The 237,203-nt window shown below is 50.0% G+C and overlaps 4 protein-coding genes across 10 annotated transcripts; all 4 read left to right on the forward strand.

Annotated features, from left to right (window-relative positions):
* The first annotated feature begins 25,580 nt into the window (after positions 1-25,580).
* Positions 25,581-89,316, forward strand: PIK3R5 (phosphoinositide-3-kinase regulatory subunit 5). 4 transcript variants are annotated; one of them, XM_047708036.1, is made up of 20 exons: positions 25,583-25,733; positions 64,245-64,470; positions 66,397-66,512; positions 68,369-68,469; positions 70,992-71,060; positions 71,777-71,915; positions 79,125-79,194; positions 81,245-81,419; positions 81,863-82,016; positions 82,253-82,336; positions 82,638-83,361; positions 83,487-83,643; positions 83,996-84,103; positions 84,546-84,674; positions 84,805-84,898; positions 85,008-85,084; positions 85,702-85,795; positions 85,882-85,964; positions 86,271-86,383; positions 86,485-89,316. In XM_047708036.1, the coding sequence occupies exons 3-20, from the start codon at positions 66,410-66,412 to the stop codon at positions 86,630-86,632; spliced, it is 2,622 nt and encodes an 873-aa protein (XP_047563992.1). In that variant the 5' UTR covers positions 25,583-25,733; positions 64,245-64,470; positions 66,397-66,409; the 3' UTR covers positions 86,633-89,316. The 4 variants fall into 4 exon arrangements, with proteins under 4 accessions (XP_047563994.1, XP_047563992.1, XP_047563991.1 ...); XM_047708035.1 differs by lacking the exon at positions 64,245-64,470; XM_047708037.1 differs by lacking the exons at positions 25,583-25,733; positions 64,245-64,470 and adding an exon at positions 65,905-66,012.
* A 9,424-nt stretch (positions 89,317-98,740) lies between these two features.
* PIK3R6 (phosphoinositide-3-kinase regulatory subunit 6) lies at positions 98,741-149,351 on the forward strand. 4 transcript variants are annotated; one of them, XM_047707767.1, is made up of 21 exons: positions 98,842-98,904; positions 99,044-99,181; positions 114,076-114,177; positions 122,644-122,727; positions 123,156-123,247; positions 124,160-124,228; positions 125,057-125,189; positions 125,565-125,634; positions 126,646-126,829; positions 129,984-130,149; positions 130,824-130,910; positions 131,942-132,365; positions 132,715-132,793; positions 133,561-133,683; positions 136,331-136,441; positions 140,023-140,110; positions 140,380-140,450; positions 140,958-141,048; positions 141,864-141,979; positions 148,035-148,147; positions 148,662-149,351. In XM_047707767.1, the coding sequence occupies exons 3-21, from the start codon at positions 114,165-114,167 to the stop codon at positions 148,891-148,893; spliced, it is 2,346 nt and encodes a 781-aa protein (XP_047563723.1). In that variant the 5' UTR covers positions 98,842-98,904; positions 99,044-99,181; positions 114,076-114,164; the 3' UTR covers positions 148,894-149,351. The 4 variants fall into 4 exon arrangements, with proteins under 4 accessions (XP_047563726.1, XP_047563727.1, XP_047563723.1 ...); XM_047707769.1 differs by having other exon boundaries at positions 148,711-149,351; XM_047707770.1 differs by lacking the exon at positions 99,044-99,181 and having other exon boundaries at positions 98,741-98,904; positions 130,770-130,910.
* Positions 149,352-149,522: 171 nt separating this feature from the next.
* MFSD6L (major facilitator superfamily domain containing 6 like) lies at positions 149,523-153,264 on the forward strand. The gene has a single exon (XM_047707772.1). It carries the CDS (start codon positions 150,617-150,619, stop codon positions 152,360-152,362), a length of 1,746 nt encoding a protein of 581 aa, XP_047563728.1. The 5' UTR covers positions 149,523-150,616; the 3' UTR covers positions 152,363-153,264.
* A 16,151-nt stretch (positions 153,265-169,415) lies between these two features.
* Positions 169,416-182,218, forward strand: CCDC42 (coiled-coil domain containing 42). Its single transcript, XM_047707804.1, has 8 exons — positions 169,416-169,675; positions 170,783-170,917; positions 171,240-171,345; positions 171,654-171,758; positions 172,822-173,019; positions 177,750-177,971; positions 178,102-178,260; positions 181,962-182,218. Exons 2-8 carry the CDS (start codon positions 170,835-170,837, stop codon positions 182,037-182,039), a joined length of 951 nt encoding a protein of 316 aa, XP_047563760.1. The 5' UTR covers positions 169,416-169,675; positions 170,783-170,834; the 3' UTR covers positions 182,040-182,218.
* Positions 182,219-237,203: the final 54,985 nt, after the last annotated feature.

Genomic DNA, 237,203 nt, shown 5'->3' on the forward strand with positions numbered 1-237,203 from the left:
GGTTCCTCCGGCGAGAAGCAGGAGGCGGCCTGGTAAGAGCCTAGAGCAAGCCTGTCTCCCGAGTGGCTGCTCCAAGTTCAAGGGAGCGAGTGCGTTCACGCGCCGGCCGCACCTGGGAACGTGGCGCAGGGCTCCCCGCTGCCGCCCGGCCGCAGGCTGGCAGGCGCGAGCCACCGTTCTAGCCCCAGGCCATTATTTAAAATTGCAAATCATGGGTCTTCCCTTTCAGGAATTATTTTTTGACATTTATATCGAGATTGCTGGCTGCATTAATAACTAACTCAGGTTTTCTGCCTCCGTTGTTTACCTTCCTCAATCCTGAGTTTCTCAGTGTAGTTTCTGACACAACTGAACTGCTGCTTTGAGTAACCCTGGGGGAAGGACAGGTGGGTGTGGGAACTTTCTGAGTCCTTGCGCGTCCAGGAAAGTCTCTGCTAACTTCCAAACAGGAACGGGTTGGATATAGGGTCCTGTAGGATCTAGCACCCATAACCCTTTAGGAACCCTGCAACTTTGCAAGATAGGGGTGCCGTTAGCACTAAGCAGGGAAGCCAGTGGAAAGTGCTTTGCTTTGTGCCTGATATGCCTAGAGGACCCCTTACTAGTTACTGATTGTCTTCTGCTTTTTATAGTGTCAAGAACTTCTCTTAGAAAAACTTTAGAGAATAACACCATTCAGACCTTTCTTCCTTTCCCTTTTTTTTTTTTTTTTTTTTTTTTGCCATTGGCTTTGGTTTTCTTTACTTTCTTAAAAGAGAAAAAAAAAACCTATAGGTTCTGTTACTATCTCCCTTAGTAATGACTGTTACTAACCTCGGGTTAGTCCTTTCTTCCCCCGTCATTTGCGTTGCTTCTTCTGTAAAAGGAACAAATTGTGCTACGTGACTATGGTGGTCCCACCCAGCATAAGCAGGTTGGGAGCCTATTAGCGGATGATTAAAAAGCAACCATCCCACCACAATAGGGTAGCACTGTGCAGGAGTAGGCCAGCTGTAATTAAAATAAAAAGATAATAAGTGTTGGCGAGGATGTAATGCAAGTGGAACTCTCATGCATTCCTGGTGGGGATGGGGAAAATGGTGCAGCCTTTGGAAAACAGTCCGGCAATCCATCAAAAGGTTAAACAGACCATTGGCCTATGACCCAGCAGTTCCACTCTTAGGGATATACTCAAGAGAAATGAAAACATAACTCTATGCAAAAACTCATACAGGAATGTTTATAGTAGCTGGTATTTAGAAGAACCCCAAAGGGGTCAACAGCTCAAATGTCCATTAGGTGATGAAGAGATCCGTAAAAAGTGGTGTGTTCCTAGAATGCAGTATTATTCAGCTGTAAAAGGAAGGAAATACTAATGTTTGCTACAGAGTAGAAGAACCTTGCAAACGGTATGCTGAGTTAAAGAAACCAGTTACCAAAGGCCACATTTACATGCTTCTGTTAATTCTGAAATGTCCAGAATAGACAGATCTATACAGGCAGGAAGTGGACTGGTGGTTGTTTAGGGCCAGGGATAGCGTTTGGGGGCTATGGGGAGTGCAGGTAAGGGGAATGGGCTTTCTTTGGGGGCTGAGAAACACTGTGATGACGGTGGCACCCACACCCGTGACTGCACTAAAAATCACTTCACACTTTAAACACAAGAGTTGTATGGTATGCAGAATTATATCTTGATACAGATATTACAGCCAAAGTCGGTCCCGAGCACGCGGTGGACGTCAGGTGCTCGGCTGAGTACTGGGATACAGAAGTGAATGAGATGTGAGCCCTGACCTTGTGACGCTTCTGGCATAATTGGGAGGTTAGCTATTTCAGGATCTGCCAAAAGAACAAAACAGCCTCCTCCTCACACTATGCCCAAAGACTTCCACAGCCCATACAAAGACAAGACAAAGGCAACACTCCGGTATTACTTCTTTCCTGTTCGCTTTTCCTCCTTTTCTCCAGCCTTGAAAGGAAAGGCTGCAGAAGCCATGAAGACTCAGTGGGCTTGGACTCTCAGAATAACGTCTCCCCAGAGGGCAGCCGCCTGCAAAGCCACAGCACAAAGATTAAGAACCCAGCTGTGGATGGAGCCAAGACCTCCAGGGTTCAAATCCCAGACCCTGCCTCTGGCCAGCTCCTTGCACATGGTCAAGTCACTTACCTTTTCTGTGCCGGCTTCTCTATGGGCAAAATGGGTAGAACAGCGCCTATATCACGAGGAGAGAATGAGTTAATATCTATAAAATGGTAGCGGGCTGTGGACGTTGGGTACTAGCTGATAATATCACTCAATCCTTGTTACCCATCTGCCAATCAAGGCGCTTGACCTGGCTCACAGACCTGCTATTTTTCCAGGCCCCACTAGGTGGCGCGAACATACCACTTCGGGCGCCGGGGGGAAAGGCCCCTGGGTCCCTGGTTTGGTTAACTCTGGGCTTTGCTAAACCACCCCAAGAGTTTGCTTCTGCTGTGGTTGCCCGTCCCATCTGTGAGCTATATCTAGCAGCAGCATCTATAAGTCGGTAAATCTCTCTAGTCAGTGCCACTCACTGGGAAAGATGTCCAATCTAGAGAAACCAGGGCATGGGTACAAATGGAGTGCGCGGGGTCCGGGGCTCAATGTTCGTTGTGCACCTGCTCACAGCCCGCGGTGGAAGGGAGGCAGGGATGCCCCCTCCCACCGCCCCCTCCTCCTTAGTTTTTTTTTTTTAAGATTTTATTTTTTTTTTATTTGGCAGAGAAAGAGAGATCACAAGTAGGCAGAGAGGCAGGCAGAGAGGGGGAAACAGGCTCCCTGCTGAGCAGAGAGCCCAATGAGGGGCTTGATCCCAGGACCCTGAGATCATGACCTGAGCCAAAGGCAGAGGCTTAACCCACTGAGCCACTCAGGCGCCCCCCCCTCCTTTGTATTGCAAATATTCTGTAACACCCTCCCTTATCATCCTGAAATGAGATTTACAAAGATGCCACTTCCCGGCTGCCTGACCCCTGCCCCCGCACGCATAACTTCCTCCCCCAACAGAAGCCCCCAAGAGTGACACAAGCAAGAAATAAAGATAAAGTCACGTATAGTGAAATAACATGAATTTTCGTATGCCAGCGCCTTGGCACAGCTACATTAAATGTAGTGAAATAGTTTGCAAGTTTCCATTTCGGCATAGAATTGACCAGGAAGACCTCAGTAACAAATGATACTGGACTGAGGCTTGTGGCTCTGGTGATTCCAACACCCTGAGTGGCTGATGCCCCGGGCAACGGGACTTTCCAAAGTGGGTCAACACGTTTCGGTCAGGTTGCCATCCCGGGAAGTTCATGTATGGTAAGATTAAGATTCATGCCAAAACAAGTCCTTTGTGTTTGTTAACAAAATAAAGTGGGGTTCTGGGCACAGATTTTTTTCATCTTGGTGAATGTTCACGGGGATGCTTCAGAGGTGTGTGTGACGGTCCCCTGTGTGCACTGCAGGTGTCTGGACCCTGAGGTCCCTGAGGACTAACTTGTAGTCGTGTGCCCCTGTCACTGTGATGACTAAAGCTGCTCTACCACAAATGTTCAGTTGCACAATAACATCTCCGCTGAGAACCACCGGTCCAGGGTCAAATTGCTTTGGGCATGTCTGGCAAAGCCAGCTCTCAGTCTGCCTCCGGCTCAACTTGTAAAAGGCACTTACTTTTCTAGTCCACGCAAATACACATGTCTGGGACAAGAGCTGGGACTTGGGGGCGGGAAGGGGCTGCAGAGAGAGGGAGGCTATGGGATGGGGTCTTTCCCTCTGAGGACCTTACTTCATGTAGCTCTCTGTCTCCCGAGGGAGGCTGGCCCCATCTGCCAATCTCGGGCACAACGCAGTGGCCTTTTTGAGGCTTTTGCTAAAACCCAGCTGGGAAGTAAATCAGCACAGACAGAATCCTGATTTTAGCCACAGGGGCCGGGGCCTCTGGCTCATGAGAATTTCCTGCTGTACATTTGCTTGGCAGGTCAGTCTTAAACTATTCGAGTTCTGCTTTCTCCGGGATGGGGCTAGAGAGACCGGGGCTCTGTGGAACAAGGTTTGATATGTTGGCATGTCCAGGCTTGTCCCTGGGCTCCATTAATTACGTCCACCTCCACCTGCTATGGGGCTTTTTCCGGTCCGTGCATCTGGCCTCTCCTTTCTCCCAGCAGCTAGGGCACCTCTCCTCCCACCCCACTTCCCACCCCCCAGCTTTCAGCTTGTTTGTCCTGAGAAGCAGGTATGACATGAGACAATCTCCCTGCTGGTATTTCTGGAATTCAGCTAGTTTAGCAAACCGAGACTGAGACCAGATCCCTCCCGAGCGAGGCAGCCGCTTCTCTCTCAGTAGACATTCCACCGTGTCTCCCAATTGAGGGCTTATGGCCAGCTGGTCACCTACAACAGAGGTTTTGACACCTCAAGAATTTCTTTCCAGACTCTCTGGCCTAAAAAGGACAGCTGATGGGCCCGGAATATGTTCTGCCATCAAACAAAAGGGTCAGAAGCCTCTTGCTGTGTATTTCTGCTCTTCAGGCGACTGTCTGAATGCCTTCTCACTCAGATGTCCATGCACCTGCAGCTGTAAACCTAGGTGGCTTATCTAGTGCACAGACATTTATGGACTACCTCCTGTATGCATGCACCGTGGTACAGCGGAAACTGGACAGGTATGGTCTCTGTTCCCCTAGGACTTACGGGCTGGGGGAATAGGCAGATGTTCAGTACACAGTAACACAAACAGCTACGCAATTGCAGCGACAGTGAACATTACAAGGAATGTAGAGGCCAGAGGAGGGAACATCACCAAAGCTGGAGGGGGTGGGGGACCTGGGACTCCCGAGTCACCAATGAAGTCACATCTGTTGAGACCTGAGAGATGAAGTGTGGTCAAGAAATTATAATAGGGGGCGCCTGGGTGGCTCAGTGGGTTAAGCCTCTGCCTTCAGTTCAGGTCAGGATCTCAGGGTCCTGGGATCGAGCCTCGCATCGGGCTCTCTGCTCAGCAGGGAGCCTGCTTTCTCCTCTCTGCCTGCCTCTCTGCCTGCTTGTGATCTCTCTCTCTCTCTCTGTCAAATAAATAAATAAAACCTTAAAAAAAAAAAGAAATTATCCCTCACTGGGCATCCTGCCTATCCTAAGAGCTTTATGGGTGTCCATTCCAATGTTCATGATGGTATGAAATAAGGGATTGTAAACCCTGTTTTACAGATAAGGAAACTGAGGCATGGGGCAGCTAAGTAAATGGCTCAAAGCCCCAGCTACAAAGTGACAGCGCAAGCATCTGGACCCAAGTCCTCTTACTTGTCTAGAGACTGTATCTTTCCTTTTTTTAAAAAAAAATTTTTCCCCTAGCGTTACCAAGATATGATTGACATACAAAATGATGTGAGTTTAAAGTGGACCATGCCTCGGTTTGATACATACATACTGCAAAAAAAAAAAAAAATGACTACAAAAAAGTTAATTATCACCACTTTGACCTCACATAGTTACCATTTCATGGTGGTTGTGATTACCTCCAGGACAGTAAACCTCCACTCTCCTGGCAGCTCCTAGGCATATGATACAATGTTGTCAACTAGAGTCACCGGGCTGGACCTGTTCATCCTGTCAATGATGCCTTGTGCCCTTTGACACCCCCTACCTGGTCCCAGCCACCACTCTACTCTCTGTATCCGCAGGCTTGAAGTTTTTAGGTTCCTTCAGCTCAGGTTGTGATCCCAGGGTCCTGGGATGGAGCCCCACATCGGGCTCTCTGCTCAGCAGGGAGCCTGCTTCTCCCTCTGCGTGCTGCTCCCCCTGCTTGTGCTCGCTGTCTCTCTGACAAATAAATAAGTAAATAAATAATCTTTAAAAACAAAAGGAGATTTAAAAAAAGGATTTTTTTTTTTTCGGTACAGGGTAGATGGGCTGTATTTTCTTATTTTTTGATGCTCTGGCATCGGGGGTCTTGCGGATCAGGGAGGGCCTGCCTGTCCCAGGGTTAGCTAAGTCTAGAGATAGCGAAGCCCCTCCCCATTTCCCCCTCTCCCCACCCGGCGAGGGTGTTTTGGAGACGCACAGGCCGCAGGCCAGCAGATCCCGGGACCACACCTGTCCTCTCACCAGCCCGCCAGCTTCTCCTCGCCCATCCGGGGTCCTAACCACCCGGGACACCAGAGCCTTCTGGAATGATTAGAACAAGCCAGTCCTGAGCCTGCCTTACCACCCGCAGAAACCACAACAAAGCCTCTTGCCACGTTTCCCACCACTTCTTCTGACTCCAGAGGCCGCTGGGGCTTCCCAGGGGACCCCGCAGGTCGTGGGAAGTGTGAGTCACTTCCTGAGAAGCAGGTACCTTCTCCTAGGGCGGTCATCTGGAGCTCCGCCGGGGCTTCTGCTGCACGTGAATAATGTCAGATCCTACATTTTAAGACAAAGGGACCCTGGACGTTGAGCTAAGGCTCAGGGAGGAGAAGAAGAGAAGCAGGACCGGACCCAGGTCTCTGGGCTGCGTCCCCGATGCTGGTTCCACTGGTCTCCCCGGGAAAGGTCGTGGGGGGCAGGGAAGGGCCAGTCAGGGGGTCGGAGGCGGGGGGTGGGGGGGAGGAAAAAGAGCTTCAGAAAGAGAAGAAAGATTTATTTCTCAGATAAATACAGAGTCGTGAAGGGAGGGCGGCCCTGGAGCGGGCATCTGGGTAAGTGGAGGCAAGGAAGGAACGGCGGGTGTATTTTATTAAATTCATGCCCATGATCAATAATGGCAAAGTCTCATGTGACACTTTCTGTGAGCGGGGCACTCTTTTAAGTGCCCTCTGTGTCACGTGGTGTGGACCCCACATACCAACCTGGTCCTGTCAGTAGTAGTCTTCTCTCATCTTGGAAAAGAGGGAATGGACGCGCCCAGGTTAAGTCACCTGCTCAAAGCCACCTCCTAACTCAGAGGGGAGGGCTCGGGTTTCTAACCCCAGGTGGTCTGGAGTCTGCTTCCCAACAACTCGGTCACTCCGCCTTTCAGATGACTTCGAGGTGGGCTTACCTATCCATGGGAGCCGGTGGTGGGGACAGCTGACCCCATTCTCCACTCTGCACACACAGCAACATTATCTCTACTCTCATTCTGAGAGGAATTACGCTGCTCTATCTCAGCATCACCACTCAAGTGGCAGACCGCCATTCTCCCACGAGGAGCCCCCACATATGGAGGAGAGAACTTTCCAGAGGGCTAGTAGCCCTCCTCTGATTTCCTCCAAAGCCGCCCCTAGGAACCCCGGGTGCCCCTCCCGGTCACAGAAGAAAGGAGGACCAGGTCCCAAGCAGTTGGCCTGAAACTAACACCTGTGATATTTCTCTGGGTTCTCGCTGGCCCAGCTGGCCTGGAGTCAGGACTGTCCTCACAGCCAAGGACGTGGGCAGCCATGTTGGCGAAACCCTCTCAGGGCTGGTTGGTGGGGGATTCAAACCACCCCTCCCCACCCCATCCCCAGCAGGAAGGCTCTACTCTCATCTGAGTTTCAGATGGTCACACCAAGAGTTGTACCTACACTGTCAAGGTGGTGTGTGTGTGTGTGTGTGTGTGTGTGTGTGTGTGTGTAGGAAGACAAGGAGGAGACAGTCTGGGGTGACACCTGAGCCCCATCAGAGGCGGCATGGGCACCTGATGCTCTCTTAGCAGGAGGAGCAAACTCCTCTTTCTTAAATACCAGCACCCCCTAGTGGGAATAAGCCTCCACTCGTCCTCCAGGGGTCTTCCCACGGAGTGTCTGAATCGGGGGACCAGAATACACATCTTAGTTTTCGCTCACCTCCAACCGATATCTGACATTTCCTTGAATAATGAGAATTTGCCACAAATCATGGTAGTGGCAGAAAACAGTACCTGCAACTCAGTCCCCAGCAAACTAACAGGTATTTTGTATTTTGCATCATAGTAGGGTTTTTACAGATAACTTGAAATACCATTTATGTTTATCACGACATTGAAATGATGTCTTAGTTTGCCCCTGGTTCATGGTATGTTTCCTGCTGACAAAGAAGCCACTGTTACCAGATTTCCGATTTGTTTTTATTTATGTTAAAAATATAATACAGTATCATTGTTTTCCTTTGCGGGCTTATGTGTTCTATCTTCTGCATATAACACATTATTCTAAAACACGACCCACCCGCTTCATCGGGCTGCCAAAGGGGTCCATGATGTAAAAATGGTTAAGGACCCCTGCTTTGGAGAGAGCAGGGTTAGTCCAGTCCTCTTCTCCCCTGGGGGTAGAGGCTGCTGGCTACGGTGCAGTTATGGGCTTCAGGATAGCCAGGATCGAGGCGAGTGGAAAGAGTGACCACTATGCTGTCTGCCTTCGGCTGATGCCCAGCTGACACAGGGTTTGAGTTGAAACATCAAAATTTGAAATGTCCAAATCCTACTCATATTTGTGCACAAGGGGACAACGGGGCTTCTCCCAGATGCCAGCAAACGCTGACCATGAGATTGCATTTTAAGACAAACATGATAATACAATGAGATAGAATTGGATTGAACAGAATGAGGCAAAATTACCTTAAGGAGGGAGATTGGCTACCAGGTCCCAGAAGCATTTAACATGGCTACAAATGTTGATCTAAAGAGGGGGGAAAAGATGTCTACCTTTAAAGAACGTTTAAAGCTTTTTAAAATCGTGAAATGCCACATGCATTCAGGCAAGGGCACACACAACCTACATGCACAGCTTAATAAATAACTACAAAATGGTAACTACCACCAAGAAATAAAATAATAGTCTCTCCCCTAACTAGCTTGCCATGGGCTTCTCTCTGATCATAACTGGCTTTCCCAGAGGTAACCACTGTCTTCACTTTTGTGGTTTTAATTTGCTGATTACTAATGAATTTATGTTTATATGTTTATTAGTTATGCCTTATTTTTTCTCCTGAGAAGTGCAAGTTCATGTCTTTTGCCCATTTTCTAATCTGATGCATTCTTTAACTTACTGATTTATAAAAGCATCTTATATATTCTGGTGGTTAAATATCAGTTATACATGTTGGAGATACATTCTCCAAGTCTCAAGTTTGTCTTTTTCACTTTCCTCATGTTATCTGTTAATTAACAGAGGTTATTTTTAAAGCGGTTTAAAGATTTTAATCTTATTTTATGGTGATGGCTTTGGTATCATGTTTAAAAAATCCTTTCTTAACCTATGGTCATAAAGATATTCTCCTATTTTCCTTTTAAAGTTTTGTTTTTCACATTTAAGTGTTGAATCCATATGGGAGATTTTCACTTCCAAGTATGTAATAAGTAGTGTGTAATAAGAATGTAATAAGTCGTGTGAGATTTTGTTGCAACATCTAGAAACAACTGGATAAGTTATAAAAGTCATTGTTGTAAACACATCCATTGCTGTGGAAGCAAACAGAATTAGATTAACTAAAATTTCAGAAAAGGGGGCGCCTGAGTGGCTCAGTTGATCAGCGTCTGCCTTTGGCTCCAGTCATGATCCCAGGTTCCCAGGATCGAGTCCCGCAGCTTGCTTCTCCCTCTCCCACTCCCTCTGCTTGTGTTCCCTCTCTCACTGTGTCTGTCAAATAAATAAAAATAAAATCTTTAAAATTTCAGAAAAGGAAGGATTCTCATTAGATGAGCCACAATTTTCTTCCAAAGGAAGTTTGTTGAATCTGAGCAAAGGCTGAGGGTCAGGCCTGCCATAAGGGAGGCTGCTAATAGGGGAAAGCGACATCAGCTGCACGTTTAATGGCTTCATGTACCGACATGATGGACCAGAATCTAGGAGGTTCTCAGACTGAAGGCTGATTTCTAGGAGGTCCTCAGACGGAAGGCTGATTTTCCTCAGACCAAAGGGTTAGGGTGCCATGGGGGCTGGGGAGCTGGCTTTAAAGGTAACATGAGGGTGCCTGGGTGGCTCAGTGGGTTAGGCCACTGCCTTCGGCTCAGGTCGTGATCTCAGGGTCCTGGGATCGAGTCCCGCATCAGGCTCTCTGCTCAGCAGGGAGCCTGCTTCCCTTCCCCTCTCTCTGCCTGCCTCTCTGCCTACTTGTGATCTCTCTCTGTCAAATAAATAAATAAAATCTTTTAAAAAAAAAAGGTAACATGAAATCTCCTGCAGTCTTGTAGTGCTTAGAGAGAGTGTGCCATATAACAAACACGCAACAGGTCTCACTGTGGACACATCTGAAAGCAGCAGTGGGCTAAGTGGAGCTGGAACTATGATCTATTCTTGAAATGGCTCATTTCTGATTGGGCTGGGATGGTTAACCCCTCACTCTTTGTGCCTAACGTGGGAGAGGACAAACTCTCGCTGGGAGGAAATAGCATTGACTTCAGTCTCCATGGTTCTTGTATAAACACTGTACAACATACAATAGAAATTAACATGACAAGTATGGAGACCTGAAAACATGACCTATCATCAAGAGGGACACACAAACAATGGTAGTGGACTTGCAGGTGGTCTGGGTCTTGGAGTAGGCGAACAGGGACTTAAAAATATCTATGGGAAGTATGTTAAAGAAAACAGAGGAAGAGGCAGACAAAATGGATGAGAAGATGGAGAACTGGATCTAAATAAGAATCCAGTGGACATCCAACAACTAAGAAACTGGTACCTGAAATTAAGAACTCATGGGTGTGTGTGTGTGTGTTTTTAAAGATTTTATTTATTTAGTTGAGAGAGAGAGAGCAAGAGAGGGAGTGCACACAGAAGGAGAGGGAGAAACAGACTCCCCACTGAGTGGAGAGCCTGATGCGGGGATTGATCCCAGGACCCTGAGATCATGACCTGAGCTGAAGGCAGATGCCCAACCAACTGAACCACCCAGATGCCCTAAGAACTCCTGGGTTTAACAGCAGGAGACAGGATTGGTAAACTCAAACACAGTGTAACAGAAAATATACAACTGTTGCACAGAGAAAAAGGGAAAGAAGTAAAATAGTCTTTATTCACAGACAACATGATTGTCTATGTAGACATCTCAATCTTACAAAAAGCTACTGGCACTAATAAGCAAGTTTAGCAATGTTTCAGGTTCTAAGATCAACACACAAAAAGTCAATTATATCTCTATAAACTAGCAACCAATCATTGGATATTGAAATTAAAAATAATATGTTTTACAATAGTGTCAAAAGGATGAAATACCTAGTAAAAGATCTGATAACAATATTAAAGTCCTGTACACAGAAAACTACAAAACACTGCTGAGAAAAAGTAAAGAAGACATAAGTAAGTGGAGGGATATACCATGTTCATGGATTAAAAGACCTAATACTTTTAAGATATCAGTTCTGCCCAAATTGATGTGTAGATTCAAAGAAATCTCAATAGGCATCTTTTTGGTATAAATTAACAAAATGATTCTAAAATTTTTCTGAAAATGCAAAGGACATAGGATAGCAAAACTAGTTTAAAGTTGGAGGTTCTATACTACCTGATTTCAAGACATTATAAAACTACTGTAATCAAGACAAAGTGCTTTTGGCATAGAAATATATAAATTTATCAATGAAAGAGAATACAGTTGAGAAAATGGACCCACGCATAAATGGCCAATTGATTTTCAACAGAGGCAATTGTGCTAAACAATTGGATATCCATATGTAAAAGCAAATAAAAGAAAATTAAAAACAGAACTTTGGATCCACACCTCTTAAAATTGAACAAAAATGGATTACAGACATACATTTTAAAACACCAAACTTTAAATCTTCTGGAAGAAAAGAAAGGATAAAAATCTTTGTGGTCTCAGGTTAAGTGCAGGTTTCTCAGATGTGACACCAAACTCACAATCCTATAAAATAAAAAATTAATAAACTGGGCTTCTTCAAAAGTAGCAATTTCCACTAATAAGAAATGAAAAACTAAAGACTGGGAGAAAATATTTGCAAGTCATATATCTGGTAAAGAACTTGTATCTAGAATACATAAAGAACTCTCAAAACTCGATAATAAGACAACAAGCTCATACTTCCAAGTTGGAAAGATATTTTAACAGACTTTTCATCAAAAAAGATATACAGATGGCAAATAAGCGCATGAACAGATGTCCAGTACTATTGGTCACTGGGGAAATACAAAGTGAATCCACAATTAGATACCACTACTGCCACATTAGAATGGATTAAAAAATTTTTTAAAGATAAGGCTAATTGTTACCAAAGATGTAAGACAATTGGAATTCATACCTATTGGAAGGAATGTAGAACAATACGACCAGTTTGAAAATAGGCAGTTTCTTAAAATGTTAACATTTTACCTTATGATACATTCACTCACTTGCCCAAAAGAAGTGGGAGCATATACCTGTGCCAAGACTTGTACATCAATGTTCGCAGCAGATTTATAGCAGCCCAAAAAACTGGAAAACCCCCAAATGTCCATTATAGGTAAATGGAAAAATTATGGTAAATCCTTACAATGGAATATCATTTAGCAACAAAAATGAATGAACTTTTGATACATGTAGCAGCATCAGCGAACCTCAAAATAAGTCTACTGAGAAAATCCAAACTGTGGCTAAAAAAGAAATAATTTAGTCTCTGTCCCTGGTTCCTGGCACAGAAACTCCTAAAACCTGAGTGAGTAGGATTGTCTTTTGCTTTTCATCATGAGCCCTTTTTGATCACACCAGAGTTTATGCTAATGAGATGGGCGTGGTTACCAGAAAGACTACTTGATTAAAGAGTCGAAACTTTCAGACCCACCTACCAGCCTCTAGGAAGGGGCGTCTCAGAAATAAAGCTCCATAAAAACTCTTGAATGATGGGATTGGAGGAGATTTCTGGTTGGTGAACAGGTGGAGGTGCTGGGAGGGTGGCACACTTGAAGAGAGCATGCAAGCTTGTGGACCCCTCCCCCACACACTGTCCTACGCATCTCTTCCATTTGGCTGTTCCTGAGTTGTATGCTTTATAATTAACTGGTAAACATCCATAAAATGCCGTTCTGAGTTCTGTGAGCCTTTCTAGCAAATTATCAAAGCTTAGGAAGGTCTTATGGGAATTAATTCCCATAAGACCTTCCTAAGCTTTGATTTTTTATATATATATATATATATATATATATATATATATATATATGTATATAGTTGGTCAGTACTGGAACCTTGGGATTTGTGACTGCCATCTAAAGTGGGGGCCAATCTTGTGGGGCCAAGCCCTACAACTGTGGTGTCTGTGCTAATGTCAGATAGTTGATGTCAGAATTGAATTGACTTACTGAACACCCACTTGGTGTCCCGAGAATTGGATCCTTGATTACTGGTTTTGGAAAACACCCCAGAAGGAAGAAAATTAAAGAGGACATACTGTATGATTCCATTTATTCAAAATTCTAGAAAATGAAAACTAATGCGTAGTGACAGAAAGTAAATCAGTGGTTGCCTGAAGGCAGGAGATGGGTGGGAGGAAGGGACTAAGAAGGGGCACAGGAAATTTGGGAAAATGATAGATATGTTCATTACCACGATTGTGATAATGTATTTTCATATGTATACATGTATGGCGAAACTTCACAAATTATACTCTTCACATATGTATACTTACGGTGTACTATCTCAAATATACCTCAATGAAGCTGTAAAAAACTTTTTAACTTACTGAACTGTAGACCTGTTTCCCCTGACCTATATATCTATACCTGTACCAATACCATGTAACCATAGCTTTATAATACATTTTTATCTCGTGTAAGGAAGTAACCCAGCACCACCTCTGCCCACCCACTTCTTCTTTTTTAAAAATTTTTTTCCACTTTTTTTTCCCCATTTATTCTTCTTAAAGAGTGTCCCAGATGGTCCCTTGATCTTTTCCATACCATTTAGAACACCTTAGCAAGCTCCATTTATATCTGTTGGGATTTTTCTTGGAATTGCATTGAATCTTCATCAAATTCAGTGAGGTTTCATCTCATACTTTTATCTAGTTCTTCAGGCATGGTTTTCTTTAGTTGTTGTTGTTTTTAGTATATTTATAATGGTTGACTTAAAGTCTTTGTCTAGTAAGTGCAGCACCCGGGCTTCCTAAGGGGCAGCCAATATTGGCTGTTTTATTTCCCATGTATGGGCCATTCTCCACTGTTCCTTTGAGGGTCATCATTTCTCATTGAAAACAGGACATTTTAAATCTGGAAATCAAATTCTTACCTCCATCCCAGAGTTTGTTGTTGGTTCTCTTTGTTGTTGTTGGTCCTGCTCTTTGTTCAGTGAGTTTCCTGGACAAACCTTGTGACAAACCTGGGCTATTTGTAGTGCATGGTAAGGAAGTCTGTTCGGTTAGCTTGGTGGTCAGCTAAGGATTCGATAGAGCTTTCCTTACATGCCTAAAAACACTAAGTATCCCACCCTTAGCCAGTGGGCTATGTGTATGTGTTCGGTGACATCCTCGGTGCTCTGACAGTTTACAACACTACCTTATCCACTTCCTGCTCGAGCAGATCCTCAAGTCAGTCAGAGGTGAAAGATGAGGGCCCTATGGGGTCTTCATTGGGTGTTCACACAGCCCTGCACATGTGCACAGCCTTCTAGTTTGCCAGGTATGTGTCTGAACTTTTCAAAATCCCTTATAGATACTTCATTCCCCAGATTTTTTTCTTTTACCTGTTTTGGCCAGCCTTTTGTCTGCCCACACTGGGACAGATGCCCCAGGCATCTGCTGTTAAGTAATCCCTCCTGATGCTTCCAACAAGGGACCTGGGAATAGGGCAATCTGCAAGCCAGGTGAGTGGGGCTTTTCTAGGGAGTCACCTGATGAATTAAATAGTGACAGTTCTCCAGGTGGGGCACTTTGGGGTTCCCCAAACCCATTCTGCCTCCCTTAGTGTCTGTAAGGTTGCTGGTTTTCAAGTCTACCTCAGAGCTGGGGACAGGGCGGTAGGAACAGGGCAAGCTAAAGGTGACAGAAAGCCTGCTGTTGTCACTGACATTTGGATCCTTTTCTTGAATAAATGCTCACTAGGTTGTCACCATCCGAGGATTAACCTTTGGTTAATTTCCAGAGTTCTGAAAAAAAGTTGATTTGGATGGTCTGTGGGTTTTGTTGTTGGTGGTGGGGTTTTTTGGCCACTGTTCTCATTGGGTTAATGGGACACATTTTAGGAGGTCTTTACTCTGATTTTGGAAGTGTTTCTCCATGATTCCATTAGAAATGAGTTTGGAGAGAACCTATACCATTATGATACTTTTTCATCCATGAAAATGGGATACTTTGCTGAATATTTAGATCTGCATAAGTGTCTTCGGTGACATTTTACAATATTTTGCATATTGTCTTGCATATGTTTTATATTAATTCTTATGTTTATGCTGGTGTTGTAAATTTTTTCCTAAGATATGCCTTTTGTTTCTTGCTGGGATACGGCAACAGAGTCCATTTTTTTGTGCAGCGATCCTGCACCCAGACACTTATTCTTGTTTGGATTAATTTCTTTGTGTCTTCCTTTTAGTTTTGTATGTCAATAATGTTATAATCTGTGAATTTTTTCTTCCTTGGCCGTGACTTTACATTGTGCCGTTGTTGTTATCCCAATGTTCTGGTGACGACCTCTAATACAATGGTGAATAGGAGTGGTAATGTTGCACGTCCTTGTCTTGTACTGGATTCTTTTTCCCAATCCAGATGTTTTTTATTCCAAATTGATTGCTCTTGGCAACATCCCTCAGCTCAGTTACTGTTCTTTCAAAAACAGCTTTATTGAGATAAAACGCACATACCAGACAACTCACCCATTTAAAATATGCAATCAAATGGTTTTTTGCATATTCAGCATGGGGCAACGATCGCTACAATCATCATTTTCATCTCCCCAGAAAGAAACACCATACACTTCAGCAGTCACCGCCCCCCTACCCGCCGCGTCTCCCCAACTACCCCCAACTCAAGCAACTACTAATTTACTTTCTTTCTCTACGGATTTGCCCATTCTGGATATTTCATAATAAATGAAACCACTATGTGGTTCTTTGGGACTGGCTTCTTTCACTGAGTAGTTCTCCAAGATATCAACATAGGTTGGTCCTGACTTCACGCCAACATCAAGAACAGCCAACATCTATTTAAGAACAAGACATCACTGAGAGCATCCTAGAACGTGGGGATGAGGTTGAGGCACCCCCTGCACCTCAGAGACAAAGACACACTTAGAATGAAGTCTTTAGGGTTCATCTACATTGTAACTAGTGCCTGATTTTAAAGAGGATACTTTCAGTATTTCCTCACTGAAACTTTCTATTCTAGGTATTTGATAGACGCCTTATTTCATGTTAAGGAATTTCTGTTCCTAGTTTTCTGAAGGTTTTTCTTTTTTTTCCTTTTCCCATAAACTGAGGACTTTACTAAATGCCTTCTCAGCATCCAACCAGGTAATTACATGATGTTTCTCCTTTTTCACTGTTACCATGAAGAATGACAGCATAGAATTTTCTAACATCCCATTACCCTTACGTTCCTGGGATAAACCCAAGTGGCCATATTAATGTATAAACTTTTTGATCTCTGAATATCTCTACATCTAGATTCACAAATAAATTGGCCTATAATCTTTCTCTTCTTCTCCTATCTTGCTCGAATTTGAATATCTAGCTTATGGTGTTCTCATGGAGTGAGCTGTGGACCTTTCCTTCTTCAGTTGTCTGGAGGAGTTCACCGTTTGGAATGATCGGTTCCTTGGAAGTTAGCTGGGTTTGTCTTTGAGAAAAGATTTTAAATTGTCACTTCAGTGGTTTCCTAACAATTTTTTAAAGGTTTTCTTTATTTAATTATTTTAGAAAGAGAAAGCTCAAGTGGGGGGAGGGGCAGAGAGAGAATCTTAAGGACACTCCATGCCCAGTGCGCTCAGTGAAGAGCCGGGTTCGGGGGCTCCATCTCAGGACCCTGAGATCACGACCTGAGCCAAAAGCAAGAGTCGGTGCCCAACTGACTGAGCCAGCCAGGCACCCCAGTTTCTTCAACATTTTATCGTTGTGGGATTGTAAGCATTCCATTTCTTCTTGAGTTGGCTTTATTAAGATATTTTTTCCTGGGGGGGGGAAGATCCCCTTTCATCTTAAGTTTTAAAATGCATCATCATAAAGTTGTTCATTGTATTATTTTACTTTCATAATCTTCTCTGTATCTCATCTCCTTCTTCATTCCTTCTTCATTCCTTAAGTTATTGACTTGTATTTTCTATTTCTCTTCTGCCTTGCCAGATATGTGTTTTTCTTTCTAAAGGAACATCTTGGCTTTATTTGGTTCCCTCTGTTGAATATTTGCTTTCTAGTTCATTGATTTGGGCTCTTATTTTCTTATCTCTTTCTTTTGGAGGGTGGAGTGGAGTCTTCTTTTTTTAATTTCTAAAATTAGGCACTTAACTAAATTTTCAGGCTTTGTTCTTTTCTCAGATTTGCATTTAGGGAGCTATACATTTCCTTCTAGCCTCTACTTTCCTTGAACCCTGCAACTTTTGATATGTACTATTTTCATTACTGTTCAGCCCTAAATATATATATTTTTTAATTTCCCATTGTGATTTTTTTATTTGAGCCAGGGGCTATCCAGGAGTGTCAAGTTTCTTGGTAATTTTAAAGGTTTTTTTGACATTTAATGTAATAACACTGTGGTCAGGAATCTAGTCTGTATGACATCAGCTCTTTGAAATTTGTTAAGACTTACTTTATGATGTCAGACATGATTAATTTCTGTTGTCGCATGTGTGCTCGCGATGAGCATGGTGTTTTCCAGTTACAGGGTGTAGGGTTCTATGTTCATCAAGTTCAGTTTAATTGGTTTTGTTCAAATTTTCTATGGGTTTACTACATTCTGTATTTTGAAGTATTAACCCTTCAGAGAGGATTGTTGGAAGCTATCACGATGAAATAGATTTCTCAACTTCTTCATGTAGCTCTATTAATCATTGCTTTATATATTATTTAGATTCTTTTTTTTTCCCCAAAGATTTTATTTATTTATTTGACAGGGAGAGAGAGATCACAAGTAGGCAGAGAGGCAGGCAGAGAGAGAGGGGGAAGCAGGCTTCCCACCGAGCAGAGAGCCCGATGCGGGGCTTGATCCCAGGACCCTGAGATCACTACCTGAGCCAAAGACAGAGCCACCCAGGCGCCCCTATATTATTTAGATTCTTTTTTTTTAAAGATTTTATTTATTTATTTGAGAGAGAGACAGCGAGAGAGAGCATGAGCGAGGAGAAGGTCAGAGGGAGAAGCAGACTCCCCATGGAGCTGGGAGCCTGATGCAGGACTCGATCCTGAAACTCCGGGATCATGACCTGAGCCGAAGGCAGTCGTCCAACCAACTGAGCCACCCAGGCGTTCCTATTATTTAGATTCTTAAAAATTGGTTTTAAGTTTAGATTTTTTTCTGTCTGCTGGTGAATTAAACGTTTATCACTCTACAATGACTATATCTCTAATAACACTTTTGTCTATTTTAATGTGAAATTAACACAACCAACTGCCTTTATTTCAGTTAGTATTTGCCGTGTGTTTCCAGTTTCAGCCTTTTACTTTTCAACCCTTTTGGGCCTTCATACCTCAGACTTACCTCTCATAAACCACAACTATTTGGATTTCGTTTTATGCAGTCCAACAATCTCTGTTAATGGGTCACTTTGTTTCACTGACATTCACTATGATGATTGATACATTTTGGCTTGTTTCTACCGTTTTAGCTTGGTTTCTATCTTTCTCGCCTTTTCTATGTCTCTTTTCCCCTCCTCTCTTGCTGTTTTGGGGTGTATGTGACTAGAAGCCTACACTCATACACATGAAATTTTGTATGACTGATTCCAAAAGGGGCACCTGGGTGCCTCCATTGGTTAAGCATCTGCCTTGGGCTCAGGTCCTGATCCCAGAGTTCTGGGATTGAGTCCCATGTCAGGTTCCCTGCTCAGCCGGGAGTCTGGTTCTCCCTCTCACTCTCCCTCTGCCCTCCCTCCTGCTCATGCTTTCTCTCTCTCTCTCTTTCTCAAAGAAATAAAACCTTAAAAAAAAAGACTGATTCCCAGAAATGGAATTTCTAGGTCAAAAAGTTGTATACTGTTCTGAAACTGCATTTTAAACCTCATATTTCATGGACACTTTTCCATGTCACTAAATATTCTTCCATAATATTATTAATTAATTGTTCAAATTTTACTATCACATAGATTAAGCATATTTAAAAACTAATTCTCTGTGTTTACATATTCATGTTCCTTATAAATTTTTCACTGCTTTAAATTATAAGCAAACTCATGATGAGTACTCTTGCCTACAATCTTGCATACAAGACTGATTTATTTTTCCTTCAAATAAATTCCTGGAAGTACCATTATTGGATTAAAGAGTACATGCACTTTAATGTTTCCATACACAACACCAAATTTATACTTACTGTAGAGTTTATGAGAAGTGGGTCTCCAAATGTTTGAAAACTGTGGGTAATATAAATTCTTCTATCTTTTCCTAGCTGCCAGATGGGAGTTTATATCTCTTCTTTTTAATTTACATTTCACTTAGAGTTGAACACTTTTCATATAGTTATGGCTACTTGTATATATTTGGTGAATTGTCGACTTACCTGTTCAGATCACTCCTTTTGGGAATCTAATTTTTTTAATGTAAAAAATACGTCTTCTATCAAAGGTGGAGTCCTTTGTTACTGCAAATGTTTTGCCCTAGTGTGCCATTTGCCTTTTAATTCAGTGTTTATGGTCGTTTTTCACGTAGAGAAGTTATTTGACTTAAAAATATCCAACTCCATCTTTTCCTTCATAACTCCTGATTTTGGTGTCAGGCTTTATAAGGTCAATTACAACTCCAACAGTATATACACACTTCCTTTTTGCCTTCTGACTACCCTTGTTTTATTTTAATTTTTGCACGTGGATCTTTCCTTAGTCTGTTTTTTTGTGGTATAGGATTGGAGGTAGAAAGCCACACTTGCTTTTCTCCCCCCTCTGTGGTTAGTTAGTTGTTCTGATTCATTTATTGGGTAATGGATCCAGTGGATCCTATCTTCTTAAGCACGTATTAAATTCATTCAGACACTTGTGTTTGTTTCTGATAGATCAGTTTGGCCCCATTGATGTTACAGCTTACACATATAGTGCCATTGTGATTTTATGGAACTCTGTGATTTCAGAAAACTTTCCTATCTCAGATGGCAACTTCTCTCATTATGAAACCTTTGGAAAAGTTTCTTGGCTATTCTCACACAGCATTTTTTTTTTAATCAAATAAAGTAAAATCATTTTGTCAATCTCCTTCCCTCTCCCCAAAGCCTTATGTGTCTTTTATTCAAAACTGTATTACATTCATATACTCAACTGGGAAGAATGGATGTCTTTGATAATATCATTTTCCCATTTAAGAACATAAGGTGTTTTTCCATTTATGAAAGGCTTTTTTAAAAATCACATAATAAAGTTCATAGGTTCTTTTTTTTAATATGTTATTTATTTATTTGAGACAGAGAGAGAGAGAGAAAGAGAGCATGAGCAGGAGGGAGGGGCAGAGGGAGAGGGAGAAGCAGACTTCCTGCTGGGCAGGGAGCCTGATGCAGGGGTCGATCCCAAGACCTTGAAATCATGATCTGAACTGAAGACAGACGTTTAACCGACTAAGCCAACCAGGCACCCCCGAATTTATTTATCTTATTCATTTTTTGACTCTTACTGATTTCCCTTGACTTTCAGAATATTATTGATACCACCCATGGAGTGACATCCTTGTTTCTCTTGTTTTCACAGGAATGTCTTTGCTTTTAAGGACGGTCTTTGCTCTCCATTCCATTCACTAGATATCATACTGTTTGTTGGACTGATATCGACACATTTGTCATCTTGACAAAGTCTTTCTCTCCCCAGTCACTCTGCATTTTCATCAGGGTGCCTCTTATTAGGGTCGTTATATGGCTTTTCTCCTGTGTCCCATTCGTATGATGAACAACATTCATAAACTTTTAACGTTGGCCCTCCTTCCATAAACGAAGTGTCTCCAGAGCCAGTGGGAACAAATTAGCTCACATTAACAGAAATAACTCAGGTCTCACTGGTGCGGCTCCCACCTGCGTAATATAAAACAGATGTCACAGACTGGAACTCAGTAGGGTCATGTCTGGTTTGGCCTGCCAGGGGTTTTCAAAGATCGAATTAGCAGCCAGCATTTAAAAATCAAGAGATATCAGATTAATAATTCCAACTTCTGATCTCTCTTTAAAAATTATAAAATCTTGACCACACCAGTCCTGCATCCCACATGCCCACAGCGGGCTGTAGCTGCCCCCTTTGGTGTGTGTGTGTTGTGTGGGGGCAGGAGACAGGCTCCTTCAGCTTATTTGCATGCTTTCCACACCTTGTTTTCTCCATATTCCATTGTTTCCTAGGCATCAAGGTCAAGGTTCCATTGCCGGATTTGCATTCATGCAGTTGTTTTTCTGATAATGGGATTAGGCGAAGGTGAAATATTTCTTGTGATTCTGTCTCTAGCAAATGTGGAAAAAAGACAGGAAGCCAAGAGGGTTATGGGCTTGAAGAGGAATGGGAGCAAACATATATATATATATATATGGAAGTGAAGAATATTCCTATATGTTTAATATGCAAAATGTGTCTCTTGAAAAAACACAGTGTAAGATGCCACCAGAAAAGAAATCATAAGAACGCCAGGTATAGGGAAAGAAAATCTTACTGAACTGGGGAAAATAGAAGAGGGAAATTTCGGGGGTTTGTTTCAGGAGGCACAGAGTATAAACAACGCCGTCATGTGATGCCCTCATATGGGAAATGAACACCTTCTCGCCATAAGCTTGACCTCTTGGCTCTCAGAGACGCTCTAACTCGTGGCCCCTGTGCCAGTCTTCCAGGTTCTTTCAAAGCCTCCTTCACTGTGTGCTTCTCCCCAACCCTCTCCCCTGACTCTTCTCCTGCTGTGTCCAGGTTGGAAGACCCCAGTGGAAGCAGCTCCTTGTGAGGGAAGTTCTTTCCCCATCAGATCCAGATGCTAAGCTGTGAGACTGGCCAGGTATAGTGGTCACAGTTCCATTGGTTGCGACACCAAAGGACAGGCTTGGAAGGAGGGGGCGGTGAGGGTCGGCCCCATATCCACCAGCTGCTCCCCAAACATCCCATCTAAATTTTAAGATGGCAGTCGATCAGTCAGAGTGTCAACCTCTCCTATGTTGACCTTCTAGAACTTCCACTGGAGGCCACTCCTTCTGGTTCACCCACAAACCCCTCTACACAACACAGCCCGTGAATTTTGACAAGCGATGCTTTGGGCAAACCAGTCCGCCTGAGGCATTGAGTATGTCCAAACTCCTCTAGGCTCCCCCAGGATGTTGGCATCCCTTGAACAAAGCTTACGTTGTCGTGGTGTATTACTGTTTTCACTAAAGGCTGAATATGGTTTGTGCTTATTTTACTTCAGGTTTTTATATCTGCATCGTGGAGAAGAATGGTCTATAGTTTCCTTTTTAGGTTTTAATAACAGAAAATGAAAGGGGAAGTTTTTCAAATGTTTGTAAGATTTGGAACATTTGTTTTTTGCTCTTTAAAGCTTATACATGGATACAGTTTTCGAATTACCAAAAAAAGTTGCAAAGAGAGTTCAACCAGGTTCCCTAAATATTAGGATAGAACATAACATAGTATGATTATTGAAATCAGGAAACTAATATTGATACAGTGCTATTAATGAATCTATAGAATTTATTCAAATGTTGCCAGTGGTCCCACTAATGTCCTTTTTCTTGGTCCAGGATCCATTCCAGAATCTCTCATTGTATTTTACTGTTGTGTGACACTGTCCTTCGTCTTCTGCGTCCTGACCTTGGTGCCGTTGGAAGATTTTGAAGAATGTCCCTCAATTTGGTTTAGTCTGATGTTTTCTTATGGTTAGATTGAGGTAAGGCATTTTTTAAAAAAAGATTTACTTATTTAAGAGAGAGATAGAGCATGTGTGCACACTTGAGTGCAGGGAGGGGCAGAGGGAGAGGGACAAGCAGCGGGGAACTCAAAAATGCAGGGCTCAATCCCATGACCCTGAAATCATGACCTAGGAGATCATGACCTGAGCAGAAATCAAGAGTTGGACGCTTACCCAACTGAGTTACCCAGGTACCCCCAGGGGTAAGGCACTTTGACCAGAATGCTGTGGAAATCAAGCACATCCAATCAAGAGGTAAATGATATTGACGATGCTTTGCTATGATACCGTCAATATTTTCACTTGGTTAAGGTATATTTCTCCCTGGTCTCTACGTTATCAAGTTACCATTCTTCCATTTGTAGTGAACACGTGTCTCACGGGGAGCTACTTGAAGTCTAAGCAAATAACCCACTCATCATCACACCTTTGGCCACCACAAGGGGCATCTGCTGATGATTCGTGACTACAAAAATTTTTACTGTGCCATCTGCCAAATGGCGATTTTCTAATTCTACCACTCCTCCTCCATTTAGTCATCGAAATTCTACCACTAAGGAAATGTCTCTTCTCCATTTACTTATTGATTTATTCAGTTTTCGTGTTTCCTTGGTGATTATTTTCAGAGCCTTGAGGATACACGTTAGAAGAGGAAGCAGAGATGGGTTAGACCCCTCTGAAAACATAAGACAGTGAAAAGGAGAGATTACAGAGAGACATAAAGTTTTATTTAATTTTTTAAAGACTTTATTTATTTATTTGACTGAGAAAGAGCATGAACAGGGGGAGTGGGAGAGGGAGAAGCAGACTCCCCGTTGAGCCTGATGCAGAGATCTAGCCCAGGACCCTGGGATCATGACCTGAGCCAAAGGCAGATGCTTAACTGACTGAGAGACCCAGGCACCCCAGACATATATTTTTAAATGAAGCAACGACAGAGAGCTGTACGAAGTGTCACGTAATCAGTGGCCACACGAGTGACAAGGGCACCTTGAGTCTTACCAGTTGCCTGGGAGAGGTGGAGGAAAGAAGGTCCAAGATGTGTCTGAGTGGCTGTAGTTCCAAGTTCTGGCCAATAGGTGTCAGGTGGTGACCAGATCTCCAGGTCAGTGGCCTGCCCTCTGAGGACAGGGAGACACAGGGGGAGCTCGGTGAGGGGGTGGGATAGCATGCAAAGGCAGGGGATGCAGGATGGGACTAAGTGGGCTTTGTGGCATGCTCAGCTCCCCGGCAGTGAGCTCTAACAGGCAACTCTGCTTTCCTCCATCTTCAGTTTTAGGATACCAAGGACATAGAGGAAGTCAAGGATGCCATAGTTTCCCTAGTGTCTTCCTGAGCCTTGCAAGTGACCTCACCACCCAACACGTCAATCCGGGCTACACTGTGCCATCCTGGAGGCTCAGTTCCTGATTCCAGAGCAGTGCCACCCCAGCGTCTCACCCTGGCCACCTCTGGGCTGTCTCCCTCTTCCCCCTTCTCCTATTTTTGGGGTGGAAAAGAGTAGGGATTGGGGAGACTAGAGTCTGCGCCCACCCTTATCAAATCGTGTGACCTCAGCGTGCCCGCTCAGTCTTTTGTGGCTCAGGTTCCTTATTTGTGACATGGTGGCGTGTGTGTGTGTGGGGGGGGGGGGGGGTGGATGACGCATCTGAGCGCCCTTCCAGACCTAACTGCAGGCTGGAAACAGACCGTCGTGTTTGCCCAAGGGTACTTTCTGTTTCTGTGCCTTTGGGGAAGTTGCTTTTTCTTGGTATTTCGGGAGTCAGGAAGAGAAAAGTCACTGGTGTTCACATCTCTTCAAAGCCTCAGGTAGGGCTGTGGCTTCTGACCCACAGTAACGTCCGACCTTGTGGCCAGTTTCATGCGCCTTCAACAGTTGTTGTGACACAGGAGTCCCATTCAACAGTGGAAGTGGAAATTTCAGCCTGGCCCTGCGCAGATTCTGCAATCAAGGGTTATTCTTGCCTCGCCAGGGCTGCCGGCATAACACCCCCAGCCCCATTTTGGAAGGGTGGGAGCGAGGCACAGGGCACGATTCCGTGCGTTGTTCTTCCTAGCGGCGTCGTCTGTGGGGGAAAACCGAAGGGGCAAGAATGGGGTCTGGACTCTGGAGACGACCCCTCCCCCCGCTTCGGGGGCTGAGAAAGGGCCGAGTGACAGCCACCGGCGGGGAAGGGGGTGAGTCAGCCCGGAGGCTGGGGGTCCCGGCGCGCGTCTGCGCACCAGGGGTGCAGGCATTGTAAAGGTTAAGAGCGCCCAAAGAAAATAGAAGTAGGAGGAGGAAGTGGGGCGCTGGGTCGCCGCGAGAGAAGGAAGCAGCTCGACTGAGCTTCCCCTTTCTCCTGCTTCCCCGAAGCCCCCACCCCAATCCTCCTCCCCGCTCCGCCCACCCCTCCTGCGGGGCCGAGGCTGCGCTTCCGCTCCCCGGGACGCGACCGCACCTGACTCCCGGGGGGTCGGTGGCGCTCGGGGCCCCTCCGTCCGCGGCCGTCCACCCGCGGGGCCTGTCCCTTCCAGGACCGACGCGCTCCACCCTGGGGCCGCGGCTCCGGCGCTGTGCTGGGCCAGCGGGGCTCAGAGGATGCGTGGGCCAGCTGGCCCCCCCTCGCCCGCGCGCCCCTGCGGCCAGGTGGCGCTAGAGACCAGCTGGGCGCCCCGCCCCGCACCCAGCCCCACCCCGCATGGCCCCGCCCCACCCGCATGACCCCGCCCCCGGCCCGCCCCCTGGCCCGCCGTCCGAGTGCAAGCCGGGCGGGTGCTGGGACTGGCCGCGCGGCTCCTGCCCGGCGCGGTGGTCCGGACCGCACGCGAGCCGCGGGGAGTCGCCGCTGGAGAAGGGCTCGGCGCCCGGCGGGGACTGCAGGTGCGTGGCCGGGCGGGCGGTGAGGGCGCGCGGGGAGGTGCGGGGAGAGGAGCGTGGGCACCGTCGGGGAGCAGTGGGCTCTGAGAGCGGCGTCTGCCGCGGGCGGGCTGGGCAGTCCTGCTGTGTCCGGGCCCGAGGACACGCGGGGCCGCGACCGACCGTCCCGGTACTCCCGGAGACAGAAGGGGCGCCCCGGGGTGGGGGGCACTGTCGAACGCCGGGGCCGTGCGTGTGGCCACGTCCTCCCTCCTCCCCCGAAGACCGGCCCGAGTGGGGGTCAGGAGCCCGCGTCGCTCCTCCTGGGGACGGTCGCGATGAGCGTGGGCGTCGCCGCCAGGACCCGGGCGTCGCGGGGGTGCCCTGGCGCCGGCCGCTCTTCTGCAGCACCGCTCGTGGGCGCGGTGGCAGGAGCCGTGTTTACACCCGGGTGTCCCCGCGTGAGTCCTCGGGTGCGTGCGTGCAGGTGTGTGCGCGCGTGGCAGGTGTGCGCGCGCGTGTGCGGGTGTGCGTGCGCCCGCGCGCTGACCCAGCCCAGGCGCCGGGGGTAAATTAGCGAGAGGTGCAGGTCAGCAGGAGGAAGGCCGTGGTTGGATGGTTCGGAGGGAAAAGGAACGCGAGATGAAAGCGGCAGGATGTGGTATCGAGTGAGTTAAAAGCCTCAGAGCAGAGCGGAGGGGTGGGTTTGGGCGAAATGAGGGCTAAAAGTAGGCCAGGTCTGTCCGGAAGGCCCCTTTCTGGATCACGCCACCCTTCCTCCCTCCGGTGGTCGCCGCATCTTCTCATCTGCACTCTTCCTCCTGGCCTGGACCACCTGGTGAGGCGCTGGTTCCCAGAACTTGTCACAGCACACAGCCCCCAGGCCCCAGCCCCGTTCTTCGGGAGGGGCGGGGGGGGGGGCGAGGTCTGCAATCTGTAGTTTTCTAAAATTTGAATAAGCTCCTCAGGGAGGCGCTGGAGCCATTGCTGGGGAACCCTGTGCCATGTGGAAAGGGGACTTGAGCTGCGGCCCCTGGGGTCTTGCTGTGTGACCTTGAGCATCTTCTGCCCCTCTCCCGGGCAGCCCCGTTGCCCTCCCTGTAAAATGGGCTCTAATAGTGGCCTCCCCAGGGCTGTGGGGAGGTTCCATGAGAAAAGTGTGACGATTGGAGCTGCACATGGAGCTGCTTCCTGGGTGTTTGCAGAACACCGGTATGCAGATCAGGAGCTTCCCTGCTTCCTCAGCGTGCCCACCGCCCTGTGCGTCCAGGAAGACAAAGAAGGTTTCCAATGATCAAGCTCTCTTTTCCTGGATACCCTCTCTTTTCAGGAGACCCTTCCTTGCTTTTTGAAGCATAGGCACCCAGGACTGTAGGGACAGGCAGGCTTGGGGTCTTTGTATGCTGGGCCTCATTGGGATTTTAAGTCCCACCCCCAACATCTCCAGCTTAAGAAGGAGATGATTATCTTCTGTCCCCAAGTCCTTGCTGACTCTGCCTTCGTTCCAAGAGGCTCACCCAGTGGGCTCACCTGGCCAGCCCTGTGGGATTGCTGGGAGCCAGAGTCTTGCTTGGCTCAGCTGTGGGTGGGCTCAAGGTCTGGATCACAGCGTCTTAAGAGAGGAAACTTCTAGAGAGGCCAGAGAGTGATAAGCAGTCACTCCGGGGAGCGTCTGGTGTAGATGTGTATGAGAGGGAACACAGGAGGGGTTACATTGACTTGTCCCCAAGGGAAGATGAGACGTTCCTAGAGCAAACATGTATGATGTATTAGGGTAGTCTGTGGATTGAAGACATACATGTTTTCACATTTTAATGACTTGGAAATCAAAATGCATCTTACCATTGGTGGCATCTTACCATGATAATGGACAGCAATATTTCTTTCTTGGTGATGCACAGCATAGTGACTTTGGGGGCATGAGTGGTGGCCCACCACGGGTCTTTTCTGTTTGCTTCCAGGCTCATGGCCGGGTTCTGGATAACCGGGGGTTTCAGCGAGGTGCCTTCTGGATAAGGGTGATAGAGCTGTAGCATGGTGGGGGCTGAGTGTGAGGACACAGTGGGTGACTGGTGGCTTAGAGTGGGCACTGAGTCCTTCTTGGGTCTGGTGGGTTGGGGCAGTAGTTTCCAGCTTTACACCAGCTCCCTGCTCAGCCTTGCTCCTATGGCCATGATCACGTAAGGCAACAAATCAGAGCAGGAGTTTTGACTGTGAACCCTTCAGAACTGCCACCACATCCTGGAGAAGGCTCGTACCCCTTGTCATGGCTAGTCTTCCACCAGCCAGCTCGGGGCCACCCTGCTGCTGTCTCTCCAGAGGCTTGGGCAAACCCCAGTGCCTTTGCACCCACTCTTCCTTCTCCGTACATTGCTCTTCCCTTCCTCTGCCGCCCAGTGGACTGTGACTCCATCCCCCCATTCAAACTTCATCATCTTTGACGTCTTTTCTTCTACCCCCTCTCCACTCCCCAGCCCTGGCCACTCCCCCTGTCCTCACCACACCTTGTGTGTCCTCCTGCCGGACCACTGACCACTCTGGCCTACAGGGTCTGACCAGCAACGTGTTGGCTCGCTCACCTGAGCCACCTGACCCTCTGTGTGGCTGTTAAGCTGTCACCGTGAACCCCCTGCTCTGCTCCCCACGATGTCAGAGGCCCAAAGTCCATGCAGGCCAATAATGGGAGTTGCCCGCCTGCAGGAGGGTGGGGTCAGGAGGGAGGGGTGTTCTTTTCATTTTCGTGTCCTCTGGAGTCTTCTAGCTGCTGTTGGTGATCCAGGCAAATGAGGCTGTGTGGTTTCCTTGTTGGGGGCAGGGGCTGGGGTGTGAGGGCTGAAGGTGGAGTCTGGGCTTCTGCCTCCCGTACTTGGTTGGCCTTGTTCCTGTTACTCTCTTGCACCGCCAGGTACATGACTTTGGGTCCATCCGCGCACGTCCCTGGGGATGTCCGTTCTCATCTGTGTGGAGGCGTGTGACAGGTGTGTAACAGGTGCTCTCTGTAGTCCCTTCCTGAGCTCCTTCCTTCCCTTCCCCGGCTCAGCACACTTCTCCACGGAACACCTTCCGTGTGCCGGGCACGGGCTGAGCTCCCTCTGGGCGGCCCGAGCAACAGAGTGTTCCTGCCCTCGTGAGATTCGTCAGGCGGCTGGGACCTCAACCAGCTTCCCATCATCACAATGGTGAGAATTAGCAGGGCCTGTGATTTTACACAAAGGGAGCTCCCCTGTAGCTTGGGGGGTGAAGGAAAGGCTTTCCTAGTGAAGTTCTATTCACCGTGAGACCCAAGAGATCCAAGGCACAGGAATGCAGATCCCAGTAATCCCTGCCCTTAGGCAGGTAGCCGGGCCCAGGCGTAGCTGTGCAGTGTAGACCGGGCGCTCAGCCCTTGAGGCCATCAGTGCTATTACTGGTGCTTCCCTTTTCCTCCGCCTTGACCATTAGCAGGGAGCGTGTGTCACCGCTGCCTCTGTGCGCTTCCGGCAGGAGGCCTCCGCCTCTGTAACCCAGCAGCGACGGGAGCCCCTGTGCGCCACTGTCCGCTGGGCTTGCATTCTGTCCCTCTCCGGAGCGACTGCCCTTATAGGGTTAAGAAAGGCTGGTTTTCTGTCATCGGGTCACCCTCCTCCCCCATATTCTCCCGTCCACCCAGAATTCTCCTCCCAGAACCACAAAGTCCATGTGCGTCTGCGTACATACATGATTTCCCTCCCTCTCTCTTTCAAAGTTTTGCATAAATGGTCAGGCTCAGGGCGCCTGGGTGATTCAGTCGGTGATGCGTCTGCCTTCGGCTCAGGTCATGATCTCAGGGTCCTGGGATCGAGTCCCGCATCGGGCTCCCTGTTCAGTGGGAAGCCTGCTTCTCCCTCTGCCTGCCCCTCTCCCTGTTTGTGCTCTCTCTCTGACAAATAAATAAAATCTTAAAAAAAAAAACACAAATGTGTGTGGTGGGGGTGGGTGCAGGGGGTGAACTTCCTGACCTTTCATTGCACCCCTCCCCCACCCACCATGCTCATGCTTTCTGAATTTCTCATCAAGTCTTGAATTCAGGCCATTTTCAAGATGACAAAAGAGCATCACTTTTGCTAACGGCGTCCTTACAAGAAGCCCTCTGCTCCGTCCCGGCCAGCACCGCAGATGGTCCCGGCTCCCGGAGTGCCCAGGGACCGGCCCGAGCCCGGGGCTTTGTTTCTCTGATATGTGGGTCCGGTCAAGTGTCCCGTGTGAAGGAGGTTTCTTTCAGTTCCTCATGACTAAGGACTTTTGGAAGCCTGAATGGGAGGGAAGTCTGTAGAATACTTCCCTCCGCGTCTACCAGGACGCTCTTGTAGCCTTTTCCTTTGCTGGAGGTGTGTGTCAGACATGATGTCATTCGCTTCTTGGATTGAGCCCGTCCTGCATTTCTAGAACAAACTCTGTCCGTCAAGGCGTTTTATTCTTTCCAAGCATTGCCAGGTTTGACTTGCTCGGAACCTCTTTTGGACTTTTGCATCCTTACTCCTGAGTAAGGTCGGCCCGCCACATCCCTCCCTGTCCTGCTGCCGTCAGGTGTGGAGTGAAGGCTCTGCCAAGTGATTTTGGGATAGACTCATCTCTTGTACCCCCGGGGCTGGCAGCCGGAGCAAGGGAGTGCTCTGTGCCTGGACAGTCAGGATAAAGGCTCTGGTCTTTAGTCCCTCTGCTCTCACATCCTGGCCTCTGGGGGCCGTCATCCCCTCTTTGTCTCCCTTCCTGAGCCTTCCACGCACATACCTGTGCTCCCGGCTTTGATTCTTGGCCTCCAGCAGTCAGCCACGGATTCCGAGCCCTGGCTTCCCATGCCTTTCAGCAACGGGGTTGGCCCCGTTCCGCTCCAGGGGCCGTGTCTGCCGGGGACGCTGAGAAACCGTGTCCTACGCAGATGCAGGTAGCCGAGACGGTGATGACGTCATGCCAAAGAGGCCAAGAGGCTTTCCTCGAAGAAGAGGGCCACGGGGACAAGTCGTATCTATCTCCACATGTTCGGAGGGCAGCGTCCCGGGAAAAAGGCGAAGGCGGCCTGCTCCCTGAGGACCGGTCCCCAGGAAGCCAAAAACAGGACCTAAACAGGCCTCAAGTTGGGTGCAGGGAACATCGGGGACAAATTCAGAACAGATCAACAGCAGACCGGGTGGCCTTGCGGTAATGAGTTCCCCGTCAGGGGGAAGCATTCAGGGGAAACACATGTCCTGTGTAGATAGGACTGCCGTGAGAATGGAGGCCAAGGCTGCTCCGTTCCCAGGTCTCTAGTTCTCCAAATCCTAGCGGCTGTGTCTGACGGGTTGAATACAGATCAGTAGTTCTGAGAATGGAATTTGAATTTAAGGAGTTCGGTGGCCTTGACGAGACAAAAATCCCGAAGTTGCCCAGTTCCCCCACAAATCCCACAGCCTGTTCCTCCCAAGCAGGGGCGCTTTGGGGGTCAGAAAAGTGTAGCCATCCAGGGCAGGAGACCCTTGCCCACACCCTGTGCTGAAGCACGGGCTTTTGTGGGGGGGGGGGGTGTCTCTCTTGTTCTTAGCTCCTTCCAACAGCTGGTGAAGGACACCCATTAAGCCCTACGTGGAGGGTCACCTTCCTGGGCAGGTGCCACATTCAGACCCTGGCCGCGCCATGCCTCCCTCTACCCAGCCTTCTCTATAGGATGGCTCCCTCCAAGGTCACTGGCGGCTGCCTGATGGTGAATTCCAGTGGGCGCGTCCCAGCTGGTAGGGCTCCTGGGAGTTTCCGAGACCCCTGATGCCTACAGCTCCCCTGGAGCTTTCTCTCTTCCCGCCCGCGCCTCCTCTCCCAGCCACCCCCGGACAGGTCCATGTCCCTCTCCTGCAGGTGTATCTCCAAGCCCAGGCCTGCTGTTTGCACTATGTCAAGTTCACCCCCTGTCAGGAGCCCAGCTCCTCACCCACAAAGTGGGCTTCCTCTGCGGACTTCCCCATTCTTGTCTCTGCTGACAACAGCCTCCCAGACATGAAACCTTGGAGTCACCTCGGTCCTCCCTCCATCTTCCCGTTCTCCGCTCCCCAGCCCATGTCATGGCGCTGCCTGGGGTCCTGGCCTCTCTCACTTCCCCACTGCGCGCTCTGCCACACGCCATTCAGCTTTTGTCCCTACAATCCCACCCGTGGGCCTTCCTTGCTCTGGCAGCAGACTCTTACTACAAAAACCCCTTCGCCACCAGGCTCGGAAGCTTCTGGAAGCCTCTGGGGATGCCCTGCCTCACAGGGAAAGCTCAGAGTCCTTGGTGGATATTCAGATGTCAACCCCGAGTCCAGCTCTTGGAGTCTTTCGCCCTGAACGCGCACCCCCTCCTCTGGCCAGGCTGCCTGCCTCAGTTTCTCCAGTACCTAATGTGCATTCTTCTCCCCCATCTTTCCAATGAGGAGACCCCCTCCCCCCCGCAGCTATCGTGTTCAGCCCCTTCTCCCCAGTGCCCAGCGAGCCAGGATTTGGCATGCTCTGTCCGTGTTGGCCAGTTGAGCTGCTGCACAGAGGAAGCCTGGGGCCCCAGCCATGGGTGACAGGTGATGAACAACCCCATCTGAGATCTCATGGGGTTCAGTCCTCCCGCGACCCAGGGACTGCTCCCTCCGGGCACTGCACTGGATTCTGTAGTACATCCGAAGGAGCAAAAATCCTGTCTTTGCCTTCCTGGACAGGACAAGGCAGATGTCCCCCTCTGGGGGGGGGGGGGTTCCGTCCAGGCCCCAGGGGCCCCTGGCAAACCCCACATGCTGAGAGCCCTCTCTTTGGGAACCTGTGTCCGCCCTCCACGTGAGTCAGACTTAAGACAAGCCGTTCTGGAAGTCTGACGGTGGGGAAGCCCCGGGGAGCCAGCCCCACGCAAGTCACTCCCAGACCTGGGGCCACTTCTCTACAGGGACCTAGGGAAGTCAAGTGTCTGTTTGCAACACGATGTTTACAAGATAGAGGAGCTTCCTGTCCTGCCTGCTTGGCGGGCTGTGGGGCAATCAGGAGCCCCATTTTCAGGGGGGAGAAATGCTGGGAGGATTTCTGGCGATTCTGCAACCTTCCCCAGGGGGGCCCGGCTGTGCTAACCCTGGAGGAGGCTGAGGGAGGCATAGAACTCAAGTTTTTAAATTGGGAGAAAGTCAAGTATTACCAGTAACCGATGTTAGTTTGCATATCGCCCTTTATGGCTTATAAAGCATTGTTCTTGAACCTGGGTCTGCTAGTCGAGGAGGAACCCTTTAGAGACTCCCCTCGGTCACTCCCAAGCAGGGGGATGGGTTGGAGCAAGCAACGGACGACGAGGTTCGGGTTTTCTTCCCTTTCTTTTTTTTCTCTCCCCTTTGAAAGGGAGTAATGCTTTGGAGAGGAAAGACAGCTTTCTGGGGAGGAGAGAGCAGTGGGAAAGACTCCCCAGGAGAGAGAACCCACCTATCCCGATCCTTCCAACTTGGGCAGTGACACCATTCCCCCTGCCCCCTGAGAAGAGGGCCGAGGGGGCTGAGACTGGCCTTGCCTGCCTCCTCAAACTTTTATGCCATTGGCCCTGGGCACCCCCTCGCAGCCTGGGACCACCCACAGAAGAGCACAAGGGGCTTGCGTCCAGGATTCCCTACTGTGTCTGCGACCCTACAGCGGCATCTGGATGGGTCTGTTAAGGCGCCCTGGACTCTGGTGGCCCTGGGGATAGGAATATTCTGGCATTCCCTCTCTAGCGAGCAGGTGATCAGAGATGGGGCTCACCGTGGCCATCTGACTTCTTGTGTCCCGAAGATGTTTTCTGCAGTGACTTCTTCCTCCAAACTCATGAGCTGGCCAGCAGCTGGGCAGAAGTGCAGAGGACTCCCGTGACGTCATATCGGCCTGCAGGGCATGGCATGATGATATTGGTTTGGGGATAAGGTGCTCTAAGACACAAAGGAAGGACGAAAAGCAAGGGCATGACTTTGAAAGAAATTGGTCATAAAACCCCTACATTAGAGAGGCAGAAGTTGGCCGAGGGAGGTGATTTGAGGGCACGTGGCCTTGGGGGGGGGGTCCAGAAAACACATTTCTGAGCTAGTGATGCTAAGGAGCTCAGGCCTGTGCAGTGCCAGCTGTGTGGGGTTGGGAGAAGACTAGAAGGTTCTAGAAGGTTCCTGAGTCAGCTGGAAAAACAACTTGTGGGAGTTGACAGAAGCGGGCCCTCAAGACTGCATGGCCCTATGTTGGAGGCTGTGGATAAAGAAGGAGGTGCCACCCGCTCTCCATTCTCCTGTTCTCCCCCTGGCCCAAGGCAGTGTGCAGCATTGCCCCAAGGTGGGCGGAGAATGCCCCTTCTTGGCCCAAGGTTCCATCTGCCGGCTCCCCATCACGGCTCCCATATGGGCTCTGTTGAAGGGATTGGGTTGGGACAGTCCCACCTTGGGTCCACTGCTCAGCCTCTCAGGGGCCGATTTCCCCCCTGTCCTCCCCATTCAGTGGTTTCAAAGATCAGGGATTACTCATTGCCTGTTACTCCTACAACCTGCCCAGTGGATGGAGGTGGCAACAGGATTATCATTTTTTTAAAATAAAGACTTAATTCTTTTTTTTTTTAAAGATTTATTTATTTATTTGACAGAGATCACAAGTAGGCAGAGAGGCAGGCAGAGAGAGGAGGGGAAGCAGGCTCCCCACTGAGCAGAGAGCCCGACGTGGGGCTTGATCCCAGGATCCTGAGATCATGACCTGAGCCAAAGGCAGAGGCTTAACCCACTGAGCCACCCAGGCGCCCCTAAAGACTTAATTCTTGAGAGCAATTTCAGGTTTGCAACAAAATTGGGAAGAAGATGCAGAGATTTCCTGTATAATCCCTCCCCCCCACCCCCCAACACGTGCATAGTTTCCTTTGTTCTCAGCATCGTCCACTGGATAGTACCTTTTTAACCAAGGATGAACCTCTGTTGACACATCACAGTCACCCCCAAATGCCTCAGGGTTCACTCCTGGTGTTGGGCTTTCTTTGAGTTCTGGTAAATGTATAGTGACCCATAGCCATCACTGTAATCTTATACAGAGCATTTTGAATGTCCTAGAATTCCTCTGTGCCCTGCCTATTTATTTCTTCCTTTTCTGCCACCCCAGGCAATCACTGGTCTTTATTGTCTTCATAGGTATTCCTTAGGGACGTAATTGTTCACAAAACCATCTGATCTCGTTTCGGGAGGACAAGTTTTGTTAGTCCAGACTGTATTTGCATGGTCCTGTCTACCCAACAAGTTGGAGAGTCTCTTGAAACCATACCCTCTGAACTTGAATTGCTTCAGTACTAGCTGGCCAACCCAGTCTGTTTCAAAGAATGGCTGACCTTTACATAAGTCAGTCCCTGTGGAGGATACACAGAGATGGGCTCACCGTAGAAGAGATGCATGCTCTCATGTAACAGGCTGAGCATAAGTTATCCAGACTTTATGTGACAGGTTCGTATGTTGGGAACCTGTGCTCCTTCCATCTTGCCTGAACATGTGGCTTTCATCTCATGGTGCATAATGGCTGCCTAGCAATGGCCATCACATCTGCATTCCAGCTAGCAAGAGGAAGAAAGGGAAGGAAGGAGGCATGCCTCTTCCTTTCAAAGGCATGATATAGAAATTGCATTCTTCAATATATACCTGTATTGATGGTCAGAATATAGCCACATGGCCACACTTGACTACAAGAGAATCTGGGAAATGTAATCTAAAATATCCAAACATTATATTATTATAGAAGAAAGAAAAAAGGATGTAGGAGGACAATTAGGAGTCTCATCCGCATTTGGACCCCACTAGTTTGCGGTCTTTCTGAATCTTCTCTATCATATAAAGTTCCCTTATCCCTTCTGCTGTGTGGCAAGCATGCCTTCTGAGCTCTTTTGAAAACCTTTAAAAAATGGCACTCTATCAAAAGCTGGAATCTACCCAAATGTCCATCTACAGATGAAGGGTGGATACAATGTGGCATATACACGCGATGGGATATTACTCAGCCTCAAAAAGGAGTAAAATTCTGACGTGTTCCAGTATAGATGAGCCTTAAAGACTTTATATGATGTGAAATAAGCCAGTCACAAAAGAAGCAGTATGGTATGATTCCCCGTATATGAGGATCCCAGAGTCGTCAAACTCAGAGGGACAGAAAGACGACCAGTGGTTACTAGCAGCTGGGGAATAGGAAGAGGGGAATTGGGGAGTTAGCATTTCATGGGTGTGGAGTGTCTATTTGGGAAGATGAAGTTCTGGAGACAGATGGCGGTGGTGCCTATGTGACGATGTAAATGTCCTTATGCCATGAGCTGTGTGTTGAAAAATGGCATGCTTTCAAGGGCCAAAACAGAGTGCAGATGCAGATCCTCAACACCCATTTAGTTTGGTTAGTGAGCCAATGGGGAATCCCTCTGTGTCCTCCTTCAGCTCGTGCTTTCCCACATTCTCACAAGGCTCCTGCAGGACTCGCTCAAATCCAGAGATGATGCTTTCATGTATTTTCTTGTATTACTGTTGGTGAAGCCATTCCAGCCCTTGGGGATCCCTGGGTCCTCTCCTGGGTGTTCCCAAACTGCCTTTGATGGCATGCAGCGAGCTCTGTCAGGGGGCTGGCTGGCTCAGAGATTGTAGCTCCCAAGATCCTATGCTTTTGATATTCTCTGAAATTGGGACAGCCGTTTTTAGGGTCTGTCTCTGTCTTTGTCTGTCTCACTCTCTATTTTCTCTTGTACATCTTTCATTTTCTTCAGTTCTTTAAAGATTATTGATAGCAGTCCCCTTTCACAGACTCTGGTTTCCTTATGACTTGGAGATGTGTTTGTCCTCATCTGCGATTCTCAGCTCCTTTTTAAGCAGCAAACTCTCTATATGACTTCAGAGCCCTCTGTGGCAGGTGTCTCTCCCCTGGTCTCCCCCTCACCCCTTCGTTGGTGTGGTCATCTGAATCCCAAGGCTGATGTGTCACGTGCTGGTTGAAGATCAATGAAGACAATGGCCGCACAAGACCCTTGAATAAACCCTTAACACATAGCCTGCTATCCAAGGCCATTCCCATCTGCCACCCCAGCCCATGAGGCAAAATTTCCCAGTGTGCCCTGTGTCATACTTTATCCTCCAGTGGAGCTGGTCACCTGCCCTTCCCTAAAGGAATCATGCTTTCTCATGGCTTTTGCCTCTGTCCATCTTCCCACCACCATGCCTGAATCCTGCCTCCATCCATCTTCCCACCACTGTGCCTGAGTCCCACCTCTGTCTGTTTTCCCACAGCCATGCCTGAATCCCACCTCTATCCTCATCCCACTGCTGTGTCTGAATCCCACCTCTATCCTCTTCCTACCACTGAGCCTGAATCCCACCTCTGTCCGTCTTCCCACCACCAAGCCTGAATCCCACCCCTGTCCACCTACCCACCACCAAGCCCAAGTCCCATCTCTATCCTCTTCCCACGGCTATGCCTGAATCCCAGGGCAGCTGTTCCTTCCTGAAGAGTTATCTGGGAATTACCCTCTCCGAGAAGCATTCTCCCACCTCCAAGTTCCTATTGCACCTGTCTGGTGTTATCCTCCTCTGGATGTCTCACTCACTGGGTACAGTCCAGTAGGAATGGTGCTGCTCTGAACTTTGTGGTGTGTGTCCTTTGAGTAAAAGTCTGGGAGTGGAATTGCTGTGTCATGGGCCAGCACAGGTCACACTTGAGCGGGTACTGGTAACTGGCTTTCCATTTGATAAGCAGCTGTCCTGTTTTGCAACCCCTCCACCTGCAGCCGTGAGGGTTCAAGGTGCTTCACATCCTCACAAACAGGGTTTTCTGTGTTTTTCATTTGGGTCATTCTGGTGGGTATGTGGCGGTATTGCATCATGGTTTGAATTTGCATTTCCCTTGTGACTAATGAAATTGAGTACCTTTTCATGTTTATTGGCCATTTGGAGAGCCTCTTTCATAAGAGAGAGTCAGTCAAGTCTCATGCCTGTTTTTCTAGTGATTTCTGCCTGATTTGTGTTTGTCATTGTTGTCGGTAGTGGCCCTATTGCTGTGCAGGGTGACCTCTTAGGATCCCATCCTCCCATCTGACCACAAGCTCCTTGAGCTTTCTGGATCCCCAGTGCCTACTAAGACCCTCCCATAGCAGACCCTGAACACATGCTTGCTGTTGGTTAAGTAAGCCCTCTTTGATCCCTACTTTCCAATAGGATGACCGTTCTCTTTGAGAAAGTGATGGAGGAAGTAGGCAGGCGAGTGGTTCTCCTTTCTCTAGATCACCTGTAACTACTGCCCCACCAGCCCGGAGTGGCTAGCCTTATCCCCAGGCTGGGGTTATTCTGAAAATCACTCTACAGACCCTTTTTGGTGTCCTTGGTGCTTTTCACAAGCCTTCCTTTCCTGACATGCTCACTCCTGCTCTCCTGTGTTTATTCTCTCTTGGGGACCTCCCTTCTGTCTTTGACATATGTCCTAGGAATCATGCTTCCAAAACGTCAGATGATCAGAGGAATGACAATTTATTAGGTGGCTTGATTTTAACCTAAGGAAACATTCCAGCTGCTGTCCAGGAGAAGCACACCACCGTCCCAGGGCCCTGCTGCGGATCTCAGGTTGATGATTCACACGAGAAAAGCGGCATCCATGTCTCAGTCACGTGAGTTCTGCGTGATCCTCTGTCCATCTCTTCTTTTGTCATCCCTGAAATCCCTTTACCCTTCCCTCCTCCCATTTATCATGCATTCGTTCATCCAGCAAATATGTGCTAGGCACTCTTCTAGGCCCTTGTGGGGCTGGAGGAAAAGGACGGGCAGCAAGTATGATAAATAACAAGTAATATGTATGGTATGTCCGTTGGTGGTAAGAGGTGGGAAAAATAAAACAGGGTGTGCCAGGGGTGGGGTCTGCCCAAAGCTCTCCTTGAGAATATAACATAAAGACCGGACAGAGGGGAGGGAATGAGCCTGGCAGACATCTGGGAGAAGAGTACTCCAGGCAGAGGGAACAGCAAGTGCAAAGGTCCTGGGGCAGGAGCACACCAGGTGTGTTGGCTGTGGTCATTCGAGCCCCCGGGAGGTGGCACCTTCCAGGCTGGCATCAGCAGAGTTCAGTATCTGAAACAAAGGGCAACGTATTAGTCATGTTTATATCTACCACAGCATCGAGCAAAATATCTTGTGGTCTCAATTGCTTGATAAGGGAAGTTTTTCTTTGAGTAAATGAATTTAGGTCGGACACCCCCTAAGGGCTTCCTCCTGTCATGGCAACCTCCAGGGCCTGGTCAGGTCTCTTGCTCGACTGCTCCAATTGCCAAGCGCAAGGCTTCCAGCAAATGAGGCAGGAAGTCTCCGCTCTGTGACCCAGCTCAGGTAGCCACACGCTGTCGCGTCTGCTGTCATCAGTCAGTTGAAGCAGTCACACACCCGCTCAGGCTCCATGTCTTGATGGGCGAGGGACAAGCCTGCACCATGGAAGAGGCTATGGGATGGGAGATGGGGTGACCCCACCTTGGAAAAATGCAGCCTCGTCATGTCCCTTCCATTTCCCTGGGGAAGAATTCTCATTTTGTGTTGTCACGGGCTGTGGAGGAATTTCATGTATTTCCTGGCCAGCATAATCTCCCAGGCAAAGGTGGTTGCTGAGACCAGTGGCCCCCCTCCTCTCACAGCTGCCCACCCCCAGGCCCCAGGGATGAGGCCCTCCCCACCCCCAGGCATGGGGATGGTGGGGAGTCAGGCACAGATCTTGTGCTCTGCAAAGTATGTGTGCTTCCGGGGTGCAGCTGACGAACCTTGGGTCATTGTTATTTTTTGGCTCAGTGTAATAATGGTGTCTTTGGGTTGGAGAATACAGTTCAGTCTAACATTTAACAGTGACTTGTCATGGTATCTGCAACCAGCAGCTTACTTTCAAATGGTTCAGCAAAAGGTGTGTGTGTGTGTGTGTGTGTGTGTGTGTGTGTGTGTTGTCAAACTAAGGATTACTCTGCCTCCTGGCTTAGCAGCCAAAGAGGAGTAAGGTCAAAGGCAGATAGAGGTGGGGCACCCCTGCCTGCCCCCCACCACCATGACTCCCACGCACAGGCTGATTCTGACCCCACCGGGGCTGCTGGGGGCGCTCATCGGTCCGCAGGCTGGATCTGTGCGGGACTGTAGGACTTGCCTCCGGCCTGAATGGGTGACGCGAGGTTGCTCAGTGTCTCTGCGTGCAGACCCCCTCCTCTCGCTGCAAGGGCTGGCTGGGAAGGAGGCATCGATCCGCTCAGGGCCTGGGGCATCAGCTGTGGGTAAGCCACAGGAGTGGGCAGAGGTGACTGTGCTTAGGGATAAGGAGGGAAGAGGGCTGGGGCGAGGGAAGGGGTGCCGGAGAGGGGCTCTCCAGAGCAGCTGGGTTTTTGTGGAGCGGAGGGCAGGCAGTGGCAGGGTGTGCTTCCTGGGGAGGTGAGAAGAGGGCTGACCCTCAGCCCAGCTCTGGGGTCTGCACTTCCCTCTTGGGGGGCTTTCTAAAGAGCCCACGACCTTATGGGGGGATGGGGAAACTTGAGTCCTGGGGTGCTTCGCCCTCCTCTAGGGGAAACCTGGCCCCAGGGGGTCTCCCCCGAAGCCCCTGCACTACCAGCCTGGAAATCCTCAGAGAAATTGACAGGCCTGGGGAAGCCCACCCACGTGACCCCCCCCTCCACGTGACACCCCCCCCAAGGGTCTGCGAGGCCCTGGGGTCTTCCTGCAGAGAGGACGCCCCAGGGCTCCCGGCCCCTTGCCCCTGTGCACCGCGGAGCTGCAGCCTTCTCTGTCCGCCACATCCTGTGCCCCGGGGTGCACGGCGCTCTCGAAGCACAGGCCAGATGTGCAAATTCTGCGGCTGTGCCTGGGGCTGAGCGCAGCACGGCTTGCTTTTCTTGGAAATCATTGGTGATTTGTTAGAAAAACAGGAAACACTGGGGCTGCTGGTGTGCATTTTGACTTTTCTGTTTTTGTTTTCGAACTTCTTTCATCGGTCCCAGGCCTGGGAAGTTTTCAGGGTACTTGTGGTCAACCCTGACCTTCAAGCCCCCTCCTCACTCCTCCCCACCCTTCCTCCCCCTGCTGCCCATCCCCTCTCTCTCTGTCTCTGTCCCTCTTGCCTTGTGTCCCCTTCTCCCCCACCCCCAATCACTGCTGTGGGGAGCAGGCAGGTCTCCGGAACCATGGAAACAGGTGTTGTGTCTTGGTGATGCCGTCACTTGGTGATGCAGGGGCACGAGCTTTTGTGGAGTCGGGCTTCCCTGCACCTGTGTCCACCCCCCCCCCCCCGCCTGTGGTCCCCCAACCTTTATCACCGTGGTTAGACAGGAAACAAAGTGGTCTCTGTGCACTGGGACCACTGCAGCTGGTGCCATTTTCCCCTTGCTGGGGGACAGAGGGTGGTGGCATAGCTGGGAAGGGAAATGCTTCATCCCTCATGGGTCAGACTGGAGCTGAAGGGGTGCTCAGAAGACACTTTCTCTATGGAGACACTGAGGGCAAGACAGAGGGGGTTTTGCACAGCCCCGGATGGGGTGCCTTCACTGGAGAGGAAGGACGAGAAGGGCTGAAGAGGTCTGGGTCCAAACTCCAGCTCTGCCCTGAACCATCCCCTCCCTGGCTGTGTCTTGGAATAGCAGGAGGTGTACAGGGGGGTGGGGGAGCTGGGGTCACCAAAAGTGCTCACTACTTAGTGAGTTTGCCCTGGGTCTCATCCTGTTAGGGGTGAACTCTGAACATGCGTGATGGTTGGTTTGGGGCTGTATTCAAGCATATTTTTTGTTTTCCATTCCCCACCCCATAATGGGCCAATATGGAGAGGCCCGTCTCCCATTTTACAGATGAAGAAACTGAGGTCCCCAGAGGTTGCACAGCTTAGCTCACTGTTCTCTGTTACCCAAGCAGCACCCCCTCCAGGAGGCGGGAGGGCCAGTAGCTGTCTGCCCAGGGAACTGCTGTGCCCCTATCCCCCTGCAGCTGGTCTCTGCCCTAGGTTTTCATTCAGTTTCTCTGTACCACACATTTAGCTGGGGCCTCCCCCTCTCCTGGGGGGAACCGTGCTTAGGGGCTGCCCTTCTGAAGTCATATAAGAAGTCTGATATGAGAGATTAGAAACTCCCCAAACCTCTCCAGGGTGTTATTTTAAGAAGACATCAAACTGTCTTGAGAGATCTAGCATGGGTAAGACTAAGAAGAAGATGGGAACCAGCAGGAGGAATGGAAACACAATTTAGGGCCCTTCCCAGAAGAGAAGAGGGTTTGAGGAATTCCAGACTAGGGATGGAGAGTGAGCAAGAGGGTGACCCTTCCTCACAGGGGGACTCCTGAATAGGGTGATCTATATCAGGCCCTGCTCTCCCAGCCCACATGCCTGCGACTTCTGGGTCACACAGCTTCTGAGGAGCAGCGGCTCTCACCCAGGGGGTCCAAGAACTTGCATGGGAAACGGGTGCCATCTTTGTTGTCACCCACCTCTAACTGAAGCTCAGTGTTTCCTTCCATTATGAACGCAGACAACAAGCCACAGTCATATTAGTAGCACCTGTGACTTGGTCCCCAGTAGAAATCCAGATGTGGTCCTATCACTTTGTAGGTCATGTTGAGAGCACCTTAAATGTCACTTATGCTTTTGATGACTTTCAGGTGATAATAGTGCTTAGACCGGCTGCTGGATTTTGTTACTTAATGTGTTAACGAGAAGAACATACGTGACTATTTCATAAGGTTGATTATGACAAAAAAATCGGTAACTAGTTTCAGCGTAATTTGTTTCCTTGTCATCCCATGTATTTTGTTCTGTGCATTTGAAACATTATTCAGAAGAGGGGTCTGCAGACTTCAGATCTAAGGCACAAAAAGCTTAGGAATTCCTGCTGCCAGAGCAGCTTGGGAAAGAATCTAGGTGTTACCCGAGAACTGAGGAGGTCTTTGATGTTAGGCAGACCTGACTGGGATCCTTCCTGCAGACCCTGGGAAAGTGGCCTTATTTCTCAGAGCCATAGTCTTCTCATGTGTCAATGGAGGTAAAAGAAGGTCCACTTTTGTTCTGCATGCATGTGCCTGCCTGGTCTGGTGCCTGGCAGGCAGAGGGAACTCCATCATGGGAAGGAGTTGGTGGTAGTGTCAGTGGTTTATTTAAGCCCATGAGACTCAAGCAGGCTTCCCTTTTTTTATCACAGAGGAGATTCTAGGCTAGGTCCTTTTCTTACCCTCCTTCATGCGGAAGGGAAACTTGCATACCTGGATAATCTTGTCTTTTTCTTTTGCTCTGGGCTGGACCAGGTGGCCTTCAGGTATCCAGTGTGAATGTTGATCCATAAAGGGAAGTATTTAAGAACTGGCCATGATATGGCCACACAGTGGAATACTATGCAGTCACGAAAATGAATAAGTATGATTGCACACTGCAACATGGATGAATCTAGAAAACACACTAAGTTAAAAAAGCTAGATGCCGGGTGCCTGGGTGGCTCAGTGGGTTAAGCCGCTGCCTTCGGCTCAGGTCATGATCTCAGGGTCCTGGGATCGAGTCCCGCATCGGGCTCTCTGCTCAGCAGGAAGCCTGCTTCCCTCTCTCTCTCTGCCTGCCTCTCCATCTACTTGTGATCTCTCTCTGTCAAATAAATAAATAAAATCTTAAAAAAAAAAAAAAAAAAAAAAAAAAAAGCTAGATGCCAAAAATGGTATGTTGGGATCCCATGTGCATGAAATATCCAGAGTAAGGAAATTCATAGAAGCAGAGAGTAGATTAGCAGTTGCCAGATGGTAGGAGGAGGGAGAAGTCACTGCTGATAGGTATGGGGTTTCTTTCTGAAGTGATGGAAGTGTTCTGGATTTAGATTGTGGTGATGGATACAGAGATTGGTGAAGATGCTGAAAGCAGTGAAGTGTGAACCTTAAAATGGTAGATATTCTGTTATGTAAATTATATCTGAGTTTTATAAAGTCACTACCCACTGCATGGACATTGAAAAGATAATAAAGGAATATTATGAAAAACTCTATATCCACATGTTTGATAACTTAGGCAAAATGGACCAATTCCTGAAAGACATAATCAAAGCTCACACAAGGATGGATTATTGGAATAGATCTGTATATATTAAAGAAATTTAATCAGTAATTAATAACCTTACAAAATGGAAAGCACCAGGCCCAGATGGTTTCACTGGTGAATTTTACCAAACATTAAAACAACAAATGATATCAATTCTTTACAATATGTTCCAGATTATCTATGTAGAAAATCTTCAAGAATTGACCAAAAACAAACCAACCAACTTAGAATTAGTAGGTGATTATGGGGGCGCCTGGGTGGCTCAGTGGGTTAAAGCCTCTGCCTTCGGCTCAGGTCATGATCCCAGCATGCTGGGATCGAGCCCCACGTCAGGCTCTCTGCTCTGCGGGGAGCCTGCTTCCTCCTCTCTCTCTCTCTCTGCCTGCCTCTTTGCCTACTTGTGATCTCTGTCTGTCAAATAAATAAATAAAATCTTTAAAAAAAAAAAGTAGGTGATTATGGAAAGGTTACAAGATACAAGATTAATACAAAGAAATCTGTTGTTTCCCTGTATACCAACAATAAGCTATTGGAATTTGAAATAAATATAATACCATTGACATTCACACTAAAAAAATACTTAGGAATAAATCTAACAAAATATGTACAGAATCCATATTAGGAAGACTACAAAACCCTGGTGAAGGAAGTCAAAGAAGATCTAAATAAATGGGAAGATGTTCCATGTTCATGGATAGGCAGACTCAATATTGTTAATATGCCACTTCTTCCAAACTCAAGCTGCAAATTCCATGCCATTCCAATCAGAATCCCTGCAAATTACTTTGTCTGTGTCAACAGACTGATTCTAAAGTTCATATGGAAAGGCAATAGATGCAGAATAGCCAACACAATATTGAAGAAAAAGAAAAAAGTTGGAGAACTGACACTCTGACTTCAAGACTTACTATAAGGCTATAATAATCAAAACAATGTGATGTGGATGAAAGAATGGACAAATAGATGAATGGAATGGAATAGAGAGCCCAGAAATTGGTCAACACAAATATGATCAACTGATTTTTGTCAAAGAATGAAGGCAATTCAATGAAGAGAGGATAATCTTTCTAACAAATGGTGCCAGAACAATGGAGTATCCACAGCAAAAAGTGAATTTACATTAAGCTTAAACCTTTCACAAAATTAATTCAAAATAGACCATGCACCAAAAGGTAAAATATAAAACCAGAAAACTCCTAGAAGATAATAGGAGGAAATCTAGATGACCTTGGGTTTGGCAATGAGTTTTTGGGTACAATACCAAAAGTATGATCCATGAGAGAAAAATTTGATGAGTTAGGCCCTATTAACATGAAAACTTCTGCTCTGTTAAAGACACGGTAAAGAGAATGAAAAGACAAGCCATAGACTAGAAGAAAGTATTTGCAAAACACTTCTCTGAAAAGAACTTGTATCCAGAATATACAAAGAGTTCTTAAAACTCAACAATAAGAAAATAAACAACCCAATTTAAAAATAGGCAATAGTGTAGTGACCAGGAGAGGCAAGGGTGAGGGGTGGTGTTCAGAAGGATACCAATTATGTTCTGCTTCTTAATCCGGGGCGCTGGTTCTATGCGTGTGATCACTTTGTGAAAGTTCATCAGACTACTCTTATGATCTGTGTACATTTTGTATATAAATGTCATACTTGAATAAAAATTTCACTTTAAAAAATAAAAATGAACAAAAGATCTGAACTGCTCATCAGAGAAGATATACCGATGGCAAATAAGCATATAAAAAGATGCTCAACATTGTATGTCCCTAGGGAAATTGGAAGTTAAAATGAGATACTATTAAAATGGCTGAAATCCAAAACACTGACAACACCAAATGCTGGTAAGGATGTGGAGAGATGGGAACTCTGGTTCATTCCTGGTAGAGATGCAAAATGGTATAGCCACTTTGGAAGATAGTTGGGTGGTTTCTTAGAAAGTTAAGAAGTCTTGCCATATGATCTAGTAGTTGGGCTTCTACGTATTTACCAAAAGGAGTTGAAACTTGTTTCCACACAAAAACCTGCACCTATATTCATATTGCCAAAAATCGGAAGCCACCGAGATGTCCTTCAGTAGGTGAGTGGATAAACAAATTATGGTATATCCATTGAATGAAATGTTATTTAGTTATAGAAAGACATAAGCTATGAAGACACGCAAAGCTACGGAGGGACTTTAAATGCATATTACTAAGTGAAAGAGTCCCATCTGAAAAGTCTACATAATATATAACGCCAACTGCGTGACATTTTGGTAAAGGCAAAACTGTAGAGACAGTACAAAGTTCAGTGGTTGTCAAGGGTTGAAGAGAGGGGAAGGGATGAATAGATTACAGCATAGGGGATTTTTAGAGCGGGTAAAACGATTCTTTGTGACACTCTCATGGTAGATACATGACATTTCGTATTTGGTAACTGTATATAACACTGTATAACTGTAATATTCAGAAGGAACCCTAATGTAAACTGTGGACTTCGGTTAATATCATTGTATCAACATCAGCTCATCAATTGTAACAAATATACCACAGTCATGGAAGGTATTAACAAAAGGGGAAACTGTGGGCGGGAAGGAGTTGAGGGGTCAGAAGGAGTATGTGGGAACTCTGTACTTTCTGTTCGTTGTTTTCTGTGAACCTACAACTGCCCTACAAATTGCAGTTTATGAAAAGAAAAAAGAACCCCTTTTTTGACCCTTCTTACATCAATTGAAATCCAGCTCTGAGTTTCACCTATCCCACCAGGAGCTGTCCAGGAGCTCAGAGTTTTTCATTTTCCTGCCACCAGCCTTCCCGGAGGTGGTTGCCTTATTAGCACGGAGGCAGTGAGGGGAGGGAAAAGTGTACAGAAGGAAACACATTATTAGCACTATAAATCATTCTGTATCCTGTGGCATTAGGAACGGCTCCTGGAAAGCTTGCGTTCTGACCTGAATCTCTTCCTTCAGTCCCAGGAAGGGAAATGCAGGAGGAAGGAGGTGTCTGGGGGCCATCTTCCCACACCATGGGTAGCCAAAAATGACCAGTTTGACACCACCCAGGACTGACTCACTGGGAGGTTACAGTAGATGTGATTTCCCCCAAAGCCTGAGGAAGATCCCCTCTTGTTCGTATGGTCACATCATGGCCACATGTTTGAGTGGGGCTTTCGGTTTGCACAGCACATTGCCATGTTGCCCATGTCCAGGAAGAATCCACTGGGGCCTCGCTTGAGAGGCTGGAGTCGGAACCATTTGTAGGGTGGGTAGGCCACTGTTGCCAAGATGAGAGCCCAGTAGAGGAAGCAGTAACAAAATAGGCATTGGGGGAACAGGGGCGGGGGTGGGCACCCAGACCAGCGTGCGAGTCAGGAAGGCTTCCCTGAAGAAGGGAATTCATAAGTGAAGACAGAAGAATATATATTAGCCACAGCAGAAGCAGGGGAAGGTGGTGGAAATGTTTCTGGCAGAAGGAGTCCAGGCAGGGAGATGTTCATTATGCAGTGGGAAGGTGGGGTTAATGAGACTGGCCAGGGAGGAAGGGTCCAGACCTCTCAGGGTCTTATAATCCCGCATGGGGGTCAAAACTTGTCCTGAGGCACCAAAAAGACCATTAGCTTTAAGGAATGGGGAGGGAGTGATAATCAGATGTACATTTTCAGAGACAGCTCTGCATAGAATACCATGTCTATGCTGTGATTCCGTCTGTGTTCGAAGAAAATACATGTAAATGTGTAGGTATGTATGGGGGCATATTCATGCATTAGAAAGGACTAGAAGGATAACAAGGTCAGACAGGTGGCAAATGTCTGTGTGTTTGAAAAAGGAAAGTGGGTGCAGACTATAGGCTAAGAAAAACTTTAAAGATTTATTCTGTACCCAAAGGTATTGCACAAGTCTCTAAAGACATTTTTATATGGTTTATATGCAGGTTTATATGCAGCAAAGTACACACATTTTACTGTACAGTTTGGTGAGTTATGGAAAATATGTGTACCTGTTCAGCCTGTATTCTTAGCAAGGTCTAGAATATTTCTATCATCCCAGAAAGTGCCCTCATGCCCATTCTGGATCAGCTCTCCCTGTACCAGCTGGAGGCAACTGCCTTTTTTACTTATTTCATCATAGATTAGTTTTGCCTATTCTAGAACTTTTTGCAAACACAGCCAGGGAATGTCTGTCTTTTTGTGTCTGGCTCGTGCGCACACCATGCTTTTGGTTTTCATGCATACCATATTGGCGTTAGCACTTCGCTTTTCTTGTTTTATTTTGTTTCGTTTCTTGCATTGCTGAGTAAATGGGTAAACATATACCGAACACGTTTTCACCTTCTCTATTGATGGATTGGGCTGTTTCCAGGTTGCCGCTGTGCTACACAAAGCTGCTATGAACATTTTTTTGTACACATCTTTTTGCCACTATAGGTCCTCATTTATTTGGGATAAACAAGTAGAATTATTGGGTCAAAAAATGGTAGGTTATTTGTGAACTTGACAGAGCTGCCAAGCAGGTTTTCAAAGTGGCTGCACCATTTGTTGCTTTCGCCAACCACGTTCCGCTGTTCCATACCCTTGCTAATCTGGTATCACTAATCTTTTTAATTTTAGCTCTTCTAGCATAGTGTGATCACACTGTTGTTTCAAGTCTCCATTTCCCTGAGAACTAATGGTGGCGAGCATATTCTCACGTGTGTAGCGACCACTGGATATCTTTTGTGAAGTGTCCACTCCTATGTGTTCAATTCCAAGATGCAAGTCATTTGTCACATACACATATCGTGAATATTTTCTCACAGTCTGTAGCCATTCTATAATTTGGTCATTTCCAAAATGTTATATAAATTGAATCAGACCGTAGATAGTTTGGGGGGATTAGCTTTCAATTCAGCGTAATCCTCTGGAGATTCATGGTGTGTGGGGTATATATCGATAATTATTTCCTTTTTACTGCTGAGTAGTATTCCATGGTACAGCTGTACCATAGTTTGTTAAACTCTTCACCCACTCAAGGACATCTGGGTTGTTTTCAATTTGGGGCTATTATGAATAAAGCTGCTATAAACATTCATGTATAGGGTTTTTGGGTGAACTTAACCTTTCATTTCTCTGAGATAAATGCCCAGGGGTACAACTGCTGGCAATTCCAATGTATGTATTTCATGCTACAAATTTCCCTCTTAGACAGCTTTAGCTGTGTCCCATAACCTTTGATATGTTAGATATTCCTTTTCATTCTGTTTTCTGCATTTTGGGATTTCCCTTGAGGCTTTCTCTCTGAACCATGGATTTTCCAGATGTGTGTTTAGTTTCTAAGTGTTTGGGGATTGTCCTGTTATCTTATCTTTCTGTTTGCTTTCTGGTTTGATTCTGTTGTAGCCAGAGAACACACTCTGTATGATTTCAGTTCTCTTACATTTGTCGAGGTTGGTTTTATGGCCCAGGATATGGTCTGTCTCGGTATATGGCTCATGGGTACTTGAAAAAATGTGTGTTTTGCTGTCATTGGGTGGGGTGTTCTGTAAGTTTTGACTAGATCCTGTTGATTGATGGTGTGACTTAGTTCTTACATGTCCTTGCTGATTTTCTATATAGCTGCTCTCTTTGTTGTTGAGGGAAGGCAGTTGATGTCTCCAGCTATAATTATGAGTATGTTTAGTTCTCCTTACCGTTTTATCAATTTTTACTTCATGTAGTTTGCAATGTCATTGTTTAAGGAAACACATTTAGGATTGCTGTGTCTTTTCAGTGGCTTAACCTTTTTGTCATTCTATAATGTCACTGTCTGTCTCTGGTAATTTTCTTTGCTTTGAAGTGTACTTTTTCTGATATTAATATAACCATTCCTTTTTTTTTTTTTTTTTAGTAATGTTTACATGGTATGTTCTTGCCCACTTATGACTTTCAATCTGCCAATAACATTACATTTATGAGTTTATTACAGACAGCAAGCCATTGTGTCACATTTTGCAATCCACTACTGATCTCTGTCTTTTAATTGATATATTTAGCCCATTTAAATTTAATGTAATTATTGATATGTTAGAGCTTAATTCTGCTACTTAATTATTTGTTTTCTGGGTTCTTTTTTTTTTTTTTTTTTTTTTTTTTTTTTTGGTCTGTTTTTGTTGTTTTTCCTTGGTTTTTTCCCTCTGCCTTCTTCTGGATTACTTGAACAACATTTAGAATTCATTTTGACTTATCCATAATGTTTTTGTGTGTATCTCTTTGTATAGCTTTTTTAGTTTCTGCTCTACCTATTACATTTTATGCACATATAGTCACAGTTGAATGATGTCATCACTTTACCATTCTAATGGAGTGTAGAAGCTTTACTTCCCTTTAGGCCCCTTGACCTTTTCTCATTTATAATATAATAGTCTCAAGTATTTACTCTGCATATACTTATACCACATCAGATGGTGTTAACATTTTTGATTCAACCGTCAAATATAATTTAGAAAACAGGAGGAGAAGGAAAGCCTATTGTATATATCTGCCTATTTGCTTGCCATATTCTTTCTTCATTCCTGATGTTTCAAGACACTTTTTTTTTAAAATTAAATCATGCTCTTTCTGTTTAGAGAATTTCTGTCAGCCATTCTTTAGGGTAGCTATGCTGCTGACAAATTCCCTTAGTTTTCTTCATCTAAGATTGTCTTAATTTCTTTTTCATTCCTGAAAGGCATTTTTTCTGGATGTAGGATTCAGGGCTGGCTGCTTATTAAGCACTTGAAAAATGTTGTTCCATTCCTTTTGGCTTTCATGACTTCTGATGAGAAATCCACTGTCATTTGAATTGTTTTCCCTCTAAGAGAAGGTGATATTCCTCTCTTGCTGCTTTCAAGATTTTTTCCCCTTGTCCTGATTTTTCAGAAGTTTGACTCTGATATATCTTGGTGTGTATTTCTTGGCTTTATCCTGTCTAAGGTTCCCATAACTTCTTGAATCTGTAGTTTTATGTATTTTGCCAAATTTGCAAGTTTTCAGCCACTATTTCTTTGAGTACTTTTCCAGCTTTGCCCTCTGCCACTCGGACTGGGACGATACGCATGTTAGACCTTTTGTTAGAGCCCCACAGGTCCCCGAGGCTCTGTTCATTTTCCCTAGTTGGTTTTCTCCCTGTTCAGCTTGGGTAACTTTGTTTTTCTGGATTCAAGTTCACTGATTCTTTCCTCAGTCCCCACCACCTGCTGTGGAGCCCGTCCTCTGAGGATTTTATTTCAAGTTATTGTATGTTTTGGTTCTAGAATTTCCATAGCTTTGCATTCCTATCTTCTGTTTCTTTTCTGAATGTTCTTAGTTTTTCTTTGTTTATAATTGCCCATTGAATTTTTTATTGAAAAATTTTTTGAAAAAATTCAAAATTTTCAAATTTCAAAATTCAAAAAATTTTGAAAAAATTCCATTTTAATGAAGCTGCTTTAAAAGCTTTGCCAGATAATTTAACATTTGTGATTTGGCATGTACTGATTGTCTTTTTATTTTTTTGCTTAATTTATAATTAATTTTATTTAATTTAATTTTAATTTTAATTAATATATAATCATTATATATATCATAGTATATATAATAATTAATTATATTAATTATCATTATATAATTTATTATATAATATAATTATAATATATAATATATTATAATATAATTATTATATATTATATATTATATAATTATAATATTATATAATATAATTATATATTATATAATTATAATATTATATATTATATAATTATATATAATTATATTATATATATATTATATTATATATATTATAATTATATAATATATAATATATTATAATTATATTATAATATATTATATATTATAATTATATTATATATTATATAATATATATTAATTATATTATTATAATTAATATAATTTATTAATTTATAATTCCTTTCATTTCATTCCTTGTCCTTGGTGTGACAGGTTATTTTCCACTGAGACCTGGCATGTGGGGTATTATAAGAGTTAAGAGGCTCGGGTCTTATTTACACCCCTGTTTTAGCTGGCTTCCTCTAACACTAACACTTCCCTGAAGAGAGAGGATACTGCCTCATCACTACCAGGGGAGGGTAGAAGTCCAGCTCCCATTCTCAGCTTCTGTTGACAAGAAGGAGGCACTCCTGATTCCTGATGGGGAGGGGGGAGTGGGACCTGTGGCTTCCAACTAGGCTTCCACTGATGCTGATGCTGCCCTGCCTGGGAGGCAGAAGGGTGTCTCATTACTGCTCCATCAACACCATGGGGTAGAGGAAGTAACCTCATCATCACTGGGCAGCAGTGAAAGTCCTGGATCTCACTAGGCTTCTTCTGACATCGCCCTAGTCAGGGGTTGGGGGTGGGGGGACTCTCGACGGTCTGGTGGGGCTCAAAGTCCAGGATCCCTGGTGGTCCTCGCTGACACCATAGTGTGGTAAGGGGCTCGTTACTGGCGGGAAGGATGAAAGGCTTGGCTTTCTGAGACACCACTCATGGTTGGGGGAGGAGGGGTCAGACAGCTCATTAGAGCCCTGTCAGAGCAAAGTTCAGTACCCACTCCAGCCCCCCAGTTGGTCTTTGCTAGTAGAGATGGTGCCATAGTTCTTTCTGCAGTGTTTGGCTGGAGTAACGCAGTTATTATCTACAAGTTTTGTGTCTTGCTAGGCTGCCTCTTTGCTGAGCCTTCGGCTGGAAAGACCAGGCTTTTCTTGGGGCTTTTTCTGTCTGTACCCATTGGTGTCTCCAGGTTGTTGGCTCCTTGGGTCCAAGTCTAGGATATATGAGGTAAAAAAGAAATCCTTTTCCACCATGTTCGCCACTATGTCCCCTTTATGTTTTCTCTTTCCTTTGTATGTTAGTTTTGTATATAATGTCCAGGACTTATACTGTACTTTGCAGGAGGAATAGGGGCAAGTACGTCTTCTTCACTTTGCCAGACCATTGTCGACTTTTCACATACTTAACACCTGTTTTTTGTGTGATCAAAAAGTAATGTGTAAAGTATATGTTATTATAAAAATGTTTTTACAGGGCGCCTGGGTTGTTCAGTCAGTAGGGCATCTGCCTTCAGCTCGGGTCGTGATCCTGGGGTCCTGGGATCGAGCCCCACATCGAGCTTCCTGCTCAGCGGGGAGCCTGCTTCTCCCTTTCCCTCTGCCTGCTGCTCCCCCTGCTTGTGATCTCTGTCAAATGAATAAATAAAATATTTTAAAAAAATGTTTTTACATAAGGTAAAAATGGTATCTAATCTTGCCTCTCCGACTCAGATTAACACTTGGCAGTTAACCCTATATAATTTTTTAGATGTAAAGATTTTTTATGTTTAAGGCATCTCTATGCCCAGCATGGGGCTTGAACTCACAACTCTGAGATCTAGAGTCTCATGCTCTACTGACTGAGCCAGCCAGGTGCCCCTTTTTAGATGTAGATATAGGACTTTAAAAAGACATAATTGGAAGCATCTTGGATCGTTTTGGTCACACTTAGCAGAAATGAACTTGGGCTAGGTAAATTAAAAAAAAAAAAACTTAGCAGAAGGATATCTGAGTATCTTATAAAACCCACCCAAGCAAGCTTCTCGAGGGAGTTGACTCTCCCTCACCTTCTTTTCTCTCCTCAGCCTATTCTCTTGGGTCTTTGAACCCCCCTACATATTCGTTCCAGGTCGCCCAAACCTCCATCCAAGTCCAGTGGTCACTTCTCTGTCCTCATGTTTTGGATGTTACAGCAGTAGTCCATTCTCCCTCCTTGCATCATTCTTGTTTTGAGGGTCTATGACATCATTGTCCCCTCTTTCTGCACGAAGCTCACCTTCTCATCATCCTCCCACTCATTCTTCACATGCCACCTCTTAACATTGGTTGCTCAAAATGTGATATAATGTGGACACAGTAGGACTCTTGTTTTCTCCTTCCAAATTGTCCTCACCCCAAACTTCCCCATGTCATCCAGTGCAACCCACCAATCTTCATGAACAGAGGGGACAGAGGCAGCCAACCATCTGGAAAGGGGGCATATCCACTCGGGGGCCAAACTTTAAATTAGCCATGATGCCAGCCCCGCCCACCTCCCATAGAGATTGTGGCCAGAACTGAAACCTGGATTTCCCAGATCCATTTCCATCTGATTTAGACACAATGCCCAAACCATACCAAGTGTCGGTCTTCAATGTGGACTGTGAGTTTTTCTATGTCGTTGTGAGTGTATTTAGTGAGACTGGCGAAAGACTGCCTCAGCGTCCGCTGCCCGAACATCAGTGAATAGCCCCTCAGAGTCCCAGGGAGTTCTAGACTGGGCTCTCTGGGACTCTCGAAATCAGTGTCTGTTTTGTAAAAAGTTGTAAAAACCACACCTGGCCAAGTATCAGGACGAGTTTCTGATTTCAGTTCCGTCCACAAACCTTGACGATTTCTTTTCTTGCTGGAGGAGTTTCTCTTGCACCACTAAACCGTATTCATGAATGGGCTGGACAGGGGGGACGCGAGAGATTTTTTACTTAAATAATTGGCAAGAGTTTAAAGAGAGGGAGGAGAAGGAGGCTGACAGAGATGTGTGTGTCGGTGTCTGAGATCAGGCACCTGTTGTTGGAAGGATGGAGAGAAGACGGGGGTGCTAGTGGTTCTCACTCTGGGATGGAGGGAAAATGTGGTGGAGGGATGGGGCAGAATAATGGCTGAAACCAGTCTGAGCTGGATCTATTCTGATGGCAAAGCGTCTGGATGTCAGAAGGCTCCATACAATCTTCCTTGCCCCAAACTATGAAATAGTCATTCTGTCTTACAAACTGGCAACGAACCTGGCAAGCACGAGTAGCCTGTGATGAACGCAACTCATCCTGACAACCACCATCTTTGGCTGCTTCCAGAAAAATCAGAAAGCTGCCTGTATATGTGTAATTGGCCTTTCTCGAGCTTTTACATTTATTTATCGATCGCTTTGTTACCGTGCAAGCCTTTGCTGGCAAACAGGACAGGCTCTGTGTTTGAAAGGCAGTTGGATTAAAATAGCCTCCCATGCCAAGTACTCAGGGGTTAGCCTGGGAGTTTTTAACCTTGGCAAGTTCCTGTAATCCTTGTCTCATTCCCCATCTTGGCGGTAATTTCAGTCTGCTCGTCTTGTGTTCCCCTTTATTGCACAGGGACGCCAAGTTGCCAGGGCATGCCGAGAAAGGCCAGGCATCATTTGCCAGCTGAGAGAGCCCTCTATGCCTCACTCCTCTCATCTGTAAAATGGGGACAAGAAAGTGTGTACCTCCTATGAATTCAGTGAATTAATTCGTAGAAAGAACCTAGAACAGTGCCTGGCACATAGTAACCCCTCAGTTAGCATGAGCTGCTATTATTCTAAGTATAATAGCAAAGGCAGCATCTGGGGCGTCTGGGTTAAAGCCTCTGCCTTCGGCTCAGGTCATGATCTCAGGGTCCTGGGATCGAGCCCCACATCGGGCTCTCTTCTCAGCAGGGAGCCTGTTTCCCTCCCTCTCTCTCTCTCTCTCTGCCTACTTGTGATCTCTCTCTGTCAAATAAATAAATAAAATCTTTAAAAAAAAAAGAAGCTAAAGCATTTTTTAAACATTTTAAAAAAATAGCAAAGGCAGCATGGAGCATCCTGTTCTCTTCTCCTCTTCTTGGGAATCTTCCCGATGATTCCCTGGGTAGGAGGGAGTCAGACAGAACTGGGTTCACGTGGCTCAAATCTTCCTGCCCATGTCGCGTGCTAGTTGTGTGACCTGGGGAGAGTCACACAGCCACCAGGACGCTCCTGATCCTTGGATGTTCAGGGTTTTGCAAGGTTGCTCAGAAGGAACAAGGTCATGGGCTTCAAGCCCTAAGCGGTCTCTGGTATAGAGTCAGCTGAATGGACATGAGTGTCTTTCTCCTTCCCTTCCCTCCTCTTATTTCCTGTTGGTCTTAACCACAACACTGGTCTTCCCAAGCAGCCTGGCACCCTTCTCTCGGTAAAGAAGGGCATGAGCAAAGGTGAGAAGTAAGCGAAGGCTTATCTCTGTTTCCTTGGCGGCTCTCCCTTTGCGTGCCCGTCTGCTTCACCTTCCTGTTCCCCGCACCCCCTCCAACCATCACTGCTTCCCTTTTCCCATTTCCCTCCTTTCGTGGCCCTGCAGTCCTTCTGATGTCCACTGTCTACTTTCACTGCTGTCTGGGACGCATCTGTGAGCTAAAGATCCCTCCATATAGCTTGCGTTTTGAAGAGTCAGCGAGGCCAGAGGAAGTGAGCCATCCTAACCCAGTGGGGAATGAATCACTGGCCATGAGAATTGGGGCAATTTGTGTGCAGGATGTCTTTGCTGGAAGCCTCGAATTATAACACAGAGGCACAACCCCATACTCAGCCCTCTGAGTGTCTAGCAAACAGCAGGGATCATTTCCTATGAACACGGCCCAGGAAGGAACGTGGGCTTTGAGAGTCAGGCCAACTTTGGATGTGCTTCCAGCTCGGCTCATGGGAACGGGGACCCCAAGAACTTGGGCAAATATGTGGCTGACTTTCCCTGAGCTGCAGGAATTGTGGGCAACTCTCATTCTGTCGTGGGCTGATGACGGTCATTTAACTAGGCAAGCCAGTGAAAATGCCCCTCATGGTATCTGACACAGAACAGCCTCTTGGAATAGCCAGCCTGCCTGCCTGCCCACCCTTCCTTCCATCCTTCCTGTTCTCTAGACTGAAACTTACAGAGAATTGACATTCCTATGTAACATTGCAAAGGCGTCAATTAATTATTTGTTGTTTCCCCTTCTAAGTTGTGGTAGAACATGCATGACGTGAAATTTACCACCTCGGGACACCTGGGTGGTTCCATCCGTTGAGCGTCTGCCTTCGGCTCAGGTCATGATCCCAGGGTTCTGGGATTGAGCCCCACATGGGGGTCTCTGCTCAGCAGAGAGTCTGCGTCTCCCTCTCCCTCTGCTCCTCCCCTCTGCTCGAGCTCTCTCACTCTCCCTCTGTGTCAACTAAATAAATAAAAATCTTTTTAAAAAAAGATTTAAAAAAAGATTTTTATTTATTTAGTTGACACAGAGAGAAATCACAAGCAGTCAGAGAGGCAGGCAGAGAGAGAGGGAGAGGCAGACTCCCCGCTAAGCAGAGAGCCTGATTCGGGGCTTGATCCCAGGACCCTAAGATCATGACCTGAGCTGAAGGCAGTGGCTTAACCCACTATGCCTCTGAGGTGCCCCTAAATAAATAAAAATCTTTAAAAAATAAAATAAATAAAATAAAATTTACCATCTTCATGTTGGTAAGTGTATATAGATCAGTGGTGCGAAGCACATTCATTTCATTGTATAAAACTAAAACTCTGCGCCCGTGTCCCCTCCCCCAGCCCCTGACAACCACCATTCAGCTCCGTCTCTGTGAATCTCATTGCTCTGGGTGCCTCCTAGATGGGGAATTGTACAGTATTTTTCTCTTCGTGACTGACTTATTTTTCTCAGCACAGTGTCCTCAAGGTTCCTCCGTGTTGGAGCATGTGACAGGATTTCCTTCCTTTTTAAGGCTGCAGAATATCCCATTTCGGTATATGCCGTATTTTGCGTATCCATTCACCTGTGTTCGTGGACATGGGGTTTCTCCTGTTGTTTGGCTCTTGTGAATAATGATGCCATAACGCAGATTTACAGGGTCCATTCACGTCCCAGCAGTTGGCCCTTTTGGATATACTCCGTAGTGGAATTGCTGGATCATGTGATCATTCTATTTTTAATTTTGGGGGAAATCACCAGCACCATTCCATATTCGGCAGAGCACGAGGCTTCCCATTTCTCCTCACCCTCACTAACTCTTCTTTTTGTTCTGTTTTGTTTATGGTAGTCACCTGAATGGGCGCAAAGTGGTATCTCATTGTGGTTTTGGGTTCTTTTTTTTTTTTTTTTAAGATTTTTTTGTTAATTTGGGAGAGGGAGGGAGAGCACACATGAACAGCGGGGAGGGGCAGAGGGAGAGGGAGAAGCAGTCACCCCTCACACCCCACCCCTCCAGCCAAGCAGTGAGCCTGGGGTATGTGGGGCTTGATATCAGGACCTGAGCTGAAGGCAGACACTTAAACGCTTAACCGACTGAAACACCCAGGCGTCTCTCTCTCCTTGTGGTTTTGATTTGCATTTCCCTATCGGTGAGTGATGTTAGCATCTTCTCGTGTACCCTTCAGCCATCTGGATGTCTTCTTTAGAGCCCTGTTTAGTCAAGTCTCTTGTCCATTTTTTTAATGGTTGTTTGTTGTTGTTGCTGTTCTTGAGTTGTAGGAATTCTTTATATATTCTGGATATTGGCTCCTTGTCAGATAGATGATTTACAAATATTTTCTCCCATTCTGTAGGTTTACCTCTTCACTCTCTGACTGTGATGCGCAGTTTTCGATTTTGATGGAGATCCACTTTATCTGTCTTTATTTTGTTGCTTTTTGGTGTCATAGCCAAGAAATCACGGGCAAATCCAGGGTGAGGAAGCCTCTCTGTTATGTCTTCTGAGAGTTTTATCACTGACACTCTACATTGAGGCTCTGATCCATTTTGATTCAATTATTTGATACCGAGTGTTCCCAGCTCATAATAATGTATGTATTTCCATTTATTTGCCTTCTTTTGTGTCCCTCAAAAGCTTTATTTCATTAAAACTGTGCCTATCCTTTTTTTTTTTTAAGATTTTATTTATTTATTTGACAGACAGAGATCACAAGTAGGCAGAGAGGCAGGCAGAGAGGGGGAGGAGGAAGCAGGCTCCCTGCTGAGCAGAGAGTCCAGTGTGGGGGCTCAATCCCAGGACCCTGGGATCATGACCTGAGCTGAAGGCAGAGGCTTTAACCCACTGAGCCACCCAGGCACCCCAAAATCTTGCCTATTCTTAAAGTTTACTTTCTCTTCATATTTTTCTTGGTTTTTTTTTTCCTAATGCAATTTCTGGTTTTTATTCATATAATGAAGCAATAGTTGATTTCTGTCTTGTACCAAATTTCTGTATTTGTAGCAAACCACTTTACCTACCTCTCTTTGTGATAACCATGCCTTTGGTTGATTATTTTGGGTTCCTAGAAACATTCTGAAGGTGAAAAAATGATGAATTACACCAACGCTTTAATCGGCCAAGGTAGAATTCATTGTGAGCCTCAATGAATGAAATGGCTTGTGACATAGAAACACCCAGAAACTACCTCACCCACACACTCATCGCGAAGTTACTCAGAAGGCTCCAGCGGAGCAAGAAATGAATCAAAACAAGGAACTCATAATGAGGGGTGACATAGCATAAAAACAAACAAACAAAAATAAACAGCAAGAAATGAAATAAATCTGTATTAAAGCTGCTGCCTTCTCCCCAATGAAACACTGCCATTTTCCTAGTTACTACATCTATCGTGAATGTCAACAAGAATTATTTAAAGAATTGTGATGTAGTGTAAAAATATTTAATACAAATCCAATCCAGATCTGCATATTTTTAAATGTAATTTTACAACATTTAGAATAAGAGAGGGGCTAAAATTGCAGGTTCAGAAACAATTCCTTAAAAACCGTATAGAAATTCTAGACCCAGCTCTCGGCTAGTAAGATTTTAAATCTTGATTAAAATGATCTTGTCAGAAAACCTAAATTCACAAAGCTGACACATGAAGGAGTTGAATACTTATGCGATAATGTGAAAAGAAAATTTTTTAAGATTTTATTTATTTATTTGACAGACAGAGATCACAAGCAGGCAGAGAGGCAGGCAGGGAGAGAGGAGGAGGCAGGCTTCCTGCTGAGCAGAGAGCCTGACACAGGGCTCGATCCCAGGACCCTGAGATCATGACCTGAGCTGAAGGCAGAGGCTTAACAACTGAGCCACCCAGACACCCCATGAAAAGAAATTTTAAAAAGGATTCTAGAAATAACCTTGAGGAGAAGAGCCGAGGTCACACTGATGGATGGCAGAGGTTGACTCCCACCTAAGCAGGAGGGTGCCATGGCTCCCCTGGGTTCTAGGCTCAGATTCTAATGATAGATTTGCCACTTTGTAATCTGAGCAAGGCCCTTCTCTGCTTAGAACCTCCATTTTCCTCTCTGTAGAATGGGAGAAATGCACTAACTGGTCTCCGGGATGCCTTCCTACTCAAATAGTCTAGTACATGCGTGTCTTTGAAAAATAGAAGGCATCCCTTCTCAAGCCTGACTGCAGCGGAATCAACCAGAGAGTGTTTTATTTCCTGGGCCAGTCTCAAAGCTCTCTGGAATTGGGCCATAGAATTGTTTATGCCCAGAAAGCACGCTGATAGCTAATAGCATTTACTGAATGCTTGTAAAAAGCCAGGCACAAATTTTCCACTAATTTATATTCTGGTTTCTCCTCAGATGATGTAAGTGATTCTCCTTTTACTAAACACGTTCTATCAACTCATTGTGTTCAACCCGAACCCTAGTAGATCCCAAGAACACACCTTGGAACAGGCATGCCCTGTCCTTTTAGGCAATGGTCTCAAATGAAGACCGGTCTTTGACTTTTTATGGTAACATTTGGTCATAGGTGTCATGAACGTGCTCCAAAATATACTAACTACTGATTTCTAGATTGCCATCAAAATGGAAACAGTTTAAGTAGTCTCACAGGGAGCCCTCGGAGACCCTCCAAGAACCTGAGAGATTCTCTATCCCAGTCGAGGAACCCTGGGTTAGGGGGGAAGCCGCTAGCCCTGCGTTGGCCCACCCACCAGTAATTAGGAACTGTGACCACACATGAAGTGGGAACTTGAAACAGGGTAATGAAGGACAGCAAGGCACTGAATAACCAACTGGAGGTATGTTAGGAGGATATGTAAGCCTATGGAAAGGGTCTTAGAACTATGGAGCCCAACCAACCAGCTTCCCTGAATGCTAACAACTCACGTAACTTGGTATAGTCAGGAAATGATCGTTGGTACAACACTGCTCACTAGACTGTGGACGTTATTTGGATTTTAGCCATCTTCTCCCCACCCAATGTCTCCTTTTAGTTCTAGAGTCCCATCCAGGATCCCACATTGTGTCTCCTCAAGTTCTTCCAATCTATGGCAGTTTCTTGAAATTCCTTTACCTTTATGACCTTGACATTCTGGCGAGAACTGCTCAGTTATGTTATAGGATGTCTTCTCATGACTCCGTCGTGATTATGCATGTTTTTGGTAAGAATCCGGCAGAAGTGACATCATGTCCCTCTCAGTGCATCCTATCAGGGGAGATAGGATCTTGACATATCTTATTGTTGGTAATATTAACTTGGATCATGAGGTTAAGGTGGTGCTGGGTTTCTCCACTGTGAATTTATTATTTTTCCCTTGTAATCAATTAATTTCTTAGAGGAAATACTCTGAGACTATGCAGGTATGCTGTCCCCTCTGAGATTTTCATCCACGGATTCTAACAATCATATTGAGGACGGTTACTACTGTGGCATTTGCCTAATGGTGGTTTTGTATTTTTCTCCTTCTCGCCACATTTATTGATTGGTATTCTTTTGTAACAAAGATCTGTTCCTTCTCCTCCATTTATTCCTTTATTCAACTGTTTAGAACATTAGTGTATACTCATTTTGTAGAGTATTTATTTCATTCTACAAATTATAATCCAGCACTTTCATTATTTATTTTGTTGTTAAAATTGTCCTGGCTTTAGCCATTGGAAGCTCTTTCGAGCTGGCTCCCCTGTCCTCGGACACTCCCATCCCTTTTCAAGGAATGACTTATTTTCTGACACTGTAAGATGTTCCTGGTTCATCTTATATATTTCCTGCCCCAGTCCTGGACTCAGCCATTCCTCTAAGGAACCCTGGTTCCTGTGAGTGGAGAATGGTATTTAGAAACCAAGACCTGGGCACTAGGTGTGCTCATTGCTACTGGGATGTCATTTCCTGGCTCTTTCTGCACAGCCAGAAAATAGATGCATGCATTTTAACACAAGCATACACACATCCTTTTCACTTCTGTATGTATCTCTGTGTAAATACATTCAAAATCCATGAGTTCATGCTGATTTCCCCAAGCCCTGCCTAACCGGGTTGGTTCATTCTAGATTTCTTTTCCCTACTCTCCTACTCCTTATTTGTTACTTCTTTCTCCTACAGTGAGAAGCTGGCTCTCGTAATCTATGATACATTTACTTGTTTGCTTAGTCATAGCACACACATAAAGAGGTCTCCAGATTTTAAACACACATCCCTATGGCAAACAAGTTTAATAATTACAAAATGATGTTGGTGTGTAGTTCTTTTTGTCTTTAGTCTTATAGTAGCCAGTCGAAATGCTATTTTCCAAAGTTCCTCTGTTTAATTCTTTCTTCCCCCGTCCCTTTCAGTGTGGTTATGTTACTCATTTACAATGCATTTGGGTCCATTCGTTTTGTAGATTTTTGTCCCCCTGTCTGCTGCAATCCCAGTTGACCTGAGTTATTTTTTTTAATTTGGGGTATGTAAAACCTTGCTGTAGTTCTAAGAGTCAAAGGGATACATAGAAATTGCCCCAAAGAAGTGTTGCCCTTCCTCCTCCCCAGCTCATTCTCCTATCCTTCTCACTCCTTTCTTACCCCAGTATCTTTAGTTTCGAGTGTATCCTTCCTGCTTTGATGGTGAGAAATTTTAAAATTAGGTCACAGAAGAGATTCTGCCTTGAACAGTCATGGGGAGAAGAGTGGGGCCAGAGAAGGGAGGTCAAACCACAGGGGCAGAGGGAAGAGTGATGCGGGATGGATGTGGGGAGGGTCCGTGCAGGACCACATACCTTGGTGCCTTTCTTATTCCCACCTGTGGAACTAAGGCTTCAAAGCATGGGCCCTGGAATATTCCAGAACAGCAGGGGAACTGTGTGGGTGCCGGCCAGAGCCTGGAGGTACTTATTTCTCCTGCTATGAGATGTAGGCCCTGTGCCTCTGCCATTCCACAGTGTTTGAGAAATCCTCCAAGAAAAAAAGCCCCAGTGGGGGCTGCCCCAGGAGAGTCGGACCTAGGCAGACCTTCCACTAGTCCTGCACATTTGGGAAGATGACCCTGTCTTGCATCATGAGGTCAGGGGAACATGTGAAGAGGAGGTCTCCCTCTGTGCCCTCTGGGCTCACCCCTCCCCAACTCCAGGCTTCCCTGTTCTGCTCAGGGTCCCCACTAAGGACTCACCCTTACTGGCTTGGAAGAGGAACTTGGAGATGGGGGCAAGCCTGGCTGCCGACTGTTTCAACATGACCCCACCACGGGTGAGGGCCATTCCCATTCCTGGCAGCGGCTAGAATTTCACAATAGATGCTTCTCTTACCAAGGTGCCCAGGGAAGCCAGGCCTTGCCTGGAGATCTCTGAAAAAAGGCATCATCCTTGGGGAGGGAGGGAGTACCACCTTCTTTCCCCTTCCTCTCCACCCCAAAGCCAGTAGGGTTCTGCTGACAAGTCACAAGAAACGGCTGATGACTGACTCATCAAACGGAAATGAGGGTGCCAAAGGACCAGGTGGTGAGCCACGATGCTCTGGGTTAACCCTCAGGGCAGCTCAGCTGAGGGTCCCCCCACCTCGTCCCGGTCAGGCTCCCACCTGCCTGGGCTCCCAGGGCCGAGTGCCTTGGGCAAGTCTGCCTCTCAGAGCAGCTGAGGGAAAACTCTAGATGGTGTCAGGATGCCAGGGGGAGTTGGCATGCCGGGAGCTGTGCCCTGTGCCCTGGAGATCCCTGCCCCATCCCTGGAGAAGGCCTTGATCATCTTCAGTGAACCGCTGGGGACACTGAGGCCAGGAGATGGGAGTCTCGGGGGCCTGGTGAAGGGAAGGAGTGTGGGCCAGCAGGCGTTGGAGGAGTGCTGTGAAGGCTGCTCAGAGCAGCCCCAGGACACTGTGTCCTGACCCCCTCAGGACAGGGGTGCAGCAGAGGCAGTGTTGGCTGAAAACGTTGATTTGCATCTTATGTTCACAATGGGACGCAATAGGGCAGGATGACTAATGTCTGCCTCGTGACACCCGGGTGTCCCTTGCCGCAGGGACTGGGCGGAGGGGACTCTAAACCCAGTCAGTGTGGTTCAGCCCTAGGTCCAGACTAGAGATGGTCTGGTTCAGCGGGTACTGAGCTTCTGTCAGTCCTGATCCCCTTGCTGGAGGGTGGGCAGCTGGTGTAGACAGACATGGACATGGGGGGCTCAAGATTCCTTGTAGCTGGGGAGGTAGGTCTCTTAAAGCAAGACCATGTTACAGCTAATTGAGTCTTCGTTTTGGGGGGTGTGAACATGAGTTGATTTTCTTTTTCTTCTGGTAACTGGCATCTTGACTATGCTGAGAGCGCCCTGTAGCAGTCAGGACCAGGCCCCCTGTATTCATATCCCGGCTTTGCCACCTCTTTGCTGTGTGACCTTGGGCAAGTCGTGTAACTTCTCTGTGCCACAGATGACCCATCTCTCCATCCGCCTCCCCAGGGGTGATCCCCCCATCAGCCTCTTACTGCTAACTTTCCTTTCCGCTGCCTCCAGGGTCAACTACCAACAAAACAGCCCGGGTCCAGCTTTTGTGGCTAGACCCCACCCCTCACCCTCCCCACAAGGACCTCTCACATCTCCTTACCCGCCCTCCCTGCTTTCCCCCTCAGCCCTGCTGTGACTCACAGGGAGCCCGAAGCCAGTGTGCTTCCCAAGCAGTCATGGGACAACAAAATGGCAGCCCCCCCCTACCTGGCAGGTGTCTGGTCTGAAGAAGGGATTCTCTTAAAGACAAACCCCACCCCCACCCCCGCCCTTGGCTTTGGGAGAGAGAGGAGAGCCCTCTGGAATGCTTGACAGCATGTCTTCCCAGTCTTCTTGTATTTGTGGACGCGGGTAGGTGGCTGTGCCCCTTCTGGACGGACCCCTCCCATTGAGGTACCCTGGGGTGACTGCCCCCCTCCCCGCTGCTGGCTCACCGTGACTCTTTAGAACATGAGCAGGTGGGTCACTGAGCACGTTTTGTCCCCTGAGTTGGGTCTTGGCCACAGTCGGGGAGCATGGAAGGAGTCCTCGATACGGTTGTCTGCTTACACCCCAGCCGGCTCTCCCAGCCAGGCGCCCACCTGCGGGCTGCTCCGTCCCCTCCCTGGGGCTCGGCTTCCCCTTCTGCGAAATGAAGGACTTGAGGTAGGGGCGGGCGGTGGGGGGCAGCCTCTGAGCTCCCTCCAAGAACCCACCCTGGGGCTCTTGGGGAAAAACCAGCCTGGGGGGGCAGAGGGTCTTCTGATGCCATGTGAGCCATCCATGCCCCAGAGTCATCCTTCTCAAGGTGCCTGAGCTCCCAGCTCCTACAACGCATACCAGGAGCCCTGAGTCTGGGGAGGACTAAGCTGGAGAGGGTCCTGTCCTGGGGTTCCACTGTAGGCAGAAGGCTGTGGCCTCGTCACTAGGGTCCGTTCCCAGGACGCACGCCCATGCCAGGCGCGCCCGAGGCCCCAAAGCCTGCACCCTGCACCGTCTGGCTCAGTGGCAGCGGACTCATTGCCTGGGCTGCCCAGGGAGGAATCAGGGACATTGGAAGGGCCCAGGGACATCCTTGGGCTGCCGGTGCTGCTCATGGAAACAGCCAGCATGCACAGTCCTGAATCCCCTGTGAGAGGTTTTCTCGAGCTCAGTCTGCCACCTCAGCAGCCGGGAGGTGGGGGGCCTGGCCCTCTGTTCCGGGGTCTCAGTCCTTGGCAGGCTCGCCCCTGCACCCAGACTTTTGCACATGCTGCCTCTTTTTTCTGGAATGTTCTTCCTCTCGCTTCTCTCCTCGCTTCCTTGTCCAGCTTCGTGGCCTCTTCAGGGAGGCTTCCCCGATGACCTAGCACGGGCTCCCCATCTGGCCCGCCCCTGGCGCCATCTGTCTTCACGGCATCTACCTTCTGCAATGACCTCTTTCTTGGTCCATTAAGCGGTCCAGTGTCTGTGTCTGATGCCAAGGAGCATGGCCCAGTGGGGACCTTGCTGATGTGGGGAGATGCTGGACAGCTCACAGAGGGCCCATGTGTCCCCGGTCAGGTGTGCGGTTCCTCCTGGGCTGGGGAAGTGGGAGGATTTGCCTACGTGGGGCCCCCACGAGCCAAGGGTTCCAGTCACGCAGCTGGGTCCCCGTTTGGATTTCGCAGTTTTGCATGTCATTTGCATGGCCCAGCTCTGAGCTCAGTGCTTCTGCTTGTGGTTTCCTGGTCCGTCCCCAGTTCCACCGAGCTGGACCGTGGCCTCCTCGGCTCATCGCCAGGACCCGGCCTGAGGGGCCAGCAACAGGGTCCTCTCAGAAGGGGTGAATGCGCGAGAGTGGGAGGGCGCCAAAGCCTGTGGCGGGATGGCTTTCGTGGCCTGAGAGTGCACTGGGTTCATCCGCTGTGGCATTTTTGCCAACAGTCCTCTGGTGTCGGTGCCTTGTTAAGCCCATTTTACAGAAAAGGAAACTGAGGTTCGGCAGCCTTCCCCCTGCCCATCCCTGGGGCCTGGGGGGGTGGGGCACAGGAAAAGCCCCCTCCCTGCATGATTCTGATTTTTCTCCAGGAGTCCTCTTGCCCACTGGGGTGTGGCTCCTCCCGGGCACTCATGGGGACACTTGCCACTGCCAGGTGGGGCAGGAAGGCCCCCATCCACCTCGCAGCCTGCATCGCCGAGCCATTGAGCCACAGCGACTGTAACCCCCGCCACCCCAGGCTGTGCTCTCGGCGAGGCTGAGGGGGCTCCGCGCCGCTGGTCCACGTGCTTCTCCAGCCTGTGGCTCTCCTGGCTGACGGGTGTCTGTCCCCTGTGTAGGCGATGACTCAGGATGCAGCCAGGGGCCACGACGTGCACGGAGGACCGCATCCAGCATGCCCTGGACCGCTGCCTGCATGGGCTCAGCCTCAGCCGCTGCTCCACCTCCTGGTCAGGTAGGTCCGGTGGGGGGAAGCAGGGAGGGTAGAGGGGGCTGGTGGGGCCCAAGAAAGCCCCGGGGGGGGGGGCGGTGTGTGTGACAGTGTGCCCTGGAGTGCTTACAGAAGCTGGCGGGTTCTGGTTCTAGAGCCAGACCTCCTGTGAGCTGGTGCGTGGTACAGCACCTGATGGAGAGTAGCCCCTCAGAACGTGGCAGTCTGTCTGTCTTCCCCCGACGTCTTCCTCCTCCTCCTCCTCCTCCTCCTCAGGGCTATCTTGCTTTCTTCACATGCACCAGAAACACAGGTCCTGGAAGAAGCTATCCGTCCTGCTTAGAAGAACCACAGCTGCTGATTCCAAAAGAACCGCTCGGAATTCATAGATGACTCACCCCAGAATTCTGTTGCGTTGGTTTCTGGTTCCTTCCAGAGCCCCATCTCCTTTCTGCCCGCAGGACAAGGGGGAATCTCAGCCGAGCTTCAGCGAGCAGGAAGCTTCCACGTCACATGTTTCCCAGAACCCAGGAACGGGCTTATCTGCAGGCAGGGGTGATTGTATCTCTGAAGACTGGCGCCTACTTGTGATCATTTCTTGTGCTTCTAAGAGTGTTCATATCCCATACCCCACTTGCCTCTCTGACTACCCCATGAGATAGGTAGCCACTGCTCCTTGAACATACCCGGTTCCTTCCCTGGTTCCTTCCTACCTCAGGACCTTTGTACTTGCTGCCTGGAACTCTTCCCTCGGAACGGCACGTAGGTGGCTCCTTCTCATCCAGGCCTCAGACTAAGTGTCACCTCCTCTGAAAGGTTTTCCTTGGTCTTTGGAATTGCACAGATCTAGACTAAAGCTGTCTCTCACTGGCTGCTGTCACGCGAATGGGTTAACCATTCAGGACCCCACCTGCCTCGCCCATAATGGGAGAGTGGCGGCCACAGGAGCCTCTTCCTGAAGCGGGGAGGGGAGACTCAGGGGGACAGAGTCCATGTATGCAAGAGCCTAGCACCTTATCGGCACACAGTAGGGGTCAGTCAGTGGCCCTTTGCTGCCTACGGTCTGGATGGTACCTAAGTGTAGACAGTGAAGTTGGTGTGGGGGGGGCATCATTACGTAAAAGAAGACAAAAGTATCTGACTTTGGCCAATTTTACAAAACCCCGTGTCTGCATGAAAACGCTGTGAGGGTCTCCCCAAACTTGGAAGGAGCCCAAGCTCCTGAAGGTGCCCACAGCACAAGCTCCCTGCAGCTCACAGCTGGCTCCCCTCGCCTCCCCCCGCTGCACTGGCCTCCACCATGTGCACACGCACACATGCACACAGGCCTCCGTGTGCATCCCGCTAACTTCCAGGGGTTTACCCTTGCTGCCAGCGGAGAAACAGAGCCCAGCACAATAAGGAAGTCTGGGGAAGTTACACAAGGACAGAAGCGCCCACTCTGGCTTTCAAAAGCTACACGGATGTAGCATCCCCCTTCCTGGCCCCCCCGCCGGGCAGTCCCAGGGTGGGCTCTCTCTCTCGGAGACTTGGTCTTGCTTTGGGACGGAGCTTTCCATGACTCTTCTCCTCCTCTTTCCAGAACTTTCTGCCTCTGCCCTTCTTCCCTGGACCTTGCAGGTTCTGGCAGCCCCTGTAGGGGCCAGAGCCACAGAATCGTGGCCTCTCAAGGGGACCCCAGCCCGCCTCTGTGTCTCGTGAGCCCCGCTCTCTGCAAGACCGCAGGCGCTCATCTCAATGAGGCACGATGGTGTTGGCTATTGATCCATGGTCTTCTCAGACCGTCCCTTTATCCAGGAGGGCCCCCGTGCAGCCCCCCAGGGATTCCTGCTGCTCTCCGGACCTGACCCGAACTCCCACCTCTCTCTCTGCCTTTGCAGCTGGCCTGTGTCTCAACTGCTGGAGCCTGCAGGAGCTGGTCAGCAGGGACCCGGGTCACTTCCTCATCCTCCTGGAGCAGATCCTGCAGAAAACCCGAGAGGTAGGCGCCGGTCGGGGGTCAAAGACGCGAGGGAAAGGTCCCCACGGAGTGCCCGTTCTGGGGTGTGCTTGGCCCAGTGTGGGGGCTTGGCAAAGGGCACTGGGAACCCCTGACTTTTCCGTTCCAGCAGTGGTTGGGGATTGAACGTTTCTAGGAGGGGCTTGTGGTCCTTTCAGTAAGAGAATGAGGATTCCTAAAATTCAGGAGCCCGGATTCTGAGTTTAAGCTGCTTCTATTTTTTTTTTTTTTTTTTTTTTTTTAGGAAGAGAGAGCAAATACAAGCGGCTTAGGGGCAGAGGGAGAGGCAGAGAGGCAGAAAGAGAATCTTGGGCAGGCTCCTCGCCCAGCACAGAGCCGACTCAGGGCTCGATCTCACGCCCCTGAGATCACGACCTGAGCCCGGTTCAACAGTCAGATGCTCCACTGACTGAATCCCCAGGCGCCCCCCACTTTCAGCTGCTTCCTAAGACAGACATTTCTTGCAAGTTTGGGTATTGACTAGAGAGGAGGGAGGAAGTTCTCCCGAATTCCTTTCCTTGGAAAGAGCCAGGAAAGTAGACACAGAAGAGAAAACCTATTAAACAGTGAGAACATATGAAGAGGCTTTTCCGACTAAGAAGAAGGGCGTGTTTCAGGCTCAGCTGGGCTGGGCTTCCAGAACAGCTGGGGATCTGTAAAGAGGGTGCTAGCTCTTCTATAAAGAATTATCTCCTTAAGTGTTTTTTCTTTCTTTCTTTTTTTTTTTTTAAACATGTGACTTTTTCAGCTGTCCCTGGACTGTCTTGGTTTATCAAAATACCCAAGGCCCCAGTTCTGGTACCACCATTTACGAGGTGCTGTTAGACTCCAACCACAAGCAGGCCAACTCAGAAGAGATAAACTGCCTTTGGGGTGTTTCGTTTATAAACACAATTCTCTGCAGCCGTGTAGCAATAGGGGAGGGTTTGTAGGAGGGACCAAGGAGCGGGTGTATCAGGCACATGGTTCAGGGTAAAGAGAAGAATTCTCAGTTTGAGCCCACGGAGTGCAGCACAGAGGGTGGGCCTTTCTCTGCATCTCTGCTGCCCACGTGTTCCAGAAGGGGCCGACACCTTTAGCATGTTGACCGAAGGACTCTAAATCCCGTGCAAATGTATGGTGGCGAGTGGGTCAAAGAATGAGCTGAGGAGTACGTAAACCTTGGAAACAAACATGGAAAGAATGTTGCCTCAGTTACAATAAAATAAATGCAAATTAAAACCATAATGAGACAGTCTTTGCCTAGCAAATCAGCAAAAAAAAATTACAATGAGGAATGCACGGAAGGGTTAGAGTGAAACCCGTGCTTTCGTATGTACGGCATATTAAAATTGGCACAGTCCTTCTGGAGAGTAACTTGGCAGGGTGCTTTGAAGGTCAGAAATATGTTTATAGACTTTGATCCGTTGATCCCACTTCTTGAACTTGAACCTAGAGAAGTAATCCAAATTGTGGGAAAAAGTCATGTGCACAAAGTAACATGCATTGCAAAAGGATTTAAAACAGCAGGAAGATAATCTCAAAGGTCCAAAATGATGCTAATAAATGACAGAGATCTAGCAGAAGAAATACTACGCAGGTAATAAAAAGATGGGCATTATCCAAAGGTATAAACAAATTTTAATGTATAAAAAATGCATCAGTAAGATTTATTTAACGGCTTACTGAAAATTGACTAAAATTCAGAGTGCGTTTCCAAGTGCATACCACACAGCAGATGGGATTCTAAGTGCATTAAAGATTTACATTTAAGAAAACGAAGCTTCAGAGGAAAGAAGAAAAAGTGTATATGAATATTTACACGATGCTTGCATGCCAAAGCAAAAATCCATAAGGGAAGAAAAAACAAACACTTCTAACATTGGGACATCAGGGAAAAAAAATCTATAAATTTAAAGCTATGCAATAGGGGTTCCTGGGTGGCTCAGTGGGTTGAGCATCTGCCTTTGGCTCAGGTCATGATCCCAGGGTCTTGGGATCGAGTCCCGTGTCGGGCTCCATGCTCAGGGGAGAGCCTGCTTCTCCCTCTCCCCTCTGCTTGCACTCTCTCTCTTGCTATCTTTCTCTCTCTAGTAAATAAGTAAGATCTTAAAAAAAAAAAAGAACAAATTTGAAAAAATACAATAAATAAAACGGAAATGCATAACGAGGAGCAGGGCGGGTAAAGGTGGTCTTAGAGATGATGTAGCAAAACAAATTCATTTATAAATAATAATAGGTTAAAAATGAGTAAAAATATACACACACTGATTTACATGTCTGCAGAGGAAAATACAGAGAAAAAAATGGTGTTAGGAGAACTCATTGCGACATGAGTGGCGATTGCATTTGGAGGGGAGATATTGTGAGTGCTTTTTTTTTTAAACTTGTATTTCCCAAATTATTGCCTTGTGTTTACGTTACTTTTCCCGTAAGAAAGGAAGTAAGAAAGGACAGAACGAGAAAACACCGCTCTGTTCTGCACCTGTGATGAACCTCACGCTCTCCTCCTGTCCCATCCGCAGGTCCAAGAGAAGGGCACTTATGACCTTCTTGCGCCCTTGGCCCTTCTATTCTACTCCACTGTCCTCTGCGTAAGTTCCAGTGCGGCAGGCTGGGGGAGACGGGAGAGGCTGGGGAGGGATGGTCTCACTCCTCCAGAGATAAGCTGGGACCTTGAAACAGGTGTCAGCCGTCTGATGGCTTTCCGGGGGGGCCACCATGAGAGGCCTCAGGGCTCTGTGCGGATGCCGTGGTGCCTGGCACAGCCGGGCTCCCGTGGGGGCCTGTCATCCACGGCCCATTCACGAGCCATGACACGGATCCTGCTGAGAGGTTTCCGGTCCACCCCGTTCTGTACCCCCAGAGTTGGTTCCCCCGGGGTGAGGATCCCGTCTTCCCTAGACTGGTGGCATCGAACGACCACACACATGTGGGATCCCATCCACTTCCAAGCATAAACCTTTGCCTCAAGTGGGGATATGCAAATACAGGTGGTTCAGGCCCTGAAGACCATTCCCCAAATGACCAGGAGCAGTGGCAACATTAGGCTGACCCCCCAGGTGACAGCTTTACAGAGAGGCACTCTCACGTGTTGGGTCTTATGTGGGGTGAAAGCGTGGCCCCCGGGTGCCATCTGGCCCATGTGTAACTTCCTCCCTGCAGATAACTTCCGGTTCTTTCTGCCCCTGTCTCGGGACATACTGTTGCCGGGAACAGAGTGCCTTCTGTGGAACATTCCAGAAAGGAGCAGGGTCTGTTGTGGAGTATCAGGCAGCTCTCTCTCACCCAGACCTCTCTCTCCATCCAGACGCCACACTTCCCACCTGATTCAGATCTCCTTCTGAAAGCAGCCAGGACCTACCACCGCTTCCTGACCTGGCCTGTTCCCTACTGCAGCATCTCCCGGGAGCTGCTCACCTTCATCGATGCTGAGCTCAAGGCCCCGGGTGAGTGCTGGCGTGGCAGGCGTGGGGACTTCGAGGTGCACGCGGCACCCGGTGGCTGACAGCAGTGAGCACAGGCGGCAACGCAAGGGAGAATTCTTAGGGGACACTGGGTAGGGATTCAGGGCGAGGAGACCCCACTGCACGGTCTGTGCCTGGACTCTAGTTTGCCAAAGAGTCTCCGAGACTGCCCGGGTCAGACAGAGAAGCCCACGTAATACTGACGAGAGGCCCCTGCTGGTCCTCTTTGCCTCAGGAGCAAATAGGGAAATGAATGTGTGGACCGATGGCGCTCTGGTTAGGGGAGTGACCGCGGCTAGGGGCGGACAGGTTGATGGGTGCTGTGACAGGTGTGGACAAGGGCCTGGTGCCAAGTTTGTACACGTGGGGTCTGAAAAGGAGGAATTCTTGAAAAATGGCAAGTGCTCCAAATAAACACAAAAACGAGGGCCCGGCAAACCGTTCTAGAGCAAGAAAAAACCCAAGGAGGTAACATTTACCGCGAGGTGGCCCGAGAGAGTAATTCATCAGCCTCAAAGGAATAACGTCATGTTAACGTCCTTAGTGATGCCCTTAACACATTTGATAAAACTCATCATTCACCCCTAACACCCGAAACCCCGGTAATATATAGAAATGTTCTTAAAGGGGTAACAGCCCACAGGGAAATGCTAGAGGCACTTCCATTTCAGTCAGCGACCCTCCTCTCGTGCTTATTGGTGTTTTGCCTATGCAAATAGGCAAAAATAGAATATTTCTTCTTCCGGAGAAAGTAACATTTTAATTACGCCGAGATCAGGCAATTGCTTATCTGTCAGGACTAAGAGACTCACCCACAGAACAGACAGAACTAGTCAAGAGAGCGCTAATGGCATTCGCCAGTCAGAGAACACAGTGATGGGGGGAAAAACCCAACAATGTATAATAGCAACTAAACATATAAAAGAAGAAAGAGAGATGCGAATCTCTCTTCTATGTTACCTACACAGAGAAACAAACTTAAGGAGACGTAACCTAAGAGAGGTGTTGCCAGATTGAATCAAGATTTGTTATATGACAACGTGGCCTGAAACCAGGGAGGAATCAACTTGGTCCTTTGATAAATGGCATCAGGACCACTGACAGACCATCAAAACTGAGCTACAGTTCTATCTCAAAAAGAAACCAATAAATAAGAGTTTGATCTCAAACATAAAATACATTTCGGGTGGATTGAAGGTCGAAGTGTGGAAAAAGAGACCATGAATGTAACAGAAGAAAAGTAGGTTATAGGAACCACGCAGAGTGGAGAAGAGATACCAAATGGTAACCTCCCCCTGCCACCCGAGGCAAAAATGATCAAAGAGAAGGCTGACAGATTTGGGAAGCATAACATTTAAAGCTCTTCTATAGCTATTCAGTCATTAAGAATATAGATGCAGAGGCACCGAGGGCAAAAGATGTCGAATCATCTGTTGAGTTAAAAAGCAGGTCCCCAAAATGCTATGTATGTTATAATCCCATTTTTTGTTTTTGTTTTTTTTTCTCTTAAATTTATATAGGTACCAGACCCTGTTTAGCGCCCACGACACCTAGCTCTCGTCACGCACACTGCACACACACAGCACAGGAACACCAAATCCTGCTCTCCAGGAGTTCCTGGAACCCAAGAGAGCTCAGGAAGGCAGCTTAGTGTTGCAATTCCCCCCGGGGGGGGGGGGGGGGGGGGGCCTTCCTGCCTTCCTTCCCCAATCATCTGATTTGTCCGCCCCAAACAGTCAGGCTGGCTGTCTCCTCCCAACCAATCCGCACATCGGTCTCCTCCCAGCCCATTCGTGGATCTGTCTTCTCCCAACCAATCAGCTTCTCCGTCTCCTGCCAATCAATCCATGGGAGCGGGCACAGGTTAGGGTAGGCGGGCCCCAAAGCCCACCTGTTCCTAGGACCTCAGCGCATCCTAGAGGCGTGGATGCAAGAATTTAGAAACCGGGGAGGCCCCGAGGAGAGGTGCTCAGGCACGTGGTGAATAGACAGCTCGCCGGTCTAACTTTGCGAGGCGCCCTAAGTGGACAAGCGAGTTCAGGATTAATCTCTTCCATTCCCTTCCTCCCACCTGCTCCCCCAAACAACCAGATCTGCGTTGCCTGGGCTTCTTCCTGGGGACCAGAATTCCTTTAACAAGAAGGCTAATCTTTTCTTCCCTCCTATAATGTAGTCAGAAAGGATTCAAAATGCAAATACCCTAGGAGAGCCTTCAGTGGGTAATCACAGATCTAAGTGATTCTTTTTTACTTTGAAATGAGGAGGGGAGAGCGGGGAGATGTAGGGCTGGGGGAGACCATCACCTCCCTGCACGCCGGGAGACCATTCCCAATGTCAGGTAGTACCAGCCGGCTCTTGTCCGCTGAACGCACACTATGCCTTGAGATGTTTGCAGGGGAGGGGGGCATCTGGGTGGGGCTGTCTGCTGGGCAGCCCAGCGAGCGTGGAGGGCGGGCTGTGGAGGGAGAGGGTCTGATGCTGGGACGGCAGGGTTCTCCGCCTGGGGAACAAAAGTCAGGCAGAGTAGCAGGCAGAGCTGGAGATGGGATGAGGGTTCTTGGGCTCAGAGCAGACGACCCTGGGAAGTCCGGTCCCTCACTGCGAAGCGCCTTCCCCCCGTGACACTGCCTGGGGGATGGTGTGACGCTGCAGATGTCCTGGTGATGGAGGGGAAGGCCAGCACCTGTGTGGAGAGGGTGGCGTCCTGCCTGTGCTGGGAACTCGTCCTCTTCCAGGGAAAGCAGAACCGAAATAGGAAATCACAGACTCTTCTGCACGTCAGAGAGTCTTTTCCACACAGTAAAAAAAAAAAAAAAAAAAAAAAAAAAAAAAAAAAAAAAAAAAGAGGAAAACAACAAAAAACCCCTAACATGTAGAAACACAGGGAGCCTTCATCAAAGACACTGAGCTCATTACCGAGGGAACCTGCAAGATGGCAGGGCTGGTTTAAAGGAGGGTATGAGAGCCCAGTGGAAGTTTCTCGATAAACCAGAGTAAGATTGCAGAATTAGATGCGGAATTGGTTAACATCATAGAGGGGGGTAACACCGTAGCCTGTGGGTGCGCTTTTCTACGGGACAAAAATCCCTTCAGTCGTCTCCCCCCTGCCGCTCCCCCCAGGTTCACCTCTCACTTCTCAGAACCTCGGCCGTGGCCAGTGGTGACTAGCAAATTGGGCTAAATGACCCTTTCCTCTATGATCCTGAAGTGGGATGGTTGGAAAGGGCTGTAGCCAAGCTTTTGTCAGGGCACATGGGACTGTTTTCCCTTATGGCAGGTCCCCATCCCCCATCCTCCCTGCCGAGGGAAGCAGCGGAGTGAGCTCTCCAAGGAGAAGCCAAGGCTGAATCACTTAGTGGTTCCTGGTACTTGGTATGACGCCGTGGCGGCCTCAAATTCTGGAACTGTGTCCCCTGTGGCAAGACATGTATTTAACTTACAGGAGCTCTCATTCCTCATCTGTAGAATGGGTAGCCTCATGCCCCCTCCCTCTCGGAGCGCTGCGAAGGGCAATGCTGGTGCACTGGGCAGCCAGAGCCGGAGAGACAGGTCCTGACGGGGGAGCCGGGGAGCGGGGGAGCCGGGCCCTCCACCCAGGGTACCTTAGGGAGCCAGTTGCCATGGCAACGAGTGAAACAGTTTTATCCCGCTTTGATGTGGCTGGGTGGGCAGAGGAAGTGGGCAGGTTATCAAGCGTTCGGGCCGCCCCCTTCTTCCTGGTTCTAGGCCAGTAGGCTGGCCCACCGCCTCTGTTCCCGTGTGCCCACGGCAGGAAACCTCAGGTCAGCGCCGCCAGCTCCCGCCCACCACAGCCCTCTCGGCTTCAGCCCGTGTGTTTGTTGGGTATTTACTCCAACCCCCGCGGGGCTGTGTAGACCACAAAACCTGCCAGCAAAGAGTGGATCTGTGATGGTGAGCTGCGACAGGGGGCATCACCCGTGAGTCTCAGGACGGTTTCCAAAGCACACACCGATGGCTTCTCCCCCAGACCACGGCCCTGTGAGCAGAGGGAAAAACCCATTTCATGTAGGAGAAAACCGAGACTCAGAGAAGGTTCACATGTCTTGCCCACACTCTGAAGTCGGGTGTGAGAGAAGGAACACGGGCCTTGGTAGGACCTATGCTTTGTCACTTTCTGGCCGACGCCCTTGGACAAGTTGCAGGAGCTCTCCGTCCAAAGCGGGACTGTCATTGTTGGGGATGAGACTGGTGCTGGCCCAGGCGTTGACCACGGCAAAGGGCTGGTCTCCGCCATCCTAGAACACCCCCTGGGGTTGTAGCTTATCCTCGTCTTCCAGAGGTTGAACCCAAAGGCTAGACAGGTGAGCGGCTCACCCCGCTCTCAGAGCTGACAGGCTCTCCACCCCTCGAGCCTATGTCTCTTGGATCCCCAAAAGCCATATCCTTTGACTCCAGAAACCTATTCTCGCATTTGCATAAGGCTTTTTCTGCCCAGAGGCGTAAGCCCGGAGTTGTGTGTGACGAAAAGCCCGGGACTGTCCCAGCTGCCATTTCGCAAGCTCGTTCCTTCCCCGGGCAATCTCGGCCACTTTTCCTTTCACTTGGTGCCTTCTATCCTTCAACCTTCTGCTGAAGCAGGTACAAACCTAGATTCGGTCACTTTGGCCCCTGAGTTGGTGGCAGGTGAATTCTGAATAATCTTCCGTGGCCAGAAGCTTCTCTCGGGACGTTACTGACCTGAGGCATTTGCATTTCATGGGTTTTTTTTGGGGGGGGGTCTCTGATTATGGAAAAGAAGGTGTAGATCCCTTGAAGGAAAATCAGATGTCACTGACTAGCAGATGGGGTCTTCCTCAAGAATGCTCCCATACCAAATGCATAGACCGCCCCCCCATCCATCCCAAACAACCACCAATTCTCCCCGACACCAACTGAGTGTCCCAAGACCCAGTCCGGTTCTGGCACCAACTGCCCACAGTTAACGCAGACCCCACGGGTTAAGAGCTCAGTCCCCTAGACCACCCCCATTTCAGATGCCAGTTGCAAACCCCACTTTGCTAAGAACCCAAAGTGAGGGACGCAGCTGGCAGGAGAAAACATTATAATTGAGATCCTCTCCCTCCCTTTCAAAGTCTTAATTACAACTGGCCACAAGTGGACTGTCTAAAAAACAAAAACAAAAACAAAAAAAACAACAGAACGTTTAAAAATTTGAGTATTTGATGTTACAACGTCAATGAAAGAGATTTTTATGATTGAAAAACAGGGGTTAGGAGGGATGCAACATCACTGCTCTGGTGTTCTTGTCAAAGATTTTTGCCTCCCTCCAATCCTGGGATGACATGAAATGCCCCAGATTGAGGAACGTTCTGCCATAACCAATCAGGATTCTTGAGTCAAGGTCACGGATGACTGGGACAGACTGAGGAAGCGTTATAGGTGGAGGAGGCTAAGAAGAAATAAGCCCATGCAGTGTGGGACTCTGGATAGATAGGATCCTGGAACTGAAAGAGAACAGTAAGACCATATATGTATTTCTTGTATTACAGAGTCACAGAAGGAGATGTAGGGAAAAGAGTGGGGAGCCACTATTTCAGAAATCACAGGGTAGGATGAATCAGAAATAAGTTGGCTGCCCATGACAGAAACCCCAGTATAACATTGGTGGAAACTCATAGGAGCTTATTTTTTTCCTTATATTAAAAAAAAAAAAACTCCACTGGAAGGCAGTCCAGGGTTGGCGTAGGAATTGCACAAACATTCTAGACCAGGCTTCTCCTTTCTTTCTGCTCCACCTTCCTTAGCAGGAAACCTCGTCCTCAATGCCCTTTCATGGTCTAACAATGGCTGCAGGAGCTCTGGCCGTCGTGACCCTATTCTAGTTAACAGAAAGGAGGAAAGTGGGGGTTACAGAAAGGGGTCTTCCAGAACCTCCACCCAACCCCTGCAAGGCAGGTTGAGAAATGTGACCTGTCGCTCTGTACCCAGGGTCCCTTTGGTGAAGAAGGGGGTGGGTGTTGGGTCGATGCCCACAGGTGTTTGCTGTGTGCGACCCACGAGGAAGAGTGGCCTGGCAGAGCGGGGACTGGTTCTGTCAGGGTGACCTTGGGCAGGGCAATGAAGGAGCAGGGGTGGCAGATCTCCCTCCAATCCCCCTAGACCTGGTGGCTCTGCAGAGCTGGAGGCCATCCCATGGACGGAAGGGACAGGAGAAGACTGCACAAGTCAAGTCCGCAGGACAGCGTTTCACTGACTGGCTTGCAGGGAGCCCTGAGGGGAGCTTGCCTCTGTCATGAATGCAAGTGGCCACCAGGTGGCGTCCCAGGTCCCCATAGCCACAGCCCGTTTCAGGGACTTTCCTATCAAAACAGACATTACAAAAAAAAAAAAAAAAAAACAAAAAACAAAAAAAAAAACAGACATTACATGAACTTCTAAACCTGTGACAGTTACGTCAGAGAAACATCACGCAAAAGGCCCCCAAGTCAAAGCAATTAGGTCCTAAATGAGAACAGCACAAACTGGTCATTTTTATTTTTTGCAGTTGACCAGACAAAAATCATGGCCTTTCTGTTTGCAGCTGCCTCTGATCCCTGCCTGTCGTGGCTTTGCACTTTTCTGAGGGGCTCGCCTTCCTGCTCCCCGCTCACCCATTCCAGGGCAGCCTTGCCCCCTGACAGGGACCCCTGCCTGCCCTCCAAATCCCAGCCCCTGCTTCTGGGGCTCTTGCTGGTGGAGAGGACCAAGTGTGCTTGAATCTCCCTGTGGTGGGCACACAACTGAGTCCTTCCTGTGGATGGTCTGTTCTGCAGCCACGGGCCTGGGTCAGGCTGCAGGAGCAAGGGAGAGACGTTGGCTAGTTTGGTGCCGGGGCAGAGGCAGGGCTCAGCCTGGGAGGGACAGCAGCAGGGAGGCTGAGCTGCCCTGAGAGCCCCTGGGAAGTTGGGCAGAGGTGTGGAGGGCCAGAGGAGACTGAGCTGGGGGCCCGCACACCCTCAGGGGAGCCCCTGTACCTTCGAGAGGGCCAGGGAACCCCTGGGCCGCCGCAGACCAGACACCTTGAAGCCTCTGGTGCCGCACCCGCTGTCCGTGAGGAGCTGAGCTGCGTGGGACCTGAGCATCATCCCAGGGGTGCAGGGGGAGCCTCGCAGGCTGGTGCGGGGCCACTGCAAGGCCATGACTGCTGGAGAAGCAGGTAAACCGACCAACTCTCCTTTGTTCTGGCTACAGGAATCACCTACCAGCGGCTGGTGAGGGCCGAGCAGGGCCTGCCCATTAGAAGTCACCGCAGCTCTACTGTGTGAGTGTTCTGGGGCGGGGTCCCCCATCCCCACCCCACACCATCCTCCCTCCCGGCCCCACGCATCCGGCTTTCGCTCCATCCCTGCACCACCTTCCCCTCCAACCCCCCAGCCCCCCCGGGAAACAGTCTTCAAGAGGACCAGGAATACCTGGGAATCATCGGTGATTCTTTGTACATAAGGTTGTTTCTCTGGGCTGAGGCGTTTTCCTCCCAGTTCTAAATGACTCTGAGGCTTTAAAAAATGAAACAAACCGGGGCGCCTGGGTGGCTCAGTGGGTTAAGCCTCTGCCTTCGGCTCAGGTCATGATCTCAGGGTCCTGGGATCGAGCCCCGCATCGGGCTCTCTGCTCAGTGGGGAGCCTGCTTCCCCCTCTCTCTGCCTGCCTCTCTGCCTACTTGTGATTTCTCTCTGTCAAATAAATAAATAAAATCTTTAAAAAAAAAAAAAGAAAGAAAGAAACCTTAAAAGCCACCTGCACAGATCATGCCAGGTCCCAGGCACACATGACCTCACTTTGTCCCCACTTTTCAGATGGGGAAACTGGAGGTCAGAGAGGCCAAGTGTGACTTCCTAAAGGTCACATAGCTCGTAAACGTCTGAGCTGGGATTGAAGCCTCAGTCTTACTCAAAGGCCTGTGTGCTTTCTACAGCGTCTTTCTGCCTGTTACTAAAACAGCATTTTCCAAACCTTTTTTGATGAGGACCTACAGTAAAAAAAAAAAAAAAAAAAATGCATTTATTTTAATTTTTTAAAGTAATCTCTTTGTGCAAGTTCTATGGGGCTCGAACTCATGACCCTGAGACCAAGAGTGGCATGCTCCACCAGGGCAGCCAGGCAGGCGCCCCTAAACAATGCATTTTATATGAAAGCCTACTGTATACACACACACACACACATGCATGTGCACACAGAACTTAAATGAGCTTTAGGTGAGAACACGCATGCAGAGAAAGCGTGCAAGGGAAGGGCATATGCCCCGCTGGTCACGTCCTGCCCTCATATGTGTGTGGAAGGAGTGAGCGAGCACTCAGTGAAGGAGAGAGGCTCAGGCAGGGACAGCTTGGGCAAGCCTGTCACCTCTTCCTGATGAATGGAGGGGTCAGCACTAGTTTCCACCCCAGAAGGATGGGGACTCTGACAGAGCCCAGTCCTGTTGGTGGGAAGCGGGGGGCCCCGACCCGGGGCAGCCATCTGCAGGGACGGGCGGGAAGGCCACCTTCACACTCCTTCTCTGCACGGAGCCTGTGAGAGAGAGGGGGGAACAGTTCTAGCAGCTCCCACCGAAGGCTCTACAGCAGGGCTTTTGTGCTGTCTCGAGCGCTTCGAGAAAACACAGCGATGGAGGGCGGATGATGGAGGGCGAAGTGAGAACAGACGTGTGTGCTTAACCGTTAGCTGGGCCATCCACACCTTGGGGGGGTTCCCGATTCTGTTCACATTTGGTCTGTCTGAAGTTTTCCATGATGAACGGAACGTCAAGGCTGGCCTGGAGAGGGAGCGCAGGGTCCGGGGAGAAGGCAGGCTGGGCACGAACTCCGCTCCCAGCCTCGTGCAAGCTAGCTGGGGCGAGTTAAGAAAGGGGGGTCCCCTGTGAGCCACGGACTCACAGGCAGCCTTGACCCTAGCCTGAACTTGCAGGGCAGCTTGCACGCTGGCATGTAGCTGCCCCGTTCCCTCCCCGCTGCAAAATGAGCCCCTGGCCCCAAGTCCCCTCCCCTAAGACGGCCCCAAGTCCCCTTGAGGCCTCCTTCGTCCGTCCCGATGTCCTGTCAGAAAGATGCTGATATAAAAATTAAGGTGAAATTTCTTCTGGAAAAATGAAGTCTCACGCTCAGAAGGTCCCTGGAAAACACTCGAGTAGACTGCAAGCTGTGCTCTTCCAACTGGGAGCCCTGAGCCAGCCTGCTACCTCTCCCCTGGGCTTGGCCTCTACCTGTGGAGGCCCCCCGTGGGGCTGAGCAGCTCCTCCGGGTGCCCCATGTGAGTGAGGGGGGTGGCGGCGCTGTTCCTGCCCCCACCCCAGAGCCCGCCCTCTGTGTCCCCAGCACCGTGCTGTTGCTGAACCCAGTGGAGGTACAGGCGGAGTTCCTCGCTGTGGCCAACAAGTTGAGCACGCCCGGGCACTCACCCCACAGCGCCTACACCACCCTGCTCCTGCACGCCTTCCAGGCCACCTTCGGGGCCCACTGTGACCTCCCGGGGCTGCACGGCCAGCTGCAGGTAGTGCTAGGGGCCTTAGGGCCTTAGCATCACCCTGACTGACGTGGCTGGGCACTGACTGGAGGGCTGGCTGTGCTGAGAGATTTCTATGACACTGGGTCCCCACGGAGGTGCCAACAGAGGTGGCTGGCAGCCCAGGCAGGGGACTGGGCATGAGCTTCCGAGGGCTGGGTAGGCTGGGAACAGGCTGTAGAGGGAAGCTGGGAGACCTGACTTCTAGTCCTAGCGCTGTGATGGGTTAGCCGTGCAGCCCTGGACAGTGTCCTCCCCTCTCTGGGCCTTTCTCTCATGACCACTTCCTGAGAAGGGGACCCCGGGGAGGTGGGTGCCAAGGCTGGGGAGGAGAGGGGCCGCAGCCGCCATTGGAGAGAACCTAGGGGCTTGAGGAGTCGGGCAGCTGAGCCCTGGTTTGGGAGCAGGCCTGTCTTCTCCTGCGGTTTCAGTCCAAGAGCCTGGCCGAGCTCGAAGACATCTTCACGGAGACTGCGGAGGCCCAGGAGCTAGCTTCCGGCATCGGGGACGCAGCTGAGGCCCGGCAGTGGCTCCGGGCCAGGCTGCAGGCAGTGGGAGAGAAAGCTGGCTTCCCCGGCGTCTTAGGTGAGGCTCTTAGGAGAGCGCGGCGTGTTTTTCCACGGGGGGTGAGCAGCCCCAGGGACCAGTGACTCTGCCCCACACAGCCTGCGGGGGACCCAGCTGTTGTCCGGGCACTCCACCACCCCGAGGTGGGAAAGAGAGCTGGCTGGCCTCGGCCCAGCCCACCGTGCAGCCGGCGCTAGTCTCTTCTCTTCCACGAGCCCCTTGCAGCCCTCACCTTCTGTCCCCTCCTCTTGCAGACACTGCCACACCTGGTCAGCTCCGGACCATCCCCATCCCTGTCGCCAGGTGTCACACGTACAGCTGGAACCAGGACAGCTTTGGTGAGCGGCCAAGCTGGCGCCCTCGAGGTGCCCACCCCCCAACACCCCCTTTCCAGTTGCTTCCCGTCCTGCCACTTGCCACCGGCCCAGCTGCCCAGGCAGGCTCTAAGCAGAACAAGGGCTGCGGCTCACAGCTCACCCTCCTCCCGCCCTCTCCTTCTCCTCCTCCTCTCTTCCTCCTCCTCCTCTCTTCCTCCTCTTCCAGCCGGTCTGTCTGAGCCTGTGATCCCTCCCGAGGGCACGCAAGAGGGGTTTCAAGGACCCAGACACCCAGACAGTGCCTCCCCTGGCTTCCCCGCAGACATCCTGCAGGAAATCCTGCTCAAGGAACAGGAGCTGCTGCAGCCAGGGATCCTGGGGGATGATGAGCAGGAGGAGGAGGAGGAAGAAGAGGAGGAGGAGGAGGACTTGGAAACGGACGGGCACAGTGCCCAGAGGGACTCCCTGCTCTCCACCAGCTCCGCAGTCTTCCACGACTCCACCCTGTCCCTTGCCTCATCCCAGGCCTCAGGGCCCACCCTGTCCCGCCAGCTGCTGACCTCCTTCGTCTCGGGCCTCTCGGACGCCATGGACAGCGGCTACGTAGAGGACAGTGAGGAGAGCTGCTCCGAGCGGCCCAAGAGGCCGGGCAGCCAGGAGCGCCGGGGCCACCGCAGGCCCGGGCACAAGTTCAATCGGATCTATAAACTCTTCAAGAGCACCGGCCAGCTGGTGCTGCGGAGGGACTCCCGGGGCCTGGAGGGGGGCTCGGACTCGGGCCTGCCCCTGCGGCGGGCGGGGAGCCTCTGCAGCCCCCTGGACGGCCCGGAGCTGCCCCCCGCGCGGGCCCAGCGCTCCCGCTCGCTGCCGCAGCCCAAGCTCAGTGCGCAGCTGCCCAGCTGGCTCCTGGCCCCTGCCTCACGCCACCAGCGCCGCCGCCCCTTTCTGAGCGGGGACGAGGACCCCAAGGCGTCCACGCTCCGCGTCGTGGTCTTCGGCTCGGATCGCATTTCGGGGAAGGTGGCTCGGGCCTACAGCAACCTGCGGTAGGAGCCGGACCTGGGGTTGCGGGGTGGGGGCGGGGCTCGCCCTGCCCTGGGTAGGGGTGGCGGGGGTGGTGGCGGGCTGAGGTCTGAGCGGGACGGCTTTCTCCTGGCCTCCTCCTCACCAGGCAGCTGGAGAACAACCGCCCGCTCCTCACACGGTTCTTCAAGCTCCAGTTCTTCTACGTTCCCGTGAAGCGAGGCCATGGGGCCAGCGCCTGCCCCACCCCTGCCAGCCAGACACCCCCACTCCCCACAGACTCCCCGAGGCACCCCAGCCCTGCGGTAGGTCCCGACCGCAGCGGAGAGGGGGGCGTCCTCACCTGGTTGAAGCCCTTCCTGGACTTGGGGTTCTGTCCCAAGTGCCGTGGGAGCGCAGAGCGGGCCCCGGAGGGCCACCCGAAGGGGTGAGGAGTCGCCGCCTGGAGCAGTCACCGCTGCTAGGGGGTGCCTCCTCTTGCTGGAGCCTCTCTGGGGGGCAGGGGCAGCCCCTGCCCTGCACGTGGCGGTGGCACTTTGCTGCTTGACACTGGCTAAAACTTCTCGGACTCCTCTCAGGGCGGGGAGGGGCCCTGACGGGGGCTGCAGATGCCGTTGGGGGTGGTGGGCTGGAATGACTCCCGCCCCCTTGTCCCAGGAGCTGGAGAGCACCAATGACATCTCCCACTACCTCGGCATGCTCGACCCCTGGTATGAGCGCAACGTGCTGGGCCTCATGCACCTGCCCCCCGAAGTCCTGTGCCAGGTAAGCGGCCCCCGTGGGGCACGAGGGGGCACCCGCTGCAGTGACACGGCACCGCTCAGAGGCCCTGGTTTTGGGGGGATCCGGCGTGAGGCCTCCAGGGCGGCCCAGGGTGAGAAGCGCGACTGAACCCAAACTGAGGGCAGTTGAGGACAGTGACAGGGCGGGTCCCAGAAGGGTCCTGGGGACCTTCAGCTTCAGCCTCCTGCCTCATCTCCCGGCTTTGTCCAGCTCCCTGGGGGGCTCTGGTGTCAGGTGAGGGGGCTCCGGAGGCTGGGCTGTGGGCCGTCCCCCGGCCATTCTGTGTCCCTTTGATCACACCGTGGCTTCCCTGGTCCCGTCTGCCTCCATCCCTGTATGGATGCGTGTGTCCGTCTCTCTTCCCTCGCGTCCCCTTGCTCCCTCGCTCACCCTGACCGGGCCACACACCCCCCCGCCCCCGCAGCAGTCTCTGAAAGTGGAATCCCGGCCCCTGGAGGGTTCCTCGGCCCAGCTGCCCATCCTGGCGGACATGCTGCTCTATTACTGTCGCTTTGCCGCCCGGCCGGTACTGCTGCAGGTCTACCAGACAGAGGTAAGGACACCCCTGCTGCAGGCAACCCCCCCACCCTGACCCCCGCAGCCAACCGCCTCACGCTGCAGCAGCCCCTGGGTGTGGAGGCATCTGGGAGGGCCCCACTGATACCTGCCCGTGCCCTCTGCAGCTGACCTTCATCACGGGGGAGAAGATGACCGAGATCTTCATCCACTCCCTGGAGCTGGGTCACTCTGCCGCCATGCGTGCCATCAAGGCTTCGGGTGGGTGATCCTGAGCCCCGGGGGACATGGGCCCCAGGAGGTAGGGGCCTTGCAGTCTGGGAGGGCTACTGGAAACAAGAGGGAGTGAAGGTCTGTCCGTGTGCCATAGGTCCTGGCAGCAAGCGTCTGGGCATCGATGGAGACCGCGAGGCTGTCCCTCTAACACTACAGATTATTTATAGCAAGGTGAGGCCACTGCCGGGCTGGGTTTCTGGGGGGCCTGCTCCTGACCCATCCTCACCCAGAGTCAGCCCTCCTACATCCTCAGGCCCCCGTCTTTCAGCTGGGAGGCTGCAGCTGTCTCCCCTGGATAGAAGGGGAGGGAGTGGACATCCTTCTCTCCTTCGGTCTCCAAAGCCACCCCCCGACACAATGAATGTGCTCTCCCCCAAACCTTATGTACTTAGCAGATCCCATGAAGTGTTAGGGCCTGGCTGCGAGGCTGAGGATGAGGGGGGCCAGGGTGCGGGGTCCAGACACACATCGAGGGAGAGCCCAGCGACCATGGGCTGGCATGCCTGGCTGGGTGCATGGGAGCTGTCGGAAGGGAGCAAGAGGACTTGGGGGCAGGGGTGGGCCTGGGTGCTGTGAGCTCTTGTGCCTCTGATCCCTGGACCAGGCCAGCTACCTAACACTCCTCGCTGGAGCCATTGAGGTGCATATGGGGGTCAGGGATCAGGAGTTGGGGGTCTCTTGGTGCCCAAGCGAGCAGGTGAGAGCTTCCCCGGAGGAGCACTGACTCGCTGTGGTTGGGGATCCGGGGGACCTCTGGCTGAGAGGGCCTGGCTTGGCTGTGTTTCCAGGGGGCCATCAGTGGCCGAAGCCGCTGGAGTAACATGGAGAAGGTGTGCACCTCCGTTAATCTCAGCAAGGCCTGCCGGAAGCAGGAGGAGCTAGGTGAGCGGCGGCAGGGCGCACGTAGCGGGGCCCGGTCTGCAGCGGGGAGGGTCCCTGAGCCTGGCCTGAGCTGTCCCTGCCCCCAGACTCCAGCATGGAGGCCCTGACGCTAAACCTGACGGAGGTGGTGAAAAGGCAGAACCCCAAGTCCAAGAAGGGCTTCAACCAGGTGAGGATGCCCCCGCTTTCCGCTGCGGTGCCTTCGGGAGACCCTGGCACGGGCGGGTGTGGGGTGTGCCCACAGTCAGGAGTCCTGTGCGTGGATGTGTCTCACCGTGGGGCCCTGGGCCTTCTCCTGGGGGCACTCGTTTCTCCCTACCTCAGGGAGGGACGGGGCCGGAGAGGAGGCAGGGCCGCAGGGAGGCTGCTGGACCCTGGCCCAGGCTAGCTGTCAGCCCCGCAAAGCCGCTGCGGGGGTGGCCACTGCCGGCGGTTCGGAGCGGCGACTGGGGGCTTACGGGGGCTTTGTTTCCAGATTAGCACGTCACAGATCAAAGTGGACAAGGTGCAGATCATTGGCTCCAACTGCTGCCCCTTCGCCGTGTGCCTGGACCAGGATGAGAGGAAGATCCTGCAGAGTGTGGTCCGGTAGGAAGAGGGGAGCCCAGGGAAGGGGTGTAGGACCCTGGAAGGAGCTGCAGGGATGAGGCGGGTGGGGAGCCTGCCCTTACTCCGGCCTGTCCCCGTAGGTGTGAGGTCTCCCCGTGCTACAAGCCCGAGAAGAGCAGCCTCCACGCCCAACCCCAGCGGTCCCCTGACCTGCCGTCCCAGGCCGCGCCGGACCTCTGCTCCCTCCTCTGCCTGCCCATCATGACCTTCAGCGGAGCTCTGCCCTAGTGGGGCCCTCACAACCCAGGACAGGAAGCCCCGAGCAGGCAGCCTCCGCGGAGGCCCTCCCCACACAGTGGCCGGTCTTGCTCCCTGTGGGGAACTGGATGGCCCTCTGTGGGATCAGACCCTGCTGTGGGCCCAGACAGCGGGCAGGGAGTTGATGGTTTCTGGGCCCTCTGGGGCTGGCTACCCTGACCCTCAGATTCCTCACGGTAGAGAGGCGGGGGATGGATGAGCTGACCCCAGAGGCCCTGGCCACTTGTGTGGTCTAGGACCCTTTCTAGAAAGATCTGAGGTTCTGGTGCTCCGTGGTGTGGTTTAGGCCTCCTCTCCCAACCCTTGGCTGGGCCCCCCTCCTTAGTTTGTCAAAGTCTTGGGAACGCTTTGTATCTGGGGTTCAGTCCTCTCTATTCTGGGATTCAGGTGGTAGAAACAAGGCTAGGAGTTTCTTCCCAGACCTTCAGTAGCACCCCCCCCCCCCCATGTCTCTCTCTGTCTCAGAAGTTCCCTGGGTCTTCTGGGAAAACAGCACTAATGCTTTACCTGTCTTCGCTCAGCCCCGGGAGCCCCTTTCTGGCTCGGAGAGCCTTGGGCTCAGTAGCAGTCCAGTTACCTTTCTAGCTCAGTGACCAGAAGGAAAGGAATTAGCTTCTCCGAGCCTCCATGTCCTCAGCACTAAGACCTTCAGGGGTTGAAAAGAAATTGCCTGCTAAGTGCCTGGCCCAGTGGCCCGCTCATGGCCAGTGCTCAGTACAGATGAGCGGTCTCACCCTTAAGGGCCAAGTACCCACCCCCCCACCCCCCCACCTGGCACTGGGACACCCTCACGGGCTCTGGGATGCCCTTCACTCCACCTTGAGGCAGGACCGAGACTGCTGGGGTGAGGAGTGGTTAGGTTCACCCTCCGAAGGAGGAATGGCCTTGGCGAGGGTAAGAGGATGGTTGCACGGGAGCCCCCCCAGTCCTCGCTGACGTCTCTCCTGGGTTGGGCCCCATGACCCCCGCTCCCATGTCAGGCCTTAGGCTGGTGTGTATGGAGGCTTCCAGCTCCAAAATCCACGGACCCCATTCTGGCACCTGGGCGGGATCCCAGAGGGGTCGAGGGAGAGCCTGGCCTCCAGGCGCTTTGTGCCTGGCTGGGGGGAATGGGTCACGGGATGTGAGAGCCAAAAACATAAAGTTGTCGGGTCTGAGTGGTTTGGAAGCTGGAAGCAAATGTGGCTAGGGCGGTAGGGGGGCGGGCAGGGCCGAGGACGGGATTTGGATGGGACAGGTGGAGAAAGTAGCCATGGGAGAGGACCGCATCCCTCCCAGAGACCCTCCATCCCCTCCTTCTCCTGCTTCACCTGGCTCCAAAGGTTCGGGCTTACAGGAGCCCCCAAACCCCAGCCCAGACTACTCACCACCAGAGACCAGTGACCGGAGCCGGCTCTGCCCTGCATCACCGCCCCCTTCCCCGTCCCCACTACCTATACTTGCTCTGGGCTCTGAGAGCGGCCAGCCATAGACTTTCCAAAGTATTCTGTTGTGTGAACAGGTTACTACAGGATAAACCAATACCCATGAATAAATTAATAGAATTTAATATTATTTTCAAAAAAAACTTGATTCTTCTCCTATTTCTTGAGCCCCTCCCCCGGTTATTTTGCTGCATGGCGAGTAACTGCTAGTTGCTTCATTAACATAAACCCGTTCACAAGCAGGAGTAGCAGCAGTCAGATTCTTGGGGAATTGTTCTGTTTGTTTTTTTGTAAATTTTCCTCTCTATGGGAAATGTACTTGTGCTGGGATTTTCTCTGACGCTACTCCACCGAAGCCTCATCCCCTTGCCGAGAGGAAGGGAACGGAGCTCATTGCTGGCCCTCTGGACGGGGGCTGTCCTTAGACTTGGCTCACAGGGAGGGAGAGAAAAGCCGGTGAAGATGGGAAGGATGTTGGAACAGACCTGTGACTTGGGAGAAGCAGGTCAACATTGGGAAGGCAGGAAAGCAGGTCCTAGGAGTTCAGCTTTGAACTAGGCATGGAGGAAGAAGGAGCCGTGAGATGTGCTCTCTGCACCAGCTAGCAATTGCCAACAATAAAGCACACCAAACACCCACTGGGTGAAAACCGTGATCCCTTACTCTTGCTTGTGCGTCTACAGGACCTCCAGGGATCACTCCATCTAGGTGGGGCTCAGAGCAGCTTGGCTCCAAGCTGCAGGTTAGGTTCAGGCCGGCCCCGTGGGTCTCACAGGCACCTCAGGCCGCCATGGTAGCATGAGAGGGGCCTGCTAGGGCCTGGAACTGGCGGGGTGCCTCTTCCGTCAAAATTCCACTGACCCAAATCAAGGAAGCACAATGACCCGTAGAGTTAATAAACTCAGCAAATCTCACACAGGAGAAAAAACCATACTTTTACTTCTATTGGTCTTCCCAAAATCCCATAGCCACAGTCTGATCATGAGGAAAGTATCAGACAAATCCAGACTGTAGGACATTCTATAAAATAATCTGACTAGTACTCCTCCAGGAAGTCAGTGGCATGAAAAACAAGGAAGGGCCGAGAAACTCAAAAGCCAAGGAGACAGGAAACCTGAAAACTAAATGCAATGTCGTACCCTGGATTGGATCCTAAAACCGAAAGAAGATATTAATGGAAAAACTGGTGAAATCCCTATGAAGCCTGGAGTTTAATTTTTTTACACACACACACACCTCCATTGTAAGACTCCTGGGAGAGAAAAAGATAATGAGAAAATCTTAAAGACAGCCAAAGGGGGGATAAATATATATATATATATTTTACCTTCAAAAGATCAATAATTAAACTGAGACCTCCCTTCTCAACAGAAACACTGGAAGTCAGAAAACAATGAAATGACATCTTTTTAAAAAAAATTTTATTTTTTATAAACATATAATGTATTATTAGCCCCAGCGGTACAGGTCTGTGAATCGCCAGGTTTACACACTTCACAGCACTCACCATATCACATACCCTCCCCAATGTCCATAACCCCACCCCCCTTCTCCCAAGCCCCCTCCCCCCAGCAACCCTGTTTGTTTTGTGAGATTAAGAGTCACTTATGGTTTGTCTCCCTCCCGATCCCATCTTGTTTCATTTATTCTTCTCTTACCCCCTTAACCCCCCCATGTTGCATCTCCACTTCCTCATATCAGGGAGATCATATGATAGTTGTCTTTCTCCAATTGACTTATTTTGATAAGCATGATACCCTCTAGTTCCATCCACATCATCACAAATGACAAGATTTCATTTCTTTTGATGGCTGCATAGTATTCCATTGTGTATATATACCACGTCTTCTTTATCCATTCATCTATTGATGGACATTTAGGTTCTTTCCATAGTTTGGCTATTGTAGACATTGCTGCTATAAACATTTAGGTGCACATGCCCCTTCGGATCACTACATTTGTATCTTTAGGGTAAATATCCAGTAGTATGATGGCTGGGTCATAGGGTAGCTCTATTTTCAACTTTTTGAGGAACCTCCATGAAATGACATCTTTAAAGTGCTGGAAAAAATTCAGTCTAGAATTGTCCAATGATTTTTTTTTTAATACACTGCTCACAAGAGACACTCTAACTATAAGAACAGAGAAAGTCTGAAGACAGAAGGATGGAAAAGGCAACACCATGCAAACTGACACACATAGCCGGTGGTATTATGCTAATGCCAAAGATTTTAAGGTAAGAATAAAAAAAAGAGGCACATTTTATAAATATCAAAGAGCCAATCCCACAAAAACATGTCACAATCATAAATCTGTATGATCGCAATAACACGCCTTCAAACTACAAAGTAAAACTTGACAGAATTAAGGTCTCCACGACCATAAGGAAGGACTTTATTACACTTTCCTCAGTAGCTGACAGAACAAATAGGCAAAAAAGCAATAGCAATATAGAGGATCTGGACAATACAATGAACACATTTGATCTCATGCCAACAGAACGTGGCTCAGCCGCAAAATTCACATTATCTCAAGTACAACTAGAATTATCAAATTTCAAATGATTGACATCAAAGGGAGTATATTCATCTCAAAAAGACTGAGGAAGAAAGGTACAAATCTTAAAGGAAGGAGGAGGAAGGAAAGAAATGTAAGAGCGGAAATCTATGAATTAGACAACCAATGTCCTAGGAGATAAGTACAAATTATCAATATCAATATCATGCATGGAAAAAAGGACATCTCTACAGATCCTACATACACAAAATACAATGAAAGGATATTATAAATTCACCAAAGAATTCGGCAATTTGGATAAGATGGAGAAGTTTCTCGGAAATACAATTTGTGAAGGAAATGGATTTCCTGGATAAGCAAATATATATTCAAGAAATGGAGACTGTTTTCTTAACTACACTGGCAGACAGTGGTTCTTTTTGCTGCCCCCACACTTCCACAAATTTCAGGATATCATGGAGTTGGAACCATACAGTGACTACCCTTTTCAGATTGGCTCACCCACTGAGCAGTATGTAGTTAATGTTCCTCCTTGTCTTTGCACGGCCTCACAGCTCCTTTCTTTTTGTTGCTGAATAATATCCCGTTTTACTGATGTGCCCGGTTTGCTTCTTCAGTCGCAGACTGAGGACATCTTGGTCGATACCAGTTTTTGGCAATTATGAATAAAGCTGATATAAACATTCATGGCTGGTTTTTGTGCCGACGTATATTTTCAGCTTGTTTGAGTAAATACCAAGGAGCACAATTGTTCCATCATATGTATATTTAGTTAAGAGAGAAAAAAAAAAAGCCAAGCTCTTCTGAAGTGACTGGGCAACTTTTTCATTCTTATCAAATGAATGAGAGTCCCTGTGGCTCCAACATCCTCATCAGCATTTGGTGGCATCATGGTTTTTTGGATTTTATCTATTCTAATGGGTACGTAGTGATGATATCTCATTGTTGTTTTGATTTGCAAGTGCCTAGTAACTGCAAGGTTGAGTACCTTTTCGTGTGTTTTTCATGTGAATATCTTTTTTGGTGAGGTATCTGTTCAGATCTTTTGCCCATTTTTAAATTGGGTTGTTTGTTTTCTTACTATTGAATTCTCAGAGCTCTTTGTATATTCTGGATACCAGTCTTTTATCAGATACGTGTTTGACAAATATTTTCTCCTAATCTCTGGCTTGTCTTTTCATTCCTCTTAACAGTGATGCCTTTTTCAGAGCAAATGGTCTTAGTTTTAATGACGTCCAATTTATCCATTTGTTCTCCTCTGGACAGTCTGGAGCTTCCTCTGTCTGGTCTTTATCTGACAGGTGCACTGGTCTGTCATCATCCTCAGACCTTTCCCTGAGGTCCCTGACATCCAAGTCGTGCCTCCTCCAGGGGACCAGCTCTCCCACAATCCCTGGGGCAGGGAATGCCTACATCCCCTTCAGTCTGCTCAAAGCAGAGGCATCAGAGCTGTTTCCAGCCCCTTCGCAGAGGTGTGTGTGGACCCCACCTGCCTGGTTCTTGCCCAGGGTTTCGGACTCCCCTCCCCCACTCTCACAACCACCCCCCTCTCCAGCACTGGGATCCAGCACTGTTGTCCTAGGGGTGGCAGGTGGGGCGGGGGCTTCTCCCTATTTTCCCATCCTTGAATCCCTCTATTTCTTCAGGCCTATCATCAGGGTAAAGGAAGCTGACTATTCTGGCAGAGGCTGTCCTCCCCCACCCTCTGGGGACAGAGACAGGCAGGTGGCAGACTGTCCCTACCTGTGCCACTTTCTCTCTGTTCCTTGCAGCAGGCACACGAGCGTTCCAGCTCAGACTACAGTCCCTTATCTTGGTCTGCTCAGGCTGCCATCACGAATGCCATAGAGCGGGCAAACAACAGGTGTTTATTTCTCACAGTCCAGAGGCTGGGACATCCGAGATGAAGGTGCTGTCAGATTCTGCTTCTGGTACAATCCCCCTTCCTGCCTTGCAGATGGTCACCTTCTCACTGTGTCTTCACGCGGTGGAGAGAAGCAGCCCTAGCATCTCTTCCTCTTCTTAGGAGGCAGGGCTGGGGGCTCTACCCTCATGACGTCATCCAGACCCAATTACCTCCCCAAGTCCCCACTCCTAATTACCGTCACCCTGGAGGGGCAGCATAAGAATTAGGGGTGGACCCAAACACCCAGTCCATAACACTCCAAGACTCTCAGTGGTCGCTGGAAAGGCGGCTGGGGCCACACCAATCACCTGCACGTGGTGGGCCTCTATGCACAGGGCGAGGTGCCCCTTGGAGAAATCTCAGAAACGCAGGGCTCGGAAGGTCGAGCCTCCTACTCATTGCAACCTGATCAGAAAAATCTCCACTGAAAGTCAAGCTAGCACAAGATGAGATATTAGCAAACATTTTACAGCGCTTACTGTCATGTGCCAAGCCTGCCCACGAGCTTTACATACCTCTGTTATCATGCTCAGGCCTCCCAACAGCCCCATGGGGTGGGTAGTATTAAGCCCATTTTACAGATGAGGAAACAGAGACACTAAGGACCTTGCCCAAGGTCACAGGGACAGCGGAAAGGAGAACACGGGATTCAAGCCCACATCGCTGAGTCCGAGTCCCGGCTCTTAACCACTCAGCTAGGCTGCTCCCTCAAGCCACTCATGTCAGAGCTGGGGAAACTGAGGCCCGGAAAAATAAAGTTCACGCAGCTCTCCAAGAGGCTTGACTTCATTGTCATCGAATTCTGCAGTTCTGGTGGTTTCAGAGCGGAAGCTAGGGTCTTCACACACCCCCCAGGCATGGGGGTGGGTGGGAAAGTGGGTGGGGTGGGGAAGCTAAGGCCCCCAGGGGGTTGGCAGGGCTCCAGACAAGCCCGTACCTTCCACCGCGGAGGGGTAAGCAGTCAGGAGGACGGCACTGTGTGGAAGTGCTTCAGGCCCAGGAGCTGGCCCCAGGGATCCCCGAAGACCTATGAAGTGGGAACGGCAGGAGGGGACCGAGCAGTCCTACCCCACCCCCACCCCTGCACAGAGGCCTTCTCTGAGCAAAACTAGTCGCAAGTCTCAAGGCCAGAACCAGGATTGTCATGGAGAGGAAACTGAAACCCAGATGGGAGGAGAGACCTGCGCGGCTAGAGTAAAGTTACAACAGAGTCCAGCCAGGGCCCTTGTGGGGGTGTATCTGCTCGCCTGAGTGCGCGTGAGGGGAAGACAGTTGGCACAGATGATAAAGGGTTGGGGTCCTTGAGTTTTCTCAATGATCCTCATCAACCCCCAGCCCTCCTGACGTCCAGCTTTCTTGACCTGCTGGCCTGTCCCTATTCCTAGTGGGAATTCCTGTGCAAGAACACAGCGACTGTGAGACGTCTCTTATAAAACAGGAGGCTCCAGTCCCCTTCACATTTGGGGGAGTGCTCAGACCTGCTCCCCAGCTCGGTTTCTCCAGCCCCCGTCTGGCCTGATGACAGGGGAGGTGCGGGGAGACTAGGCCCCGCCCCCAGGGCTCTCTCCGCCCCTGCCCGGAGGTCCGGAGGAGACTGGAAGGACAACAGGTGCACAGACCAGGAAAATCCTGGGGAGGGAAGTTTTCTTCTCCACCTTGGAGGCCGGTGTGTACTAGGGGGAATGGGTCTGGATTTTCCCCTGCGTCTGGACCCACGTGCGTGTGGTGCTGGGCCAGGAAATACCGACTATGACGTTTAAGAAATGACCCTTTTGTACTGATCTTCCGGTGCTCTCCAGGTAAACAAAGCCTGGGGAAGATCACTTTGCATAATCGCCCCCAGCAGGCACGGGGTGGAGACAAAAAAAAAAAAAAAAAAAAAAAAAAAAAAAAAAAAAGATACTAGGAGGGAGGGGTGGGGGGGTGTGTGTGCTCCTTTTCACTCCGTATACTTCTGTAATAGGAGTTTTTTGTAATGAAAATGTATCTGTGAGTGGCTTGAGTAATTTTTTTATTAGAGATTTTATGTATTTACTTGACACAGAGAGACAGCAAGAGAGGGAACAGAAGCGGGGAGGGGGGCGGAGAAGGAGAAGCAGACTCAATCCCATGACCCTGGGATCATGACCTAAGCTGAAGGAGAATGCTTAACCCACTGAGCCACCCAGGTGCCCCTTAAGTAATGTTTTGAAACACTTAAAATTAAAAACAAAAAACAAAAAACAAACAAACAAAAAACACGTTGACATTACAACCAAAACTCTTTCCTCAAAAATAAGACTGTCTGAAAGAACGAGTGGATGGATATAGAGCACAAGCCTGCTTCCTACAATGGTCCCCTGACTCTAGTCCTAATTCTACATGCACACTCACCCCACAAGACAGCCCTGCTAGAGATAAGGATGGAAATTCCAGGACACCGTATTCTTCCGTCTCTCCACACCCATAGCTGAGACTACTAGCTGCTAACAGGTTCCCCAAAGAAAATGATGCCACTGATTTTGGGACCGCTTGTGGCGGACCACTGCTTTAAAGCATGACGTCGTCCTCCGCCCCTGTTTCCCTGTGCCGTGCTCTGAGGGCTGGAGGGAATTCTCTGGAAGCAGAGGTGCACGTCAGGTGGGTACCTGCTGTGTCCTGCCTGAGTCTTCTTAAGAGTGGGAATCGGAGCCCAAGAGGGTGGGCCAAGCTTCTCTCTGACTTGTCCCCGTAGGTCCTCCCAGGGGAGCTGCGGGAAGCCCCTGGTTTGAGACCTACCCCCCACCACATAGGTGAGCCATCTCCATAACTGTCCCAGGTCGGGAGATGGTTGTATATGTGAAGGAAGGTGTGTTTCCATCTGCGTACCTCTCCTGCCTTTCTCACCAACCAGACAGCCATTTGGTTTTGGGTGTTGTTCATGAGTTTTGGGGATTATAAACCTGGAGTCAGTGGTCAGGATGGAGGTATAGGGCGCTGAATGCACTTTTTTTAATGAGCTTTTATTTATTTGAGAGAACCCAAGCTGGGGGAGCAGCAGGCAGAGGGAGAAGCAAACTCCCCACTGAGCAGGGAGCCCGATGCGGAACTTGATCCCAGGACCCCGGAATCACCACCCAAACTGAAGCGGATGCAAAACCGACTGAGCCAGCCAGGCACCTGCCCTGAATGCACTTCTAAGAAGACTTCACTTTGTGAAAAAGTCTGGGCGGGAGGAGCTAGGAGTGTATGATTCAGAGTCACTGGGGGAGAGAGGAGAAAGCAGAAAAACCCCTCACCCTACCCCAGCCCACCAGTCCAACAGCATGGCACAGACCAAGGGTGTCTGGACAATAGGATGTCCATGGGGGATTTTTATTTCTAGTTTTTAATTTAAATTCAATTTAAGTAATATACAGTGTATTAATAGTTTCAGAGGTAGACTTTAGTGATTCATCAGTTGCGTAGAACACCCAGTGCTCATTACACCACGTGCCCTCCTTAATGCCCATCACCCTGTTACCCCTCTCCCCCAGCTATCTTCTCTCCAGCAACGCTCAGGTTGTTTCCTACAGTCAGGAGTCTCTTGTGGTTTGTCTCCCTCTCTGCTTTCGTTTTATTTTTCCTTCCCTTCCCCTTTGTTCCTCTGTTTTGGCTCTTAATTTCCACATATGAGTGGCATCAAATGATATCGGTCTTTCCCACGGAGGATTGTTAAATCGCTTGCTAGGAGATGTGTGCAGGCTTTTGCCGTCCTCACCCTGTAATCTTCAGGAAGATCTACATTGCTTATTGGGATTTCCTGTGGGCGGATTCCTTAGAAAACAGCAAGGGCTGATGGAAGTCTGCCTTTGCTGCTTAAGCTTCCCGAGACAATTCCGACAGGTGACCCCGGGCATCTTGTATCCAAAGCAAACAAGCTTGAGTGACTCCAGTGCCCGGATCCTAGCTCTGGTCCCCTTGTCCACTGCTGTCTATCAAAAGGATTTAATGTAATGGGTTTAAAAGTTACAAATGTAATTTGCTTAAAGCTCTTGGCTGCTTAGTAATGGATAGACAATGATACAAAGTATCTCAGTGACTAGAAGGGGCTGGTGGGTTGTTTTTTTTTTTTTTTTTTTTTTTCAACATTGGAAAAGAGATTCCACCCTAAGAAGAGCTTCTGGAGAGGCAAGGTGTCCCTGGGATCAGTCAAAAGGGCAGTGCCACCTCACCCTGGTGATGGTTGGGTGTTGCAAGGGACACCTAGGGGTCCTTGGTCCTTCGTTTCTCCCTCCTCTTCACTTCTCCTTGTTCTTGGCTGCCTGTTGTGCAGCTGCTCCTTGCAGGGGACAGCTCTGGGGCTGTCCATGGTCACCAGGCAGCCTGTGGCTATCACACCCAGTGTGCAGGCCAAGATGTTAGCTGTTGAAAGAGGACAGCGCAGCCACAGGAGGCCCCGTCAGCTTGTGATTTCCGATTCAGTTAGGCTGAAACTGATAAGGAGAGGGGGTTGCCCACTATGGCCGCACTGACTGGGGCTGCTGCTGAGTGTCGGTCATGCAGGGGTGGAGTCCCTGGTCTTTATCCTGTCCTGGACTTACTGCCCTCATTCACTCCCCCATCCATCCATTTGTTGTATTTAATGAGCCAAACAGTCTCTTAAGAGTCTCTTGTCCTGGGACTGATAGGATAATGAGTAAGACCTGAGTAAGATCTAGCCTCTGCCTCCCTGGGACTTACAGGGGAGGGTGGAGAGATGAGGCAGAACTCAAAGGCATAGAATGTAATTCCAGTCATGTGAGGGGGTGCAGAAAATTACATATGGCAGGGAGACTGACCCACGGAGCAAATGATTTAAAATTCTGGACTCTTTTTTTTTTAAAATGCACTCTTCTGCAGAACCCATCCAAATCTTGGCAGTAAAAAGACCAGTCACTTCTTTTTTGCAAAGGAGAAACCCAAGTGACAGAAATCCAACTCAAACCGTCTTACTGAAAAAAGGCAAGAGAATGCAATGAATCACGTAGTCAAACAATTAGGAGTATATCCAGGCATTAGGGTTTCAGGCATTCAAACGGCATTCAAACGGCTCTGTCAACAATCAGTCTCTCTCCAGAACCATTTACCATTAGGCAAAATCAGTTGAGAGCACAGTGTCTGTGAGCTTTCCAAAGGTCTAGAAGGGTGCTGAAGATTTCCCAAAATATTGCTTGGCTTCAAAGTGTGAGAAAAAAAAAAAAAAGAACGTGAGGAGCTAGCCAATGGGTCCATAACCTTGGAGGTGGTCTGTTCCCTGGAACTGCTCCCTCCTAATTGCCAAGGTCAGCAGATGCTTTCATCGGCCTCCTTACTGGTGTCCTCTCTGCAGTCTTTGATGCCACTGACCGCCATGTCCTTGGCACCCTCCCCTCCCCCAGCTTGCACGGCACTCTGCTGTTCTCCAGGCTCTCTGACTTGTGTTTTTGTTCTTTTCTGCTGGAGCTGGGAAGACTGAAAGGGACCCCACAGCACATGCTCCAGCCTGGAGCTCAGGGGCCACCTGGACCACTAGGAAGCTGCAGGTGTCCAAGATTCCTGGGACAGGTCACAGTGATGGGACCTGGGTTTGGGTTCAGGGAACAACCAGGTCGAGACAGGCCTTGGGAGTCTGGCCACTCTCCTAAAGGTAACAGGGAGCCATTGAAGGCTGTACTGGGGACGAAATGTGATCAGATTTGTGTTTCAGCACCAGAGAGGGGGCCTTTGGCTGGAAGGTGGAAGCAGGATCAGGTTTCTCTGGTCATTCAGGAGGAGGACAATGGTGGCCCAATGAAGGGATGAGAGCCATGGGGTGGAAAAAGGGGACAATTTATGACACAGACTTGGTTCCACTTAAATGGAACAGATGAGGGAGAAGGAGGTGTTGAGGCTGACACCCAAGTTTCTGATTCTGAGATGAGGAGCAGAGAGGTGGGTTTGCAGGGGGTGGGGGAAGAGAGCCTGGTTTGTCCAGGTTGAGCTGGATATGCTGGATGACCCTCTGGCTGGCAGTGTCCGGGCAGGGACAGTGGGGTTGGGGTGTCTGGAGCTTGGGAGAGAGGTCAGGGCTTCTCCTGGCATCACAGCCTGGTCAGCACCAGGGGATGGGGGTGTGGGGGGTGCTCTGTGGAGGTGCCCCCTTCTGCCTCTTCCAAAGAAAGAACCCCCAGGGCTCCGGGGTGACCACAGAGCTTCTGCAGAAATCAGCTTCAGTGCAGGATGTGTTCTGGGAGGAGCTTTGAAGGCTACGGGGAAGGGGAAGGAAGAGGAGGGGACAGAACCGGGCCTGGGCCACACGGGGCCTTTCTCTGCAGAGCGGAGGCTGCCGTGGAGACTAAAGTCATCGGGGTCTCCGGTGAGGGCAACCTCCCTGAGCCGGACCGTGGGGAGCCCGTCAGCGGAAAGACTTAGGGGAACCGAGTTCCACCCGAAACAAGGTAGGTGCTCGCGGGGGCGTAAGGTGTCCTGGGAGGAAGCCGGGGAGACGCAGATCGGAGAAGAGCGGATGGAGGGTCTGGGAGGAGGGATGTCGGCTGGGAGCCTCGAGGGGCTAAGACGCCCCTGGCTCTTCCGTAGCAAGCCTTCCAGAGAAGGGTTACCTAGATACGGAGGCCACTAGCGGCACTGGGCCAAGTGACAATCATCTAATCCTTTTCACAAGAAGCAGGGACCCAGGACCCATGAGAGGACCTCTTTCTTTCCTCCCCGAATGCTGTAAGTGTCCATAATAGTGTAACATTTGACACACGCGGGGCGCGGCCGCGCGTACTCACCAGCCGAGGCTTCTCCCGAGCAACGGCAGATGGGCCGGGTGCGCGTTTGATGCCTGATTCGTAGCTCGGAGATGTGAGGCAAGGTGGCAAGGGCTGCAGAGCAGGCGAGCCAGGCGCCGGGTCAGGATCAGCCTTCTGGTCCCGCCCGCACCCCTTCTGGGACATCCTCTGTCCGTCCTGCCCCCGGGGATGCAGGTGACCATCACGCTGGCCCGGCCGCTCCTCTCCGCGCGCACGATCGAGCATCTTCTCCCCGGGCCGCGCAAGGCCAGTCTCCGTGCTCCAGCCGCTGTGGCGTCGAGTGTGGCATGAGTGACCCACAGAAAGTAAAGGGCGTGGGGGGCCTCGGTGAGGTGAGGCGGGTTCGCGCAGGCAACCTTGGGGTGGGGGGGTTCTGCAGGAGGCGACACGTGAGCCTAGAGGGGCAGGCAGCGTCTGTGTGTACAGGTGAGACGGCAGGTATGCGAACTCAACAGAGCAGGGGAGGGCGTGCGGTGGAGGGGATTGTGGGAATGCGGCGGAGGGAATTGTGGGAATGCGGCGAGGGGATAGTGGGAATGGGGGCGAGGGGATTGTGGGAATGCGGCGGTAGGGATTGTGGGAATGCGGCGGAAGGGATTGTGGGAATGCGGCGGTAGGGATTGTGGGAATGTGCAGCTCGCGACTCTGGCTGTGGAAGCTGGAACTCCTAGAGGGCTTGCAGGCGGGAGATGCTCTGCGCCTTTCCTTTGAGAGGTTGGTGAGCATCCTTTCATTTAGTCCTGGCAATACTCCTACGAGGTTGGTGCTATTATTAGCTCTCCTTTAAAGATCGGGAAACTGAGGCACAGAGGTTCTAAGCAGTAGCCCAAGATGTCACTCACAGCAACAGAGAGCGTTGGAACCGAGGCAGCCCAGCCACTTGGCCACACAGCGCCTCCCCGGGCCCTGCCTGGGCTGGCTGTAGTGGCTGTGAACCTGGTCCCCGGGAGATTCCTCCCAGGCTCCCTGCCCTCCCCCCCCCCGCCCCCGCAGAACAATGCTCTCCTTCCCTTACCCCCCACCGCCTAGACTGGCTCTCCCTCACATCCAGGTGTTTCCTCCCCGGCCAGAGGCAGACACGGCAGGGGAAACAGGCCTGCCCCATCCCCAGGGGACAGCTGGGAGCAGGGCCCCCATGTCCCCAGCGCCTCGGGAATCTAGAAAGCCCAAGTGGGCTTCACGGGCTGAGCTTTGCATTTCTGCTGTGGGTCCACTAATCATACGCTCTGAACCAAAGAACGGGGTGTGCTGTCGGCAAGAATGATTCTCCATGGAGCACAAAGGTCAGAATGCTGGAAATAGCATCTGTCCCCCAAACTCAGGGGGGTTGAGGCTGCACTGGTGGGAGGAGAAGGAAGTGGGTCAGTGGTGGGGAGGTCTCTTCTCCCTGTGCCAGAGCGAGGACAGGTGGGCGGCAGAGCTACCATCTTGGGAAACTCGGTGTTTTCCTTCCCTGGTTGTAGACCTGGGGGGTTGGCGGCAGGGAGGGTGTGTGGGAGGTTCCATGTAAATAACAACCTGGCCCAGGGGCCAGCAATGGGGGGAGGTTGGGGTACTGGGGGTGGGCGGGGGATCATCAGAAGCTGGGGTCTTCATTGCTGGAACATGGGCCCTGAGCCAGGCCTCCCCAGATCCTCCTCTGGGATCCCAGAGCCTGCTTCCTTGAGCCCTTCCTGTAGCTAGAAGTCTTCCCCACCTTGTCCTGCACCAGCAGGGGGCTGGGAACAGCTGGGAACCGGCTCCGGTTGGCTTCTTCCTTCCACCTTTCTCCAGCCACTTCTGTGGTTCTATGGTGGGTCCCAGGTGTGTTTCACTCCAAGGCCATGACCAGCTGGCTTTGCACCTGCTCTGAGGACTGTTTATTGCGAATATTCTGTATTTAAGGAATGGTACCCTCTGAATCCCAGCCCAGTCATTCATCCTTTGTCTCTGATCTTGTCCCTACATAAAGAATTGTGAAGTGCCTCAAATCTCCCCCTCCTCCTAACTATTCAGTTAGCCAGCCACAGTTTCGCCAGCGGAAAACATAAGACTCGAGAGTCCAAGATGGACGACTTGATGACTCATGGCGTGACAAGCACATGAGAATACAGTCAGAACATCTCAGGCCGATACGGCCCCACTCATTCCCATGCCTCTTGCAGGTTTCTACCCAGAGCTCACCTCCTCCATGAGATCTCCCTGAGCAACCTTCTAGAAACCTCACCCCGAGCCCCGGAGCCCCACATTCCCCTCCCCGGCCTTGTCCTTACAACACTGACTGTCAGCTAGTATATGACTTAATTATCGAGTCTATCGTCCGTCCCCTGCATGCTCGCAACACAGCCAGTAAAGTCAAGTCTTTATGAGAGCAGCTGTTTTTGTCTCTTTTTTATTTAATGATCTAAATATTTATTTATAAATATTTAATATATAAATAATATAAATATTAATGATTTAAATATTTTAAATATTTAATGATTTAAATCATTTAAATGATTGCCCTATCCCCAGGACCTGGAACGGTGTCTCCCTGTATAGAAGGGGCTGAACGAAGTAATGAGTGAGTGAATCTATCTGTTTACTGGGTCCCCTATGGAAAACCTGATTTTCCTACCTGTGTCTGCACGATGGGATCGGGCACACACCAAGGCTCAGTAAAGGCAACACTGAAGGAACACCGGGGGGTGGGGCAGGGTTAGAGGCAGCCCGCAAGGACAGGGGTGCTTCTCCTGCGTGGTGGGGACCCACCCCGGGCTGCTTTCCCTGCTGCCGACACCAGTTGCTGGGAACCTCCCCAACTGGTAGCAGAGGCTGGTGTATTCCTTTCCTGTGCTGTCACGTTCTTGCGGTGACTTGGGGCAGGGGGGGAGGCACGTGAGCTGATCTCTGATGTGCCCTTTGCTCGGGCAGTGGCACAAAAGCCACAGTGGGACATTACAACCTGAGTTTGTCCAAGGTGGGACCTGAGCTGGACCCCCATACACAGGTGGCAGAGGGTGATGTCCTTCTCACCGCCATGCCTGGTTTCCCTTCCCCGACATGGTCATCTCCTTCGCCAGCATTCTGAGCACCAACACAGTCTTCATTTCACGTGCCATTTGTCCAACCAGCCGTACCCCCACAGACTTCTTTCTGCTCCCTGGCCTGAGAACGGTCAGGGACGGTGACCCTGTCCTGTCTCCCTGTGAGCGCCTAATACTCGTTCATTCAAAGATATCTATTGGGGGCCTTCTACTGGTATAAGCAGCGTCAGGTAACGGGGACCCAGCAGTGCATAAACAGAGTCCTGCCCTCAGGGAACATTCTAGCAGGGGCAACAAGTCCATTCACAAATGGGACTCCATGCATGGTGCCCGGGGAAGTGGAGAGGCACTCCGTGGGTGTTTGTTGACTGACTCACATGGGCACCATGGCAACCCCAGTGCCCAGCTCCCAAATACTATCCTTTTTTTTTTTTTTAAGATTTATTTATTTATTTATTTATTTTTTTAAGATTTTATTTATTTATTTGACAGAGAGAGATCACAAGTAGACAGAGAGGCAGGCAGAGAGAGAGAGAGAGAGGGAAGCAGGCTTCCCGCTGAGCAGAGAGCCCGATGCGGGACTCGATCCCAGGACCCTGAGATCATGACCTGAGCCGAAGGCAGCGGCTTAACCCACCGAGCCACCCAGGCGCCCCAAGATTTATTTATTTATTGGAGAGAGAGCACAAGGGCAGGAGAGGGGCAGAGAGAGAGAAAAGAGCATCTTAAGCAGCCTCCCTGCTGATCGCAGAGCTGAACACGGGGCTCGGTCCCACGACCCATGAGATCAGATCATGACCCAGCGGAAACCAAGAGTCAAACGCTTAACGGACTGAGCCACCCAGGCACCCCTGAAAAGCCATTAGCTGCTCTTGGAACATTAGGACTGGAGACACAGTGTAGCTCACGGATGGCTCACTGTCTGCCTTCAGGGGCCCCGCAGTGGCATGAATGATGCCCCAGCCAAGCTCCTGAGCACCAGGGAACACAGGTGTCTCTGCCTCTGCCCACGGGGTGGGCACGCCTGTGGGCTGTTGCCATGCAGGGAAGTGGACCCTGTCTTGCCAGATCTCCCTGTTAATTCCTTTTATGTAAAAGTTGGATTTTTATGTAAAATATGACTTCTTAAGAGTTGGCCACAGATTCAGATCTTCTGAATCTCTGGCTTCTTCTGGTTAGGGGAGCCGATGGCCCAGACAAGGGGTAAGGATGCTGGCTTTTCACTATAGAGTGGTTTGAATCTTCTCAATTTGCCATTGGCATGGTGGTTCATCAAAAAGTGAGTTTTATCGATCTATACTAGGCAGAGCGTGTCACTGGGGCCCCGGGGTGAATCTGGGCAATGGGTTCGTTGTCTGGAACGTGTGGACACAGGTCCCTGAGAGTGTCAGTGTGCTGATCATGGGGCAGGCATGTGGCCACTAGGGCCACAATGCTGTCCTTAGAAAATCCTTAAAAAGTTAGGGCCCCAGTTCAAAGGGTGAGGACCGTGTCTCCCTCATTCATGTCTGAACACCCACACCCTTGTCCAATTTCTGCTGCCTGGACTGGACCGTGTTCCATAGATCCTCTGATTTGCTTAGTAACATCAGTCATTCTGAACACTCCCAGGAACTAGGAAGAGAGCCATGGGGCCTCTGAGCCGCCCAACTGGAGGTTCCCTGTCTGTGGAACTAACTGCTCTTTTCCTGGATCTGTTTTCTCAGGCTTTGTTTCTGTATTTTACTTACAAGACAATCCCATGTGCTTATCTGGTTTCCCAGCCTTCTGGAAGAGCAGAGATGGCTGAGACACAGTTGCTGCCAAGAGGGGGGAGCCCTTGTTGGAATTAGAACCGTCCCCTCTGAGCAGACACATTACAGCGAGTGCCTCTTCGCATGGATGAATTACAAAACCTCACCCTCCCCCGCAGGCTGGATTACCAAAAGGCCAAAAAAAACGGTCCACCCGAAGGTAGCCCCCATTCACCCACTAAGTGCAAGGTGCACCCCCACTGCTGAGACAGGACTCATACCCAAGGAGTCAGAAAGTACGAGCCATTCAGGGCAGGATGGAGGCTGCCGTCCTCTGCAGACAGCCCCTGAAGTTGTCGGCATGCAACAATGATGTGCCATGTGCCCCCATGAGATTTATCGAGAAGACCTTCAGAGACCTGTTTCGGTGCCAAAATGGGCAGGCTTCATTTCCTAAGAAATGCATGCCATCGTGAAGTGAAGAGAGGTAATGTTGATCCATTCTGAGAATGACCGGGTTCTGCTCCTTTCCATTTCCTGTCTGGGTGCAAGCTTGTCCCCTGAGGGCTCCCCCACCGTCTTATGGTCAACAGCCCCAAAGGACAGGAAATAGATCACAGAGATCTGTGGAGGAGCAGGGGGGCCACAAAGCATCTCCAGCACCTGTGCCAATATTCATAAGCAACGAAGAAGCGTTTGCTGAATGAATGAGCGAGCAAATGAATGAAGAGAAAAACGGCTAAGGAGGCTTTCCGACATTGGTTGTTTACGCTTCTTACAATTTTTACTTTCTGTTAAAAATCAGCCCAGAATAGCCCCAGCTTTGCACCGTGAGTCCTGAGACACACACACGTCTTTTAATCTACCTCTCTGTGATTTCTTTTCCTTCGAGGATTCTCAATATTCCTTATCCACAGATTCCTGGACAGAAGCTTACCTGAGTGTTCATTTCTTTCTTTTTCACTAGCGGCAGAGGGTGCCCTGTGAGATTTGGTGGTGGGAGAAGGAGGGGTGCAGAGGGCAAGGGAGGTGGCCGTGACCTCATCCCCCCAGCTGAGATGGAGGTCTAGCCCAGGTTTCATCATTCATTAGCCATGTGATTTTGGGAAAGACGCTTCACCTTTCTTCTACAGAATGTTAATTCATCATCTACTGGGTACCAGCACTGCCCAAGGAATGGACATGCTGCGGTGAATAGACCCGGGAGGGCCCAGTGTTGGTGCAGCTCGTGTTCTAATGAATAGCCAAGAAAATTAATCATGACACAGGACAATTTCTGATACTGATAAATGCTATGAATAAAATAAAAGCGTGGGCTAGAGGATCACCTGGGGTAGGTGGTGGGGTTTATTTTAGGTAGATTGACCAGGAAGGCCTCTCTGAGGAGGCAAAATTTTAAATGAGTATTGAGAAGGAGCTTACTGCGGAGAAAGGTGTTCCAGGCAGAGCCATGTGAAGGTCCTGAGGCAGGTCTGGGAAATGTGAGTAACACAGTGAGCCAAGAGATGAGAGCCTCATGAGCCAGAAGGAGGGGGGCGGAGAGATGAACCTGGAGAGGTGCACTGGGGCCAAATGAGGCAAGATTTAGGCAGGGTGAGGGGTGGGGAGTTATTCTAAGGTCCAAGAGAAGCCATTGGAGGGCTTTAATCAAGGACTGGGGTGTAGAGAAAGAGTGGATGCAGGGGGACTTATTGGGGGATGACCATGATCTGAGCAAGAAGTAATGATAGCTTGGTCCCCGTGCATTGGGCAGAGATTATCTTTTCATTCTTAATCACAGCTAATAGAGGGGGACCTGGAAATCCCACATTCTGGGTCGCACTTGGGAAGCTTCTCTTGGCTTCTCTGCATCACTGGGTCTGGAGTCAGGGTCTGCCCTGTCCCCACTGTGTGGTGGCTCAGATCACCCCACGTTGCCATTTCCAGCTCCTCCCCCCAGACTGGGGACATCCTGGGGTCAGCCACATGCTCTCATCCACAGTTGGATTTTCAGGTTTGCGTGTTCACAATTCCTTCAGTTTTGATGTCTACTCTCACCCACAAAAACACGCCACGAAGCCTTTTCAGAAAGAATGAGCAGAAATGAATGCTCAACACGTTCCTGTCTTTGGTGGAGTTTTGGGTCCCTCATCTCCACACCAAGCCCATTTTCAAAATTTTGTCACGAAACACTTTGACATTCTACCTGGCACTTTGGGACACCCATGTCACCCAGGGGGAGGCTGCAGCTCAAAGAGGCCAGGGATGAGCCCCACAGGTGCCCAGGAAGAGAGAGAAGGGCAATTATTTTAATAGTTTTATCATTTAAGTTACCCTGCTTTTAAGTTAACATACGCAGAGCAACGTGACAGCAGTCTTCCTAAGCTGGGTGGTGGGCTCACAGGTGTCCATTTTATTGGTAGGTTTCACGACGCTCTTGGGCACACTCTGTTCCACAATAAAAAATAAAGTCACACATCATCTTGGTTGATAAAAATCTCAATTCCAGGGCACCTGGGTGGCTCAGTGGGTTAAGCCTCTGCTTTTGGCTTGGCTCATGATCTCAGGGTCCTGGGATCGAGCCCCACATCGGGCTCTCTGCTCAGTGGGGACCTTGCTTCCCCCCTCTTTCTGCCTACTTGTGATATCCCTCTGTGTTGAATAAAGTCTTTTTTAAAAATATCTCAATTTCTGTGAATTCCTAGCCACCCACCCTCCAGCACCATTCACTTTCACATATGTTCTCACCACCACCACATCTTCCTCTCAATTAATTTGTTAAAAGAGAACAGATTATGTGTCCTGTAGAGGTTCTCAGAATCTGTATTTTCCATCCTGGTCGTATGTGTCCACGTACTCTATTTTCTGTAAATCAGCCATCCATGTAGAGGCTTGTTTGCTTTTAGAATATATGAAACATGCACAAGTTTTAAAAATTAAAATGGTCCAAAAAGGTGTCTATTGAAAGATCAGAGGCCTTCCCGGTCCCTTTCCTCAAGTGTGTTCCCAGAGGCAGTTAGTGTCACATGTGTAAATGACCTGGATCTGGTTTTATAAACCTGTGAAAACACCATCAAACAAGGAGTGCTTTTTGTTTCTTTGTTTAGTAAATTCTAGAGTTTGGTGGTAAGTATTTAAGCATATAACCACATGGTGCCAGTTACAAATTAGGGTGTGGGCTCCTCTCTTTAAAAAAAAAATAATGTACTTAAGTTTTATATACAGTGAAATCGATTGTTTTTACTATACCCTTCTATGAGTTTTTTTTAAAGATTTTATTTATTCATTTGATAGAGACCACAGGTAGGCAGAGGCAGGCAGACAAAGAGGAAGGGAAGCAGGCTCCCCGCTGAGCAGAGAGCCCGATGTGGGGCTCAATCCCAGGACCCTGAGATCATGACCTGAGCCAAAGGCAGACGCTTTAACCCACTGAGCCACCCAGGCGCCCCTCCTTCTAGGAGTTTTAACACACTTGTAGACTGATATTTCCCATCACCCCAGTCAGGGGGGATCCCATCACCCCAGAGAGTTCCCTCTTGCCCCCTGATAGTCAACCCCTCTCCCTACCCTAACCCCTTACAACCACTGACCTATTTTCTGACCCTATAGTTTTTCCTTTTCTAGAATGCTCTATAAATGGAAATGTACAGCATTAACCTTTTGAGTCTGGCTTCCTTTCCTCAGCATGAGATTCATACACTTTGTTGTATGTAACAATAGTTGATCTCTTTGTGTCACCAAGTATCCCACTGTATGAACGTATTAGTTTGCTTGTCCATTCACCCTTGAAGGCATTAGGCATTAGTATCATATCTAAGAAATCTCTCTAGGGGCGCCTGGGTGGCTCAGTGGGTTAAGCCTCTACCTTTGGCTCAGTTCATGATCCCGGGGTCCTGGGATCAAGCCCCGCATCAGGCTCTCCAGGGAGCCTGCCTCCCTCTCTCTCTGCCTGCCTCTCTGCCTACTTGTGATCTCTGTCTGTCAAATAAATAAAATCTAAAAAAAAAAAAAAAAGAAAAATCTCTCTAACCCAAGGTCACAAAGACTTACCTTGTGTTTTCTTCTAAACCTTTATAGTTTTACCTTTTACATTCAGACTGTGATGCATTTTAAGTTCACTTTGATTTAAGGTGTGGAATTTAAGTTGAGGTACTTTGTTGTCTTTGTGTGTGTGTGTGTGTGTGTGTATTGATGATTGATTGATTGTTCCAGACAATTTGTTGAAAAGACTTATTCCTCCCCTTTGACTTGTCTTTACAACTTTGTAAAAAATCAATTGGTTGGGGGCACCTGCGTGGCTCAGTGGGTTAAGCCTCTGCCTTTGACTCGGGACATGGTCTTGGGGTCCTGGGATCGAGCCCCACGTTGGGCTCTCTGCTCGGCGGTGAGCCTGCTTCCCCCTCTCTCTCTGCCTGCCTCTCTGCCTACTTGTGATCTCTGTTAAATAAATAAATAAAATCTTTTAAAAAATCAATTGGTTGTTTCAGTGTGTGTCTATTTCTGAACCCCCTATTCTATTCCTTGGATTTGTATCTAGTCCTTCACTAGTAATTTTATGGTTGTTTTTAAAATAGGGAGATGAGTCCTCAAATTTTAAAAAAAAAATTTTTTTTGGCTACTTCAGTTCTTAGAAATTTTAGAATCTGCTTATCTTCTATCTGCAACAGAAATCTGCTGATATTTTTATTGGAATTACATTAAATCTATAAATCAGTTGGAAAGAAGGGACAGCTCAACTATATTGGGTCTTCCAGGTCATAAACAGTGTGTATCTCCATTTATTTCGGAGTTCTTTGATTTATTTCATCAGCATTTTGTGGTATTCGTCGTACAGATCCTACAAGTGTTTTGTTAGCTTTATTTCTCTTTTTAAGTATTTCTCTCTTTTCCTTTTGGAGCTACTTTAAATGGCATTGCATTTTAAATTTTGGTTTCCAGTTGTTCCTTTCTTAGCATATAGAAATATGCCTGATGTTGTATGCTGACATATCCTGTGATCCTGGCAAACTCACTATTAGCTCTAGGAGATTTTTTTGGTAGATTCTTAGGGATTATATATGTACACCTATTACGTGTGAATAGGGTTGTTTTATTTCAAATAGTTTTATTTCTTCCTTCTTCCTTTCCAATATGTACACCTCTTTTCTTTTTCTACTTTTTTTTTTTCTGTCTTGTTACACTGGCTTCCAATAATTTGTTGATTTGTTGAGTAGAAATGGTGAGAGTGAATGTCCTTGCCTTTTCCTAATCTTTGAGGGGAACTATTCAGTTTTTTTTAAAATTTTTATGTATGTTAGTTGAGAGGTTTTTTGGTCTAAGCCCTATATTAGATTAATGAAGTTCCCTTATAGTCCTAATGTATTCTAAGTTTTTTAATCATAAAATTAAAATTTGTCGAATGTTTTTACTGCCTCAACTAATAAGAACATATGGTCTTTCTTTTTTAGTCTTTAATATAATAGATTACCCTGCTTGACTTTCAGATATTGAACCAGTCTTGCATCCCTGGGATAAACCCCACCAAGTTGTTATGCATTATTCTTTTTATATATTCCCGGTCTTCATTTGCTAATATTTTGCTCAGAATTTTTTTCATATATGTTTATAAAGGACATAGGTCTATTTTCTTTTCTTGTACTATTTTTGTCTGGTTTTGATATCAGGAGAGTGCTAGACTCCTAAAATGAGTTGGGAAGTGTTAACCCACTTATTTTATTTTGGGGGCATATGAATTACTTAGAAATGTGTTGTTTAATATTCCGGTATTTGGAGATATTCTAATTATTTTTATATTACTAATTTCAAGTTGAATTTCATTATGATCAGCAAACCTACTTTGTATAATTCAGTTATTTTAAAATTATTAAGGTTTGTTTTGTAACCAAGGGTATTGTCTATCTTGGTGAGTGTTTCGTGTACACTTGAAAAGAATTCATATTCTGCTGTTGTTGTAGTGTTCTATGAATGCCAGTTAAATTCAGTTGGCTGATAATATTCAATTTTTCCGTATATTCAGTTAGTTGATAGTATTCAGTTTTTCCATGTCCTTCTTGATTTTCTATCTGCTGGTTCTATCAGTCACTGAGAGAGTACTGTTAAAATTTCCAGCTATAATTGTGGATTTGCTTACTTGTAATTTAGTTTCATTAGTTTTGCCTTTGTGTATTTTGAAGCCCTGTTTTTAAGTGCATACAGGTTTAGAATTGTTATAGCTTCTTCATAAATTGACTCTTTTATTATTATGAAATGTAATAAGAAGCTTATTCTGACAATTTTCCTTGCTCTGAAATTACTTTGTCTCATAATAATACACCTACTTCAGCATTCTTTTGATTAATATTCAAGTAGTATATATATTTTTGTTCTTTTGCTTACCTATGATATTATATTTAAAGTAAATTTATTGTAAACAGCATAGAGTTGGTTCTGACTTTTTTTAGTGCTGACTGTCTATGTCTTTTAATTGGTGTGTTTAGACAGTTTACATTTAATATAACTATTAATATATTTTTATTCAGGTCTACCACTTTTATTATTCATCTTCTGTTTGTTATTTCTTAGTTTTGTTGCTCTGATAGAGGGAAGAAAGCATTAAGGATTCTTCCCATGCCCTTGGAACTGTAATTCCTCTAGTCAGAGGGAAGAATTTCCCTTTTTCAGAATTTTAGGCACCTGTTTGGCCACCATGGCCAACCACTGTTGCTGCTATTGTTATTAAAAGATTGCCTGGGGGATATGGAAGGAGGAATTGCAAAAGAAAAAGTAAATACCCCTTCTCTTCAATCCTTTGGGGACCCTTTTTTTGATCCTCCGACCAGAAAGAGAGGCTTTTCTTCTAGCTCTTTCTGTCTGCCCTAAGTGTGGACTGGTGAGTTTCAGGCTATCTTTGTGGTCCAGACCAGGGGATAATGGGGAGGGGGGAAGTGAAGAAAACTCATTGCCAGATTGTTCATGAACTGGTTTTCTTCCCCATTCTGCCTGATACCACTTACTTCTTAGCATCCTCAGATAGCCATGCCATGCATACCATCCAGAATTTTTAGTTTTTTTTGAGTGGGAGAGTTACAACAGAGTGTACTTACTCCACGTTAACTAGAACCAGGACCTTCAATATCACATTTTGATGTTTAATGTTTTTTGTTTTGTTTTGTTTTTTAAGATTTTGTTTATTTGGGAGAGAGAGAGAGAGAATGAGAAGGTAGAAGGTCGAGGGAGAAGCAGACTCCCTGCAGAGCTGGGAGCCCAGTGCGGGACTCGATCCCAGGGCTCCAGAATCATGACCTGAGCTGAAGGCAGTTGTTTAACCAACTGAACCACCCAGGAGCCCTGATGTTTAGTTTTTACTGACTTTTTACAATACATCTGAGGAAATTTAGAAATACATTTTTAGAAATTAATGTGTTAGAAATGTGTTAACTGTTTTGTTACCTAGTGTTTGAGATGAATACTTCTGAAAATCTTTTTAATTCAGTAAATGTAAATATACGTCATCATTTTCATGTCTGCTTAGTATTCCATTGCATGAGTAACTTTAATTTGCTTAATTGACACTCTGCCATTGGGCCTTTAAGTTTCTTCTGTTTTTCTCCCTTTATTTATTTTTTTTAAAGATTTTATTTATTTATTTGACAGAGAGAGAGCACAAGTAGACGGAGAGGCAGGCAGAGAGAGAGAGAGAGGGAAGCAGGCTCCCCGCTGAGCAGAGAGCCCAATGCAGGACTCGATCCCAGGACCCTGAGATCATGACCCGAGCCGAAGGCAGCGGCCTAACCCACTGAGCCACCCAGGCACCCCTCTCCCTTTATTAACAATGTTTTGACAGATATTGTTGTATACTTTCCTTATGCACTTATCCAATTATTTCCTTAGGATAAATTCCTAAGAGTGGAGTTGCTTGGACAAAAAGGATACACATTTTGAATTTTGATGTTTATTGCCCAACTACCCTCCAGGAAAGCTATACCAATTTCTGCTCTCAGCAACTGAGTACAGAGAAATTTTCCCATATCTTCAGCAACAGTTGTTTTCTATCTTTTCTAATAATTGCCAATGGTATATCACATTTTAACATTCCTTCCAATGATTAGCAATCATCTAGAATTATTCAGAAAACATTATAATTTTAATGCATTCAGTTCGATCAGTGATATTTTATACTTTTAATATTATTTTTTATTGTGGTAAAATATACATATCATAAAATTTTCCACTTTAACCATTTTAAAGTGTATGGATTTGGTGTCATTAAGTGCATTCACAATATTGTACAATCACCACATTCCATTTCCAGAAATTTTTCATCATCTCTGTACCCACTGAATAATAATTCTCCTCTCCTCCTTCCCCACAAGCCCTGGCAACCTCTGTTACACTTTTCTCTCTCTGTGAATCTGCCTATTGTTAGTGCCTCATGTAAATAGAATCAAATATTTGTCCTTTTGGCCTGATGTATTTCACTTGCATGATGATTTCAAAGCTCATCTATGATGTAGCATGTGTCCAAAGTTCATTCCCATTAAGGTTGAATAATTTTCCATCATATGGATATACCACATTTTGTTTACCCATTCACCTGTTGATAGACGTTTGAAGTATTTCCAATTTGGGGCATTTTGAATAATGCTGCCATGAATGCTGATATGCAAGTATCTGCTAGAGTCCCTATTTTCAGTTCTTTTGGGTATTCACCTAGGAGGGGAATTTCTGGGTCCTGTGGTAAATCTGTGTTTAACTTTATGAGGAATCACTATACTCTTTTTCCACCACAGCTGCACCATCTTGAATTCCAACCAGCAACACACCAGGTCTAATGTTTCCATATCCTTGCCAACCCTTGCTGTCGCTTTCTTTTTTAAACAGCTGTCCCAGTGGGTGGGGAGTGATTCATCTATATTTTTAAACTATCTTTATTAGATTTTGCTATCAAGGCTAAGTTGGCTTTTTCAGAGAATCTCTCCTTCTTTATGCTTTTGAAACAGTTGAAATAGCTTAACATTTTTCATTGCTGGTTTGAGAGAACTTATCAGAGGAACCATCTGAGACATATATCAACTGTTTGGTGTTTTTTTTAAAGAGATTTATTTATTTATTTTAGAGCATGTGTACCAGTGGGGAAGAGGCAGAAGGAGAGAGAGAATCTCAAGCAGGCTCCACACTGAGCACAGAGCCTGATGCGGGACTCCATGTCCTGACCCTGAGATCATGACCTGAGCTGAAACCGGGAGTGGGACACTGAACCAACTGAGCCTCCCATATATTACTTTTTAAGAGCTAATTCTTTGATGGCTTTCTTTGTTTCTTCATTGATCACTAAGAAAAGCAGTTTTCCTAATTCAATTTAGGCTTTTGTGTCATTTTTATTTCCCTAGAAAACCATGTGTGAGATATAGCATTCATTTTTTTTTTCTACAAATAAACATATTACATATCATATATGTACATATGTGGCATGCATTGTGTTATCTTTTCTAATCATTGTCAATGGCATATCACATTTTAATACTCAATTATATGATTTGTTTATATGATTATCAATAGGTTACAGTAACTCAGAGTACATTATATTTTATTCCATTGAGTATATATGACACTTACCATTCCTGATATTTTCTTATTTCTCTCTCTCTCTCCGAATTAGCTTTCTCAGGTGTATCTTTATGCACTTATTCTTGGATTTGGTCAGAGTTCCTCTGCTTTTCAGTTTTGGAGTTTGTTGCTCTGGGAAGCAGGCTTTGGGGGGGTTCCCCTGACTGGGGTCACAGTGGGGCAGCCAGGGGTCATGACATTCGAGAGCTGGATAGTCTGAGTTCAGTGCTCATTCCTTTACTTGCCATCTCTTTGACCTTGAATCATTATTTAACCTCTCCGTGCTTCAATTTCCCCATCTGTAGAAGATAGTACCTACCTTATACAGTTAATATGAATGTTAAAAATTTGATTGTTTTAACGTGTTTAGAAGAGTACCCAGCACACAGCCAGCACCATAGAAGAATTCCTCCAACGCGTTAGGAGCTTAGGTCCCCTAGGAGCCTCTCCGCTCCCCCAAATACACTTTCTGTACCTTCCCACCACTTAGCTAACTTCTTCTTATTTTGCAGAACCACCTCTCTGCGGAAAAACAACCACTTTACTTTCCATTCTGCTGCCTGAGACGACCACATCCTCCTCACTCACACCCCAGCCTCCCATGGAGAGCTCAGGTCAGTATGACTGGGGGCAGCGGGGTCTCACAAGCCTGGTTTCATCGTGGGGAAGGCCTCCCTCGCAGGCGAGAAGGCCCCCAGGGCTGGCAGGACCACCTTCACCTTCACCCAGACCCCCAGCTCAGCTGCCCAAATGTGAGAACATCTTGAGGAGTGGACAGCCACACACCTGTATGAGACCCAGCTGCTTACAGGTCACTGCGCTGGACACTGGGGATAATGACAATGAGGGCCAAGATCTATCACCAAATGTTTGTATTTACTTAACAAAAACCTCTGTAGTGCTTATAATCTGTCAAGTAGTGATAAAGACACTTGACAAATAGTATCTCACTGAGTCTTTGTAAAGACCCCATGAGATAGATGTTATCATCGACCCCATTTCACAGAAGGAGAAAGTGAGACCCAGAGGGGAGAGGTACTGCTCCTAAGGCCACCCACAGATACCGTATAGTCAAACCAGGGTTTGACCCCGGCAATCTGGGTCCAGCTCTGTGCCCTAAGTGATTTCACTGGGGGTGGCCTGTGCGTTCATCAGAAGGATCCGTGAGGTACAGTATCAATGTAATCTTCCTTGTTTCAATGAAGGGGAAACGGAGGCTCAAGTTAGATAATTTGTGCAAAGCTACACAGCTGGTAAGTGGCAGAACCATGATCAGAACCAAGGTCTGGCTCATTCCCAACCCTAGACTCTTCATGCCTTATCAATCTGGGACACAAGGAGAGATGACCCTTCCCTCGAGATGTGTATCACCAACGGTCACCCGGGAAGTCCCACAGCACTCCTCGTGAGACGTAGACTCTGATGCGCTTAAAGACCCCCATCCAGGGAAGGGGAGGGCATGCCCAAGGCAGGTGTAGCTACTGGGTTGTTACCATCCCTCAGACATGTGTCCTTTACACACACACACACACACACACACCACTGCATAGAGCCTCACACAGCCAGACGTTCCATCTGAATCAGACAAGTCCATGAATCCTGGCACTGAGATATTCTGGGCTGTCCTTAACCAGCTGGGGTTTGCCCTGGGAGGATAGTGGTAGAGCCAGCCCCTAAAATCTAAATATTTCAAAACCAACTTACTTTGTCCTGACTTTAATTATAACAGTAGACACACGCCATGCTGTGTTTTAGGAAGAAAGGTGTGCCAATAAATTTTCTTTGGACACAAGCAGTAGAAACCCATAGGGCTAGTTTAACTACCAAAAATAAAGAATGGCCTAGCATTGAAGGACCAGCTGAAGCCCCAGGCACCAGCGAGGGCGGGGAGCAGAGCGGACCCACCCCTAGGACGGGAAGAGGTAGACAGTGACCTCAGAGAATGCTCTGTGCCTTCTTCCCTGCTGGCCATCATCGGCACAAGGTTCGCCTAGAGGGAGAGAGAGTCCGTTGGCCAGCTCAGTCCTGTGCCCAAGTATGCAGAAGTAGAAAGGTATAAATTACCCTCCCAGCTTGGGCTCCGGGCTCAGACCTTTGGAGAACACTGTCCCGAGGAGTCCACCAGTGTTAAATAAACCTCTAATCCTCCAAACTCTCCAAGTGCCCCTTGGTTCTTCCGTCAGGATCCAGTCCAGGTTCCCTAACAGTGGGAATTCTCCCAAGTGGGGCATCCACACGAGGAAATGGTGCTGCTGATTACGTGTCTGGATTTTTCTTTCACTGAAACCACTGGCATTAGGTATTTGAGTCAGGACCCTGGGAACCTCAGCCCTATTCCCAACCCTGCCGATACTCTAGACCCACACAGTCCTCCAGATTTAGAAAATGGGTCCTTTTCCTCTCCGGCAAAACTATGGGGTGGGGTCAGAAAAAAAAAAAAGAAAAAAGAAAAAAAAGGTAATTTGGTAATTTGGCAGAGCAAGGCCAAAGGCCACAGCCTCACCAAGATCAGAGTGAGCAGGGAGGATTGCTAGGCAGGGGAAACCACAGATACCCACCACCAAGGATATGACAGGTGACCCCCTCCCACATCAGATGGGCAGAAGGAAACATCCCAAAATTCCGATGCTTGCCCTGGGAGCTCTGAAGGGGGGGGCGTTCATGATCAGAACTGCAGTTGTATGGGCTGTGTTCCCAAATTACAAATGTTTATAACCTTCCCCACCGTCCTAGAGCCCTAAAGGGTTCTGTCATTCTAGAGTCAAGAAGAGGGGCACCTGAAAAATTATTTATTTTAAGGGATACAAAAGAGCGGTGTGGCACGGGCACCAAAGCTGTGGCTATTTTGCCGTCCCTGCAAATCTGAGCCTTTGTTCCACATGGGGGCAAGGAGGATCGGGTGTGGGATGGAAGAAAACTGTGAGCCCCATTACTCCAGCTGATGGTGTGTCTGGGTGCTGAGCCCAGATTTCAGTGACCAGCTGAGAGGCTGAGACCAGGGGATTCCCAGATGAGTCCTTGGCCCTGGTTGGAAGGGCAGTCCGTGAGGTCCAGATGGTCAATATGTCAAGGTCAGAGAAATTTCACCCTCTGAAAACCAGGGAAACCAATGTACCCAGTGACATCCATCTGTACAGAGCTCGGGAGTCCCAAGTCTGAGTCAGAACACACACACAAACCAATCGTGTTCCTCTCAGTTGTTTTATGGCTCACCTGACATGAGGAAATGGGCCCTGGGGTTAGTGATTTTATAGTGATTTTAGAAGAGAATGGTCCAGAAAGTGTTTGTTGGTATTTGCCATTTCCATCCTAGAGAGGGGGAGCTGATTCCGACAGCTGCTATCCGGAAAGCAGAAAAGGACAATACTTTCCAGTACTCCAGTTTGAGGGGAACATCCCTTGGAAATTACAAATTCAACCTCTTTGGTAGTAATTTTCTGGGTACCAAGTGACCCGAGTGTCCCTATAACCCTTGCATCTGGATGGACACATCTACCGCCTGCCCCAATTCCACTCCTTGGCTAAAGAAGGCTGAGGAAATACTTAGTTTGATTGTTCCACCAGCCCTCTCCATCCCGATGCCTTGGGCCTCTGAGGGTGTGTTAGGAAGAGTGTCCTACTGTACAACCATGTGCAGAATGATTTGTCTTAAGGAATTTGCTCACATTATTATGAAGGCTGACAAGTCCCAAGGCCTGCAGTTGGCAAGCTAGAGATCCAGGAGAGCCTATGGTGTAGTTCCAGTCCAAAGGCAAGGAAAAAACCAATGTCCTAGCTGGAAGGCAGTCAAGCAGGAAGAATTCCCTATTACTTGGAGGTGGGGCGGGTGTCAGCCTTTTGTTCTGTGCAGGCCTTCTACTGATTAGATGAGGCCCACCCACGTTAGGGAGAACAGTCTGTCAACTCAGTCTAGTGGTTTAAAAACCTCATTCAAAAACACCCTCCCAGAGATACCCAGAAGAATGTTTGACCAAATATCTGGGTGTCCTGTGGCCCAGTCGAGGTGACACATAAAAAACCGTGACAAATAGGTATGGGGTGACTTCAAGACAACAAAGACAGGTCTACTTAGAAAAATCTTAGAAGATTTTATTCATGTCATGGCTGGGCCCCAAGAGAGTTAGAGCCATGTTGTCTGCTGCCTAGTTCCCAGGGTCATGTTTCTGAAGAAATGCATACGTCTTGCAAAACAAGTGAAATACAGCAATAATAAAAATGAAACTTCCTCCCGTTATGTTTTTTGAATCTCCTCCTGTCACCATGAAGCCAGGAAGGAGCCATTCTGACCCTGTGACCTTCATCCTTTATGCAGGGATAATCAGCCTCTGTGAGCATCTTGGCACCTGACTCCTTCCTTGACTAACAGCTCAATTGTCCAGAGCTCTCAGCTTAAGAGCTAAGACAGTAATTCCTACCCTAACTGTCCATTAGAGTGTCCTGGGGAGCTATTAAAAAAGAAATTATTAGTCCCTACTCTCAGAGATCTGATTTAGGCTAGTTTGCTGGGGGCTGTATGTTAGTGTTTTTTTAAAGCTCTCAGGTGATTCTCCTGTGCAACCAAGATTGGGAAGGAGGGAAAAGGCAAACATCCTACAAGGACTGTCTGGGACCACAGGGCAACACAGAGCTGGAATGGCCTTGTGCTGCTATAGCTTCAAATGGCCTGAAATCGAAGACTGGACCTTGAACTACCTTGAGAGTTGCGACTCTGTCCAGGCACCTTTATCTGGGGCATTGGCTTTTGGTATTCGAAGCCCAGATACGCATAGATAGACATATGTTGTTCTCCCTTTTCCGGGTAAGCAGGTGACTATAAGGGGACATATAAGAGTGGAGCTTTAGAGGAAGAGCGTCCGCCAAAGGGACAGCTCTCTTCCAATAATAGCTCTGTGCATTTGTCCAGCTGTCAAATGGGACGAGAGCCTCCAAGGTCCTTCTGGGTTTGACCTCTGGGTTTGACCTCTGTGTTCGGAGAGATAATACGGCACAAGACTAAGAGCTCTTGACTTGGAATCTACAAAGCAGAACAGGGAGAACTGTATTGCCCTGCTGAGCTCCCAGGGCTCTGCTCAGAAGCCAGTGAGATGAGATTCCAGAAAATTATCTGCGCGTCCGAGGGTCTGTCAGAAAGGCTAGCTGGTACACCCGTGACCCCGATGTCGGTGGATTAGCACAACCGACGCTTACGTCTCACATCACCATCCAGGCTGGGCTCCAGTCCTTCAGGGATGTGCCCTCTCATGGCACCGTCTACTCCAACACGTCTTCCAAGGTCACCAAAGAATAGGAAGAGAGAGGTGGAGGATAATACAGAGGATTTTTTTTTTAAGGTTTTATATATTTATTTGAGAGAGTGAGAGAGCGAGCACAAGCAAGGGGAGCTGCAGACCGAGAGGGAGAAGCAGACTCCCCGCTGAGCGGGAAGCCTGAGGTGGGGCTCGTTCCCTAGACCCTGGGGTCATGACCCGAGCCGGAGGCAGATCCTTAACCCATGGAGCCACCCAGGCGCCCCAGTGCAAAGGATTTTATGTCATACGTTGTGTCCACCGCATTCCACTAGACAGGCTCAATGCGTGACATCCATCTAGCTGCAGGGGATTCTGGGAAATGTAGTCTTCCCGGGGACCCAGGACAAACATGAACTCGGTTTGATGAACACCTCACATTGTCTTACCACACCTCCGTAAGACTCTCTGTGTGTATGCCTTTTATGCGCTATTTAAATGTGAGATATTAATAGTAACATGATGCCTAATAGTAATATCTTACATTCCTGGATGGAGGGGAAGGTAATAATTATGAATGGCCTTTATTTATTGGCTGTTCTGAGTCAAGAGTAATGTTAGACATGCATGTCATATACGAATAACCCTGAGATGCTTGAGGCACAAGAAATATCCTGTTTCTTTCGTTTGCTTAATCAGATCAAATCCAGCTTCAAGCTCTCATTTTCCAAGGTCAGTACAAATTCCAGGGTCATTTGCCTGGGCTGCCTGCCCTCTGTTTGTGATCTCATAAGCCCAGAGGTTACAAAGTCTTCATGATAGGAAGAGGCTGTGTCTTCAATCCACTGTAGCTGCCACACCCCCGTCCCTGAACAGGTTGGCCAGGTGTGCACGGTCCATAGGGAGAGAGAGGGTTCCTTTGGAGACATTCTTATGCGCTGGCAAAGGTGACCCAGGAAAACACAACCGTGGCCCTCAAGCACCAACTATAGTGCTCACCTGCCTTCGTCTGAGCTCTCAGCCAGCCCCAATCTTTCTCATTCTTTGGGTCCCCATAACCCTGTGCTCTTACAGCCCTGGGGCATCCAGCCTCCCACCTCGGGTTGCCATTGTCCTCAGTAGCTACAAGCAGCAGCCTTTTCCCGATTCCTTTGAGACATTTCCAGCTCGGTTGTCTCAGTCCTAGAGCCAGGGGTCTCAAACTCAAGGGGCCAGGTAAAGGGTGTCGATGAGCCAGACAAGGAAAGGGGGCCGCTGTGAAGAACCGGGGTAGCTGTGCCCCGTCGATTGCCACATGTGCGAAGAATGCATGCCTGGTGTCAACAGACTTTCCAGGGATGCCAGAAACCCAAACTTTCATGCAAAATCTCCTGATTTGTACATGTCAGCAGCTGATTTGATTTTTTTTTTTTTTTCCAAGACACTCTACAAGCCCAAACAAAACACGTCTGCAAGCCAGATGCGGACCAAAGCCTGAACGCTTGTTCCGGCCGCCTAGACTTTCGAAAACATACTTTATGTGGGGCTGTCTCCTGGGGCTATTGGCAACTTCTCTATTTTTCTCTGAAACATAAAAGCTTGACTCCCTGTGCAAGGCAGGGGAACCCAGGGCTCAGAAGACAAAGGCTTGGCTGCCCTTCTAGGGAGGGGCAGGGAGGAGATGATGGCTATCATAGTTTGAAGTCTGTGCTGTCCATGGAGAGGCGGCTGGGGACGGAGGGAGGCAGAAGGAAGGAAGGAAGAAAGGAGAAAGTAGACATAACAATGTTTTAAAAACTCTGCCTGCATTAACTCATTAAATCTCCATGTAAGGTTGGGGCGCCTGGGTGGCTCAGTGGGTTAAAGCCTCTGCCTTAGGCTCAGGTCATGATCTCAGGGTCCTGGGATCGAGGCCCGCATCAGGCTCTCTGCTCAGCAGGGAGCCTGCTCACCCCCCGCCCCACTCTGTCTGCCTGCCTCTCTGCCTACTTGTGATCTCTCTCTGTCAAAATAAGTAAATACAATTTAAAAAAATCTCCATGTAAGGTGGACACAGGTAGGTAGAAAGGCAGCTTGTGACCAGCCTTCGTGCCAGGCTTCATGATTTCCTTGCCAGGGGGTGCGGGGGGTGGGAAGAGTGGGGGGTGATGCACGGCCCAGCAGAGTGGAGGGGGGAGAAACTTGAGCTGTGAGAGCCGCCCACTCTCAGCCTCGGGGAGACTCAGAAACAGACTTTGATGAGGTCCAAGGGGACCAAGTGAGCGGCAGGAGAAAGGTGGGGGTTTTTCAAGAAGCAGGGGAGCCCTGGCCAACTTAGCCGAGCTCATGCCAGAACCCCAGAGGGGTCAGTCCCTGAGCACCAGTGCTTTGGCTGAACACGTTCTACCTGCTGATTCTTTAAAACATGTGATCTCTACCTGTATCCTTCCAAAGGAGTGCGAGGCAATTATGATACAGGTTTCGTAAAACATAAAGCAAGAGCCCCAAAGAGGAGCAGAGAGGAGACGTCCCTGTCCCTGGAGATGAGCTGGTTTTTGAGGCTGGGCCCCCACTTTGTCAGTTTCCTGACAACCCAACAAAAGAGGAACCCCTGAGGCGTGTGGTTGGTATTCTCTGACAACCAAAGGCACACTTGCTCATGAAGGAAGACAGACGCTTGGTGAGAGCCAGTCAGAAAGAGGAATTTATGGCTTCCTGTTTTTAGTCTGGAGTCTCCAAGAAGCAGACCTCACGATGGGGTGGCCATGCAGGGCTTGAGGTGGGGACACAGCCCAGGGGCAGGCTACGGAGAGGGCGCTGATGGGTGTCCAGCTCCGAGGGAAGGAGAAAGAGTTGAGGTGCTCGTGGAAATGCATTAGACCCAGTTGTGACCAAGAAAGGCTCAGCAGTGTGGTTGGGGAGCCCTGAGCCCAAGTCAGGTGCCTCAAGGGTGCAAGTCTTGGAGGAGGAGTGTCACAGTGGCCGGGAGTGTGGCCCCGCACCAGGTGATGGGCTGCAGGTGCCCAGCCCTGAGCGCCCCCTCCCACCCTGACCAGCTAACCTCTTCCTGCAGTGGGAGATGGGCCAGGGGCCTCCCCACCACTCCCATGCTTCCCGGATGTCAGTGGCTCATTCTTGTACCACACTCACGCTTTGACATGCCAACGGACCACAGCTGAAGAACAATCTCATGACACTGGTTCCAGTGGCAAAAGAGACTTCATTCAAGACAGTCACACCAGGGGACAGAGATGGGACTTGACCCCAAATGACACAAAGACATCGGGGGAGTTACAAGCCCATGGATTGCAAGGGGGTGGGGCAGGTGGGAAATCAGTCCGAGGAGACGTGGGGCATCTAGATTTGGCTAACGGTGTTCTGCTCAAGCTGGGCCAGGCCAGCGGGTTGGGGTGAGGGACAGAACCGGGGCCAGGCCTGGGGTCTGGAGGGGAAGTTGGCTTAGCAAAGCCTGAGTTCAGTTTGATGAGGGGACAGTCTGTCCTTTCCTGTCCCATCCTTGATCTGACATGAAATTGACTTGAAATTTAGGAACACATATTTTTTTGAACACATAAAGGTAAGTGCCTAATTATTCAGGTTTTAGGACTGCATGAGTGTCCCCTAAAACAGCCCTGTGAGCCACCAGTGGAATATCCACGGTGCTTTGGGGAATGTGGGTTTTACAGAGAGCAGGGAGGTGCTGATGGAAAGGCTTATTGGAGAGCTGTGTGCTGGCTGCCTGCTCTAAGTTGATCACTTTGGGGCACCTCTTGGGGCTTAAAGAAGGGGTGAAAGATGGTCTCAGGGAGAGCAGACATGGGGGTGAGGGTGAGGCCGGGGTCGCTGAGCTCCAAAGCTCCTGGCCCAGTGCTCCCCCCACCCACCCCTGCTGCCCAGATGCGGAGCTGGACCTCCAGCGGAGCGTGCAAGCTGTTCTCCGGGAACTCAGCCCCCAGGCCCCAGCCCTGCAGAGCAACCAAGGTAAGAGCCAGCAGGCAGCCTCTGTCCCACTCCTTCTCAGCCACCTCCCCAGCTCCCCGTGCGAGCAAAATTCCTCTTGACCCTCTGGACCTGCATGACCTCCAGACACGTGGCCCCAGGTGCTGAGCTCCAAACATCGCCAGCCCGTAGGCCACACGCACACTCTGGCCAACTCATGTCCCACATCCCTGCCTTTCCACCCCAAGAATGCACTGTCCTTGATGGGCAGTGGAACAGAAATCCTCCACGTGTGACAAGCCCTCCCCACCGTGTCGCCAGAGCCAGATGCCTGGCTGAGGGGTCAGACCTGTAGCCAGTCAGAGTCACAGTGTGGGGCTCCAAGGGCTCAGGGTCCTGCTCAGGGGGATCCCCTCTAAGAACCCCCATGCCCCGCCTGCGTGTGCTGGGGTCCTCTCTGTCCTGGCCAGGCATGTGGAGATGGTCCCTGCACAAGAAGGTCGAGAGAGATCCTGGGAAGAGTCCGGTGCTGGTCCGAATTCTGCTCAGAGAGCTGGAAAAGGTGGGTTCTCAGGTTTCAGGGAGGCAGGTGGTGGTGGGGAGGAGGGAGAGAGAGGCCAAGCCAGCTGGGGCCTCAGTCCCATCAGTGCTGCATCCACCCTACCCCCAACTCTGGTCCTTTGTGGACCTTCTGCGTGATTTTAAGCAGCTCTGTCTCCCTCCTCTACTTCTTGAAGGAATATTTTCTTTACGCTGACTCCCACGGTTTCACGTGACTTAGCGTATTTCAGAAAGAAGCTCTGTACCATGGCCACACATGGAAAACCCCCACTTGTGGGAACAGAAAATGCGGATAAACATAAATGCATACCTATTAAAAATGTTTCAAAATTGTTCTTGTAGGGGCGCCTGGGTGGCTCAGTGGGTTAAAGCCTCTGCCTTCAGCTCAGGTCATGATCTCAGGGTCCTGGGATCAAGCCCCGCATCGGGCTCTCTGCTCTGTGGGGAGCCTGCTTCTTCCTCTCTCTCTGCCTGCCTCTCTGCCTACTTGTGATCTCTGTTGTCAAATAAATAAATAAAATCTTTTTTAAAAAAAAGTTGTTCTTGTACCTCCCCAAAATGATCCCCTCCTCCATGCTCTGTGTCATATCCATTTGGGACATGCTGCTCTCGGGGCATCTCCATGTCGGGGGGCTGGCCTACTGCTCGGCACCAGCTCCTGCCCCGAGTGGATGCCCCCCACACCCCCAGGCTCTCCCAGCCCGCTCCACCCCCATGCTCCCTCCCCACCCCACCCCTTCCTTGCTGGGGCAGGCTGTGCCCTTTTTTCCCTCCCCTTGGCATGGTGGGATGCTTGCCTTTTACCCCATCTCCTGCCCACACCTACCCCCACCCAACCTGTGTCCTGCTAGGAGGTGGTGAGCCCTCCTCAAGCCCCAGCCCAGTAAATGCCCCGCGGTCTCCTGTTTTCTAGGCAGAAAGCGAAGACCTCCGGCATGTCATCATTCCCTTGCTGCATACTCTGCTGTATGTGCTCACTAAGGTGAGCTAGAGCGGAGGGTCGGGGGCATCGTGGAACCCCATGAGCACCAGGGCCAGACACTGTCTTCTCCCTCAGAGGATGCCTGTCTCTGCGTGGGCGAGCCTAGAGCTCTTGGACTACCCGCCCTAAACTGGCTTCTCCACTCTAGCTGTGCCCTCGCCCTAATACACGGAGGGGTGTCCTGGGGCGGAAGTGGGGGAAGTGGGGGAGGCGGTGTGTAGAATGCACGAGAGCCTCGAATGTCAGAAGAAAGTCCTCGGGATTGCTTCTCTGTGCGCTGGGGGCCATCGCTGATCCTGTACAGAGGAGAGACAAGCCGTGGAGAAAATGTCTTGAGAACGGGAACCAGGAGCTGTGTATAGTCGCGGGGGGTGGGAGTGGGCAGCGAGGGGGATGAGGGGCGTGACGAGCAGTTCAGGGGCTGCTGGAATCCAGGAGCAGAATAGGGCTGGGCTCCAGCAGGGTAGGAGCCTGGGGGTGGGGTGAGGAAGGGGAGCCCCCGGGCACTGCGCTGTGAGCATTGTGGCCACGGGACAGCCAAGCTTGGAGCCTGGAGCTCTGCAGGAATGAGGAAAAAGGTGCTGAGGGGGGTGGATTTGCTAGCAGAACAGGGGGAGATGGGTTCCCACCACAGTGAATTGGAGCAGGGTGTCAGGAGGTGTGTCATGGGCACTGGGAGAAGACACTGGGGATGTACATTTGGGAGAGAGGTGTGAGCCCAGCTCTGGCTGTCAGACCCGTCCTTCCTCCTTTCCATCCCACTCTCCCGCCCCATCCAGAGCTTTCTGACCTAGGGCTCCAGGCACCTGACTCCTCCCTCCTACCCAGGCCACGGGCATCACAGAAGAGCTCTACCGGAGAACCTACAACTTTTGCACGAGGTTGCTAACCCTGCCCGCCCCCTACTGCACCGTAGCCTTGGATTGTGCCATAAGGCTGAAAACAGAGACTGCTGTCCCAGGTAAGAGCTGTCCCGGGTAAGTGCTGTCCCAGGTTAGAGCTGTCCCAGGTTAGAGCTGTCCCAGGTAAGAGCTGTCCCCAGTAAGTGCTGTCCCACGTAAAATCTGTCCCAGGTAATAGCTGTCCCAGGTTATAGCTGTCCCAGGTAAGTGGCAGGTAATAGCTGTCCCAGGTAAAATCTGTCTCAGGTAAGAGCTGTCCCAGGTAAAGGTTACCTCAGGAAAGCGCTGCCCCAGTTCAGACGCAGCAGTAGCGTGTCATGGTCTTGCTTTCTGTCTGAGGTCCCTGGAGCTCTGAAGTCCCAGCACCTCCTGTGGAAGTGAAGAAGGAGGGCCAGGGACTAGGGACTTGCTGGCTGAGGTGGTCTGCTTTGCAGGGACGCTGTACCAAAGGCTGGTCATTGCCGAGCAGAACCTGACCAATGAGCTGTACCCCTACCAGGAGAGGTGAGTGGCCCCAGGAAGGGTGCTACCTTCTGTCCCCTCTAGATGTTGGGACTCCATAACTGCTCACTGAGGGGGACCGGGCGGGGTGGGGATGAACCCCAGCAGAGCTTCCCGTCCATGCCATGTGTCCAGCCGTGGGGCGTATTGTCAAGGGTGGGCAGGGCCTGGCTTCTCTGGGGACTCCCCGGAAGCAAGGTAGGTCTTTCTTCTTGGGCTGGCTTCTGAGCCATCCTGCTCGCATGCAGAAGGTGACATGGACACTGAGCCACTCTGGGGTTCTGTTGTCCCACCCCACCCTTAGCCATGATGCAGCATCAACCAGCCAGGCAGCCAGAGGCAGCCCTGGGGTATTTACAGCTCAGGCCACAAGCACACCGTGGAATCTGAGGCTCTGGTCTGTGTGTGCCCGGCCCTTTATACAAGATTGAGCAAATGTCTGCTTGTAGTGTTGGGAAGAGGGGCTGATGGAGTGGGGGTGCCTTGCCTCCTGCCCTGCAGGTGCCACTGCTGAACTAGCCGCAGAAGGGGCAGATTGGGGTGCAGGGAGCTGGAGGGACCCAGAGGAGCTGGCAGCCGGGAAGGGGAGCAGGTGCGGGAGGCTGGTTTTTTGGGTGTGATCAGGCGATGGGAGGAGATGGGGTGCACTCAGGGTCCAGAGCGCCTTTGGGCAGGAAGGATTTAGGATCTGTCCTGGAGGGTGATGTCATCAGTGGGCCACAGAGCTGGGGGAGGGAGCAGGATTTCGGTTGGGGCTTACCTGGACATGAGACTAACCTAGCCCTCGCCCCAGTCACCACCCCAGCAGGGGGTAGCTGCTCCTACCTGCTCTGATCTGCCCCAGTCTCCACCGCTCCCTATTGCCATCCCCCCACCTCGACTTTCAAACTCCAGGCTCCTGTGTTTGGAGAAACAAAACATCTGGGGGCTCCGAGGCTCTGACGGTGCCCATCCAGGGGCTCTCCTCCTGGGGGGGTCACCCTCACTGGCACCCCCTGCCATCTCTGCCTTCAGAGTGTTCCTCTTCGTGGATCCGGAGCTGGTATCTCCCTCTGTGTGCAGCGCCCTGCTGCTGGAGATCGAGGCGGCGCAGGTGCAGCAGACCCCGGAGGCCTGCATGCGGCACGTGGTCTCCCATGCCCTGCAGGCGGCACTCGGGGACGCCTGCCACGCCAGCACCCTGCAGAGCAAGCTGAAGGTAATCGCCCCGCCCCAGCCCTCCTGGGCTGCCGCCCACACCAGCACTCCCACTCACCCTCCCGCTTCTCCTGTTTTCATACCACCTTCCCCTCAGTCAAAAAGGGGGACACACTCACGGAGGAAGATCTTGGGTGGGGGGAATGCACGTAAGCCAGAAGAGGAAACAAACATCCCGCAGGCCTGTCTGCCCAGACACACTAGTAGTGAACACTGTGGTCTGTTTCCTGAACCAGACTGGCAGCACTCATCATCGTAGCTGCCGTGGAGTGAATGTCCGCTGTGTCCCGGGCACCGCGCTAAGCGCTTCACGTGTATCCCATCTTAACGTTGTGAAATGGGCAGAATGATCCAAACGGGCACAGAGAGGTTGCTGACCTGCCCATGGTCACACAGATACAAACGGACTGAGTCAGGATTTGAACCCAGATCTCTGTGACGTCAGACCTACGTTCTGCCGCTTCCCAGCCCTGCTCCCCCACCGCTCCTTTCTAACAAAAGGAGATCCCAAACTCTGTATATGGTTTTTATATACCGCATGGGTGTGTGCGCTTACATAATACCGATATCCCCCATCCCACTGGAAATACGCCACATGGGAGTGTTTTCCCTTGAAAATATGTAGCCCTGATGGCTGCACCATATTCTCACCTCTGAGTGCACTGTTAGTTATTTAACTCGCCCCCTGCTCCTGTCCGGGGCATTTCGTTCCTTTCTCACGCTCACCCCCTTGCATCCTAATTTCTCTGCCTGACTCAGCCTGGGCCGCTGTGCACAGCCAAGGCTCCAATAGGTTAGAGATGCTCTGGCCACGGGCTGTAGCAGGTACAGGACATCTTTGAGGGGGACGGTGCCACCTGGGGCTGTGCGTCCCGCACCGTGAGGTCAGGGGAACAGGAACCGGGGAGGCTGCTTTGCAAAAGCGGGTGTCGGGGATTTCCGGAGTGATGTGCGGATGAGGCCAAGCAAGGGGCCTAGAGGCACAGCTTTGGGGGCCAGATGTCAGTGGATCAGCAGTGGGACTGGAGACCAGCCGCATCTCCTCGGGGTCAGCTGTCTCTCTTGTCTTCAATCTCCTGAGCCCCAGAAGGAGTTTGCCCACAGCTGATTGTGTAGGAATCGGAGTTGTCCTGAATTACCGTGAGGGACCAGACCTTTTTACTTCCTTCCACATTTGCTAGTTATTGGGAGTGGACTGTCCTCGGGAGCAGGGCGTGAGCGTGGAGGTGGCTTTCTTCAGCGGAGGCCGACTTTGGCAAGAGGTTCAGCTCACCGTGGACAGCTGTCATCGCTCCCAGCAGCAGGGCTTGGGTGTGTCTCCGTCCTGAAAGTGGGGGATCTGGGTAGTCACGTGCATTTATCACATCACACAGTGTCAGAGCCAGAGTCATTACAATGGCCCATAAGACCCTCTGAGAAAGTGCCCTCAATTATATCCTCTGGCTGTTTTCCCTCAGTCCCCCCCCCCACCGCCCCGCCACTGAAGGAGCTCGTCTCCTGGCTTAGAGGATGTGGGGTTCTAACAAGGACACAGGCAGACCTACCTCCGTTCTGGGCTAGAGGTCTGCCAAGGAGGGTCGTGGCTTCCTGATTAAGGGAGAGGACGTCATTCTGACCAGCTGGGACTCCAATAAATGTTTGCAGAACAAATAAATAATGCAATTAGAGGAACATAGGAATCTGATTGGAAAAGCCCTCAGGGTCCGTTTCATCTTGGTGCTTAATTTATAAATACATTAAATATTTACTGAGCACTCACGACATTCCAGGCCGTGTTCCTTCTGGATGCTGGGATCCAGATAAAAATTCCTGTCCTTGGGGAGTTTATATTATAGTGTACCTCTTTCTTTTTCTGTGTGTGTGATAATAAATAAAATGTACAGTATGATAAATAACAGCGAAAGGGGGAAATGTGCAAAGAAGGATGTGAAATTGGGAGGAGAGGCTGAAATTTTAGATCGTGTGATCAGGGAAGTCTCCTTGTCAGGTGACTTTTGAGTCAAGTCCTAAAGGAAGTGAAAGAGTGAGCCATGTGGATATCAGAGAGAACGTGCAAGCACTGGGAACAGCAAGTTCAAAGGCCCTGGGGTGTAAGCATGTCTGGTGCGTTTGAGGAACAATAAGGAGACCTGTGTAGCCAAAGCAGAGTGGAAGAGAGGGAGAGTATAGAAGATGGAATCAGAGAGCAAATGAGCTGGTAGGACAGATGCCGTGTATACTAAAGGAAGCAGGAAGCAGCCATGCTTGAGAACATGGAATGCACAGAGAGAGGTTTCCAAAACCTGGTTCCGTTAATTTCCATTAAGGAGAAGGGCTCAGCGTGGTGCTTTACCCCTAACTTCTTTAACACTAACTTCCCTCTTTTAAAGAGAGAAGGCAGCAGGGGTGCCTGGGTAGTGCAGTTGGTTAAGACCCAACTCTTGGTTTGGTTAACGTCTGACCCTTGGTTTTGGCTCGAGTCGCGAGCTCAGGGTTGTGAGATTGAACCCCACAATGCCCTAAAGTGAGCCCCTGGTGGGAGCCCCACGTCTGCTTGCGGTTTTCACCCCCTCTCCCTGGTACTCATGCATGAGCTCTCGCTCTAAAATAAATAATGTATCTTTTAGAAGGAGAGAGAAAGAAGGCAAGCTCTAAGCTCTAAATCTCGGCAGGCCTCAGTACCTGGCTAGAATTTAATAATAGTGCCTTGTGATTGTTAATATTCATCTTAGTTATTACAAGATTCCCTGAGGCACTAGCCTTTTTATATAGATAGAGCAGCAACATAAATTGTCCCTCTGAAATCATTTTGAACCAAAAAGAGTGAGCTGACTGGAAGACAAATGGCAAGTAAATACCAGCACGGTATGTCAAGATAGCGCAGGAATGACAGAAGTCCAGGGAATAATCAGCAACTGTTTTCTTGAGCAACTACGATGTGGTTGAAGATGTTCTAGGGGCCCCGGGTTCAGCTGTAACCAAAGGCCTGCCTGCCCGGAGTTTGCATCCAGGACGGTGATCCCTGCCCCTCTGGGGTCCAGACTTTGCAGGGAGCCTGGATGTGAGGGACAGGAGGGACCCGCAGGTGTAAGCAGCTTCAGGCAATGTCAGAGTTGGGGTGGGTGGGTGGGTGGGTGCTGGGCCGGGACGCAGGCTCTGGCGACCCTCCCCGGCAGGCCTGCCCTCGCCGCGCCCTGGAGTGCTATTTCCACGCTGTGGTGGCCGCCGTGGAGCAGATGGCCAGCGAACCCAACCCGAGCCGGGAGGGACACCTGGAGAGGCTGGAGGAGATTTACTGCGGGCTGCTGGGGCCGGCGGCGGCCGCCAGGGGACGCTGCTGCGGTAAGCAGGCGGGGGCAGCGAGGGCCCGCAGTCGGGGGCGCCAGAGAGCAGCGCTGCACCTGCCACGCGGGGCTGAGGCGGGTGGGAGCCTGGGGACTTGGAAGGTGGGGGCTGAGAAGGTGGGTGACTTGGTCACAATGACAGCTAACCCTGCCGGGCACCTCCTATACCCCAGCTGCTGTTCGAGGCACCTGGCATATATTTGAATAAACTTCTGAGATAGAAATTACTGTGCCCCTCGTTTTACACCAGAAGCCTGAGTTAGAAAGAGGCTGAAGGATCTCGCCCAACATCACCCAGTTCCTAAGAATCAGACCCAGGCTGTGTTACAGAAACACAGCAGCGGGAAAGGCATCCTGGCCTGGCTGTACTTCTGGCTTGGGGTTAGCAAGAAGGGACCCACCGTGGGAGGAAAGGTCCCGAAAGACACTGAGCTGGTCTGTGAAAGGTCCTAACGGTCGAGCCAGGAAGTTTGGAGGAAGCGGGGGGCCGCTCAACAGCCTCGGGCAAGGAGGGGACAAGTGCGCTGTTGGGCCCTGGGTGAGCTGATGGGACAAAGAGGAAGCCTGGGCTGGACCATGTGGGAGAGAGGGTCTTCGCACCCCCTCTGGGCCTTACAGGAACTGGAGCGAGGAGGGCAGAGGGGAATGCCACAGCCCTCCTCCTGCCTTCAGGTGACCCCCTGCAGGACCCACAGCCAAGCATCCCTCTGCCCAGCCCCCACATCTCCTTCCACCTGTGGACCGACGAAGAGCAGCTCTGTGAGTCCTGTGCCTCGCACCTGGCTGGCGGGGAGCTGGCTGGAAGGAGGGGTGTGTGTATGTCTGCGTGTGTGTGTGTGTGTGTGTGTGTGTGCACGCGCACGCGCGTGAAACTGTCTTCACGGGTCTGTGTCCGTCTATGACTATGTGTACTGTGTCTGCATGTCTGTATGTGTGTCCGCATTCTGTGTGTGTCCACGTGTGTGCTCCTTAGTGCCTGAGTTGTTCTGCATATGCAGAAGGACCCATTTTCTCCATGTCAGAATAGCTCAGTGCATTAGCCGCTGGCCTCCTGGGATTAGGAATTGCCGGATACCATGCTGACCCCAACAATGAATGTTCCTAAGAAGGGACACAATGACAGTGACATGAAAGAAGTTACCGTTCCCGCAGCTGGACGGGGGCCCTTCCAGAGAGACCCGCCTGTCTGACACTTCTGTCCACGCTGGTGTTCCCATGCAGCTGTCCCCAGCCCTTCTCCAGCCAGGCAGGGGGTGGGGGCACAAGGGTGTGGATCATGGCGGGAAGTGCTGGGCTAGTGAACTGGGTCCAAGTCCTGGCACTTCCTTTCATGTGCTGGGTCACGCTAGACTGACTCAGTTTTCTCATGGATAATAAAATGGAAGTAGATTAGAAAAGCCTAGAAGTCTTTCCTGGAGCAGGTATGGTCTGTTCTCTATGTCCCAGGGGAAGCTACAGACCAGGGGGAGGATGGGAGGAAGCCAGGGAGTGGATATGATAAAGAAGACTCCAGGGTCAGCTAAATGGGAGTTACTGAGTGAAGATGACTTCTTTACTGCATGACTTCTCAGAGCCTTTAACATGTTTACTAATGGAACTCAACTACAGGTGGCAGGAATATTCAGGGTTCTCCATCTTTGTTGGCCGCAGAACCTTTGTTCCTTCATGAGGATTCTGTTGGGCTGAATGGTGTTTGAGAAACCTGGAACCACAGGACTTCCTGGGGTGAGGCCCTGCCAGCCTCCCGTAACTTCTCTCCCCTGACGGTCCCCTTGTTCTCTGCATCCCAGGGAAGGAGCTGGTCCTCTTCCTGCGCCCGCGATCCCAGTTGCGCCTCAGTGCCGACTTGGAGGCCTTGGATCTGCAGGGCCTCTGGCCAGACCGGGAGCTGGCCCGGGCGTCCATGCTGTCCACTGACAGTGGCATCGAGCGGGACCTGCCCATGGGGGCTGATGAGCTGCCTGTCCCCGGCAGCCCTGAGATGGAGCGTGCTGGGCTGCAGCGCAAAGGAGGCATCAAGAAGCGGGTGTGGCCCGCCGACATCTTGATGCCTGCGTGCTGGGACGGGCCCCAGGGACTGCACCGCAGGACAGGCCTGCCCAGCGGAGATGGGGGGATGCTGCCGGGGGTCTCCCGGCTTCACACGGCCAGGGTGCTGGTCCTGGGGGACGACAGGATGCTGGGGCGCCTGGCCCAGGCCTACCACTGCCTCAGGTAGGGCCCTGTGGCGGGCGGCTGGTGGGGGGGACAGCTGGGGACAGGGTGGGAGGGCCTGGCCAGGATGCAGCAGGGGCGCGGTCAGACCCCGCCATCACCCAGCACCATGCTCACCAGCTCAGCTCTTTCCCGTGAGCTCCGTAATCCTTGCCACCGCCCCCCCCCCGCCCCTGAGACAGACATTACTGTACATATTCTATAGCTGAGAACGCCGGCTCAGGGAGATTGGGTGCGTCACCGCCCCCCCACCCCCAGACCGCCTAGAGTAACGATCAGAACCGGGATGTGGAATTGTCTGAAGCCGCAGCACCTGCCCTTACCCCTGTGCTCTGCTGCCTCTTGCCAGGAAACGGGAGACCCAGAAGTTCTGCCTGACCCCTAGACTCAGCCTGCAGCTCTACTATATCCCCGTGCTGGCGCCTGAGGTGGCAGGGCAGGGCAGGGCGGGGCTGGGGAGGGGGGACGTGGGGGAGGACCAAGAGGCTGTCCGCAGCAGGGGGTCTGGCTTAGGGGCCAAGCAACCACATCCCTGACTCCAGGGGCTAGGACCGTCCTTCCTTAGGATGCGGGGCCAGGAGAGCCCTTCCAGGGCAGGTCTGTGTCCCAGGACCCCCAGACCCAGGCCCTGGAGGCTGAATGTCCCCTCCTGGGGACAGCCTGCCCATTGCTGAATTTTGTTTGGCTTTTCTAATGGAATTCATTGGAAGCCTCTGTTCAAACAGGGGCCACCTCTCTCTCTCTCTCTCTCTCTCTCTCTCTCTCTCACACACACACACACACACACATACGCAGGCATGCACACACCACAATTCCTGGGGTCACATAAAAGGAAATTTCAGGCGGTGGGAGCCCCCTGATTTTTTGGGGGATGGGAGACAAGCTTACCCTTGCAGCTTTGCATTTCTATTGTCCCACTCTGTTTGCTTTTCCGGGAGCATTAAATTCAAAGCAGTCCTTGTCTCTCCACTTCCAAGCCTCATGGTCATTTTTCGATGTCCCTGGCAAGTGGCCCTCCATCCAAGGTATCCCAGCTTCACTGGGAGAGTAAAACCCAATTGTCTTCACATGGCAGAGAAACTGAGAGAGAGCCAAGAGGTTCAGTGATTGGCCAGTTTGCCTAGAGGACCCTCGGGCCGGGAAGAAAGTCCCAAGAGACCGGGCTGATGGGTCTGCCCCGTCCCCCTGTCCCCAGGAGCCGGCGACAAGCAGACATTCGGAGCTCCGAGAGCTGGCGGCGTTCCTGGGCCGCGCAGACCCGTGGTACCAGAACACAGTCAACACACTCTGCCCAGCCATCCACAAGCTGGCAGAGATGGTAGGGGAGATGCGAGGGTAGGGGGGAGGTGGGAGGGGCCCATTTTCAGATACCACCCCTGGCTCTCAGCCTCAAGAGTCAGCCCCAGGGTCCCCCAGGTGGGATGGAAGGGAGCACAAGAGAGGAGCCCTAACCAGCTCATGCTGGAGCTCTTAGCAGGCACCTGCTTGGGGGTGGGGGGACACTGGGGAAAATATGAAGCAGAACATTCTCCCGTAAGTGTATAGGCCGATTTGTTCCTTCTCTTCTGAGGTTCCTGGGACGGTCTCTGTGATTGTAAGAGCCCGTGCTTCCTGAGAGCTCCCACGGGCTCGACACTCAGCAGCCCTACCAAGTACAGGCACTCTTACGGGTGGGTGCTAACGTTGCCATGTCCCCATTGTACAGATCAAGCCGCCGGGGTGCAAAGAAATTAGGTAACTTTGTCCGAAGTGGCGAGATGAGAGGTAGAGTCCTGCTTGGAACCAGAGCATATCCTCTTGACCACAAAACCAGGCTATACCCCCAACCTTCCTGGGTGGGGCAGTAGGGAGGGAGCTCCCATCTTTTACTGACTTGAAAAGGCCTTCATCTATTAGGAGAATCTTTTTTATATCTTTCCAGTAAACTCTACCTCCATGTGGGGCTCAAACTCGCGACCCTGAGATTAAGAGTCTTTTAGTTCCACTGACTGAGCCAGCCGGGAAGGCACCACTCCTATTAAGAGACTTTTAACCTTTTTGGGGTTGCAGACATTTTTTTCCACTTTTGTTTACTTGCTTGTCAAGTTCGTCAGTAGCGGTTTTTTGACTTACAGAAGTTTGATATTTCTATGCAGTTACACACAGGACTTTATTCTTTGTGATACCGGAGTCCTGCTTCAAGAGGTCTTCTCCACAGACTGAATTATATCCAAGATTAAATTAATATTCACTCATCATTTCCCGGAACTTCTCAGGTCTTGGTTTTTCCATTTAAATAACCTGCCTGCAATCGATTTCAGGGCTGAGTGTGAGGCACGCAAATTGCTTTTTTCCAAATGCTCAGCCCATTGTCCTAAAGCTATTTATTGCATGAGCCATCTTGCCCCATCAGTCTGAAATGCCAGTTTTATCATCTGCTAAGTTTTTACAGATGCTTGAGTTTATTCTGGGACACTTACTCTTTCTTGTCAATCCATTCATTTCCGGCCACGTTAGCATTTTTTAATTTAAGAGCTGGCAGGGCAAGCCTATCCCCTTACTCTTCTTCTTGGAAACCTTTCAGACTGTGTTTGTTTCTGTTTGTTTCCAGATAAATATTAGAAATGTGGTCAAGTTTTTTTTTTTTTTTAAATCCCCCCCCCTCAGGATTTTGATTGGAATTTGGAGGCGAGTCAGCCTCTTTTAGGGTGTTATGCACCTTGATTTTAGGTACCTGATTTCTGACTTGACAGTCTACTTGATTGGGGTGTTTTTCTTGTACCTTCTCGTGGAGGTGTCGGGAGAGACCTCCTCCCTGAGTTACCGCTTACCCAAAAAATGTCTTTGTGTATGCACAGGAGACTGTTTAGCTGGGTATTGAAATACTTTTTCCTCAAAACTTGGAGGCAGTTAGAGGAGGAAGATCTTACTTGTGCTCTCTCTTTTTTTTTTTTTGAAGATTTTATTTATTTGACAGAGAGAGAGAGCACAAGTAGGCAGAGAGGCAGGCGGCGGGGAGGGGAAGCAGGTTCCCGGCTGAGCAGAGAGCCCGAGGCGGGGCTCGATCCCAGAACCCTGAGATCATGACCTGAGCCGAAGGCGGAGGCTTAACCCACTGAGCCACCCAGGCGCCCCTAAATATGCTCTTTTGTCAGTAAGTTTTTATTTTCATGCTGGGACATACGTGGGATTTGGGCCCTCCCTGCTCTCCTTGCCCTCAGAGTTAACGATTTGTACAGCCCCAGTGTTTCCTCCCAAAGCGGTTTCCATGTGAAGAGATTGGAAACAGTGTAGGTGAGGACAGCCTTGTTGGAGTACATTCTCTGTTCCTCCATGTGGCCTTTCTGAAGGGAGCAATGTTTCTATAGACCAGACGGGAGAGTCTGGTCTATAGAGAGTTATAGGATCAGATATGGGTTGGATGAGATAAACTCTAGCTGCTTTCCAATTCTGGTACTATGTAAGCATTCTGTTTATCTAAAAGGGAAAAAAAATCTGATGGTTCTGCTTTATAACCATAGGAGGAAGGTGTGTAGGACATGACACTAGTGTTTTTCCGATAGCCCACACATGTAAATTAATCTGTTGATATATGGAGATACCCCAAGAGTGAAGGAGACAGCAGATCCCCTCACTTCTCAAGCCGCAGGTCACTTGACCAGTGAGTGGCTGGAACCCAGCCCAGACTCGGTGATCGTTGGCTATAATCTCAGGCATCTTGTCTACCCCAAGCACCCTACTCAGTGCCTTGGACTTAGAGGCACCCCAAGTGTCTTTGTGCAAGTGGAATGAATCGAGGACGGACTGCCTGGGTTAGGAGTGGAAATCAGGGGGAAGGAAAGGGCTGGAGTGTGTTTGAGTGCCCAGCTGGATTAGTGCCCAACAGAGGATACGTGGGACCATTAGAGTTTCTCTGTTACCAGAATAGCAGCCCCCACAACTGCATGGAGCCCCCATAACTGAAGACCTTCTCTGCCCCCTCACAGCCCCCTTCCCTGGACACATCCCGGACTGTGGACCCCTTCATCCTGGATGTCATCACCTACTACGTTCGCATGGGCACCCAACCCATCTACTTCCAGATCTATACTGTCAAGGTCAGTATTCCCAACCCTGGGACTCCATGGGTAGCGCACCAGCAGGACCCTGGGATGCCACCCACAAACACCCTGGCTCTGGGGAAACATAAGGTACCAGGGCACGAATCACAGACTCACTGGTCTTGGTTGTTAACTGTAGCTTCCCAATCTTTGAATACATCAGATAATTCCCAGCCTCAAAGACCTCCAGCACAAGCAGAAGAACTTGCTCACAAGGAGGGATGCCTTAGGCCCTGACCCTGTGGTGGACTGGGGACAGGCAACTGGGAAAGTAATTACCAGGAATTGCTTTACCTTGGAAATCCTAGATGCTCACTTTCCAGTCTCTGATCACAGATTCTCGTCCTGGCAAGACCCTCACATCTTCTCCCCCAGAATCTGCCTCCTTAGCCTGCAAGGTTTCTATTCTTTTCCGTGCTAAATGTGTGGCCCAGTGACAGGGCCTGGGAGGGAGAGCTGAAGAATTTGACTCTTCCCAGACTTTGTCTTGAGCTTAACTCCCACCTTGTCTTCAAGCTCCCAGGCTCAAATGGCAGCAGGGAAGTCAAAAATTTAAACCCTCTGGTTCCCAAGGCTGTCTAGCTCTTGTAGGCTGATCCAGCCAGAAAGGGGCCCTCTTGGAAGAGCAGTGTTTCTGCCCTCTGTGCCAAGTTCGACCAGTGTCTGCTGACAGTTGTCGCTTTCTTAGTGTCCCTCCCTGACACACCCCTGCATCTCTACTCCCTGATGCTTCCACCTCCGTAGACATGGGGTCTGAGCACGGGGCTCCAGCAGGGAGGCCTCCCAGTCCCCATGGGGTGGAAGGATGCTCACTGCCCTCCACTCCTCCTGGCACCTGTTTTGTGTTGGGGAAGACCCGCAGTTGCAAGTAACAGACATATAAAAACCAGCGTCGGGAGAAGAGCTGTATCAGCTCACCTCGCCAGCAAGGGCAGAGTTGACCGGCTTTGGCAAAGCTGGGTATGATGGGTACCGCACCTGTCTCTTTCGTCTCCCTTCCTGGCGACCAGATGACCCGCAGCCGTCCTGGGCCAGCATTTTTTTCAAACTCAGCAACCCCAGTGGGGAGAGGGTGTCCCTTTTCCAGTGGGATCAAGGCTAGTGCCTATCTGTATGCCTGTCACTGTGGCCCAGGAGGTGAGTCATACGTCCGTCCCTCCTGAAGCCAGCGCTGTGGGGCTAGATGGCCTGACCACCATCTCCGTATTTTCTGGCATTCCTCCAACCAGGCATTCTGGCTCTTCTGACATTGTTCTTGCCAGTGACCTCCAGGCACCAGGCCCGAAGGACGCTCTCCTGTCCTCTCTTTTGGATCCTTTTCTGCATTTGGCACTGTGGGCCACGATACCTTTTTCCTTTACTATACAATTACATGTATGATATCCGTGTGCGCATCACAATTGCAAAATGAAGGCACACATCTCCCCCTTCATGAAGCCCGCCCCTCGCCTGACTTCTGGAACCTTCTCTCCTGCTTCTCCTCCTCTGCGACCTACAGGGAGGCTTCCTTGCCCAGCAGCCCCTTCTGTCTTTGCTTTCCATACACGCGCCGATGCTCCTGCCTCCATGACTTTGCCCACACCATGCCCTACCCTGGACTGCCCTTCTCGACCATACCTCGTCCCCCCCACATCCTCGCCAGCCCTCACCTCTGCTCCTCTTGCCCCCCAAGCAGGCTCAGGTGCTTCTCCCGTGTCCACAGCGCTGTGGGGACAGCCCTTGCTTTTCCCTCCGGCTCTGTCACATGCCTGCTCTGTGCATTGATCCCCACCAAAACTGTGTGTCCTTGGAAAGATGGGTCCGCATTTTGTGTGAATCTCATTTTTTAAAAGTTTTATCTTTAAATAATCTCTGCACCCAGCATGGGGCTTGAACCCACAATCCTGAGATCGAGAGCTGTACACTCTACCCAGCGAGCCAGCCAGGGGCCCCTTGAATCTGAGTGTTGAGTCTCCTACCACTAACACAATAAATGGTGTATGTATGGGCGTGTGTGTGCGTGTGTGCATGTGCGTGACGACGGTGGATCCGTGTGGCACTGGAGGGCCGGCGGGGGGCCCGGGTGTGGGGTCAGAGGCCCGGTGGGGTGGCAGAGAGTCCACAGCCTTGCTGGTCCCTCCACTTGCTTGCTCTGTGGTCATGGGCACCTCAACTTCTCTAAAATTCATTCTATCCGCCTATCAAGGAGGCACAATGAATTTCACCAGCCTTAGGGGTGTTGTGAGGCTTCAAATATGGTAAAGCGTGGTGGGGGGGCAGGGCAAGGAGGAGGGCACGTGGAGGATTCCAGAGCAGCGGCTGAGATGTTGAATGACAGCCCAGCTTTGCCGCCTGTGACGTCGGGCCAGTCAGCGCACATCTCTGAGCCTCAGCGTCTGGTGTCCTAAAAGGGGGTCATTGAGACCTACCCCCTGGGGCTGCTGGGGGTTAAAGGAGGTCACATAGGTCAAGGGCCTTTCTCAGGGTGTCCAGTGCAGAGTAAGGTTGCAACAAAAGGGACTCTTGAGACTCCTCCCCGACCAGGTGTTGGTCCCTTATGTCCCGTTCACCCAAAGACCCGGCCTGCGTTCCCCCCGCAAACGTCTGTGGCAGAGCTGATGTCCACAGGCACGTGTCCTGGGCTTCTGCAGGGGCCCCCCTGCTAGTGCAAGTCCATTGTCTGTTTCCGTGAGTCTCCACTCCCATGTTCTGGGGGAGGCCCTGCACCGCCCCGTTCCGTCCCCCGGAGGTTTCTGGGGGCCACCTCTGCCATTCCTGTCTCCTTCTGGATTCTCCTTCCCTGGGCATCCCACGGTGGGTCTTTCCCCTCTTTTTGACCTCAGTGAGGGATGTAAGCCCTTTCTTGGGTTTCCAAAAGACAATACAACACAAAGTGGAATGAATGGGAGAAACCTCTCACAGTGCAGGTAAAGGGAGTAAACATTTTGGCACCACAAAGGAAAGGTTAGGCCCCCGTCCACAGTCAAGGCCTTCAGCCGGAGGCCCCAGGAGCGCACCTGCCCCCCTCACGGATCTGGGTTTATGGGCGCGGACAGCCACGGGCAGAGACCACTAGAAGGAACTTAATCGTGTGGTTTGGGGCTCGAGTTAGGTGATTTGGGGAGGTGCCCCCAAAGCGGGACTGTGCCCCAGCCCCCCTCCCGTGGCCACGCTTCCCCACTGCACTATCCAGCTCCCCTCAGAGGCCCCTCCTGCCCCAGATTTCTGCCCCCCACTGCCCGTAGTGGCTCAGCTCCCTCTAGCCCTTCTTTCCCAGCCTGCCTTGCAATGCAAGTCAGGAATGTGGTTCCCCTCTCTGGCCCTCACCGGACACAGCCCCACCCCGCGTGAATTCCGAGCCCCCCTCCCCCCCACCCATTAGATGGTAGTGGGTACAGGGAGTTTTGAGACCAGCTTCTTCCCCAATTTATCAAGTCATTACGTGGCTGGAGACATGTGGACCACAGGTGCAGGAAGTCACTGAATGTGGCTCAGAATCTAGCATTAGTAGGATGGTGGGGCACCCAGGCTCTGGGGGAGCAGATCATGGCAAAGCTGGCCTCCTCACAACCTCCTCCCGCCCCCCTACTTCCCTCCAGATCTTCAGGGACCTGAGCCAAGGCCCTGCAGAGGATATTTTCCTCACCGAGCTGAAGGTGGACGTCCAAGACTCCAGACTCCCCAAAGGTGAGCGTCCATCCCCCCCTCCCACAGGGGTGGCCTCAGCTCCCCCTCAAGCCCGTTTCCAGAAAGTCCTCCCGCCTCTCACCTCCGCTGAATACCGGATGCCCTTGGCTCAGCCAAGCCTGCCTGGACTGGTGCTTCCTTCCATGCAAGGGGAGAGGCTGTCAAGATTCAGGAGCACAGCTCGCCCCCAGTGAGGTGGACAGTGGGGCGGGAGGGGCAGGAGGGGCGGGAACCCCCCCACCCTCAGCCTCTTCTCCCCTGTCCCTCAGATGGCTTTTCCCCCAGGAGGAAGGGCGCGGCTGAAGGCCCGGGGGCCGAGCTGTCCATCTGCTACCAGAAGGTGCGTGGCCGTGGGCATGCTCAAAGGAAGGGGGGGTGGGAGGGGGTACGGCAGGGTTGAAGCAGGTGTCAGACGTGCAAATGGGAGCAGACAGAGCCAGAAGAACTTTCAGCCCCTTTTCTTGAAGCTTCCCCCAGGCTTCTCACAGCCTTTGGAGAGTTTTGCTGGGACGGGCAGATTACAGTCGACCTTGCATGCAGCCCAGGAGGCCATCTGATTTCAGGAACGGGGGGCTGTCCCATCGCTCAAAAATCCCTTCCTCCCTGGCCAACCAGACGCTTGAACTGATGTCAACAGAGACATATTCCCTTGGGTCTGGGAGGCTGAATGTGCTGTCCGTGGCCAAGAGTGCTCTAAGCCTTTCTCTGCCAGCCCCTTGTTGGACACGAGTGACACAGACAAGAATCTCAGTCAGGGCCGGGGCGGGAAGCAGGACTGTCGACACAAGGATGCCCAGGGATAGGGCTCTTCTGAGGACCCCGTCTGTTTCTGCCTCCCCCTCCCCAGGCTCTGCTCAGCCACCGCGCCCAAGTGGTCACCGGTTCCCTGCGGGCCACTGGGCTGGTCCTGAAGGCCCTTCCAACCAGTGACACTGATGGTGAGAAGCGGGGACAGCAGAGAGAGGCAGAGAAGGCACGACAAGCAGGGTGGATGGGGGAGAAGGAGACGATGACAGTCGAGTGACAGTAGACGGGGAGAGCCAGGAGAGTTGGGCCTCCCACCTGTTCCTGAGATCCTAGAGTGAGGTTGAGTCACTCTGGTGCTGGGCCCAGGGCTGCCCAGCAGGTACCTGGGCGAGGCTTGGGAGCCACCATCAGGCTCGTCACCAGCGGGTAACATACAGTAGCCGTGGCTTCTGGCTACGCCCTGTAGCCTGATGAGACACCCGCTGGAGGTTGGAGAGAAACACAGGGAGGCAGGTGCATTTATCTACCTTCTTCTATGCTGGGCCCCAGATCTAGCTGTGCTGGGTCTGGAGATGTATTGCGAATGTCGTTCCACGGGACAGGAACTCTCCAGTTCACAGAAGGCACCGCTGGTCCCAGTTATGTAATTCTGGCCAATGACCTGATTAGAGCTATACAGTGGATAATCAGAGAGTCGCTCTAATTACCTAACTACCTAAATCTAAAATGGGGACGATAAAAGATTCTGATTTAGGTGCATATCGTAAATTAACATATGAGCTCTCTCGTTAGCTCCCCGGTCTTCTGGAATGATGAAAAGTTTTGTTAGGTGGATTGACGTCACCAAACACCTTCATTGGAGGCCAGACCAGGTTCAAAGCCAACACCTCAACTCTTTGAGTCCTAGGAGTTAGGCATCATTGGTGTTAGCAGCTTTTTACTGGAGAGGTAATGAAGCCAGAAAAATGACCCCCGTCAAGGTCACATCCCACCTCATTCCTCCCAGGTTTGGGGCCCCCCCAGGCCCCACATTCTGCTGCTCCCATCACAGACCACACGTGCCTGAATGTCAGTGTGACGGAGGTAGTCAAGTCCTCCAACTTGGCGGGCAGGTCCTTCTCTGTAAGTATGGGGCCCATTGAGGTACTCAGGGACGGTGGCTGGGAGCCTGGGGTGTTCTGAGAAGGGGAAATCACTTCTGAGCCTTGGCCATCGAAGCACATCTTCCTATCAGAAAGAATCTGCCTTTCCCCAACCTGAGAAGTCCTGAGCATGAGTAAGGCAGAGTTAGGGTCTTGCTTTCCACCTGCTGGGCCTCCAAGGACCTAGAACATGCCCGAAAAATAGAAACTCCAGGCACGTTCTGGCTGCCCCCGCACGACCAGCATTCAGACTCCTGTGCAGCAAACCTCGGACCACATCGAACCAGTTCTAACCTCGCTGCCCTTGGCCCTTATTGATACTTACTGATTGCAATTCCCTTACTGGTACAGACCTAGGACCTGCCCATATGCTCTGTATCTGTTGGCCACTCTGGACTTCACTTCCCTACTCGGCTGGGATGTGAGTCCCATGATTACACCTGAACCCTGTTCCAGACTCCCACCCCTCCCCCGACACCACCTACCAGGGAGACACTTGGGATCAAGCTACCTACTCAGTCGGTATGCTCTGCGTGCTTCTAGAATAAATCCCACATCCACGGAGCAAACACCTGACCTCCCACCTCAGCGGGACCCTTCGCATCGCTTGAGCCTCTCGCATCTCTTCCGGTTCCTTTTCTCCAGCGCGGACCCTCTCTGCCGCTCCTCCCTCATAACCTGGAAATGTGCTCAGGTCTTCTCCATCCTGGAAGGAAAATCTCTACCATGACCCACTTACCTCTCTAGCAACTAGTATACTCCTTCCCTTCCCTTTAACCTATAAAAAAAAAGTTTAGTGATATGCAGGAAGTGCAAAACAAAACAAAACACAAGTAAAACCTCTTCGAGTCCTATTTTCTAGAGAATATGAGTGTTACTATTCCAAGAGCAAACATCCAGCCTCCTTTTGTATATCTGTGCATGATGGATAGCTACAGACACACGGGTGCTTCCTTCCTTGTAGGTCTCCTCAGCTGGGAGCTCTTCCCTGTTGGGGTTTTATCTGTGGGAAACCAGGGTCGAAAACTTCACCCTCTAGAGAAATTCTGCTTCTGGGCTATTATCAGCCCAGGACCATATTTCGAGTGAATTTCTAGCTCAGAAATTCCCAGACCAGGCAGACAGTGAACACGGATAGCCCAGACCCACCGAAGGGTAGACTGTGGCTTGGAATTCCCAGGGGAGACTCATCCTCCTCACCCCATAACACAGGTGCTGGTTTTCTTTTGATGATAGCATAGACTTTAAGAGTCACTGAAGGGGATCTCAGTTTCCAGTCCCTTGGGCCTGTCCCCGGGTCCCCATGACTGTTGAAACCCAAGCCCCTTAATTCCAGTCATCACCAAATGCCCTTGGGACAACCAGAGCATCTGACCCACGCGACCTCAACTTGAGAACTTATATGGATTTTTCTTCACTGCATCATATAGGATTGATTTTTCAATAACCTGCAATAACTAAGGAGGACATGTGTGTTTTCTGTCTACAGAATACAAAGTAAGGTACTTAATTACTAGGTGAAACACATCATTACTCTAATCTGCAGCGTAGAAGTGTTGGTCTATGTCATCTTTCCAAACTAAGAAAGCTTTGTCCATATTCCCGGTATGGCTTCGATTTTATCAATTCGATCTCAGTTGGTTCAAACACAATGTTCTAGTTTCTGACACTGCTGCTGGGATACAGGATGCCTTCTTCTGCCCAGTCTTTGTAGAAGACTGTTCCTTTCTCTCCCTTTCTAGAAGCTTCTGATGTTTCACCTCATAGAAGGTTCTGGAATAGCCTTGGTGGAATCTTTCTCATTCATTATCATAGATCTTTAAAGGGCATCATCAGTCTGGAGACTCCCATCTTTTGTTTCTAACATGTTTTCTAGTGTTTTAAAATTATTTCCTTCCTCTTTCCTCTTTTTCTCAAAGTTCTACATAATGGATACAGTGGAGACATAATGGATACAATTCACTGTGACTTTTTGGCCCCTTTCGCTGGACTCTTTCCTAAACAGGTTCCTTAAATAGCTCCTTAAATAGCTACTGTTCTCAACTTCTGTTCTCAACTTTTGGCTCACTTCTCTCATTTCCTGGACTCCAGAACCCACATACGTGGTTTGAGTCCGATGCGTTCAGGACACCCAAATCTCTATCCCCTGCTTGGACAGTTGTCCCCCCTGAGTTTCTGACTCTGCATTCAACTCCGCATGAACCAGACGCCCCACAACACCCCAAACTCAAGACCTGCGAAACCGAAGCCCAGCTACGGCCTGGGTTCAGAGCTCGGCTCTGCCATTTACCAACTGTGTGACTTCAGGTGAGGTAATCAACCTGCCTGTGCCTCAGTCTCACCACCTGTAAATGGGGATGATAGTAATAGCTCTGACTTTACCCAGTTGTTGTGGGGAGCGAAACGATGGGCCCATGCAAAGCTCTCAGAAGAGTGCATGGCCAAGTATGTGCTAAAAGTATGTGCTAACAGTGATCTTTAATTCATCTCCCCCCCCTCACCCCCACGCCACCCACCGCCGTGGCTGACCTCTCTATGGTACCATCAGTACCCAGTCATCTCTGCCAGAGTTCTGGGAGTCCCCTCGGAGACTTCCTCTTCCTCCCTTCCCTGTTTTCTGCTGGTTTTCTCTCTCAGCACTTCTCGAACCTCTCCCTTCCCCCAGCCCCCTCCTGAGCCACCTAGGTTGTCAAACCACCCTTTTGCCCAGGACTGAGGACTGCTTCCTGGGGTGTGCGACATTCTGTGCTAAAGCCCGGACAGTCCCAGGCGAATCAGGACAGGTTGGTCACCCTAGGTCCAGACCTACACCGTCCCCTTTTCCTGGACACACACCATGGCCTCCTAGCTGTTCCCCTGATGTCACTGCAGTGCCCCTTAGGTCCCCCCTCCACATCTCTCTGCCTGAGTGTTCTTTCTAAAATAAAACTTGGATGTACCTGTCGGTGCTTAAAACCCCTCTGTCACTTCCCAGGGCAGAGAAACTTCATTGTGGCATGGTGTCGCTTCTCTTCCACTCCATCCACAACCCCAGCCGGCATCTGCAGGCCCTTTGCCCCTAGCATGTGGAAGTGTTCTCAAAGACACACATCCATGCCTTTGCTCAGGTGTTGTACGTGGCCTGAAACCCGGTCCCAGCTTCCTCTTCCCCATCTTCTTTTCGAAGCTCCTTCAAATTGCAACTCGGGTGTTGTCTCCCCCAGGAGGCCCTCCTAGATGCTCTTCCCCCTTCCCTCCACACCCTGCCCCGCCCCCCACCGCACTGCTGGGTAAGCTAGGGCTACAGCCCTGGGGACCCAGCCAGGGGAGCAGGCGAAACACCATTAATTGGCACGATCCCCGTACGGCAATGGACTGCGAGTGCCTTGGACTTGGCCCTCATCCTCCTGGTCCTCCCCATTCTCCCCAGCACTCGGAGCACTCAGCGTGCTGTCTTGCCCACAGCTGGTGCTCCCAGATGTTTGCTGAAGCCTCTAGCCTGTCCCTTCCCCCGCCCCCTCTGGGACTTCAGTTCTGACCCAAGTGCTTCTGAGACAGCCCCCTCTGCTGCAGGGGAGCTCCGATTGGCTGGAGCTGAAACCTTCCTTCCTCCTGCACAGCCTCAGACTCCAAGGTGGACCCCTTTACCCTCCTGCATTTCCTCTTTGCAGGTCAGTTCCCTGCGACAGTTTCTGTTTCGAATGACCTCTCTAAACAATCTAAACTTCTTGCCCTATCGAGTTCCCTTTGACCCTGCACCGCCTTCCTGGGGGAAATTCCAGGAGCCCTTCTTCACTCTTGGATCCCAGGCCGGATCTGCACCGATGGGTGGATGATGAACGTCCAGCAGCAGTGGAGGCTCCTGGCGAGCTAGAGCGAAGGGCATTCTCTGCTAGGAGACCGGCAGCGCAAGGGCGCTCACTGTGGCTGGCTTGCTGAGTCTAAGAGGCAGCGACGATATTGGCCAGACTGTGATGTTGGTGTAGGAAAATAGTGGGAGATGAGACAGGAACGGTGGGATTGGAGCTCTGGGGGCCTGGGAGGTGGGCCCACACCATTCACCAGTAGGCCCACTATTCACCAGTAGTGAACTGGGAGCTGAGATGGAGACCCCTTGCACATTTGGCTGGCCTGGACTTTCCAGCTGACCTCCAGGGCTGCATCTGTGGAGTGAAATCCGAGTCCTGGGGTCCCCCACAGGCCAAAGCCAGGCAGGTCTGCATGTGTCCAAACAGGCAGGCCACAAAGGGGAAGTGAAGGCATCTGTCTGCACGGCACACAGGTGGAAGGAGGCCTGTGGACTGCCTCTGGCTACCTGGAGGGCTGGGTCATGGGAGCCCAGATCCTGCTGGGAGTTACCTAGAGCGGCCTGACCCAGAGAAGGAGCACTGCATTGGGAGTCTGGGAGCTGCGTCCCACACCTACTACTGAAAGCTTTAGAAGATGACAGTCAGTCCCTCCAGACCTCGGTTTTGTCCCTGTGGGAACCCGGAGTGTCCCTCACCAGTGGGGCTCAGTTCAGGTGGGGTCCCCCAAGCTATCATAATGCATCTGGCTTCCCCATCCCTCAGCCCGCACAGGACCCCAGCCTCCCTGCAGTCCCCTCCAGGTACTTCTGGAAGGTCTTGGACATCCCCGGGCTCACAGTCATCCAGCTGGCAGTCTGGTCAGTGTCCACTAGGTTCCACTGCCTGCCACAGGGCCGCAGCTGCCCCACCATAGCCGAGGGCCCCAAAGCTGCCATTGGTCCTGATGAACAGCAGGGGAGAAGTCCTCTCTCCTTTTGTGTCACCTTCTGTCTAGCAAGGCTTGGGTCCTTCTGCCTTTGCTCCCAACCCACCTGTTCCAGCTCATAAATGAGTCTTTAGACAGAGTTATGGCAGGAGGGGGCTTGGGCTAGGAGAACAGAGAAAGAATCCACAGCGGGGTCCCCATCCCCTTCGATGACTAAAGCTGCTACTCATGCTTGGCTCCTTGCACACTTGTAGTTAAGAAGGAGAGTAACAACAGGCCAACAAATACAGGGCTTACTGTGTCCTGGCCACTTGGTGTATTTCCTCCCCTTTAATGTTCACAAAATAATCCTACAAGGTAATTGCTATTAGTACTGTGTTTTTGTTTTTGTTTTTCTCAATAGGTGGGAAATAAAAGCACAGAGATTAAGAAACATGCCCAAAGTCACATAGCTAGTAAGTGGCAGAGTTGAGACCGCAACCCAGGCAGGCTATCTGTAGGGCATCTGGGTGGCTCAGTCGGTTAAGCGTCCAACTCTTGATTTCAGCTCCGCACTCAGTGGCAGAGGGTGGGGGTCTGCCTGAGATTCTCTCTGCCCCTCCCCCTGTTCTCTCTCTCTCTCTCAAATAAATAAATCTTTCTTTAAAAGAAAAGAAAAGAAAAGAAAAGTCCTTGCCTGGGCTCCACTCCAGACCCCTTAAATCAGGACCTCTAACTTTATATTTTGGAAAGGTGATTCTTAGGAGGAGCCAGGGTTTAAGAATTCTTGAACAAGAATGAACCCTAAAGGCTCAGAATGTTGTGGGAATGAACCACCCAGAACCGCTGTCTGCATGTCGGGGGGCGAAAGGCCCCCTGAATGCCCCACCTGTGTCTGGCTCCTAGATGATTCCATGATACAGGGAGCTACAGGTCTGGTCTGCGTCATGAGGGCAGGTGGCTGCTTCCCAGGGAAATAATTTTGTGTGTAATCCCACTGTGAGAATGGCAGTCAGGACTCAGAGAACCCCCCAAATCCTGCCCCCAACACTGAACATGCAACCCATGTGCCTGGGATATGGGGGCGCTGGGGCCCCTGGATAACCTGGCAAGCACCAGCCCCAGCATTCCGGGTCGTTTGAGATCTAGGACAACAGATTGGGAGAACAATTGCTGGAACGAGAGACCCAAGGTCCAAGGGGGAGCCCAGAGGCTCCAGGTCACTTGCAGGAAGAGAGTTGGGGACCCCGTGGGCTGGACTGCGGAAATACATTGAGAGAGCAGGAGGAGTTGGCAAGGCTGTCTGTCGCAAAGGTGACACTCACATGAGCTCTTGGTTGTAGACGGTGACAAACACCTTCCGGATGGCCACCATCCAGATCCAGAGCCAGGACCAGAGGCTCCTGACGCTGCTGCTGGACAAGGACGGTCGGCGAACGTACAGGGATGTGGTCAGGTGAGGCCAGGCCTCGCCCCTGCTCCGTGTCCCATGGAGCCAGCTCCTACCACCCCCTGCCTCTAGCCCACGATGCAGGCAGACCTTGGGGCGGGGCAGGTGTGGTCCACCTGGTGGTGTGGACTGAGGCCACTGCCCCACGACTTCCTGGAAGTCCAGGGAGAAAAGCAAATGAATGGGGAAGCCGATGATATTAATGTTCTGGAGATTTCCTCGATGAATGTTAGCAGCAATAGGTTTAAACCCCTGTGTGGGCGCTGACCTCCTCACACAGGCTGACCTTCTGTGGCAGCTGTGCCCCAGTTAATGCGACCCTTAGTGGTCCCCCCTCCCTGGGGTGCAGTATTTGGGTAAGATGGGGTACACAGAGGGGCCCACGCAGGCACACCTCCTCTCCCGGTGTTTACTCCTGGCCTGGGTGCTCTTCTCTTGTCCTATCTCCCCTTTTTCTCTCTGCAAGGCCTCCTCCCATCTACCCTGTAATGGAGGGGCTGTCTTCACTGTGCCCCAGCAGATCTGACCCCAAAGATGGATCTCCTGAGCTCGCCTCTCTCCACCCACAGAATCGAGGTTGCTCCCTGCCCAGAGCCGTGTTCCGGGACTCACAAGTCCAGGGCGTCGTGGGTTGGTTCACACCAGCCGGCGGAGGCAGAAGGGACCAGAGCCAAGCCCAAGCCCCTTCTCATGCCCATCAACACGTTCTCTGGCATCGTCCAGTGAGCCTGAAAGGGCGGCAGAAGGGCTGAGTCCAAGAGCCCCAGACCAAGAGGAAGGATACACTACCCCATCAGCCTCCAAACACTCATACCAGCAGCCGGGACGAAGCCAGGCTGCGCTGGGTGGCTTCTGGCTGTGCCCAGAGTTCAGGGAGCTTGGCCCACACCCAGGCCCAAGGACAGCTCCAGCAAAGCTGCGCACACGCAAGACCCAGCTCCGTGCACAAATGTCCACACGCCTTCATCTATTTTTAGCCCCACCCCTCCCACTCAAGCTCCCCCATCACCTCTGAAAACCCAAGTGAGAGCTGCTGTGTCGTCCAGGGCCCTGTGGCCTGGGGGGAAGTGGGAAGGAGGGCAAAGGCACCTCCTCTCTCCTGAGTCTGTTCCTTTCCCTCCCTCCAGCCACTGTCCACGCATGCGTGGGCAGCAGGTGTCCCTCCTGGAGGAGAGGAAATGTCAGATTCAATAAAGGCACACTAAAGCGATTTTGCTTTGACCTAATACCTGGCCGGATAGTAAAGACGTGAAAATTCCTGGCTTCTGAGTTCCAAAACATATATCCAGATGTAAAACAGGGAAGACCAGGGACACAGGACCACTATCCTCACCCTTAGGACTAGGTGGGGGGCAGGAGGGAAGGCAGCAGAGGAGAGGGCAGGGTCGCAGGGGGGAGTGGGTGGAGGGTGTGGAGGAACCTTTCTCAGGTTCCCGGGTCCAAGAGCACAGATGTAGCTGCTTTACTTTTAACCTCATTGCCTGGTGAGTGGGGGCAAGTCTGGAAGACTCCCTGTAAGAGGGGGGGCCTGGGGGGGGCATCTAGGCAGAGGGGTCCAAGGAGAACCTAGTACAGAATAGTGCCCGCCCCTCTGTAGACATCAGCTCTGGACAGAGTGAAGACCAAGGAGTGGATGGACTTGAGATCCTCCACTGAAGCCCTGCCCCCCACCCACAACAGAACCCAGGGAGAGAGGGATTGGGGACGGTCCCCAGTCAGTCGGAGTGGTTTTAAACCAGAAATGATTGATATCACCGTATCTGGTGACTTTACCTGGAGGTGGCTCATGGAGGGTGTAGCCCGTTACTGGACCGCTGGGCACCCTCAGGTGTAGACTCAAACTATCCAATACATACATAGGGTTACAGGGGCTGGGACGGCCGCCTTCCTGGGGTTGGGATCCTGGCGGAGACAGGCAAGAAACAAGATAAACCCGCGAAACAGAAACGTGTGGAGCGCTGGATGGCGATGCGTGCAGGGGAGGGGGTGGGATCTGTCAGTGAGGGTGGATAGGCGGGTCCCTGAAGGTTACAGGGCTGTCCTTGACGGAGGACGGGCGCCAAGACCTGAGGAAGACAGGGAGGGAGCCCCCATCATGAATTCCCCTCCCGCTCCCCGCGCCGCCCCCCAGTTTTCGTTGCCCGAGGCAGCTCAGGAGCTCACGCTGGTTAGCTGGGAGCGCGCCCTGCAGGCCACAGGCCCCACCCTCGCGCCGCGACCGGCAGGTGCGGCCGGCAGGTGCGCCGGCCCCGCCCCGCAGGTGCGGCGGCCCGGGGGCGGGGCCACTTCCGGGACGGCCGCCGGACGTGGCGGGGCGTGGAGTGGGGGGTCGGCCGTTGACCCGGTGACCGCGGCGCCGCCCGAGGCTGGAGGCGACTCCCCGCGCCCCGCGCCCTCTCCGGGGCCATGGCCCCGCGGCCGCCCCGCGCCCAGCTCGGCCCCCCGCCCGCCCGGGACTGACGGAGCCCGACCGCCATGAGTGCCAACCCGCAGTGGGACATCAGCAGGGCGCTGGGGGTGGCCAAGCTCTTCCACCTGGTGTGCGGGGTCCGGGACGCCTGCGTGACTCCGTTCCTGACCCTCTACCTGAGGCAGCTGGGCTTGGCCGCGCCCTGGGTGGGCATCCTGATGGGGACCAAGCACCTGATCGCCGCCTTCTGGGGTCCCTTCTGTGCCTTCCTGGCCAAAAGCTACCAGAAGAGGAGGGTGCTTCTGATGGGCTCGCTGCTCGGCTCGGTGGGGGCCAGCATGGTGATGGTCCTCGTGCCGCCGCTGCACGAAGTTCCGGGGTACCGCTCCTGTAACGCCAGCGACGGGGCCACCCCCACCGCTCCCCCGCCTGGGGCCTCAGGAACTGTAACTGTTACCTCGGCCCGGCAGCCCGCCTCCAGCCATGCGGCGGGGTCGCCCAACCCCACAGGTGAGAGCCGCACCGGGACAGTGGACCCCGCTGGCTTCAGAAAGGCACCTGCGGGAAACGTCCACGAATCGGCTGGCGGGCCACCTGGCTATGCCAGGACCACGTCCCCAGCTCTCCATCCTGTCACTGCAGGGGTGAAGTTTACTCCTGGGGAAGGGGCTTTTAACGCCGGCAGGACAGTCCTCCCTTTGCTGGCTGGCGGTCCAGCCAACTTGTCAGCAGCTCAGGGGAGTGCCCAGGGCCTTGACCTCTCCTTGGAAGGCTTCCGCTGGACTTTCCTCCTCTCCCTGGGCTCCCTGGTGTTCTGGGAGCTGCTGACAGCCCCTCTGGAGCAGGTGGCCGACGACAGCCTTTATGAATACTTGGATTTTGTGGACGCCACTGACCGCTACAGAAGCCTCTGGATCTGGAGGCCGCTGGGCATGTCGGCCGGTGTGTGCGGCGTCACAGCCTTTGTGGGGCATCTGGAATGTGTCCTGATGATAAATGGCCCCCGGGGTGTGTTGCATTTCTATGGCTACTCGCTGGTCAGCACCCTGGCTTTACTGGTGAGCGTCTCCTTTCCGGTCCCCATCTGCAGGCGGCGGGAGCCCAGCTACAAGACCGTCAAAGCGCTGTCCCTCGTGGGCGGCGCCCCGCGGCTCATTGTCCTAGCCCTCACCGTGTTTCTGGTAGGCGCGGCCACCAGCGCGGTGCAGAACTTTCTATTCTGGCACATGGAAGACCACGGGAGCGGCGAGCTGGTGATGGGTTTCTCGGTGGCCCTGGGCTCGCTGGGGGAGATTCTACTCCATCCGTTCAAAGCGACACTGCTTAGGAAGCTGTCAAGGGTGGGCACGGTGGGGCTGGGGCTGGGCTGTCTGGCAGCCCAGCTCCTCTACTACTCCTTCCTCTGGAGCTGGTGGTCGGTCCTCCCTGCACAGATCTTGAACGCCGTCAGCAGCGGGGCCCTGTGGTGGGCCGTGAAGGCCTCCGTCGAGGACCTGGCCACTCCCGGGACGGCGAGACCCCTGGGTGCGATGTTCCAAGGCCAAATTTCTGGGGGAGGGTCCAGCCTGGGCGGTGTTGTGGGGGGCTTCGTGGTGATGTCCTTCAGCCTGGCCGTGCTCTATCAGGCCTGCTGCGTGGTCCTGTTACTCTGGCTGGCCCTGTTCCTCTCCATTCAGCCCCGACTGCCCCAGGAGCAGAAAATCAACTACTCGAAACTGCTGGTCATGGAGGCCAGCGACACGAGTGACTCTGAGCAGGGGACGGAGCGGGACTGGCTGGTGAAGGCCATGAGGGAGGAGGACTCAGAATAGAAGGGCGGAGACAAGGTCAAGATGTACCAACCTGGGAAGGCACCCAAGGGTCTGGACAAGAGCTCATCCACTGAGGACAAGCCCTGCGTCCCGCTGGGGGGCTGCGAGGGAGTCTGGAGAGAGAGAGTGCAAGTCTGTGTAGAACCCCACCCCCCCACCCCGGGGATCATCTCGCTTCATGATTTTCTTTACTTTTAAGATAAAAGGAGATTTAATTTTTTGCTGTTTAATCTTTTTCAAAGAATGGAAGAAAAATACATTTGCTAAAAAAAAAAAAAAGCGCCCTTTGTAGACCCCATGTTTTGGTGTGTGAGGTTTGCAAGAGCTTCACGGTACTGACTCTTGGTGCTGTTGATTTGATCCACAGTGGGAGTGCGTGAACTGTGGGGACCCCCAGGATTCTCTTTGGCAGGGGGGGCAGCGGGCTTTGTTTGATGAGTCACGTGCATTGCCATGGTTCTAAGAGCACGAGCTGGGTCCTACAGAGGCCCTGCCGTGGGCAGGTAAGAATGGGAATGAAAGCCAAGCGGGTGCCCACACTCACCCCCAGGGACCTGGGTTTCCAACCAGAGCAAATGCTGGGTGATGTACTCTGCATTGGGGGCACAGGGATTCAAGTTAATACGTTTTCATTCTTACTGTCAAATGTGCGTGTGTCACCAGGGGGTCCAATCGCTAGAATTGTCTCCCATACTTGGGTCTGAGCAAGAGCAGTTTCATGTCTTGGGGCCCATACCATGCATGCTGTACCCCACATAAGTTCATGGGGATTGTTCACAACTGCTTGGTTGGGGTGTAGCAGCCTCTGTAGAGTTGGGGATGCCGCAGGTGGTCCACATTTGTGCCGGTGCTTAGCCAGTCGGTGGGGTGACCGCTCAAACCCTCCCACCCTCCCACCCCCTTGCAGGAAAGGGCCCTTTATTCTGGAAGCCAGCGCCAGAGACTAAGTCTTCTTCCTTATAATCAGGTAAGTATAGGATGCTGGATTTCTGAGGGTCTCATTTTACGAATGCGAAAACGTCTCATCCTGGGAGAAAGGAGACAAATGCGTGAATGTCCACTGGGTCAGACGTGGTTCTAGGAAATTTAAACTTTTTCAATTTTCCCTGAGAAGCCTTAGGGTATAAACCACCACCACCACCACCAACAAAATTAGCCACTGCCTTAAATAACTAGGGATTCGTTTGTCTCACATAAGAAGTCTAGGGGTAGGCATAGCTGGCATAGCAGCCCAGCAATGCCACAGAGGGAGTCTTTTCATCCCTCTGTTCCCATCACCTTCAGCTCATAGATCCCGTATTTGTCCACTCATAATAACAGAATGGCTGCCGCACTGCCAGCCCTCTCATCTCATATTCCAGGCAAGAAGAAGAGGGCAAAGGGAGAAACAGGAATGAGCCCCCTGTATCAGGAAAACAAAAGCTTTTCCAGAAATCAGCAGATTTCTGCCACCCAGAACTGCAAAGGAGTCTGGGAGGTGGAGTATTTTCCGCCCAGCACGTTTACATTCTGAGTAAAATCAGGGTTGTGTGAGGAAGAAGAGGGGGCTGAATGTTGAATGGTCAACTAGCAATGTCTAGCACAGTTATCAGAAGTGGAATTCACACCCAGGCCTGTCTCACTGCAAAGTCCTTGTCCCTCCCTGCACGGCAAGCCAGCTTCCCAGGCATAAACGGCTTTAGCAATTCCACTCCCCTGCCAACCCTGTGAATCAACCAAATTTGTTATCTGTGTGTTACAAAGAAGACAGAGTCTCAGAGAAGTCACACATTGGGTCACTGGCAAGAAACACCACCAGAACCCTAATCTCCTTACCCCGAATTTTGATCCTTTTCTTCTATGCCACAGTTTCCAAAGCCCGGCTGTCCACCTGAGTCATCTGGGGAGCAGATCCAAAAAGACAGGCTCCTTGGTTCTGTAGGAACCTCCTGGCCGGTGCCCAGGAATCTGTATTTTTTTTAAAGATTTTATTTATTTGACAGACGGAGATCACAAGCAGGCAGAGAGGCAGGCAGAGAGAGAGAGAGAGGGGAAGCAGGCTCCCTGCTGAGCAGAGAGCCCGATGCAGAGCCCGATCCCAGGACCCTGAGATCATGACCTGAGCCAAAGGCAGAGGCTTTAACCCACTGAGTCACCCAGGTGCCCCAGGAATCTGTATTTTTAATGCGCTGAGTGATAGTCCGCTCAGTTACCCTTTCCAGCCCCATCTGTCTCACCCCTCCTTCCAGGAATGCTTCTAGCATGCAGGGAAGTGCGCAGTAGCTACTGAGCGGTGACCGTGTGCTAGACACCTTTCGAATATTTGACATGCGCTGGCTTGCTTAGTCCTCCAAGCGATCTTAGGACACAGCCGATGTCCCCCCCCTCCAATTTACAGATGTCAGAGTGACAGCTCAGGACCTGGCTGGAGGTCAACAGCCAGCATGTGGCAGAGCTGGGACTCCCATCCAGCCTGGTGGCCCCAGAGCCCAAGGCTGTAATCATCATGCTCTGCGGCTAAGGGAAGAGGAGAAAAGGAGGGAAATTCAGTATTAAGATTGAAGGCAGGTGTACTTGAAATTTACTGGACAGGAGGCAGAACTTGCTACGTAGACGGAACCCACAATAATATCAAAATGCAAACACGGGTGTGTTCCTCTAATGTAGACAAAAGGATGGGGAACAGGACTTGGTTTGGGGAAGGATTGAAGTTAGTAAACGTGGTTTGACCTGAAGAAGGAAGGAAGGAGGAGAAAAAGGAGCAGGAGGTGGGAGAGAAGGAGGAGGTAAGGGACCTGACATTTTAAGGATCTCAAAGATTTGAGGGGGAGGATACCGAGAAATCTGTGTTCGGGCTATTTAGTTAATGTGACCGTCCTCTGTGAAGAATCATACTCCCTGTCCTGGGGAACCAAGAATGAAGAAAATGCATAGTCCCTCCCCCACCCCAAGAAGCCAATGATCTAACGGGGAGATTTGTTTTGTACAAAGACACACGCATACCTAAGACAGAGCAGGACATTGTGGAAAAGTCCCCGCAAACAGCATCCCTGGAGTGAGGAAAGGGACAGATCATTCCTGACTCAGGAATTCAAGGAAGGTTTCGTGGGGATGACATTTAAGCCAAGCTAACAGGTGGGGAGAGAGTGGTCACTCGGGGAACGGTATTGCAGGCAGCAGGAACAGATGAACAGAGTTACCGAGGGGGAAAAAGCGTGGAGTCTGCTTGGGGAATGGCAAGAAACACAGTTCGGGGCAGGGGCGTGGGGTTTGCGTGGTGTGGTGCTGACAGACAAGCCTGGGGAGAGAGCTTAGGGCCAGGTCACAGAAGACCTTGATTCTGTAAGCTTTGGTAAACCATGGAAGGTTCTTGAAAGGGTCGTGACAGGTGAGGACGACAATGAGCTTTTTTTTTTTTTTTAAGATTTTATTTGTTTATTTGAGAGAGAGAGGGAGAGAGCACAAACAGGGGGAGCAGCAGGCAGAGGGAGAAGCAGGCTCCCCGCTGAGCAGGGAGCCCAGTGCAGGACTCGATTCCAGGACCCCGCGGTCATGACCTGAGCTTAAGGCAGATGCTTAATTGACTGAGCCACCCAGATGCCCCGACCTTGAGCTTTAAAAAAAAAAAAAAAAAAAAAAAAAAGCTTTATTGAGGTATTATTTATATATAATAAGATACACCTATTTAAATGGTACAAGTTGACATATACACAAATCCACACCCTTGAAACCATCACCACAATCAGGACAGTGAGCTTATCCATCACCCCCCAGATTTCCTCCTGCCCCTTGGGAATCTCTCCTCCACGCTGGTCCTAAAGAGCCACTGACCGGTTGGTTCTCTGTCACTACGTAGTGGTTTGTAAAACACACCAAAGACTATGGTATCTACGATTTTACGTCTAACTTCTCTCATTGCATAATTGCAAGGACTTCTGACACCAGGCACCCTGGGTTAGGCCAAATTTCACTGGCTAAGGGTACACAACTGCCCCCAACTCCCTTCGGACCCCCAAGGCCACCCTCACTCTGACCAACCAGCTACACATGTGGGGGTTCCCCACCCATCCCCCCCCCCAGGTTCCAGAAGTCACCAGAATGATTCCTAGAACTCAGAAAAGTGTTAACAACCCAGAATCAGCCAGAAGAGGGGAGCCTGGTTGGCCCGGTTGGGGAGCATGTGACTTTTGATCTCAGGGTCGTGAGTTCGAGCCCCGTGTTGGGCATAGAGATTACTTAATTACAAAAACAACAATAATAAAAGAATCAGCCAAAAGAAAAGATACATGCATGGGGCAAGTTCTGGGAGGATCCTGACATGAAGAGCCATGTGTCCCCCCCACCATGTGTCAGAAAATGGTATAAACTACTGTCACCTCTTAGAAGGTTACAACACCTCTTAGCTAGTAAAGGCTCCGTAAAGCCCTAACAAACTCGTTTGGCTCTGTCGGACCTGTAATTCCCCGTAGCCATGTGGTAACACGACCTCCTTCGAGGTAACACCCATCACTATCTTGCAGAACTAGTATTTCCTGGACGATCCTTTGGAGAATTCTGATGTTGGTGGTTCACTGTGTGACCTTTTCAACTGAGCAGAGTCGGTGCTCAAAGATAAATCTGGGCTCCGCCCCCGGACTGGCAAGGATCCTGAGAATCCATGCTAAGAACTTGGCAAAGCTTGTCCCGTTCAATCAGAGCATGAACTCCTTTTACAGGTGAACTAACTAACTTCCAGGCTAGGTCTGTTTGAGCCACTCTGTCAGTCTCTATGTTACAACTGGTTCGGATAAGTGGCCAGGGAGCAGGGATCAGAGGCTGGGACGGGCCGGGGCCGAGAAACCGAGTCTGCAGTGGATTTTGTAGGAGGAGCCATGGACAGCAAGGTTGGTGACCCTAGCTGCCAACCTTAGGGAAAGGGAACTCTCCTGGGTTGAACCGTGCCTTCCCTCTCTGGGCTTGACACCTGCATATGGGAATGCTTGTAATTTTCACAGCACTATGGCTCATTTTACAGCAGGGGAAACTGAGTCTTGGAGAGCTTAACCGACTGAGTTGCCCAGCATCGAGGCTATTAGACGGTGGAACATGGCTTGAGGGCAGATCCGACCACTGCAAATTTCTCAGTCCTTCCTCTGAACATTATGCTGCTTCTGGCGAGGTTTTACCAGCCACCGGAGGTGTACTGAAAGTTTTTGACCCTCTCTTGCCCCTTGCCTTGTGAACAATAGGTCTGAGCTGGGGGGAGATTTTGGGGTCTAGGTCACCTGTCTTGGGCAGACCGTTGCAACTGTCCAGGCAGGAAGTGTGTTAGCAAAGGCTTCTAATACCACTTTCGTTTTGCTCCAGACCTTGAAAAGAATGCATCTAAAGTATCAAGTGTGATGTCTGCTGAGGGTTTTATTAAGTTTAAAAAAAACCAAAAACCTTTCCTTTTCTTCCTCATTTTCATGACATTTTCAGCACAAACTTTATCAAGAATTTCCTGCACCTATTGAGAAGGTCATGTGATTTTTCTTCCTTAGTCCATTCATGTAGTGAATTTCACATTAGCCGTGAATTCTTAGATAATCCCTATTTCATCCCAATAAATTGTGTTTTTAAAAAATACACTGTTGGACTTGGCTGGCCAATATTTTATTGAAGATTTTTGCATAAATGTTCACTTTGCTTTTTTTTTTCTTTTTCCTAAGCTAGTTTTGTCGTTATGGTTATGCCAGTCTCGCCTTTATATTTTCTATTTTATGGAGCCACTCATAAGAGATAAGACTCATCTGGTCGGGGTGCCTGGGTGGCTCAGTGGGTTAAAACCTCTGCCTTCGGCTCGGGTCATGATCTCAGGGTCCTGGGATCGAGCCCCACATCAGGCTCTCTGCTCAGCAGGGAGCCTGCTTCCCCCCCTCTCTCTGCCTGCCTCTCTGCCTACTTGTGATCTCGGTCTGTCAAGTGAATAAATAAAATCTTAAAAAAAAAAAAAGACTCATCTGGTCAACAAATGGTAGAACTGTTCATCAAACATTCTTGTTCTCGGTTTATTCATCTAACCTTTTACATTTTTCTGTACTCCTTTTACCCAAGTTTTCAAATGCATTGGTGTATAGTTGTTGAGACAGAAACTGCTGCTTGCCTACTCAACACTCATTCTTCTCTCTCCTCTACCCAAACTGTGTTCCTGGCAGCAAATGTGTTCAAGTGAAATGCTTACCTTCCCAGATTCGCTTGCAGGTAGACATCTGCACAGGATGTCTGGGGAAGTCTTTGCTTTCCTGGGCATAGGCTCTGCCTCCTGTAGGGGCTCCGCCTCCTCATCTTTCTTTGGGAGAGAAACAGCTGTCTCACAACTAAGTTGACAAGCATGAACCAAAAAACATCACGCACACTTAGCTGAACACAGTCTTTTTTGCTTAGCTACTTTTATCAGAGGTTTGTGTCTAGAGTTTTCAAAAGACCTGTCCCAGGTTTTGTTAATTTTGTCCATTGTTTTTGTTTTCATTTCTGCATTAGCTCTATTGCATCCTTCCTTCTTCTTTCTCTGGGTTTACTCTGTTGCTTTCCCCCCTTGAGTTACACACTCACCTCTGTTGTTCTGAGTATTTCTTGTTTTCCAATAAATGTCAAGAATGTTAATTTCCCTTATGTATTGCTTTGGTACAAACTCTGACCTTGCAGTACAGTTCCAAATGTTTCATGATTTTCTTTGCGGTTTCTTTGTTAGCCCAAAGGTAGTTTTCATTTTTTCCTAGGAATATGGGATTTTTAAATGTTCTGTTTTTACTAGATTGTATCTGCGTCTCATTGTAGTTGGAAAATGTAACCAATACCATCCTTGGTAATGCATGGCGAGGTCCTTTGTTTGTTAGGTATAAAGAGGTATGTGTGTGTGCAAGCGTAGCTCCAGATTATTAATTATCTTGGTCAAATATTCTATCCTGCTTATTTTGGGTCTGCTTGCTGTATCATATTCTGAAGAAGTGCTAAAACCTCAAAATATAATTGCTGGTATATCCATCTCCCCATCTTAGCTATTTGTTGCTTTATATATTTTAAGGCTGCATTCCTGGTGCATATATACTTATGATTGGTATATTTTTATTATCCTTTATTAGTATGTAAGCTCTCCATTGGTCCTTTATTTTTACCCTAAATTCATTTTTTTCTTCTGATGTTAAAATTGCTACCCTAGAGTTATTTATTTTCTTAATGTGCCAGGCTTTTTTTAACCGTTGTTTTTCCGATTTTGCTTCTATGATCCTTGCTAACAATATATTACTGTATCTTGTTTTACATCTGATCAGAAAGTCTCTGTGTCTTGATCTGTGAGCTTGACTCAGCCTCCCCTATATTTCTTAACTTTACTTCAGGACATATTTTGCTGAATCATTTTGTGTTTTGTATTTATTGTACTTTCTCTCTACTCCTTTCCATCTTTGGAATAGTTCAAAATTTCCTTCCTTGGATTTTTCTGCTTTCTGTTGCCAAGATCAAATTATTCTGTAGAAAATAATACATCCTTTTTATACCCTCCTCATGGTTGATGCTGATGTATCATGACCCTTATTTAAATTTATTCTTTCTCCTGTCGATTTCTTAACCTTGACAGCTCTAGATTTTTCTTTAAACAAGACATGTTCCATCACCCTCCAGTCTTTCCTCCTCCCACCAGGTCACCATTCCCCTTCCCCAGCCATGCTTCCAATCCAGGGTGTTACTTCTAAATTATCTGTAACAGATTTTTTTTAGGAGAGATGCATTGCTAATTTAAGTAACATTTCACGTTTCTAAGTTATGTTCTCTCTCTTACTTTGCATAGCTCATTGCTTCATTTTGAATTAATTTCCCATCTTGGCGAAGTACTTCTCCTTTAAAAATGCTTTCAAGGGGGCGCCTGGGTGGCTCAGTGGGTTAAAGCCTCTGCCTTTGGCTCAGGTCATGATCCCAGGGTCTTGGGATCGAGCCCCACATCGGGCTCTCTGCGAAGCAGGGAGCCTGCTTCCCTTCCTGTCTCTCTGCCTGCCTCTCTGCCTCTTTGTGATCTCTGTCTGTCAAATAAATAAATAAAATCTTTTAAAAAAATAAAAATAAAAATGCTTTCAAGGGAGGTTGACTTCTGGAATGGTAAAGCGAGGACCTTGATGAACCACTCTTCTATAAAAGCAACAAAAATACTGGCCAAATAACTAAAACCAACCATCTCAGAATTCTGGAAAAGTGCCAGAGCTACCACATGAACTGGGAATCATCTAACCAAGAGAAATTACTGAGCTTCAATAAGACTGTGGTGCCTGTCACATTTTAACTTGGGATTATTCTCATCCTCGCTCCCTCTGCAGCTTGGTGGCCCAGTAGTCGTGAAAAGTCAACAGTCTCAAAGCTAATGGAGAAGACTGACTTCTTCTGAAGCTCTGTTAAGAGCCCCATCCCTAGAGCCCTGTCAATATTTTGTCCACTTTCGCAGCTCCCTGGAATTGCCAGGGTGTTGTGGCTATTTATTTCATTTGACTTACAGCTCAGCTCAGGGGGAAAATAAAAACTATACTTAGGGCACTACCAAAAACAATAGTAGTCTTCTGGCAACACATCAGCTGCCAAAGTTTGTGATTTGGGTTAGAGGAAACAAGAGTCTGGCCAACACCAACAGAAGTTTAAAAGTAAGCTCTGCATAACTAGAAAACCACAGAGGACTTTGAAAAGCTCCGACATGTTCCTGGGGATCTAGAAAGCTGCACAGTGTGCATGCTTGGGAGAGACCTCAGAGAGAAGAAGGCTTCAGTCACTCACCTCTGGCTGACCTTCAGGCCCTGTGCACTCAGGAAGTAAGAGCTAAAGCCATTTTGTAAACTGAAGTTTGATGTGTGCTTTCAGATACAGATCCTCTTGTAAAAGGGTAGGAGACATATACACAAGGCATTTAGGGAAATCTTTGGACTGATCATTGGTTCACCACTAAATTATACTGAACCGAGAGTAAACCCTAGAAAACAGATTTAAAAATAAGAACTTGAAGGAAAAAAATAAGGGCCAGCAGAGAGGTCGAGAGCTGCACACTGCAAGGAATATAGAATGGACAGAATTCATTTAGGAAATTCCCTAAACAAATAAGCAGCCACAGGAAAAACAATAATAATAATGTTTTTAAAAAACCAGCAACAACAACAAACCTGGGGAGAGGGAATCTGATTTTAGGTTGTTACAATACATTATTTTAAGTGCCTAAATTTAGACAAAAATTTGCAAGCTCTGCAAAGAAACAGAAAAGTATGCCACATACACAGTAAAATGAACAGCCAACTGAAAACATCACCGAGGGGCACAGATGTTTAATTTAGTAGACAAAGACTTTAAACCAGCTATCATAAATATGTTTAAAGAACTAAAGGATACATGTCTTAAGAATTAAAAGAGGGGCACCTGGGTGGCTAGTCAGTTAAGCATCTGTCTTCAGCTCAGGTCATGATCCCAGGGTCCTGGGATTGAGCCCAATACTGGGCTCCCAGCTCAATGGGGAGTCTGCTTCTCCCTTTCCCTTTGCCACCCCCCCACCCCCCGGCCAATGAACTCTCTCTCTCTCTCAAATAAATACAATCTTTTAAAAAAGGAAAGTATGAAACAGTGCCTTACCAAATAAAGAATATCAACAACAACAAAATTACAAAAAAAAAAATTAGAAGAGGAATTCTAGAGTTGAAAAGTACAAGTACTGAAATGAAAAATTTACAAAAGGGACTTAATAGTAAATTTGGGCTGTCCAAAGAAAGAATCAACAAACTTGAAGATAGATTAATAGAGATTATCCAGAGGTGCCTGAGTGGCTCAGTGGGTTAAGCCTCTGCCTTTGGCTCAGGTCATGATTCCAGGGTTCTGGGACTGAGCCACGCATCGGGCTCTCTGCTCAGCAGGGAGCCTGCTTCCCCTTCTCTCTCTCTGCCTGCCTCTCTGCCTACTTGTGATCTCTGTCAAATAAATAAATAAAATCTTTAAAAAATAGAGATTATCCAGTCTAAAGAAAAGAGTGAAAAAAAGAAAGAAAGAGAAATGAACAGGTCCTCACAGATCTGTGAGATACCATCAAGAATAGCAACATATACCTAATATGAGTCCCAGAAAGAGAAGAGAAAGGGAAATAAAGAATATTTGAAAAAAAATAATGACTAAAAACTTCCCAAATTTGACAAAAACAATGTGCACATCCAAGAAACTTGACAAACTCTAAGTAAAATAATTCAAATAGATCCACACCTAAACACATCATGGTCCAACTGGTGAACACCAAAGACAGGAAAATCTTGAAGGCAGTAAAAAGAAAACTATTTCTCATGTACAAGTGAGCCTCAATAGGATTAACAGCTGACTTTTTATCAGAAATCATGGAGGCAGAAGACAGTGGAATGATATCTTCAAAGGGTTGAAAGAAAAAGACCATCAATCAAGAATTCTATACCCAGCCAAACTCTCTTTCAAAAGTGAAGGAGAAATTAAGATATTCCCAGATAAACAATTACAGAAAACTTGTCACTAGAAGATCTGCTCAGAAATACTAAAGGGAATCCTTAAAGGGACACCAGACAGTAACTTGAACACACATGAAGAAATAAAGAGCACTAGGAGAGGTAATTATGTACATAAATATAGAAGGCAATATAAATGTATTTTTGTTATAATTCTTTTCTTCTATGTCATTTAAAAACAACTGCATAAAGCAATAATTATAAAACTTTATTGATTGACTTATAATGTCTGAAGATGTAATTCATTTGACAATAATAGCATATTGTTAGGGAATGGAGGTATACTGGAGCAAAAGTTTTGTAGACTATTGAAATGAGGTTATTATCCATCCAAACTACATTGTTAAATTAAAATGCTAATTATAATCCCCAGGGCAGCCACTAAGAAAATAATTTGTTAAATGGTTCCTTTTTTTTTATTTTTTTTAAATTTATTTGACAGACAGATTACAAGTAGGCAGAGAGGCAGGCAGAGAGAGACAGGAGGAGGAGGCAGACTCCCCGCTGAGCAGAGAGCCCAATGCGGGACTCGATCCCAGGACCCTGAGATCATGACCTGAGCCGAAGGCAGATGCTTAACTGACTGAGCCACCCAAGATCCCCTCATGGTCACATTTAATAACAGTTAAAATGCATAAAATAATACTAAGATTTGAAAAGTTCTCAAGTTTTTTGAAATATTCCATTGTTTTCTTGCATCCAGTTTGATGTTGAGAAGTCTGATGTCAACATATTTATTGTTTCTTGTGGGTGATCTGCTTTCTCTCAGGAAGCTTTTAGAATTTTCTCTTTCAACAACAAAATAATAGACTATCTGGGAATAAATTTAACAAAAAATATACAAGACCTATATAAAAAAAACTTTAAAACTCTGCTGAAGGACAAAAGACTGGAACAAATGAAAAGCGTATCATGTGTTTTGGTAGACAGACTTAACATCATTAAAATGTCAATTCTCTCTATCCACTGGCAATAGTGTGTGAAGCAGTCATCCCACAGCAATGTGAAGGAGAGAAATAAAATGATATAACCCCTGTTCTAGGTATCTGGCCCTCTTCTGCTCTAGACTGCTGAGAGAGTGAGAGAGAGAGAGAGAGACGGGGAGAGAGAGAAGCATTCAACCACCAACCACTTTCTGCCTCACTGGGGTTTTCCTCTCAGATTTTTGATTTGTTGTTGTTTGGCTTAAACAACAGAAATTTAATTTCTCAGAATTCCATAGGCTAGAAGTCTGAGGTGAAGGTGTTGGCAAGACTGGTTTCTTCTGAGGCCTTTCTCGTTGGTTCCCAGATGGTCTTTCTCTCCTTGAGTCTTCATGTAGTCTTCCCTCTCCACAGTTGCACATCTGTGTCCTGATCTCCTCTCTTATAAGGACACCAATAAATTTTCTAAATTAGGACCCCTCCTTAATGAGCTTATTTTACCTTAATCACCTCTTTATTTTTTATTTAAAATTTTTGTTTTGGGACGCCTGGGTAGCTCAGTTGATTAAGCGACTGGCTTCGGCTCAGGTCATGATCCTGGAGTCCTGGGATTGGGTCCCACATTGGGCTCCCTGCTCGGCGGGGAGTCTGCTTCTCCCACTGACCTTTCTCCACTCATGCTTTCTCACTCGCTCTCTCAAATAAATAAATTAATTAAATCTTTAAAAAAATTAAAATTTCTGTTTTATTTGAGTAGAGTTAACACAGCCTGTTACTTGAGTTTCAGACATTCCACATGGTGATCTGGGAAGTTTATACATTATGTTGTGCTCACCGTACAATGCTATTACAATACCACTGACTGTGTTACCTATGTTGTACCTTTTATTCCCATGACTTACTTGTTCCATAACTGGAAGCCTGTATCTCCCATTCACCATTTTGTCTATCACGTCCTCCCCCTGCCTTCTGGCACCTGTCAGTTTGTTCTTTGCATTTATAGGTCTGATTCTGTTTGTTACTGGTTTGTTTGTTCATCTCTCTTTTTTAGAGTCCACATGCAAAAGAAATCATAAGGTGTTTGTCTTTTACAGTCTGGCTCATTTCACTTAGCATAATATCCTCTAGGTCATCTACATTGTCACAAATAGCATGATTGCATCCTTTTTTATAGCTGCATAATATTCCATTATATATATCTATCACAATTCCTTTATCCATTCATCCGTCAGTGGACACTTAAGTTGCTTCCATATCTTGGCTCTTATTAAATAATGCTGCAATAACCATAGGGGCTTGTATCTTTTTGAATTGGTGCTCTTGTATCAGTGTTTTCATTTTCTTTGGGTAAATACCCAGTAGTGGAATTATTGCATCATATGGCGTTTCTCCTTTTAGTTTTTTGAGGAAACTCCATACTGTTTTCCACAGTGGCTACACCAATTTACATTCCCACCAACAGTGTAGGAGGATTGCTTTTTCTCTACATCCTTGTCAACACTTGTTACTTCTTGTCTTCTTTATTTCAGCCATTCTGATAGGTGTGAGGTGGTATCTCATTGTGGTTTTGATTTTCATTTTCCTGATGATGAGTGATGTTGAGCATCTTTTCATGCATTTGCTGGCCATTTGTATGTCTTTTTAAAAAAATGTCTATTCAGGTCATCTACCCATTTTTAATCAGATTGGGGGGTTTGGATGTTGAGTTGTATATTTTAGATATTAACCCCTTGTTGGATATAGCATTTGCAAATATCTTCTCCCATTCATTATTTTGCTTTTTTGTTTTAACAATGGCTTCCTGTGCTGTGCACAAGCTTTTTATTTTGATGATGTAGTCCCAATAGTTAATTTTTTATTTTGTCTCCCTTGCCTCCCTCCCTTGCCTTGTCTCCTCCCTTGCAAGACATATCTGAAAATTGTTAAAATGGCGATGTCAGAGGAGTTACTGCCTGTGCTCTTTTCTAGGATTTTTACAGTTTCAAGCCTCACATTTAGGACTTTAATCCATTTTGAGTTTATTCTTGTGCATGATGTTAGAAAGTGATCAGTTTCATGCTTTTACCTGTAGCTGTCCAGTTTCCCCAGCACCATTTATTGAAGAGACTGTCTTTTCCCCATTGTATATTCTTGCCTGCTTTGTTGAAGATTAATTGACCATATAAGTGTGGGCTTAGGGCTTTCTATGCTGTTCCATTGCTCTGTGTGACTACTTCTATGACAATACCATACTGTTTTGATCACTACAGCTTTGTAGTGTATCTTGAGATCTAAGATTATGATACCCACAGCTTTGTTTCTCTTTCTCAAGGTTGTTTTGGCTATTCAGCGTCTTTTGTGGTTCCATACAAATTTTAGTATTATTTGTTCTTGTTTTGTGAAAAATGCTGTTGGTGTTTGGATAAGGATTGCATTGAATCCGTAGACTGCTTTGGGTAGTAGAGATGTTTTAACAATATTAATTCCTCTAATCCATGAACTTGGGCTATCTTTCCATTTCTCTGTGTTGCCTTCAACTTCTTTCATCGGTGTTTTGTAGTTTTCAGACTGCAAGTCCTTCACTTCTGTGCTTAAGTTTATTCCTAGATATTTTATTCCTTTTGGTGCAATTGTAAATATTTTCCTCTTAGTTTTTGCATTCAGTTTAGGGAATCCATCAACCTGCCTCCCACCTCCACATTTCCAGGGACAGGAGCAAAGACCTCCTCCTGGTTTTCAATCTGACTTGAAGTTAGCCTCATTTGGAATCCTGGCTTTGCTATTGCTGAAGATGAACTTAAATCCCCAAGTGTCCATTTTTTTTTTTCTTCTACATGATGAGAAGTTTGGAATAGATGATCTCAAATGAATCTGGCTCTAAAATTCTGTGACTCTGCACAGTAAATGAAGAGGTGGCAGGTAAGAGACATTGATGTTTTAAGACTCCACAGTTTCCAAGGAGATAAAGAGGCATAATTGGGACCACCCAGTGAGAGCATTATTAGCAAGAACAGATGTCAAGTTTGGAGGAGGGATGTCAATCAAGATTCAAGGAGCAAGGGGAAGAGAGAGGATGCTGGCAGAGGTTCACAAGAAAAAAGAAAACCAGTGATTGAATAGAGGTTAAGAGAGAGACAGCAGGTGTTGAGAATAACAAACATGTTTAACCACCGTGGGAACAGATACAAAAGTCTTTCCCTTTAAATCTATTATTAAATATTTCTGCAATAATAAAAGTATGCAGAATAATATAATGAACACTTGTGCCCCTTCTAAGATATTATTCATTACCAATTTATAGTAACTCTCCCCCCATCAGCACCAAGTGGTAGTAACTATTTTCCTAAATTTGTCGACTATCATTCCCCATAGCTCTTTACATTTTTATTACATATGTGTGTATTCAAAGGCAACATTTTATCTTTTAAAAATCAGGTTTGATGTCCGAAGATGGAGAACTACGACTGTGGAAATACTTGTTTGAGATAAAGCAAAGTGTCCTAGCTAAAAGCAAGGAGAATCATAAAATAGATGGAAAAACTTGGATCAGAGAATAAGAAGCTAATTGCTATTGACGTAGTTCTCTCCTAGGTCACAAGGTCGCTGGTGAAGCTCCCATAGTAGGACCAAGAGCATCGGCCAGCTTCCTGATGCGGGGAGAGGGCCACACTCCTAGAACATCAAGGTCAGAAGGAAAGGGATGATTTCAGCCACTGTTCAGCAGAGGTCTTTTAGTTGGGGCCAGTGGGGATTCTGTTCTCAGAAACATAAGCGGTGGGAAAGCGGGCATCAGAACACAGCAAGGAGTCATTTACTATTTCAAGGACAAACCACAGAGCAGGCTGAGGTTTGGGGCCAGACTCCAAGTTCAGAGTTGGTGCATGGCTAGCCAGGGAGAGGCAGAACCTCTCCCTTGTGCCGCAAGACGCCCTTGAAACCGCCTCCACTGTTGCCTGTCATCCTCGGGCTCAGCGAGCTGCCAAAGAGAGTAACAGAATGTTTTCTGGGTTCAGTGAGACTGCTGTCTTGCACAATTCTGTTAGTGAAAACCCACATGGGCCATCTTAGAAACCCAACCTTGCAAGGAACTTAACGAAGACCTAACCTCCACCATAGCAAGCAAATTAAAATTCACTCCCATCAACACTAAACACGATTTGGATTGGGTGGGGGAAGTGAGAGGATTTTCACAACCTCAGTTTTTAAATTGTCAGTGAGTAACTCATTTAGTTCTCAATTTGTTTTGATTTTTTTCCAAAAATCTGTGCAGAAGTGGAAATTCTTGAGAAGTGAGAAAATCGGATCTCCAGATTCCTTTCGAATGTGTGAAATGCTAAAGTTGAAAACTCAGAAAGTTGGGATATTACGTTTGTATGCTTTTAATTAAACATTTATCCTTTATTTCATGGCTTCCTTTTTGTATCTGAGAGCCAATAATCATTTCCAGGCTTCAAATGTTGTTTAGGCTCTTAGAAAGCTCACAGACCCTGAGCTTTGTATCTGTAGGACCTGGAGGAGAGACATCCCATGGAAGAGATTTTATTTTTTTATTTTTTTAAAGATTTTATTTATTTATTTGATAGAGAGATCACAAGTAGGCAGAGAGGCGGGGGGGGGGGGGGGAGCAGGCTCCCCGCGGAGCAGAGAGCCGGATGTGGGGCTTGATTCCAGGACCCTGAGATCATGACCTGAGCTGAAGGCAGAGGGTTTAACTCACTGAGCCACCCAGGCGCCCTGCATGGAAGAGTTTTTAATGGGAGGTGCCTGGGTCGGTGGGTCTTGACTGGTTCCTTTGTCCCACCTCCTCCGCCCTCCCCTCCCGTGGTCCCTTGTGGTGGTAGTGAGGGGACCGCCTTGAAGACAGCATCCCCAGACCTAGTCACCAGAGTCTTTACTTCCTGCTTCCTCCCTCAACCACAGTAACAGTGGGGACTTCGCTTTGATCTTTGCTCTATCCCTTAGCCCCCCTCCGCCACCTAGTAGAGGTTCAGTACATCACAGGCACTCAGCACGAGTCTTTTTTTTTTTTTTTTTAAGATCTTATTTATTTATTTGACAGAGAGATCGCAAGCAGAGAGGCAGGCAGAGAAAGAGGGGGAAGCAGGCTCCCCGCTGAGCAGAGAGCCCGATGGGGCTCGATCCCAGGACCCTGGGATCATGACCTGAGCCAAAGGCAGAGGCTTAACAACTGAGCCACCCAGGCGCCCCTGGGCACGAGTATTTTTGGAGCTCATGTGAACATGAGTTCTGGGACACAGCGTCCGATGGTGGACCAACTGGGTTCCAGCTAGACTGGTATCATTTGAATGTTCTAGAATGAGAATGTCATCCCTTATTACTCTCGTAATTAAAGGTAATATAATTTTAGGTGAGCTATCACCTCCCACCCAATCGGGATGGCTGCTACTGAAAAAACAGAGATGCGCGGTGTTGGTGGAGGTGTAGGGAGATTGGAACCATCAGGCCCCGCCGGCGGTAATGTGAAATGCGCAGTCACCCTGGAGGGCCGCACGGTGGTTCCTCACAATACTGGACGCAGAGCTACCGTGTGACCCGGGGATCCCATATCTGGATGTACACCCAGAAAGAACCGAAAGCCCGGGACTCCCAGACAGCCCTGCGTCTTCCCTAAGGCCCCTGAGGCGGGGTAGTGAGACTCCAGAGAGGGCTGGTGGTGAGCAGTGCTGAAGAAGGTTCTCGTGCGAGGTGTGGAGGAAGCCCCAGAAGGAGCTTGGCCCTCGGCCCCCTGACGCCACAGATGCGCCCCAGGATTAGTGCATATACTCGGGCAAACAGGTGACCCGAGAGGCAGACAGCCCCCTCCTCACGGGGAAAAAGAAGGTAAAGCCCGGCTGGCCTGCGCCAGCCCTAGGAGCGCACAAGGAGAGAAACGTCCCCTTTTGCGGACCCCGTTTCTTGGGGCGCTCCCGGTGAGAACCACTGCGGGCTGGGGGCCTGAGGGCGGGGTGGGGGATGTCCTGCTTCCCCCACCCCTGTCCCCGCGGGCGGTGGCCGGCTCCGGAGGGGACTGGGGAGGGGGCTAGGCAGCGCCCCCACCGCGCCTCCCCCTCGGGGCCTGCGTCGGACGGCCAGCAGGGGGAGCCAGAGGACCGGCGATGCCGCGGGGTGGGCTGGCACGCTCGGGGCGCCGCCCGGCCCGGGAGGGACCCCCGCCCCAGACCCGGAGGGGCCGAACTCCGCGGCCGGCGCGGGCGGGGGACCTAGGGGACGGCGCGCGGCCGGAAACCTGTGCCCGGAGCAGGGACTCGAGGTCGCGACCGGCACCTCCCCGCCCCCCAACCCGGGACCCCTAGGCCCCCGCCTCCCACGGGGTCTCGTCTGGAGCGCTCACCGGATGAAGGAAGGCAGCCCTCATCTGGGACACGCGGGAAATCTGTGCCCGTCACGGTGCCAGGGGGCGGCTTTTCTTCATATTCTGATGGCCCTGGCCCTGAGCCGGCTACACCGCCGGGGCGGAGGACCCCTCCACCTCCCCGCCGCGGCCTCTTTGGTCCCCAGTTTCCCCGCCTACCGGGCCCACCGCTTGGTCCTCAAGCTCGCCCCACCCCCTCGCGGGCCCCCACCCCCGCCTCCTTTTCTTCTGGGCGGACTGTCCCAGCCCCAGCCGCCCTCTCACCCTCTCACACACCTGAGCCCCCAAGGACTCCCCTCCACCGAAACCCCCTGTTGGGCCGTGGACCCCCGACCCTGCCTCCCAGGCCTGGACACCAGACCCTGATCAGGCTTAACCTCCCAGAGCTCCCGGGGAGGGGGCGGGGAGGTTAAATAAAGGCGGGGTTCCAGCGGGACTGGGGTCCACGCGGGGACAAGGGTCAGAGGGCAGAGCCTGGGTTCCGCAGGCGGCCCACAGAACCAGGAGGCCTGTTGCCAGGTAACCCGATCTCCCGTCACTTGCCCACACCCCACCCTGAGCTGCCCACCTGCCAGCCTCCTGCCGTCTTTCCCTCTGTGGGTCCCTGAGAAGCAGCAGGAAGGGAGAAGCAAGAACCCAGCCAGCAACCACCCCCGGCCCCCAGCCTCAGTTTCACGGCGAGGACTGGGCCGCTGGGCCCCTAGGGCAGCATCAGGATGAGTCTGGGCATCATGGAGGAGGAAGACCTGGCCGAGTACTTTCGGCTACAGTATGGGGAGCGGCTGCTACAACTGTTGCAGTGAGTGTCTCTGGGTCTGGGGGTGCCCACAGTCCCTGTGCCCCCCCCTTCCAGTCTCTCCCTCCCCTGTAACCCTGAGCCCCAAGTCACCTGCCCTCAACCCTGGCACCAACCCACGGTCCCAATCGGACCCCCAGCCCTTGTCACCCTGCCCCACCATTCCCAGATGCCCACGCAGCCCTCCCTCCCCACATGCCACTCCCTTCCCTCCGGTGGGGGACAGGACCACCCCTTCCCCCTGCCTCCTCCGGGTGTTGGCCCAGCCCCAGCCTGTCCCAAGAGCTCAGAACCCACAGGCCTCTCTTGCCTGCGTCTTGGGCAGGAAGTTCCCGAACATTGAGAACCAGTCGGAGTCTCCATCCATCCGGCTCCTGGAGAAGAAGAAGGAAGCCAAGATCATGCACCGGGCTATGGAGCAGAAGAAGGAGGTGGGGGCCTGGCCCTGGGGTGCGGGAAGGGCCATGGGGTTCAGAACCTGAGGACGCCCCCCCCACCCATCCTGCGGGTGGCAGTGGCTGGAGCCAGGAGTCCTGCGCCGAGGTTCTGTGTTCCCTCCCAGGAGAGAGAAGGGATCTTCATCTTGGGGGTAGCAGGGGCCTGGGATGCCCTCTTCTGAACCCGGTGTGGGGCGGAAGGCGGGAGGCCTGGGGGCAGAAGACAGAAGGCCTGGGGGCAGAGGCCCCGGGGGCAGGAGGCGCAGGGGCACTCCTGACCCCTGTGCTGCCCCCGCCCCAAGATATTTCAGCGCCGTATGGAAACCCTGAACCTGCGCTGGGAGGAACTGGGTGTCAAGGAGGCCCAGCTGAAGGCCCACATCCAGAAGTTCGAGCAGTTCATCCAGGTGCGAGGGCCTGCAGGTTCCCAACTGCCCTCTTCGTCCTCCTCTCCCTCCTCCTCTTTCCTTCTCCTTCCCCCTCCTCCTCCCTCCTCCTCCCACTCCCCCTCTTCTCCCTTTACCCCCTTCCTCCTTCTCCTCCTCATCTTCCCCATTCTTCCTCCCTCCTCCCTTCCTCCTTCCCCTCCTCCCCTCCCCCTCCTCCCTCCTCCCTTCCTCCTCCCCCTCCTCCTTGCTCCTGCTGACTCCTCACCCTAGGTTAGCGCCTCTTCACTGCTCAGCAAGGCCTGGGGCTTCTCCCTCTATGTCCTCGCTCATTACCCTTTGTCATTTCCTGTTTCTCTGTCAGTCTGGGCCCTTCTGGACTGCAGGTCACCATTTCCTCGAGTGCCCTGGGTACATGCAGTGTCTCGGGGACTGGATGGGTGGGAGATGACAGGCGGGGCTGGGTGTGGGGAGTACACAGATGAATGGGACAGGGCTTCAGCCCCAGCCGCCCACCCAGCCCCCAGCCACTCTGTGCTTTCAGTGGACCTGAGGGACAGGCTAGCAGCTGCATTTGTAATAAGCTCCCCCAGGGGATCATGATGCAGCGTTTAGGGGTGTAGGGGACCTTGGGTCCTCTGCCAGGCTCACGGGGCAGAGTGTAAACCCTCCCTGTGCCTTCTCCACCTGCCTCCCAATGTCCTCCACCCATGGAGCACCCGGGAGCCCCTGAAGAGGGACAGTAGCGAGGGGTGCGTGTGTCCCTGATCTTGCCGGGAGGGTTCGGCAGAATGAAGAAGGGGATGTCGGCCTGACTGCCCCTTCTTTGAGGACATCAGTCTGCACCAGTGGCTCTGGCCTCAGCCTGATTCCTCCCCAAGCTGGAGAACATCCCCTGGGGCCTCTGGTTCCTACAGAAATGAGAAACTGAGTCACGGAGTACCAAGCACCAAACGGGGAGAAAATCCGGGCCTCCTGGCCCACAGGGGCGGCCCAGCGATCCCTGCCCATCCCCGTCACACAGACAGAGGACAGGCCCAGTGTCCCACTGGTGCCACCTCCCCCACCCCTGCCCCCGCCCCAGGAGAACGACCAGAAACGGATCCGGGCCCTGAAGAAGGCCAACAAGGAGCGGGAACTGAAGAGGCAGCGCCTGCGAGAGCTGGCCATGGCCAAGCAGGAGATGGCGGCCTTGCGGCTGGAGCACCAGAGGCTGAGCGGGAGGCTCCAGGACTACTCCGTCTTCAACAAGTACCTGGAGAAGGTGGTAGAGAGCTCGGAGGTGAGCGGGTGGGCGGGGGTGGGACTGCCCCAGGGCCTGGGGCCAGCAGGGGCGGGTGGGGGGTGGGGGGGAGCAGGACAGTCACCCTGCTCTGAGCAGACAGCTGGGAAGGGGTCCTGCGGGGTGGGGGCTGGGCTTGTTTCTCAGGGCTCTGGGGTCCGCAGGTGCATCCAGGTGACATGTGTATGTCTCTGCGTGTGTGTGTTGGGGGAGCAAGGTTTCGCTTGGGACCCCCAGGGACCAGCTTTGCCAGCAGCGGGATCGGGCCACACCATCCCCTGCTCCCCATCATTTCAGGTGTGACAAGAAAAGAGAGAAACCCAACCCAGTGTAGAGTTAGTGTAGTGCACAGGCCGGGGTCCTCCTTGAAACAGAGCTTTGCCCTTTCTTCGGGGCTCCTCCCCTGTCTCCTACCCTCTTCCCTTCCTCCTCAGCCTCCTGGGGGGCGCTGGGGTGGGGCTGATCTTCCTAGCTCCTTCCTTCAGTGGCCCTCGGGTCTTTGTCCCTGACCATTCACTTTTCTCTTTGAGCAACTTGAGGGGCCTCCCACGCTCCCATGTGACAGCAGCAGGCAGGGCCCCTCATGGGAAGGGGGGGTGGGGGGAGAGAGCCAGGTATGGGTACAGGGTATGCCCTCCGGGGTGTGTCCTGAGCACAGTGCCGGGGGGGGGGGGGGGGGGGGGGGGGGGGGGTGGAGGGCAAAAGATGAATAGCTTTCTGAAGTCCCAGAGCTAATCTCTTAAAATCCCATACTAGAACTAGAATTACGCATGTGTGAAGCCCAAATCCGTGTTATGTGCGCCATGCCAAGGTACCTACTGTACAATAAAAGTTTCATTCGTCTTGGGGCACAGGGAGGGGAGTGAGCAGAGACAACGTCTCAAAGCAGCAGGTACATTATAAGAGAGGACTCCAATCAGACCTAGGGAAATGTGTGTCTTAAAACCAAGGAGCCTGGCCTGTGTCTGGCTCTGAGATTACTGCCCCAATGCCCATGGTCTGGACTCTCAGCCCATCAGCTCTCCGCCCCCCTCCCCCGCCCCCACTGCAGCCAGTCCTCCCAGGGTGTGTGTCCCCCGCTGTGAATGCTACAACTGGGGCCTCATCCTCACCTCCTCCCCCTCCTCCCTCTCCGCAGCCCATCAATCAGCAGATCTAGTCTATTCTGCCTCCTAAGTATTTCTGGAATCCGGCCCCTGCCCGTTCCTCATCCAGACACCCAGTGCCCTCATCCGGAGTTCAACGCTGCCTTTATTTCTGGCCACCAGCCTGTCCCATGCTCTCCCACCGTGATCTCCCGCCCCTCTTTCTTCCTCTCTCTTTCCGTCTTCCCCTAAGTCTTTTAGAATATTTCGAGTACACGGAAAGGTATAGAAAAATACGTAATTGCACCCAGGTATCCACTGCACCTTGCCAACTCTTAATATTTCCCCCTATTGTCTTCCAGTTCTTTTTTCTTAAAGAAGGCACTACCGCTAACTGCAGCCCCTCATGGGCACCCCCCTTCCAAGCCCCCTTCTTCCCCTCTCTGAGGAGCTGGCCGCCATCCGCACTTTTTTTTTTTTTTAAAGATTTTATTTATTTATTTGACAGAGAGAGATCACAAGTAGACAGAGAGGCAGGCAGAGAGAGAGAGAGAGAGAGGGAAGCAGGCTCCCTGCTGAGCAGAGAGCCCGATGCGGGACTCGATCCCAGGACCCTGGGATCATGACCTGAGCTGAAGGCGGCGGCTTAACCCACTGAGCCACCCAGGCGCCCCATCTGCACTTTTTAACCGCTCATTCTCATGCGTGTGGGTATTATTTTGGTCCCATAGCACATCTCCATAAACTATGAAGAGTGTTGCATGTGCCCCTTCGTAACTTGCTTTTTCTGATCAAGGATACTTTTTCTTTAAAAACAAAACAAAACAAAAAGGAGCGCCTGGGTGGCTCAGTGGGTTAAGCCGCTGCCTTCGGCTCAGGTCATGATCTCAGGGTCCTGGGATCGAGCCCTGCGTTCCGGCTCTCTGCTCAGCAGGGAGCCTCCTTCCTCCTCTCTGCCTCTTGTGATCTCTCTCTGTCAAATAAATAAATAAAATCTTTAAAAAAATAAATAAATAAAATTAAAAAAAATAAAAACAAAACAAAACAAAGAAACCTGTTCATTATGGGAAATTTCAAACATATACAGAAATAGAATCATCTATTGAATGCCCATTACTCATTGCCTAATTCCAACAATTATCGACTCATTAAATCAACCCCCGGACCTTCCCACCTCTGCCACTTGGAAGCAAATGATTTTTTTTTCATCCATATTTCAGTATGTGACTCTCAAAGATGAGGCCAATACCATTGTCACACCCAGTAAAAATGTGATCATAATTCCTTAACATCAAGTCGTCAGTGTTCAAACTTCCCTCATCTGTTACATACCTGCTTTGCATACAATTGTTTTGTTCCAATCAGGGTCCGAACAAGGTCCCCACGCGGCATTTGGTTGATAGGTTTGTGCCTCGAGTATCACAGACGTTCTGATTCTGATCCAAAGAAGCTAGACAGACAAGAGGACATACGTGCGATCCCCCTGATAGATCTAAAAACGGGTCAAAGTGGATCTTTGGTGATAGAAGCCACAGTTCTGGTTTCTTTGGCAGTGGGGACAGACGCTGAGCTGAAAGGGGTTGGTGGACCGTTCTAGGGTGCTGGGAATGTTTTGTTGTCTCTTCTTCACCTGTTAGCTAGGAAACTAAGGCCAAGAAAGCCTTCCTCAAGAGAATCTTCCCTTCACCAGCTGTTTGATTACTTTGTGAGTCTTAAAGGAAAAGCTTGTTAAGCACTTGATTCATTAGTATGAATTCCTGGATGGTTGGTATATCTGGTATGTGCGATCGTTTGCACTTTTTCTCTGTGACATGCAAAGTGTCCCATCTTTAAACAGTGGGAGCCTCTTCTGGTTGGTGCCTGTGTCCTTTGGACCAGCATCAAGTCCTTGATAGGTGCTCCTGGTAGCTCCCCTCGTTTTAACTGTCGCGCGCTGTTGCATGGTGCGTGTACTCGATGACCTTTCGAAATGCAGACATCAAGTAATCTCTCTGCTTCCTTCAATGAAGGAAGTCCACATTCTCCTTGGGGGCTCCTGGGCACTATCGTTACTTCCTCTGGATGGATCTTTCCCTCCCCATCTTTTTTTTTTTTTTAAAGATTTTATTTATTTATTTGTCAAAGAGAGAGAGAGAGAGAGCACAGGCAGACAGAGTGGCAGGCAGAAGCAGAGGGAGAAGCAGGCTCCCCACAGAACAAGGAGCCCGATGTGGGACTCGATCCCAGGACGCTGGGATCATGACCTGAGCCGAAGGCAGCGGCTTAACCAACTGAGCCACCCAGGCGTCCCATCCCTCCCCATCTTGATTACAATTTATTCATACTAATCTCCCTTGAGCATCTTAAATATGCCACACGTCCCCAAGGTCTGCAGACAGCAGCTCCCTCTTCCTGTCCTCACCTTCCCCCACCTGCCCGTGGCTGGTCAGCTTCTGTTCATACCTCTGGTCTGAGTGCAGCATCCTTTCCCCCCAGAAACCTTGCCTGGCTGTTCCCACCTCCTCTGATGCTGAGTTGGGTGGCCCTTCCCCACAGAGGCATTATGGATGGAGAGGCCAGCACTCACACCACCTTCTACAGAGGACAGCTGGCCTGCAAGGTCAGGTCAGAGTGTCCTGGCCTGGCACCAGGCTAGAGCAGGCAGCTGCACCTGGCAGGCCCCATGCCCCACTGGTGGCATCTGTCCCCACTGGAAGGGGACCTCAGCAAATGTGAGCAAATTCCAGAAAGTCTTCTGCTGAAGATACTGCCACACGTCTTCGACCAGACCCCTCTCCCCAGTCATCGATAGGGCTTATCACTCCATGTTGTAATGCTTTCCTTGTCTGTCTGTCCTCCCTCCACACCATCCCAAGTCATAGGCTTCATAAGAGCAGGGTCTGGCTTTCTTATCTCCTGCTCTGTCCCTCGCACTTAGCCTACTGCCTGCCTTACAAGTGGTTCTCCATTCGTTCTTGTTGGACAGGATCATTATTGCCTTGGGAGACATCTCAAAATGCACCCTTCCGACTCCCGAGCCCCAGCCAGCAACCTTCTAGAATAACCCGGGGGCCCTTTTTGCAAAATTCAGGTGCCAGGGACCACCTCGAACCTGTTGATTAAAATGAATGTCTTGGGGCGCCTGGGTGGCTTGGTTGGTTAAGCGTCTGCCTTGGGTTCAGGTCCTGATCCTGGGGTCCTGGGATCTGGCCTGTGTCAGACTCCCTGCTCAGCAAGGAGCCTACTTCTCCCTCTCCCTCTCTCTCTCCTGCTTGTGCTCTCTCACTCGCTCTCTCTCAAAAAAAAAAAAAAAAAAAAAAAAAAAAAATATATATATATATATATATATATATATATGACACGAAACTCTTGGGGGCGGAGCCAGACAGGTGTCCTTTTCAGAGCTCCCAGGCGATGCCAACAGGCAGACTGAGGACCCCAGCTCCAGTGGCACCTGACCCCAACAGAAGGTCCCAGTGGCCCTTAGCAACCCAAAAGGGCCAGCAGGTGGACTCCAAAGTCCTCGCGGCTTCTGCCCTTTGGCCTTGGCCCAGGGTCTCCTGGCTAGGCTGAGACCCCTAGACAGAGGTTTGGCAGGCGGGGAACCCTGCCATCTGGCCCCGGGGGGTGGGGGGCGGCAGTGCACTGATGGAGCCCCCGTCGCAGTTCGAAGAGATCCACGAGGTGATTTCGCGCTACAAGACGCTGGTGAGCATGCACCAGGACCTGATGCAGTCGGCGCAGGAGGGCCAGGAGAAGATCGAACGCGCCAAGGCGCGGCTGGCGCGCTACATGGAGGAGAAGGACGACGAGATCCTGCAGCACAACAACGAGTTGGCACGGCTGCAGATGCGCTTTGACCGAGCCCGCAGCGATGTCATCATCTGGGTGAGTGCGGGGGGGGGGGGGGGGGGGGGGGGGTGGGCGGGGCGGGGCGTCGCTGGGGGCGTGGCTGGGAGCACCCACCCACGCCTGTGCGTGCACACCTGCTCACCTCCTGACCCCACCCCAACCCCAGGAATCTCGCTGGGCTCACATCCAGAACACCGCCGCCAAGAAGACCCTCTTGCTTGGCACCATTAAGATGGCGACGCTGAACCTCTTCCAGATCGTGAGCAAGCAGCTGAAGGAGACCACCACCGTATCCCTGGAGGACACGCACAAACAGCTGGACATGGTAAGAGGCGGCGCAAGTGCCCTGGCCAGCTGGGTCTACTCAGCGGAGACGGCCGTCCATTGGTCCAAGGCGAGAATGAACCCCCTGGGGCTGTTCTCAAATTCAGCAGGAAATGAGTCCCCTGCGGGCTGGGGGCTGTGGCTGGGCCCCAGCTCCGGAGTGTCTGACTCAGTAGGTCTGAGATGAGAACCCATGAATTTCCAGTTTTCACCACGTCCCCAGGTGATGGTGCTGGCCTGGGTTCCGCGCTTTGAGAACCCCCGCATTAGCGCTAAGACCCTGTTGGCCATAGTGAACGCGGGGAAGGGCGGGGACCCCTGTAGAATCCGGTACTTGTGCACACCAGTCCTACTGAATTCTAGAGAGAGGCTGAAGGCTCGCGCCAACGGCCCATTCTTGGAAAAAGAGAATTTGGGGAGTTGAGGGGGTAGGAGGAGGAATCCGCAAGTTTAAGGAAGTGTTAGGGTCTTACTAGTACCAATCTGACGTTTTCTCTTTGAAGTAACTGAAAGGAGGAGCAAGGGGGGGTTGGCGCTCAGGGGGTTAAGCATCTGCCTTCAGTTCAGGTCATGATCCTGGGTCCTGCTTAGTGGGCGTCTGCTGCTCCCTCTCCCTCTGCCTCTTCCCCTGCTTGTGTGTGTGCTCGCTCTCTCTCAAATAAATAAATAAATAATTTTAAAAAGTAACTGTAAGGAAATTGGGAAGGAAATAGGTGTCTCACTGTATGATTCTAAGTTGTTCAATGCCATGTGCATCGAACATTACCACGTGTATCCAGCATTACCCCAAAGTCATCTCACTCCCGACCGCACGTGCACAGATGGGGGAACTCCGCGCAGGCAGAGGCACTGCCCATGCTTCTCATGACACGCAGAGAACTGTGACTAAGTCTTTACTCCTTGGGCAAAAGCCTCAGGCTTTGCTGTGAAGTAATAGAATACGAAGATTTGTGCTTGTCTTGTTCCTAACTGTATCTTGGTATCTAGAACAGTGCCTGGCACACAGTAGGTGCTCAATAAGTGTTTGGTGAATGAATATGAAACACAAGCCAATAAAAGCCATGGACTGGAAGGTTCTTGCCCTATTTAACAAAAACAAAAAAAGGAAAAATTGGGGCACCTGGTGGCTCCATCGGTTAAGTATCCAGCTCTTGGTTTCAGCTCAGGTCATGACTTCAGGGTCGTGAGATTGAGTCCCGCACGGGGCTCTGCGCTAAGTGGGGAGTCTGCTTGAGATTCCCTCCCTCCCTCTTCCTCAGCCCCTCCCCCAACTCTCGTGTGTCTGTTCTCTCTCTCTCTCTCAAATAAATAAATCTTTAAAAAAATAAAAAAGTAAAACTTGGGAAATGTAAAGGATTTCACCCACTGACCAACCCCGAAGAGGGATTTTCCCCAAACCGTACGATCAGCTCAAAGTGCATCTGGAGCAGAGTTACTGACAGTTGGAAGACGGTGAAGGCGGTTAATAAGAACGTTTGTTCCAAAGCAGCGAGTCTCAAACTTTTTGGTATCAGGAGACCTGCACACTCTTAAAATTGATGGAGGACCCCCCCGAAAGAGCTTTTATCTACTGATATTTCCCATATTAGAAACTCCCAACAGAAAAATTTAAAAGAATTGTCATTGTTCAATGATGAGAAGAAGCCCCTCACCATCAAGGCATGCTTGATGAAAAACACATTTTCGAAGCAATACTTCATGGGCCAAGTCACACAATCACAAATCCGTTTAATGTCTGGCTTCCCCAGGACAGGTGGATGGATTCTGCTTTCTGCTTCCACATTCAGCCTTCTGCGATGGAGCCCTTCTATGGTGGAAACACCCCAGCGTGTATGCTCAAGAGAGAAAAAGACAAGTAATGTCTTTGTGGTATTGAAAAAGGACTTTGACCCTGCAGACCCCTGTCCCTGGCAGAATGGTGTCAGGGACTCCTGGAGGTCCTCAGGCCCCTCCGTTTGCTATTGGAAAGCAAGGTTGGGGCAGTAGGTGATCATCTCCAGCTCCCCGACCTGCCCAAGTATCCCCTGCTCAGACCCTAGCTCCCAGCCCACCCACTCCCCATTCTGAGCTTTCTGACTTGCTCACAGCCTCAGTTTGCTTCTACAAGAACACTTGTAGAGGTCTCCTGGCTAGGGTCCTAGTCGTTATTTTAAAAATATCCCACTGCGTTTCCATAGGACATGAGCCTATGGACAGACGTACACGTAATCAACTAGCCTGAGACAATTGGGAACAAGGACCCGGGAAAGTGAAAGTTACAACCGAAGGTCCAGGAACCAGTGAGAAACATGGACTGCAGATTGGGAGTATAAAGGAGCCCGAGAGGGTCAGTCATTGCTTCTGCGCCCCCTGATGACAAGAAGGAAAAGCAACACGTAGTTCTGGTACCAAAATGAGAAGACGTAGTTGTGCTCAGAGCAAACATTTTCTGGTGCTTCACTCCAATTGAAATTTCCCAAGGAGGCTACAGAGCATCCCAGGGCACTGACATCCCAACGACATCTCTGACCCATCCATGCACGGGCTCTGGAAGGCAGCCACTTATCTAGAATTTAGGAGCATGGTCCCACAGTACACCTTAAGAAACATGATTCTGCAAAAGGCTGAATCTGAAATCAACGGTACTATGTCGTGGAAGGTCCAGTGTGTTCCTTGAATGAAACCCAAGCTTTCTGGAGTGCCATTTTCCTAATTGCGCTTAGCAAATCCTAGGACCCCAAGAGGTGGGTAAGTTTCCTGTGGGGGAATCAAAGGAGTTCATGGGCTAATGGGTTTGGAAAACTTTCAGGGAAGCAAAGTCAAATGGTCTTTGCTGTGGTCCTGCCCTGAGACTCTCCATGCAGATAACATTTCTAAAGCTAACTTGACACAGAACCCTTTCTGGGGACGTGTGTGATGACTGGTTAAAAGAACATAGTTTGGGAAATTCTAGGCTTGTCTCCTCTGTAACCCTGGGGAAGATAGTTTAATTCACTGACTCTTTCCTTCCTCTTTTGCAAAAGCAGGAATTGTATCCATAATAGCAACAGTATTCCTGGGTTTGTTAAGAGTTTGGGACGGTCTGTGTAGTCCCATCTCCAGGAACATTCTCGAAAAGGAGAGATAGAACGGAGGTCTTAGAGGTCATCGAGGCCAGCCCTTCTGAAGATAAAGAAGCTGAGTCCCAGAACAATGAACTGATTTCCCCAGAGCCGTGTCAGGAGACCAGGTCCCCATGTGGCGCCTAGAGCCCATGTTCTTTGAAACTGAAGCTGGTGAACAGAACTCTAGCTTCCCTCCATGACTCAGGATTGTCATGATGGGCATCAGTTCTGGGTTCCAAGTACATGCCTTGCTTGAAGGCTATTAATTGTGGAGAGCTGTTTCCCCCAACACTGCTGGCCCCCACCTTCCAGAGGCTTCTAGGCTTCTAGTGCCCGGGTCAGCTCAGCGTCCCCTCACCTCTCCCCTCCACCAGACTGTCCACGGTTCTTTTTCCTGCTGTCACCGTGTCAGTCCCCAGGAGCTCCCTGTCTGTGCCTACTGGTCTGCTAGGCCTGTTGCTTCAACTAAAATGATTGTCAAGTTAGGGAAGGTTAAAGCCTCAAGAAGTCAGTCCCAGGAGGGCAGTGGCTCCTTCCAGGTTATGCCCAGATGTGCTACGTGTGAGGACAGGGTGGCCTGGTGCTGGGTGGGCTAACTCGGGTCCCCTGGCCTTGTTAGATCCAGCAGTTCATTCAGGATCTGTCGGACATCTGGGCAGAAGTGAGGAAGAAGGAACAGCAGCAAGTCCGGGTTTAAGAAGCAGCCGCGGTTCCAGAACGTTCTGAGGCGGAGACTGAGAGAGGATAGGTTTCCAGTGAGCTCGCGGTCCCGTCAGCCCAGTTCAGCCATCTGGGACCCCTGTGCCTTTGTGCTGGCGAACACCCTGCCATTTCCCACCTCGGGCCTCAGTCCCTCCCCTTCCTGAAAACATTAAATTCTGTAAGGTGTTTCTAAGTTCTGCCTCTTTTTTCGCTTATTCACGGAGAAGATGGCCCACTGGGGGGAGAAAAACATCCCCTCTTGAAGCTGGTCACTTGGGCAGCCCAGGGACTAGAAAACAAGTCTCAGGCCTGACATGTCCGAGGCTTTGGACTTGCACAGAGAAACAGACCAGCAGTGGGGTGAGTACCCAGGACCCTTCTTTCCTCTATCACTTCAAAAAAAATTTTTTTAAGTTGGGGGTTCCTAAGTGGGGTTCAAAGACTCACACGGGGGCAGCTTCCCAAGTCAGAGTTCTGTAGGTGGTGAGTCAAGGACTGTCCCCAACCTAGGGGCCAAGCCTTGTTCCCCTGCCTGCTGGGACCCTACAACACGCATTGTGGTACCAGCCACGCTAACATGGGACTAGGCGGCAGGCCGGGAAGGACGCATCTCTCAGCAGGTGGGAATGATGGTTGGAAACCACCAGAACTCGGGGCACCTGGGTGGTTCGGTCATTAAGCCTTTAAGCGTCTGCTGGCTCAGGTCGTGATCCCAAGATTTTGGGATCCACCCAGGTCAGACTTGCTGCTCAGCGGGGAGTCTGCTTCTCCCTCTCCTCCCCCGCTCGGAATCTCTGTCTCTCTCAAATAAACAAATAAAATCTTTTTTTTTTAAAGATTTTATTTATTTATTTGACAGAGAGAGATCACAAGTAGATGGAGAGGCAGGCAGAGAGAGAGAGAGGGAAGCAGGATCTCTGCTGAGCAGAGAACCCGATGTGGGACCAGGACCCTGGGACCCAGGACCCTGAGATCATGACCTGAGCCGAAGGCAGCGGCTTAACCCACTGAGCCACCCAGGCGCCCAACAAATAAAATCTTAAAGGAAAAAAGAAACTAGCAGAACTGAGTAGAGATAAATGGAAAGTTTCACACTCAGGGTCAAATGCTCCAAATTATCAGGTCGGATCAGAGACCAGACCAAAAAAAAAAAAAAAAAAAAAAAAAAACAACACAAAACCACAAACAGAAACTTTAAAAAGAACAAACGAGCATTTCTTAAACGTATATACGTGCACACATCATCCGGGTGCAAACCCCACGGGGCTCCACTGTCCCTGTCTCCGGGAGCCGCGTGCCTGTTCAGGGGCGCTGGCTACAGATGACGAGCTCAGGATGCACAGTGGGTCTGCCAGTCCTGGGCCGGGGCTCCCTCTGCCAGGCGGGAGCACGGTTGCTTCCCCTCCAAAGCCTGTGGCGGAGCAGGACGGAACAAGGAATCCAGGGGGCCTGCGGGATCCCCGCCGCAGCACTGAGGCAGCCTCCCTGCGGGGGTTGGAGGGGGTCCCGCTGGGGGCGGCAGGTAGCCCTGGCTTTGTCTGCACCAACTTAAAGGGGCAGGTGCGCTCCGGGACCAGCCGCAGCCACGGCAGGTGGAGCTGATTAGAAATGCAAATTTCCAGGCCCCGCCCCAGGGTGGGGCCCAGACCCCCTCCCCTGGCTTTTTAATCAGCCCTACAGGTGCTTCAGGTGGCCCAGGCTCGGGTGGGCGAGGCTGGAGGGCCCCCCCTCCAGGGTGCCTCAGTCCCGGTCTCATGGCTGGGTGTGGGCTTCACTCCCGGGCCCCCCAAACGTCCCACAGAGTCTCGCCGGGACCCCCGCGCCCCCTCACCTGAAACACCCAGAAAAGAAACTCGGAACTACAGGGCAGTCCTACCTCAAGCCGCCCCTGCGGCACAGGTGAGGGCCGCGGAGGTGGCGTTCCTGGCCCAAGGGACTTCTCTCTGGAAGGGGCCAGAGGCAGGGGCCATCCTGGAAAGCTGGGAGGGCAGGAGGGCGAGGTCCCTGAGTGCTGCTCTGGGGAAGTGGGGGTGTAGAGACTCTCACTGGAAGGAGATGGAAGTCAGGGCAGCCAGAAACAGGTTTGGCGGGTCCTGGGGTGGGAGAGGGTGTGGGACACAGGGTTCCCCAACACACAAATCCCCTTTCTGCTGTGTCGGTAAGGTGGGGTTGAGATGTCCAGACTTCCAGCACTGAACCGGCTTCCTGGGCCAGGCCCTCCCCGTCCCTGCCCCTCCAGCCTTCCCTACCTCTTTATCTGCCCTCTTCCCCCCATCCCTCTCCATCCCCTCCCCCTCACCTCCCTTCCTCCCTTCCCCTCTATCCCCCTCCTCCCCTCTCTTCTTCTCTCTCCGTCCCCCCTCCCCCCCTCCCCCCACTCCTCCCCCTCTCCTCCCCCTCTCCCCTCCCCTCCCTTTCTCCCCCTCTCTGCTTCATTTCTCCCACCCCCCTCCCTCTCCCCCTTCCTTTCTCCTCCTCCCTCTCCTCCTCCCTCTCCCTCCCTCTCCCTCCCTCTCCCCTTATACTCCCCTCCCTCCTCCTCTCCCTCCCTCCTGGCCCTCCCACTCCTTACCCTTGGAGTGTCAGGTTTCCTGCTTGACTGACAAGGTGGGGGGGGCTGTAAATAGAGTCACACTTAGAATCCCTGAGATCACACACAGGCTTATCTCACCACACACGTGTTCACACATGTGTGGCTAAGTCACTCTGATACTGCGGCACTTTTCAGGGTTCCAAAGGGGCCCAGCCCTGGCCAGGAAGAAGAAATTCTGTGAGTCTAGGCAGATTTCTTGATTCCAGGCAAAGCCACAAATCCGTAGACTCCTTCCCCAGCCCACAGACAGGGGCAGAAAGGCCCCGGGTTCCCCGGGAACCTCTCACTGAGGAGCAGCAGAGAGCAGCGGCCGCAGACAGACCCCCATGCCTTCCCCCAGCCCGTCAGCACATCCACCCTGGGCCCAGGACCCACAGAAAGAAGCCTGAGACTGTGGTTAGGGCAGATTGGGCTCCCAGACGCAGGAGGCCACCTTCCAAGAAAAAGATGGAGTGAAGGGCCTGATTAGAGTGTTTGCAGCAAGAAAAGACACAAGCTCGTTGAGACAGAAAGAATGGATTTGTTCCCGAGATGAGTGGTTCTTGTCAGCAAAGGCAGGAAGTAGGGTTCTGGGTGTTTTATGGGTAAAGGGAGGCAAGAGGAAGGGAGACCTTCGCAGACTCCCTCTCTGGGTTAGAACACACCATTCCTGTGGGACCTGTTAGCTCTTCCAGATGGAAAGGAGGGGAGGAGGGGAACAAGAAGGAGCCCAGCCTGCACACAGCCAGGCAGACGGACATCCTCACGTATGTCATGTGTAAGGCCACACCACACACACAGCCCCTGATGGCCCAAAATCTGAGGACGGGATTCGAACAGAAAGTTGAAGGATTCTCGGAGCGACCTCTCTCTCTCTCAAGTAGCTGGACAGTCCATGCTTCTGTGGGATTAGTTGTTGGCCCTTGAGATCAGGACACCCCCCCACACCTCATCCACCCACCTGATCTTACCCTCTCTGTCCCTTCCCAGACTCCAGGCCGGGGTCCCACATCTTCTGTGCAAGCTGGAGGCGCTCTGGACCCTTCCAGGCTTCTCTCCCCCTTCTCCCACATTGAGGGCCATGTGCTTTCCCTCTCTGGAACTTCTAACATTTGGACGTTGAGATAGCTCCCACCACACACCAGGACTGATAAGAGGGTGAGTGGTCATTTGAGGAATTTTATCCAGACGATCTCCATTTTACCACAGAACATGGGATTAACGCCAGGGAGTGAAGGTTATGGGTGCCATCTTGAAACGTTGCCTTCCACCCTTGATCAAGAAAGGAGTCAAAACAGCTTGAGAAGGGAGGGGGAGGTGACAAGAGGGACTGTGGCAAGGGAGGGGTCAAAGGCCAAGATGAGGTATTAGTGATAGTCTCGTACAGCATTCCCCTGGGGCTTCTTGCCCTCTGAGGGGTTAATGAGTGGACAGGAATCCGTCTGGGACTCTCCTGATGTCTGATGAAGCTTTTATGTACTCACATCTAGGGATTTTTCATGAGTGAGGGACAGGGGGACGGAAGCAAGAGAAAGTCCACATCCGTCGGTAAGTTCTTCTCAGATTCCTGACGTGACAAGGTGAGGACATACTGCTTTTTAAAAAACTGAACAGCCTTATTGAGGTAGAACTCCTACACTGTATAACTCGTTCATTTAAAGTATACATTGCAGTGGTCTTTAGCAGGTTGACAGAATGGTGCGACCATCCTCCCAGTCAGTTCCAGATGTTTCCGTCCCTGCTCCCCCAAAAACCCGCCATACCCATTACCCATTTTCTCCCAAACCCCCAGCACTAAGCAACTAATAACCTACTTGCCATTTCTCTGGATTTGCCTCTTCTGGGCATTTTGTGTAAGTGGAGTACACTGTTGTTTCTTGCATTTGGCTTCATGTACTTAGTACGTGTCCAAGGTTCATCTGTGCTGTCGTGTGAATCGATGTGTCGTTCCTTTTTATGGCTGAGTAATATTCCGCTGTATTGGTATACTACATTTTACATACCCAGTCATCAGCCGAGGGACATTTGCGTTGACTCTCCTTTTTGGCTTCTGTGAACGGTGCTGCTGTGCACACTCCCGGGCAAGTGTTTCTGTGGATGTCGGTTGTCCTCTGTCTTGGGTTGTGCTCACAGGGGTAGACTTGCTGGTTTGGACAGTAACTCTGTTTCCCCTTTTTAGGAAGTGCTGAACTGTCTGGAACGGCTGCATGTGGAGGTACTCTGGGGACACGCACTTTCATGTCAAGGATTAATGGCCAATTCGCAGAAAGAAAGGTCAGCGGGGGAGGAAGAGTCCGGAAGAAAACCCGGACTTGATGAAAAAAGGACCCAGGAATGCACTTGGAGATCAAAGAATACAACATCCGATTATGGGCTGTCCAGGCTCCGGGGAAGGAGGCTGGACCACGAGGTAGGGACCAGGCAGCCACCCAGGCCTACCCATAGTTCCCTTCACAGCCCCCATGTGCGCCGTCCATCCTCCCCACGTGCTACCCTCACATCTAGGCTTCAGAACCCTCCTGCCGATCGGCAAAGAGTCGATCACCTCCTGTACACCAAACGCAGAGGGAAGTGAAGGTGACAGGTTCGGAAACAGTTGGTGTGGGTTCCGCCTCTTGGGGCTTATGGTCTCTTGGGAGAGACATTAAACCAGTAGTGATAAATAGTTACATAACTAAATAATGATGGCTCCCCAGCTGTCAAGAAGTGGCGGGTGCCAGGATCACGTAAGGGGGCAAAGAACCAGCCAGACCCTTCTGAGGGCGCTGTGTAATGTTTGGGAGGAGACTTAAGGGATGGATATAGGGGTTTTTTGCAGACGATGGTGAGAACAGAGTCAGGCTGTCCTGATGCAAAATGGGAACACCGGGTCTGGAAGGTGTGGCTCGCTCAGGAGGCCGGTGTCGCGGTACCAGAGAGAGGGAGGGCAGAAGGTAGGCAGTCCCGGATCCTCCTTCCAAGGACCCTGTGCTTTCTTCTAGCGTGAAGAGCACACAGTGGGCTGTATTAAAGGAAGAAATTCAACACAAAAGGCCGGCGGTTGACCTCGGAGTCAAAGTTTACTTGGTTTTGGTTTTATAGCGAGAAGCTTAGACGCTCAGTTTGGGGGATGCCTCGGTGGCTCAGTTGGGTACACATCTGGTTCGGCTCGGGTCATGATCCCAGCGTCCTGGGATTGAGTCCTGCGTCAGGCTCTCTGCTCAGCAGAGAGTCTGCTTCTCCCTCTCCCCCCCACAACCTTTGCTCATGCTTGCACTTTCTCTCTCTCTCTCTCAAATAAACAAAATCTTAAAAAAAAAAAAGAAGAGCCCAGTTTGGCACCAAACCAAGGATCTGGGGAATGAGGTTTAAGGGAGTAGACCTTTAGATCTGAAAAGCAAAACAAAACTCGCGAATCTTCTCTGTCCTGTGCTAGAAAGGCAAGTCTGGCGAAATCTGAGCTTCATGGTCGTGGGGGGGGCCTGCAGGGTCTCATCCTGGCAGGTGGGACACCTTCCCTGGGGACTGCCCCACTGTTTGATGCCAGGCACGATGCCCGGCTCAGCATGGCGGCTCCCACTGCTGTCCGCGGTCTACACAGCGTGTCAGTCTTAAGCCGGGCAGAGCACAGTCAGATGTGCCCTCGGAAAAGTGGTCTCTGCCTCCTGTGGGTGTAGAATGGACTGGGTGGGGGCCAAAAGGAGGGTGGCCAGAGTGGCTGCAAGGAGACTATATTCATAAAGGAAGCTTTATTTTTTTTAACTTAAAAAAAAATATGACTGCCATTTAGATATGCAATGCACGCATCTTCAAGATTGCGTTGAACTCCTCCATTGAAGAACCCAGTATGACCCGGTTCAAAGGAGAATGTCAAGAACAGACACAGAGACAGACGGTCTGGAAAGCTGATGCTACTTTGCTTGCAGATGCCAAGGATGGTCTCCGCCGCAGGACGGAAGTCAGTTGCTTCTTCCCTGCACAAAACTCACCGGAGTTTCAATGACCAGAAATCCTCAGCCTCCCCTCTGTAAGTGCCCTTCTGCCTCTAGGGGGTCTCAGGAACATATGCCGCCTATTCCCAGTTTGGAAGCCGGCCACCAGTGTCGCTGGCAGCCTGGGCCTGCTGTGGTGGCCTTTGCAAACCTGGATGTTGGCAGAGGAACAACATGTGATAGACCCCCGTGGGGTCTTGTAGTGGGACGGGGGGGAGGAGAGCCCACAGACCTCTCCGCTCCCCACAGCAGATCCTGGGACACTTTGGGAATCCAGGGTGAAACTGGTGCCCCAGCATCTCCTGTGTTCTTGCCTGCTTAGCGTTGTATGCTGTGTGGGCTTTCTAGTTTCCTAAATCTTAATGCTCAATTATTTATAGGTGATTTATAGGTGATTTCAGTGCCGCTTCCTGCTTGCAATTTACGTTAAAGATGAACTGTGCAAGTTTGTTTAAAGTTTATTTTATTTTATTTATTTTGTTAGTAATCTTGACACCCAATGTGGGGCTCAAACTCATGACCCTGAGATCAAGCGTCCCAGGCTCTTCTGATGGGCTCAGCCAGGTGTCCCTGTGACCTGTGCAATTTTTAAGAGGCAATCTAGCGTGATGGTTTTGCACACAGATTCTTGGATCAGGTTCTGAACGCCATGGCGTTGGGCATTTTTTTTTTAAGATTTTATTTATTTATTTGAGAGAGAGAGAGAGAGAGCACAAGCAAGGGGAGAGGCAGAGGCAGAGGAAGAAGCAGGCTCCCCACTGAGCTGGGAGCCTGACATGGGGCTCCATCCCAGGACCTGGAAATCGTGACCCCAGCTAAAGGCAGGCGCTCAGCCCTCCGAGCCACAGGCACCCTCGGGCATGTTTCTCAATCTCCGTGAGCCTGTGTCCTCCTCTGCAAATGGAGATCACAGCAAGCAGCACCCAGGGTCGCTCTGAGGATTATTTCCATTATGTACGTACATCACCTTGCACCAAACCTGGGACACGACAAGTGTGGGGTGTTTTCTGTCCCTGTGATTCCGGTGACTGGGTGAATTCAGGAACATCATTCTGTTTCACTCTGCTGGTGAGGAGGGGTCCGTGATGCCTGTCTCCAGCAACACTGGGGTCCTTAACGGAACAGCGAGCCTCAGGAGTGAACACACAGAAGGGTTCAGCCATGTGCACAGATGGCAAGCGTGAGAACCTACAGCACAGCCCCCACCACATACCTACTGATAACCCCCAAGTGCAAGTGCGAGGTGCCAGAGAGCAGATGCTGGAGACAACGGGGTCCCACCCCACTGGGCAGCCCCGGCCATCCCAGGGAGAAGTCGTCACCAAAAATGTCACAGTGGCCTCTTCCTTCTTGGAAGTGATGATGACCGAGGGTAATGGTTGTTTCTAGGCCAAGTTTGGGCCCTTTCTTCTGTCCTTCCCCACAATCTTCTCCCGCGGATGTTGTCAGGATCCCCTGGGCTAGCAGAAGGTCTAAGCAGTACCCCTCCTCCTGGGAGGTACCAGCAGTGTAAAACATTCATGCTAATAATTATCAAAATCACAAATCTTGTATAGGACTTGCAAAGAGTATTATTGAATCTCTGCTCATTCCTCATAGACATGGCTTGAGCCCCCCGCCCCTCGAGTATGGGCTGGACTCAGCAGCTTGCTCCGGAAGAATGAAATGTGGCAGAAGGGATGGTTTTAGACCTCCAAGACCAGGTCATAAAAAGCATCATGGCTTCCTCCTTTCTGTCCCTCTGGGTTCATTCAGTCCCCGGGGAAGCCAACTGTCGCACCATGAAGACACTCCAGGGACCCCGCAGAGAGGTCCACAGGGTGAAGATCCAAGGCCTCCCACCGATAGCCGTGCCACAGGTGTTGGAAGTGGGTCCTCCTGCCTCCGATGAGTCACCCCGTACCTGTAGCCCTGGTCAACACCTTGACTGCACTTCAGGAGAGACCCGGGCCAGAATCCCCCTGCTAAGCGGCTCCAGATTCCAGCCCCTCTGAAATCAGGTGAGATAATAACATTTTGGGGGAGCGAAGGAGGGTTGGCATTTTTTTTTCTTTTTTCTTTTTTGTGAACTTCCTTTTCAGCCCTTTCTTGGCTAACAGCCTAATCTAAAGAAGCTATCTGCTCACTCTCTAGGATTTAAGTGCATCGTATTTTTTTATACAGCCTATCACGACATAATGTCCTTACTTGTTCATAATTTAGCTAGCTCTGCTGTAAGTTAAGCTCCGTGAGAGCGGACAATGGTTGTCTTAATGAATCAAAGGAATGAGGTGTATATTCTTTTTTTTTTTTAAGATTTTATTTATTTATTTGACAGAGAGAGATCACAAGTAGATGGAGAGGCAGGCAGAGAGAGAGAGAGGGAAGCAGGCTCCCTGCTGAGCAGAGAGCCCGATGCGGGACTCGATCCCAGGACCCTGAGATCATGACCTGAGCTGAAGGCAGGGGCTTAACCCACTGAGCCACCCAGGCGCCCGAGCTGTATATCCTTTCATGGAAGGACCTATGCTGGTCTTTGGATCTCCACAATTCTGCGTGCAGGAGCTTGAACATGACCACGGTTCGATTCACAGTCCAGGCTAAAAATACTCTTTGTTCATTTTTCGCCTCTTCACTGTTTTACGGTGGGAATCCCAGAATTCCTCATACGACATGTGCGATCTTACTGTTTTATGCCTCTGAGTCTGAGCTCATTGCACAGGAGTAGACCACTGTTACGTGTAACTAGGGTTTTTTTTTTCCCCCTGTTATTCCTAATAATTTGAAAATTGTTGCAGACATCAGAACCCTTCAGGTCTAAATACTTCGACATGTTTTTCTGAGAACAATAACACTGAAGAATTTTACTGCAATTTATTAGGAATTATCAATTCCTAATTCAATTAGGAATTGAATTAATTATTAATTAACTCAATTAATTAATAATTAATATCTAAATTAAATTTAGATTTAGATTAAATAATATCTAAAATACAGTTTACGAATTTGTCCACTTCTCCCCCAAATATCCCAACGGTCCCCCCCTCGTTTATTTTTTTTTAAAGATTTTATTTATTTATTTGACACACAGAGAGATCACAAGTAGGCAGAGAGGCAGGTGCGGGGAGGGGGAGGGGAGCAGGCCCCCTGATGAGCAGAAAGCTTGATGCAGGGCTCAGTCCCAGGACCCTGGGCTGAGGGCAGAGGCTTAACCCACTGAGGCACTGAGCCACCCAGGCACCCTCCTCCCCCTTCATTTAAAGTAAAAGACCAAGTTCTGGCTGAGGCATGAAGCCCTCCACGGTCAGCTCTCACTGCCCCCCAATCACCTCTCTGACCTCCTCTCTTCTCCCCTTGTCCATGCCTCTCCAGCCTCATCACCACCTTCCACAACCACCCAACGCACACTCCCCACTCCCAGCCTGTGCCATTGCTCTTCCCTGTGTGCACGATTCCCTCTCACCCCCTTAAAGTCTTGGCTCAAATGGTTCAGATGTCTCCTCCTCCAGGGAGCCCACCATGGTTACCCATTCTCTAATTGCCATCCCCACCCCTGGCGCTCCCATCCCCCGGCCTTGCAGATTTTTCTCCATAAAGAACCCTCTCGAAACATACTGTGGGATTTGCCTGTTGATTTTGAGTAGTGTGCGTCTCCTCTACCAGAACGTGAGCCCCATGATGACAGGGGTTGTCAGCCGAGTTGGCCGCAATGTTCCACTGCCTAGACCCGTGCCTGGTTGCAAACATCAGGGGACACTTGTAGGATCAGTGAGCAAGGGAATGAAGGAGAAAGCCCAGAGAAATGCTTCCTGTGAGCACTGGCAAAGGGGACACTGGGACAGGGGTGTAATGATAATGAGTGGAATGCTACCCCTGCTGGAGAGCTTGGCCATAATTGGGGGAACCCCCAGACACAGTGAGAGTGAGCCTTGCTGGCCAGAGAGGGACCAAGGGCCAACGGTGTGTGGTGGACATCTTACTCTGGCCACCGTGACATTCTGTCTCATATCCTGCGTCTCCGAACATCCCTCTTACCTCTGAACATTGTTAGACTGTCCTTTAAGCGTGCCATATAGAATGTTCTCCGTGTAACGGTCATGATGCCAAACCCTTTAAACCCAGTGTCTCGGATGTAATCCTCTCCATAATCCTACAAGGTGGGTTTTACCGTAAATCTCATTTTCTGGACAAAGATGATTCAGAGGTTTAACTGACTTTAAAAAATTCATATTTAATTTGCTGACCTTACAATTCAAAACATCTAAGTTCTTCCTTAAGCTTCGGCTTACAACTCTTACTCTATTTCTGTCCAACATATTTTAACTCTCACTTCTGAAAGGAGTTTGAATGGGTGATCCAGGGACGAAGTTAAACTCCCTCAAACATTTTGAATTGCATGTAAACATTTATTGTGTCCGGTTTCCTCCGATGTGCTTTCGTGTCTGACTAGACAAAATCTTTCCAAGTATATAAATGTAAACTATTCGTCCAAAAAAAACCCACCGAACTTAAAAATATGGTGAACTTCACGTTCTCATAAACACTCTGATATTAGATGTAAAGTCTAAGATATTTTCAGTTTAAAATTGTGAATCTGAATCAATGACATACTTACTCATTGTCCACTGGAATTCCAACGATGTTTTTCAAGTTTGTTTATTTACAAATAGTTTCCACGCCTGAAGTGGGGTTCAGGCTGATGACCCCGAAATTGAGAGTCGCGTGCTCTTCTGATAGAATCAGCTGGTGTCCCGGAATTCCAAGATTTTTACTCTAAATAGGCCAAATCCTACTGGGCCCAAATACAGAAAGACCAAATGTGCAGAGATCCTTTTACCAAAAAATATTAATGCTGTGATTTGGAATCTCTTAAACTATCTATACTTATATTTTAAAATCGTTAAAGATCTCACTCACCAAGGAAACTCTCATCTTCGTTTTGGGCGCCATTTTGGGTGTTGCCTTCTTGACTCTCCTAAGATCCTAGAACTTCTCCTCTGCCCTATCACTGCTCTGTTGGTGACCCCACGACCCAAGGGAGGTGCCGCGTGACCTAGGGGGCTGACCTCTGAGTTCGATGGTACACCCCTCCCCCACCCGGGAAACTCCGCCACCCCATCTGATTCTGCATGTTTTGGCTTTTCAGATAAGTCATTTCTGTCTTTGAACCAGATAGAATCCTACATTCTCTCATACTCCATCAGATTCTTTAGACCAGGCAAACCTTAGAGATGAGAAACTGGTATCTGGTTGAACCACAGTTTATGAATCCATTGTTTTTCACTTTGCGGTGAAACGTCAGCCATCCGTCAACAATGGGAAGGGACTTGGGGTGGGTCATCAGCTCCTTCCCAGGTCTGTGACATCACACCCCATCCTTCTGTGGCCTGGGACGTCAGCCAGCTCTCAAGGCAGGAAATAGGGAGGCTTCCTTCAAGAGTCCTGAGTTGGCTTCTCTCCTCCCCTAGAGGATAAAGTTCATACAGATGGGACCAGAAGACCTAGAAGCTGCAGGATTGCAGCTAGAAAGAGGAAGCTCAGAGGGGCCCTAATCCACCTTTCTTGATCTCCTTTCCTTTTTTTTTTTTTTAAGATTTTATTTATTTGACAGACAGAGATCACAAGTAGACAGAGAGGCGGGGGGGTAGGGTGAAGCAGGCTCCCCGCTGAGCAGAAACCCCCCTCCCATGATGCGGGGCTCAATCCCAGGACCCTGAGATCATGACCTGAGCCGAAGGCAGAGGCTTAACCCACTGAGCCATCCACGCACCCCTTGATCTCCTTTTCAATGCCAGTAAGTCTGCTGAGGCTGCAAGGGCAGCTGGCTCTGCTCCCGGTTCTCATTCACTCGACAAATATTTCTTGGTCCTGTATGATGGGCAAGTTCCTGCCTTCAAGGAGCTCATGGTCTCCAGAGGAAACCGACAGCCAGAGCTGGGGTTGAATGTAATCTGCACTCCAGGAGGGACATTGACAGAGGCAGTGGTCATGGGGATGGAAAGTGATCTCCCTCTGGAGGAAGGAGATCGGAGAAGGCTTCCTGAAGGAGAGGACATTTGATATTCAGCCGTGTTTACTGGGCACCTACTACGTGCCAGGGTCGGGGAGGCTTGGGGATGTACAAGAAAGGTCTAAGCAAGATAATTGGAGGTTACAGGGAGCTAACATTCACTGTGACCTTACGATGTGCTGACAGTGTTCTCGTGCTTTACCCGAATGGACCAGTTTAATCCTACCAGCCCCTGTGTTGCAGGAAACCATCAATAACCCCACCTTTGTCGTGCTGCCATCCTTACACAGAAACGGGGTTCACATCACTTTGCTCAAGGTCATCCTGCTAAGAACGAGGCCGTGGGCATCAGCAGGGTGTAGGTGAGACCTGCAGAAACATGGAGGAGGACAGGGAAGGACAAGGAAGCATGTGTGTTCAAGCCCAGAGACGTGACCTCTGGAGGGTCATTGTTCTGGCTGCTGGTAGATAAAAACGGGGTGAAAAAGTGAGACTGGGGTCAGACCATGGGGGATCCTGGGCACCAGGCTGGGCTAGCTGCACTTGACTCTGTAGGCAGTGGGGAGCTACGAAAAGGTCCGGAGCAGGAGAGTGACTCGTCCTGGACTGCGCTCTCGGGAGACTGGGAGGTTGGCCGCCCAGTAAATGCAGACCGTCTGGGGGCGTGATGCTCTTGGACCTAGAGAGCATAGGACGGGAGGAGAGGGGCAGGTACAAAGGCAGGAAACATCATGGGGTGGGTCTGACCTAACCCAGCAACCCGGTATTTTACAGGTGAGGAAGATCCATGCTCTTCTGGGAAGCTCACTTAGCAAAGCAGCTAGAAGGCCAGCAGGTGGAAGTGTAAGTCGGGGGTGGGGCCCCCGTGTCCAGGTCTTTGGACCCCGAGTCCGTTCAGGCACCATGGCATGTTCCTGGTGGGAAGCAGGAAGGTTGGGGCTCCGTTGACTTCTCTGAAGGGCACATTGGCATCAGCCTCGTATGGGTGTCAGTGTGGGGCACTGTGCAATGAGGGCATGACCCATCTTGAACCAACAGAAAGAGCCCGCCCCAGTGGGTGATAGGCACTCTTCCCTCCCCAAGGAGAGGGGCTTGGGCCAGCGGGGGCTGGATGGGGGCTGGGTGTGGACGGGGACATGGAGGCTTCCATTTTGCCATTTCCACACATATCCAGAGTTGCTCTGAGGGTCTCTCTGCATAATAAACACTTTTTAAAGCAGTGGGGAAGAGAGAAGGGTGGGGGGATAAGATAGGCAGCTGTTTCAGCGCTCCTACTTTGAAAACACAGAGTTTAAAAAAAATCAAAACAAAACAGGAAAGAGCCTGGTTGATCTCATCCTTAGCATCTCTGGCTGAAAGGGGCCTCCCCACCCGCTCCGTCCTAGTCGCTGCCCGGGATCTGTATCTTCTGTTCTTCTGACACACTTTGTGTGGGGAGAGCGCATTTTGGCTCCCTCCAAAATTGGACTCTAAATTTAGAACTGGCCTCAAAACTTCTGATCTTTGAGCTCTACTTGTCTGGCTTGGCCTGGCCCGCGGCAGCCTCCTCTTATCACCATTCATGTCCTTCCTATCTGGTTCTCCGGTTGTCTTGGAAACGGGAGTTGGTATGGTGGGTCATGGCCAAGAAGCCGCAGCCAGAGCCCACCAGTCTCCCTGGGGAAGGACCTGGTCCCCGTTCTCCTTGTAAATAACGCTCGCTCAGAGCAGAAATTGTTTCGCCCTCACAGCCTCCGAGCTGGGCCCCTTGGGCACGTTCCAAATTCCTCTGGTCTCTCTCCCTTCTGTGGCAAGTTCCTTCCCTGTCTTCTCATCTCTGCAATCACCAGAAAGGGGAGGAAGCCCTCTTGGTTTGTGCCCTGGCCAGCTGCTTGCCATCTGGACTCAGGCCTATTAACCCCCGACCTCCAGCCCTAACCCTTCCTGTCACCTCCTTCCACGTGGCCACTTTGGGGGATGAAGCCAAGGGACCTCCTAGTCCCCACCCAGTGGCCTTTCACTTGGCCCATTCTAGCAAAAGAGACGCCATTTTCCTCAGAGCCCAGCGCTCTGTGACACCCATGTTGGGACTGCACCATGTTCCGTGTATCCTTTCATCCACCCGTGATCTGTGATATTCGGCAGGCAGCTGGGTCTGCGCTCTGGGCTCTGCCCCTTACCTCCACACATCTTTGGGCAAGTCACTTGACTTTGTAGCAGTTTTCCCTGTTTAAAATGCATAGTGCACAGTGCGCCCCACTTAAAACAACCCATACCTCTATGAATGGGGCCGTCTTTACCAGAGAAGCAGTCCCTTTGGCATTAAAGAGAGGACGGTATACAGTGTCATCCAAACAACCCTGAGAACAACAGTCATGGGACACGTTAGAGTTCTGGTACCCCTCAACAAAGCCCAGAGGGGTAACCCCCCAAACTCAACTCGGAATGGATCCGCAGGAGGCCAAGCCCGTCTGGATCTCATCTGCAATCGTTCTGAAGGGCCACAGCATTCCAGAGATGAGAGCTAATCCCTCTAGAGCAGTGTTTCCCGCAGTGCTCTCCACGGGACGTAGGATCACATGTGGACTTGGCCCTCATCGACCTGTTGTCCAGTAAGTTTGGGGGAAGCTGGATTTCTTTCCTGCAGGATTGCTCAGAGCTTTTCGAAGACTGATGAGCCCCAACTAGAGAGCCACAGATTCTGCTTACCCTTCATAACAGCTTTTGTTTCTGCCATTTTGCTATTTCCATGAGGCTCAGAGAGGTTAAGTGACTTGCCCATGGTCCTTCAGCTCGGGAGTGGAGTTGGGATCTGAGTCTAGAGCCTACATTCTTTTTTTTTTTTTTTTAAAGATTTTATTTATTTATTTATTTTTTAAGATTTTATTTATTTATTTGACAGAGAGAGATCACAAGCAGGCAGAGAGGCAGGCAGAGAGAGAGGAGGAAGCAGGCCCCCTGCCAAGCAGAGAGCCCGATGTGGGGCTCGATCCCAGGACCCTGAGATCATGACCTGAGCCGAAGGCAGTGGCTTAACCCACTGAGCCACCCAGGCGCCCCAGATTTTATTTATTTATTTGACAGAAATCACAAGTAGGCAGAGAGGCAGGCAGAGAGAGAGGAGGAAGCAGGCTCCCTGCTGAGCAGAAAGCCCGATGTGGGGCTCGAACCCAGGACCTGGGATCATGACCTGAGCCGAAGGCAGCGGCTTAACCCACTGAGCCACCCAGGCACCCCTAGAGCCTACATTCTTAACACGCAGCTACTTTTCATCCCATGTTCGTAAGTTCCAGAAAGAAGTTACTGACCCTGAGAGGCTGCCTTAGTCCCAGCTGACACAGCTCAGAGAAAGCAGAACAAAAGGCAGGTTCGGGAGGAAGGATCGGGGATAGTAAGGGGACACATTATGTGTATATAAAATCAGGTATAAGTAGGGGCGCCTGGGTGGCTCAGTGGGTTAAGCCGCTGCCTTCGGCTCAGGTCATGATCTCAGGGTCCTGGGATCGAGTCCCACATCGGGCTCTCTGCTCAGCAGGAAGCCTGCTTCCCTCTCTCTCTTTCTCTGCCTGCCTCTCCGTCTACTTGTGATCTCTCTCTGTCAAATAAATAAATAAAATCTTTAAAAAAAAAAATCAGGTATAAGGGCCTGTGGCTGGTTCCGGCCAATGGGGACTCACAGACATCTACACTGTTTCCCACAATGGGGACCAGGCTCTGGAGCCAGTCTGATGGAGGTCCCCTTTACAAGGAAGACACGCAAGGTCTCGTGGAGGTTCTAAGATATCCATTCTAGAAATACCCATGTGAATGCAAATTTGTACTGTAGAGCTCCCCTCCCCAACGTAGCCTCCTCGGGGAGTCTGAGAGACTGAACTGTCACCTGTTCACGCTTCCGTTTCCCTCCCAGGCGCTGCTTGAAGACAGTGCCCTGCATGGGAGACACAGTGGCTAGGGAATCTAGCGCCCTTGTTCTCAAGGAGAGACAAACTTTAAACACAAATCATGCTCGCAGGTGGTTTTGTGGCGACCGAAGTAAGTTCCCTGAAGGGAAAAATGTGGTTCTATGGCAGTGTGGTCAAAGGAAAATGATTCTAGCCAAACTGCGGAGATCCCAGATGTCTATCGGCAAATGAATGGATAAAGAAGGTGAGGTGTGTGTACACGACAGAATATTATGCAGCCATCCGAAAACCAAAATCTTGCCATTTGCAACAATGTGGAGGGAACTAGAGGGTGTTACGCTAAGCGAATAAGTCAGTCAGAGAAAGACCATTATATGATCTCACTCCCGTATGGAATTTAAGAAACAAAACAAGAGCATAGGAGAAGGGAGGGAAAAATAAAATCAGAAGAAATCAGAGAAAGAGAAACCATAAGACACTCTTAACTCTAGGAAACAAACTGAGGGTTGCTGCAGGGGAGGTGGTGGGGGGCTGGGTAACTGGGTGACGCGCACGAAGGAGGGCACGTGATAGAAGGAGCACTAGGTGTTCTATAAGACTGATCACTCACCAACCTCTACCTCTAAAACTAATGTCACACTGTATGTTAATTTACTGAACTTACATAAAATTAACTTAAATTTAAAAATGGAAAAACAAAGGACTATGATCCAGTTTAGGAAGGCATGTGTCCCTGGAGGGTGACTAGTCACCTGTCCCTTCAAGAGGCCCTCCTGGGAAGAACGTAGTTGGCCGAGAGCCCCCAACTGCCCCAACTTCAGATCAACCCCAGTGTTCACACCAAGGCTACTCCCTCCCTGAGTAGCTCCTCGCCAGTGACCGAGCACAGTGGGCCACCCTGCTGGCGGGGACACTCTTGAGGCTTTAGTGTGGCTCGAAGCTCATCCTGGCCTCTCTCCTTTCACGGGCTCCCACCCTCTCCCTGACCCCCTTCACATCATTTGGGCACCTGCTTCTTGTAGAAAACATAATTCAACCGAGTACATTTCAAAGATCTTATGGGCTTTGGTCAACAATTTGTGAACCGGACAGCATCCCATTTCCCAGATAGAAGGAGGTCTGAGTTGCCATACATAAGAGAAAGGACTTTCATATGCAGAGCAGAAGAAAGGAAATTCTACTGGAAAAAAGCGGGCTGGTCATTACAAGGTCACTTTCCTTTAACGGATGTCTGGGGGTCTACCAGGCAGTTGACCCAGCTAGTGCCATCAGGTGATTCTTGACTGGATCAAGATTCCATTTCTGGGAGAACCAAGACTGTAATTAAGTTAAATCTCGGTTTGGTGGCGTGGGGCTTAGCATAAGTGACTCCACTTGGAGCGTCTTTTTTTCCTAAGACAAGGAAAATTAGGAAATAAATATTTTGAGCTGAATTATAAATGAACATAGAATCCATCAGAATTTGTAGTATATAGCTCGAGGGGTTCTCAAGAGAGAATATCTAGCTTTATTAGAAAAGACGAAAGATGTATGAGCAATGGTCTGAGATTCCATTTCAAGCTAGAGGAAGAACAAAGTCAACCCACAGTACGTAGAAGGAAGGAAGGAAGGACATAACAAAGGCAGCAAATATTGGTGACACAGAAAACAGAGAAACAGAAAAGGAACAACGGCCAAAGCTGAGTCATCGAAAACATCAAGAAAACTGCAAATTCCTAACTAGATTGACCAAAGAGTAAGAGGGACAATAAATTATGAATATAAGAAATAAAAGGGAAGATACCACCCCAGAGCCTGTAATAAAAATGAGACAACAGAACAGGAAGAAAGCCTTGTGAACAACTTCATGCCAATAAACTTGACAACACAGATAAGGGGACACATTGCTTAACCATTTATAACTAACCAAAAATGATACAAGATGAAACTGAAAATCCAAATGGTTTTGTCTGTTAATTGTCAAAACCCTTCCCACAAAAACAAAACAAAAAAACAAAAAACACCTTTAAGCCCAGACAGTTTTACTGGTGAATTCTATCAAATATTTAAGGAAGAAATCACACTAAACTACTCTGTCAGAAAAAAAAAGAACAGGAGGGGACACTTTCCAATTCATTCTATGAGGCCATCAATACCCCACACCAAAGCTTAATGAAGACATTATAAGTAGACAAATGGACGGACGGATGGATGGACAGTTGGACGGCTGGATAGAATTCAGATCTCCGTATCTCAGTTCAGTAAGATTTATTTCCTACTATCCTATATATCCAAAATAGGTCATCAGGAAGGCTTTGCTTGTCATAGACCCTCACACCCAGACTGATGAAACACCAATCTTGACACATGCTTTCACTAGGATCAAGACAGAGAAATGGTAAATTGCATGCCGATTCTTTTTTCTTGTTTTTAAGAGAGAGAGAGAGCATGCGTGGGAGCAGTTGGGGTGGGGAGAGGCCAAGGGAGCAGGAGAGAGAATCTTAAGCATGTTCCACACCCAGCATGGAGCCCAGTGTGGGGCTTGATCTCATAACCCTGAGATCACAACCTGAGCCGGAATCAGGAGTCAGACGCTCAGTGTCTGCATACTGATTCTTAAACCTTCTGCCCTGAAATGTCGTATTTCGCTCATGCTCAAGTTCACTACCATGTCCCGAGGAGATGGAGAAGTCCTAACATGTTCTCAGCAAGGGGAGGAGAAGGGACAGTGACCATCCCTGTGACAGACATATACATAGTAACAGAAGAGCCTTAATACCTAATGCAGATGATCCGACCGGTGAGAGAGGACGGAGGGGACAACACGGGGACTCGGGGGCCTGGCTTTGAGAAATGCCACCAGCCTGAGAGAAGGGAAGAGCCTGGGAAGGAAGCTGAGATGGAGGGATGGGAGAGGGACCAGATGACTTCATGAACAGATGGTTCCTCCATGTCTAACTCAATTGAGGGTTTGTGTAAGATGGGGATGTGGGCAACTAGGGTGTCGCTGGGATTCCAGTGGGGCGGTGGAGGGGGAGGCCAGAGTGAAACGAAGAAGGACTGAGTGTGAGGTGGAGAAAAAAACACAGAATATCTTGGGACACCCTTTGAAGACTCGGATTGGGAAGGGGAGGTGGGCGGTGCCTGATACGGGACATGTATTCAGAGAGGACCTGTTTGTTATGTCAGCAAGAGAACCCAGGGAATGTTCAGATGTCGATGGGAAGAGGCTAGTTTGGAAGAAGTGGTTAAATACGTAAGAGAAGGGGGTCAGGGATGCTATGGGGCTCCTGGGAGGTGGGGCCTGAGAATCGGGAGTGGGGGAGACAAGCCAGCAGAGGAAGCAGGGGAGAGGCTGTAGGATGGCAGGAACCTAGAGTGAGCCGCGGTAGGATGGAGGAAGGCTGTAACACCGCCTTAGTGGTCCCTGGGGTTGCTTCCGTTCTGCCTTCCTGTTCTAGCTCTGGACCTACTGTGTCCTCCCAACTCCATTTTTCTTGAAAATATTTCATTCATTCAACAAATATTTACGGAGCATCTGCTGTGTGCCAAGCCCAGTCCCGAGCACTGCACAGAGCGCGGTCAACAGGACAGACGTCGTGCTTGTGCTCAGAATCTGTTCCCGCATCCAAAGAAGCCGAGTGGCCCAACCTCTTCAGCAAGGCAGATGCCCTCAGTTGGAACCGATTACTGGGTAGCAGTAGACAGACGGAACAGATATGGGGGTCAGAGGGAAATGGACTTCCTATAACGGAAGAGGGCCATTGCATAGGGCTGGTCATCAGGAAAGTCTTGGGGACTCTGGGGAAAGAGGGCATGTGTCCAGTTATGTTTCTAGGGCAACGATGCCCAGAATCTCTCTGTGCTTTGAGAGTACTGTGTGCACATGACTGTGGTTGACCGTGCGTGTGCAAAGAAAGACCCACAAAGTGACACCCTCTTAGAGGCATCCCCAATCTGACTTTTGGGGGCCGGTTTTCACTCCCGTTGTAGACATTTGAACACATCCATGCAGAAATGGACAGAACAGTGCAGTGAAGCTCCAAGACCCAGCATTCTGTCTCTCGGACGGACCTCTTCCTCCAAACACTTCTGACCTGCCAGTGCCTGCCCTCTGGCAATTTATGGTGTGATTTCTCCTAAAATCTTCGTTTAGGCTATTCCTGAAACCAGGACTATTTCTCTGGGCTTTTCTGTTACGTGAGCCAACAAATTTCCTTCTATTCTTCATCTCAAAGTGAATTTTTTTTCCCTCTGGCAATGGGAAGAATCCCCTCTAATACAGAGACCCAGAGTTTAGTCCCACCCAACCTTATCTGCCTGTCACCCCGGGCACAAGTCCCCTTGCGAGGGCATTCACCGTTTCGTTATCTATGGCTGCTTAACAAATTACCCCAGACTCGGTGACTCTGGTAACCAGCCTCCAAGATGGCCCTTAAAGATCCTCACTTGCTGGTAACTGTGCCTGTATGTAGTCCCCTCCCTTATCCTATCACAGTGGTTCGGCGAGGCCAACAGGATACAGTGGAGGCCATGATGTGTGACTTCTGGTCTGGGTCATAAGAGATCCTGAGCTTTGCCTCTTGTAACCGCTGGGCACATCCCACTGTGCTGTGGTGTCTGAATGAGCCCAGAGGAGGGGGCAGGGCCTAGCCCTGGGAAGCCAAGGAGGGCTTCCTGGAAGAAGCAGCAATTGAACCATACCCTAAAATGTTATCCTTCTCTCTGAATGCTCAGGGGACATGAGTCTCTAAAGGCACGGTCAGTGATGACACTCACCCCTCAGGACAGGCTCTCATGCCTTCAATAATGTGTCCAGGGACACATCTGGTCAGTGTAGGCACCCTGGTGGGCAGAAAGCCAGGCAGGGCCCCCAGACCCTATTTTCCTGTGGGGCTACACACAACAGCTTCTCAGGGACCTCCTGCATCCAGTGTCCCAGCCTCTGTCACAGCTCAGAGAAGGGGAGCTGTAGGAGGCGCCAGGAGTGGCAGCTGTCAGAAACTGGGTATTGACCCCTCCCCACCACCACCCTGCACACACACAGACACACATATCCTGAGCTGAGCTGGTCAGTGGTGGGAGGCTGGGCTACAAGCCTCTGCTCAGGCCCCCCACCCCACCTCTGCTGACCAGCTGTCTCCATTCCCGTCTGTGCCTTCCTCAAAGGGGGAGCCCGAGGAGCCTGCCAGAATGTGGGTCCCTTTCCAACCTCGGCTCTCCCGCCCACGCGCCCGGCTTCCGGGCAGAGTGCCTTCCCCAGGCCCGCCTTCTCTCCTGGGTTCTCATTTGTACTTCATTGTGCCCTTCGTCCTTCTGCTACATTTCCTTGTTCACGGGACGACGGGGCAATGGGTGGCCATGAGCACGCGTCTCGGCGCACAGTCCTGTGTCGTGCGCGCCCGCATGCACGCGTGTGCAGGTGCTGGCCCCGGGGCCGTGGGTGCGTACCTGTGCTCGGGGGCGTGGGCTCAGGGGCCACAGCAGGCTGGGGAGTAGGCAGAGGTCCAGCCCCTTTAGTGCGTCCTGGAGAAGTTTCCCTGCTCGGGCCTCTGCCCGCATCTCCCCACACTCACCGGACTCTTGCTCTTTCTCCTTAGCCTGGATACCAGTGCCTGTCCTGTGTCCCCTCCTCCCAGGACCCTCCTCGGCCCCCGTGTCTGGGCTCCATGTCCCTTGACAGCAATGGTCAGGGACTCATCTCTGCCCCAGGGCGAGCTGCTGGAGAGGGCCAGGCCCTCCTCTGCGCTGGTCACCTTCCCCCAGCACCCAGCAGTAGCGCCTGGCCCAGAGTGGGGACTCAGGGCGCGGGGGTGAGCCCAGCGGTGAGGTTTGGCTGTGGCAGACGGGGCAGAGGGGAAGAAAGAATTAGAGAAGGTTAAAATTTTTTTTTTCTTTCCCCCAGCTAAGCAATCTAGCGTAAACGTTCTCCTGGTGGGTTAAGGTCACGGGGATTGCAGAGATGTCCGAGGAATGAGGGTTCATGATATCCTTGGATTTGGGGGTGACTGTGCCCCGTCACCCATTACCCACATACGCACTGACCCCACACTAGGCTGTTTTCCGGAAAGAATGTGGGTTCATCAACCAACTTCTAATCTTCCTGGTTTAGGGCCAGGATCAAACACACCGCCACAGCGTGGGGCCTCCCCTAATCACAGTCTCCACCCCAAACACTCGGCTGAAGTCTGTCCCCGCCTGAGCTGGCCCGGCGGGGGTGAGGCGTGGAGGCCCCGCCCCCCTCCCCCTTCCCGCATCCCCAGCCAATCGCTGAGCCGCTGGGGTTTCCGGAGCCAGGCTCGGGGGCGGGAGGCGGGGAGCCGGCCCCGGAGGGGTTCGAGCCAGGCAGCCTGCGTGCTCCGGGGGCTGACGCAATTGGAGAATTTGGCTTCTTTTTATCACATATATCATTTTGCCATATATGGTCACCGAGAGCTACTGGCTGCGAGGCTCGGGCCCAGATGGTGGGCTCCCAGAGCGAAGTGAGCCACATACCAGCCCCGAACAAACAGACCATCGCTCACTCCGCTGGACAGGTGGGTGGGCTGAGAGAGGGGTTATATATAGTTCTGGTCACATTCCTCCACTAACGCACGTTGGCCCCCAAACGCGCAAACAATCTCCATTTCTGGCTCTTTTTACTGAATTTGCTAATTGCTATTCTTCTATAACCAAGGGAACGAAAAAAATTCCCGGAGGAATGTGGGGGAAGAGATCTGCTGGCCAGCTCCCTTCGTGGATCCCGTGACCCTCCCTCCTCCCGCCTCCTCTCCCCTTCTTCCCTCGGAGCCCCCTGAAATCCTTCCCATCCCGCTGCCGCCCCCAAGGGCCACCTCTGCTGGCTCTCTTCATTTGTGCCTGGGCCAGAAGATGCTTCTTCCCTGCACCCCTCCAGGCCAGGTGAGGCTGGCCAGGTGCCGATGAGCCCGAGGCTGGGCAGGATTCGAAGTGGGGAGCCACCGCAGACGCCATCCCCCAGCTCTCAGAACCTGTCCTGGCCAGAGGTTGGGGGCTCAGCCTCCCAAGAATCAGGTAGCCACAAGGGCAGGACAAGAAGCCAAGCCCTGGGATTCCGAGAGACCCACGTAAATATCGTAAATATCAGCGATCCCCCAGAGCCACCGTAGGGGGATCTCACTGTCTCCTTCCAGCCCGAGGTGGCAGGATTTCTGAGGAGCCCTCGGGAGCCCCAGACTCAGGTGTCCAGAGGCCAGCCTCAGAGCACACTCGGATGAAGGGTGGCTTTGGTGCCCCTTGTGTTCTAATTACTCCAGACAATAAGGACTGCCTCTTGCAGGACTGCACTCCCTGAGCCTCAGGTACACAGGGAATGCCCCGTCCTGCTGACTTGAGAAACCCAAGACAAGCATTATAAACTGCGGGTGTCCAGCTCTGGCACCTTCTGGCATAATGGCCTGGGGTAGGTCTCGGTCCTGTGCTGTCCTCTACAGCTACACCCCCAGCTTCCCTGGTGATCTGCTGTGTGCACAGCTGTAAAGCAAGCTGGCTCTTCCTGGGGCATCTGACTTGAGCCCACCAGCTCCTGATCCCCCAGCCTGGACCAGCCTCAGGTCCCCCAAGTGAAGCCAGGAAGGTTGAGCCCTGGACTCCCACCCGTCTCTGCCCTGAATTCCCAGAGGCGCCTACTCGAAGCTCCTAATTTCTTAAAACCTCAGTCTCTTTGACCACAGACTCTGGAGCTAGAGCAGTCCTCTGAAGACCGGTGAGATGACTTCCACTGTGGTAACGCTACTGAACAATTACCATGCCCCCCCCACAATGCCGGGGGCTGAAGACATGTCATGTCATGTTCTACTAATCTGCCCACTTTAAAGATGAGAGAACTGAGGCTGAGAGGAGCTAAATCACTTGGCCAAGTTCCCACCAACACTACTTAATGCTACTTAACGTGCAGTAGCAGGAACATAATTCCAGAGCTTACGTGCCTAAACATAATTGGTGGGTACATCCCAGACTTATAGCTGGTTGTCTTTTCGGGGATGTCAAGGTTGACCTAGGCAGGACCAGCTCGGGGAGGATGCTTGAGGTCATGGAGAGAAAAGCTTTCGTTACACTGCTCGATTTTGGTACAAACCACGTGGTGCCTCCCCCTTGCCCTCCGCCGTGCGCTGCCAGACGAGGGGTTTCAAAGCTTGCTTCTCCACAGAATCAGCGCACGAAACAATGGTTGGCCCAAAGGTGAGATGACGTCAGCCAGTTGAGAGAAGACCGCAGCCCCTCTCTGCCCAGCAGAAAGAAAAGAAAAAAAAAAAAAAAAAAACCAAAGGAGGATGGCCAAGTGGACAGGGGGCCTGTCGCCAACCCAGAAAGTCGGGGGCCTATAGGTTCAGCTGAGTCCTGCCACTCCCTGTTCTACCTGCTTTTGAGCAAAATCAGAAGGCGGAGGAATCTGAGCTTGGAAGAGGGTTGGAGGTGAGGGTAGTGTTTCGGGGGAGTGAGGGCAGATGCAGCAAGCCGGGGCGTGGGCACCGGAATGAGCAAGTCCAGGAAAAGGCAAGCGGTCAGGTGAGGGAGTCCAGGGTAACGGGTTCTCCCGAGTGTGATCTGTCGACCCAATGGACTTGGACGTGAGAGGTGGGAGTTCAAGAGGCGGATGATGGCCTCTGACGCACTCTGCTTGCAAGGAGGACAGGCAGCCTCAGCGGGACCCGTGTCGGGGTGTTCAAACAGTCACTGCAAATCCAACACCCTCCCCTCTCGTCATTTTTAGGAAGCATTCACACGTACGATGCACAAGTTAAAATTCAAGAAACCCAACTTTGAGAAACAAGATCCCTACAAGGCAAGACACAGACACCCCTGGTTCCCGGTGCACAAAGGCTACACTCCCACGTTCCTGTCCTTCCCCCCCCACCCCTCGGTGATTCCAGCATAGGCAACTCTGCTTTTTTGCTTCACTGACTTGATCTGTTGGCCACACTCCTCCTTCCCTTCCGAGAGATCTGTGGCTCAGCTCTTTGGCTACCCTTGGAACTCATTTCCCTGTTGTTGCATTCCAGCACTTTCTGCAGCGCTGCGAAAGGAGCCAGTGGAGGGGCCATGGAGGCAGCACTGGGGACACCATAGGCTAGGTCTGAAGGTCAGGTCTGAAGGTCAAAGGGGCTAATGCTTGCCATGGTTCTGACCATGAGGCTTCTTGCTCCAGGGCAGACGAGGGTCTCAGTATGTTATGGAGGATGGGAAATGTCAGCCAGGAGACACTTCCCTGGGTGGAGGAGGAAGAAATAGGTAAGGGAACCTTGGGAGGAACTCCTTTAAAGCTTCGGGAACCAGGTTCACCCAGAGAATGGAGGTACTGGCGAGGCCCAGGTGAGGCGCAGTCAGGAATGCCAGGCGTGGGAGCAGCTCTGGTCTCCAGATCCTCATGGATACGATGGTCCATCCTTTTTTTTTTTTTTTTAAAGATTTTATTTATTTGAAGGAGAGAGCACATGGCAGTGGGGTGGGGGCAGGGGGTAGAGGGAGAGGGAGAAGCAGACTCCCAGCTTGAGCAGGGAGCCTCATTCAGGGCTCCATCGCAGGACCCTGGTATCTTGACTTGAGCCAAAGGCAGTTGCTTAACCAACTGAGCCACCCAGGTGTCCCCCACCTTTCCACCCACCCCCACCACCCCAATCGTCCTTTTAAAACGTTTTCACATGGCACCCGGCTGGCTCAGGGGAGCCTGCAACTTTTGATCTCACGGCTGTGAGTTCAAGCCCCATGTGGAGTTTTGAGATTACTTAAATAAATAAAACTGAAAAAAAAAAAAAACAAGCAAAAAAAGTTGAAAACGTTTTCATTATTGAAATTTTCAAACCTCTAGGAAAGTTGAGAAAATAGTACAGAGAACCCCCTCGTACATGCCGTCCCATTTCAATAGTTAACAACATTCTGGGGCTCTTGCCTCATCACACACGCTTTCTTTTTTTCCCCCTGGAATATTTAAAGGAAATTTCAGATGTATTATTTCATCCATAAATACGTCAGTATTTATCTTTAGCAGATAAGGACTTTTTTTTTTTAAAACAACCGTCATACCCATATCGCATCCAACGAAACTAACAATAATTCCTTATTATGAAATAATCCGTGCTGTTTCCTCTAGTCGTCTCAGGAAATGTCTATTTGGGGTTTGTTTGAATCGGGGCCCAAGCAAGGTCTGCACAGAGCATCAAACTGACATGTTTCAAGTCTTTTCACTTATCACACTTTCCACTCCCCTGTTCTGGTTTTCATGTCATTTTGCTGCTGAAGAAACTGGGTCATCCGTCCTGGAGAATTTGTCACATTGGCTGGTTGTATCCCCACTGGGTGATTTAACCGCTCTTCAAGGAGAGTATCATACATTCAAATTCAAGTACTAGGTCTTCTCAACCCTGGCTGCACAGCGCTTGTCACCTGGGGACATGTTAAACATTCCAGAATTCATGCCTTTGTCCCTGGTGGTTCTGTTTCAGCAAATGTAGGATAGAGCCCAGGAGCTTCTTTTTTCTTCTTTTCTTTTCTTTCTTTCGTTTTTTTTGTTTTGTTTTGTTTTGTTTTAACTGCTCAGTTGAATCTGTGGTGCATCCTCTGGTTCAGAACCACTGCCCTTCCTCAAAAGGGCTGCTCATTATCTGGAAGGAGGAGAGAGAGGAGGGGAGGGAGGAGGGGGAAATGGAAGGGGAGGGGAAAGAAGGGGGAGGAGAAGTTGTTTTTCCGTTTTTGTTTTTGTCTTTTTTCAAAGATTTTATTTATTTGACAGAGAGAGAAGCAAAAGAGGAACACAAGCAGGAGGAGTGGGAGAGGGAGAAGCAGGCTTCCCACCAAGCGGGAGCCCGATGCAGGGCTTGATCCCAGGACCCTGGGGTCATGACCTGAGCCCAAGGCAGTTGCTTAACTGAGCCCCCCAGATGCCCCAGGAGTTGTTGCCAGATAGCTACTGAGCATCTAGCACTAACTTAAATTGGGATGGCATTGTCAAGAGAGAAATAAAAGAAGTTCAATTTACTGGCTTAGAAGTTTAGACAATGGAACCCAAACTCTGACTGTAATAAAGAAACAAACTTCAAGTCCAACACCTAATCCATGTTTTAGTGCCTTGTCCCCCAAACAAATATAGTTGGGAGATACCAGGTTATGGTACGAATAAGGAAGAGTGGGGAGCTAGAATGTCCACCCACATTGGTAGTCTGTGCTCCCATGGGCCCTGTGGGTGCCCATTTTCCTCAGAGTCCTGAGCCCCCCTGCCTTGAAGCTGGCTTTTATATAATCCTGTAGGTCACGTTCATCCTTTGTGAGTCTGTGAGCAAAAGAAGACTAACAGACAGATAATGCTTATATGCTAAGATGCTCTGTAACATGCAGCACATGGGCTAAATCCCTTATGTGGTATATGAAGAAAGCTGTGTTCCACTATAATGAGAAGAAAAGAAAAATAGCTTCTTTCTGTCCTCTTAATAAAAGTCCATAAGTATTTAAAGAATATCACTTTGGAAGGGCCCTACTGATGACTGAATATGAAAATTTCTCATTATTCATAGAGGTGGGTCTGATAGTAGGCATTCAAATTAGGGGGAAAAAGCATAAAGGAAAAACTCACAAGTTTGACTCATTAAAATATAATGGATTTCATGCAGACTCAAAACACAATTAAGGGAAAGGCAACAGGTTAGGAGAAAATATTGGCCACAATTTTTTCCAAAGCAAAGGAAAATCTCCAACAAACCAATAAGAAAAGAATGAGCAGCTAAGTGGGAAATGGGAGAAAAATGGGAACAAGTAATCCACAGATAAGGACTTCCGTGTGGCCAACACATAAACACATGATTGACTGTAGGAAGAAGTGCAAATTAGAACAGCAAGAAGATGCAATTCTTTTGCTCCTAAACTGAGCAAAAACTTACATGTGTTCATGGCAGATGCTGGCCAGAGAGGAAGTGAATTTTCTCGGGTATTACTCATGGAAGTAGTTCAAACCCACTTGAATGTCCTTCAAATGGGAAATAGTTTTAAATATGCCCATACTATAAACTATTACATAGAATTTTAAAAGGATGAAATAGGTCTATATGGACTGACTTGATGGTGAGTTCTCCAAGATGTGAAGTTATAAAGTAAAAACACACACACACACACACAAGAAAACATAAAACTCAAAAATTTGCAATTCAGTATGTAGAACTTAATCCCATTTACATTAAAAATAAATAAATAATAAATAAAAGTACCATGTTATATATAGATACATGAATGTATGGAAACAAAGAGAACACACAGTGAATCGATAATGGGTCACTTCTCAGCAGGGGCATAAGGTATGAAAGGAGAGCCGAGGAGAATTTTTTGCTTTTTCTGTATGGTTTGAATTTTTTACAGTGGGTATGTTTTTTTATAAATGCCTAGCATATTAGAAGGAACAAAATAACTGTTACAGAACACAGAAGAAGATGGAAAGCTTCCCAATTCAATTAACAAAACTGGCATATCCCTGATATCAAAACCCAACAACATTAGCACAAATAAAGAAGACGGGAGATCAATGTCACTTATGAATATGGATGGAAAATTCCTATGTAGAACATTAGCAAATGGAATCCAGCAGCATATCAAAAACCATGACTAAGCAGGGTTCATTCCAGAATCACCAGGATGGATGAATATCAGAAGCCTATTCATACAATCTCTCAAGATAATCAGTACTGCCCTCGGAACACGACATCAGAGCCCCCAACCCTGACCACCAGGTTATGGTGGGAATAAGGAAGCCCTGCTCCCTTCTCAGCCAAGAAGACCTGCCCTGTGTTCCTCCTTCCTATTAGACCACACTTTCGGTATCGGGGCTCCAAAAGTACCTGCCCAGATGGCCCTAAGTCCATTTCCAGGGTCTACGCCAGCCTCTTCCCTGGTTCTGTGCCCTCAGGGTGGATCTGGTCACCAGGGTGCTGTGTGGCCCAAGGTCTGAGGGATGGCCAAGGTGAGGTTGTTTGTAGGGATGGCAGTGTAATAAAGTGGAGCTTGGGTGTGAAGGTGGGGGTGTCCGCAGCTGTGTACATGAGGCGCCTCATGGTGTAGGATGGAGCTGGGGGTAGGAAGAGAAGAACAGGGTGGGGGACCTGCAGCTTGGTCCTGGATATATGCTTGGCCATCACCTTCCCTCTGCAGGATGGAGTGAGGAGTACGGGCGGAAGGAGGGGTGGAGGAAAGACTCTATGAATTTAGAAACTTTGAGGGAGTGGGAGTGGGGACTGCAATTTAAAAATTAGGAACAACTTTTCTGTTCCTGAAGAGGGAGCTTGCAGTTTCTTTTTGAGGCCAACTGCATTTTGTCATTGTTTGTCTTGGAAAAACACACTAGAATTGACCCCATGTCATGCAAGTATAAAGCAGGTACCCCATCCATTCTCACACCAACTGAGCAGTTCGCACAACCTGAATGCTTTGCTAATTGTGGTGGTTTCCTTGTGCCACATTCTGTGTCCCCTGAGTCAGACTGCATAAGGATGTGCCACTACTCTGGCCTTTCTACGGAGAGGTGGCTTCGTGTTTATTTTTAAAGGAGCTTGACTTCTGAAGATGAGAGTCGAAGGAACAAACACCAGAGAAGGTACTCTGAGTTTTCTAAATAGTCTTCTGTCTTCAACCTTGCCCCCAGTGAATGACTTTTCTCTTTTTAAATAGCTTTATTAAGGGGCGCCTGAGTGGCACAGTCGGTTAAGCATCTGACTCTTGGTTTCAGTTCAGGTTATGATCTCAGCGTTCTGGGTGCAAGCCCCATGTCGGGCTGTTCCGTGCTCAGTGAGGACTTTGAGATTCTCTGTCTCTTGCTGTGACACTTCCTCTCCTGCTATCTCTCTCCCTTTCTCTCTCTCTCTCTCTCTAAAACAAATGTATAGAATCTTTAAAAATAAACAAACAGCTTTATTAAGGCATAATTTACATACCATAGAATTTACGCAGTTTAAAGATACAGTCAGACAATTTGAGTAAAATTTATACAATTGTACAACTATCACCAGAGCCCTGTTTTCAAATTTTTCCATCACCCCAAGGTTTATTTTGTGCCTACTTACCGTCAGCCCTTGTTCCCACTGCCTGCCCCAGGCAACCACTGATCTGCTTTCTGGCTCTGTAGTTTTGTCTTTCTTAGAAACTTCATATCAGTGTAATCATACTCTATGTAATCCTATATAATGGGGCTTCTTTTAATTGCCATAATATTTCTGCAGTCCTTCGGTGTCGTAGAATATATCAGTATTTCACACTGATGTTGTGTTCATACTATTAATGAGTAGTTCTTCACGGCGTGGACATAACCACATTTTGTTTATTCATTCATCAGCTGATGAACATCTGGGTGGTTTCCAGGTTTTGGCTGTTAGGAAAATTGTTGCTCTTAACTTCCGGTACAAATCTTGGCACCAGCACATGCTTTAATTTCTCTTGGTGTACACCTGAGAGTGGAATTGTTGAGTCATCTGGGGAGTTTATGTTATGATGTTTAAGAATCTACCAAACTGCTTTCTCAAGTGGTTGTGTCGTTTTGATTCCCACAAGCAATGGCTGAGGGTTCCTGTTCCTTCACATCCTTGTCAACACTTGGTATCATCAGTCAAATTTTTGACCATAGCCATTCTGATGGAACATGTCATCGTGGCTTCAAGGTGTGTTTTCCTAACATCTAATGATGTTGAGCATCTTTTCTTATGCTCATTTTCCATCCAAATATCTTCTTCAGGGATGTGTCTACTGAAGTCTCCTGCTCGTTTTTAAAATTGGGTTATCTTCTTTTTTTTTTTTTAAGATTTTATTTACTTATTTGACAGAGAGAGAGAGATCACAAGTAGGCAAAGAGGCAGACAGAGAGAGAGGGGGGAAGCAGGTTCCTGCTGAGCAGAGAGCCTGATGAGGGGCTTGATCCCAGGACCCTGAGATCATGACCTGAGCCGAAAGCAGAGGCTTAACCCACTGAGCCACCCAGGTGCCCCAGGGTTATCTTCTTATTAAGAATGATCTGTTAGGGCGCCTGGGTGGCTCAGTGGTTAAAGCCTCTGCCTTCGGCTCAGGTCATGATCTCAGGGTCCTGGGATCGAGTCCCGCATCGGGCTCTCTTCTCAGCGGGGAGCCTGCCTCCTCCTCCTCTCTCTCTCTGCCTGCCTCTCTGCCTACTCGTGATCTGTCTGTCAAATAAAAAAATAATAATAATAATAAAAACACAAATTGTGTCATGATGGGAGAGATGGTGCCCACGAGGAATTCCTTCCTGAGGAACAGTCATCCAGCTCTTGAAGTGAGTGTCCATGAGGAATTATCACAGATGAGATACGGAGAAAGCTCTGCTGTGGGAGAGGCTGTGGGAAAAGCCTCTGAGAAATCCCCTCTCCCCACACCCCAGGTCACACATGAAGAATTATCTAGAAGCCAGCATTGTCAGGAGAGCCCGGCAGAGCTCCTGCCTGGGCATGTGTGGAAAATAGTCTCTCAATCTCTTTCTCTCTCAGCCTTGTGTCCTTGTCTCTATCACCACTTAGAGGAAAAACATCTTGTTGGTGATTTTACTTGTTTACGGTAACCTAACGTTAGGAAAAGTTTGGAATCAGTTGATGGGTTGGGTACGATACAAACTTTTTGAAATGTCAGTCTCAAAAAAAAAAAAATCTAAATGTCCTTCCATGTCCCCAAAGGAGGTTCTCCCAAATTATATGTTTCCCATGGGTTGGTGGTCTTGGACAGAACTCTTTGAGTGGGAATCTCTTTTATTTCTACAAGCCTGTGTGACTTTGGATGACAGAAGAAAGCAAGAGGACTGAAGAAGAGTACAGTGTGACCTGGGTGGGGTCAGCTGTGAGCTGGGTGCTCCACACTCCACACCCGAAGTCCCCAAGGGCCACGGGGATGAGGGACAAGGTCCCCCAACCAGGTCTTGATCTCTGGCCAAGCTTTAAGATCTCCAGCAGATCGCAATTAGGAGACCCTGGTAGTGAATAGTGCCTCTTAAGTTGTGGGAATTGGCTTCTCCATTCTTAAATGCCCAGGGGAAAAAGAATTGCTAAAGGACACACCAGCATCTATGGTTACCTTTTATTAGGAACGGGAAGAGGGTCAGGGATCAGAGGCAAAATTTTTACTAGGTAATTTCAAAGGTCTTGATTTTGCAACAATCTCAAATGTATAAAAAAGCTGCAAGTAGGTTTTTTTTTTTAAGATTTTATTTATTTATTTATTTGACAGAGATCACAAGTAGTTAGAGAGAGAGAGAGAGGAGGAAGCAGGCTCCCAGCTGAGCAGAGAGTCCGATGCGGGGCTCGATCCCTAGATCCTGAGATCATGACCTGAGCTGAAGGCAGAGGCTTTAACCCACTGAGCCACCCAGGCACCCCAGCTGCAAGTAGGTTTAAAAAAATTGTTTTTTTGAGAATATGCTGTTGATAAGATGCTCTTCATTCCCGGACACTTTGGTGTGGATGCCCTATAACTAGGACCTTCTCTGACATAGCCACACACCATCAATATAATCAAGAAATCAATATTACACACATTCCAACCACTCACGTCTCACCCAACAGTGTCCTTCCTAAAAATCAAAGAATCCGGTTCATAATCATGTGTGGCTTTGAGTTGTCCTGTGTCTTTGGTCTCCTTCGGTCTGGAGCAGTCTGCTCATGTCTCCTCAGCTCTCGTAGTCATAAAGATGACAGCCAGTTATCCTACAGAAGGTCTACGGATGTGGGTGCCTCTGATGTTCCCCATGCACGGATCTGGGTTCTGCATCTTGCGTAGGACTATCAACCAAAGGGATATGTGATCGTCTCATCATTGTGTTCTACCGGGAGGGCCCATGGTGATGTGATTCGTCGTCATTAACCTGAGCCACTTCATTAAGGTGCCATCTGCCAGGATTCTCCACCGTAGACTTACTCTTTATCCCTTTGTAATGAATATTTTGTGGGGACATCCTCTGAGACCATGTAAATGTCCTGTGCCATCTCACATTTTCAATGTATTCATTTATTCACGTACAGACTCATAGTTTCCTATTTCATTACTATTTAGTGTCTTAAGCGTTACTTTTTTTTGGAACCAGGTGAATGTATTGACTTTTTTTTTTTTTTAAAGATTTTATTTATTTATTTGACAGAGAGAAATCACAAGTAGGCAGAGAGGCAGGCAGAGAGAGAGAGAGGAGGAAGCAGGCTCCCTGCTGAGCAGAAAGCCCGATGTGGGGCTCGAACCCAGGACCTGGGATCATGACCTGAGCCGAAGGCAGCGGCTTAACCCACTGAGCCACCCAGGCGCCCCTGTATTGACTATTTTAAAAGCTAACTTTTGGGGCATCTAGGTGGCTCGGTTGGTCAAGTGTCTGCCTTCAGCTCAGGTCATAATCCTAGGATCCTGGGATCGGGTCATGCATCGGGCTCCCTCATCACAGGGGAGTCTGCTTCTCCCTCTCTCTCTGCCCCTCCCCTGGCTTGTGCTCTCTCTCTCTCGCTCTCAAATAAATAAATAAAATATTTAAAAAGAAAAAAAAAAGAAAAGCTAACTTTTTTAAAAGAAAGGACCTTAAGTCTTAAACCTCCTGATCATATGACTTCATCAAATCTATCCCTATCCTTTGGCCAGGGTTAGGACATGTGCCACCCCTACCCCACAAAGTGCCTGGGCATGTGTATGGGTTAGGGATGGGTGTCACCGACCCCAGTGGGACCCAGGGCTGAGAGCGGGGAGGGAGGATCAGCTCCTAGGAAAGCCGGACAGTGTCCTAAAAAAAAAAAAAGCAAACCCGTGTCTTGGTACAAGACTTTCTCTGATGGAACAACCCCCAGAATTTGCTAGTCATGCTTCCCGGAGGTGGCCATCAGCCCAGCGTTTGACCTTGGCAGAGAGGCTGGTGTGGAGAATGTTGTCAGCTGCGGGGCTCTTTGGAGACCCCGTTTTTTAAACACAGGAAGTATCTGCCACATTACATGAATTATGCTTAATGCCACTTACGCTGTGCCTCTCCCCCAGGCTTTTCTCTCCCCACCTCTCAGCCACAAATCCATGGAGTCTGCTTATCATTTCTGCGTGCACAGATATTTTGGGAAACCGTTCGCATGTTGGCAGCTGTCCCTAGCCTGACCAGAGCACACCTCCGCAGACAGACACATTCTGCAGATTTCTAACAAAGAAAATATGTTGGTTTTGGCGTAGGTTAGCCCCAACTTATCAGACTATATTGCTTGGTTGACTAGGAGAAAATATCTAGGGAAAACACATTTTATGATTTTAATTGTTATTATAGGTACTCTCAAAAAATAAATCTGTGACCTGCAATATATTTCAGTGAAAGTACTCACATCTGGTTCCAATTAGCTGTGGAGTCTGTTGGCTGACTGAGCACGGGAGCCTTTTCTGGAAGTCAGCTCTCTGTCTCAGGGATTTTGTTTTCACCCAGAGAGGCACAGTGGAGACCTTGTTCCAACACAAAGGCATTAACTGTGAGTGTGACCCCTCGCAAACATGGCAGCGCCAACCAAAGACCTTAACGCATCAGAATCCCCATCCCGGAGAACTGAGGCCAGCAAGTCTGAAGGCAAGGGCAGAACAGATGGAGAGAGATTTCCAGAATAGCTCGGCAGACTCATTGCCACTTCAGCCTCCATTCACAGGGAGAACCAGTGGAAGCTTGGATGCAGACCATGGGGCACTTCTCACTCTTGATCTGGGCAAGAGGACCAGAATCCAAACACGGAGCCGTGTTCACTTCTGTTATGAGCAAGATGGTGGAATCTCTAATAGACATCTACTGGGATGGTTTGCATTCTTCTCACGAGATGATGAGAGCTAATACACACGGTGCTACATCTCACTTTCTCTATGGACAAGATGGCAGGATGAATGGTAGAAATGGGTAGCATGAACCCAACACAGCCAATGTTACACCAGTTCTGAGGAGTCCACAGAGCACCTGTGACCTGAACCCTGGTGATGATAAAATCTGCTGGTACCAGCAGTTTCTAACTAACAGGGTATCGTGGCTCCTCCCACACCCTTCTCCACGGGTAGGAAGAGCAAGCGAGCTATGGGTTCCCATGCCTCCCATTCAACACATGTTCTCCCCATTGACATGTGGAGCCATGTGGGAAATAGCATCCCGTTCCACTCCTGGGACATGAGTGGGTCTTGCTTGGGGACCTCCCTTCCCTCTTCGTCTATGTGGCCCTTAGTCCCCCTAATCACACCCTTCAGAAAACTTTTGATGAGTTGCCCCACATGAGGCTCCATGAGCCATTGGATGACTACTTGCTTTTGTCACAAGTAAGGAGCTACTTAGGTGCAGGGATGGAAAGGTATGAATAATCACTTTTTAATGGCCAACACTTATGGAGTGCTTACTGTGTGCAAGGCATTGCTCCAAGGCCATCCTTGTAGGGGAGGTGCCATGAGGATTCCCATTTCACAGGCCAGGAAGCAGTTCCAAAGACTTGGTGGAGGCAACCCCACTGGTTCCAGAACCATCATTGGTAACACTATAATAATTCACTTATATTTTATAGGAAAACTTGTTGTAATGTTTGCAAATGACATAAAATTCTTAAAAGCACTGAAAATTCCATGAGAATTTTCAGCTCCTGGTCATAGTTTTGGCCCTGCCCGTCCTCAGTCTCCTGGTAATTCTAACTGCGTCATCTCTAAACAATGTCCCTTCCTTTCCAAGCCCCAGCCACCTACCCTTATTCAGGCTTGACTCCGTCTGCCCTGAAATCTTGTAATGGTCCCTTCACGGGTCTCCTGGCTTTCTCTTGCTTCTGTTCTCCAATTAAGTCACTGCCTCTCTGCCAGATGGAATTAACACAGTACAACTCTAGCCTGGCCCAGGCCAGCTCACAGCCCACCGATCTCTATGTTCTATGCCTTCCACGGCATGCGCTAGCCAATTTTTCCAGCACTGCCCCTGTGATGCTCTTTGATTCCATATATATATTTTTTTTGAGGAAAGACCATGAGCCAAAATGCAGTGGTAGGTAATGGCAATTCAAAGTTGAAAGGTTATAGTGCTTGTCCTCAAATTGTTTTTCACAGTGAGATGACGAATTTGTAAATAGATGCACAATCATAATCATAGGAATGTATAAAACACATTTGCCCATGGCCATCACAGAGGGCTTCCCAGGCAGGGAGCTTTGAGCTGGGAAAATGAGCCAGGAGAGCAACTTCCAGGTGGAGGACACAGCACACAGGGACGGGGAGCAGAGTGTGAGTGTGTTTGTGGGAGGACACGTAGCTAAGGCTAGTGAGAGCATAGAGTTTGGTGAGAGACGAAGTTGAGAAAACAGAAGTCCGATTTTGTGATTGTGAGGACATAAATCCAGCTGAAAACTACGAAGCGACTCCAAAGTTCGCCGGGAAAAAATAAGTGTGAGGATTGCCAACCTTTCTGAAGGAGAAGAACGAGGAAAGAAGAAATATTGCTTCGCTAAATATTACAATATAGAATCGCAGTGGTTGGGAATCGTGTGGTCCTGGCAAAGATTAGGAAGATGAAGGAATAGAACAAGAAATACAGAAATGGGCCCAAATATTCATTCCCAGACGTCCAGATAGTGTGAATGTGATGGCTCAAATCAGGAGCAAAGCAAGGAGTTGTTAGGACATGTTGGGACAACCATCTGAACTGTTTTGAAAGAAAGTTGGATTTCCTACCATTCTCCATCCTTCACAAAATAAATTCTAGGTCTGACCTGTCCAGTCAAACTTTCTGTGATAACAGAGATAATCTGTATCTGTAGTAGCCACTGACCACCAAGGTATCGAGCACTTCAAGTGGGGTTAGTGCACTGAGGACCTGAACTACCTATTCTATTCTGTTCTGTTCTATTCTATTCTAATTAATTTTTTAAAAGATTTTATTTTTATGTCATCTCTGCACCCAACATGGGGCTTGAACTCACAACCCTGAGATCGAGAGTCGCTTGCTCGACCGACTGAGCCAGCCGGCACCCCCCTGAACTGCTCATTTTAATTGTTGGAAATTTAAATAGTTGTTTGTGGTTGGGGCCCCCATACTGAACAATACAGTTCTAGACAGGCTAAACGTATAAAACTGGAATAAAATATAAGTAAAATATACTCTTCGGGTATAATCTTCGTTGGTATCATATCAGAAGCAGAAATCATAAAAGAAAACATGGCACTACCTAAAAACGTTGAGCCAGAATACGTGAAATAACTAGGACAAGTTAAAAGACAAAGAACATAATTTACCTCACATATGACAGATAAAGGGTTCATTTTTAATTTATTTATTTTTAAAGATTATACTTATTTATTTGACAGAGATCACAAGTAGGCAGAGAGGCAGAGAGAGAGGAGGAAGCAGGCTCCCTGCTGAGCAGAGAGCCCGATGTGGGGCTCGATCCCAGGACCTGGGATCATGACCTGAGTAGAAGGCAGAGGCTTCAACCCACTGAGCCACCCAAGTGCCCAAAGGGTTCATTTTTTAATATATGATGATTATACATTAAGAACTCAATTGGAAATTAATATTGTAAAAATTTTTAGATTTTTTTAAAAGATTTTATTCATTCATTTGAGAGACAGAGAGCATGGAGAGAGTACAAGAAGGGGAAACAGCAGAGGCAGAAGCAAACTCCCTGCTGAGCGGAAAGCCCGATGTGGGGCTCGATCCCGGGACCTCAGGATGGTGACCTGAGCCGAAGGCAGCTGCTTAACTGACTGAGCCACCCAGGCACTCCAATATGGTAATTTGATAATAAGTGAAAAAGCCTCAGAAAACCAAACAAAGGATATGAATAAAAAAAATCACAAGTGAAGAAATACGAAAGTCTGGTCAATTTGAAAAACCTTCAGCCACACCAATAATCGCAGGTTCGGCAATCAGGGCAGCTGAGATATTTTGTCAAACCGGTGATGCCTTATAAAAATGTTGCTGTAGGGGGGCACCTGGGTGGCTCAGTGGGTTAAAGCCTCTGCCTTCGGCTCAGGTCATGGTCCCAGTGTCCTGGGATCAAGCCCCACATCGGGCTCTCTGCTCTGCAGGGAGCCTGCTTCCACCTCCCTCTCTATCTGTCTGCCTCTCTGCCTACTTGTGATCTCTGTCTGTCAAATAAATAAATAAAATCTTTTTTAAAAATGTTGCTGTAGGCATTATTTTTTTAAGTTTTTTTTAATTATTATTTTTAAGTAACCTCTACAGCCAGCATGGGGCTCGAACTCATGACCTCATGATCAAGAGTGGAACTGACGAGCCAGCCAAGCAGTCCTCCTATAAGCAACACTGAAGAGGGAGAAGGGACGCAGGCACTTTCCCAGGTTTATGCCCGAGTGTAAATGGATGCAACCTTTCTGGAAAGTGATTCAGCAATACAAATCAAATGGCACATTCTTGGGTCAAATTCTAGGTATTCTTATATTCCCCATGTTTATTTTATGGGAAACCCCACACATTAAGACCCCCTGGATGGGGCGCCTGGGTGGCTCAGCGGGTTAAGCCGCTGCCTTCGGCTCAGGTCATGATCTCAGGGTCCTGGGATCGAGCCCCACTGCTTCCTCCTCTCTCTGCCTGCCTCTCTGCCTGCTTGTGATCTCTCTGTCAAATAAATAAAATCTTTAAAAAAGAAAAAGACCCCCTGGATGGCCTGCGTGCGTGCGTGCGTGCGTGTGTGTGTGTGTGTGTGTGCAGTAAATTTTTAGTTAAATGAATTGAGTATTTCTCGACGGCCAATATTTAGACTCTGTGATGCCTGTAGTCAAGGGCCCATCTTGGCGTATTTGGTCGCATTCCTTGTGGCAAAGGGGAGCCGTGGAGAAGTGAGACATGTCCTGTGCTCAGGGAAACTTGTCATCACTACCATCCTGGGAGCATTCAGCGGGGCACCAAGCTCTGGACACAGCCTCTCATTTAATACTCTCCTCCTGAACCAGATACTGTTATCCCCATTTTACAGACGGGAAAACAGCCCTAGCTGGGTTCAGCACTCTCCCCAGGCAGCCAGAAAGCCAGGGTTAGAAGCCAGGTCTGCGGCTCCCAGCCATGTTCCTCCTCCTGGCAAGGACTCCAGGACCCAGTGCAGCATCAAGGCCCCCGTGGGACAAGCCCGCACAGGGCAGACCCCACAAACAGGGAAGCTCTAAGCCTGGGCTCTTCTGATCTGCGGCAGGAACCCCACTGGCGAAGACAGGCAGACAGCACACCCAGTGATCTATGGATCTCTGGGCTGCCCCTGTCCTGGGAGCCAAAAGATAGAAAACTCATGTCGATATGGGTGGGGAGGCGCAGGGTTGAAATGCACTAACTTGTTGAGGCTGAGCCGGGGTAGAGCTCTCAGAAAAGGAATTTGGAGAATTGAGTGTCCTCAGACTTTTCCATCTGCTCTCCGAGGAGGCTCTGCCAAGTGACCACGGAATGCTGTGCGTGTGCCCAGCCTCGTCGCGGCTCATCTGTCTCGGGCGTCCTGCGTCGGCCTGGGGCTCAGGTTCTGCAGCCAGGCTGGGTGGGGGTGAGCTCCTGGGGGAGGGGGAGCTCCAGGCTGCCAGCTCCCTCTTGCAGCATAGTTCAAGCCTGACATAGTTGTGTGCTCAGAAGGAAGTGGGGTGGGCAAGCAGAGCCAAACACCATGTGGTCTCCATCAGAGTGCAGGAAGAGCGCTGGGTCAACGCAGCAGGCAGAACTGGGTCTGCAGCGAGGACGATGGCAGCCGGGACATTTCCTGGGGTGGCTGGACCTCCCAGGGGAACCTAGAGAGAAAGATGGTCTCCTCTGGGCGGGGAGGGAAGGAACGGGGTCGGTTTGCTGGGTTGGATGGAGAGAACCCTACAGATGGATTTGTATCCAGAAACTGACAAGCCTGTATCTTTCCTCGAGGAAAAACATATTCTGCTTCTGTGTCTGTTTTAAAAGCAGCTAGAAAAAGTAGCTGTGTGGATCTGGACGATCACTTTAGCTCTGTGGAAATTCATATCTGAGAACTAAACAGAGGAAATCCTTTCAGTCTATGGTCCGGGATGCTCAAACCTTCCCAAGTCCCACCCCAGACTTACGGAGTCAGAGTCTCCAGGGAAGGGGCCTGAGAATCTGTGTCTTATTTTATCACATATCTAACTTTTTAGCAGAAAGGGGTACTGGAGCTCTATTTATTTACTGACCCCACTTTATGGAGGTATAATTGACACACAGCATCATGTAAGTTCAAGGGGCACAGCGGAAGGACGCGATGTATATACATGTTACAAAGTGATGATCACAGTAGGTTAACACCCATCACCTTGAATAGTTACCAAAAAACTTCTGTTTTCCCTGTGATGAGAAATTTTAGGATCTACTGTCTACGACATAGTTAGCTACAGTCCTACTGTCCATGACATCCCCCAGAACTCATCCGTCTTCTAGCTGGAAGTATGTACCTTTGGACACTTCAACCCAGTCCCTCCACCTCCCACCCCAGCCTCTGGCAGCCCCAAATCTGATCTCTGTTCCTAGGAATTTGGTGGGTTTTAGATTCCACATGTAAGGGAGATCGTGCAATGTTTTTCGGTTTGTCTTAGTTCCCTGGACTCTGTTTTATCCGGGACCCCCATGAGTCTTACCTCGGGAAAATTCAGGAATTGCCGGAAGGGATGGGGCATCTCCAAACTCCCCCTGCCTTGTTTTAGAGAAAGAAAGAGAGGAGGCAAGGCTGGGAGCACCAGCCTTGCGGGGCTCCGTGATGTCAGGAACAGGGAGCCTGCCATGCTGGGGTCTTTCTGTCCCCCGTGGGGTCTCCCATTGGCTGATCAGCAGCCCAGGGGCTCTGAGTCTCTTTGATGAACTTGCTCACAGATCTGGGAACCCAGAAGGGGCAGCAGGTGATCAGCACAGGGTCTGGGGGACATACTCCAGACCAGGGTCTAAGAAACGGGTTCTGGCTTATCTCTGCCACTGATCTTGGCAGAGTCGCTCTTGGGGGGTGGTTCAAGGCAGAGTGGGACTTTTCTGAGCCCTATTTCTTCAGCGGGAAAGTGGGGGCGATTCCCAAGCTCACCGACTGTACTGTAACCAGTAAATATTACTGAGGTCTGACTGTTAGGAACTATCTTTAGGGCTTGCTGGCAGTGATAGAAGTACTTGGAACGGCTATGAAGCTCTTTACCAGCATTTCCCAGAGCGTGGCCATCATGCAGGCTATGAATAGCGTACCGTGAAAATAAAAGGGTCTGTATTCAGTTGAGGAAATGCTTGATTAAATTGAATTAAACAGTCTTTGATTTAGGATCTCTCTGAGTCCTTTATGAATGCACTGTGCTTGGCCAGGGCAGAGGCTGTGGGGGAGGGGGCCGTAGTGGGGGAGGACTCAGAGCTCCTCCGGCTGGGTCATTCTGTGATACCCCTAAGTAGGGGAGCGTCTCTTTCTGTATGTGTGTGGTAAGGCAGACACAGAGGGGGGAAAAATCACATTGTATAACGATCACCACCATCCCTTTCCAGAACTGTTTCATCTTCCCAGACGGAAACTCCGCTCATGAAACAGTAACTCCCCTTCCCCCTCCCAGCCGCTGGCAACACTGTTCTTTCTGTGTCTATAAATCTGTAGTTGTCTAGGAACCGCCTGTAAGCGGAATCCTATAGTATCTGTCCTTTGGTGACTTGCTGCTTTCACTTAGCAGAATGTCCCCGACATTGATCTGTGTCTGAATTTTTCCTCCTTTTTAAGGAGGAACGCATCATATACATTACACACACAAAACACATTTCCTATGTCCATTCATCCATCCTTTGGTGGGTGGTGGTGGGCCACCTTTCTGGCCATGGCGTATGACACTGCTGTGAACACTGGTGACCAAGGGTCTGTCTGAGTCCCAGCTTTCAATCCTTTGGGGGCGTATGTATGTCCAGAAGTGATTGCTGGAGCATCTCTTGAGCTAGTGTTCCGTGGAACACACTTTGGAATCAGGGCTCTTTATAGCTCTGAGGGAGCACTAGGAAGTGAGAACATTCTCCAGGAACATTCATGCCTTAAATGCTTTGGAGAAAAAGCATCCCAGGTTAGGAGCTAGAACACACATTCCTCCCTGATGAGGACCTCTGTGGTCCTAGTTTCTGCAGCAGCTAATTAAGAGTGATAAACCAGATGACCTCTTGCAAGCCGAGATTCTCGGACTCAGTGGGGTCCCCCTCCCACGTGATAGGGCATCTGGATGGAGCGTGGGGGGAGGGGGGAAAGGGGCAAGTCTGGGTTGGAGACACAAGAATGCAAGTAGAGGCAACTTACTGTTGTTTTCCTTCCATCTCAATATCTTTTTTTTTTAATATTTTATTTATTTGACAGAGAGAGAGATCACAAGTAGGCAGAGAGGCAGGCAGAGAGAGAGAGGGGGAAGCGGGCTTCCCGCTGAGCAGAGAGCCCGAAGCGGGGCTCGATCTCAGGACCCTGAGATCATAACCCTGGCCGAAGGCAGAGGCTTAACCTGCTGAGCCACCCAGGTGCCCCTCAATATCTTTTTTTAAGACCTATTTCCTTGGGGCGCCTGGGTGGCTCAGTGGGTTAAAGCCTCTGCCTTCGGCTCAGGTCATGATCCCAGCGTGCTGGGGATCAAGCCCCACATCGGGCTCTCTGCTCCGCAGGGAGCCTGCTTCCTCCTCTCTCTCTCTGCCTGCCTCTTTGCCTACTTGTGATCTCTGTCTGAAATAAATAAATAAATTCTTAAAAAAAAAAAAAAGACCTATTTCCTTTTAAGGGGGAAAACGATAGTTAGCTTTTTCCCTGACCTTCATGCTTCAGGATCCAAAGGCTCCACAGTTCTCCCTTTCTTAGAATGGCCCAGTCTCCAGAGTTGGTGTCTAACTTGCAGACTGCCTCTCCCTCCCCAATCAGGAAGGCAGGGGTGCTGGTATCCCCTCTTCCTGGTCCCTCCTGGAAGGGTGGCTTGCCTTTCAGTACTGTCCTCCTTAGAAACAAAAGAAAGAGTGGTCTCCTACATTTGCCTTCAGGCCACCAATGATGAGCCTCAGGGACTGTCCTGTCCTCTGAGACAGGAGTGATTTCCCACTTTCTTCTTCAAAGGCAGTTTTCCCTCTTCCGGTTAGGACTCTCTGGCTGCTACTTGAATTTTAAATATAATAACCAGGTTTATACATGAAGCAAGCTTTCCCTGGTTCCCTTGGCAACGGCTCTAACTTTTATAGCCTGCCCGAGCTCATTCTAAAGGAACTTGCAGATTTCATGATAATAACATCTCCCTGATCCAGAAGGGAAGAAATGTTAGCCTTTCAAAATGATGGAAATATAAAACTAAGCCACAAAGCCAAACAAAACCCCGAGAGCCCCTAGATAACCTTCACCAAGTCCCGTACTAAAGACAAGAGCTTCATTTGTGAGAAAAGTGTTTAAGAGCCCTGGAAATTCTATTTACCCTTTTTTTTTCCCCAAAAAAAACACATCTTTCTCAACAGAGTGACAGGGAGAGGGCTTGATAGAGACAGTGCTAAACCATCTGGTTGCCCTGGGGAATAGGGGACACAGAAAAACTACTAAAAAGCCACGTAGCACTGTGCTGTGACATGTTTGACAGACCCCAATCAAAACAAAATTAAAATGAACGGTGTTGGTTTTTGTAAAGATGAGCCTCAGTTACCTGGAAAACTTACCCTGTTTTTGAAGAATTGAGTGCCAGCAGAACTATATGAGAGAAGCACTGTTATGTTTTGAATCAAAAAACCTAGCAAGGCGTTCAAAGATTAAAAAAAAAATCTATCAAGTGGATGAATGCCCAGGGGTGTCTACGGGGGCAGGGGAGAGGTGACGTCTTGGGGAAGACTAACTCCTAGATTTGAAGAAATTTCGATGGTTCTGTGCAGGGGAAACCAACATTTCAAAGCACAGGCCGTCCTCTGGTGTAGGCTGAAACTGAGATTTTTAACCCCAGGCAACTTGCTGCATTGGTGTAAGGAAAACGCTCTAATTGCGTCTTTGATTCTGTGAACATGTCACCTGCCAGGGAATGGGGAGTTTTAATTTCCTGCATGATAATGTGAACCAGTGTCTTCCCCCGGGGACAGAGCTGCAGAAAGGCAGGTCTGAAATTGTGTCTTCTGGGGAGATGCCTGGTACGTTCTTGTCCAAGACTGGGAACAGTTATCAGACAGTCCAAGAGGGATGCCCAGAGGCTTATCTTCAGTGTCAGGTGACAGAGGTCCCTTAAAGGCAACGAGACAGGCATGACCTGAGCCACCCCTTACAAATCCTTATAAGTTAGATTATTCTAGAACAATTGTGGCATCTAGACATCAGGAAATGTGCTGACTCCAGAACCCTTGGGAACAAAAGACAAGACCCCATTCTTCTGGGTGTGGATGGGGTTTCCCCTAAAAGGAACAGATGTCCCAATGATCAGTCATGGTCCTGGAGTCCCCCAAAATAGGAACTTGGAAGGAGAGCCTTAGGCTTTCCAAGGGGAAAACGTTTCTTTTTCTTGGAGCCTTGTGGACTGAAATGCCTGAACCCTGGGGAAGGAGGGTTTCTCCCATTCATTCCCACTGTGGGAGGTTGAGTTGAAATCTGCCATGGGGGACAGGAATAAGGCCCACAGGAAGACACCAGGAGGGGACAGAGTTCCCAGCTAAAGTGCTGGGAGGACAGGGTTCCCAGATAAAATGCTGGATGCTCCATTAAATTAGAATTTCAGGTGCACAACAAATAATATTTTAGCATAAGTACGTCCCAAGTATCTTGTGGTTCCTAATATTGCATAGGACGTACTTACACCAAGAGAAATCATCTGTTTTTTATTTGAAGTTGAAATTTGACTGGGGGTCCTGCAATTTTGACTGGGGGTCCTGCAATTTTATTTGCTAAAGGTCTACGCCACGCTTTGGGTGAAGCTGTACTAAGGGAGGAGCGGTCCTGGAGGGAGGGGAGTGAAGGAGTGACCCCGAGTCATAGGGCTGGCTGGGATGAAATTGGGGATCAGGACAGATTTGTAGTTCTTGTGAGGAATGCTTCTGGAGTCCTAGAAAACTTGAAGAGGGGAACCTCGTAAAAGTCTGCGGCCGGGGAGGCAGGGGCCCTGGGCTATTCGAATTTGGGGATTGAAGTGCCATGTGACCTCCTGAGCAGGTGGCATCTGCCATACTTGGGGTTCAAGTCCAGCTCGAGGCATCACGGTTAAAGGCTGTGATATTGTGACTTATAATAAAATAGATATTTGGTCTCTAGGAATATCCTAAGTAAAGAGAGCCATAAAAAGGTGTCGTGGGTTTTAATGAGGCAACTCCGGGGAGTACACCTGTGAGGGGGGCGGTTGTCAGGACAACCAGCCGTAGGATTGGGGGGTTGGAACTTCCATTCCCACCCCCATGTCTGGGGAGGGAAGAAGGGCTAGGGCTTGAATCAATCGCCAAAGGCCAATAATTTAATCAAGCATGACTCTGTAATGAAGCCTCCGTAAAATCCCAAAAGGATGGGCTTCAGAGAGCTTCTCAGTTGGTGAACAGGTGGAGGAGATTTGGGGAGAGGGAGGTGCCCGGAGAGGATGGGGAAGCTCTGAGCCCCGTCCCACACACCTTACCTCCCCCGCCACTGCCACCTCTTCCATTAGGCTGTTCCTGAGTTCTGTCCTTTTACAATAAACTGGTAATTTAGTAAATAAAAATGTTTCTCCGAGTTCTATGAGCTGCCCTAGCCAATTCATCGAACCCAAGGAGGGGGTCACTGGAACCTCCGATCTCCTGTAGGTTGGTCAGAAGCACAGAGGATAACTTGGACTTGCCGTTGGTATCTCAAGTCACGGGGGAGGGGACTGTCTTGTGGCTAGTGTCCGAACTGAGTTGCATTGTAGGATACCCAGTTGGTGTCTGAAAATTACTTGTTAGTGTGGGGTCCCCCTCCCCCACCACACACACACCAATGTCAGAATCAGGTGCAGAACGCTTAGATGGGCATTGCTACACAAGAGCATCCTTTAACCTCAAGTTGTCACACGGGACATTAACATGCAACTTCTCCTGTCATCTCTGAGCCCCCCAAGCTGAGAACATAGGATGTCAGGTGCCCACATCCTCTAAAGAAAGGCTCCAAACCATCATGCAGAACTCACTAAAGGGATCTGAGAAACTGGTCGGGGGACCCTCAGAGCATCAGCCCTTGCAGGTCGTGCAGGGGGGGCTAAGTTATGCATGGGACACTGGATGGGGAATGTTCCACCAGAGCCATTAGGATCGGATGCAACCATGAGCCAAGCAAAATGGATCTTCAAGTACTTCAAGAGCCTGGCCGTGTCCCCAGGGCGGCCTCACCCCGGAGCCTGCCACACCTCGAAAATGAAGATGGGACAGTGGCGCAGATACCTGGGAGGGGCCGCTCTTGGACCGTGTGACAGGACACTGGTGAGTGGGCTTTCCCTTGGAAAGTGGCCAGGCTTGCATGACTTGAAATGGGCCTCCCTAAAGAACCTAAAAAGAATCATGGTGAGTTGGGGCGCCTGGGTGGCTCAGTGGGTTAAAGCTTCTGCCTTGGGGTCAGGTCATGATCTCAGGGTCCTGGGATCGAGCCCCACAGCGGGCTCTCTGCTCAGCAGGGAGCCTGCTTCACTTCCTTTCTCTCTCTCTGCCTGCCTCTCTGCCTACTTCATCCCGATAAAGCTGTTTAACCGAAAAAGGACTCTGGGTAGGAGGGTCTTCTGTGGAGAGCTCTGCCTCAGCAGACAGAGGCAAGAGCAAGAAGCTGGTGGAGAAGAGGGCTAAGTCCTCAGCGGTTAACCAGGTGGATCCTTATCCAGAAAGTCTTGCTGTGGGCTGTCCCCAGTGGGAGACTAGGGAGCTCCTGTAAGAGACCGGTGTCACAAAAAAGCCGGCATTTGACCACCTGCCACAAGCTGAGGACACTAAAGCCGAGAAAGACACCTCCCCCCACCACCTCTCATTCCCCATGCCACCCCCAAGGCTATTCTACAAGAGCCTGAGGAAATCAGGGGGACCCCCACCCCTACCCCGTGACCCCTTTCCCTGTTGCAGATTCCCAAACCTGGGGCAGGAGACAAGCTTTTAAATGGATCAGAATTCTTACGCAAAATTTGATTTCAGATGCTCAATCTCCAATGATGAAATCGTTTCTTGATTCCTGAGTGTGGAAAAAATTAAGTTCTTTCCTGTTTCTGTACCAATGAGTCTGGCTCACTCAAGAGCCACTTGTGTTTTATTGCTCAGAGTCTGTATCTCCCTGGTCTGCTGTCAACCCCCAAGGACCAAATGATCTGCTGGTTAGTCTTCATCACCTCCCTGGGAAATGAAGAAAAACAGAGTGTGCACGGGGATCCTGGCAGCTAAAGGAGTCTTGCAGGAAACCGACAAGACGTTTTCAGAGGTGACGATGTGGGGAAGTGGTCAAGAGCGCGGACTCCGCCGGGCTGTCTGGATTTCAGTGCGGGTTGCATGACTTTGGGCAAATCGCACAGTCTCCGGGCGCCTTCATTCTCTCCTTTGTGGAGTGGGCACGAGACTAAAACCTTAGGCTCAGCTGTGCTACAGTAACAAACAGCTCTGAACACTCGGTGGCTTACAAAAGAAATAAAGGTTTATTTCTTGCTCGTATCACATGTGCATTACAGGCTGGCTTGGGCTCTTCCCCTGGGACGAGACTGGAGGAGCAGCTCTTATCCAGAAGGTTGCTGGTGTTAGGGCAGCGGGGGATGGGGGTCGATAGTCCGTCAGTGCAATAGCTCTTACACTTGTCCTTGAAAATGACCTGTGTCGCTTCTGTTTTTATTTCCTCGGCTGAGCTTGATGTCAGCCTAGTGGGGGAGATAGAATTCTCTCACAAGGAGGGACAGAGAATATCTGGGGCGATCCTACCAGTCTGCCACAGTACCTACCTATGGAAAATGCTTGAAATAGTTCTTGATAAGGCCATGCCAGTGCTATATTAGGATTGCTATTAATATTTCCTTTTCCTCTTGAATATTTTGGTAGTTTTCCTAGGGAGGCCTGGGGCTCTCAGACCCTGATTTAGGATCAGTCCAAACATCATCGGTCCAACTGAGCGTGAGCCACCAAAACACCGGAGAGAAACCCTGAGAGATTGGTGGAACTGAGCATCCCCCCTCCCCGCCCCATCCCTACCCCTCCACTCTACACCGCCCCCCCGCACCAGCCTGATTCGAGGTCTAATTGAAACATTCTAATGAAGAGGAGTAAACGAAGCTGTGTTTTCCTGGACCACTCTCTGCAAGTCCCCCCCCTCCCCCCGAAAGACAGGCGTCAAGGAACTGGGTGACAATTTCTCAGCTATTTCAGGATGAGTAGTCTCTGCGGTGTTATTCTTGTCTGAGGCAGGCAGCAATAGCTCCACCTCCCTTCGTGCTGAAGACCACAGGGGCAGGAGAGCGCAGCTTAGTGCTGGGAGCAGCCCTGTGTGGGCCCTGTCACCTGCCCCAGGTTCCCGGTGAAGCATCGTGGGCTCCACACCGCCCCATCCAGGTGGTACGACACACGGGCCTTCCTGCTGTGTTCTTGATCTTGGGTTTTCAACAGGACTGTCGGAGTCTGGGATTAAAGGCTGTCAGGGAGTCATAGGGAGGGGGGATTTTTCACTGTCCTTGAGCCTCTGCGCCCGGAGAAGGGCCCCTCTTGGGTCTCAAAGACTCTACCCAGGTCCTCAGGGCATTCCAAAGTCCTCCGACCCAGAGGATGCAAGTGGGGAACAGGGGTCGGTGAGCGGCAGGCAAAAGAGGGTGAGAGAAACGGACATTTCAGTTATTAGGACCGACTTAACTTTATTCCCTTCTGATGGCTTCAAAACTGCCCTAGCCCGCCCGGTACAGCCACTCTCTCGTCTCTCATCTTACCGCTGTTCTCCTTATCAGCTCAACTCGAAATGACAAACACTTCTCGATTATTTGCTGACTTGTAGAAGAAGCACTCGCCGAGGGCTCTTGGAGCATCGAGCCAAGGTTTGAATGCCGGTCCTGAGGCTCACTAGTGCGAGGGCGTTCACAAGTGCCCGTACTGCGGGGGGCGGCGAGACAAGGCTGCAACGGGGCTTCTCAGCAGCCCCAGATGTTTGAGCCCCAGGTAGGTGCTGAGAACTTCGGCAGGACGATGTAGTATGGCCCCCCAAAAAGCTTTCCTCAAGTCCTCACCACCATACCTGCCAATGTGACCTTGGGTGAACATCGGGTCTCTGCAGTTGTATGATCAAGTTAAGAGAGGAGATCACACGGAATTAGGCTGGGCCCCCATCCAATGACTGGGAAATCTGAACACCGACACAGACATGCGGGGGAAATGCCATGTGACAACGGAGACCAAGGTTGGAGTGACATGTGTACCAGCCAAGGAACTCCAACAATTACCGGCAGACATCAGAAGCTAGGAAGAGGGACAGAAGGATTGTATCCTGGAGTATTCAGGGTGATAGAGCACAGACCTACTGAAACCCCAGGTCCAGATGTGCAGCCTCCATAACCACGAGAGGACAAATTTCTGTCCATGCAAGCCCCCCTGGCTCGTGGTAATTGATCAGCAGTCCTAGGAAACCAGTGTGGTTGGGTAGGACCCTGAGAGGCAGGAAAGAGACATCACTCTGCAGACAGAGCGGCTGGGAGCAAATGTAGCGACTTTTGAACGCAGAAGGGGTCCTTGTGGAATAATTATTAATTGGTTGTGGCTGGAACAAAGGCAACGGGGTAGAGGCAGCCAAGTGTAGTAGGAGATGGTGGAAATACAGCCTGGGGCTTCGAGTGCCAGGATGCAAAGTTTGGCCTTTGTCTTGCATGGGACAGGAAGCTATTAACATTTTTGATCGGAGTCTGAGCTGTCCCTGGTGAATTACTGTCATTAATCAGGGGGAAGATATGGCCTTCCGGTACATGGGATTTTTGTGTGTGTGTGTGTGTCCTCCTCACTAGTTTTGGCCCCAGTGATGTTCTATGGTGCTGAGCTGAGAGCCACGGGGTGGATGGCTGAAAGGTAGGGACAGAGACTAATTTGTCCCTGGATCTCCAAAACAAAGAGTAGGTAATACAGTGTATTATTTAGGACGTTAGCGGTAAGTAACAGAAACCAGGGAATTCACTGGCTCACAGGACAGGGGAGGAAACGAGAGGTATATTAGTTTGCTAGGGCTGCTGTGAAATTATGACTTACAATAAGAATTATATATGTGGTCTCCGTCCCAGCTCCTGGCACAAAGCTCCTAAAACGCTGGGAATTACCTAAGTGATGAGAGCCATAAACAGTGTCTTGTTATGTTTTTTTGAAAAGCCCCTAGGTCACCTAAGGAAGGGGGGCTGGTTGCCAGGACAACCCATCACGTGATTAGAGGGTTGGAACTTTTCATCCCCCGCCCCCCGCCCCCTGCCGCCGCAGACTTCTGGGGAGGAGAGAGGAGCTGGAGGTTGAATCAACTGTGAGAGACCCAGGATTTAATCAGTCCTGCCTATAATGATACCTCCGTAAAGACCAGAAAAGAGGGGCTTCCAGAGAGCTTCCCAGTTGGTGAACACATGGAGATTTGGGGACCGTGAGGGGTCTGGAGAGGCCATGGAAGGTCTGAGCCCCTTCCCGCACACCTGCCCTCTGCGTCTCTTCCATCCGGCTGTTTCTGAGTTCTGTCCTTTTATAATGAACCGGTAATCGAGTAAATAAAAGGTTTCTCTAGTTCTCTGAGCCTCCCTAGCAAAGTGCTCAAACCCAAGGAGGGGTCGCTGGAGCCTCCACTCTCCAGCAGGTGCATCGGAAGCAGAGTCTGCAGGGTAGACTTGGGGGGCTGAGCCCTTACCCCTTAGCTTGGGGGTCTGATGTGGTCTCCGCGTGGATAGTGCCGAAACTGAGCTGAATTGTGAGATGCCCAGGTGGTCCCTGAGAATCCCTAAGTGTGCGAGAACCCCCACATCTGGTGTCAGGGAGTGTGTGCTCGTCGTGAGAGGCGAAAAGAGAAACACAGGAGTGGTGTAGGTTTCCTCCGAGGAAGCCCGAAGGAATGACCGCACATTGGGTTGTCACATGGCGTTCTCCCTAAGTATCTGTCTCTGCTTCTTACGAGGACCCTGGATGGCCTCCGATGAGCTTGATCCTACCTGCAAAGATCTTAATGTCCAAGTCAAGTCACACAGGTGTCAGGAGTTAGGGCTTCACTGTGTCTTCATGGAGAACGCCAAGTCCACCTGCCACGGGGCTATGGCTGCCTTGAGGGGCTCAGCAATATCATTGGGGGTCTCCTGACTGCTCAGAGAGGCTCTCTGCCCCAGGGCGTGAGCGTACCGGGATGGGACGCGGAGGCTTGGGCAGGGAGGCCCAGTGTTGCCTGCTCATAGTTGCTAAGAGCCAGGAAAGGTGAGATCAAAGCATGTTAGGTGCATGGGGGTAAATCAGAGACCAAGTCAAGATAGTCTGGACAAGGAGCAGGGATGGAGGAGGCGGGAAGCTCCAGTGCAGAGCTTTCACGGCCCCGACACCCTGTCCCCTGGTCGGGCAGGCAGCTCTTTTGAAAGGGTCCAGTAAAGAACAGGTGCGGAACATGAGCTTGTTACCTATACTTCCGTGATTAAAATAAAGAGCAGGTGCCCAAGGCCAGTCGGAAGGAAGGTTACTCTCTTTCTGTACAGCTTCCCATCTCCTTCCAGGCAGAATCTGCTGCTCTCCCTACCCAGCTTCCAGTGCCCATTCCCTCGGTGACAACCCCATCACCCCCCACTACCGCCTCGCTCCGGCTCCGGGCATCCTCTGAAAACCCCAGAACAGGGCCATCCGCGCGGTCCAGCCTCCCCTCGGCCACCGCGATTGGCTCTGGAAAGGCTTCCTGGGTGTCTGGTGGATCCTCATCCCCAGACTTTTTCTGGAACTCCTGGTACAGAGAAGCGTTCTTTTCCGCGGGGGTTGCTAAACCGGGAGGGTGTAAGTGTGAGGCTGCCGGGGGCCCATCTGTGGCGCCACCTGGGAGCGCCTGCTTCTGAAAGAAACCAAGATGGAGGGAAAGGGGGCTGAGAAATGGGAGAGAACCCAGGCCTGGCAACAGGCTTGGGGGAAAGTTGGATCTGGCCCCGCCAGGCTGGGGGAGGGGAACCAGTAGTTTACAGGGATGTGACAACAGAATGAGACCCCAGTCATCCCTTTGTCCACCTGTCTGTCCAACAAAGACTTACGTGGGGTCTTCCCAGAGCCAGGTTCTTTGCCAGTTTCTTTTAATCTTTTTATTACTCTTTTTGCTCATTTCGATCATGAGTTTAAAATAAGTAAGAGGGCACCTGGGGGTCTCAGTTCCTTCAGCATCCGACTCTGGGTCATGATCTCAGGGTCCTGGGATCGAGCCCTGTTGGGTTCTACACTAGGTGCAAGCCCGCCTGGGACTCTGTCTCCCCCCACCCCCCGCTTCTCCCCACTCCACTCACACTCCCTCTCTCTCTGTCAAAATAAAATAAAAATTTTAAAATAAAGTAAGTAAATAAGATGGGGGCCCTGTCTGCAAGGATTCCCTGCTCTATGAGGAACGCTAAAGGCATGTTTCCAAATTATAATGTTAAATGGAGGCTCGTTCCCAGAGGAGGAACTGCCTGAACAAAATAAAAACCATAAAGTGACAAAGGGGGCAGGCCAAAAGTTACACGCCGTGAAACATAAGAAATCCAAGGGGAGGAGCACCTGGGTGGCTCAGTGGGTTAAAGCCTCTGCCTTTGGCTCAGATCATGATCCCAGGGTCCTGGGATCGAGCCCTGCATCGGGCTCCTTGCTCCGTGGGAAGCCTGCTTCTTCCTCTCTCTGCCTACCTCTCTGCCTGCTTGTGATCTCTGTCTGTCAAATAAATAAATTAAATCTTAAAAAAAAAAAAAAAGAAATCTGAGGGGGAAATCAGACAGCCTTGAAAATTGGGCTCAGGGACAGGTCGTGTAAGACCAGTGAGGCCAGCGGAAGGGGTTGGGCTGCATTCTGTTGACAGTAACTTTTTATTTTATTTTATTTTTATATTTTTTAAGAAAGATTTTATGTATTTATTTGACAGAGATCACAAGTAGGCAGAGAGGCAGGCGGAGCGGGAGGGGGAAGCAGGCTCTCCGCAGAGCAGAGAGCCTGGCTCGGGGCTTGATCCCCCCTGAGACCATGACCTGAGCTGAAGGCAGAGGCTTAATTAACCCTCTGAGCCACCCAGGCGCCCCGACAGTAACTTTTTATTTTAAAGCAGGAGCCTCGCGTGGTGTCCCCAGAAGCAAACACCGAGTAGAGCGTGGTCACAAGGGCAGGAGACTAAACACAGGAAGCAGTGTTGTGGGTAAGAAGCTGTAAGTTCCCGCTCAGGTGGGGGAATGTTCTGGTTATCAGTTGCTGCATTATCAAATCACCCCAACATTTAATGGCTAAAGATAACAGTTTTATTATATCTCATAGTTTTAGAGATCAGGATTTCGGGCTCAGCTGCAGGTGCACAGACCCGCCCAGGCTGCCTGTCGGTCCCCGTAACACCAGCCCAAGTCACTCGGGGGGTTCAGCCAGTGGGCTTGGAAGGTCTGGAGTGTCCCAGAGAGCTTCTCACTTTGCTTTGGCTCTTTGGCAGGAGTGGCTGGACAGCTGATCTCCGTTGGGCTCCTCTCCCTCTCTATGCGGTCTCAGGGTTTGTCTGCAGCCCACACTCTCAGAGAGAGTGTTTTCAGAGACAGGAAACAGGCATTGCCTACCTCTTAAATCCTGGGCCTGGAGACAAGCACAACATCCCTTCCACTGTATTCTATTAGCTGAAGTAACTCAGTGTCCTCTCTCGTCCGGGGATGGAGACCTCCTGGTCTCCACCCTGGGTATAGGGTCTCCCAGTATTCTCTGTCCCCCTCTCTCCATGCCCTGGAGTGGGGGCATGGATTTTGCACCCCAGTGGGAGCATTTCCAGAAATGTGGCCATCTCTGGGGCACCTAGGTGGCTCAGTCGGTTAAGTCCAGCTCTTGCTTTTGGCTCAGGTCATGATTCAGTGTCGTGAGATCAAGCCACACGTCGGGCTCCCAGCTGAGCGCGAAGTCTGCTTGAGATTCTCTCTCTCCCTTTCCCGCTGCCCCTCCCCCTGCTCATTCTCTCTCTCTCTCTCTCTCAAATAAGTCATCTTTAAAAGCAAATTATGGCCATCGTTCATCACCGCAGGTAATAACAGTGGGAATGAGAAATGACGGATTAAATATATGTCAGAGAGGAAGAAGTCACAGGACCCGGGCAAGTGCCTAGTCTCTCCTCCACCACATGCCGGACAATGTCACAGTCGGGGGGACACAGCAGGAAACAGAGAGAACCCCTGCTCCCTCGGAGCTCTACGAGCTGCTGGATTGCAACGCAGACAAGACACTGCGTTTCCCGCTCTGTGTACCGGGCAGGATGGTGGTGCCATCGTCAGAGGGGACTGAGCAGGCCGGTGTCGATCGAGCTTGACAGCATCACTGAGAAGCCGGGTGTCAGGACTCCCCCGGCTGCAGGCATCACACGGTCACATCTGACTCCGAGCTCTTGCGGAAACCCAGGATTTGGCTCTGACCACAGGCAGTGCCTTCAGTATTACAAAGAGAAAGATGGGCACTGTGTCAGCTCTGTAGGTTTCCAACCTTTGTTGGCCAAGAAAAGCATGTGGAATCTTGTAAATGCAGAGTCTGCTGTTGGCCATACCACGGACACGGAGGCCTCTGATGTCAAAGCCCCACGTCTGACATGCTCAGCTTGCGTTCCCCAGGAGCGTTTACTGGAGAACCTCTCCAATGACCCCTATTTTATTTTATTTTTTAAAGAAGATGCATTTTTATTTACTTACTTATTTTAAAATTTTTTAATTTATTTTTTACTTAAAATTTTTT

The sequence above is a fragment of the Lutra lutra genome, chromosome 16 (assembly GCF_902655055.1).
Source record: "Lutra lutra chromosome 16, mLutLut1.2, whole genome shotgun sequence".
Classification (NCBI taxonomy): domain Eukaryota; kingdom Metazoa; phylum Chordata; class Mammalia; order Carnivora; family Mustelidae; genus Lutra; species Lutra lutra.

What these genes read in the sequence shown, in the direction of transcription:
- PIK3R5 (XM_047708036.1), top strand. Translation starts at nt 66,410, where the DNA reads ATGCAGCCAGGGGCCACGACGTGCACGGAGGACCGCATCCAGCATGCC. An exon ending in TCCTGCAGAAAACCCGAGAG is followed by an intron (nt 68,470 to 70,991) that starts GTAGGCGCCGGT and finishes TCCCATCCGCAG; the next exon opens with GTCCAAGAGAAGGGCACTTA. An exon ending in TGCAGGTCTACCAGACAGAG is followed by an intron (nt 84,675 to 84,804) that starts GTAAGGACACCC and finishes TGCCCTCTGCAG; the next exon opens with CTGACCTTCATCACGGGGGA.
- PIK3R6 (XM_047707770.1), top strand. An exon ending in TGTCCATCTGCTACCAGAAG is followed by an intron (nt 140,451 to 140,957) that starts GTGCGTGGCCGT and finishes CCCCCTCCCCAG; the next exon opens with GCTCTGCTCAGCCACCGCGC. An exon ending in ACGTACAGGGATGTGGTCAG is followed by an intron (nt 148,148 to 148,661) that starts GTGAGGCCAGGC and finishes GTGCCCCAGCAG; the next exon opens with ATCTGACCCCAAAGATGGAT.
- MFSD6L (XM_047707772.1), top strand. Translation starts at nt 150,617, where the DNA reads ATGAGTGCCAACCCGCAGTGGGACATCAGCAGGGCGCTGGGGGTGGCC.
- CCDC42 (XM_047707804.1), top strand. Translation starts at nt 170,835, where the DNA reads ATGAGTCTGGGCATCATGGAGGAGGAAGACCTGGCCGAGTACTTTCGG. An exon ending in CGGCTGCTACAACTGTTGCA is followed by an intron (nt 170,918 to 171,239) that starts GTGAGTGTCTCT and finishes CGTCTTGGGCAG; the next exon opens with GAAGTTCCCGAACATTGAGA. An exon ending in GCAGCGATGTCATCATCTGG is followed by an intron (nt 177,972 to 178,101) that starts GTGAGTGCGGGG and finishes CCCCAACCCCAG; the next exon opens with GAATCTCGCTGGGCTCACAT.